This window comes from Zosterops lateralis (assembly GCF_965231275.1).
Source record: "Zosterops lateralis genome assembly, chromosome: 3".
NCBI classification, from domain to species: domain Eukaryota; kingdom Metazoa; phylum Chordata; class Aves; order Passeriformes; family Zosteropidae; genus Zosterops; species Zosterops lateralis.
The window spans coordinates 3704398-3992755 of NC_139764.1; the positions used below are offsets into that span (position 1 = coordinate 3704398).

General features: G+C 41.1%; 6 protein-coding genes and 3 long non-coding RNA genes across 19 annotated transcripts; 4 read left to right on the plus strand and 5 right to left on the minus strand.

Annotated features, from left to right (window-relative positions):
• Nucleotides 1-25058: 25058 nt before the first annotated feature.
• On the plus strand, nucleotides 25059-26521 carry LOC310907981 (uncharacterized protein). Its single transcript, XM_083858565.1, has 3 exons — nucleotides 25059-25126; nucleotides 25517-25724; nucleotides 26292-26521. The coding sequence occupies exons 1-3, from the start codon at nucleotides 25116-25118 to the stop codon at nucleotides 26490-26492; spliced, it is 420 nt and encodes a 139-aa protein (XP_083714691.1). The 5' UTR covers nucleotides 25059-25115; the 3' UTR covers nucleotides 26493-26521.
• A 702-nt stretch (nucleotides 26522-27223) lies between these two features.
• Nucleotides 27224-39725, plus strand: LOC310906810 (activator of 90 kDa heat shock protein ATPase homolog 2-like). Its single transcript, XM_083856339.1, has 9 exons — nucleotides 27224-27358; nucleotides 27454-27644; nucleotides 31256-31341; nucleotides 31952-32066; nucleotides 33232-33320; nucleotides 33519-33641; nucleotides 34391-34492; nucleotides 35238-35289; nucleotides 35513-39725. The coding sequence occupies exons 1-9, from the start codon at nucleotides 27279-27281 to the stop codon at nucleotides 35686-35688; spliced, it is 1014 nt and encodes a 337-aa protein (XP_083712465.1). The 5' UTR covers nucleotides 27224-27278; the 3' UTR covers nucleotides 35689-39725.
• Nucleotides 39251-149440, minus strand: USP34 (ubiquitin specific peptidase 34). 8 transcript variants are annotated; one of them, XM_083856329.1, is made up of 81 exons: nucleotides 149311-149440; nucleotides 131913-132000; nucleotides 128119-128539; nucleotides 122998-123048; nucleotides 122684-122833; nucleotides 118686-118753; nucleotides 111586-111778; nucleotides 108797-108858; nucleotides 102236-102317; nucleotides 102051-102143; nucleotides 99954-100079; nucleotides 99447-99576; nucleotides 98802-98837; nucleotides 98320-98450; nucleotides 97258-97874; nucleotides 96573-96787; nucleotides 94757-94872; nucleotides 94546-94673; nucleotides 93172-93261; nucleotides 92597-92692; nucleotides 91396-91478; nucleotides 90666-90820; nucleotides 89593-89706; nucleotides 88801-88900; nucleotides 88507-88666; nucleotides 87962-88088; nucleotides 87719-87866; nucleotides 86026-86126; nucleotides 85479-85688; nucleotides 84576-84701; nucleotides 83703-83825; nucleotides 83502-83585; nucleotides 83100-83186; nucleotides 82078-82278; nucleotides 80634-80695; nucleotides 79521-79561; nucleotides 77928-78052; nucleotides 76710-76862; nucleotides 75862-75990; nucleotides 75322-75377; nucleotides 75099-75219; nucleotides 73742-73925; nucleotides 70565-70728; nucleotides 69495-69560; nucleotides 68275-68421; nucleotides 68130-68186; nucleotides 67953-68030; nucleotides 67193-67287; nucleotides 66072-66244; nucleotides 65588-65741; nucleotides 64728-64806; nucleotides 63813-63866; nucleotides 63621-63716; nucleotides 62642-62706; nucleotides 62470-62545; nucleotides 62325-62372; nucleotides 61891-61956; nucleotides 60591-60671; nucleotides 59390-59475; nucleotides 58060-58228; nucleotides 57901-57975; nucleotides 57214-57365; nucleotides 56759-56807; nucleotides 56562-56666; nucleotides 56399-56443; nucleotides 55292-55396; nucleotides 53171-53318; nucleotides 51566-52200; nucleotides 50360-50517; nucleotides 49464-49542; nucleotides 47051-47177; nucleotides 46595-46702; nucleotides 45454-45558; nucleotides 45205-45329; nucleotides 44029-44181; nucleotides 43019-43142; nucleotides 42237-42316; nucleotides 41535-41675; nucleotides 41261-41407; nucleotides 40695-40854; nucleotides 39251-40456 (listed from the first exon to the last, which is right to left on the minus strand). In XM_083856329.1, the coding sequence occupies exons 1-81, from the start codon at nucleotides 149351-149353 to the stop codon at nucleotides 39852-39854; spliced, it is 10806 nt and encodes a 3601-aa protein (XP_083712455.1). In that variant the 5' UTR covers nucleotides 149354-149440; the 3' UTR covers nucleotides 39251-39851. The 8 variants fall into 8 exon arrangements, with proteins under 8 accessions (XP_083712455.1, XP_083712456.1, XP_083712457.1 ...); XM_083856330.1 differs by having other exon boundaries at nucleotides 75862-75966; nucleotides 80634-80716; XM_083856331.1 differs by having other exon boundaries at nucleotides 45205-45281; nucleotides 80634-80716.
• Nucleotides 149441-150060: 620 nt separating this feature from the next.
• Nucleotides 150061-153573, plus strand: LOC310907807. The gene is made up of 3 exons (XR_014589727.1): nucleotides 150061-150306; nucleotides 151854-151986; nucleotides 152158-153573. It is a non-coding gene; the product is annotated as an uncharacterized lncRNA (long non-coding RNA).
• Nucleotides 153574-156359: 2786 nt separating this feature from the next.
• Nucleotides 156360-191399, minus strand: XPO1 (exportin 1). 2 transcript variants are annotated; one of them, XM_083857430.1, is made up of 26 exons: nucleotides 191257-191399; nucleotides 190645-190700; nucleotides 186868-186999; nucleotides 183167-183268; nucleotides 179115-179187; nucleotides 171688-171749; nucleotides 171566-171610; nucleotides 171297-171478; nucleotides 170776-170824; nucleotides 170565-170684; nucleotides 170332-170460; nucleotides 169559-169717; nucleotides 167001-167198; nucleotides 166288-166426; nucleotides 164750-164931; nucleotides 163801-163957; nucleotides 163510-163673; nucleotides 162775-162909; nucleotides 161725-161908; nucleotides 160570-160676; nucleotides 160024-160218; nucleotides 159442-159610; nucleotides 158566-158700; nucleotides 158290-158449; nucleotides 158119-158215; nucleotides 156360-157419 (listed from the first exon to the last, which is right to left on the minus strand). In XM_083857430.1, exons 3-26 carry the CDS (start codon nucleotides 186991-186993, stop codon nucleotides 157273-157275), a joined length of 3216 nt encoding a protein of 1071 aa, XP_083713556.1. In that variant the 5' UTR covers nucleotides 186994-186999; nucleotides 190645-190700; nucleotides 191257-191399; the 3' UTR covers nucleotides 156360-157272. The 2 variants fall into 2 exon arrangements, with proteins under 2 accessions (XP_083713556.1, XP_083713555.1); XM_083857429.1 differs by having other exon boundaries at nucleotides 191214-191399.
• An 11857-nt stretch (nucleotides 191400-203256) lies between these two features.
• LOC310907973 lies at nucleotides 203257-208589 on the plus strand. Its single transcript, XR_014589752.1, has 2 exons — nucleotides 203257-203429; nucleotides 207634-208589. It is a non-coding gene; the product is annotated as an uncharacterized lncRNA (long non-coding RNA).
• Nucleotides 208590-238619: 30030 nt separating this feature from the next.
• LOC310906947 lies at nucleotides 238620-243095 on the minus strand. Its single transcript, XR_014589502.1, has 3 exons — nucleotides 242999-243095; nucleotides 240327-240469; nucleotides 238620-239345 (listed from the first exon to the last, which is right to left on the minus strand). It is a non-coding gene; the product is annotated as an uncharacterized lncRNA (long non-coding RNA).
• An 8523-nt stretch (nucleotides 243096-251618) lies between these two features.
• Nucleotides 251619-260082, minus strand: FAM161A (FAM161 centrosomal protein A; the record flags this gene model as incomplete). Of its 3 annotated transcripts, XM_083857431.1 has the most annotated exons (7): nucleotides 251619-252951; nucleotides 253561-253712; nucleotides 254139-254238; nucleotides 256297-256464; nucleotides 256918-258099; nucleotides 258546-258793; nucleotides 259957-260082. In XM_083857431.1, the coding sequence occupies 7 exons, from the start codon at nucleotides 260080-260082 to the stop codon at nucleotides 252339-252341; spliced, it is 2589 nt and encodes an 862-aa protein (XP_083713557.1). In that variant the 3' UTR covers nucleotides 251619-252338. The 3 variants fall into 3 exon arrangements, with proteins under 3 accessions (XP_083713557.1, XP_083713558.1, XP_083713559.1); XM_083857432.1 differs by lacking the exon at nucleotides 256297-256464; XM_083857433.1 differs by lacking the exon at nucleotides 259957-260082 and having other exon boundaries at nucleotides 256918-258037; nucleotides 258546-258692.
• A 1320-nt stretch (nucleotides 260083-261402) lies between these two features.
• Nucleotides 261403-267427, minus strand: CCT4 (chaperonin containing TCP1 subunit 4). The gene is made up of 14 exons (XM_083857531.1): nucleotides 267272-267427; nucleotides 266751-266803; nucleotides 266426-266515; nucleotides 265769-265877; nucleotides 265085-265227; nucleotides 264675-264796; nucleotides 264454-264586; nucleotides 264009-264148; nucleotides 263694-263790; nucleotides 263276-263386; nucleotides 262887-263017; nucleotides 262557-262791; nucleotides 261912-262025; nucleotides 261403-261620 (listed from the first exon to the last, which is right to left on the minus strand). The coding sequence occupies exons 1-14, from the start codon at nucleotides 267387-267389 to the stop codon at nucleotides 261603-261605; spliced, it is 1614 nt and encodes a 537-aa protein (XP_083713657.1). The 5' UTR covers nucleotides 267390-267427; the 3' UTR covers nucleotides 261403-261602.
• Nucleotides 267428-288358: the final 20931 nt, after the last annotated feature.

Genomic DNA, 288358 nt, shown 5'->3' on the forward strand with positions numbered 1-288358 from the left:
CTAACCAAAAATGACATTTTTGACTTGAATGCATGCATGAGTTCCTGCTTAAACTTGTGAAGCAGTTCTGTTGAGTAGGGAATCCTTTTGGAACAGCTCTCAGTTCAGAAACCACCCACCTTTCATTTCAGAGCTATTGATATTCCATAATCACAGCGTCCTGGATAATTTAATCACATCTCAGATCAGGGAATAAATTATAAAGGATTTTTATTCTGGTACTGTGCACCAGCCTGAATTCCACAAATATATGACAGAAAAAAATATTCTTGAATTTACTTGTTGTAAAATATTTAATAAAAATTGAATGTTGTTAGAGGACAGGAACTCAAATAATGGCAAAACATTTTTGAAGGGCTTCTGGAGTGTGGGTGACAATTTTTAGATCCAATATACTTTTTCTAACATAGTAAACCAGTTAACCAAATAAAACAGGAAATAGGGGCTGAGATCTATAGGGAGGCACTATCAATGCTCATACCTAGATATACAGATTTCATAGCTCCTGATGAAATCTCTTGAACAATCTGCCTCCAGTGCCTTTGGAGCTGTTATGAAACAAATTCTCTGAGATACAAACTTGGTGTAATTGACATGACTTCCACAGCAGCAGGATTTTGTTTGTGCTGCTGGAATATTGTGGGTGTGTCTATCTAAGAGCAAACATTGTTACTGAGGTTTTACCCAGGAATTACATAGGAAGTGGACAGTCAAGGGTATAACCAAATTTAACTGCAGCTATACTTATCTGATTTTCATATATATCTAAAATGGGAGAAAATTTGATAAAAGCACAGAACCTAGAGTAAAATAATTCTTTTTTTTCCTCCAGGTTGCTGCTGTTGATCCAGATGATGGTATAAATGGAGAGATAAGCTTCATCTTAGCTGGTGGCAATGAAGATGAACACTTTGAATTGGATGCATTCACAGGAGTAATCAATTTAAAAACAGTAATCCCATTAGAAATCAACCAGCTTAAGAAGTTTGTCTTGTGGATAACAGCTACTGATGGTGAGACAGGATTTTAGTCAACACAGCTATTCCTGGTGACGAGTTTTGTTTTGTTTGATTTTTTACTTGAAGGAATGCTGTCAAACAGCTTCACAAGCTTTGTTTGAATAATACCATATATTATATCTGCTCTTGTTTGTTGAAGATAATAAACTTATTTATCCAGAGTAATTGCTGCATCACTGGTAAAACTGTTCCTGCTCATGACATTATAGCAAATCTGTTTTCATTATGGCTGTGGGAAGAACACGTGAAATTATATATATATATAATTTCACATGTTCCTTTACCTTACTGACTGGTGTTGCACAGCATGGAAAACAGAAATTCAAGCAGAAGTCAGAAATGTATAACTCTCATCAGTCAATAAAGAGTAAAAGGAAAGTAAAATGTGCTGAGTAATTTGGTCAGTATTTGCACATCCGTGTGGATCAACTGGAGATGCCAAGTCCATTTTTAGGATGACCAGCATGAACAGCATTTCCTTAGCCATTATTATTGAGGGGTTCTTTGTTTTAAACTTAGTGAACATTCATGACTTGAATAAGGGCAGAAATAAAAGTAACCTAGGAGTGGCATCCCACTCCTGGTGTAATGAGATTACAAATTGGTTTTCAGCTTTGTGATTTTTCTGTGATTTGCTCAATATGAGCCCTGTGTTTTCAAATTTAGGGTCATGTGGATAAAATGGGTCTTGCAGGGAATATGAGTACAAAAGGGGTTGCTCAGTCCATCCTTTGTCTGTGGTCTTGGTAAGGACCTCTGAGGCAGCACCATAACAGCAGCACTAAGGATTAAATATTTAAAAAAAAAAGGCAGTACCAATAGAAAAGTTTATTTTCAGGGGTGGGGAGGGCAGTAGGTATTTTGTGCATCTGCTGAGAAATTGTTTCCTTTTGCTTGCAGGTGGGACCATTCCAAGAAGTTCATCAGTGCCAGTAGAAATCTTTGCAGTTGGAGATTCCAGCCCACAGTTTATTCAGAAAACATACAATGTGTCTGTGGAAGAAGAGCGGGTTGCTCCTGTTGAAGTAGTACAAGTAAGAACAACTTTATTCTATCTCTATATAGGACAGGGCAGTTCTGAGAGAATCCTAATTTTGTAATAGATGTGCTCTAAATATCCATATCTCCCTGAGTTATGGGGAATTAGATACTGTGTGTTGTACATATCAAGCTTCACATGCAGTGCATCCCTCAGATGAAGCTTATCACCTACAAAGGTAGGCTTTCTTCCAGTTAAACCTTTGCAAATATTTAAACAGCATCTGCTACCATTTAGCATTAAAAAAACAAACAAACAAACAAAAAAAACCCCAAAAAAAACCCAACCCCAAAGCAGCTCTCCAAATCAAACAAAATGAACCCTAGAGCTGCTTGAAAAAGTAAACTTTTGTGCGTAGCTCTCTGTTGACTTTGGACACCCTTCAAAGGATTTAGTGGCTCAAAGCTTGGGATAGGGAATATTCCCTCATCTTTTGGTGATAAATCTAAAACTCTGTGACATGATCAGAGAATTCCCATCAGAAAAAAATGTCATAAAGGCATTTTCAAAGAAGGCTCTAGAACTCTCTTCATTTTGATTAAAAAAAAAAAAAAAAAGCTCAGACAAGTAGAGCACCGGAATGCACCATGATAGCTCCTTCTTGGATGAAGGTCTGAACACACATGGGGGGTTTCATATCATAGCAGTGACAAGGTAATGTGTTTTAGTGTTTTGATTTATCGACATCTTGAGTTAATTTGCCCCCTTTTCTGATGTAAAGAAAGGCAGAACCAAAGGTGAAAGTGAAGTCTGTTATTTTTATTCTGTCTTATATATATTCACATTTTAATAAAAGGCAGTATTCTCTGCATTTTTATGTATATTGAGGCTTGATCTTTACTTTTTTTAAAGAATCTGTGATGTTAACAAGTATCTGAATCAAAATTCATTAAAAGAAGTAAAAACCAAGACACACTATCAACCATAAGTTGATATCAATCCACAATATCAACCATAAAATGAGACTGGACATAGTTAAAACTGCTATTCTTTTTCAGACAGTGGTTTATGTGTTTTAATTAATTTATTGATGATATGCTGTATCTTACACAGGTCGAGTATAAGGCTTTAAGTCCCCATATACCAGTTGAGTTTCGGGTGCTGACAGAATCTGCTCTGTTCACCATCGATGACAAGGGTGTCATCTCAACAAACGCCACACTGGACTACGAATCCCAGAAAAATTACACCCTCAATATTTCCTTGTCAGATGGAAGCACTGCTGACTATGCCACGGTGTTTATCAGAGTTACAGATGTCAATGATAACAGCCCCGTGTTTGGTACAACCAACACCACCATTGCCATCATGGAGAACCTGCCAGTGGGAACCAATGTCACCAGTGTGTCAGCCGCAGACATGGATGAGGGCTTTAATGGATTAGTGGTTTACACTCTGAAGGGTGAAGAAGGAAAAATGGATATTGACAGTTCAGGATTCATTTTGCTGCAAAAGGCGTTGGACAGAGAAGAGCAAGGCTTCTATAACTTAACTGTGATTGCCAGTGACCAAGGCCAACCCGTGCAATCTACGACGCTCAACCTGACCGTCATTGTCGAGGACGCAAATGACAACGCCCCGGTCTTCTCATCAAGCAGCTATGAAGTGAAGGTCTCTGAAGACCAAGAGCTGGGAAGTGCTCTGCTGACACTGTCTGCTACTGATCAGGATGCTGGGGCCAACGCCCTCGTGACGTACCAAATCACTGACCAGCGACCTCAAACCTCCTCCTCGGTGTTTCTCATCGACTCGAGCACGGGCCAGCTCACCTTGAGCCAGCAGCTGGATTATGAAACCGTAAGAAAATTTGAAGTGAAAGTGGAGGCATCAGATGGAGGTCAGCCTACTCAGAGCACTGAAACACTTGTACTTGTTTGTGTAGAGGACGTCAATGATAACCCACCAGAATTCAGTCAGGCAGTTTATGATGTATCTGTGTTTGAAAACCATCAGAAGGGGAGTCCTGTCTACACATTCAGTGTTGCTGACAAAGACCAGGTAGGTGCCACATTAATCTCACCCTGATAAATCAAAATGACATGCTTTTCTCTATTAAATGCAAAAAAAGCATTGTAGTAAATGGGCAAAAAGAGATTTCTTAAATGGTTGGTGCTAAGTATGTTATGGTTCATGAAAACTTTGTCTTGCTTTCTGTAGAGCCAGAAGTAAACCTTCCCAACCCAAGGAAGTTAAGACCTTGTGCAAAATATTTTAGTGGCTATATCAGACAAGATGGGGAGAGCTTCTCTCCCACTCCTAACCCAGGACAGGAAGTGGTGTTTTCTTCTGTTAATGTGCATATGAGATAAATGCATCACACCAGATAGAGACTAGATTTTTTTTTAAATTGTCTTATTGCTTCTTATGTCAAAATAATAGTTTCTGATCAAATGTTGCTAAACTAAACTTGGTAAATTTACCTTTAGTCTCAGCTTAGTCAGACCAAGAGGCAATTTGTAACCCTGATAGAGTTGTTTCTTCTACTACAGGAAATTACAAATTTTCCCTCTGCTTTATAACAAGTGGTTTCTTTCTCCCCTTGTTTTATAAAGATATTTTGCATGTAGCCATGGCACTGGGGAGATGCTTTGGAGGAAGAGATTTCTGATTTGCAACATTAGTGTTGCTTATGTGAATTTTAAAACAACATCAATGCTTGGCTCATACTCCACTGAACTCTGTTTTGCTGCCCTTTCCATCATGGGGATAAGTCTTGGAGAGCTTCAGGGAGACAGAATGTGTAGGACCCAAATAGGGAATTTCATAAGTGCTTCCACATAGCCCAGTTCCTGTTTGCCAAAGAAATCTATTATTCCAATAGCTCAGGGTGCAGAATTTCATTTATTAAACCTGGTAAATCACTTGTAGTTCTGTAATGAGAAGTCTCATAAAAAGGTCAGGTATTAGTTAATAGATTATTTTTTGTACTTAAACCTTAATAATTTTAAACTCACATGAACAATGTTTTCTTTTTAGGCTGGCTTTTCTCAGGGATACTTTACTCAGAACAGCACTTCATTTACTGTGGATATCCCTGGAACAATTTCATTAAGGAATGACACAGAACTGGACAGGGAGACTACATCTGGATTCACTTTACAAGTAAATTTGGAGAGACACTCTGCAGCTCAAATCTACTTCATTGCCTTGAATGCCATTTTATATCTTTTTAAGAGGCTAAAATGACAATGCAATCAACTAAAATTGCTTTTTTCCCCCTTACTTTGTTAGGTATGGGCAGTTGATAATGTAACAAATGGGCTTAGTTCAAGTGCCTTGTTCCGCATCACTGTTCTGGATGTCAATGATAACAACCCTGAGTTTCAGAATCAGCCATACAGTTTTGAGGCTCTGGAAGGGGAATACACATTGAATAATCCCACTAAAATTGGAGATGTGACTGCTACTGATTTGGATGAAGGAGAGAACGCACGAATTACTTACTACTTGTCATCTGAAGATGGGGATAATCCATATAACATCCAGGAGGTAAGGGTTTGAGTATGCTGAAAACAAGGTTTAGATCCTGCTGGTCATAAAGTGACTTGGCATAGTAAGATACATCAGGTAAAAAAGAGCAGGCAGTACCATTCTAGTATACATCACAACCAGTGTGTGCCCTGCAGGCTGGAAATCTATGTTGATGTTCAAAATCCTGAATCCAAAATTCAAAAAAGACATTCCTGGTCAGGTGTTGCTTGGAATGTGAACCAGCCCAGAGGAGAACAGATCATTTCAATCCCTCATCCTTTTTGAGATTCAGTCCACAAGAATTCTCCAGATGATCTGTGCATTGAACCACTCTCTTCTCTAGGATGGAACCATTTTGGTCACTGGCTCTGTGGACAGAGAGAGTAAAGAGAAGTATGAGCTGCTCCTAGTGGCATCTGACAATGGAGTGCCTCTAAGGCAGGTAAGGAGTAGCAAATTATGCTTTATCTGAACTGTCTTTTATTTGTACCCCCAAGTGCCTGCACACTTTCTGAACCATGTTTTTTCTCCTGCCCCACTCCAGAACTTCACACATGTCAGCATCCAGGTGTTGGATGTGAATGACAACCCTCCTCAGTTCACAAGGGCACAGTACTCAGGCAGTGTCCATGTGGCAGCAGCCAAGGAAGGAGAGTTTGTCCTGGCAGTGTCTGCCACTGACCTTGACCTTGGGAAAAACGCTGTCATTTCGTACAGGTATGTTTCGGTGAGGTTAATAAGTACCTCCTGTGAGAGACACAGAAAGGTATTTTTATTGATCTTAAGAAGGATAAGATCTCTTCATAAATATTTTACAAGTGCTATCATGGGTTTTGAGTTCTTTATTTAGGTAGGAGGACAGTCATTACTGGGTGTTTTAGAGCTTATCAAATCATGATTGTGTCATAAGAGAGGGCACAAATGATAAACTGGCAACAAAAACCCACAGCCAAGAATTGCTGCAGTTTCTGAAATTTTGAATAACACATTGGAGTTTCTAGGTACAAAGTAAATGAATCTCTGGCTTTTTTTACCTATTTTCTGTTTGGTGGGAGGAGGAGATAAGAAATTAACTTTCTTAATGCACTATGCATAGAAAAATCAGGGGAGAAAGATATTTCTATGAGCCTTAAATCATGGAAAATACCAGGATACCTTGACATGAGAAGCATAGATTGAGAAGGACAAATGAATGAGCAGTAAACTTGTGGATGTTTAAAAGTACTGCCTCGAAAGAGGTTATTTTTAACTATGAGATAGCATCCTACCTAAAACACATCACTTGTGAGCAATCCAGTTATCTGTGAGAGGTCATAGAACGCCAAGAATTAGCAGATCTTGAGATGAATGTCACTTGGGTTTCTCCTACTGCTGAATATGCAGCTGAGTGTGCAAGATCTCCCTTCTCCGAGTGGGCGCATCAAAGCCTTGGGTTGTAATGGGAACTGAAGGCACAAATGCTGCACATTTTCATGATAGAAGACTTGCTTGGAAATAAAAGGCCAATATATTTTAGCCTAAAGACAGCAATTAAAAGCTATCCTTTTTAAATATGCAAATATTGTCTGTGGAGTGCTCCTTACAGAGGTAGCAGTAAGTAAATGCCACTTTCAAGGTCATTAATATGAATGCTCTCCTGATTGCTCCTTGATCAGCCTCATGAACCATTCTGATGATTTCCATATAAATAATGCCACTGGAGAAATCACCCTCAGCAGAAACCTGGACCACATCACAGCTGACACAGTTGTTACACTGACAGTTGTTGCCACTGATCATGGAGTTCCTCAGCTTAGCTCAAATGGTAAACCATCTTTTTTACCCTTTTTTCTTTTCCCACATAAACATAACCCTTGCAAGCATTTAAATTTGAAATTAATCCCATTGCTGTCAATCAAACTGAATTTAGCAAAAAAAAAAGTACATTTGAACAATGATGAATATATGATTTTTACCTTTTGATCTCCTCCATGCTGATCATATTAACAGAAAACTGGGTTTTAATAACCCTGGTTAGAAATATTTTTTTTAATTCATTTATTGCAGTTGTACTTACTGTACAAAACCCAAAACTCCACAGTTGTAGTCAGTCTAAAAAGATGTATTCAAATAATATTGTCGATGTGTTTATTTTTCAGTTTTCCTTTATCTTCCTATAATTAGAAACATTTAAACAAACAAGCTGGCAAATCACCCTCAACTGGGTTTCTGTTCCACAAAAAATATTCAGAGATGTAGGATTTTTTGGTAACTTTTTCATATGTTTTTTTGGAGGTTAATTTTGATTTATCATGAACAGGAGAAAACAACTGATTTTCTTAAAATAGGACAAGTGGTCACAACAGAAATTGCCCTCGTGGGTTTATGTACATCCCTCCTCTCTTATTACAAAGAAATTAAGGGTGGGATTTTTAAGGTGTTTGAAACACCTGCACATCCCATTAGCTCCAGATTGGTGATCCTTGCTCTTCTGTCACACTGAAGCAACACTTCTGTAATCAGGGGAGTGAGGTTATTCTGGAAAATCAGTTAGGTGTCAAAAGCATCACGTTTTGTGTTACATATTAATCCTTATTATTATTGCTTTCTTTCTTCTCATCATTCCTCTTTCCTATGTGATATTTTCTATAATTTTCTACTAGCTCCTCAAGAGCTTAAGGAAACAGAGCACTGGTCATGAAGACTTTAGCAATGACTTCACTATTTTAATTTGTTTTCTCTCTCCAGCCTCTGTTATTCTCTACTTGCTGGTAAATGATGCCAGCTTTGGGCTGACTTTTGAGAGCTCCAGCTACGAGTTCAGCATTGAGGAGAACAAAGCCCCAGGGACTGCAGTGGGCTCTGTGAAGGCTCTGACTGGAAGCATAGCTGTGCAGGTTGGGTACTCCTTGAAATCCCACTGGGACAAGTTCTTCATCGGGGACCAAGGGGATATCACAGCCCTCATCCAGCTGGATCGGGAAGAAGGAGACCTGTACAGCATCCTTGTGGAAGCTGTGGATTCCCTGGTGCCACCCAACACAGCTGTTGCTTTGGTATGGAATATGCATTTCAAAATATTTTTATCGAGGAATATGAAATATCTTTTAAAAAAATATTAACAATCTATAAAAATCCAGATAAGTGTCTTCTGTCATGCAAATGTGGAGCTTTGAGAGCCTTCTATTTAATTTTCCTTTTTTTTTTTTAATATCCTGAGGAGATATTACCACCATCTGGAGATATTGTCAGCTTCACAGATTGTGTCACTCCCTGAGAGTTCCTTATGAACAACCCATAACCAGAGAAACTGATTAATACCAAAACTGATTCTGTGCACAGTTCTGTCAAATGCATGAGGTAGATGAGCCAAAAAAGCCCCAGGTTATTAGTTCTGCTCATCTCTTCCAGTTAGAGTGTGTTATCTCACATATATGTTATCTTGCAGCTGAGAATTCAAAAAGATAAAAAATGTAGAGGTTGTGAAAATCCTCAAATGCTGAAAAATGCTGAAGTAGTAATCTACCCCTTTGGGTTTGGTTCCTTGGGTTTTTTTTCCTATAGGCTTCCATGGACTAAAATAAATCAAAATTCTCCTTTGGATACAGCTTCTGCAGCTCAAATTTGTGTCTTCTTTTCTTTTGTTTCTTATTTTCATTATAGGTAACTGTGAGAGTTGAAGACATTAATGACAACCCTCCAGTTTTCTCTGCATGGATCCAAACTCATTTATCAGCTCCTGAGAATCTAGCTGATCTAGACTTGGGCACATTTCCTGCTACTGATCTGGATATAGGAGATAATGCACTTATCAGCTACTCTCTGCAAGATGATTTTGCTGTAACATTCCATATTAACAGTTCTACTGGCAAGCTGACGACAAAAAAATCCTTAGACAGGGAAGTGATGGACAGTTATGAATTGAAAATAATGGTAAGTTGACAAATCTGATGCAGGTTCACAGAATTTTCAGCATTAAAAAAAAGAGAAAATACTGAACCCTCACAAGAAAACCACTTAATCTTAGAGAATTCCATTTGAATTCATGCATGATTTTTAAGTGGTCCTTATGTTTTGTATGCAGAGCTCTGTTTTCTGCCCTGTAAATTGGTATTAGTGAATAAATGACCTCTGAACTCTAAATTTTAAAGGTCACAGTCAAAACAATAGCTGACTGTGACATCTGCAAAGCATTCCTGGGTGCATTTGAGACCATACTTGGCTGCCTTGCCAATCCATGTTATTTGCCCCTTTTCCTTTTTTTATTATTCTTTTATTTTCCAAAATATATGTCCTTAGGTATTTTTTTAAAATAGCCAAAATGAGATTTTTCAAGTAAAAAAAGAAAGAAAAAACATAAACATTCACTTAACATCCATGAGATTATCTCTTTATTCTAACTGATTTCATTGATTTTTACTGCCACTAATCAGATCAATTATTGTGCATACAAAGAAGTGTTCCAGCACTGGCCATCAAGTACAAATATATTTGAAGGACATTTTTACAGATCAAAGAACTTGTGGAAGATATAGAGGAGATTTATTAAAAATTGAGAAGTGTCTTCTGAAAAATTTCAAGTTAATAAAAGTGGAGACCTTTTAAGACTAATTGAAAACTGTATATATGTACCTGCAGATGAGAATTTTCTATGGCAGATGCTGGTGCAGTGTGTAAAACTGACTGTGAATTTGCCACATATTGGATGCTCTCCACAACTTGCTTTGCTGGCACTTTAAACCCACAAAATGCAAGGGATTTCCTCATTCTTTTGCCTTCCACAGCACAGAGATATGTGTACATCACAATCTTGTGTTGATTAGTGCCACATCTGATCACATATTTAATCTGCATCCAGGCTCAGGCTTTTGATTAATTGTTAATGAGAGTCAGAGCATGTGATTGGGTGAGGATACCAGCTGCAGGAAGATATGGCAACTAATCAAGTACAGGGCTAGAGAAATGTCACTGAGGGATAATTGGTCCAGCAGAAAGACTTCAGAGGCAAAAGCTCACAAGTTTTTGGAGCAAAATTGAACTGGCAGAGTAAGTTTGTGTCAAAGTACTGCTGTTTTTAATGACAAGTTGTTCCTTCACAGGCCACTGATTCTGGCAAGCCACCACAATCTGCAAGCCTAGTTCTGAGCATCGCTGTGGAAGATGTGAATGACAACCCACCATTGTTCCCCCAAAAATCCTACTCCGTGACTGTGAGGGAGAATGAGCCTCCACATGTGGTGTGTGGCACTAAGAATAACCAGCCTGTTCTGCACTTATTTTCTCTCTGTGCACTGGGGAAGGGGCAGCCACCTCTCATTGATGTTTCAAAATGAAACATCATTTTTTACTTTGTGGGGCCTGTGGAATCACACAGCATGTTTGATTTGTATGACAGGGGAATACTTGTCCCACGGATTCTTCCTATAACTCCCACAGAGAATGAGAGCTGCTCTCCCTTTCCCTCTTGTCCTTAGCAGTGATTCCACGCTGAACAGATTGAGTTTTCACTAGATCTATGGGCAACATATTTTAAAGATGTTCAGTGCTGTAGGTGCTGTGCATATGTCCAGCATCCCTCTGTTCCTAAGCTTTTCTGTCTTAAAATCATGGAATGGTTTGGATTGAAAGGGACATTAAAGATCATCTTGTTCCAACCCCTCAGCCACAGGCAGGGACACCTTTCTCTAAGACCAGGTTGCACAGAGCTCCACCCAGCCTGGCCTTGAACACTTACAGGGATGGGGCATCACAACTTCCCTGGGCAACCCCCCAGTGCATCCATTTCTTGCTCTGTATCTGCCTTGCAGATGTGACCTAATGGTTTACAGGAGTCAAGGGAAGAGGTATCATCTGACAATCTGTAACTGCTCTGCCACAAGTTGTGCCAGAATTCCAGCAATGCAATTAATCAATTAATGAGTAATTCAGACAGTAAATGCTCTGTGGGTCAATACCAGTCTTTGTGCATATTTTGCCACTCTCTTTGTTCTGCTCTAAACCTTTTTTTTGCTGACTCTTTTCCCTTTTATTTTAGATTTTGAGTGCAGTAGCCACAGATGCAGATATGGGGTACAATGCTATCATTCATTACACCATAACTGGAGACACGACTTCATTTTATGTTGGAGAACTTTCTGGAGATATTGCAACCCTTCAACCTCTGGACTATGAAAGTCATTCCCAGTATATGTTTATTCTGAAAGCTTTTAATCCTGGAGAGCCACATCTCCAGGACACAGCAAACATTACAGGTATTTCTACTTAACCACAGAAAATGAACCTTCATTAGCCTTAGGGAATATTTCAGCATGTGTAATTCTGAGGCATAAACCAACAGTAATGCAGTAATGCTAGAGAAAATGATCAGAAATGATGGTGTGATCTTTTCACTATAGCCAGATGAAATTTTTCTAAAAACAAAGTTTGCCATATCAAAAATGAGGATTTTTCACACAAACTGACATTACTTCTCTCAATATATTCACAATTTTTTTTCTATTTTCTGAGAGCCTATCAATGTTTGGATTGAGAAGTTTCCAAAAACATAATTCAGGTTTTTAATTCTTGTATACAGAAGGGCAGTTTATAGGGTGATAAACAGTGTTGACAGTGATTTTTAGTTTTGTTAAAATAACAGTGCTTGATTGCTGGTTTTTTTTCCTTGAAAAAATTAAATAAATTTGTTCTGTTGGGGGGAAAAAAGACATTTCTGTGAAGTTGTTCTCTTAGCTTTTGGCCAGCCCTATTGTTGATCAGTATGACTGGATATATTCTCATTCAGAGGAGTTGTGCTGGTTTATATTGGCTGAAAAAAAAAAAACCCAACTCATAACCATCTAGGTAAAACTCACCAAATGTGCTGATTCTTTCTCAGTTACTGTGGAAGATGTCAATGAAGAAGGACCTGTGTTTGACCAGTCCTCATATTACAAGATCCTCTCAGACAATTCCACAGCTGGCACACTGGTAGTAGACATCAATGCAAGAGATGAAGGCAAGGGTTATGATGAAGGCATTTCCTACAACATTTCAGGTATGTTAGAAAAAAAAAAAAATCTTAGGCCTGTTTATTACTGGGATACTTGATACTGCTAAAGCAAGCTGCATGACACCAGAATGAGAGAGAATGGTCATAAATTGAGCTGGCAGGTTCGGACTGGATAGAAGGAGTAAGAAATCCTCTGTGAAGAACAGTAATTAATGGAAGAGGTTGCCCAGAGAGGCTGTCCTTGGAGATTCTCACCTGATGTATCAAATCCTTGAACAGCCTGTGCTGAATTCACTTCTGGCCATGTTTTGAGCCAAGAGGTTGGACTAGAGGGGGTGTCTTGCTCCAAATCACATGTACAGATTAGGATTTCAACTTGTGTCTCTTCACTCCTGGGCTTACACTTCAGTCACTGGTCTCTGCTGCTTCCAGGGAACATCTCCAACTCTTCTTTTTTCTGTTTTCAGATGGAAACTCAGAAGGCCTCTTTAGTCTTTCCAGTACTACAGGAGAACTCAGGTTAACAACAGACTTATCAAAACAAACTGCTCCCCTGTATTACTCCCTGAATGTCACCGCTACAGATTCGGGTCTGCCACCTCTTTCAACCTCTGTAAAGGTACTAAAATTTCTACCTTGCACTCTGTTTCCTGCACAGTAATTCCTGAGATTGCTTTGTTCTAAACTGAGCATAGTTAGACCAGGAAAGGGGTATTAGGCAAAACTGTGCAAACCAGGAATCAGAATGTCAGAGATTTATTTCTGTTTCAGGCTACAAGATAAGAGTTACCAAGTTATGCTGCCCTAGCAAAAGCTGGCACACCACACAAAATGTCTGTGATCATCCCATTTCAGAAAAGACAGACAGAAGCTCCAGGCTGTGAGGGAGGAGGATTAGAGCAGTGGAGACTTCTGTGCAAGGTCGAAGAGTGGGACAGACAGAAAGGATGTAATGGAAGTATGTGATAAATAAACAGGAGATGGCAAATAAAGTGTTTCCTATAATGTAAGAAAAAATAATTTCTAGATTGAAGAGTGAGAAATCTAAATATGATTTAAAAATTATTTTTACACAGTGCTTATAACTTGCTGGTGATCTTGTGGCACTAAATATCACAGCAGAATTTTAAAAAAGAGCTAGAAATCTATATGGATAAAGATGTAGAAAGTTACCTTCAACAACCTTAAAATGTAGACTTATAAGCCATCATTCTTCAGAGGATTGGATAGCACCCGTGTGGCAACAGAAATAAATTATTTTTGTGAAGCAGTAGGCATTTTTTATTTACCACCTATCACCTTTTGTTCTTAATCTATAAATCAGTTACAATAGTGTTAAAATACTGTAAATGCAAGCTCCTGCTCTGGTTACACCCTCTGCAGTGGAAGACTGGAGATGAATGCAGCTCTTTGAGAGCTGCTTAGTTAGACAAGTCCTTTAAAATGTGCTGTATGTGAGGAACTGGAATTCTGTATTTATCAAAGTACACAGGTGAACCACAACTGGTGAGTCTTCTGGTGTCTTCAGGGCAGTGTCAAACTCAGCACACAGCAATCCCAGGCTGCTCACTGCCAAGGCCTGGACTTGTGCTGTCTCACACCTCAGTAGGAAAATCCCAGCTAAAGCTGCAAACGTCACCCCCATGTCCTTTTCCCTGCAGGTGTCAGTTATGGTTGCTCCCATGGATGTGTCCTACCCAGTGTTCCTGGAAGAAGCCTGTCACCCTGCCCCTCTGTCAGAGAAGACCCCCACAGAAACATTTGTTGTGGAGATCAGTGCCTGGTACAAGCTCCCTGTGAACTACAGCATTGCCTCTGGAGATGAGAAAGGTGAGCCCTGGATGTGGAATAATGGGAAGAGGGGGTGTGAAACAACGAGCACAGCACTGAGCTTTGGAATGGCTTCTTCTCTCCTTCCTTTTGCTCTTACCTCAGTTCCACAGCCATTAATACTGGATGGGAATAGACCCAGTGCACCAGTTTGATGTGCATCAGGTGTGGGCACATGATTGAATTTCTTCAGAGCAGCACAGGGCGCATGATACAGGGCTGGCTTCACCAGCTCTGTGCTGTGTCTGCTGCAGGAAGGTCAGGCTCTACCTGCTCAGGCATAAAGTTACTCTGCCTGGAGAAGAAAATAATAGCACAGGAACTTCTAGTAGAAAAACTAACTCAGCAACGTTTTCCTAACAAATGTGAGTGCCTAGAGTAAGTTTTTATGTGGTCAAGTGTGTCAGTGCTTTGTCACTTTTTTTTTTACTAAATATAGAGCTGATTTTAATAGGCTATTTTAATCTATCATCAAGCTGCAAATTTGTACTTCAGTTCTGTAAAGTGTTTTGTACAAAGTCGTGATCTTCAAGGTAGTTGCAAAATTCCTCATCTTCATTAAGAACAGGACTTCTTAGGAAATATAAAAATTTCTAACTGAAAAAGGGGCAAATAATCTCTGACTGTTTCAGAGGAACATGAAGACCTGACTGGAGAGTGGTGGATTGGATTTTCTCCCTTTTGGTTCCCGTCTGAGCTTCTGAATTATTTCTTTTTTGTTAATTGCAACCCTGGATATATCTGACATTCTTGTCAACCTTGTAAAAACATTGAATTTAATTTTGTTCTTTGAAAAATACTGTAACATAAAATATTCATATAAATAATGTGTAATTTTCACTGGAAGATTCATATGTCCAGTTTCAACTAATGAAATCCTAACCAGAATAATTTCCTGTTGTTTTTTTTTTTAAACCAGGATATTTCATTATTCATCCATCTAATGGTATTGTCAGAACAAGTAAGAATCTAGAACTGGAAGATTTTCCAGTAAATTTCAAGGTACGAGCAACAGATTCATCTAATGCTGCCATATTTAATGAAGTTGGAGTGACAGTGGAAGTTATGGATGAAAATGATTTCCCACCGGTTTTCCCATCCTCTCTACTAGAGGAGAGGTTGCCAGAGGTAAGAAAATGTCACCCAAACTGAATCACAAAATTAAGTCTTCAAAATAATAATAACAAAAATAGTGTTTTGTTGAATATACAAGTAAATCTTCTGGAACTGGGCAGACTTGCTGTTCCGTCCTACTGTATGATGATGTGAGGTTTATTTCAAGCTGGAAATCCCAATACACAACAAGAATGATCCAGAAGTGTGGACTTATTGAAGGAAAAGTGAATTCTTTCTAATAAAGGGCTCCATGAAGGAAGAACTACCACTCCATTTTGAATATTTTACATAGAGAATATTCAGGTGCATTCAAAATCTATTGGATGTACTGGGCACCTCATAGGCTCTCACTCAGCCTTTTGTAAGGGAGCTTCACACAGGGAAGTAACAGGGCAAAGTCTCTAATTTAGCAATATTTCTTCTCTTGTTCACGTACAATCTGTTGTGATTTTGTTGGCACAAGTGATCAGCAGCAGAGAACAAGCCAGATTTCAGTCAGATTTTCAGCCATTGTGGTTCTCTACAGAAGAAGCCACAGCATTTAAATATGCAAAAGCACCTTGCTCAACATTTCCCTCTCAATTTTCAAGCAAAGCTTTTCACACTTTAATCTGCTGGTTGCTATTTTTTTTTTAAATAAGCACATTGATCATGTAAATATTTTATAGAGCACATGCCTTGCCTTTGAGATCCCCAGCTGATGCACATGTATTGTCTTTAGCAGCCACAACTGATTTCAAATCTACTCAATTTCTACCACTGAGTTAAATATAGTTTTACTTATTACACCTAATTTTAACGTTCCCAGTCAGTTAATTGGAGAAGAAATAGAATCACATTTCCCAACCTTAAAAAATTGCTTTCCATGTGAAATATTTACACAGTGGGGATTGCTGGATGCCTTGTTGGATCAAATAACTTCATGAGGTCTCAAATAGCCCTGCAAGTGAAATGCTGATCTCTACTGTCAATCTTGGTGCAAATAACACAGTTAAAAAGGAAGAATTAGATAATTTATTTTGATAACTATTACCCAAATAGTGTTCAGAAAGAAACATGACTTTGGAGTTGAGAACACCTATTGAGTTTCATAAGAGAGGTTGTTAAACAGAAATAACTGCGAGTCAGATGCTTGAGGTTAACATTTGGGCTGTTTGAAATCATTTTTCTCCCTGAAAATTGCAGCCATGGGCAGAGACATGGGGGGAGTAAAGCAGTTATTTTCTGTAAATTAGAGAAAGGAAGAGACTCTCTTACTGTGCTGAACAAGTTGTATAATTTTGATTTTAAAGTCTATACTACCATAAGTGGATGCAGTATCCATTACTCTCACATAATTCAAGCAATTGCAGCAAAGCAGTCTCTGAGAGGCTCAATCTTTCCTCCTCCACAGAATTCCCCTGCCACTCAGATTGTGCAGCTGAAAGCTCAGGACAATGACACAGGTAGAAATGGCCTCCTGACGTACAGCATTCTCAATGGACAAGGACTGAAATTCAGGATAAACGAAACAACTGGAATCCTTTATTCCACAGCCCCCTTTGATTATGAAGAGGAACTCACAGAGTATCAGGTTTGCTTTAGATTTTTTTACATATTTTTTATTCAGAACTCTTTATCTTTCTCTTGGAAAACAGGTGACACTTGTGCTTTTGTTTAGCTTGATAATGCTTGAGTATTTTCTGCACTGGCTTAGAGTAGGAGCATCTCAAGGTGTGAGATGTTATTAAAACAAGCCAGTACCTTTTGACTATAATGAAATTCAAGCACAGCTCATTGTTCATCTGCCCTGCCAACACTTCAGCACATTAAAAACTAATTTCACAGTGACAGCTCATGTATTCAGCACTGGCTGTTGCTTGAACCAGTGCTGGACTGAGATCTTGCAGATATGATTCTCAGTTAATCTTCTTTTTGTTGTTGCCATTGCTGGATATTTTTTATGGTCTTAGTTTGCTTCAAGTAAAAATACTGGTGAATTTGTTGGTTCTACACAGAAGGACTTTTTCAATTCACCCAAACAATCCTTCAGTTTTGAAAAATCGTTTTGAGGTGAATTTAGAACTGGATTTTACAGTTCTAAGAACATTTCGAAGTTTAAAATACACCAAGATTTTTTTAATCCTTATGCAAGAACCTCTTTGTATGGCTTCCCATTACCAATAACTGTGTAACTTACAGGTTGTGGTGTATGCTGAAGATGATGGAATCCCTGAGAAGAAGAGGGGTTACTGCACAGTTGTGATAAAGATCACTGATGTTAATGACTGGCCACCTGTGTTTGATCCAGTGCCTAACTTCAGTGTCCATGAAAATGTGCCTGTGGGATTCACAGTTGGAAAAATCACAGCATCAGACAGAGACACAGGAGACAATGCCTTCATTCTGTATAACCTCACAGGTAACAAGGAATTCTGTCACTGCACTGGTACTTCGCTGTCTGTACAATTATGAGCATAATTAGTATTATCCCTGTTATTTCCTAACCTCTTTCCACCAAAGCCATTCACTTTCACCTGGTTTGGAATGTTACTAATTTATGCTCATAAAATTTTCAAATCTTGGCTCATGTTTCAGATGCCCATCCACTCAAAATACTTCTGCTCTTCTTCTACATTATCCATACACTACTTAAAAAATTGTTTGGATGCATTTGGGACACAAGTTAACATATAATTTAGGATTGTAGTTAACTATGTGCAGCTAAGATGTATAATTGATGATGCTTGTTTAAATCTGTCTCAGGAGATGGAGAAAATATATTTGAAATAGATGAAATACAGGGCATCATTAAGATAAGGAACTCTCCAGACTATGAAACCACAAATAAATACAACCTTACAGTGACTGCAGTCAACAATAAATCTGCCCCTTTCTACCAGGTAAGTGACCATTACTGTAATGAACAGCGACCCTTCAGAGTGGATTTTGAACTACTGGGAGGGAGATCTATCCCAGCCATTTATTGTCTAGAATAAATTAGTCACCTCATCATGTTTAGAGTCAGACTTCTACAGCTTTTAACCACATTGAGTAGTAGTATACTTTAATTATGTGAAATAATTCAAAATTATACATGGTAGGCTTTGACTCTGAATTGTTTGCTGACTGACCTGTGCTGGGGAACTGGAGTTTGTGTGCTGCTGTTAGAACTATAAGTGATATGATCATTTTTTGTGGGAGAAGTATTTTCAGCAGAATTGTTCTGGTTCTGCTGTATTTCTTTCATTTGAAAAAATATGAGACACTTCTTTAACAGGATCAGAACGTGTGTGGTTTCCTTAACTGCATGGTGGAGGTCTCCTAAACACATCCTGTTCTTACTCATTCAGACACCTCTCAAGAAGAATCCTACTGCAACATTGAATTCCTACCTCTCCTGTTGAAATCCTGTAGAGATCTCTGAAGCTGAGTTGACACAATTAAACCCAAAGAATATTTTACTGCAGCATTTTTGAAGCCTGATTTATAATTTCTGTTGCACGAGCAAGTCAGGAAAAAACAATGCTAAATAAGAGTTTCTAAACACTCTAAAATGCATGGCACCATTTTGTTTTCTAGGCAGCCACCCATGTGAGTGTTGCAGTGACTGATGTGAATGATAATGCCCCAGTGTTTGCCCAGAGCTCCTACTCTGCTTCCATAAACATGGTGAACCCCGTGGGTGCTCCTGTCCTCACCGTGAGCGCCACTGACCGCGACCAGGTGATTCCTCCTGTGACCCTGACCCTGCTCTGGGCTGCAGCATGAGCTCATCTTGCTCCATCCTCCTGCTCCTTCCTCTTGCCATGCTGCACCAAACATAGCAGGAAGTGAATCCTGCCTAACTACCAGCCCAGGGAATTGGAAATTAGGAGTTTTGCTGGCTCTGCCTTGACACCGATGTACTCCCTGGCTCTGGGCATGTTTCCTCAGCTGTATTTCCTTTAATTCCTCCCTTTACTACACAGAGCTGCATGCACCAGTCCTTCAGAAGTTTACAAGGACTGAAGCAATTTAGTGTCTCTGAAGTTATTTGAACTTTTGAGACAGAAGTATCTGTAAAAACTAAGCATCATAGAGCTGATTTGAGCAAGGAAGTATCTGCTTGCCAAACTCCTCTGAAGTGTGGCAGCCCAGCTGATTCTTTCTGCCCCCATTTTTAAATGTAATTTTGTTTGATATATCTGTACTCCACCCATCACATAGTATCCAGGCACTGGCAGGGATATCCAGTAATCAACCACATCACCATGACAATATCACTAGTAATTATATCATTTACAAGATGAAACATCTCCAAGTAACAACAAAATAGGTGTAGCAGGTGCCTTTCTATTTCTTCATGCATAATTTTGGTTGGAATAACTCTAGCTGTGGTACATTGCTGCAAATCATCTAACAGACCTTTCTTAATCAGCCTGTTCAGTGACTTTGTACAAAAAAGTGGAATTGCCTTTGAAAATTGCTGAACTGTGGGAGATCTGCATTGAGATCCCAATGAAACTCCTCCTTCAGGTGTGCAGAGTGGCATTTGTCCTCCCTGTGCCACCCTCACTACTCTGACTGTCCCTCTCTACACATCCAACTTATTTTCATTAGAGACTTTTTGCCACATTTTTACTGTGTAAATGACCAAGGTATTGTGTACTTTCTTCTGCTTTTTTTTTATTTTTTTTTTTTAATTTTTTTTTAATTTTTTTTTTTTTATTTTTTATTTTTTAATTTGTACACATCCTACTGTGGCCTTCATTCTTCAAAAAACCACTATTTTCAAAATTATTTCACTAGAGACATTTAGATATTTTTTGGATCTCTTGTTTCAGTGTTTATCCTACTCTTCCAAACATACCCCCAGTTCCATTAAATTCTGTTCCTTTCATGGCAGGGGCAAAATGGCCTCATTGAGTATTACATCCTCCCGGATCCCACCGTGAGCCCCTTCTTCCTGATAGAGGATTTGAGTGAGGGGAAGATAATCACAACTGGAAACCTATCTAGATCTGGAGAGATTCATTTAACAGTGATGGCAAAGGACAAAGGTTCTCCTCCTTTAAATGGCACTGCTGTGGTTACCCTGAGTGTGTTTGACAACCACCCGTTAGTTCCTCGCTTCAACACAAGTGAGATCAGGTGAGGCTTTCATGTTGAGTTAAATAACTGGGATGTGTTCACCAGGTAGTGCAAAGCATAGCAAAGTTGAAGGTCGTTTTTCCAGGCAGAAGAAAGGACATCAGTTTTCAGGTTGTTTTTTTTTAAAGCAAAATATAGGAAATTCTGCTATACTTGGGGTTCTGTGAATGTGAGTTGAGGCACTGCCTTTTATTTCTCTACTTTGCAGCTTTTATAAGTCAGACTCTTTGTCCCTTTTCTCTTGAACACTATAAAACTTTTTTCCTTAGGTTTTACTCAAGGATGACCCAAAATATGGCTGGAAAACCAGGGTTTGCACTGCACTCTGACAGTTGGGCAGATCTGGCCAAACAACTAGGGGGAGGGGACAAGATTTTCCACAGAGAACTCTCTTTCAAAGAATTAAAATTCAAAGCCTGCCTGGGAAACCACTGTTGGCAAATTTAACATTATGATTTATCACTTATTTCCTGCATTAGCCTTTCTGTTTCAGAAAACACTGGAGTGGATTATTTAATTTATGATTTTGCTGCGGCTGAAACATCAGGAAAACCAATTGATTACACTGTTGTATCTGGCAATGAAAGAGGTGAGTACTATCCCCCTTATGAGTTAAAATAGCCAGGAAAACATAATAACTTGTCTTTTGCATGGCAGGTGCTGCTGTGCATAAATGAGGAGATGGAGAGCATGGATAAAACTGTTTTAAAAGAAAGGAATACACAGAGAATTTTTTTTCAGGGCTTTTCAGCATTGACTTTGCTGAAAGGGTGGTAACTTGCTAAGAAATGGCTTCTTTTAATCTTAAACTAGGATAATTTAGAGACCAGGAGGAGCCAAAATAGAAAGTGTTGTTAACAAGCAGCTTCCTCCCTGCCAATCATTTTTAGTCCATCATTTCCTTGCATTTATGTTAAGGCGTCTGCCCTCTTTGCCCAGGCACCATTTGGCCCACAGCAAAGGAAGTACATAGAAACTGAGAGAAAACTTGGAAATGCATAAAAAAATGGAGGTGTGCAAGAAGGAGCTGCAATTCTCCTTATTTGTGAAATCATGTGAAATTCTTTTTCACATTTACTGTTCCTTTACACAGTTAAGAGCTGTTTGGTGTGGGGTAGGAACCCAGCTGTGATGATGCCTTTGCTGCTTGGCCAGTGGAAGTGTTGAATTTCACATTGTTCAGAGCAGAGAAGCCACGGGAACATCCCAAGGGCAACCAAGACACGAGAGGTAGGAGAGGGGTACAAGTGACATGGCAGCTGTCACAGCAAAAAGTGCGTGTTTGTCCTTTCAGGTCACTTTAGACTGGATCCTGAAAGTGGTGAGCTGAGAACAGCAGTTAATTTGGACTATGAGGAAGTTTCTCAGTATGTGATTTTAATTCAAGCAACAGAAAAAGTCTCCTCTGCTGCAGAAGTCCAGCGTTCAGGTAACTTCCTGCCTTGAAGGACATTTCAGGGGAGCAATGGACACATGTTTTGTATTTGCAATCCATACAGGAGTTGTGGTTCTCTAACTTGTGAAGTTTGATGTGAAAGGTGAAAAGCTGGTGGCCAAGGTGGTTCACTTGTGTTTTTCCCAGGCCTGTTTGCTGAGAACGTGGCCATGCTGACAATCTCAGTGCAGGACGTGAACGAAGAGCCCGTGTTCTCCAGCAGTTCCTACTCTGCCCGCATTCCCAACTCTGTGCCCTACAAATACCCCATCATCACAGTCCAGGTAGAGTATTTCTTGTGCTCTTCACAAGGACAGAAATCCTGTGATAGAGCTGGGTTTCTTCCACTGTACTAAAGGAGCCTTAAATCTGCTCTGAGAGCTGAGTTTACTGATTGAAGAGCAATGTGCAGCCCAGGCTGAGTGTCACAAATCACCTTTTTTTAAACCCAGGCCACAGATCCAGACTCAGGAGACAATGGACTTCTGCTGTACAGCTTAGTGGGAGGTCAAACCAATGAATTCGACATCAATGAACACACAGGGCAGATTTTTACAGTATCTGTAGCAGGAAAGACTGGAACATTTAATCTGGAAGTCCAAGCTGCAGATCAAGGCACAAGAAGACTCACAGCCCGGACAACACTCAATGTAAGGAAGATTTTTATGTAAAATCCTGATTTACTTCCATGTCAAAATTGTGAACAAGAAGGGCAAAGTTTGGTAATGGCAAAACCAAAAAGTTATTATACACTGTTAATAGGGCTGTCAGATACATGAATATTTACATACTAGAATTAAGAGGTTGCCATTTTTATTGATATATAAAAATATGTTGGCACAAAACCTGATTTTTGGAGGACTTTGATTTTATATCAGAGGGGTTTAGTGGGTTGAGGGGTTTTTTTGATCAATCTACGAGAGGTACAAATGCTTTAGAAAATCTTATCTGTGATTCTTTATTAGGTAACTGTTGATTCCAGTTCCAGTAGCAACATTGTGACACTGGTGCTTAATCAGAAGATCAATGTTGTGGAAAGAAACAGTGCTGAAGTACAAAGGTATTTTTGAAACTGTGAAGCTTATTCTGGTATAATATCTAATGATAAATTCCAAGTCCCTTTGGGACAGGGGTCTGACAGCCTACAGGGAGCTGATACAGCCAGTGCCCAGGAAAAGCCAGGCCGTCAATTTGACATAGCTCAGAACAGTTTGAGTGAATTCACAGAATGATGGATTAATTGGACCACTGGTCCAATCCAGCACAAAATCTCTGCAAAAAGAGGAAAAAACAATGAGGATTATGAGACTAAATTTCTTTCCTCTCCACCTCTACTGTATATAGTAATCTACAAATATTTTTTCCTCTGCTACTCGATCACTAAGCAATTTTGGACAAATAACTTAATTTCTTTGCTGATGATAATCCTGCATTTTTACATGCTTAGATTAAAATACCTGCCAAGGTATTTTTATCAGTATCAATTAATATCTGCCAAGTGTTGTATTAAAGACTACTTCATTTAATTTCCAGAATAAAAGAATCCACCATTGCCCAGTTAATTAAAAATGTTTTTCTTCATATGATGTCAGGGTCCTGGAAGATAAACTTGGATGGAATGTATACTTGGTTAATATTTATTCCAAGGAGCTTGAAAGAAAAGCAAGGAGCAGCACTGATGAAACCAAAGTATGGATCATTGCTTTTGATGAGGCCCACCAGGAAGTACCTGCAGAAGATGTAAAAAGGTCTGTATGGCACAGCCTGACTTCTGGGGGCTAGAGCTGATGCAGATAGGATTTTTTTAGAATTCAGAAAGCTGATTCACTATTTACTGAAAGCTAATTTTCAGAGTTTGCCAAAAAACATGAGTAAGGCTGTTTCATTGTGCAAAACAGATTTAAAAGTCAGCTTAAGAAAAAAAAAAAGCTGAAGGAGAAAGAATATATTTAAAATAAAAAATATATTGATCTCAGAGTGGTAGAATGTGGATTAAAACCTCACACTTTAGGCGTATTTTACATTGCTTTGGTAACCTGTCGGTGATGTGGATCTAGTTGGACTGTCCAAGCTCTGCAGCATTTTAGTTTTAGGTCATGGGCACCAGGGCTGGTTGCTGGAACACAGAGTTTTCCTGAATGAATGACACGAGAAGTCTGAATCCTCAGAAGAAGTCTTGGCAGACCAGGGAGGAATAGTCTGTATTTTCTTCACTATTCCTGCAGCCAAAGTGAAGGTAAATCAGGCACGTTTTCCCATTCTATCCCCAGAAAGCTGCGTGAGCAGAGGGGTGCCATAGAGCAGGAGCTGGAGAAGGTGTTCTCGGCATCCGTCAGTGCTGATGTCGACGAGGCTGCGGCCGCTCCGCTGTCCCTGGAGCTCGTGGCCACCATTGTACTTGGGGTGCTGCTGGCTGCCACCTGCATCGCCTTCCTGGCCTATGTTCTGCTGGATCTGAGAAGGAAAAGGTACAGGCACCTGGCCTTGGCCATGTGGTTTAGATTTACAACTGATGGGTTTAATGAAGGGTCAACTCGAACAATGTCTGTCTGGTAAATTGCTACCATTTGTGGGGAGCGTTGCTCAAGATTTGTTATGTTGGGTGCACCACACGCAACTGGGAGTTGTTTCTTCTTGTGTTTGTCACGCAGCAAAAGCAGAAACGAATGCTTCTAAAACAGAGAAATGTGGGCAGCAGAAATTTTAACTGGGAAGGGTGGCACATGAGTCTCTTCCAACCCCGTAAGTGATGATATCAAGGGAGGTTTTGCTGCTTAACTGCAGTGGCAGAAGGGCCACGTGGCAAAGGAAAAGAAATAATTTCCAGAAGGGAAGCAAACATTTACACTGCTACCATTATGGAAAAATAGGAAATACTCCAAACTAATCTCCAGAAATACAATGAAAATAAATGCTGTGTGTTAAACTTATTACACAAATAATTCATCTTCTGTTTCTAAAACAACTGTAAAGCCAATCTTCAAAAAGAATTTTTTTTAATGTGTTATTTTCAGAAAGTATGGGAAAGAGCATTTGATTAAGAAAGTTGAAATTATGGAGGGCATTGATAACCCGTGGGCAGTTGACAAAAATGGAAGTCTGAAAAGCTTAGAGCCACTAGAGCACATGAATAATGGGTAAGTAGACTGCTGCAATCACAAATCTACAAAAAATTGCATATAAAAACTGTGGTTCTAGTTTATTCTGGTACCATAGGATTTCCCTTGGATCTCCCACTATAAGGCTGTAAGTCCATTTCTAAGGACCTTTAAAATGGTAAGTTAAAAATCTCTACACTTGAAGGAGTTAATACCTTTTAATCTTGTATCAAAGGCAAATTCCTACTTACTCTTTAGCAAATTGTTAATCCTAATGCAGAAAAGACCCTTCAGGAGACAAGAAGCTACTCAATTCCCCTGGGTAAAATCCCACTGATTTTGAGATCAGGTACATGCTGCTCTTGGCTGTAGAGAGGCTGAGATTTTTGTCTCTGCTCAAAGTGCTATGAATTCTCTGAACTCTCTTAGGAGAACTGAGATGATGTCATTTGACAACCTGGAAGGCACTGGAGATGATGCTGAAAAAGATGAAATCCAGGCCCCTGAAAAAGACAATTACCTGGAGACAGTGCTGCTGGATTACAAGGGTGAAAGTGAGCAAAATGGAACACCTGAAAAAGCTGCTGAAAGTAGAAACGTGGAGGTCCAGCCCATTGTGGGATTCACAACAAAACAGGTAACCAGCTTTTTGATTGCACAGCATGGACTGAAAGATATTTTATTGTTATTCATCAGATAAATGAAGGAACTATCACAAAACAAAACTGATGGAACTAAAAACAAACAAACAAACCACCAAAAAACCACAAAAAAAACCAAACCAAACCAAACCAAAACAAAACAAAAAAAAAACAAACAAACAAACAAAAAAAAAACCCCAAACTTGAATCTTGTGAATAATCCCTGGAAGTGTTCAAGGCCAGGCTGGATGAGGCTTGGAGCAACCTGGCCTAGTGCAAGGTGTCCCTACCCACAGCAGGGGAGGTTGGGGCTGGACAATCTCTTACAGTTCCTTCCACCCCAAACCAATCTACAATTCTATTAAAAAAAAGAACTTAGAGGGGGTGTTTGTCCCTGCCGAGAAGAAGGAGCAGGACTTTCCTCCCAAACTGATGACTCTCTTCTGTCTTTATGGAACGTGAACAGTGAAGGGCTCAGAACTTTATGGTTTCTACTGTTTATAATTTCCCCACACCCAACCATTTGTAGCTTTCTGCCTCACCTGCCTTACGCTTTTTTGCAGGATTCCTTCCCGACAGACACAAACCAGGAGCCAGCTGTTTCCTTAACACCTCATCCCACACTGCCTGCCCCGGAGAAAGAACTGAAAGGAGTTAAATTTTTAGAGGTGGCAGTGATTTTGGACGCAGAGCCTGGAGATGATGACCCTGGAGATGATGACTCTGAAGGCAATGAGTCTGCTGCTGATGATGTATCCCTCTGATAAGAACACTCGATGAAGAAAATTTTTAGAAAAACCACAATAAGACTCATTGGAACAGCTGAGAATTAAATGTGCAATAAGAATATGGGAATGTTATCCAGATTATAATTCTGCTGCTGTTGCAAGGATGTCTAAGGAAGAGGAGCAGCACTATGCGGGCAGGGCTGCAGTGCTGTACTGCAGGGCTGCTCCCCCAGCAGCAGCAGCAGCAGCAGCGCTGTCTCACAGTGTATTTAATCTCTTTTGGCACGTGTCAAACGGGCAAGACAATAAACCCCATTCCAGAGGCGTTGCCTTGTCATTGCTTCAGACGGAGTAATTTTGGGATATATCAATTCTTCTGTTCTTCCGCGCACAAGCGTCCGCCGCAGCGTTTGAAAACAGAGAGTCTGTTTTCTAATTTTCCTGTTCTTTTTTTTTTTTTTTTTTTCCTCTCCTCTTTTCCAGTTAGGCGGTGCCTTCCCCCGGATCCGGGAGCAGCAGGAGCGGCTTTTCCCGAGCATAGGAGCGGCTTTTCCCGGACAGGCAGCGCAGGAGCGGCCGCCGAGCCCCAGGGCGCTGTGGAGTCTCCGGGCGCCGCCGCCGCTCCCTCCGCCCTCCGCGCCGGGAGGAGGAGAAGGGAAGGGAAGGGAAGGGAAGGGAAGGGAAGGGAAGGGAAGGGAAGGGCTGGGCCTCGCCTTCCTCCTCCTCCTCCTCCGGCGGGGCGGGGAAGTTTCTGGCACCTTCTGGCGGTGCCGGCGGAAGCGGGCGGGAGGGAGGCGCCTCCGCCGGGCCCGGGGTAGCGCCATGGCCAAGTGGGGCCAGGGGGACCCGCGCTGGATCGTGGAGGAGCGGGCGGACGCCACCAACGTGAACAACTGGCACTGGTGAGCGCCGGGAGGCGGCGGGGATGCGGGATGCGGGACGGGGTTGGCAGGGGGGGAATGTGCGGCCGGCGCTGACCCCGCCGCTCCCGGGGCAGGACGGAGCGGGACGCCACCAGCTGGTCCAAGAGGAAGCTGAAGGAGGTGCTGGAGGGGCTGGTGGTGGAGGGCGAGGCCGGGCGCTGCGAGATCGGCGACCTCAAACACGTGGAGGGTGAAGCGTCCTGCAACAGCCGCAAAGGGAAACTCATCTTCTTCTACGAGTGGAACCTGCGCCTGAGCTGGAAAGGTACGGGAGGAAAGGGGATGCCAGGGGAGGTGGCCTCGGGCACCGTGGGCTCTGTGCTGGTCCCCGCTGCCATCCCTCTGCAGAGGAACTTGGCCCCTCCGGGCTGGGAAAACGGGAATGTCTCGGTGAACTGCAGTGACTCAGAGCCGTGGGGAAGATTGCAGGAGCCACGTGGGCCTGGGCTGGATAAATGCGTGTTCTTAAATAACCTTGAAACCCGAGCTTGGCTCTTTCCCCCTCACCCAGGCTTTTCCCACCACATATTCCTTAGCGCTGCGTTCCCGGTGTATCAGTACCGGGTTATTCGCTGTGCTTTGCAGCAAGTGAATGCCTGCATTGTGGTGATATTGACAGCAGAGTGCCCAGGCTGCTTCACTTCCACTATTCCCAAATTACAGCTCCGGATTACAGCTGTGTGCTCCGTGTCCGTGGAGAGCAGGAAAACCTAGGAGACGTCACATTACAGCTGTTCCCAAAAACTAACTCTAGTTTACATTGAGCATTACGAATTACGTGGGGATAAAACTTTTTAGTGGGAAACAGAAATAATTCTTGATTCTTTGGGATAGTGGGGGCTGTGCCCGTGCATTTGTTTTGTTTTGCGATCTCCGTTTGTAATCCCAGCTGTTGGAGTTGCCCTCCGCTGTGCTGGTCCCATGACAAGTTCTTTGTTTGCAGTTTGGCTTTTGGCGATACTGAGGAATTCTTTACATTTATTGTATGCCTAAAACTTGACAGTAAATTGTGGCCCGTGTCTTGCACTGGAATAAGAAGTGGGAGCAGCTGATGGAATGAGCAGGCACAGGAAATTGTCCCTGGATATTGCAGTGCCAAGTGACAGGCTGTGCTTCCCCAAATACTCAGCCCTCGGGTGGGGAGATTTGCTTGACTGGAATATTGCTGAGACCAGAACAGATCTGGCATTGAAGTCTGTACCCACAATAAGAGGGGACTTTAAACCAAGTACTGTTGTTTATTTAGAGAGTTTTATACGTTCCAAGTGTGTTACAAACTAAGGCCATACTTGGAGTTGTGGTGTAAATGTTAGCAGAGAGAGAGGCAGATATTATACTCTTGTGCAGTTTAAATCAGTGTAGATAAAAGAATTGTAATCAGCTTTTTGACTTCTTTAAGTTCAGCTAAAATCACCTTAAAACTTCAAACAGAGCTTAGTTTGGCTTTGTGTGGTTTATTTCAGAGTATAAAGTTAGAAGCAGGCAGACAGCATTTTGTGTGTATCTCTACAGAAGTTCTCTAAACTGTTTATCTACACGGTGTTTATGCTGGTCAGTGTTTAGAGACAGCTCTGACTTGTGCTGGCTGCTTTGTTATGCTGAGAGAATCGTGGCTTTGAGAGCTTAATTTTAAATGAGTCTTAAATTTCCTACTACACGGCAAATTCTAAAAAAAAACAAACCCAGAGGCTGATGATTTTTTTGGTGACAGCCATCATGTTGTGTGTTTTGAGAGCTCTAAATTAGAAGTGAGAGTTCAGATTGAACTAAAAACCTGTAATTAATTCTACAAGTCTTCAAGGATAACTAGGACTTCAAGCTATGATTAAAATGTGGGTATGTAAGGACAAATGATAAAAATCCTGAAATTTGCAGCCGGTTTGGAAAGGCCAGTGTAGGAAAAACATTGTGCTTAGCAATTTAGATAAGAGAGAAATGAGAAAGTGAGGAACTGAATGTACTTAATGGCACTAAAATTGAGCAAAATGGCTGTTCTGTTCTATCATTTTTAGAGGGTGTAATGAGGATTTTAATGGATCATTCTACATTGTGGTGGAAGCTTTTGAAAACACATTTGTTCTTTTAAAGCAGGTATTTCAACAGCGTGTTGTAGCTGGGTCTTTCTGAGATGTGGGCTTCACACTGGACTACCAGGAAACCATAAAATAATTTATGCTCAAGTCTGTTATTGCATTGCAGTGCAATTCCAACACATAATTTGATTGATTGATAAAAGGTAGTAAAGCTTCGTTTACATTACAGTGGCAGTGAAAATGAGAGCTGCAGTGACATTGTGCCTGTGCCATGTTGATCCACCAGCTCTGTTTGTTCACTGCCTGGACTTTGCTGCCTGGCACAGATGCTGTCACTGTGAAACTTTGGGGTTCTGAAAATTCCTAATAGGATTAGCTGAATGAAGTTAAGTTTGTGTTTTGCTCCCCAAAACTCCTTCCTGCATGCCTGCACTTCCTTTCTGGGAAGAGCAGCCAAAAATAAGATGGATTTTATTGTCTGCAAAGACCATGTTGTGTGATTTTCCTGTACTGATCCTGGTGCTGGAAGGGAGCAGGGAAGAGCACACTGGGCTGGCTTTGTGGGCCCAGGAGTCTTTCAAGGATGGCATGAACCAGTTCCCATGGCTTCACTGAGTGGCTTGTTCTCCTGGGAGACTCCAGGGTCGAGATCTGCTGTTCCTGTGTGGATGTGGATGTGTGGTTGTGGATTAACAGCCTTTGCATGTTATGCAATCCCTCATTGCCTCAGACCCGAGTGGGGAGGGATCTTGGCACTTGGTGTTCCCACCAGCCCTTCACTCTATTCCTGCTAGGAAACACCTGGGCATTTGTTGGAGTCCCTCACTGGGATCTCGAGAAGTCGGGTTCTGTCGGTGCCCCGCGGTCACATGGGGACTCAGGGAAAGTAATTAAAATGGTGAGAGTGATGGCCAGGAACAGTGGGATCCAGGTGGCTCCTGTGAATCCCCAGAAATTCTGCATCCGCCTTCCTGATAATTCCCCTGGTGCAGTCGTGCTCAGCCCTGGGCTGTTGGAATTTGAGTTTTGCTGATGAAGCACCTTGCTGGATTTTTAATGTTCTGACATTGAGCTGACAGACCTGCCTGTTTCTGTTGTTGCTTTCTGAAGAGATTTTTATCTGATCTAATCAGTGAGTTAATTTAAATAACAAAACACTTTTGCGAGGCAAAGGGGAAGAGTCTTCAGTGAAATCTTTTTCGTGTAGATCTGAGGCAGGGCAGCACGGGGACAGCTCAGTGGGATGGGCTTCAGCCCCGGAGGATCTGAAGTGGAACATAATTCCTGTCCTTGCTGAGTGTTTCTGCAGTGTGCAGTGATTGTAAAGTGGTTAAAGGTAATACCAAGTGCTCTACATGTGCATGTGAGTTTCCTGTTTAAGAAATGCGAGTTGTGTACCTCTCCATTATACACATGTATTATTTCCTGGTGACATGCCCCCATGTTGGGAGTTTTCACACAGTTAAAGAGGGGCATGGTCGGCATTCCAGGGAGCTTCTGAATCCAGAGCCATCACATTCAGGAGAGATGATGGTTTTCCTCTACCCACCCTTAGATGCACATTCAGTGTTGGGGACAGGCTGTAAAGGGTGTCAGAGGAGGTGACAACTGCAGGGGAGAGCAGTGCAGGGAGCAGGTGGGTCCCTGTCCATCCCTTGGTGCACCTGGAGAGGGAACACAGCTCCCAGGAGAGGCTCAGATTGCTATTCAGTTCCTTTAAATCAACTTTGAGGCAACTCCCTTCAGGTAACACCTTTGTACAACTGAGTTCCAAGTGTAAAACTCTTCCTGTGGGGGAAACAGTTTTTAATGATGCATTTAAGAATTTGTTATGTTAATACAGGTACAGTGAAAGAGTCTGGTGAGAAACATAAGGGATCTGTTGAAATTCCTAACCTGTCAGAAGAAAATGAGGTAGATGATACAGAGGTAGGTGTGCAACACTGGTATGGCTGTACAGGTCCACAATTCTTAAATGAAGTTAATCAACATCTAGGCATCATATTTTGATTTATCCTGTTACTAAGTGGGGTAATTACATGTCGATAGTTTATTTCATGCTTTTGTTTATTATACTTGGAATAATGCCTTATTCTGTTCTCAGATTTATCAATGAGGAATGTACAGTTTGCTTTGCTAATAATTACTGTTTGTGATGTTATTTTAACTACATAATTGAGAAGAACTCTGCTTTTAGTCTTAAAAAAACCCCAAACCAACACAGCAAACTACACCCAGCCCTAAGACCTTAAGGAATCTCTGTGTTGGTTGGACAGTGGTTGATACTGGGCTGCCACAGACCCTTCAGCCTCCACTGAGAAGCAGCTCTTGATGAACTAGACTGAGTGGAGATACTGCATTTATTTATGTCTGAAGAGGACTTATTCTTAGCAAAGGTTGGCAACCCCAGGATCATGAATTAGAAATAGCAGCTGTCCTCTGAGCATAGTAAACAAAGCCCAAATGCTTTCCTTTGTTGCCAGAACCCAAAAGGCTCATGACTGGGGTCTCTTAGCTGCTGTCATTTTCCTGTTTCTAGATAAATGTTAGCAAGAAGAAAGGGGAAGGTGATGTCCTGAAGGACCTGATGAGAACTGAAGGAACCACCAAACTCAGAGAGGCCCTGAGGGACTACCTGAAAGCACTTAAAACAGGTAAATTAATCAGTACGTTGGGAGTGTTCCTGTGCAGGTGCTTCTTCCCTGAACAGCTTGGTCAGGTATTGACAAATCCCTGGGTTTGTGCTGGTTTTATTTTGAATTGTCACCAGCTGAGATGAATTAAGTTAGTCCTGACATTCAGGATCTTTTTTGCTCTCAAAAGTGGCCGTGTCCAGAAGGTTCTGCAGTGACTGAGGCTGTGCTGGGTCACACAGGCTCAGCTTGGCCCTACTAGGACTGGCCAATATTAGGATTTCTTTTTGTTGCCTGATTTTAAAAGCTGCCTGCCTTATTTTTGTATCCCTTTGTTTTAGTTATTAATTAAATTAGTTATTTTCTAGAATTTCTGAAATGCTGTCTTAATTTCTGTTCTTTAATCTATATTCTTTGCACATCTTTAAGCTTGCCATTAATCGTTTAAGATTCTAAGGTTTTATTTTCCTAAACTTACTAAATGTACAAATTTTCACTTGTTCTTTTAAACCAAAAGTCAACCAAATATAAATTTTCCTTTCTATTTTTTGAACTCTAGTATTTTTGTGAATTACAGCTGTTTCCAAGAACCAGGGAAGTATGCTAAAAAAAAAAATAGATGTGTTTACAGCTTGTAGTCAAATTATCAGGTGCATCTCTTGATTGTGAACTGCTCTGTTAAATTATTACCTCCTTTCTTTGTCAAATGCTGTGTAATTTTCCCAAGTTGGATGCAGCAATTTTTGGCTTGATAAATTACTGTGTATGATTTTTAGGGTATCCAGAGATTAATTAACACTTGAAACTCAGAGGGCAGCAGCCTTTGACAGGGACGGCTCCCATTCTGGATTGAGTTTCACTCCAGTCTTCTGCCAAACTTAGAGGAATTTCTTTGGGTATTATTTCTCTTTGATCTGAACATCTGCTGTGCTGTCAGAAAAGTCTGTGCAGATGTTACTGATTAGGGGTCAGGTAACTTGGAAAAGCCTTTTTAAGGGAAATTGCTGTTAAGCCTGTTCCTGATGGAAGCATAAGGAGAAAGCATAAGGGAAAACTGGATTGGGTTTTATGTCCCTGCAGAGTTTTACTCATTCTCCAGGGTTCTGGTGATCTTCATTGAGTATCTGAATGTCAGGGGGGTTGAACAGCTCGGTTTCACACTGAAAAGTGCTTTTCTGCATTACAGAGTTCACCTTGGGAATGATCCTGCCAACAAAAGCTCCTGTTGGTCAGGACCTGGCCACGGAGCGAAAACCAAGTGGGAGCACCATGCAGGTACATTGGCTTCAGTTTTGCCACTGAATTTAGTGACTCCTGGTTAATAATACTGCTGAGTAAATACAGAAATACAGTGTACAACTGCCATGCACTGTGTTTGAGATGTGCAGGTGACAACACTCTTGCCCTGACAGCACTTTTTAAGGGTCAAGATCTCACACTAATTCTTGTGAATTTTTTTTTTTTGCTTTGCAGGACTCTGTTGCACCACAGTCTCTGGATATGGTTGGAGTAAAAATTCCAACAGTGAGGATACATATGAGGGAAGTCTTCAACTCTCCAGCTGATGAACTTTACAGCATCTTCACAAAGAAGGAAGTAAGTGATGGCTTCAGGAGGCATTTTAACTGACTGTGGATGTTGATGCTGCTGTAGAGTTGTGTAAGCAATAAACATGTCACAGTGTCAAGTACAAATTCCATTTGATGAATTTAGGCTGCCTTAGAACCATTTTTGCCAGTTACTCCCTTTACAAAGTGAAGCTGCATTGTTACGTGGTTTGGGTACAGCTTCCTTGTGCTGTCCTGCTACATCAGAAGCTTTGCTCTTTGATGTAGGTGTTGCTGAGGAGCCTGAAGGGCTCACTAATGGCACTGCTGTTACCCACAGCTTAATGAGATGAATTACTGGAGGTGATGATACTGTTGCTTATACGGTATGAAACACACTATCACTGATTTTGGGATTGTGTCCTTCAAACGAGTCTGGGCTGGTATTGAAGAACTTTAAATTATAATCCCAGGGCTACCTCTGGGAAACAGAAACGGTTCTTAGTAGCTCTTCTGCACCTTCCTAAAGCTGCTGCTCCATTTCCCAGTCTGGGAACTGTGTCTGCAGCTGTGGATGTGCTGGGGGCAGAGCCTGTGCTAGTCTGTAGTTACCAGTGCATTAATATTCTGACTTTGGCATCTCACTGGTCCCTGCCACCATCCCAGCAATGCTGTATAAAATCAAAAGCCTGATGGGTGTTTAAAGACTCCCAGGTGTGTCAGAGTTCAGTTAATTCCTGCAGCAACCCTCCCTTGTCTCCCAGCATGGTGCATTTTGTGTTTTTCTTTTTTTGTTAGTTGGTACAGAAGTTCTCCAAGTGCCCAGCTGTGATTGAAGCAGAGAAAGGAGGCAAACTTCAGATGTTTGAGGGCTGTGTCAGTGGCGAATACACAGAACTGGTAAAAAGCTCCCCTACTCTGCTTTAAAAGGGATGGGGGAGGGTGGCTCCTTCCTGAGCTAAAAAACATGAATTTCAGCTTCTCTAGTGCCTATTTCAGTTGGTTTTCTGTTGCATGGTTTTTCTGTCCCATGAGAAGAGCAGAGGTTGACCACACAGGACCTGCACAGGGAGCAGAAAACCCAGCAAAACCCTTTGTAACTAAGAGAAGGGAGAAAGCAGGTTTAGAGTTTATCTCCCAAATCCCTATTCCTCTTTAATTGGGGAAATGATCTCTTTTCTATTCAGGGCAAGTGCTACCCTGTCCCAGCTGAATGCTGGTGCAAATAGAAGGGAAAAACCTGATAATTAGAGCTCAGCTGCATTTTTGAAATGTCCTAAAAACCATTTTCATCTGTAGGAGTGCCTTACTTGTGTACTGGGCCAGGCTGGGTTGTGTAACACAATCACTCGGTCACACTTGAAAATTTCAGTGGGGAAAACTGGGCTTGTCCTTGTTTCAAAGTCTGCAAGAAAATCAGTGTTTATGTGCAGTAACCAATGAGACCTGGCCTCTTCCCACAGCAAAAACAGAACAGTGGAATGCAGCATGCTGAAAGCTCCATGAAAACGGTTTATTTCAAAAACCAAACCCTAGTCTCGCTCATGTTTACATGCATGTGTCCAGTATTCCACAAGATAATGCTCCTTTCCCTGTATTTCAGGGAGAACTGTAATGGGATTTCTCTCCTGCTTATCTTCCACAGGTGCCAAGCCAAAGAATTGTCCTGAAGTGGCGATGTAGGAGCTGGCCTGACGGTGAGTTTTCCAAGGATCTCTGGTATTGGAGGGCTCCTTTGCAGGGAGAAGGACCAAAGCTGGCAGGGACCAGCCTTGGCTGGACATTGCCTTGTTCCATGTCCTTGGGAGAACAGTGAAAAAGGGCTGTGCTCAGACAGGCATAGCAGAGAGGGAATCAGCACCAAGAAATGTCATTCTTTAAAAGGCAGTTCAACTGAAGGGTCCTGTTTTCCTCCCTCAGAACATTATGCAACAGTGGCCTTGACCTTCCAGGACATGGCGGCTCAGTCAGAACTGGAGCTGGAATGCAAAGGGGTTCCCGTGGCCCATGAGGAGAGTACAAGACAATGCTGGAAGAAGCAATATTTTGAAGAAATACATATTTTACTGCAGCAGTCAAAAGACAACATGGAATGATAACAGCACTGTAGTTTTGTTAGGGCATTACTTTTTATACTTTGTTAACATTTGTTTTTTTTTAAAAAAAATAATTTATTTGTGGGAAAAATAAAGACCCACTTCTATGAGACTGTACATAGTTTAAGCACTATTTATGGGTTTTTAGGGAATGAGAGGCAAGTCAGACTGTATATAAACAGCTTTACTTGGGGACAGTGATCTTGGTTCTGCTTGCTTCCAGCTTCAGAGAGTGATAATGATTCAGCTGCAATGAGTCCTGCCCTCAGAGGTAGGTGAGCTACACCAAACAACAGGAAGCATTTCCAGTTCCTTAATATTCAGAGTATCAAGTGGCAAAATTAAGTCCCTGTGTGAGAAAGAGTTCCCAGCAGAGGTGAGCTGAAAGGGATTACAAAACTGCTGATCCATTTCAAGAAATGGAGAGGTATAATTTAAAGCCTCGTGCAATACTTGCTAGATGCTTTTAAGTGCAGACTGTTTACAGCTGCAGTTTTAGGAAAGATAATTAACAATGTCATGTAATTATTAGGTCTGCATGCACTGTATTCCCTTACTTGACCTCAGTGTGACATTTATTTAGGAAGAAACAAACAATATGTAGTGCTTTCTCTCTGCAGTTCTGTAAAACCTTCCACTGAAGTGATTTACAGCCCTCTGCAATGTTGTACCTCAAAGAGAACAACTGTTAAGAGAATTCTGGCAGGAACAAATTGTGATTCCTAATTAAACCATCTTGAGGTGAGCAAGGATAACTTAGTTCTTAAATGCTTTATAAATAAAGTGTACAGATGAAGTATGCAATCTGAAACAAATTGACCACAATAGGGCAGGCTGCCTTTGGAAAACATGCTTGGCTCAATAAAAACGTTACTTTACATCAAGCTGATTTTCTCCATAAACTGATAACTGCCACACTAAATAAGTTTCTTAGAAGTTAAGTCCTAGTTTATTTTTAAAGAATGCCAACACATGGCAACCTTACCACCCAAAAGGCTTCCATCATCCCGAGGATAGAGAGGTGCTGCTCCTTGTCACAGGCCAGGTTCTCCTGAAGTTTGCCATCAGTTACTAACAACCCCTCTGGACTGAGGTGAGCTCTGTGGTAGTAAAAAGAACAGAGTCCCCACAGTGCCAGGCACAGAGCAGTTCCGGGGTGTTGCTGCTGCTGTTTTAAGTGTCCATGTGCTAGGTGGGGAACAACCTCTTGAGTAATGTTGTATTTTAGCATCTGCTTCTGAATGCTCAAAATTTAGTTACCTTTTTTCACCCAAAATATTCAAGGAAGAAAAAGCCTGATGTTTTAAATACAAAAATTTTTCAGGGTAGTGTTTGACAGAGGGAAATGAAGGTTTAAGACAGTTCAGGCTTCAGCAGGTTTGTGGGTATATGGCTGAAGAGATTTTGCAATGATGTAATCCTTGAGAGTAGGTGGTTCTATGCAATTCCAAGTTTCTTTAAACTGAAAGTGCATCCCCAGTACTCTCTGGGAATTGTGCCTTACCCATTTTCCCCTCATGACTGAAATCCCCTGTTTTTCCTGTCTCCCTGCCCTCATTGGAATGGAGCAGTTGCCAGTCACTGGTAAAAAAGACAGGACTTACTTGTGCTTCCAACATTGCAGTCCCTGCTCCAGGTGTGGGGCTGCCAAAACCCCCAGAAAACGAGGAGGAGCAGCTCTGAAACTGGTGCTAACATTTCTCCTAGACTTCCCAATTAAAAGTAAAAAAATGATAATTAGCTGAGAAAGGCAAAGAGAAAAATAATACAATGGGAAAGGCATGATTTGTAAGCTTATGGCCAAAATTCCTTACAGATCTCAGCACTTTCAAGTGCCAGAGGAGAGGCTGGCTGTGCATGGAGAGAGTCCTTAAAAGCTTAATTTTGAAGGGGTTAAATGGGAGGTAGAAATTCCAGGAGGAAATAGGTAGTAATAAATGAGAAGTGGGATAAAATCTGGAAGAAAATCAAAGCTTTAAGAGACTGAGGAAGCCAGTGGAAGATTAAAGGGTTTAGGGTTAAAGGGTTTTCAAAGGCAGGGATAAGGGAACATTTTTGAAGGCAGAAAAAATACAAACCAGAAAACTGATTTAAAGTGAGAGAAGGGGAATGGAATGGAAGAAGTAATGACTTACAGAGCATGGAAAGTGAGGGAGACAGAACAAACACCTGGAAACAGGCTCTAGAAAAGCAAGACATGTTTATGCAGGTATTCCTTACTTCTGTTCAAAAAATTCTTTGTAAAAATTGCAGGAATACTCAAGGGGGAAACTAGGAGGTAAGGGAACAGCAATAAGAGTAATCATGTTTCTGGTAATCCTGACATGACTAATGGTGCAGTATTTGTGTACCCTTTTGAAATCATTATCAAATACTGCTTATAGTTTGGTTGGCTTGAAAATGAGCTAAAAAACCACCCCAAAGGCCAGAATGCCACAACTCTGGTGTGATCCCGTCCTGCAGGACCTGCTAAAGGCAGCAACAATCAGCTGCACAGTGTTAATTAGGTTGGTTAATTAAGGGAACTACTCACCCAAAGGGTTACAAAAGCTGCTGCAGCTCAGGTTTTGATCCACAGGCCAATGTTTTCCTTGAGAGACATTTTGATTGTAGAAGTTTTGACTAGAAGCTGTTGATGGTTTCTCTGGAGTTACAGTCTGGGGAAAGCTAATCAGAGAAAATAATAAAATTATTCCTAAAGAGAACAAAACCATAATTGTATTTCATGTCTGAATAATGAGGATACCAACGTAAGCACTTACCAGTGTCAGCAGTCTCTGTAAATGCAGGATAAAAATGCTAAATAAATGGGACTATAAATTTGTAAACTTTAAAGACAAATTAATTACAGAAAATTAAAACCGATGAGAGTAAATTCAAAGGGAGCAAGAGCATCACAGACTCAAGGAGAAGCAAGTAATGCAAAACTGCAGTGAATGGTAGATGGAACGAAAGAATTTTGAAGATAAACGACCAAGGTAAATGAAGACAATAGAAAAATGAGCTGAGCAACTGGAAAATGAAGCTGAAAATGGAGTTTAATCAGATATTAAAACTAGTAGCACCGACAGTCCAAAAGGTCACACAGGAAACTGTTATTACTCAGAAATAACAGAGGGAGGTAAAATGGGAGAGATGATAAAGTCATTCCAGGGATGCAGAAGCTGTCAAAAAGTGAGGGAGCACAGCCAGACAGAGAAGAGGGGAAAAGGAAAGGAAGTCTATAAATGGTGCAGGAGAAAAATTATGTAAGAGATGTTCAAATAAGGGAAATGAGATGCCATGTTCCACTGGCTTTTGACAGCACTTCATGTCCCAACACCAGGCACCAGTCCCTCTCCCCTGTGTGGCTGAGCACTCATGCACATAAACGAGCACCAACATTTACATCAAATCTGAGCCTCTGACCATCATTTCTCTCTGCTGCTGTTTCACTTACAACGTTCTTTGCTGAGAAATCCAAAGACTGAAGCAACATATTATAAACAAATGAAAAGTCATCACAATCAGTTTAATGAAGTGCACAGAATAGCAATTGATCATGTCAATAAAAATAAAACAATTAATTTTACATCAAGTGTGCTTTATTTCCTCCACAGGTATTCTGTTAAATAAAGCACCATATATATACTGCCAGGCCACAGCTAAAGAGGATTCTTTACAGAATCAAATTTCTTGTGGTTGTTTAGTATACAAGTAAACTTAATTTTGATAATAAGAACCACAGCGATCTGAGGCAATCTGCCTCGATTATAAGGTACAAAACTGGCACAGAGGACACCATATTATACACAGTAAAAATGCCATAAGTTTAAATTACATCATACAGGGCCAGGAAGCCCTGTCTCTTAGACAGCCATATTAAATGAAAGCCACTACAGTGAACTCTTAATTACATAAAACATAGCCATTATCTGATTGCCCTTTAAGAAAGTGTACGGTAGATGCAAAATAAAATTAAAAAAAAAAAAATCTTGAGTTCTGCCTGACCAAGAATTAAGCATATAAATCTATCTTGCCATTCAAGCAGAGAGCACTTGACAAACTGAAGCACAAAACAGAAATAAGCAAAACTTATACAAACAGCATTTTTTGGGGGAGAAGAAGGATTTAAAAATAAAATAAAATAAAAAGAGCGAAAAGCAGACATGCTCCATCTAACGTCAAGAAGCAGCTTGGTTTCCTTTCGCGGATATCCGTGTGACCACGTGAATCGTAGACTCAATGGTCCTGCACAGGATGTCTAAAATGTCATGCTGCTGCATGTGACTAAAAAGTCCTCTGGAATGGCCACAACTGATTGATAAATTAGTTTCGGGGTCCTGGGATGGTAAGGCTTGGCCATCGCAGCTCCGCAAGTCTGCAAGGTCGGATAAAACCGCTGAAATCGACGTGGAAGGAAACTCCAAGTCCTCCTCGGCTCCCATGGAATCCTTGGAAACCTGCAGGTCTTTGAACTCTTTGCATTCTTCGAACTTCCCGTTCCCTGGCTGCTCCTCCGCGTGCGGCGCGCGCGCGGCCAGCATCACGTCTTCGGAAAACGAAGAGGGCACTTCCATCCTGTACTCCTTGACAGAACTGTTCTCGGGGGAGGGCGGGTCCTGCTCTGTGCCCGGGTCAATGATGGAGGAGTCCCTGGTCTCGTTGTCCGAGGTGCTGGTGGGGGTCAGCGCCTCGCGGGGCTCGGCCTTGATATCGCTGACATCCACCGTGTGCTCCTCATCGCTGCTCACCCGCCGCCTCTTCACCGGAGTGGCTCCTTCGTCATCTGCGGGGACAGGGGAACGTGCTCAGGGAAGGGGCACTGCTCCCGTTCCCACCCTAAGCACAGCACTTCAATAAACATTCATCTCCTTGTGGACAATTTGTGCAATTCACCAATTTTAGCTCCATAATAAAATGGTGTTTTTGTGAACTATTGGGATTTGGAGCCAAGGCCCACCCTGCAGGGATAAAATAACATATTGCATGAATTGGATAAAAGGTTCATCAGAGTGACACCAAACCTTTAGTTTTTCTTTCTTTGGCTTCTTGCTCTTGTAATGAGTTCTTCTGTTGTTGACAAGCTCTACATTTGTTTAAAAGCTCTTGTAAAGTTGGAATCAGGGCTGAGTTGAGCTGTTTGGGAGCGTGCACCGAAAGCAGCAAGGCAAGCGCTCGGAGGTCCTGGAAACAGAGGAACAAACTTAAGGCTTCTTTCAAACTGGTGTCTGATGAATCCTGCACACAGAGACTGTGCAATAAGGAGATGCTGTTCATGTTCTGAGCAGCCCAGAAATCCCATCCTAGAGCTACTCACACCACGGCAATTCCTCACTCGCCATCTGCTGACCTTGACACAGATCTGTCTTGGGGGTGGGGATGCTGTGCTGAGACACAAAACCCAGGACTCCTACCATTAAAGCTCCTGCAGTTGTTAGCACTTTGCTCCCCACAGTCAGGTTAATATTCCCAATTTCCCATGTCCTCCCCAGGAGCCCAGCTGAGGCAGGGAGTGCCTAACACCTGGCACAGGGCACTGAGGAGTTCCTGTAGGAAATGAGCTGCCTCGTGTTTGTTAGAAAAGACTCACCCCGTTTAATGTAGAGCTTGCTTTGGAAATTTCAACTCTCTGGTTGCTGAAGTCAGATTCTAGGCTTTGATACTGATTTATTAGATTAGTAATTAGAGTGTTGATTAGGTTGGCACAGTTTGCTTCAGAAAATACCTGCCCTTGCACCTGTGGAAACAAAGTAGTTTTTTTTAAAGCCACAAAAAATTGAAACTGTGAAAACTGCATCCCAAAATGAAGCAGCCTCAGTGCCTGCATGCCTTGGAGTAATAATTATTGCTAAGAGACCACGTACCTTGAGAAGGAAATGGGTCAGAAAGGCGTAGACGATGTTGTTGTTAAGAAAGGTCCTTTCATCCATCAGAATACATTTGATATATTCTGCAAAAACTGGATCTTCACAGAGGAGCTTCACACAGTTCTTGGACATTGCAGACTGGCAAGGAGAGAGCAGATGGCAGAGTCAGCACTAGAACTGCAGGCCAGGCCCACTGAGAAATAGCTCAGTCTTTCAGATGCCAGTACATTGTACAAATCAATTACTGACAGTTCTTATTTCCCACTTTGCTGAGATGAAGTTCCTTCCCCAGAAAGGCCAGTTTATCCCCACCAGTGTGTGTGGGAAGAGATAGAGCCTCCTGATCCGTGAGCCAACCACAGGGCCCTCTGCAATCGTACCCAGACCTTGACACCTCATTTTCCCTTCACCATCCCAGTGTTTGTGCTACATAAAAAGCTGCAATTTCAGAGGCAGCATGAGGTGCTTTCTGCACACCCACCACTGTTAATGGGGGGAGTTGCTGTGTATCCTGCTGTTTTGCAGGATACAGGGAGCAATCAGAATTTAGCAGATTTTTTATTTGATTTAGCAGAGCTCCTCAGATGGCAGTAACACAGGCAGAGTATTTTATTAAACACCACCCACCATTGTGGGTTCTTTGTTCCATATTTAGTGTGTTTTTTCCTGTGTTTCCATTCTGTTGGTTCTGACTCTTACCTGAGTCTGGCAAAGCTCAGTCCAGAGTTTTGGGAAGAGCGCAAGGTGAAGTGGCAAACCTTCATAAGCAACCAGGACACCTGCAGTGGCATGAGGGAAGAGGTGAGTGTGGGAGAACTTCTTGGGAGACAATCTGTGTGTCTGGCACACAGTGAAACAGTGCCAAGGTGCCCCGTCATTTTACAGAGAATCACATTCCAAGCATTTTGTATGACCAGAAAGCTGTAATGTCCATGAGGTTTTTATAGTCCATTTAATAAATACATTGGAAAAGTGTGACTGACAACAAGCAGACGGGTGATTTGGGGGAAAAAAAAGACATTCTCTCATTGCTCCTTGGATGAGATTATTTGTGTGACACTGAGGTACTCGCCCTTGGAGTTCCATGGAGGGAATACAAAAATTGAAATATTGTCAATTAATTGCCCTTGCTGAGATGCTGAGGATTCAGAATCTGATCCAAAGCCATGTAAACTGCCAACCACCCAGAAACAGCCTTAGTGAGTACTAGCTTAAACTCTAAATGTACAATAAGACTGAATTCTCTGTGGTTCCCTCAGCTCTTTTCTGGACAGGTCCAAAACATTTCAGTCATGTGCATAAGGCTGCACCCTCTTATAAACACATTAACAGTTTTGTGGATAAAAATAACATCCAAACACAACGAGTTTCACAAGCTCTGCTTTTTCTTAAAAACTCTGAATATAAAATTTAGCAGAGAAGGACTCAGAGCTATTACAGAAAAAAACCCCAACTTTTGTCTGTTTCAAATTGACACTTACTCATTTTAACTAAAGTTTCAGTAAACTTTTCACAGTTGATTGCAACTCGACACAGGAGGTGGATGAACTGGTGGTAGGAGAAGAAATAGTCCAGCAGCATCCGGTCGTAAACATCGTCTTTGCCCTGAAGATTTAAGAGAGCCTCATTTAACCTCCAAAGCCACAGGACAGCTCCCACATTCCCCTGAGCACCTCCCTGCATGTCACCTGCCCTGCAATGTTTCATCCTGGGCTACAGGAAAACAGTGGGAATCTCCAGGTGCCTCCTCACCCAGCCCTTGGCAAGCACCAGGGTGTGACAGGAGGAGGGATGGTAAATGCAATTCCCTGCCAGGAAAATCTCTTACTGGAACGCTCTGAGCCAACACCCAGAGGGTGCAAAGCTGTGCAAATACCAGGGCTTGAAGAGGACAAGAAAATAATGCAGTAACTTTGTATCACATACAGACACCTAAATACATACACACTACTGCTTTTTAATTCATAACTTGTCAGTTGTGATGTGTAGAAGTCAGAATTTTCTCAAGAATGAGCTTCAGAGCAGAATTTTCAGGAATGTCTCAAACCCAGTAATACATGTATGTTGATATTTTAATATTTTGGATGCATATAAGATTCAAATGGCATCAGAGAGCCAAAGAGAAAACCTCTAAAACTCAAGCAAAAAAATGCAACCTTATACAAAGTAACTGAACGAAAAACAAGCATGCAAAACCATACGGCAATGTGACTGTGGATGTGGTTCTAGAGGTTTAAGAATATTCTATTTACTAATGTATTAGGAATTCGACATAAAGGGTGAAATACTGTGTCATGTAATATGACAACTTTTTAACTCCAGCTATTTACATTATGTAGTATCACTTCTGGAAGCACAATGGGGAAACCCACCAGAGACATTTTCTGGCTCTCTAACATCTTTTTAAACACTTGGCTTACACAGTCAATTTGACGGTGCACAAATAGACACAGCATCATTCTGAAAGCTTTAAAAAAGAAGGGTTACTTACCCTACAGTAACCGTGCTTCTTCGAAATGTGTTGCCCACACAGATTCCCATCTACGTGCACATAGGCCCCATGTGCAGGAGATTGGATTCTTTCTGAATAGCTGTGTCCACTGGGGCTGTGCCTGCACCCAGTGTGTCCTTGCGACCACTGTACCTGAGGGCACAAGGGGTATGGCGGCTTCAACCACCACTCAATTCCTTCACCCATAAGAATCCCCTAGGACAGGACTCAGAATTAGCACAGCAGGAGGAGCACAGAATCTGTGTGGACAAAGCATCTTGAAGAACCACAGTTACTGGACAGCAAGTAACCAGTTCTCCTGCTTCAAATGATTGTCCATACATATTCCTTTCCGGGTGGGATTCACCTGACCTGACTTTAGCTATCTAAAATCTAGTCACTGGTGTTCCCTGCACTCCGTGGAGAGGGAGTCATGCCTCATCCACACTCAGGTGCCTGGGACAGGAAGGAGGGCAGCTCTTTCTCTCTTTCCCAGGGTAACTATTTATGGCCAGGAGCCCCAGGAAGAGCCGGATGCTGACCTTTTAGATAGGCAAAGTGACGTGAGCTGAATCCCACCGTTGCTGCAGCTGTAACAACGGGATGTGGCAAGTCACTACGGAGTAGCCCCACCAAAGCTGGCATCCCATCAGGAAGCCCACAGAAGGGAAAATGGAAAGTGAAAAGACTTAAAGCCCTTTATGACATTTCAGGCACTGGATTTTCACCCAAACAAGTAGGAGATTACGCCTCAGTCCCAGCTGAATGGACTCTAATGGAACCTGCAGGGTCTCCTTGGCTGTCTGGCAATAAATCTTAAAATAGTGTGAAATCCATCTGGACAATCCATGGGTGGTGCCTCAATTTCCTTTATAAATGCCACAGACAGACTGGGAAATTACCAAAATGTGTACTATGGGTTTTTTTCCTACCACAAGGCCCAGACCCTTATGGTGTCTGCAATATGAAGCTGTGTATCCCCAAGGGCAGGGAAATGGTGCTTCTGAAGTGCACATCCAGAATGGAGTATATGAGGACAACACATCTTGAAGAAGAATTATGCTTTGTTTACAAAGAAAAGGTAAATGCATTGAACTACCAGATTCTTCCAATGCTTTTATAAAAATGGGAAAACAACAGAGAAATAATTCTTTATAGGAGCACTTGTTTACATACCTTGCTGGCTTCCACCATGGTGGGCAAGAGGCACATGTTGAGTTCGGGACGCGGAGGACGAATATTGCTTTTCCCCCCTATTAATTTCAAATTTTCACGACATGGAAAATAAGGTCCAAGAGACACTGTAGTGTAAGTTCGGATAAAATAGGGATATATTAAAAAGGTCAATATTTGACATCAGCAAGGAACATGATAGAGTAATAACAGTGTAAGAGAACTTCAAAATACAATCACTGAAATACCTACTTGGGATATTACTGTGGTGGTATGTACAATGATTGTGCTGTAGAAATGGAACCAGAGTATGTAGGAAATCATGAGGACTTAAAAGTACAAGCTCCTTGAGGACATCTACAAACAAAAAGTTGTTTTTGCTATTACAAATTGTTATTTCTTAACAGCAAACAGTTCAATTTAAGGTTCATGCATTTGCAAACTCTCTCTCATATCCCTTTTGCCACAGCTCCACCGTGAGCAACATCTGAGTGACACGCCTGACTCCATCCCGATTCCCTTCACCTCTGCCCCTGGGAGAGACCCTGCTCAGTGGTGCAGCAACCACCAGGGAGGGGCCAGCTTGGAGAATGAGAACCTCAGTGAAATTACCCTCTCTGCTTCTTCTTTACAGAGCAGGTTTGACACCTGGAAAATGGCAACCAGCAGCAGTCAGGAGGACAACGAGAAAAACTCCAAGTAGGGGGAAATGCATACAAATCACACCAAAAAAAGGTATTTTGGACACAGCGTTAGGCCTTTATCAACAATCCATTAAATAATATTAAAAATTTAAATTAAATTAGAACTAAATTTAAACTAAACTAGAAAAAAACTGTCTCTTTCTGAAACAGCTCCCCTAATGTGAGAGAGGCATTTGTATATAATACCTGTGTCTACACTTTAAAAAGCAAATCTATGCCTTTCTACCAGCTCTTTAAGCTTTAGAGTTCAACTATGACACTTCACAGTACTGAATCATAAAAATGAACAGGAAAAGCTGTTTCTCAGAGTAACCTGGTCTCCACACTCCCTTCTGAGGGAGTTTGAATTTTAATGTCAGATTTGGGGTTTGACTCTGAACTCAGTGACACCTGAAGTGAGGAGTTACTCCTCAGTCATGCCCCTTATCAGGTGGCAAATCTGTGTCACCAAGTGACCTGTGCCCTTCTGTGCCCCCAGCCTGAGTGCCTTAATTCAACGCAGGAATATTCAGTGCAGCCTGACAAACCCAGAACTCTCTGGAGTAAGAAGAGCAGTACTGACGCCCTGACAGTATCACACCAACAGTCCCAACCTCCAGAGTTTCCAGCAGAGCATGTGCACTTGCTCTGGCATTTCCATCTGACAGCAGGTGCCTGTGCAGGACAGGTCCTGCATGGCCAGGACTTACCAATGCAGGCGTTTCTAAGCTCGGGAGGACTGTAGGAATTGAGCAGAGTTAAGAGCTTATGGGCAAATTCAATCCGCTCCTGCCATTGAATGAGAGCTTGCTTCACATCTGCAAATGCAAATATCCCAGGAGGCTGCTTAGCTCAGGGCTCAAAAGCTTGTTAAATAAAGCACAAAATTTTACTGCTGAGGAATCTCTTTTTCCTCTACCATGGTCTTAATCCATCTAAGGAATCTGTTAAATCTCACTGCTCTACTGCTATTAAATTTATGAAATCCAGTTTTGTATTAAGTCAATAAGTAATTTAATAAGTAACAATTTAATATCCATTAACAGCCACATATTCTACTATACAGCAAGTTTTTTAAAAACAAGCAAGAAAAAACACTAGGGTTTTGATGAGGAAAATTAATTTAGAGACAAGAGGCATAATCCTTTCTAGAGTTCCAATCATACCTTTTCTTTGCAGATAGGGACGTGTGGATTTGAGCACAGAAAGGAAAATGGACAGAAGCTCTACTAGATCTCCAGTCACGTGGCAAGCTGTGGCCTCGTGGTACATCATGTGCAATGTATTAAAGGACTGGAAGAAAGAGGAAAAAATGCCAAAACATTATGTTGCCAAACTAAGGTACTTGGTTAGTATTCCTCTTTTTATCCTGCAGATACATTTATTTTTATTTTATGCTTAAACAAGGTATTTTATACCCAAAAAATATGAGGTGTTGGATATAATCACAAAGTTCGTAATTTGTTTTCAAGGTAAAACATTTGTGTTACCAGCTTGAAATAATTACCAAGTTTTCACACCTTTATCTACAACCCAATGAACAAAGTGTCCTTTGAGACACAATACTTCTATATCCCTGTAATCCCAAACTTTCTTTGCCAGCAGACAAAGTGATACAAGAACTGGGCAAAGACAGACAGATATATGAATTTGGGGAAAGAAAGGTAGGATTAAGATGGATGCCAGTCATTTTTTGAAATGCTGCTGAAGGATATATGGTTGTACATCAGATGAATTACTTCTCCTTTTATGCCTTGTGGGCATCTGTGATTTCTATAAATATTGGGAAGGGAAAGCAACTCATTTCTGAACTGCAAAAATTCTAGCACAGGATATAAGAGAAGATATTTAATCTGCTGGGGTATTAGAAAGATATAGAAACAGTAGCCTCAGTCCCTAGAATGCAAACCCTTGCCAGGCCCTTTTTATATTACAGTGAAGACAAAAGACACCCCTAAGTGGAAAACTTTCCTGGATGTGACAACTCCTTAATGCAGTTTTTTGTCACCAGGCAAAATCCAGCCACCAAGTGACAATATAGGGCCAGCTAACCTCAAGCTGTAAAGTAGCATCAATTTAATCTAATTCCCAGCAATGTTTTACACAGGATAAATTAGTTTTCTCTTACACACTTTCCATAAACTTTATTATCCACTGTTAGTATGGATGAGGGCTAACTAAGCTAAACCAAATTCTTTTTATACATCTCTACGTATGTACCTTAATCTACTTACATTTCACATATGGATAACTTTATAGCCCAGTTCTTGACTTTTTACAAGAAGTTTACTGGATGGAGTATTTTCTGGAGTAATTAATTACAATTAATTAATTTATATATTATTTTATATATTTATATTTATATAAATATATATTTATGTTTATATATATTTATATATATATTTATATTATATATTTATGTTTATATTTATAACAAGCTCCTGAAAACCCAATTTTCAAATAGCACTGCACTGTTTCTATAATTCCAGCTCTTTCTACCACACTTTTTTCCCAGAAAATGCAAACCAGTGACGTAAAACGAGTTAAGAGAACTTTTTATACAAACCATATAAAACTGGGACTGGAATCAACCTGAAAGCATCATCCAGGCCAGCCACGTGCCTAAAGGCAGACTAAATATCCTTGACAGATGTTTGCTCCAAGTCATGATGACTTCCAGTTGTGCTGGCTGCCCCTTCCTGCAGCAGTCTATTCCAAAATGCCATTTTCTGCACAGCCACAATTACCTCTGAGCCACTTGTCTTGGCCCATGGATTTTCCCAGTTTAATATGTCTCATGGATGTACTGCTCCACAGGTGCCAAGAATAAACTGAATCTTGGTTTTATGCTTTCTCCAATACATCCAGATTTTTATTCTTGTTCTCAAAGGGATCCTGCCCCATGAAGCACTGCCAGTGCTTTTAAGAAACACAGATTCTCATCCATCACCTCAGTAAATGGAAGTGCTGAACGGAATCCAGGATATTCCACTCATCAGGACATGTGGATCTGAAGAGTGAAACTGCTGGGAGCAGGGGCTTGACATTCCAACTGTATCCATATTTCAGAGGTGCATTATTTAATTTTCTTCCATTCAATTTTGAACTAATTCTGGTCTGGTCTCATGGACCAAATCCCCTTTTACAACTAGAGGTGCTCTAGAAATGCATTTTAGGTCTAGTTCCATCAGAAAGAAGTTGAGTTTGTGTTTCAGACCACTCCTTGCAAACAAAGGCACAATAGGTAGGAAAGAAAAGGAGAACTGCCTCAGGAGGATCAGAAACATTAACCACAACTGCAGCTGAGTACCCTTTCAGTTATTTCTGGATTTTAACCTGTTGCCTTAACACTTTTTAACTGCACTCAGCTATTCATTCCCTATTACCTGTAATAAAAGCAATGACAACAAAAAAGCATAAATTTATTCCTCTCTGCATAAACTGATGGTGGTTTTCCCTCTGTCCTGAGAAGCAGACAAACAATTTCCTGATATTTTTAGTACTAAAAAGAAATCTTATTAAAGCTGACAGGGGAAGTAGGGTGAGATGCTTGCTCTAATTAAATAACAAAGTAATTACCTCAGTCATCAGAATCAATCCTCTGTTGAATACAACGAGAAGTCTGTCTTCATCAGATTCTAATAATATTCTGAAGGCACTAGGAAAAAAATCCAAACATCGAGAACACTGAAAATTGCATCCCAAGCTTAAAATTGTTATGATGTTATTTTGGAAAATAATCACAAAAGAACAAAGAAACTCCAGAAGAACATAATTCTTCTCATTATTACCCTCCCGTTTTAATTCAAAAATGCCTCTGCCATCAACCTCCTTTATGTTATGGAGAATAATTTATAAATAACCTTAACAGAAATATTTCCCATACAACCCCTCAGAAACTTGGAAAATTATGTACCTTGAAAGACAGGAGTTTATGCTTCTTAAATGATACATTTAAATAGATTCAGTCAGGCATATGTTTGGCCTTTTAAATGTCTGAAAACATTTTTTATCAGAATATTTTATGCTTACAGCAGAGGAGAAAGGAATGGATTATGCTAATGAATGGCTTCTTTGGACATGAAGATTATTTGGGACAACATAGCTGTGCTCTGTGACAGGTAAGTGCCAGTGAGTGCATGTAGCCCCTCCTGGTAACCTGTCCTTTCCACAAGGGTTTCAGGGCACCAACAGTTCCATTTAAAACCCCAGCCCTGACCTACATGCACAGGCAATTTATAGCTCTGCTGAGAATGCCCAAACAGCAGTTTCAGCTGTACTTCTTAAGACCAGAAATGAAACACTCTTTGAAGACACAATACAATAAAATTGTCCCACAGGCACAATTTCTACATCATATTTCTGCTCCAGAGTAACAACTGCCAACAAGAGCAGCTGGAACTACAGCTCTGCTCATGGGGAGGAGGCTGAGGATAGAATTCCAGCTGAGCTGCTGGATGAGCACAGGGCTGTACCTTATGAGAGTTGTCCAACAAGAGCGTCCATCCAAGCAGCGCAGGTAACAGCTTATGGTGGTTTTCTTAAATTGCTTTATGTCCTCTACCTCTTCCTCTCTCATGTCTGGCCTCTGAGCTACAAACAGCTGCATGAGGTTAAACAGCTCTTCTACTGCCTAAAACACACAGAAATACTTGGTTAGAGTCAGCTCTCTCACTATGGTATGGTTCAGACTTACTTTCAAAGTTATAAAATGAGATGCTTTGATGCTTCCTAAGAACACAGCTCACTGTCACATTTATGTGTACATCTATATATGTACAAAGCAATCTGAAATCCCCATCCCTGGGAGCAAACATTCGGAAAGCTGCTTCTGCCAAAACCTGCTGCAGTCCCATCTGCCTGGCAAACACCAAACACAGTGGAGTAACTCAGGTCCCTTACAAGTCTGAGACTTTTGAGCAGAGATGCCAATGAGGAGAGCAACAGGACTGTCAAAGTGTAAAATTTCTCCAAGAGCTGATCTAGGCAGAAGTTCCAGCGTGGAAGATACCCTGCATCCTCCTCCCTCCTCTCCATAGTGATGGGAAGCTTTGTATTCTTTGTGCCCCTGCACACCCCAAAGGATCCCAAAGCAACAGTCACTGTGTAATCATTCAAACCCATGGTCTCTTCCAGCCTCTGTAAGCCTGTTGTTTGAGCATCACACAGAGCCCACTTTAACCAGCACCTGCTCTCTGCTGCAGGTGTCACTGTGTTGTACTGACACACAACTTCCAGGCCTGCCAAAGGTATGTGGGTGTTCCTTCCCAGGGAGAACACCAGGCTGTCCTCCCCTGGAATCCAACAAGCTAAATCTTGGCCCTATTCCAGAAAATGAAAACAAAGAAGAAAATGGGAATTCCTCCACCTTTGTTATAATGCAACCTCCTTTCTGGAGACCACCATCAAAGTTTAATCCTTGCTATGCTGGAATACTAAACAGTGGAAACACCACTGTGCCTGCTCCCAGAAAACAACAACAGCTCTCCAGCTGTCACACAGCAAGGAAAACCCAACCCAATCCTCCCTAAGGTCTAGCAAATGGATCTAAAGACACAAATTACTTCCAGCAGCAAACCCCACATAACACTCTCGCCATGGGTTTGTTAAGTTACAAGAGACCCTGGATGAGAGAGGACACAAGAACACCAGACTGGAGCACCGTGGTGCCGGTCACTTACCCCAGGGTACTGACTGGCGTGAGGGGTGAGGTTCTTGAAGGCCCACTGGATGTTCTGGTGAGAAGCCAGCTGCCTGGTGAAGGCAGGGGACTGCTCGCAGCACAGGCGCAGGATGCCGTAGTAGGCGGGCAGCATCCCGCGGTTGAAGAGCACCACATCCTGGTCATCGTGGTCTGCGAGGATGTAATTGAAGGCAATGTTCTTGGTCACCATGGGGTTCTGCACGATAAGGCGCACGTTCTCGGGACAGTCCACACACACGTTGTACCAGAAGGACAGTAGGGCCTGCTTGTTGTGGTTGGTGGCAATGGCTGGCTCCGAGAGCTTCGGCTGGAAGAGGTTCCACAAGTCCATGAAGTAAGTGGAGAACATGAGCTTCTCGGTTTTGGAGATCAAACAGTACGTCATGAAACTGAAGTAGGGCACCAGTTTGGTGGTGCCGTGAACGGCAGCGTCAACGTAGAGCTTGGCTCGTGAGAGCAGGCCAAGGAGCACGTTGTAGACCTGGTGAAGGACTACTGTGGTGTCGGGGCTGAGGGGCAGGTCCCGTGTGGGGATGTGCAGAGAGCGGGTCGATCGGAACATCTGACGGAAGGAATTGCTTGGAATAAGCGACACCAAGAGATAGGCTGCGGCTTCAAATAAAAACAGAGTTGTTACACCTTTGACAGTGACATACCTGCTTAACAGCCATGTAAACAGCAATTAAACTGCACTGCATGTTTCATTTACAGATTTCAAAGCATTTTACAGAATCTGGTATTACTATATTCACACTAGAAAAAAAATCCAAGTGAATGAGAGTAGTACAAAGCACATTAGAAGTGGTGCTGGGATGTGCTACCTACATCCCTGTCTGCTGCCTGCTTCTCCCTGTGCTAACACAATGCATCCCACCACAGAATATGATCCCAGATCCCATCACACAATGCATACCAGAGGTGTTCCATGACTGAGGCTGTCCATTGCTCAATTGAGAGGTCATTGCCTCCTCACAGATGTTTACAACTGGAGCCTGTTACAAAGCTGTACCTCCAGTTTTCACACCTCCTTAGCCACAGAAATGTGTTAAAGGTCTGTGACCTGTACTGTGGAGTCTCCTTTGTAAAAAAACATTGACATAGGGAAGGCTGAAAATGTTCTCTGGCAATGTGACAGTGTGATTCCTGGCAGAACAAACCAGAGAGCCAGGACACCCTGGAATCTGGGACAAAGCACAGGTGGCTTCTCCTTGATCCACAAGTTCAAAGGACTCAGCTGAAGATTACTGTGGAAGAACAACATGTACTACTCCCACCTATTGTACAGCCATGTGATGGACACAATGGAAAACCTCTGGAATTACCTCTTCTTCTTTAGGTTTTCCTGGACCTTGCAGATTGACCACTTAAAATAAAGAACCTACCAATGTATCATTCAAGTTACCAAATTTTAAACATAGTTTTCATCAAAACTGGTAACACCTCTGGATAAGGCACCACAGTTATCCCAAGACTTGAAAACCCAGCAACTCTAAACCAACTGGAAAAGGAAGAAAAGACAAACACAGGAGCATGCAACTCACTGCAACAGGTGACAAATTTCCTCCAATTAAAATTCACTTACAAGTTCTCACTCGAGGGTAGTTGTGTGCCAGGAGGAAACGCTCAACCCAGTTCTCCATGTTCTGCAGGACCCAGCTGTGAGCAAGTTTGTTCCTGGGTGTTTGCACAGCCAGCCAATCCAGGCACTGCGAGGGGTTGTACTCGATGACCTAAAGGAGAGGGGGAAAAAAATCAAAAGGAATACATTAATCTTCCTGCTATGCACTGATTGAATTAAAAACCCCTAAAATCACTTTCAACATTTCTTTCTAAAATCATTTAGGGCTATCAAAGCACCTGCAAGACTGAGTTGCTCTGCACATAAAGAAAAGCTTATTAAATTTCACTGGTTTGTGCTTCTGAACCTCGTTCACAGTTCTGAAGTTCAGTCTAAGTCTAAGTAATTTTCAGGAAATTACTCTGCCTATTCTTTCTGCATATTACGAGATATTTAGGAGTTGAAATATTAAGCTAATACTAAGATGGAACAACCTTGTCTTTATGAAGAAGTACTTTTAAAAAATATCTAACACAAAACCTTAACACTGAATCCGCATTTTTGTAAGTTACATCAAAAAACCATAAATAGTATGCAAAGACGTTCATATAGATTCATGCTGAGGGTAACTATTACATTTTTTACTGAATATACAATTTCAAGGAATAAATTTATCCAGCACTTTCCAAAGGCAATGAGTGCTGTTGTGCAGTCAGCAAACCTTCAGAGAATAAGGAGAAAACAAGGCTTCCTGTGCTTTTCTGGCTCTGTGTAGCTGGAAATCTGTTGACATGAGGTCAATAAATGCAGGTTGTTCTTTTTTTAATTTTTAAAAACTACTTCCTTTTTTACCTCAAGGCCCAGGTGCCCAGACAAAAAAAAGTTTTACCCCAAGGAATCAGAGTAGTAACTGGGTTGCTGAAGCTGTTCTCAGTTCCTCTACTCCACCTGAAGAATATGAGCAGCTGACACGACCATAACTCTGCTTATAAAATTTTAATCTCATTTTAAAAATAAACATCTTAGGAACAATCTCTTCCCTTTATTTAGAAATGACAAATTGCTCTGTCAGGTTTCCTGGGGAATGGCTGGAGGGAATGTCTAAGAAAGAGACAATAATTTCTCAGTGTCTGCAGAGCTCAATCAGTTTTTAATGACTTCTAGAAGCTGCAGAGGCTTTAAAAGTAGATTCTACACCCCAAGTCCATGCATCCACTGCTGGGTCTCAAAGCCCTGCCTGCACAATTTATATGGCTGGACCTGTGTCACCAGCTGGGTGTCACTGTGCCCCTTGAGATGTGCTGTTTGAACTCCCTTTACCTGAGATGCAGCAGTTACAGCTCATCCATCACATCACTGGCCATGCTTGTGATCCTACAGCTGCTCCTGACCAGGAGGAAACCCTCTGGGAACAGCAATCCATGTCCTAGCCCACAGTGCTGCAGCCCCATTTTTTAAAGGGAATTAAAGGGAATGAGCTGGATCTCAGCAGACTCCAGAGTGGCCATGCTCTCAGCCAGGAATGAAGACAGTAAATTGTACTGGGAACTCAGAGCAGGTAGGTAAAGAGAAAGCTTTAACTCCTCATCTATGGCTCAGATCAAGGAACTCATCCTGGTGCCAACCTGGTAAAAAGTCTCTCTCTCATTTTAGAAACAACCAAGGTTGGTCCTGCACACAGCAATTATCCAGCAGATTCAGTTTAGCACTATTTTATGTGTTAAAAGTGGTAATGGACATTTTACAGAGAACCAAAATGTCAAATGAATAGTCAAGGAATCTGTACATAAAGGCCAAAAAAACCCACAACCAAATGATGGGTGTTGAAACATTTTACAGGCCTTGCAAAAAGATAGCTTAGAAAACAATGTGGAATTTGTCTAGAAAAAGCATTCTAGACCGTTTTTATAAATTAATTTCTTATTAAACTAAAATTTGAAGTTAAACTGGAAGAGCCACTAACCCTACATTAAGTTACAATAGAACTTTTTAATGTCTATGGCTGTTTCTGCTTATTCAGAAGAGGAATGGTAAAAAAAAAATCACGGACTGATGCAGGAAGGATGACAACAAAATGCAAAAGAGACATAAAAGGACCAACAAGAGAAAGACAATTTATCTTCTGTTTTATTTTACATTTTGTACCTCCCATATCCTCTGCAGAATGTAAGAAGCGAAGGGTGGCATTCCTGGAGGTCCACCAGCAAACTCCATGAGCATGGTGAGCAATTTGAAAAAAGGATTGGCTGCCTGTAATGCAGAAAAGGGAAAAGTAGCCAATTTCATCTATTTCATTTCATCCACATTTTTAAGAGTATTTTTTTAAAAACCCCAATGTCTGTAAGATTTCTATGAACTTCAGACATGAACATTTATAATGCTTTAATTCCTTACTATTCAATCTGCACATAATCCATATATATATCTCTAAATTACGCCACTGGTTAGTCAGTGCAAAGCAACAGGATCATATGAGGCAGGATCAGTCTAGGAGAAGTTATAGGAAATAACTATTTTTTTTATATATATATATGTATGTATGTAGGTATTACAGGAAATATAGACATTATTCTGGAAAAAGGACAGAATCAAGCTGTCCATTGTTGAAGAATTCACCAATTTATCCTGGTTTATATTTACGGCAGACTTCATTGGCTCAGATAAGTTATTATTTTAAGTATTTACATAACATAGAATATGGATCCTGGGAAGTTTATCCAAAAGCCTCCCATTTTGAGGTTTTACACTGCCAAGACTCACCCAGCTTTTAACAACATTTCGACAAAGTGATTACAACTATAATTACATATTTTGCATCTGGAATCTATTTGGAACTCTCAGTATTTCTGTTATTAACAGGGCAGAAATTTACTCTGAATGAGAAATGTGTTTGCCAGCACAGAACTGCACAGTGCCACAAATCTTGAACAGCCAGATGATAAATAATTATCTCCACTTATTCTTGCACACAGTATTTTAAAGTTACCAACTTTTTAAAAGAAACTCATACTGGTGGAGAATCTAGAAATGTTACTTGATTTGAATAAAACTTTCATCCTAAGTGGCACAGCAAATTTCTGTTTTATAGAACTTCACAAGCTGTGCAGTTAAGACTTCGTTTAATAGTATACAAAAACTTCCATGGACCACCTTCCATGCAAGAGTTTTGGTGAGCAAAAGATTACTTCTGTGATTTAAACCATGGAAGTATGACTACAGATTATTTACTAGACAGGTGGTGTGTTTACATACCTCAGGAGTCAGCTTTGCTATAGATGTGAACAGCATGGACACAATCTTGAAAAGAAAACACAAAAAACTCACTTAAGACTTGTGTTTCTTCAGTTAAAATAATCACAATTACCCCATGACACTTCTAAGAGGAGATTTCAGCAGCTGCAGGCTCTGTACTCACGTGCTCTGCAAGGCGATTGTTGTAGCGGCACAAACTGAAAATGAGGTTGCACGTTTGCCTGATATTGATCCCATCACGGATATGTTGAAATAAAAAAGGGAAGCCCTGCAACAAATAAAGCAGATAAAGTACACTGCCAACAGCTACACACCACAGAGGGTTTGGGAGGCTAAAGCAGTCGTTTTTAACTTGATTACCTTTCCTCCTGTCAGTGCTGCCATGTCGTTTTGTGACAAGGTCAAATGCCTAAAATACAAAAGAAAATGATCATTTTACTTCAGCCATGAGTATGGTTAGGGACACACTCAGGATTGAGTGTTACTTCACATTCTTCAGTATCACAGTATACAAGAGACAATAAAGGTGTTGATGTAAAACTGAGCAACAACAAAAAAAAGTTGCATTTGAATGAGATAAAAAAAGAAAACCAAATGTAGGCAACTGAATGTGTTCAAGTATTAAACCCAAGTGTTTCATTTGGTCAACAATGACAATGCCTTTTAAGTTATTACAAATATAATGGATTCATATACAAGCTTATTTATGCTGTTAAAGAAGCCCACAACAAAACCCTCAGACAAACGCATAAAATCTCTGATTCCTTTCAGAACTTTAAATTCTAAATTGATTTTGTTTTATCAGAAGCTCTTGCCTTTCTGAGCGAGACTGCTCCACCAGAAGAGCAATCAGGGCAATCATCTTTTCAAGTGCAGCAGGCCTGTATTTCTCTTCTGCTAAAGAAAGAATATCTTCCTCTTCCTCCTCTTCCTCCCCTTCTTCCTCAGAAAGCACTTCGACCTGAGGCTAAGGAAAAAACAGAGAACTTCAGTGTGGACATTCTGAGCCTTCATTTTAAAGATCATATCCTGTCCTTTTTTCCAAACAACTTCATCAACTTGTATGAATCAAACCAGGTAAGCATCTAATCCACTGATTTTCACATTGGAACATTCAGTTTGCATAAGCTAAATTGTATTTACAAATGCAAGAGGTAGGCTGGCTGAAGATATAGTCTATTTAACAAAAAAGCAAGTAAATTTAAGAACCTAAGTTGTACAACAGGAGTATGTAATCAACTGTTGTTAATAGCATTACCATTAGTATCAAGTTAAGGGCAACTTTAATTGCTTTTACTCAGTACCTTTTTCTATAATGAACAATAATAGTCAGTTCAACGTATTTTTTTATTATTATATTCATTTAAACATTGAAAAAAATTGTGGAAGTGAAGCAATTTTAATTAAACAGCTGAAAGATGATTCAAGGCACACAGCAGTAATGATCACAGATACCAAACAGGAAAGATTAAGTCCTTGTTACATAAAATACTCCAACTTACATTCTCAGGCCCTTTGGTTCCCATGTAGAAATGGACCATGGTGGATATGGCTTGCAGAGAGAGCAAGAACTGGCTCTGAAAAACGCAGGGATAGAATTACCTCAAAATACACAAAATGCACAGATACCACCAACTCCCCAGATCCAAGGCTATACTCACTTCCTCCTCTCCCATTTTGGCAAATTCATACAGAAAGGCAAAGTACTCGGTGAGGTGTTTGCTGTGGGGTTTCACGCCGTGCTCCATGATGGACAGCAGGGTCTTCACGAAGCGCGTGACGCACGAGCGGCTCCCGATGTCCTCCACTGGCCCATCCATGTCATCCGAGCTGGCAGCAAACAACAACAGCCAGCATGGGTATTCCACACACAGAGTCATCCTCAGACAGTCCACACAAAGGGATTCACCAAAATTCCTGCTCTGTCCTGCTCTCAGAGCTCTCATCCCTATCCACAGCCTGCATAACAACACAGCCCAAGCTAAGGGAGCACCAGACACTTGAAATGCTGAAAGGTTCATCAAATTAAGTGTTCTGAGTCAAGACGCTGCTCAGGAAAAGAACTCTTAGAACAACAGTATTGGGGATCTCCTACTTAAAATCATCCTCTTGATTTGCTTGTCAAATTTAATGAGAATGCAATTATAGCTATGGAACCAAGGCAAGGCACCCTCCTGAACACACCCTTCCAAAGCAGTGAACATCCACCTTCAGCCTCAGACATCCACTCAAGGCTGCATCTTGTCACTGAACAAAACCAAGCCACAGACTCAAGTAAGGCTTCCAAAGCAAATTGAACTCTACTTTTTGCCATGAAAATTGTACCTTCATTTATTCTGAATATGTTCATATTGTATCTTCATATGTTCTGAATTTTGATGTGGCAGCATAGTTATTATTACTAACTCTGCCACTTTCACTCTGGGGAAAATCTATTATCACAATCACAAGTTTAACACAAGAGGTGAAAGAAAAACCACTTTTTTTCTTCTCATCATGGAACAAAGAGTTTAAGTATTTCATAACTGGAGATGAACTGACAGTTTTCTTAATAATAAGCAGAGCAAAGGAGAATCCAAGAGGGTTCTTCCTCGTTTTTGATAAAACCTGTGATTTAGTTACAGGACTAACCGCTGATCTCCAAACTCTTTTGTTGGATGTACAAATAAAAACTTCCACTTTTGTGCCTCCAGATCCGGTTCATGGTAGGATTCTTAAGTCTAAGGAGTGAGGTTTACATTCAGTGTCCAAGTGACAGGGAAAATAAAGACCATGCTGAAAACCTGCCCTAAGGGAGCAAATGTTTCAAACAATCTGACACTGCCCTTTGCAAAGCTACCAGTATTCTTAAATAAATCAGAGCAGTTTGGGCAGAATAACAAAGAACAATTAGCACTATTTCAGCTTTATGTGACTGTTTTGAGTGACTCATTAATAAAAGCTGCAGCAATGCATGGAACGAACAGGAAGTTTGCAGGGGGTTTATTTTACCAGTCTTCCATTCCTGGCTGCAGATAAAGGTGTGCATGTACTGGCCTCAGTCTCTGGATCACATGGATACACAAGCGCTGGAACATCTGCAAAGGGAGAAGAGAATGAACTCCACATCTTCAGTCCTCTACAAAAAGGTCAATATGTCATTCCTGAGCAAAGAATATTCTGTCTCCAAGTCCCACTGCCAGGTCTTCAAAGTTTGAAAGACAAAGCTGAGACCGTATTTTAACAGCAGGGTCAAACCTGGTTTTTATCAACAGATCTCACAGAGGAACCCAAAACCCAGCTTTTAATATCGGTGTGCACTGAAACATGACTCCATTTTTTTTCTTCTATCTCTATGGAATGTTTTCTGAAACATTTTGGTATTTTTGGCAAGATGTTTTTTAATTTTGCTGCTGGCTCATAGGAATTCATGTGAAAACTTAAAGCATTCACAAGGAGAAGACCTTGCCTAAGACCTTGCATAGAGTTTTCCCATGAAATATATTCTTTTACTGATGCATTGCATACAAAAACTATGTATAGGTCTATATGGAAAAATCACTTTAATAACCAGAAATACAACTGAAGAATTCAGGTGAGATAAAATAATTGTTAAAGTTTATATCTTAACAACTTGCAAAGAAAGAACACTTGTAAGTGACACTATTAATAATTTGATTTGTGAATGTCCAAATGCTATTAACATAGAGTGCTTTTTAAAAATTATTTCCCAAAAAGGGTATTAACAAAGCTTTGTGGCATAATACTGTAAAATTACCTCTACCCACACAAAAATTTACTACAGAAGTTTCAAACTGGAGCTTTGAGGAGTACTGAATGTAAACAGTTTGAGGATTTTTGTTTGTTTGTTTGTTTTCTGAAGATGGAGCTTGATGAATTATCGTTGAATTAATTCAGAAAAATCACAATTTTTTTATACAAAGTGTTCAGATTTGTAGAGATCATGAAGGAGTTCTAGAAACCTTAATTTACATCTATTGTGATTTAGTGATCTTGACTGTACGGCTAAGCTGGGGGTTGTTTCAAACAGTTACACTCCCATGGCCCAATATCTTCCCTAAATCATTTGCAAGAATGGAGAAGGATCAGACAATTACAGGTATTCATTAGAACTGCCAGAATCACAGCCATCATAATTGTCTGCTCACAGGTCAAGCAGTCACCTGGCTTGGAAAGGAACTTTTTTTCTTACCTGCCTCACAATCTGATTGGGACACTTTATTAGAATCTGCATTGGCCACCAATCATCATCAGCCATACGATCCAAAAACCACTGCAGAAGATACATACTGTGTTAGTTTTGTTCCACACTTGCTCTAGTCCAATCTTCTTTTTTGCATGATAATAAAGTCTGAAGAGAAATCGATGTTACTATTATTAAGGAATAGGCAAGTTTTAATCCAAGGGAAATCTAAAAGTCTTCTGTGCATGAAGGAATAAAGAAATAAAAGATCAATAGCAATAAACAGTAATATAAATTTATATCTGGTATCTTCTTATCCCTGTGCTCTGCATGCCATTAGAAAATTATCTGGAAGAACACACTTATCCTGCAAAGTGATGTCAACAGCATAAAAACTATGCTTACAATAAAGCATAACCTGAAGAATTTTGTAACAGAGTGACAGGATTAAACAGAAATTCCCAAGTTAGACCCTTTTTGCATTTTAACACATTTGGAAAAGCCTCACAGCCACCAGAGACCCAAAAATTTAAAACTAACAGAAGATGACTCATTCCGAGTCAGACTCAGCAAATAACGCATCTCTGTCTTCTGATTCCCAGAATTTTGTTTGAGTCACAAGGAAAGACAGTTTAAAATAAAGAATCAATGTTCTTACTTTTATTTTAATTGTACCTGAGTATTCTTACTATATTAAATGTCTTTACTCAAACATCTTAGGACTCTACCTCACTGAGACAACTGCACCACCCAAACACTGAATGTCACATAATTTATCAACCTATTTTTAATTTATAAATTTTATTTTAATTTATAAAACCTATTTTAATTTATAAAAGAATAATGGATTTAATTCCTTTCAGGACACAGTCTGTACTAGGGTCCTTCTACATTTAAATCACCACAAAAACACTCTCACACTTTTCTTCAGTATCTCAAAATGGCTTTCAACGAGACCACACCCAATTCTCTGTCTTTCCATGTCTCTTGTGTGAGTTAATTTAAGCACATCTTCATTACACAAATTACTACATAATAATTGATCAAATCAAGAGATTGTAACACTGGCTCTCTCTTATTCCAGTGACAAAACAATTTTGGCCTGTGGTCTCAACATAGGGTTCTGCAAATAAAAAAGTCATTCTCTGTGATCTGCAGCAATCAAAAAGGATGAATTTCATCTCATTGAGCACAAATATACCAAACAGTAGTTCATAGTCCAAAATATTCCAGGGATACGAACCTCCAGGAAAGTTAAACAATATATAGAAAGTTGGTTTGTACTTTGCTGAGTTCCTAAGTCACTTACTTCACAAGCTGCCTGACTGTTATTAAACTGTTTTGTTAACAGTTCAATCCACTGAAGCATTGTAGGCTGTGAAAAGAAATACAGAAAAAAACTGTAACTTCAAATAATGAATTCCAGTATAATCTTTAAACATTTCTAAATGGTTCAGTAAAGCACCAAATCTTAAGAATATAATTACAAACAGTAAACATTTTATGAATTAATAATATGTTGCACCTACAGATAAATACCAGTCCACACATTTTTACATAGACATTATATTCCATTATGCAGTGCTCACTATAAATGTAGTAAATGACACTCTAAACATTAACTTTGCATCATATATGTCAATTTTATAGCTCAAAATCCCACTTTTAAAATGGAAAATACAGATCTGCCTGTCACTAGGTTCATGCAGCTACTTAATGAGAATTTACAAGTAAATCGAATACCTTTTCCTTTGAATGAATAAATGTCTCTAGTACAAAGGAAGTGCTTAACTGGAAAAAAAAATTGAACCATTAATTTAGAATGCATGAATTAAAATGTCAGCAAGGAAATAGTTAACAGAGGATAAGATTCTTTGGAAATCCTTACCTTTGCTGTCATCAGAGAAACCGCTTTTGGATCTGGTAGTGTACTTGGGATGCTACTACACAACTGCCACATAAACCTAGAGTCAGTAATTTTATTTGTTAATTAAAATAAATAATGATAATCTGCAAGAAGAAAAGAAGCATTAATATTACATTTTTAAAGAAAAACTTACCCAAAATATGTATGTTCAAAAATGTTCTTGTCTTGAAGGAACTGCATGTTATCATGCCATATCCACTGAAGAAAAAAAGCTACCATCAGATACAAGAAAGCAGTTTATTTCACTACTTAACCATGATTTTAAAAATATTTAAATGATTCCAAGGCTAAAAATCCGCAAAATTTTTCTGTATGAAAAATTATTTCTGAAAGCACTTTCTTTAGTTTAAAGAATTGGCTCACAGCTGTTTTACTCATATTGTAGCCGATATTGGTTTTGCCTGCCATGGGACTGCAGAACAGAGCCTCAAAACTTCTCCTCTTTCTGTGGCCCCTTTTTTACAATTTAATTACTCAGAGTTTTAGACTAAAATTTTGAGAACAACAAGTTTAAAAAGAATCACAGCTGAAGTCTAAGCCAAAGCTTGAGGAGCTCTGAGGACTTCAGATAAATTCCCAAAGAGTAAGATTTGAATCTCCATCATTAAATCAGAATAGGATTTCATGCCATGTCCCCTGTTCCACTCTCTAAAGTGATGTTTTTGATCACATCAATTCATAGTGATTTTCACAGCAATATAATTTAAACTGATAAAATCCATTAATATTTTTAAGACCAAGAAGAATAAAATCATGATCTGATTTGCTGGCTAGGAATGAAGAGACATTTTAAATTAAGACACTAAAATGTGGCAGATGCTGAAGCAATACCTCTGGCCAGAGGGAGCAGGGACATTAGATTTTTCAAGTGGTAAAAAGGGATTTATCCTATATACAGGGCAGAATAAGAAAACATCAAAAATTCACGTAAAATATAAATCCTAATTCCCTTCCTATCCCATGACAATCTCCTAAGGAAGACAGTGAAATGAAAGGACTGTCACCCCAGTGATTTAAATTATTTTTGCTTTCCTATGTTTATTCAGATTTCTGATGTGTTTAGGGCCTCCTGGAGTGTTTTAAAATTGGTGTTAAAACAAATCAACTTGTACCTCCAGCAATTCTGATGAAACATCAAATTTGTAGTCTTTGCCATTTTCCTCCTCTGGCTCCATCCGTTTATAAAACAGCATGTAAGCACTGTGTGTCTTGGAGAAAAAAAACATCTGTATAATTTTTGCTTTGAGAGAGAAATCATGAAATCAGAAACACAAACACAGAACAAGGGTTTGGAAGAGAAATACCTTTTCAAAGGAGAAGTCCATAAACTTATCAGTAACAGAATCATAAGTTTTTGTCTGTCAGGAAGAAAGCAAAACCATTAATTACATGCTTTTCAATGCTTTAGTTTCTAACAGTTTGTGATAATTCACTTGCACATTTATTTAATGAAATTTATGACAATTTAGTTCTTGCTCAAAGCAGTCATGTTTCTTTTTTTTCTTGTACAATGGCCTCTTCTGAATTTTCAAAGCTACTATGCAATACTCTACCTCCATGTCAAGCAATTTCCTGGCTCATCCATCTCACTGAAACCTCTTCTTTAGAGGCACCTAAAGGTATTTTATCTATGTGCCAAACAAAGGAATTTTTTGGTTTTATTTCAGCACATTGTCTTTCCCAGACAAGAGAAGTTGTCTTATGCACAGGACTGCTTTAGTAAGATGCTGTGTTATCTAGAATGTGCTTTTTATCATGTACACAGCTATAAAGAATGATTAATTCAGGCACGACCTGAGAACATTTGAGTATTGTTTGTAGTAATAATGTGTAAAAATATTCCAACTAATGTCAAAGGCAGCAACACGAGGCACAGACAAAGATCAAAATGTCCTTTTTTCCAGAATACATCTACGCTTGAAGTAATTATTCCTTCATTAATGGTCTGAGCTAAGCAGCCACCCCAAGCAAGGATTCCTAAATTAGCTTCAGACTCGCTTTTTTGCACCTGAATAAATGGTATGATAAACCCAGATCTAGTAAACAAATACCTCTTGTCTGGAGAGACACTTCACTAATTAACTTTGCTTCACTAGTAATACCTGTACTATACTTCTGACAGCTTCCTTTTAAAACCTCATCCAAAGACCTGGGTTGTAACAGGTTGTAACAGATACTGCAAGAGTTTAAACAGGACAGAAATTCAGGCCCCAACTTACAGTCATTTCTCCACCAAAACATTCGGAAGCGAGCTGGGCAGAATCGAAGGGTTTAACTTCAGCATCATTGAAAAGGTACCTGCAAGGCAGAAAGGAGCTTTGAAACAACTGCTGCTCCTCTCTAGGGCCAAATAAAGCCTAATGAGCACTTCCCAGTGATTCTTCAGATGGAAATATTCCTATTATTAATTTCCAATGTCTTGTTTAGATCCCATCAAATGCAAATCCCAAAGTGACTTCCTTCTAATAACATCAAACAAGGAGGCACTGGTGTGGATCCTCACTGGAGCAGGGATTAGGTCATGAGCTGGTCCTGTTTCAGAAATGCTCTGGCTACTCTAGAGAAGAAGGGAATAGAGGAAACCTTGTCTCCTATTCCAGGGCTCCAGTGAGAAATGGAGATACCACATCCAAAAATAGCAGGCAGAGTGTTCCCTGCTTTCTTCTGTCTCCTAGTAGGACCCTCCTCCTTTCCATGCCCATGTCCCTTCCCTTTCCCAAATTTTACATCCAGAAATGTAGCTGGATCCTCATCCAAGGTACCAAAAGCAGATTTCAGGAAGGTCAATCTAGGAAATCTTTTGTACTGAAATAACTCAAACCTAGTCCCATCAGGAAGCAATCCTTGGCTGTGGTGAGGCCAGCACAGCATCCCCTGCCACCCCTGTGTCCGAGGGACCACACAACTCTCCTGGCTCCTGATCCCTAGGCCAGTAAATTCATATCCTTACAACTATCAAATTCCAACATCCTGTGCTTTCCAGAGGAACCTACAGGATGTATCCCCTATATAACTGCATCTGACAAAGCCAAAAAGCTTTAGTTATTAAAAATACAGAAATATAAACTGCATAGCTCACCACTTGTTGTTTTTGTAAGCATGAGGATTGACAATGTCCCTGATAAAACTGTAGTAATGGCCCCCATCTGCTGTTCCTGTGTGAACTGTCACACCAATCAGGTCATACTCATAACTCTCAGTTTCCTTCAGATATCCACCATCTTCCTTAAAACCTGAAAGAATTCAATACTCTATTTAATCAGTTATTTACTAAACACCCAAACTTCAACATTAGCAACAAACGGTATATAACTACTTGCAATACCTCTCATACTTTACAAACAAATGTAAGATTAATTCAAATTAAACAGTATTTGAAACCAAAAACTGCTAATTTTTCTCATGCGAAATATAGTGTGTGACTTTGGGAATTTAGGTTGATTAAAGCTATATTTGGTATTATTTGCCTCTGTTCTGTATACAGGAAGTGAATATACAGATAAATACACAGTGTATACACAGACAGAGTGCCAAAGCTTGCTGAATCCATTCTATGAGCAAACCTTCTTTCCTGTCGTTTTTTCCCATGAGAAAATCTTCAGTGTAGGGTGTCATATCCAAACGTAAAGGGAATGAAAAATGAGTATTGACTTTCTCCTTCATCATGGTCACCATATTAAATGTATATCTCATGGTGTTGAAGCTCAAGATACGAGGTAGTTTCTTAAAACATGCCCTGAAGGATCACAAACAAACATGATTTACAAAAGCTTAGTAGGGTGAATTGTATTTTCACAGAGATTTTAAGCATTTATTTCAAGTGTAACACTGGAGATCAGTTGCTAAGACATAAATATAAAATTCAGCTCTTATTAGTGCCCCAGAGCAGACTGACTGGCAGCAGAAGGTCAAATTTAGCCCATAAAACAATTCTATTTAGGCTGCCATTGTGCCTTGGAAGAAACAGCAAATCTACTCATATGGCAAAAACCAGTTTTCTAAAATAGTATCATAAAATAAGCCATGAATAAATTCAACAACACAAATCCCCTCACTGCAGGGAGTTACCATGTTCCAAAAAACAAATTTCAAAGCAGAACATCTCCTGCATTAAAATCTCAAAAAATTTGCAATAATGATTTTCAAGTAAGTTACTCTCTCACCCATGTCATTTAACATAACAAGGTTTTTCAACTCTAACAAAGAAACTTCTTAGCTGCAATACCAAGGAAACATAAAATTTTAATTTACTTTCTCTTTATAAGTAGACTTTGGAAAACATGGAAACATTTTTAAAGCTACAGATTTTAATTAAGAAATTCAGGATGACATGAAACCCAAGCAATTACCCTGCATAACGAGCAACCAACCAACCTTTGACAGCATGTAGTATTTTAAATCCAGGACTAATATTTCAAAAGGTACTAATTTCTGGGTTTTTTATTTAAAAAAGGTCATGAACATTTTCCTGTGTTTTTTTGCTAAGATACTTGAGATTCTTTTTTTTTATTTCCTCCTAATTTCTGATTTGCACAGGGATCATCACATCCTTACAGACCTACATGGTATAAACTGAATGAAAGAGCAGCCCTGTTCCATCTAAAGGATCACTGTTAACCCAAATGGAATTTCAGTGATTTACTAAAACAAAACATTAGGAATATTTATTTCTTCTTAGCCACACCTTTTCTCAGCCCGCACTTTCTTCCCACAGTGAGAACACGTGTACATGTTGTCACCTTCCAAAGTATCTTTAATAGTTACTTCATCAAGAGATTCCTACATGGAACAAACAAAAAAGGAGTTTACATTTATCTTGGATATTTATATCTTGTGCTTACATGGTCTGCTTTCCAAATCCCTCCCTTCCAATCTTACTTTGAGTTTAATTAACATTCCCATAAGTTATGAAAATAAAGTCCCAAAAATTTTCACAGAAGAGAACACACCTGAACTAAGAGAAGAGTTTGACAGGAAAACCAGTTCCTAACCCATACACAGAATTAAGGAACTAACTCACAAAAATGGCAGTCAATATTCCAAGCTGTCTCAAATAATTCAAATCCTTTAAATTCAAATTTCAAGTGTGGGGATTAATGGTTGTTTAAAAAGCTTGAAAACATAGAATTACACTGGTGTAAGCTTAAAATTAACTTCTTAAGCAGTAGTACTTTTGACATTTACAGTTCTCATATAAAATGACCACAGCACGTTTAAAAGAAGTAAACAGTGATTACTGACTGTAAAACAATAGTCAATGACTACTGTTGGCTCCAGCTGGTGGCACACAGCACTGAAACTGTATTACCTCATAATATCAACGTAAAAACACCCCAAAACTAGAGTACAGATAAAAAGCATCAACACCTTAAATTGTGTGGCAGTGTTTTATGCCCTTTGTAATGGAGATCTATGAGACACATCCCAGCCTGGCATTAACTTACATAAATGTTCTTCATATCTGCTACCTGGCACCTCACTGTGTAGAACTCCTCAGCTGTCTGACTCACATGCTCACAGTCCTAAAACAAATGCAAGAGAAAAGCAATGAAATAATTTATTTTGAGAAGCTGGGAAAAAAAAATTATCTTTAAGAGATCAGGCTAGAAAGAAACACTTACCAAAGAAACAACGTTGTTTGTGATAACACCTCCAAACAAACTTTTCACTGTGTTTTTCTGTGAATGAATGAATGAATACTGTCAAGGAAATTTGAGCAAATCCCTAAGTTTTCAAACTCCCTTTTGCTCTCTCTTAATAACTCACCAGTTCTGGAGACATTTCCTCTATTTTTGTTATTAGGTCAGTGAAGAACTCAGTCATGTCTTTCTGCTCTCCAGTGTTCAAGGGTTGCTTATCCATAGTGTAGGTTTTACAGAAAGGCCTTGGGTTGTAAGCCTTACATTCACTTTCCTTTGGATAGAAGATACCAAACAAAACCAAATAAACCCAAATCCCTTTATTTTCAAGTTACACAGTAGTACCAAACACACATATATGAATGTGTGTTTTTAAAAAGACATTTTTACATAGAATATGCTTATTAGGCAGGATAGTTTCTTAAATGTTTAAATTTTTCTGCTGAAATACAAAGCAGTTTTTAACTAACTGATAACCATTATCATGATACTAGTAAAATATCATTAATAATATCTTGGCTGAAGATGTGACAGATGCAGTTCCTGCATATCTGTTCAGACATAAAATAATATGTGAGAACATCAGCTTGTATTTATGTATTTCTGGACATTGCTGACTTAAATCTTGCCAAGTGCTCAATTCTCATTCAGACTCCTCTGTGTTTAATCTAGTTTCCAACAGGATGTGTTTAGCCAGAGAAAAAAGAATTTGCAGTATAAAGCAATTCTTTAGAATATATCCCCGTTCCACTGCCTTGCCCTCTGGGAATGCTGGACTTAATTTCTCTGCTCTCTTTTAAGGATGTATAACAAGAGAGTATTTACCTCCTGTAAATATTGTCTTTTTTAGAATAAAGTCTTTCTTCAAGATTTAAGTAATTCTAAGTCTTGGTATGACTTCATGTTCCTATATTATTTTCTGGTGATGCGAACACCCAATTCAGTAATTTCTGTGATTCATGGGAGGCACTACTAGTCAAGATCCTTTTCCCCATTTGTCTTCACACTGATTGTGAATTTCTTACACAAAACCAGTGTCAAGACACTCAACACTCCTCAGGTTTTTTTCATTATTTCAGAATTGTTTTAGTGTTTTAACAGTAGTGAACAGCTGGGAACTGCTCTAATTTTGTTTGGTCCTGGAATCCCAAAATTTTGCTGTATTCCAATGGACTAATCTTTAAATATTGGAGCAAGGAAAATGCAATGAATAAATATAATGTATTTTATTTTATCACCAGGGAAACTCCACCTCTCCAACACCTCTAATTTATTGACTCACCTCAACTATGCAGAAAGAATCTCTAAAATAGGACACTTCCTAAAATACCCTCTTTTCACACCTACCATTAGGTATGTAAACATCTTCTGGAGTTCCAGTAGAGTAGTCTTGTGTTTCATATCTTCTGAATACTAACAAAAATTAATAAAAGAGGACTTGATATTTTTGCTTATTACTTTCCAAAAACATACATTAAAAAGATGTAACATTCAAATAAAAACCCAATTACTTTATTATGGACCATTAGAAAAATGATTGTGTACACAAACACAGAGTCTATTATCTTACATTTAGAATTGTTATACTTACTTTACACTTTTTTTGGCATGTGAACATTAAACCTGAGAAAAAAATAACTCTACTTTCTAAAAATTCATTGCAGGTAGGAGCTTTTTGGGAAAGATTACAAAGTATCAGTGGTTCTGGAATAATGTTTTTGAATTCAGAGGTTGTGAGGGCTCTGAGCAGCTGTCTCCAAAATGCATTTCCTGTGCAGACCAGCAGCTTCTCTTATTCAGCTTTTTATCTGCATTTATAAATGGCAAATCCAGAAGTAACATGACAAGTACCAGCAACGAACAGTAACAGAAAACAATGAGGTCACTGCCAATTTAGGGTATTTCACACATTCTATCTGACCTGCTGATGATGTCAGCGACCAAAATGATACTTCCTCTCTTACAACAAAGAGATAGAAGTGATAATATTGCATTTCTGGAAGCTAACCAATGTATGATAATTTATAGGACCTGCAGAACTTCTGGTAGCACAAGATATATGCTTTGAGACTTAAATAAACATTAATAAAAAACATTTGTTAACAAAATAACAAATTAGCAGTTAAGAAACAGCAGACAATTCACATAAACCCAAACCTGAATCAACCTAGTTGAAAGCAACAGAAATATGACTTTCAGAACATTTTATTTCAATGCCACCTTAAAAACCTACCACATGAAATATTTAAGAAAAAAAACTCTTCAGACACCAGCAAAAGAATCCAACTATACAAAATGCAGACTAAATGCTGAAGAAATATTCTTTATCTAAACATAACTTCTGGAAGTAAATCTGTATTTTTTCAATATTTGCACTGATTTTTGAATGTAAATTTCCATCCAAGCCCCACACTCACCTTTGCAGTGAAAATTGCTTGTCTGGCCTCTGGGATCATGTAGAGCTGTTGAATAGTGGAGGCCAAGTAACACGTGGCTCCAAGGTTGGTTAAACCCACAAACCTGCACTCAGCACGAACGTCGTCGTGTGGCCAATAATCCCACTTGTAAGGTGCATGAGAAGCTGGGAAAAGCAACAATCAGGAAACAGGCAGGAAAAGAGTAAATTCAAAGGGCAATTTGCAAAAATAGAAATACAACGAAAAGCTTGATGTTCACACTAATAAAATGTCACCTGGTTATGCACTGGACATTTACAGGCACGAGGCAGACTGTGCCTTATCTTTAGGAATAGGAATCTTTGGACAGAGCAGCAGCCTTCCTGCCACACCACTTTGGGCTGCTCTCCAAAGCACAAGTGAATCGAGATTGAAAAGGCCATTTGCTTTTCCTCTAAGCTTTCTATTCCTCTGCATTTCATACCATGCAGTGATGGATTTCTTACACAGGGAGGCACCAGACAAGTTTGGCAGGGCTGAGTGACTCTTTCATGAGCCTTGTTCTGATACGGCTGCCAAGAAATCAGAAGAATGGGAAAGGTCTTTTCATCTGCCAGCCAGGAAGATGGTAATCAGCTCAGATAATCTTCCTTGGTATCCAAGAAGTTGGACACAAACCCTGTAATGCATCCAGCTTTGCTATTCATCCTCAGAGATGTCATTCTCTGAACACACAGTGTGTTCCACAAATAATTGAGTACTTCTGTTGAAGTATATGTTCATGTAAAGAGAAAAAAGATTCCCCCAAATAGGCTGGATTTATTTTACAATCCACAAAAGCTTTGTGGGGTTCAAGATTTAAATTTTAAATCCTTAATTAATTTGTCACACATGAAAGACTCATTAAGGATTCTTCTCAATCCACACTATCAGACAGAAATTCAGGAAACTATCTGGCATCCTCATATCTTCAGAGACCAGACCCACAAGATGTTCTGTTGCACAATAAATAATAGTTGTAATCTTCATTTTGGCATTGGCACCAAAACAACTATTAGCCCTGAAGCTCCAAAGAGGGAATAAGAGAGATTTAATTTTCCTGTTTCAACAAATCTCAGTGGTGTGACCTTGGGTTACCTGGGCTGGTCAGCCAGTTGAAACAAAGCTCCCCTGCCCGTTTCACCTCCTAAAGAAGGTCATTAGCACAACAGAGTAATCCAAAATTCCCTCCCTTAACTGCAATCCCTGAATTACAGCATCCTAATACACCCCTTCTGATGTAAGGACTCAGCATCTATCACTGCTCAGAGCTCATCAAGCTGGAATTGCAAAGCAACCAGTTGTCTTCTCTGTACTTCACAGAGCAGCTGGGACAATCTTCCACCTGATGAAGAGCATTCAGGAATTTGACAAGGACTTTCTCAGGGTGACCCTGTGTTCCCCACCCTGGGATTTTTTAAGTGACTGATTTCATTTGTGTAATAGAATTTTTCCTTCTTCCATATGGATCTTAACTAGAAAGGCAAATTTGTGGCTCGTTGATGTCTATCTTCTTTATTCCTCACTGTTGTTATAGAAACCAGCTTTTTCTCAGGAAGAGATGGGGAAACTTGAAACCAAACTTGCAATGTTCACATTCTATTTTAAGCAAACTAAAGCTGAATTTTTTCCTCTCAGAATGACTGTGCATTTCTCTGTATTTCACCTTTTGATGATGCTCCTGCTCCATCCATAACACCAGACATGATCTTAAACTTGCTAGAAAGTGAAGTACCTACTCTTGGAACTGAAGGGTTTAATCAGTCCTTAAAGAAGCAAAACTTCAAAACACTGCAAGAAATTTTATGACCAACTAAGATACCTAAATCCACTCTTCAGTAAGCTCAATCTGAATGAATTGGGACCCCTCCCTGTTAAGAAAACACATTAAAACCAAAGATGGGATGGAAATTTCTAATATTTCCCTTCATATTTCTCCTAAGAAGGATGGAGGAATAGGCCTAGGATTATGATTTTTGAAGACTAGTAAGATTACGGGGATAACAAAGTGGAAAAGTCCAGTTTTGATAATCTCTGGATCACATCAATGGAATAAGGAGCCCTTAAACAAATGAGGTATCACAATTCTTGTGTAGGGTGCACGTCATAGAGACAGTAGCACTGTGCCAGTTGTAATAAAATTACATTCATGCAAGTGAGAAATAGCGGATATGGAGCAGGAGCACAGAGCAGATGGCTCTGGAGAACGTGGGATAGAGCAAACAATCCAGAGAAGAGTGTTTGGAAGAAAGTAACAACCGTGGGAAATGTTACAGAAAACTTCAATACCAGGGAATTACTGAGATTTGGAGTGAGGAAAACAATGATTGTGAAAAACAAATGATTGCAACTGGAGATACAGACACAACCTCAGCAACAGATAATATGCTCATGGCAAGCATAAATATTTTCATAAAATATATTCTTCATAATATTTCTTCTGAGCACAGGAGGCCTTGGAAGGCTCCAGGTATAGGAGAATAGAACACAAAGCATTATTATGATCAGATTTCTCTTTTGTTTGCTGAATTGTAAGGCACTAAAATCAATTCCACAGATTATAATAAATTACAGAACCTCAGGTTAGAGAAATTTAAACTAGGCACGTGAAAGGAAATCTAGCAAACCAAAAATGCATAATAAGGATTTGCAAATCAAAGATAAAATACTAATATTGTGGTGATTTCCATATTATACACAGGAACTGTGGTTCCAAAAGGCACGAAGTATGGAAGCCAAGAGGCACAGCAAAATTGCTTTATGCAGATATCTGGGCACAGACTGAAGTCAACTACAATGATACCAGAGGTTCTGAAACATGACATGGCTGTTCATAACTCCAGTACCTCCATGTGCTTTCTATACTTTAGTTTATGTATAGATATTCCATGGTTTATGTTAGAAAGGAAAAAGGGAAATTAAAACAAGAGGATGAAACGTAAAATTCAACATGTATACATGTCATTTTACAGGACCACACACTCTAAATAACCCACATTTAGGAATAGGTGATACAGAAGGTATCATGGGATTTAATTTGATAGGTGAACAAAAGACCAACACCTGTGTGACAGCACCCCAGAGCTACAGAGTGGAATTCCCAGAGCAGTGTTAGAGGCCATGAAACACTCCAAAGCTGGCTGCGCCTAAGGTTCTTACACTGCATGTGCTGTGCCATGACCCAGTTGTGGAGCAGCCTGTAGTTTTCCACAGAGCCTTTCACCATTTCCACCAGTAAGTCGTAAGCAGCAGCCCTGGAGGAGTGGGACTTGCACTTTGGCTGTTGTCTGTCCTTCAGACTGGGCAGCAAGAACAGGAGATTGAAAATGTCCCTCAGAAACTCCTGGAAAACAGTTAAATTGGCACATTTAGCAGCTTGAATGTATTCTTGGAAAATAAATCACATATTAACAATTTTCTAGAAACTTCTGTAGACTTTCTGGATCTCTATCATGCAGAACTTTCTGACTTGAATACAAGTTCTGAATCCAAATTTCAACAATTTATGCTGCCTTAAGTGCACTGTAACCATATTATAGTCTAAAGAGGAACATGCCAATTGGAAAAAAAATAGCAAAATATGACTGGTTTTTAACTGATAATTTGACAAACCAGACATGGGTTTTAAGTAACTTTTAAGACTAGTTTATCAAGCTCTTCTTAAGCTTTCCATACATTCACGCTACATAAATCTGACCTTTGCATACCTGTATTTTAATTTCCACATCCTTCTGCACACTGCACTCTGTGAACTGAATTCTTACTCTAATTTAATCTGCAAACTCTCTGTAAGTAAAATATACTTATCCATAGAACAACAGAAGCAGTATTTTAAAATGCTGTCAGCAATGTCACATTTGGACAATCAAATTTACCTTCAGGGCTGTTTTATGGTAACAGAATAAACAGACAAGATATAAACAACATCATTAGACACCAGGGCCTATTTTTCAGCTGAAAAAGGCCTAGTAATAAGTTCTGTAGAATCTACAGGAAAAAAAAAATCAGTCTAAATCGTTTTTTACACACAATTTGCTTTTTTTTTTTTAAGACAATGGAGCTCTCAAAGATAAAATAAGAGTTTTTTAGCAACTTCCCCTGTCTCACCAACTTCCCATCTTACAAGCACAGGTGGAATGTAATGATCTTGTAACAGATCTCTGCCACTGCACAGGTGTAGAGCTTAAATGTTAATTTTAGATCAGACTGCCCAGGATCTGGTCAAAATCAGCTGTTTTTAAGGACTTAAACCAGTTAATGCTAATCAACAGTAGAAACATTTAAAGGTAATAAATGAAAATAATTAAAACTTCAGGGATGGAAGAATTCTATCCTGAAATTCCATAGAAAGGGAAAGAACTGTACGTGCTACTTGTTAATAAAGGAATATGTGTGGGTTTCTCCATCATCCTAAGGCTAGAATATGACATACTTTCATATACTGAGCCCTGCAATCAAAATGTGATAAAAAAGGTCCTATTTTGATCTCTCAGTGGTCTTGCAGTATCGTTCTTACCTGGCCCTCCCGAGAAAATTTGAAGGGTGGTTTGTGCTTAATAACACTCGTTGCAAGGCGAAGCAGCCCTGTGAGCCCATCATCCTCAATGTTCCCATCCTGATGGTCAAGGATTTCTCTGCTGGATATGCACATACAGGGAGAGAAGGAACGTCACAGCTCTGCCCCACTAACAACAAACACAACACAAATTCCAAGTGAAATTCCCGTGGGCAAAGCTCACCTCTGAATGCAGTCAGCGAGGTGTCTGGCCAGGGCATCCAAATCCAGCAGGGTTGTCTGATTCAAAATAAAGAAAATGGAATACAAATAGGAAACAATTATGGATTTCTTTTTGGAGGAAATTTTATTACTGCACACATAGGAACAGACATAATTAAAACTCATTCTCAAGCATGCTGTAAGGTAAGTTATCCAACTTATGCTAAGTGGCTGTCAACTGAATTTAACTCTTTCAGCTTTAATCAAATACTTGATTAGCTGCTCCTTGGAACACACTAGAATTATCAACAATGAATCTCACAGATAATTGCGGCATTCCCACACCTGTGACCTTCATCTAAGTTCACCTTCTTTGTGTGTTATAACAACCCCCTTTCTTGACCCTGCACACTCACCACCTGAAGCTTCCAAGAGCTCCTAAATACACATCCGAGTAAACTGGGAGATGGAAAACATCCAAGAGCTGCTCACAGCAGAGAAAAATGTCTGAAGACACGAAGTAAAAGCAATAAACATTGGTATGAATGCAAGGCAAACCTACCTGACTTGCATCTTTGACATGAATGTTATCAATCAGTTTGCACAACAGCCAAAAATACTCCTTACAACCAGGTCGCAGCACAGTTTCCTCTTCATAATCCTCTATCTGTGGAAAGAAATTGCTTTTGTTCTGAAGCAGAAGACAAAATAACTGTATTAAAAAAACACAGTGAAGCCAGTAACTGTGTTACAAGAGTATTACTTTCTTCAAGCCTCTAAGGTAAGTATAAAAACAATGTATTGTACAATGGTAGCAGTGTGTGCTCTATTTTTCTTCTGCAATATTTATTAATTTTCTTGAAAAACTGTCTGGACAATCTGCCTGACCTGTAAAAGATTTGTAGAATACTGTGGAGTTTATCCCACCCACTGCAAATCACAAAAATATTCAGGATTAGACTGGACAAAACATGAGAAAATTGGGCTGATTTCAATTAGTTAATACATCCCTAATTTTCAACTCTCCTTTAATTAGTTAATACATCTCTAATTTTCAACTCTCCTGAAAAAGAGATAAATATTGCAAAACTTTCTGTAGCTTGTTTTAATTTAACTCTTTTTTTAAAATATCTGTGTACATGGACGTGGAAATTTAAGAACAAGAACACTTCCTAAAAGCTGTTCCGCATTTCTCCAGGCACAGCCAAGCTGTAAATTACTGCAGAGTCACAATTAAACCACTTTTGGAAAGTTTCTGGAACATCTAAACCAGAAGCCTTCATCTCTCTGTGTATCTGAAACAGCATGTCAGACACAAGGATAATGGGCTACCATTTTTAGTTTTTATATTAAAAAAAAGTATATTTAAATTTATCTTTGAGAAAGTCTTGTCAGTTCTTAAATTCTTACCCTAACTGGTTTCAGAGCTTGAGCATCAGGGAGAAATTTTAACAAGGTTGATGCAGCCAGCAGCAGAAAGGAGCGATTGATTGAGTCTCCCCCATCCAGGCCAGAGAGAGATAATTTGTACAAACCATTGCAAGACTCATGGCGAACTGCAGTCTAGGAAAAATAATACAGTTACATGATTACACATGTTATTTGGAAGTTTTTTCTTTTGTATGCTTTTCTTTCATAGGTAGATGAATTCCTGTCATAATATCTATGAGGTTATCAGGGCTGCATGTGTCTTTCTAGAACAGGTATTACAAAGAATATGCATTTAAACTGCTTACAGAACAATGCAAGATATACTATTCTAAGTAAAAAGATGATTTGCCTGTGCCCTGTGTCTCAGGTTATGTATTTTCTATGGGAATGATTACAGTGACTAGAATAGAAAATATCATATCTGGCAAATCAAGGAAAGCCTATGTGAATCCTGAATTTACCCTTACTCCTTCATAACTACTAATTAATTTAATTTCACTAGAAGAACTATTTTCTTTTTTCTTTTAATAAGAAAAATATCCACAGTCTAATCAAGCTTTGGAAGTCTGCACTCTGTCATTTCCAAGGATTTTAAATGGAGCCAACCTGTAAGCTTTTTCTGTGCTGGAGTAATAAAGCAACAGATAAGAATTAGCATATCATGGCCACCTTGCACCTTTAAGCAATCACCAGTAAATACAAAAAATTTCTACTCTGAATATAACTAATGCAATTTTTAAGCTTTTATTACATGAGAAGAAATTACTTAGAACTAGACAAAGCTTTGGTCGTGATGAAGATTTTTGTATCAATTCTCATTCACCTCATTTTGTGATTCTAATTATAGAAAAATAAATAGTAAAAAAAAAATGTAATAATGTAAAAAAATCATAACGAGGGAAAAAAATCATAACACTTAAGCTAATTCAAGTCAGGTGGCATCACCCAGAAATTTCAACAAATTACAATGAAAAAAATGACCTTCAAACAGAAGTCAAGGAGAAAGGTGAGAGTTTATAACCTGGTTTGCCACTGACCACAGACATGCCACCTTCTAATGATCACTTCTTACACAGCACTGCAAGTAACTGAAGCAGATCTTGCTACTTCTAGCAAGAAAACACATGTCTTGAGCTTAATGGCAACCCAAAGTTAATGACACTAATTAGGAATGCAACAACCTCCCCATTACCATACCTCTGGGATAAGAAGGGTGAGTTTCTTGAGCCAGTCTTGCAAATGGTCACTGTCAGCGAGACTGGATTTCACCAAGGAACAGCAGTGAGCCCAGCTCACCAAGAGCCACATGGAATAGTGAGTGACTGAAAGAGGAGGAGAAAAACCCCACTGTAAGCAAGAGTAAAGGCTTTTTGGGTAGAAGGGTTGCACAGTCCAAAATGACATTTATTTCAGCCACACGAACAGCAAAGACAAAATCATTCTTGGCACTTTAGGATACACAAAAACCTCTGAGTTTTATCAATATGCTGATTAAACACTGACCACTGTACTAATGGTGATCATCCAGCTAGATTAAATATTACCAGTGAGGGGCACAGTCCTTTCCTAAATCCTTTTTAACCTGTGAGCTGGTGCTTTGCATCACATCTTCACACTTATTTCCTGGTTTGTACTAATTTCTGTGGCCACTTCTGTGTTGCCTCACACAAAAGTTCCATTGCAACCATCTTGCAGCCCCTGAGTAACTTTGGAAATCCTTAGGTAGTGTCTTTGTAAGGAAATCCAGAATAAAGAAAGCTGCTCTTGCAATAAGATCTAATTTCAATTTTTCAGGTGCAACAAGAGTTTATTCCTGGGAGCCCCCTTGTCTTCTTAACTTCCACCTGAATTTCTTATTTTCCTTTTTGCAAAGTGTTGCATTTTGATAGGATCCTATCTGGATACCTCTGCCATTGGTATTAATGCAATAATACATAAAGTGCTGTAGGGGATTTGTCTGAATTTGCTGTTCTCCTCATTGATGCAACTTGAGCTCAAAATTCTCAGAAGGAATTTCTGTCACAAACACAATAGGAAATATTTCGGCAAGAGGGAAGCAGCTGCTGCCCATGGAAAAGCTCACTGAGCAGAAGATGCTTCCAACCCTTACCCCAGCTTCACTCCCAAAATAAAACTGAATTTTCCCCCTTCCTAGACTTGGATAAAATTTGGGGATCAGGGGTGGGAGCAGGAATGGGGGAAAATCCGGATGGGATTTAGCCTGGGAAATGGATCGGGAAGATCTGGCTGAGATTTCAGCCAGAAACAGGAGCAGGAAAAACCCAGAGAGGAATTCTTTGGGAAACTTGATCGGGAGAAAACCTGGACCAAATTTCACCTGGAATTAGGATTAAAGAAAAACCAGACCAGATTTCACATGGAATCAGGACTGAAGAAAAAACAGACTGGATTTCTCCTGGAATTAGAACTGAAGGAAAACGGGACTGAGTTCCTCCTGGGAAGTGGCTCAGAGAAAAACCTGGACGGGATTTCACAGAAAATCTGGATTGGGGCGACATGGACTGGATTTCCCCTGGAGACTGGATCGGGGAATAACCGAGACCTGATTTCACCCTGAATCCAGACTGGGGGGAAAACCCGGACTGGATTTAGGCCCGAAATTAGCTAAGGGGAAAACTCGGGCTGGATTTCACTCAGAAACCATGGATATTTCCGTGGGATAAAACGATTTTCCAGCACTCTAATGGTGGACTAAATCAAAACCATAAATTATCATCCGTTTTCTGTCCCTATTATTAGTTCCTGACACAGCTGGTTTGCAGCACTCACCTTCATGCCTTGACCTGTGATCAGATTGAGCCTTCAACACCCTGATGGGAAGAAGAGAAAACCATATGAATTTTGTTACAGAACATAACAGATTATCACTCAGAAATACAAGTACACACAAGGCACAACAAAGTTACTCTTAAGTAACCACTTGGAAAATCATTCATCTTAAAAGGACTGCGGTATTCAAAATTAGCAACAATAATAAATTTATGCAAACCTTCAAGTCACTCCCATAAAAGCCTTACTGACTACAAGATTAAAAGTCAGGAAGTAGCCACAGTACCTTTATTTTATCCAAAATAGAGATGTCAGAGCTAAGAACTGACCCATACAGAAGAAATCTAGTTTTCTTCAGAAAGAAGCCACACTGCATAAACATTTGCAAACTTCAAATGTTTATATTTATTTGCTTCCATTTTTATTAACTACAATAAAGGGTTATGAAACCAAAAATACAGCATATATACTTAAAAATTATTCCTGCAACTCAGCTAGAGGTCAAAGTTAAGCACGCTTGCAGATTGGACCATCCTTAACAATCTTTTAAAAATATGGTAAAACAACTATCCATCACTTGGAATCAATTCTACAACACTAATGTAGCCAAAACCTGACCTCCCCAGCATGAGTCTGACTGCTACAATGCAGCCTTACACAGAATTGCTTTTCTCAGGACAAAAAGTCAACAGGACCAAAATCTCCAATAGGTCAGATTTTGCCTTCAGTATCAGCAGGATGGAAAAAATAAGTCAAAACCGGCAGACGACTAAGCAACATGAAAGTGAATTTATTTTAATTTCTCCTTTACACTGCCTTGAAATTGAGAATGCTCTGGAGAAAATGAAGAAGGGATTTTGGCATGAGAATCTACATCATATATAATTTATACATCCATGCCTTACACCCTGACCACAGAGCTGTCACCCCTCTCCTCTCTGCCACTGCAGGAGGTGACTAAGAAAAGCAAGTCTACAGCCTCTGGAGTTGAGTTTGTGATGTGGCTGTCAATGGGGACCACAGCTGGAAGAGCCCCGGAGTCCTGAACTAAAGCAGCGATGGAAATGAGCAACACTTGATCAGCTTTATCACAAAAATAAAAAGATATTGTACCTAGGTGCCAAGTTGTCATATGTAAAAGCAACTGACATAAGTCGCTGAATCAAACTGGTTCCCTGGACAAGTACAAGAAACACCTTTAAAAATTGAAGTCGAAAGAAAAAAAAAAAAAAAAAAGAAAAAAAAAAAGAAAAAAGAAAAAAAAAAAGTTAATATAACAACAAGCTTTTTGATCTGCTTTTCAATTATACACACTGTGTGAATCTAAATAAACCCACCTGTGCAGAGGAGGAAGCGCCAGAGGGAAAGCACAACATCTTCACAGTTAACAATTTACTGCTTTTATTAAAGTACAGCTAAAATCCCATGTTTCACTGACTAGGTCTAGATGCTATAATTTCATTCTCTAAGGAAGACAATTCAACTGAATAGGAAAATCAGCCATTTATTCAATCCTTTTAGTAAAAACATGGTATTTTTTTAAACATAAAGTACTCATAGCCTTTTAAAAACCTTATGTTTGAGGAGATAGGGCTGAGAATGAGGCTGGACCCTTAAATTTTGCCTATCTCTGTGATCAACACATTTTATTGATTAAACACTCCCTTAAAATAGTCAACTTCAGCAAACCTGACAGACTACACAGAATTTTAAAATTCAAGTCGGAAGAAAATCTTAAAATATTTAAATATCAAATCCACAGCAACCAAAACTATTAATCAATTGACAACTAAAAATTTTAAACCAGTTAGAGGAAATGACAGCAGCAGTTACATGTTAAAAAATGTAATACATTTGGTAAATTCCCTGTAGCCCTGGTGATTTCGGGATTTGTTTTGTCAAAAATGGCTGATATTTATAGAATAGTTAAGGTCTTTCCAGGTATAAAAAAAGGGGAAGTTTAGTTCCAGCTCAGAGTTCAGACCTGCACTTTTTGGCAATCACAGCTGGTCCTGTGCCCAAGAAAGTTGATTTACAGTGAATGTTTCCCCGATGCCAAAATATTCCATGTACTTGGCCTGCTTTAGGAAATCAGCAGGTAGGAATCTGGTAGGAAGGTTTACACCTGCAGGTAAGTTCCCACTCACTCAAATATCCCTAATAAAGTTATTTTAGTGTTTATTAAAGGAATCCAAAATGCATTTAGCAAGGACAAGGGCAGCTCATGTTATAACTATAGGTTAATAATAATATGCTACTGTAAAAAAGGACTGATAATTTAGGAAACAAAATATAAGAAATGGAGACAAAGCACTGGAATTCTGAATTCCCAATTAATGTGTTCACCAATCACCAAAACACCTTTCAGTTGCCAGTTTGAAGCTATTCAAATACTTTACTAGAGAACAAGTAAGAAATCAATTATATTACTGATATGAATTAGTACTACTGACTTTTTGCACTACGTGATTTTATTACTACAATAAAGACTTCACATTTACTCTTTTTGAAACGCAATAATTTTCAGAGGCTCACAGAATCTCTGTGTGTCTCCCACCTCTGTCAGCCGAGGGATATGAAGGCCCTTGACGTGGTCACTTGTTGTCTTCCTGGACTTGCCCGGCCACGTCCTTTTGCGGTGGCTCTCGGCTACCCCAGACCAGGCAAAGACGTCGTGATAAGCTAAATCCAGGTCTGAGGGGTCCACTGCAAACTGGCAGATCAGCTTCAGCAGGCAAGCAAGACAGTCCAGCTGCCACTGGGAAGGGGAAGGAAAAGTCATCTTCAATTCTGAGGAACTTATTTTATACATCATTCAATGCCTGCCATGGAATTTTTGACTGAAAACCTCAGCAAGGTATAAAGGATAAAAAACTAGAAGTAACTTGAATTTAGCTCAAACTAATGATAGATTAATAATGAAAAAGATGATTATTAGTCATTCTTATATAACATGTTCATTATTGAAAAGTGTCTTTATTAACACCACAGCCACTATGCTAATTGTCTCACTGACAGCAAGGGGAAATGGTATTTCTTGGCCTCTTACACAAAGGAAAGATAACTAACAGATTACTGCTTTTAACAGACCATAATGAATAATTTTCCAAATAACAACCTTCCCAAAAAAAAAGGTAGAAAAAAGAGCAAAAATAAATACTCCATTCTTGTTTGGCTCCTTTTGACTTCTTTAAAGAAGTATGATCTGTTATAGCAGTTGCAATCATTCCTGAGGAAAGAACCCAGTTTTTTTTTCCCTCTGAGGTTCCATGAGCTACAATTTTAAGTTTTACAATTTTAAGAATGGACAAATCCCCTCAAAATCCATAGAAAAACAGGAAGGGTGGTTTAAAACATAAAAAAGCAGAAGTATATATATACTTTCTTTTTGAAAATAAACTCTTCCAGGAATATAAAATATTTTAAAAAAAGATGCTACTACATAGACTCTGGTGGTTTCAATCAGAGAATGAATCTATTTCACAACAGAACGATAACTGCAACAAGGCTCAAAGTATTAAAAGTCTTTACAAGTAACAGCAATGTTCTTCTGGAGAGAAAGGTTGAATGAACACTTACCACAGTCCATGATTCCTGTTCCTTAGGCTCTAGGATTCCAGAATTGAAAATTTCCAGTAACTGTTGGAGTCCTCCAGCAGCAACAAACTGTAAGTATATTATGGAACCAATGTGAGAAAAAGCAGATAGAGAAATACCATTAAGATCAGTTACGTACCAACCTAAGCTTTATGAATTAATAAATAGACAATAAACTGTTCAGCTGGATATTTAATGAAAACAAATGAAATAATTGTACATGGCTATGACAAATTTCCAAGCCTGACAACACAGAAAAATTCCCAAATGTTATCCCTAAATTTGAGATAAAGATTTTTGGACAGATGTTTTACAGGGGTTTTTATTTTATATCTCTCTTGAAAACTGTCTTAGGTATCACAGAACAGTGTGGGAAAAACAAACCTTGCAGCTCCATGTGTTTTTACTGTTTTCTATTTGATCTTCACTTGAATCGTCTGAGTCAGGGTAAAGATCACTGAAACTTCCCTAAAGATAAACAAGATTAACTGTAAAAACAGCTCAAAGAATTGTAACATTATAAAATCAATCATCAACATGTGCTTTGGTTCAGAGAGACACGGATATCCAGTGCAAGAAAATTACCGTAGATTCACGCCTTATCCTCCTGTTGGGCTTTCCCAAAGCTTCAATAATTTCCAGGGCATACAAAAGTTTATGGGCACTTTTTATTCGCAGAAGGTCCTTCCAGCTAAAGCCATCGTTACCCTTAAAAGATGAAAAAAAAAAAAGATAAAAAAAAGTGAATACAATTATATATAAGGCTCATCTACCTAAAAATTCACAGAGAGGATTTTTCAAGTCGCACAGACAAATTATTTGGGGTTTAATTTCATCTGTTATCTAAAATTAGACAATTTCAAGCATATTTCTATACACGGTTAACAATCTGAATAACAAAAAGGCAGCATCATTATATGCTAAAAGACAAACAATTTTAAATTACATGAAAGCAAATGTCACACTGTAACTGCCACCAAAAATTTGATGCCTGTGTGCATAAAGAGCTGTAATATCTAAAATCTGTCAGGATGTAATTTCAACCACTTTTCATTGAAGAGATTGAATAATATTTTCATCTGTAGGACAAGGAATCAACTCTGCTTCCAAGCAACCCATGCTGTGAACTGAGGTAAGAGAGTACAAAAGTATCACAACAGCCACGGTGTTAAAGCCAGGCTGCAGCTGAAGAAACTGCTCTTTCAATCCAAGTAAGACTCATTAGTACTGACTGTTCTTTTAATTTATAAAATAAATTTTGAAATTAAATTATAAAAAAAAAACTTTGGAAGCTAAGCTGACACCTCTGTTTAGTTCTAGATTTATTAGGTTTACTCTTGTCTCAGCACATTTAACATATTTACTATATAACATTCCTATTTGGGGAAAATTCAGCTAAAACAATGGATGCTAAAAAGCTCAAGTATAATAAAGATAAACATGTAAAACCTTGTTCACCTGCTCATCAGAAATATTCTGGAATGCCTGCAGCATATTAGGGCACGTTGGTAGGAGCATTAACAGTTCCCAGACACGTCTGGATAGGTTTTCTGCATGGAGATGCAGCTCTTCACACCTTGCACTCTGACAAACCAAACCACAACCATTCTTACTGTGAACTTGAGAAAATGACATTTCAAAGCCCAAAACCAGATTTATTTGTAATTAAGAAGCTGTTTCCTATCTAATAAGTTAATCCATACTTAGGACATGATAGTTGAAGTCTCCACTTGCAAGAAACTAAGTTACATGATGTTTAAATCATATTACATATTTTGGAATATTTAAATGCAGATAAAACTTATAAATAAATTACAGGTTCAAATCTACTATATATGATTTCATTTCCCTCAAACTAATGATAGCATACAAGACAAAGTTTGGGTTTCTGCAATAAAACTTTCCAAACCTTTCTTCATGCCAATTCCCATTATGAGTCATCGTGTCTACTTAAACAATCAATATTGTTTTTTAAGAATTACAGGTTCAAATCTACTATATATGATTTCATTTCCCTCAAACTAATGATGGCATACAAGACAAAGTTTGGGTTTCTGCAATAAAACTTTCCAAACCTTTCTTCATGCCAATTCCCATTATGAGTCATCGCTTCTACTTAAACAATCAATATTGTTTCTTAAGTATTGTTTTCATAGTTTCTACAACATTTAGAACATTAAAATGTATCAGAACAATGCTGCTAAGAAAAAAAGGAAAAATATTAAGATTTTACCACATGTGAATACACAGGCAATGAACATCTTGAGCAACTGAACAGAATATACAAAAAATAGGCTTCACAGGAAAACCAATTAAATAAGACTTAAATGTAATTGTTCTAATAAAATTACTCTAAATTACCTCACTATCTTCCATAGCTACTTCTCCAGAAGGAGGCTTAAAAGAGGCCAGCATCTCTAACAAATCAAACAGGGTGGTAAGATGAGGTTCTTGCAGGAGCAGAAGCATTGGAATGTTGTCCTTCTGAGGAGGAGGTAGGCAGGAAGCCGGGAGCTGGACACCTTCACCTTTCCGTTCCCTCCTGGGGGCACCCAGGGATACAAACACCATCTGGAGCACACAGACACAAGGAGCACAGAGACAACTTTACGACAAGCCATGGAATGCTCTCACAAGGATCAGAATTAAACAACCTAAAGACATTTTTTTTTTGTTTTGTAGTCAAATCTTTACATTGCAGCAATTTCCAGCAACTGCCACAAATGAAGTTTGGATTTGCTGTGACTTAAGGCATTCGTGGTGTAGCTGCACTCCTGATTCTGCCCCTGAGGCTGGGGAGCCTGCACTCCTGAGCTGGTATCAGGCCCCACATACAGCAATCAGCTGCAGAACACAACAGCCAAGCCCTGGCCACTGTTTCCAGTGACTGCTCTCATGCTGCCAGTACCTGCATATCCTTAAAGCCCAACTCATGGAGCGTTTTCTCATCGTAGTCAGTTGTCAGTTCATGCCCAGATGAAATCATTCTCACAGGTCCCATGAGGCCACCTAGGATAAAAGCCTGGTTCAGCAAAATTCTGGAATCATAGTTTCAGTTTCACAGTTTTCATAGAGGCAAAAACTTGATGTCATTTCCTTAGGAAAAGTGGTTATTACAATCAACTAAATTTACTTGCATGTATTCACAAATAACCTTTACAATACCCAGCTTTGTAGTGAAAAGTGTTTATAATACAAATTTAAACACACCTTCCATATTTTGTAGTAAATGACACTATGCCACAGAATGATAATGGAAAATTATTGTGATCAATCAACAAAAATCCTTTTGTACCACGCACTTGTGGTCAAGTCAAAGAAGCAATGATTAATCTTACTTAAATGTAGTTGGAACCAAAGAAGTCACACCCACTTCAAGGGAAAAACAGAATACCCTGCAAAGAACTCAACACTGAACAAGAAACACGAACAATTAAAAGATTAAGAATTAAATTCCATTTGTTGCAGACAATCAAGCCTCTCTTTTTACAAGCACACTTTGCCCAACAAGACCACACGATTCTAAATGCCAATTACAACAAAAGTATTTTCTGCTGTGTGGAAAACGAGACAGTTTCTTTACTAAAAATGCTTCTGATGAGTGGCTGGTAAAGGATTTTACAAAGAAGGCAATTAATGTGTCCAAAATTCAGTCTGGTTTACTCACATTGTTTTTCAGAAGTTGTTATACTGTGAAAAGCAAGTTTGAATCATGTTTAAACATATACTAATAGTAGTGTTGGAAAGAGCTGCTCATGTACAGAATTTATTCAGATAATTATTCATTACATGCTAACTCATGCTTATAACAAGAAAGAAAAGCTGAGGAAACAAAGGTAATTCATGAAACATTTTGAACAGCAATAACTGATAAGAATGCTGTCATATATAACATCATGAGGATTTAGAAAACATCCTCCTGAAGGATAAAGCAAGAATTTTCATTCACCCACAAAAACACTAAGAGGGAACAACAACAGGATGCATATTCTCTATACAAAGCAAGGTGACATTCCAAAGTAGGAGCCTCAAAGCAGGATGAAGAATCATTTCTGTTACCATAAATGATGACCATATGGATGACCATAAATTAAAAAGCAATTGCAGGAATAAGGAAGATCTTCCACCTGACTGGAATACATGTGTACAGAGCATAAATTATGAATTTGAATTGTGGCTTCAAACTGAATCAATGGCAGAGCCAGAAGTGTATTAATCAGGTGAACTACAGAGTAAGATATACAGAAATGTGGAATTTTATCAAGTCATGTACAGCAGAATCTCCAGTTCACAGAAAATAACTTAATACAAACAACAAGAAAAAAAAATAATGTGGGGGGAAATCTACTGGAATGTGGAACTTGGACAGATTTAAGGATTTACAGGATTTACATTTTCTTTGCTATTTCAATGTAATGGTAGTGCTTAAGAAACAAGACTTAATTAGAAGTGAGGGTGATACTAATTAGAACTAAAGCTAAAGAAAATAAATCAAAATGCTTGCTCAGCTGGGATATCTGGGGTGGGGTGGGGTGGGGTGGGGGGGAAACCCACAATCATTTAAGCTGTAAAGGGAAAATCTCCAGGTAGGAACAGCTCACCAGGGAAATCCCCTTTGCGACTGCTTTGGCCAAACTCCTGAAGCTGTGCTTGCTGATTTATCTGCTCCTTCTGCAAGTTTTCATACCAGTGGGTGACTTCTGCTCGGAGATCAGCCACCTGATCACTAGGGTACATTTCTATGGTCATCTGAAAGAAAAGAGGTGTTTTATTTTTCCAAAGAGAGCTATGGGATTACTAGCATTTAACAGGGTAGGGTGTGCCTGGAAAGGAACTTCACACACCTTATCAGGGAGTCCAGCTGGCTGACAGACAATCCTTAGAGGTAGAGACTGTTTGTCACTCAGGGCTTTCAAGTGACTACTGATGCCAGTGCCCTCAATCTGCCACTGTCTCAGGTGATATGCAAACCTTAGGAAGCAGGGAAAAACATGCAAAGAATGTTTTTGTCAAAGCCTATTTAACACAAATGTTTGCTGAACAAAGAGAGAAAGACAAAACCTGCTAATAGCTGTTTTGAGGTTTTTTTCAATAAGAGGAAGTTATTGACATCCTCACTATTTTTCAAATAAAATTAAAATAACTTTTAAGAAGTTTCTTTGGTGAGGGATGGGAAAACACAAACACATCCACACATACTTATACAAGAACAAGGGCCAACTCTGATAACTGTTTAAACTTTATTACATTTCACAATTATTCCTCACTGTCCCTTCTTTACACAGAGAAACTATTCCTTAAATTAATAATCACTCTTAACAAACTCATTATTATTGTAAGAGGAATAGAAGTAAATTCTGCATCCAAATATATCAACAGAGTTTTTTACCTTCTCCTAAAAGCCTCCAGGTGTGTTTTCAGCATTAAGAGCCCTCTTTCAATAATGGTCAGACTTGAATGAGAGTCTTGCTCCAGGTTACTCGAAGCTATCATCAGACTCTCCATACACTTGCTAATAAATTCCTGTTCTTTTTCCAGACCAGTTTTACCTGTAATACCAGTTCAAGTCAATTTATAGGCACAGCTTTGGAACAACACATTTTAACACTAAGAATAATAAAAGGATAGTGCTGGGTATTTTTAAAAGCACTTTAAACAGAAAAAAAATAAATAAAGTTGATACCGTTGATGTAGTAAGAGTTGATGTACTGGATGGCTGCTCGACTGACATCACCAGACTGTGCCCTTAAAGCTATGCCCCAGAACTGGTCCATGCCACACAGCTGTGACAAAAGGAAAACAAGAACAGAAACAAAACATTGCCTCATTATTTTACTGGGACTGAGGGTTTTCTGATATGAGACATTCTTTTTACCCCTTGACTCAATCACTAACAATACCATTTTTTCCACTGCTTGCACTGTCATCACTGCAGACACCAATTACTACAAAACTCTCAATTTTTCAGAAACATTTTCTAAGTCTACAACATGAGGAGAACTGGTTGAAATTCAAAATAATGAATTTTCGTTTTTGACAAACAGGAATACTTTCAAATGAAGCCATAAAAACCACAACTTTAATCAGTATTCATTGCAAAGAAAAAAAATGCCTCAAATCAATTCGGAGAACATATTCTAAATATAATTTTATTTATGAGGTAAGTGCTCTGAATAAAAAACTTCTAAAGCACATAATACATAAATGGAGACACATTTTACAACTGATTTCTAGTCAGAGTTAAGTATGACTAACAGAATGTCATCTGACTGTTCTTCATTAGAGAAGTAAATGTTACAAACCAATTTTTTAAACTCAACAGTGGATACGGTTCATTTATGATAAAATATGAGAAACTGCACAAAGAGATGCAGGCAGCAGGTATCACTTTTTTATGGTCTCCCCTCTTTGCCTTGAGAGACAAAATCCATACGTGCCAGAGAGAAGAAAAGCAAGAGACAGAATCCAGGCTCACCTCGGAGTTGGAGCCACCATCATAAGCACTCGTAGCCAGCCGGGCCAAATTACACAAATGCTGGAAGAGGTTCAGGCCAGTCATACTGATAGTTTCAGGTTTTAGCTGTGGCATCTAAACAAATGCAAAAAAATGTCACTGGTGGAACAGAGAGCAATTACAGGGGCTTTATTTCACTAGCAGTGTTATTACTAATAGCTGTTACTATTAATCACATTCAAATGCAGGAGACCAAAGAGATTTGGTTTTGAAAAAGATCATACTCTGAGTTCTAGATACAATTAAAAAATCAGCTATAATTGGCTTAAATAGTTCACCACTGATTTGAACTGTAACAATGCAGAGGGGGAAAAAAGGTATTTCATTTTAACATCAGCTGCTTAACTTATCAACAGCAGGAGAATTTGTTAGCATAGGTGACACCCATCCAAAAAAACTTATACATGTCCAAAACTAGACAAAAGCCTGTATAACCTTGGGAAAGAACGAGACCATATTAATTATTGCACATTCTATCCATTTTGTAATGTCATCTGTCAAAATAGATGGATGGAATCCCTTGGAGAAAGCTCTGCATGTTTGTCTCTTCAGTGGCTGTACTGCTGAGATTTGTAGGCCCCACCCAAAAAGAAAACTCCATTTTTCAGTCAGGTTGAGCTGTACAACATAATGCAAATGATAGTTTTGTGCAAGTTTTTGGTGGTTTTTTTTTTTTTTTTTTGTTTGTTTTTGTTTTGTTTTTGTTGTTTTTTTTTGTTTGTTTGTTTGTTTTTGTTTTTTTTTTTTTTTTTTTTCCCCCCAAACTGAAATAAAGTGCTACACAGCTGCAAATAGAACACATGGGCTATTTGTAAAGAAGCACTCAGGTAAATTGTAGTGTGAAAAGAATTCCCACTAATCCATTTCCCTCCTCTCTCCAAGCAGAGAAAAACCTTTGCATGACAAGCAGGGCCCTCCTGGAACTACTGAAGAGATAATTTCCATAGAAATAATTTTAAATACATTCAACAGCGTTGATATGGAATGAAACACTCTTATTGGAACTATAAGGTGGCAATGAACTCTGTACATACCTTTTCCAAAAAAAGATGCTTGTAAGTCTCCATACCCATGGCATGCTGGTCTTTACTCCGTACTTGATTCAAGAACCAGTGTAGTGCATCATCATAACATTCAGAATCTTCTACCAAGCAGTGCCACAAGATGTCCACTTGCTCTAAACTCAACCCTACAATTAGGGAAGTATTTTTAACTACTCCTTTAGAACACCAAATACTCCAACAGAATCCAAAAATACACAGAAAAATCAGAGCATTTCTGTCAGGTCACAGCATATAAATGTGTTGTATGACAATTTGATTCTCTGTAGTGAGACCACCCAAATATCAATTGTACAAAGTGTAATTTCTTTCTTCATATGGAAGATTAATTTCTGACAGTCCTAAAATATAAAGGATTATTTATTTTTGGAATATAGTACTCCAGTAAAAGATCTCTGGGAACATTATGGACACAAACCAAAGCCCGTAAGTACATAATGTATTATCTTCCTTTAGTAATTACCACAATCCTATTATTTAGAAAAACTGCAGCACAGAGAACATGAAAATTTGTTCTCACAGAATTGCAACAGAATTTGAACTCCAATGCTGGTTCTTTACTTTTGCTAGAAAATATTCCTTCTTTTGAAACTGCCTCAGAGATTATTTTAAATTGTATGTTTAAAATAACATATTAAGCTGACATGGATTACTAAGAAGTATTTTTGCCTTACTCTGGGGTAAGATAACCTCAAATACTCACTAAAATGATCCGGAGATCCCAGAGTTGAAAACACACACGTCAGGAATTGAAGACGAACCTGAACCTCTGCACTGTGGCTGTATCTAAATGAAAATTTGGACAAAAAATAGAAGTTTGTTTTGTTGTTTATTGCCATAATTTCTTTCCTACTCATCCATGTGCCTCTTAAAAGCATAAATAATTGTTTCTCTGTAAGTTTCTTTCTGAATTTCTAGTTCAGTGTATGGCCCAAAGCCCAGCTGAAGATGTTGCAGAATCACTCCAAACAGCAGAACGACACAATAGTTGTCACTAGATTAAGTCCTTTTCTTTTTAGGAACTGAGAAGGAGGATGGGAGTGAGTTTTTTGTCTTACAGTCCAACTTCACTATATCATTTAGTCACCTTGGAGGATCTACCTTATTTTTTCCCCTTAGTCGTAAAATACCAATATTTCAACTCTGAATTTCCAATCCCAAATGATACTTATTCTTTATAAAAATATTTTCACAACTTATATAAAAATATTGACTTTATTTCTATATATACATTTATATATACTTTTTTTTAATAAGCTTGATGGTAAAAGGAGCAGAACAATTTCTCATTTTACCTGAATTCAAAGGATCCCACCTTCCTAAGTAATTCCTCACTAAAGCAACATCTAACATAAAGGGTGAGGTTAGATTTGAAGAAGTTAAATTGGACATATAAATAGCAACATTTTTCAGACGTGGGTGCCCATATGGACTTTGACATCTGTCAAAACATGAACAGCCTTTTCCTCTGGCATTGGGGAGCTGGAAATTGTACTGTTTGTTGATATACACCTGATTTTAATCACACAGATTCGAAAGTGCAGATGGGTGTATTTAAATGAAAGAATTATGCAAAGGCTAATGACAAATTTAAAAACTAAAACATTTGAATAGTTCTAGAATACGAAATCACTTTAAATTAACTTGAATATCAAAACCTTCATGTTTCATTTGCACACAAACATTCGACATGACATCTAACAAAAAATGACATGAGAGTTCGGGGGTTTTTTTTTAAGAAAAATGAGCTATTTAAAATGTTTTTACAGACTTTTGTCTCCCTAAGCAGGGAAAAGTCCCTAAAGAAAGTATTTACTTACAAAAACACAGCAGCAGCAACAGAAGCAAGCAGAAATGGTTAAACCCATAAAATGTCAAACACTCCAAGTCAGCTGTGTACTTACAGTGCGTGTTTGTGTCGTCCCTCCCTGACTGCCTGGATGTAGTGTACCAAATTATCAAAGAAAAGCTTCATCATATTTAGTTCTTTTTCTGCCCACCTGTGGCAATTTAAAGGACAGAAAGTATTATGGTTTGCTTAAAAATATCAGAAAAGCCACAGAAAGCAGACAGCTGTTACAGGAAAATAGCATACACACAACCCCAAAGTAAACATTCAGTTTTTAATCCATCATGAATTCAGGAGTTGTACTGTACTCTCTTTTTCCTTGCAATCCTTAAGGTTTCCCAATGTTATTTTCAGGCACAGGACTGACAGAACACTCCTTTTTGAGCCCATGAAAACTAATAACTCAGAGAAAGTCTAACTCGGAACTGGGCATATATTTATATGTCATGTCAAAAAGGCCAAGAAAAATTGCTGATAATCACTGTCATCTTTCCCAGAAGTTCTGTCAGTTGGATCACAGAGTTACATGGTTTGTTCTGCTAAGAAATGCTTCAACTTTCAAAGGTTTTTATATGCCAAAGAGCCCCCTAAACACCATTTGCTGCATCACTGGGACAGGGGCCTACTTACATTGTTATCCAATGTGTATCGTAGCTGCTCCCAAATTGTTGAAAAGTTCCAAACAGCTTGGGAAGAAGACGAAGTGAAACTACTACAGATCTGAGGGAGAAAGAAACAATGACAACATGAGACTGTTACAAAACTGAAATAATTGATTTCAAAAATCCTTTGAGAAGGTAAGGTTCTGTGAGCAAACCAAAGGAAGGCACTAATGGAAAGCACTATAAATCATAAATCATAGACTAATCTGGGTTGGAAAGGATTTTAAAGTCACCTCATTTCATTCCCTGCCATGGTTAGGGACACCTTCCAAGTGTCCCAGGTGGCTCCAAGCCCCATCCAACCTGGCCTTGGACACTTCCAGGGATGGGGCATCCACAGCTTTTCTGGGCAACCTGTGCCAGGGCCTCACTGCCCTCACAATCAACTATTTTTTTCCTCATCTAATCTAAACCTACTTTCATTCAATTTGAAGCCATTCCCCTTTGTCCTGTCACTCCAGACCCTTGGAAACAGTCCCTCTCCTTGTTCCGTTGCAGGCTCCCTTCAGACACTGGAAGGCCACAATTAGGTGACTCCAAAGCCTTCTCTTTTCCAGGCTGGACAATCCCAATTCTCCCACTCTTTCCTCACAGGAGAGGGGCTCCATCCCTCTCATCAACTTCTCTGGATGTGCTCCAACAGCCCTGTGTCCTTCCTGTGCTTGTGAAATCTCCCATCAAATCAACCAAGAAGTTTTCTGAACCTGAACTATGCTTACTTCAATTTCTTTACATGTAACTCCTTGGACACACAGCTGAGAAATCTTTCAGCATGCCTGTAGCTCATCTCACAAATGCAGCTCTCAGCCAAAAGCTAACACCAGAACTTTGTCATTTGTGTCATGAAAACAAATTCCACTTTCACCAGTACAACCTCACAGCTTTGGCTGGTATTAAAACAAGTTATCTGAGGTCAAGGTGTTCCTGACTCAGAGAAATTAGACCCCAAAACAGACTTGGTGGAAAAGAACTTGCCTGTTCCTCAGCCACCTGTGTGCAAAATCTGACTATTCAGTATAAAATGCTTAGGCCAAGGCACCTGACCCTGCTCTTGAATGATTGAGGTGCAGATCTGATTTTATCAAAAGCAGGAAGGCAATAACCTCTGGCACAAAAGAGAACAAACAGATATAACAAAATGAGAAAGTCAAGACACCAAGAAAAAAAGAAATGGAGCATCAGAAACATCCACAGCACTTTGGAAACTATTTTTATTCTTACGCTTTTGCCTAGTTTAAGCTGTATTCCTGTAAAATGAAATAACTGTTAGAGCCAACTTGGATTTCTGGTATGCTGCAAAAATAAGATACTTATAAAAGAGATAATTTATGACTGAAGTTACCTGTTCTTTGCTAAATTTTCTAAGCAGCCTTCAATAAATCTCATTCGAATCTGTCTGTCAGTGAACCAGCACACTAAAGAACAGAGCAGCTTCTCTGCCTCATTTATTAGCCCTTCAGAGAGATGAATCTACAGCAAGTAGAAAGAAAGGTCAATGAATATTATATATTTATTTGGGTTTTTTTAATAGTGTTTTCTGGTACTCGACTCACTGCATCTTCATCCTGGACCAGATCCCAGAGCAGGGTATTTCCTTTCTTACAAACATTATCCAAATTAATGTCTGTCACTGCATTGCTGTTGTATTGATGTTTGTGAACTGCTGGTCCTGCACAAAACATAAAGGCCATTAGTGAATAAACAGAAGGAACCATCTGAATTGAACATTATTCCCTAAGTACACAAACAACAACACATTTTATTTGTTAACTTGGCAATCTCAAAGTGCAACAACACTGTAATTGCAGCCTTTTTTCACATATGGGCTCTTAAAAGACCATACCAGAAGCCAACAGGGCAGTTGGGCCATATTTGCACTGCTTTTGGCCAATGGTAGAGTGCAATTAAAAACAGCACTGGAGAACTGCAGATGCAATTGCTTTGTAATTTAATTCATACTTTAATTAAAAGATTTCTTCAGCCTTTCTGTGGTGCCACGGTCCAAAGGGAGTAATCTCCATAACCACCAGGGCTGGAATGCAGGGAAGGAGCACATTACAATAAACTCCCCTCCTACTGAGACTCCCTCCATCCAACTCAAAACCAGCAAAAACAAACACCATTTTTCCATGTGCTAAAGCATCAAAGTGCAGGGTTTTAGAAACTCATCATGTTTTCATAAACACTGACAGACATATTCTTTCCTCTCTGTGCCCACAGCTGGCACCATTCATTGATCTACAGTTTAATACTATTTTCATAGAACAGCAAAGTCAAGTAGAAAATTCAGACTGCACACAGAGCACTGTAATTATTTGCACATGCAAAACTAGAGGTGTCAAAAATAAACTGCACTGAAGGCCTCATACTCAACCAGTCATTTGAATCTTCAGCTACACAAGTAATATCTATGGAAAATACTGAAAAAATACGCTGATTTAAAGATTTATGAAGTTTATTCAACTCTGCAGTGTAGAAAAAAAAAATCCAGAATTTCAATGTCAGGCTAAAATTATTGCCATAAAAACTTCTTCTTCAATTACTTCAGGGAAATATATAAACAGCACTGGGTTTGCTGTCTGCTGGACAAGAGCAATCTTGGTTATTGCAGGCCAATGAAGGAAAACATGAACCCTTCACCAACTCTGTTCTCCATTATGTTTAAAAAGAGGATAAAAGAGAAAATAAAGCTGCCAAAATAGCATATGGAAAGATGATAATAATTTTTGAAAAGTGTTTTAGGAGTATCTTAAATTGCACCCTGAAGTAAACCAGAAGATTTGGCAGTGTAAGATGAAATAGCATAAAATGCCCTTTACAGAAAACTCCCCAAAAGTATCAAGTCATATTTTAAGTCATTTTTCCAGAATTATCTTCTCTAGAGCCCATTATGGTTAATTCATTTATAAGTTAATTTATGATGTCAAATGTACAAAATCGCAGTAATGTGGACCCACTAACACCAAAACTGCAGAAAGTTTCGGAGAGGTAAATAAAGAGAATCTTGCATTTCAGTCCCACCTTTCTTTACACTTGAATAACCTATTAGAAAAAACACTTACTAGGTTCTTTGGTGCCTTTATTTATTTTAACTTGCATTCAAAGCTCTAGACGAAATGGGAAGGTGGGGGATTTTAAAAGATAAACACAGCAAAAACACAGCTAAACACAAATGAATGTTTCTGTGTTGACAAATGAACACGGACACAAAAATTAATCTCTTGGAGAAACATTTAAGTTCTCAGCAGTCATCATGGTTTCTTTGGACAAATACAATTAAATGGCTAAAATAATTTCATTACTTTAATTATGGGAGATTAATTCAAAATGACAAACTAAATGTTTCAGTTTTTCTTTTATCATTCTTACCTTGACTCAGATGTTCATGATAGATAGAGGCCAGGTTCGGGAGGTGCTGCTGAAGATGAGATGTTAGCTCAGCATGGGAATTAATCTGTACAAGCTCTTCTTCACAGCCAGACTCTTCCCCATCAAAATCTGCCATATTTTTCTCTGATTTTGCACTGACTTGAGAACTACTGCAGCTGACATCATCTGCACTAAGCATATCATCAACCATATGCCTGTAAAAGAAGAATATCAGAATGGACAATATCAAGGAGGAAGTTGTTTATAGCAGACTACAAGTGAGCAGACATCTCCCTAAAGCTAAAGTCAGGATGAATCATCTGTTTGAACAGCAGCCCTTGTATGAATTGGAAAAACAATTACAGATAAGTAAACTGAAGGTCTCACTAGCATGATGATTGATTTGGCTTCTTAATGTTAACTAAATGCAGCACTTTCAAAAATATTTTTAACGTTTTCTTCGATGCTGTTTTATTTATTCAATACCAAAATTTAAGAGAAACCTATAATCAGATGTTAACGAATCAGGTATCTGTGTAATTGTAATAATGATCATCCCTGTAAGATAAAATTATCCTGAGCTACAGCAAAAAGTCCACACACCAATTTCTGCCCAAATGGAGGATTTTGCTACCACTTTCATTTCTGTTATGGAAGGAGTCAGAAGAAATGCCAAGCTGCTTACCCATCGTGGTGATGGTGGTGGTGGTGATGGTGGTGGTGGTGCTGGGGCCCAATGAACTGTCGACAGTTAAATAATTCATTCCCAATAGTTTCCCCAAGGAAGTCCCCAGTGTGAGTTATACAAGAATCTTGAGAGCCCTGTGAAATGTGAGCAGTGCTCATCTCCCCTGCCATGTTGTGCTCGGTGTCCTCGGCATGGGCGCAGGCGTCGAGCATGCGGATGCGATTATCCACGGCCGGCACGGCATCTGCGGTAAACACGTGCTCCTTGCGCACCCCGTTACTGGTGCCGCTCCGCTCCGACGCCCCCTGCGCATCCCCCAGGCAAATGCCCGTCTGTGATTCCAGCTTCCTGCCCCGTAGATCTGTGCTCCTGCTGCTTTTCTGGGGATTGTGACTCCTGTCTTCTTCCTCTTCGTCCTCCTCCTCTTTGAGGGCCTCGATGTCGGCAATGTCCTCTGACTGCACCTCGCTGCCGGGGCTGCCGGCCGACTGGCTGGCGTGGCTGGAGTTGGCCTCGTTGCTGGATCCATCACTGGGGCCACTGCTGCTCCCAGGCCCGCTGCTGCCATCCTCACCACTGTTGGCTGTCTCATCAGAGCTCCCTTGCATGGATTCCTGAAATTATTTAGGTTTCTTAGATTGGTGGGAAAATAAAGCACCGCTGGAAATACATAATTAATATCATCGTCAACATTCAAACATCCTTCTTCCTTTACGAGGAAATGTGTCACATCTACAAATTTCCATACATTTTTTCTCAATTTGGTTGCTGATGACAAAATGCTCCAAGCAAGATTCAGATTTAATAATTGATTTTTTGCATTACCTTGTTGCTAACAGGGTGTACGTGCAGACTTTGCATGCGCACAGAGCCCCAGCGTTACACACAAACAACATCTTGCTGTCCATTACTAAGAGATTAACCTAACTGAAACTATTTAAATGCAGAAATACTTTTGTCTGAGGTGGTTTTGAAGCAAGTACAGATAAAGCATCATTTTAATAGCTAATAACAGGCAACTCAGTAACCAAATTCCCAGAGTGAGACTTGCACTCTTACCTCAGTGTCCGAAAGTCGCTGCTGGACGTGTTTTGTTCTGTTAATCAGCTGTTCCTCCATTTCAATGTCACTGCCTCCACTCTGATGGGTGTCACTGTTGTCACTACTTTGGGGGCTTGCTGCTGGTGACCCTAATTCAAAACCACATTTCCCAGTTACTCTGTGACAGGTAATTACTGGAATGTAACAGCATTACATAAATCTGCCTCAAATATTGAGCACTCTTCCAGCAAGCAGGGATGTAACTTAAACGATGTGCACCTAAAACACTAAAAATTTCCTCCAGAACTCTGAGCATTTTACGTTTGGATTTTGATGTCTCTTCTTGCCATACTCATACAAACTCCCTAGATTCTACAAAAAACATCATTTCATTTGATTTCTCATAAAAGCAGAATTTCAAATTTAATTCTGTTCCAAATTCAAAAGCACTGTAGAATCAAATAGGCCAGACAGTGGTGTACAACTAAAACTATACTTACAAGGGGAAGGGGCTGCTCTTCTGAGCTCCTCTTCTTCTGAAGGGAAAAAGTAGGATGGAAAAAATAAGTGACTAAAAATCGTTTTGTCAGCATAAAGTTGTCCATGAATCATAAAAACCAGCGGTATGAAGAGAAAGGGAAACTACAGTAAAATGGCTTGGCAGCACCTTTAGTAATGACTGTGGGGAAATACACAGTCCAGTAAAAAACAAAATCACCAAATCAGAAATAGAAAAAAAAAAGAAACAAAACAACAACAACAAAAAAAAACACCACCCACCAACAAAAAAAAAAACCCTAGGTAAAAAGTAAGTAAGCTTTTGTAAGATTTTGTGCAGCTATTAAAGTTACAGATGTGCAGTGGAACAAGAATAGCTATGGATCACTTTCTGAATTAAAAAGAAAAATACAGACTACTGTAGCTATACAAACAGAACAGACCTGAGACACAAAGCTTTCTAAAAGCACTCACAGACACTTCATGCTTTCATCTACAGCCTCAAGCTCTGCTGGAAAAATATACCAGCATGATTCCTTTAAAAAATACTTAAAGGAGAAAGTCCTATACCTGCTTTTTGTCCAAACTCACATGGAGACTAAGAAAATTGCAAATTTAACTCCCAGATCTACTGGAAAACCACACACCTTTTTTGTTTCCCATGGGCAGGTTGGTACTCAGTAAAGATGCAAAGGAGCTTTGCTTTGACAGCTGAGCCTTAGCTGCCAGTGCATTGTTCCACAGGGCTTTGATCAGCATGGATGCCAAATATAAGGTCTGGAAAGAAAATCAGGGAAAAGTCCCATTAAGCAGTAGGTTTTGGATATAAAGACCCACTGTTCATTTTTCTCTACACCAATACTACCAAAATGAACTCATCAAAACAAATGAATCAACTAAATAATGTTGTATGAAACACATTCTGACTTCAGACAGGAAGTTAGTATCTTCCATCAGTGGTTATGCAGGCTTCAAAATCTGTAAAAATTATCCTTCAAAAGCCAGGAAAGGTGTAATTGAATAAACACAACAACTTTACCCCTTTGTGCATTAGTGAATATTCCTTTAGGAAGACAAATCCATCATAATAATTGTTTAACACCCTCATTTAATTGCTTTTCCCATGCCAGTGATGTTGCTGGCCTTGTCTTTACCTGTTCAGTGTGAGCACTGGGATGAAGAGTTGAGACAAGGTTAAGAAGGTGTGTAAGTGGGACAGGGTCCAAGTTTTTGATCAAAGAAGGAAACAAATCGTGTATGTAACGACTGCAATGCTTCAGCTACAAGGTACAAACAGAAAAGGTAACAGGAACAGCAAAATAAACAAACAAATCAAATATTGCAGCAAATAAATGTATTTGTACACATTCCCAGGAAGCAGTAGTTGAACAATTTCAAACTCCAGCAGATTTGCAATTTTGACTAAAGTAATTCTGATACTGTAAAGCCTGCAAATGTACAAATCAAATGTAACAGTTCTTTCCTTAGTCCTAGTTCCGAGATATTAGGTGAAAAGAAGAACTGGAAGTTTGTTTTTTTGAACTTAAATACAACTTCTGAAGTATTAGTTTATATGCTACATCTTGAGGGAAGCAGTATTTGCAATGATTACCTTTTTAGCAGTGGTAAACACAAATAAAGCCTACTCAAGAATACACTGTGTGAGGATTATAAGGAATTCTTTTGTCTCTCCAGTGAAGGATGTCAAAAAATATGACCATGCGTTCAGTTAACTACTTTATTTCCACATGAAAGTGACAGTGCTCCTGGATGATTCCTCTTTGGTTAAATGCTGCTCTTCACAGTCACTTAAAAGAGTTTCATTACGTTTGTAAGGTTGTTGTTATTCAAAAAATCAAATAATGGTTACAGGAAACTTCTAGAAATACAATTCTGACATTGGTTACCACGCTTGCACCTCAAAAAGAGTTTTTTCATTACTTATATTATTTTGCCTTCCTGGCACTAAAATATCTGTGTCAGCAATTTACTGTGTGCAGGCCAACTTTCACAGGATACACACTGCAATAAAATCATGCGGGTTCTATACAAAGATGCATTTAAGCATCTTGAGATAACTTCAATTTTGGGAAGATGAATTTTTGTCTAAAAGCTGATTTACAAAGTAAAAAATACACTTTATGTCCTTCTATTCTTTCAGTCTAAAGGTGTCAGCCTTTTAAACAACATTAGAGGTTTAAGCCCTTTACAGGAAGTAATCAGGACATACTTAATTCTGATATCAAACATATCGTGAAAATATCACTATGTCAAAGTGAACACTTAAACTTTAAAAGCATTACCAAAATTAGGTAACTACATTATTCCTAAAGCAGTATAAAATATATTTTAAAAATCCGGAGGTCTAACAGTGTGTGAGGTACTGTGTGGAAACATCGAGGAAGCGAAAATACTGTTTTAAAATTTAGTGTGAAATAAATAATTATTAATTACTTTGACACAGAAAAATGTTGGTGCAAATGCTGTTCCAATGAGCATTTAATTAACATTCCAGATGCATGTTTTAATGACAGTGGACCACACACTGGTTTCAGAATGTGTGTCCAGTACTATTTGATTGAAATAAATGACAAAGAAATATTGAACGCATAAAAAAAACCTCTTTAAATTCTAACCTGTTATAACAGAGTGTTCCCTGGGCCTGCTCATGCCTATTGTATTCAAATCCCCTAAATAAAACATGTCGCAATATAAAATACCAAGCACAGTGACCCATTAAGAGTAGCACACAAATAAATCTTTCTGAAGGCAAAAAGCCTATCAGAGTTTCCAGCTTTAGCAAGCAAAAAATAAAATTTCAGTGCCTTCTATAGATTTTAACACCAGCAGAGGAGCACAGCTGTAAACTTCACTGCCACAATTTTCCCGTGATTGTTCCCACCAGGAGTACCAGAAATGGAAGGTACAATACACAGGAGCAAGGCAATTTAGCACAGTAGTTAAAATTTTGCAACTGCTCTACAACCTTTATCCCCATTCTCAGTGAAAACACTCTGTCCTTGCTATACAACTTCATTTTTTTCCTTGTATAAAAGTAGCCAGGGTGATTTTTTGCATCTAATAAATAACCCAGTAACTGTGGCAGTTACCTAACCCGACATTTTGGTCAGCAAAATGCTCAGACAGCCAAGAAAAATCAAAAAACTCAACTTTAGGAGTGTGAAAAAAAATGAACTTATTTTCTATTTTGTCTTTCCTCACTCCTGCAATTATAAAAATTCAATATATACCTGTGCAGCAGCCCAAATACAGTCTATATGTTGAGTACTAAGTCTCCCTTCAGCTGCAAGAAAATTCAGAATCACTTGGCACTGTTTGATGATCTGCAAAGGGAAAATATAGCGAGGAAAGATTTACTAGAACAGCAAGTTAATGCTCCATGTTTATACCAAATTAGTAATAACTGAATACAAACCTCAATATGTAAATTTGGTCCAAAAATGTGCTCAACTACATTGTTGCTGATAAGCCAGTCTGCAAGTTCTTTTGCAATTGACCTGGAGATGAAAAAAGAGTGGAAACATGAAATTATCTGCCTGTAATATGTACTCTGTGCTCTTCTCTAGCACAGCACATCCTGCAAGTTGATATCTATAGCTGTAGTGAGGGCACAAAAACCTTCTGAACACAAACCACAGTCAATGTTCATTTTTCCAAGCAGAAAGCAAATGATTTCCATATTTTTTTCTTTAGTTGGAAGATTAATGCCAAATATCAACATTTCCTCTCTGGATCCTCAACAAACATAACCAATAATTCTACTAATTTTATTAGTTAATGTTCAACAGACCACATGCAAACAATTCCAAAGACCTCGTAGGTAAGATTTTGACACTGCTATTTAATCAAAATTTATGATGACATTCCACAAGTATTGAAATGTAGCTGAAGGTGGGAGTGACAGAAAATATTTTCTTAAGGAAGCCATGGATATATTTTTAGATTCTCTTACACTAATAGTACCTCTCCCAAACTCTGTCCACCACAGTCCTACTTGTCCACACATGCAGCACACAGATACTTCCAAATTCTCCTTCAGCTCATCCATACCAACAGGGAACTTTGTCCACTACCATTCCTTGAATAAATATTCAAGCTGACCAGGACAAGGAAAAGGACTTTTCCAAAACAAAAGCTGAACTTCCAGAAAGCACTGCCCTGTCTGGAAAGCAGTGCATAAGCTCCTTTTTATTCCTTCTCTTCAAGTAAATGTTTGTTTACCCTGATTTTGGCACCAGAAGCAATTACAGGACATCAGAGTCTTTAAAGCCCAGCTTTTGATTTAAATGGCCCTGGAATAACAGTGCTCTATTCCACAGGGAGCAGAGGATGGAAGAGGGGGTGCCTTAGAGGACTTGAGGAGGAGTTATTGTTACCACTTCTCCCCATGTCACATTTATGGTCACTACTAAAATCCAGGATTGCCAATCTTTATCATCCTCAAGAAGGAAACAGGATTCTTTAGGTAAAAAGAGATTGCCTTTGTAAGTTTTCCAAACAGGATTCACTATTCAGGGGCACAGTGCCAGTGCTTCAATTGTTTTAAATTGCCTGAACCTCATGATTGAACTCAAGGAGCAAAGTTCCTGTTAGTCCACATCATTTCTAGACTGTTCTCTTCTAATTCCAGGCCACAGGGGATCAAATATTCTCATTGTTCAAAGATAACATCCTATAACATTTAAGTAACGAGTGGCCTGCAAGGTACAAAAGTTTGCCAACAGTTGTCATTTGTGGCTTATCAATAAATGAGTTTGACACTGTTAAGTCAGTTTGACAGAGGATCTGCTCAAACAGGGAATGAAAAGATAAGCTGCATCTGTTCCATGAATCCAAGACATCCTTAACTTCCCACAGCCTCATTTCAAAACCAAACCCCATTATCCCCAACACCCCAAAGATGCCAAACCAAACCAAACTTTGGCACATGCACATTTCTGACTCAGTCAGGGCTTGCATTTCTGTCTAACAAAGTCTGAAGAAAGGAAGTCTTTCTTCTTGCATCTGAATTTTTCAACCTGTAGCTTTGAGAAGGACTCTCAGATAAATGAACACTGCTAGGCTCACTGGCCATGGGGCCTCTTTATCCAAACCCTCCTGCTCATGGCACAATATCCATTAGCCTTTGTATCCAATCATATGTTGCATTTTAACTACTCCAAAGGAAAGAACAAAAGCTCTCCTCTAGAATGAGTTCCTTCACATTTTATTAAATTACTATGGTAGCTCTGTCTCTAATTCACACCATGTTTATTCTGAAAAACCACAGATAATTCTTTTGAAGGAATGACTTTTTTAATGGATGTATTCTCAGCAGTAACAAACTCTTTATCCTTCTGGTGAGCTCAGCTCTGGTAAAACAACATCTCAGATTTCTCAAGGTAAATGTGCATTTGATATGGATTTGTTAGAATGACCAAAAACAAGAGGATCCTTGTGCAAGGCAGAATGAAGCCCTTGTGCTTCCCAGAGAGAACTGTTCCTCCCAGAAAAACTGGCTGAAGGCACAGCAATCAGTAGCTTTTAAAATGACCAAGTTATTACTCCCACAAAGTGTTTTTTTTTTCTCTGATTTACTAAGGAATATATTTACTATAACAGACTCAAAGATTCACCAAAAAAGCTAATTTCAGTGTAAATGAAGGGTGTCTGTCCTCTTTCCTGAACACTTCCATTTCAGCAAAGGCTTCCCTGAGAAAAATTACTCTTTTGTATTAAAGGAAATGCTGTGAGTGAAAATCATGCATTATGATCAAAGCATAGATATACTTTTCCCTCTCACATGAAAGTAGCAGCACAAGGAATGGTTTTATAAATTAGATACCCAAATCAGACAGACTTTAGGAATAAGAAAATCCACCTTGGGAGTAACACATATTAGCTGTTTTTCATGGATCTAATAATTGGATAGCAATAGGAAAAGTAACTTAAAGAACTTGATACCCTCTATGGCTCTTTGTTGTGGCTAAGGGAGGAGAAGAGAATAAAAAGCAAAGGTAGCAGCTACTCTGTTTTAATTGTCTCTAAATCTCTCTCATACTGGAAATGTACATAACACTTAATCCATTTCTCCCTAGAATTTTTGATGTGAGTTCACTGATAATTCATGTCTGTCAAAAATAACTGGTTTACTTCCAAGAAATTAAATTCAAGCACTTTTAACATGTGTTTCCTCAGGCATTCCATGAGACTAAAAGGAACAGAGGGGGAACTTTGCAGTTGGTGATATAACCTGATGTTTGGAACTGCACTGAATTTTGCTCATTCTTATCCTCCAGTTTCTGCATTTCGCTGGTAGGTCAAAGAACATCTCTCTATGAAAGGACTGGGTTAAAGTCCTGGGAACATTTTAATCTAAGGCTGTGGTGCAATACTTGGTACCCACATGGTGACCCAAATCCAGGAACAAATCCCACAGCAAAGTAACTCCCATCAAAGAAAACTTTATTTATTCAACCAGTCAATTCCCCATGAAGCTACAAAAACACATCAGCTCAGAGCTGGATGAAAGACAACAGCAAGTCCTCAAAGTCACTAAAAAGCAGAATATAAAAGCTCCAAGGAAAAAATGCAGCTCTGTAACATGCAGCTTGCAAGTGTAGTGTTGCAACACTAACACCTCTTGACAACATCGCTGAAATAGGATCTACAACACAACAACAGATGTGAAACCCTGATCTCAACTATTTAGGATCAGAAATGCAAAGAGGATACAGAAGGCACCTTCCCAACAAACATTCAAGCACATGATTTTGCTTCTGAGCACTGATTTTCCTCTTTGATGCTCTGCAGGCTCTGAAACCACCACTCTGACATCATCTGGAATATTTGTTTAACTGCTGTGTAGACTGCAAGAAAGAAACATTAGTGAGCTGTGTGAAAAAATTCACTTTTTTTTTTTTTTCCCCAAAGAAAATCTGAAAAGATCCATGGAAGAGAGAGGAGAAGAGGTGTTTAAATAATGCTGCCAGAAACTCAAGTCAGTAAGCTTAAATAAAAACTGGGAAAGCAAGAGTTAATGTCAGGTAAGAAACTGCAGTGAAGGGAAAAAGCAACACAGAACTTGCAGTTCAGTGTCTCAATAAATAAGGACACAGAGGGAAAGAAAGGAGAAGAAATAATCCAGTTCTTTCTATCCACGGGTGAAAGGAATTTTGGACACCCGAAACTGCTCTGCAGGAAGCTTTTTAAGTAAGGGTAATCAAGGTTTTTAAACGAGTCAGGAAGTTGCCTCAGTGTCAATCTGGAACCTGAAACCCAAATACCTGGCTGCCTGCCAAGTGAAGAGCAAAACAAAATCTCTCTTTACACCTGTTATTTCCAGAAGCTGAGAAGCTGACAGTGTCCTCACCAAAGAAAAGACCAACACTTTTTCCTCCTGTGCTCCAAGTAACACCAAAAAAGGGGTATCTTTCACTTCCTGAAAAGCATCATCATTCTTCACTAAGTGACATCAGTGAAACGGTTGCAGGAATCACTTATTCAAAGACTCTGAGACTCCTCTGTTCAGGCTTGTTATTTTTAGCTTCAGTAGATTTCACACTCCTCAGTACCTCAGATTGCAAAGAATTTGATTCTATCTTTAGAGCCAGGAACAGCTAAATTAAAAGTCCATCTCTGAGGGGTATGATGAAGTTAAGTGGCTGAGACAGTGCCCACATCTGGACCGTGCACATCCTCGGTCACCACAGAGCCTCAACCCTTGAGAAGACAGGGAAATGAAATCTCAAAAGCCACACAATCACCTACAGCTACAAAACAGATCCCTCTGTCTCAGCACTCTGCTGCTTCCAAGTGCAATTGGTGAAATCCAGTGTTCTCATAGACAGAAGATGCTTTAGCTTGTCTTACCATGGAAAAACTGCAATGCTGAGGATAAAGGTGGGAAGCTACTGTTGGCAAAATATTTGCTAAAAAATTCTGATATTAATTCTGAACGAGGAAGAGCCAGGACTAACTGAAAGCTGATTTATTTTTTCTTTTTTTAAAGGTACCTCCCGCAAACCCACCTTATCAAGATACAGAAGGAGAAATCCCAAAGGTTGACAGTTCCAAATGCATCTGGAAAAGTCAAAACATGTAACGGGGATGACCAGACATAATGCAGAACCATCTTCTTTTGGCAAATCTGCAGAGGCTACAAAGGTACAAAATACAACTTAAGACTTCCTTTCTCCACTAAGGAAAGAACACAGGAATGAAAAGTTTTCCTTTTGCTGCTCATTCAGTAGCTGCCAACTCCCTAAGTGTCTTTTCATCCAAAAATTTCTCATGAGCAAAGCCTGTAATGAGAGGGAAGCTTTGTACTGAACTAACTGGAGAAGTGAGACATTTTCCCCATCCTTCTGCTCCAGCCCTTTCTGATTATTTCGCTGGAAGACATCAGTGATTCCACAAGATACCTCAAGATGAGCAGCAAAGCTTGATACTGATTTGCAACCAAACTTTCAGGTAAAAACAGCAGAACAACTGGAATTTTGATTTTTTTTTTTTTTTAAATCACATACTACAAAAGTGGAAAAGAAGGTTTTCTGTTCATGCTGCATTCCTTTCAAATGACAGCCTGTTTACAGATGCCCCTGCCAAGAAAGTAATATCCCAAAGGAGAATTTGACAATTTCCTTCAGCTTTAAAATAATTCTGATGCTCTTGCAAAGTACATCTGCTTTCTGCAGGGAAATTTAACCACTCTTCTCTTTTTCCACATTCCTAACTTCTCTTTTTTACATTTGACATAGAAAATCAAAGAGCTTTGTATTAGGTTTAACTGGCGCAATCACTTGTTAATGTTACTACGACCTAAAAACCACCTCTGTTTCAGATTTTTCAGTGTGAGGGAAGGAGAAGAACTGGATAAATCTGAGGTTTGTAACAACACACCATGAACTGGGAGCACATAAGAAACATCCCAGCTGACCTCCCATTCCCAACATGTTCCCCTCCTGCAGTATTTACTATTTATTTCTTATTCGCAAAGTATTTCCGCATCTCCATGGAAGCAAAAGTGCCCTAAATTCTGGTTCTTTATGTTTAAAACAGCAACACATTCCCAGAAATTTCTCTTCAAACATCTAAGGTACTTTTTACATGCAATCTCCAGAATTCTGGTCATGACTGAAGGTAGATTTCAAAAAGTGTTAAAATGAAATTTGTAATAAAAGTATCCAGACAAAACAAGACACTGCAGTTGTGAGAGACCTCCCATTCCTAAAGAACTGGGCCCCCAACATAAACAGAGTACATCACTCCCTAAGAAAAACTTCAAAAGTATGAGTGACATTCTAGAATTTACACATTCTGCCCAATAACAAGAACACTTATTTTAACTATCAAAATATGTATTTCTAATTTAAATTCTTGACAGTTCTACTGTTAAATTTAGAGTTACTACAAAAGTGAGGAAATACATTTCCTGGCTGGAATACAATCCCACAGGTGAACTTCCCTCAAGATTTATGTGAGCCCCCTTAAAATTGTTCAACACACCTGAGTTATACAAATAAGGTCTCTGAAAAAAAAAACAAAAACAAACAGCAACAGCATTGCCTCACAAACTGGGTGGAAAACTTAACAAGGTTGGGAGCCAGTGATGGCAATACAAGACTTGGTTAAACAAATAATCCAGAGAAATGAGAAGATGGCAAAAATGATATGAATTGGATATGAACTAGCTGGTTCTTATTTACATATCACCATGGAAATAATGGGCCATTAGAGGTATTTATTATTTCAGTATCTACTTTTTTTCTAAAGCTTACCTTGATTCTAGATTTTAATACAGAAAAATAAAATCCAGGAACACTTAGAAATATTTTACAGTTACCATTTAAAACCATTTATTAAGCTCCTGATTAGAATACTTCTAATAAATATCTCAGATTATCACTGCTCCCCCACTGTGGATAATCCATAGCAACAACAGAGAATTGCAGTCATATAAAACACTTCAAGTATTCAGAATAAGGTTCCTACTTACGTTTCTGTGTCTGAAACTAATGACTCATTATTACACACATCATTGAAGGTATGAAGTTGATTCTATAGTTAGAAAAAGGAAGCAAAAAATTACAATTTTATTCAAATACTTGGTGAGGCAGTTTTCTTATATTTCAAAATAGTATTAATGACATTAATACTATTAATGACATTAAGTGAATTTTTAGGACTTTATATGTTTTTAAGTAAGTTGTTTAGGAAAATACGAAAACCATGTGTTTTTACAGGAAATGAAGATTTCAAACATGTCCATGCTCATAAGTTAAAGACATTACAGAGAAAAAAAAAAACCTGTTCAAAGTTTTACATCTCTTTTCCACTTCTTTGCTCAGCATTGATGGCTCTGTATCCAATTCTTTACATGCACATAACATTTTAAAAATAATTTTAAATTACGTAATATAACTTTTTTGGCATCTTATTTAAAAAATAATTAAAGGCACAGTAATGTCAATTTTTGAAGTTAAAATTAAACTTGTTGCAGAGTTTTGTCAAAATATTTACTCTCTTGAAACAAATCTAGTACATACACTATACAATTCAGGTGAATTTACTAATCTTCTCAAACCTTTACACAGTTATTTGTGTCCAATCTCAACAATTTTCAGGGGAAAAAACAGTTTTCAAAAAACAAAATGGAAAACATGAAATTGGTGAGACACGAGAGCTTGACTACACAATCATTAATAGATTGGTTACTAATACAACATATCAAATGAAATGTATTTAGGAGTGGAAATTAGAGCTGGGTCAGACAACACAATGGAAGCTCAATGATTTTTCTTAAGATTCACCTCCAAATGAAAGTATTTTGAAAGGGCTCAAAGAGTGACTGAGTCTTGAGCTGCTCCTATCACCTATTTTAAATCTAGGGCCTCCATTGATCAACACTTCCCATACCAAATCCTTCTCCAAAGGCTGCTTTTTCATACTGGGATTTGCAAACCATTTTTACAATAACTTCAACTAAACCCTTAGAATTCTGCTACAGCAGCACAAGACAAAGCACACACAGAACAGCGTTGCAACAGCTTGCTCTGCCTCACCTCTTAACAGGTTTTTCACTTCAAGTTTTGTTTCCTTGAACACCAGAGGAATAAAATCTTTTTATTTTTTACCATCTATGAAACACGGTAAGAAACCGAAGGCACTTGTGCCAAGACACTCAACTGATGCAACACAAAAGTGTCATTTATGTAGGACACAAAGGTAGAAAGGCTTCAGCAAAGAAAGCTGAGCACTAAAAAGCATCTCCCTGGGCTCATCTCCAGACCCAGGCACCAAAGGACAGGAAAATAAAATTCTATTTGTGAGGGGACAGGAGATGGAGAAGGTATTTTGGAGCTGTACCATCTTAACAGGTGACTGAGAGATGAAATGGAAGAGAAACAAGGTAACAACAAAAATAAAATATGATTTCAATGTCTGTTCCAGAGCAGTTTTAAAGGCTATTTACATAAAACAAAAGACAGACTCAGTAACTCCTTAGCATACAATTAGCTTACAATATTCCACTTTTAAGCTGAAAACTATTGGCTTTAGTCTAAAAATACTGTAAAATTTTTCTTGTAATACAAGTCTGTTCTTTAAAAACTCTCATTTTTACAGCAATATTTATTAATCACAACAGGTGAAAACATATAACTACTTAACACAACTTCACACTCCCTTAAATGAGCTAGATGCCTGAAAAAATAAAGCAGCTGATTAATTCTTATTTTCAGACTTTGTTTTGGCAAGGATACACAAAAAGCCACACACTGGTAGTTGAACAAGGAGAACTGTATAAACCAAAGGAAAGGATTTATAGGAACCAAAATCTAATGTAATTGTAACTATGCAAAAGTGGAAATAGATTTTAAGATCAATTATACTGCGTGGATGTAGTTCCCAGTCTGTTTTTACAATGTAGTAAGTTACCTGTATGTAAATAAATATTTACTTTGGTTAAAAGCCAGCAATAATCTGATTAAAAGTACTTACACATCTTTTAAAATTGCCATTTATTAAACTGCAAATAATTCTATCTAGAACTCCAGTGAGAAGCAAAATCAAGTTAAGTAAACTTGTACTCAGTGACACCACATCCTCAGAAGAGAGAAGGCCAAACATGTTTAGAATGGATAAAAAACTTCATTTTTGCTCTCCTGTAGGAAGGTTTGTCTATCATTGTAGGCAACAATGACAAATGAAGAGTGCCCAATGTATCCTTGGTGCAACATAGAGTATTTCCATGGGAAAGGGCAAGATGGGGATTTTTTTAGTTTTAATTGTTTTCTATTTGATGCTGTACGTATTCAGCTCTTCAATTCAGCCTTCTGCTAATTAATGCAGAAATGCTGGCTCTTCTCAACTGACTGTACAAACAAACAGAAAACAAGGCTTGTGCAATACAAAGCAGCAGCTAAATGCAGCAGGGTCAAGATACTGCAAAGGTAAAAACACAAACAGATTGAAAGCCTTTCTCAACAACAAATACTGCTGTGGCAAGGGGCTCCATTTCAACACAGCTGTCACAAAACACAGTTCTAAGGGGGAATTGTTCAGGTAACATGAGCCAGTTCCATATAGTGCAGCACACAGCCACCACTTGGACTCAGCTCCCAGTAAACCCTACCCTCCCCATCACGCCTGTTATTTCCTAAGGCTGCATGTAAGAGGATCCTGCTGCTCTCACACATTAAAAAAGCCCCCCAAATAAGCCTGTGAATCATAAAGCACAAGAAACTTTTTTTGCAAATATAATTTATATTGTCAAAAAGTTCTTACTGTTATTTGGCTCAGCCCAGCCAATCTCATTGTCAGAGTTGGTGACATGAAGTATTTGAATGCAAGATCAAGACTTTCTTTATCAAAACACAAGGCTGTATCCAAGGGTTCTTTCACTGTGCTCCACATTAAATCTGCCATGTTCCGGGCCGTGCTCTGCCGCAGCTCCTGGTCTGAAAGTTTACATAAATACCTGGGAGAAATTACAAATGCAAGAAAAAACAAAAAGGGTATGATTCAAACTAAAATATTCCTGGAGCCATCTTGATTATAGCTAAGATGTATTTCCAGTAACTCTAAGATGACCACTATTAAAAGTTGGCAAAAATTAATAAAAAACACCAAGGAAAACCAGAATTATGTATAATATTTATAAAAGTAAATAAATCGCTAAAGAATCTTGAACAGCTTAAGTCCTTTCTCTTGCAGTTGTCTAATCCAGCACAATGACTGCAATACAAATATTCTCTGCAAATGGAAGGCATAATAAAGAATTACTTACAAAAACTAATGTACAGAACCTGGTGGAACCTCAGTCTTACCTAAGCAAGACCAATACACAGAAAATATGTAGTGAAATGCCTGGGAAGTTCACATACGAAACACCAACACAACTGAGAATTTCTTCTAACAGAATGTGTAACAGAAAAATGTTTAGAAACAAGCTTTCCTGAGCTTATTTTGATGCCATTAAGGATGGCACAGTGAAAGGTACATGCATACAAAGTTAGCATAATTAATTTTTTCTGCTGTACTTCAGCATTTTGAAGTTTCAGCTACATCCAAACTAGATTTAACTACACAGAAAAGTGTTAAAAATCCATTTGTTTGACAGCCTAAGCCTGGATCTGTCCTTGGAGACCGGCCAAATAGATGCATGAATGTTTTAAAAAACACACCAGCTATTAAACTACACTTTACCAGATTTATGCACCATTCCTTTACATTTACATCATATAAACATCAGGACATTTTTTTTCAAAATCAAAACTACAGGCCCTGATTTTTATTTAGATGATGGTTCTTTTTCACAGCTCTTGTGTAGAGGCCTTAAAATAAACACACTTAAATGATACTTCACACTGTCAAACAGAGAAAAGAGACTTCAGTGCAAATAGTCCCAGAGACTGGAGATGTATGACAGGAATCACAGCACAGTAACAGCAGGACAAAAGAAGGACCATTCCAGGCCAAGGCAATCAGATCCTTCCCTGTTCTTTGTTGTGAAATTTGTCTTCTCCTGTGGAGCTCTGGAAATCAAATCCTGGCAAGAAAACCTTCCTTCTGTGCTATGAGCTCTAACCAGAAGTAAAGTAGGGATGGAAAGGGAACATTGATTTAACAAGTTCAGCAGCAAAGCAGACCCAGTGACCTGCCTTTAACCTGCAGATGGGTGAGAGCAGTTAAATGTCCCGGCCTGTGTTACCAAACGATCATTTGTGATTAGCAAATGAGGCGATTTGTCATCAGCAAATAGTGATGACAGTGCTTGTGTTCCAGCCAGCAGCCATGTATGTCCTCCCTAGTGACAAAGGGACATCCAGCACCTCTGTCCAGCTGTGCCAACAGCAAGTTAAATATTGAGGGTTTATTTTATGGGAGAGGCAGTGAATAAAAGAACGGAGGCCATAATTATCTCCCACACCCAATTTTGGAATTGCTGTCCCTGGAAGTGTTCAAAAAAAGGGCAGAAGTGGCACTTGGGGACATGGTTTAGTGGTGAACATGGCAGTGCTGGGTTAAAGGCTGGACTCCACCTTAGGGGTGTTTTCCAACCTTATGATTCTCAGCAATATCAGACCAATTTTCATCTCCCCATTTTTAATATGTAAACTCTCATCAGGCCTGGTTCCCAGAGCTTTTCTGCGTCCATAATTCCCATCAAGTCAGACTCAACAGTTTGATGAAGCATTTCTAGAAATTTCAGACACGTCCAAACACATCACATGAACTCTCTCATTTTACAAAGGACAGATGAGTGTGTGCGTGCACTGAGCAGGGGGATGGACACACCTATATATACAAGGGAAGGAAGCTTTAGTGGCTTCACTCCATTTCTGTAACAGGAATTGGACCTGAAATCTTCCTCAGACTACAAAGTCTGGTGAAGTAACTACATTAATATAGTTTATAAAATAGAACATTTCTTATTTTAATGCAACATTATCAGTCCAAACATACATACTTTTATACAATTCACATTACATCCACATTTTGAACCCGAATCAGAATTGTGTCATATTTTCTATATTATAATACTGAGTGTGTCTTCAAAAAAAATTGTGCTTTATAATAAGTGAAACTATGCTGTAGGTGCACTTTCATTGAACAGTATATTCTGTTTTGCCAAGGCCCTAAAGAAAGCTACAGAGCACTTGTTACCACACAGTTTTTAACACAACAAGGTTGTCTAACCTAAAAAGAAGCAGAAGATGGCAAACTTCTCTTCAGAAGTGTAACTGCAGCCAACACTAGAAAATTTATTGGCACTACTACACTGGTCATAAATCAAACATGATCATATCGTTACTATGAAGATTAAAACCACAGAAACTTGCAGAGTAGGTCACACCTCCTTTTTTATTGTGGAAAGATAGAATGGTCTAAACCTGTCTGCATCAGTAACATTTTATATTTCTAGAGGCATAAAATTACTATTAATAAAAAAAGAGATCATTACCTAGCACTGGCAATTAACTCATATCTTCTCCTACACTGACTACCTGTAAATTTGCGGCACTGCTTCACCTAAGAACAGTGGAGCAAGGCAAAGTTCTATTTAACCCAAAATAGCCACTCTAAGAGCAGATTAAAGATTTATCCCATGTATAAAAAACTGGATTAAATTATCTACCACTGTGAATTCATTTCTCTCTTTCTATTTATACTTTTGGCTTTCTCATTAATCTGTGCCAGTCAGTTTGACAATTATGCTTGAGTGAAAAACAAATTCCTTTCACTTCTTCCATCTGCAACCTGACAACTGGGGGGCACGTTCTCTATTCCTTGTTTTTAAAAACGTGTGAATTACCATTTCCTACTTGTTATCTTCATATCATTCATACATGATATGAATTACGCTGTCAAAAAAAAAACCTCCTAGACTCCCCTCCTCTCAATGTAAATTTTTATTGCCACCTTCTTTGTCACCCTTCCTACCACCGAGGTAGTTCTGTTATTATCTGCAGGATGGAAGGATCAGAACTGTATAGACAGTATAGAAATGTCAATGTGTGAGTGACTCATATAATGGCTTAATAATAGCTTCCATTCTGTCCTTCATTATTTTTTTAATTCCTACATTTTTATCTTTTTGAGTCTGATGAGCATTAAGTCTTCCAGGAAGAGATGAATGATATGCCAGGACCTGTGTAATCTCTTTAATCTGGAGTTTCTGCCTAAATGAGACTTTCAGACTAAAACAACTTTTTTATACATCTGCAGAAAGGATACTCCATATATTACAGGACCCGTCCTGCCAGCCTGGCATACTTATCAATTAATATACAGTATCTACATTTAATTTTTTTAAATATCGGTTTTAACCCACTTAAATTATTTCACTTTGCTGTATTTGGGGACAGAGAGAGTTCAGTTTTAAACACACAGTTCCCTGCTAATGTAATGCTTACAATCACATCTTATGCTTCAGGACTTCAGCTACTCAGCTGTGAAGTCATCTATTTTTCCCTTCATCTGACTCCTTTGGACCACAGCTGCTAAAGGGCATCCAGCAGAATGAGTCAGTTCTCCTGAAGTGTCTGCTTATTGTCTTCTGACTTATCTACTTTTTGTACTTTAAAATTTCAGATTTTTTTGAGGAGGCAAATATATTTTGTGATTAAAACCTTCAAGGCTCATTACAAGAGGTTGTCATGACATGTAGGAGCAAGGAGTGGTTTTGGGTACTCCCATAAACCTCTTCTTAAGATGAATATTTTTTAACAGAAGAGTAATTTGAATTCTTTCAGCTGCATTTTCTATGGGAAACATCATGGATCAGAATTGTTTGGAGCTTCCATTTCCTCTGCATTTAGCAGTGCTGTGTGTGCCCCATGCCACAGCCACCCAGGAGCCACTGCCACTTGGAATTTCCTCTCACTGAGCTCCAGCACAGATTGTTCTGTTGGTGCCTAACTGGGATAGAGACAGGAATCCTTCACAAAAAATGTCTCCAGATCCATCTTCAAGCAGGAAACAGGGAGATAGGGATGGGAGCAGAAAAGGGGTGGAACAAAATATGCTCCTGGTCAGCGCTACTGCTGCACTTTCTACAGGACAGAACTCCCCATGGCACTTTTAATCAGCAGTCTCACCACTAAAACAACACTGTCCTCAAGACACCACTACTGAGAGCTCCTGCACCCCAGAGATATTCAGGATCTGGAAACCCTACAGAGCATCTCTCATCTCTGATCTGGAGGCAGAAGACAGATGGAACCAATGTCTTTGTTTATAAAGAGACATCATCAACTCATCCTCTTTTATAACTGTAGTAAGTATGGACTTATTTTCTTGAGTCACTTTTGGAAGTCTTCTTTAATGATAATTTTACAATTTTAAATGCAGAACTCTAACATATTAGCATCAGTAAGAGCTTCCTCTGGAAGAGGTCAAAATCACTTTGTTTCCTTACTTCTTTCGATGTAAATTTTATTTAATGTAATTTTTAATATAATCCTTTATTTCTTTCCTAAACTTCTTAAAAACACAGGCCCTTCAGAGGCAAGATGTGGATGCCTGTGCTCCACTGGCCAGGCAGAAAATAACATTTATTCCTCTTTTTCTAGTAGCAGCAATAATGACAGGATTGTGTCCATGATCTCTGGGAATTCGAGCAGTGGTCTCCTCTCTACAAATACACACTTCGCTGTTTCCCTCATCCCCTCCTTGTAAAAATAATCATAACATAAAGGGTAACCTCAGCTGATAAAAAGTGCTGCTGAGATGCCAGTTAGGTGATTTCTCTTGCTGGTCATCCCTGCAAAATGCACTTCCTGCAAGGAATCCACAGGAGCAGCAATTGCAGCCCCAGGAGCTCCTTCTAGACTACAGTCCTCTCCAAACCCTTGTAGCTTGCAGGGCAGCAGAAGCTCTGCAGGATTTCTTTAAAAGGTGCTGTGCCCAGGATTATGTCCCCTTATGTCTTTTTCTTGAAGTAAAGGCAAATGGAGACCCAGAGACCCAAGCTGCTAGGCCAAGATCTGTAAGTTTGACAACCACGTGGGGTGAGCTGTATCTATTCAGAAAGTCATCTTTCCCTGGAGGCATCTGTGTTCACTTCTGTCCCACATAAAGGTACAGCACTTGAGGTTATTTTTGCCGTAAGGCCTCCAAGCTCCAGTCCCACTCCGTAACTGAATCTTCACTAAAAAAACTCTGGATTTCCTAACATTAAGAAATCTCAAATTCCATCAGGATTCAGCTGTGAAAAATAAAAACTGGGGGAACATCACCTTCCTGCTCTAAGCTGGCTTTTCCATAGATGTATCCTGTGCCAATATTACCTTTCTGCTTGATGTGAGCCTACTGTAAATTCTACAAACAGACATCAAGGGCATTATTTATGGCAAGAAGTTGCTGACAAATCACATTTCAAATCAAATATTCTAATGGATAAAGAGGAAGACAGGAGAACACAAAAAAAAAAATCTTCTGTACATTCCAGTGATCCCAGCTGCACCTATAGTTATAAAATAGAAAAGTTTTAAGCATTACATGATGACAAGCAAGGATTAGCAGCAAAAACTACAGATGTGTTATTCTGTCTTCCCCAAGTAGTTCCTTATTATCAGCCTAAATTTAATTGCTGATCCCTCGACGCTCTTTTTCATTTCCATAGGCTGCAAGAAGACAGGGAAGGCTCATGACTGAATTCCCAGGTACACCAACAACCATTAATGGAATTTGTACAGAGACAAGCACATGAAAATTCTCTGCCTGCCCTCTCTTGACTGCCTCATGATTAATAATTACCTTTGGAAGATTTAAAAGATAGTACATCAGCATTAAAGGAGTGCACATGGCTGTACTGTAACTCAAGAGTGATGTGTTTTAATAAAAGATCAAAATGCTCTTCTCTCCACTGGTATCATTTTAGTAGAAACCACAGTACAGCAAAATACATTGACAGCCAAGTCAGTACTTACATTTTTACAGTCAACAGAAAACCAGAGCATTTTAAAATACAAAACAATTCCCACTCTCATTGTTCAGGGAACCTGCTTGTTGCCAATGAAATTATTTTTGTTGAGCATTATTTTATACTGGTATAGTTAAGACAGAATAATGTGTAAAGGCCCATTTTTTGCTATGAGAAGTATAAGCACATTTCTAATATGACAGTCAGAGGAAACCCAGAGCCTTGGAGGAGCTGTGGGTCTATCCAAAAGCAGTGGCCCGCACCAGGAAAATTTAATGCTGGGCCACTGGAAGGGAATTAGCTGTGACCACACCCCTCCACCTCCAGGCAGATACACACACAGAGATAATTTCACCAGCAGCTCACTGAACTGTTTCTATTGTCCTGAGAAAGCCAATAAAAACAAATTGCTTGTATAATTAAATACCCTTACAAGTACTTCAATTTGAAAGTGTTATTTTCACTGTATGACAGACAGCTTGATATAAAGAAAATCTTTGGGACTGGATATATTTAGCTACATAAAAGTGCGAGTAGACTTTTGATCACACTTCAATTCCTGCCAGCTGGAAATACAGAACATCAGAATGTGAAGCTGTGTTCAAACTCAGGCTCTGAGATCTCAGTGACTGCAGATTGCTCTTCTACTCACAGCACCTCACTGCAAACTTGATGCACAGTTTTATGAAGATACAACAGTGAGGGAGACTGGAGTACAACTGGACCTGACCCAACATGTCAGAATGGGATGTCACACTCACCATGTTCTTAACAAGATGTGATTGATACTGAAATCAGATGCAAGGAGCTGCGCCAACTAACTCTAAACATTACCTTCACCCTCCTTATTGAAATGATAGGCAGAGCTACAACCTGTACAATTGAAAGTATCAGCTGCAAGTAGAAATAGGTGCTGTCAAAAAGTCCCACAAGAAAAATTCTTAAAATAATAATTTACCTGATAACATAAGTCCTAAAGGGTATAATGTGCTGCATGACAGCAGGGATGTGTAGCCATATTCTGATCTATAATGCAAAAACATAAACAGATAAAGATTTCATTAATGACATTTAAAGAGAATGGTAAAAAAATGAAATAATGTTGGTACATTTGCACATGCAACTCCACTTTAAAAAAAAGGTTTTATTGGTGGTTTTTGTTCAACTTCTTAATTTTCTGATTTTCCAAACTGTTATCTGAGGAATGTTTTTTGACTTATAAAGAGGATTTGCATCTTTCCTGATAGTCAGCTGGAAAATATATACTTTGTACAAATAGTATCATACTGCCCAGGTGTCTCACTTTTGTATTTTCTGTAACTTCTTCAGTAGGAAAAACTGCTTCTCAGCCTTGTGTTTTTGTTTTTTTTTTTCTTTAAAAGTTTACATGAAAATCATTCCACTCTTTCAGCTCCTTGCAAACCACTCCTAAATCAAGTAACATTGTTTAAAACTTGTGATGTTTTGCTTCTTAGGGCTCACATATCCTATAAAATAAGATGTTTTACAAGCAGCGATTAAGCAGAGCTTTTTACTACCATATTTGCATTTCTCATATTTACCATTCTGCCTTTACTACCTTTGCAAAGCTGAATGCAGGAAGAAAATACATGCAGAGAAAAAAAAATTCAACCCTGAAACAGCTACTTAGCACTGCTGTGAGGAAAAGCACCAACCAAAGGACTTCCACAGGCAAAGTCAGAAGTGGCATCTGCATTTCAAAAAGGAACTGGGAGCCTGTTAAACCTGTTACTTCCTGCCAGGTAAGGGAAGGAGCACAGATGAAACAGCAGCAGCTGCTGCTCCTGCCCACGTAAATTCAATCATGTGCATGCACAGCCCTTGTGAGAAGCAACCTCATCACTCACTCATGGCCCTCTGCATCCCCAGCTCTGCTCTTTAAAGAACTTCAGCTTTGCAGCTGATGCAAGAAATTCTGCCTAAGGACTCAATTCCATATGCAGAAAATGTATATACTCCTTCTTGACGGGAGAGAAAAATATTAGGCTGCAGTCAAACTTCTCACCAGTTTCTTTTCAACATTTCCAGAATCTGCTAGGGAACTTTTTGAGTCAGTTGTGACAAAAGCATTTGCAGGCTTACTTTTTACACGGCAACAAGCACTGCACAGTAACAATATAACCTACTTTACAAGGCAAACCAGCCAAATCTTCCCTTTGCAAAAAAAGACCACACTTGGAATAAGCTTCTGATCCAACTGGCAGCCTCAAGAAGGAAAAAATGCTAACATCCCAAAGATACAAAGTGTCACCAGAAGATGCTTGTTCTAGAAACAGAAATTAAATAACATTTTGAGAAGGAATTGCAGGGATGACAAAGGTATTATTGTGATTACACAATTTGATTTTTAACACCATGTACTCTGCTTCAAATACAGTATGAAACACTAAAGAAAATACATTTCTTTGTGACATAAAAGTATGAAATGTTTTTATCACTTTGTTTTTCTATCTTTCACTGTTCACAGTAATCTTCACTCTGTATTAACTCAAACTCCTCAGCTGAAATCATGCATCTGTAAACTTGCATTACACATAACCTTCAGCCTCAGAATTCAATTAAAGCATAATTTCACACGTTACAAATGAAACTCTGATTTTGAATGTGGACTCACATTTGCATACTAAATTGTTTAAATGATAAAATAACAGATAAAATTACATCAACTAGCATCTGTAAAATGACAGAAAATAAAATTATATCACTTTTTGCTTCTACCTGCTTTTAAGACAAAGTATTCACTGCATCTGTTCTGTTCTCAAGTGTCAGAGAGGTGTTTTTCTATTATTTGCCCTTTACCAGTGGTAAATAATTTCTAGAAGGTTGTGGCTAAAGAACTCCTTTATCTTACAGACCTGAAAAACAATTCCAGCATGGATATTTCAGGGAATCTCTACAAGAATGGCTACTTAACTGCCGTTCTCTAAGAGGCACTACAGATGTGAAAAATGTATTTAAGGGTTACTACATACTGTGGGCCGGCTTTGCACACTGGGAACAAGTTACCAGTTGACACTGCAGAGCTATTATCAGAATAAGCATCTCTACATCCCATAAAATCAAATGTGTTGGGATAAAACCAAGTCAGATTAATGGAGTTCTTGCTGAGACCACCAATATCTTGCTCAGTTTTGTGAATGATTCTTTTTGTTTTTAGTGGAGTTTGGTGTACTGGTTCACAATCAGAAACATTTCTTAATATTTACCTAAGGTTTATGAATTATCCAGTTAAATGATATAAAAAAACAAACAAGAAAGAGAAACATTACATCAAAATCCTAAGCGCATGCAGCATTATAGAGGTGGAGAAATATTTTTATTATTATTGGCAAGGTAAAATGTATTTTGTCTCAAAAATTATCTGCCTCATTTGGCTGTAATAAATCCATTGCATTTGAAAGACAGCAGCAGTGCTTCCAAGTACACTGAGTGATATCAAAGTGCAACAAGTGGATGAATAAGGCACATTACACATAGAACATTTTCTTATACTCTCTGTAGTGAACTGACACAAAAATAAAATCTAAATATAATTTTTTAAACAGGTTTTCTCATCTCACACAGATTTGTCAGCAAAGCCAGACAGAATTCAAAAGAAAGATGCTCATTGAATGGGAAAAGCTGCAATATTGGAAGAGGCTGAAGAAACAGTACTTTAGGTTATGGTTTGGGCTGAATTTCATTTTATCTGCCAAGTTTAGCCATAGAACTCATCTAAAACTGCTGCAAGAGCCACCTTAATGGGTTACCCTACAAGAACCAAAGAAAAATGCAAAGTTGCCAAGGTAAATATCTAAAAGGAGAAACTTTGGTGAGAAGTATTTTGGAATAGGGCAGACCACTAAGAAGAAATAAAATAAACAATTTATGTGGGAAAAATAAAGACTTCCAAAAAGGACAAAGAAGAAAGGCAGTTGCACTGATATAGGATACCCAGGAAATGGGATTTGCAGTCAGAATGCTGGATTCTCACAACCAAACACGGAGAGGTGCTGCATCAGCCCTCCTGGGCAGGTTGGAAAGAATGGAGCAGGTCATGGCCTTGCCCATTTGTTCTCTGACCTGCACGTCAGGAATTATCCCACTAAAGGATCAGGAGAGTGGGATTCAGACCCCCAACACCACCTGGACTTCAATCACTGGTGCCCTGAGAATATCCTCCTGCCTGGGCAATAACAGCAACAAGGAAGGAAGGAAGTGTGTGGGAGGAAAGATCTGATTTTAAGTTTTTCAAATTGTAATCAGTGTCAAAATCATGTCAAACTCACTTTGTGTAAGGTATAACAAACTTCTGGTTTTATTTTTGCCCATCCACAAGACAGGTCACAACTTCTATCCTGACATTACACTAAGTCTTCATATGTCCTTCTTTAAGGACTGGGCTTTATCTTTATCACCAATCTCCTTCAAATTTACACTAAAATCAATTCATAATTCTGCCAGTCAAAAATCCCTGTGATTCCAAAATGCAGAAATGATGGAGGATATGCATTCTAAAGCTAAGTGGGGAAAAAAATTATTACCTCTATGCTGCAAATGTGTATAATGGTATAAAATCACAGAAAATTGAAGAGAAAAGAAATCCACAGACTTTTCCTTTGTGCCTCATAGGGAAAAGCTAAGAAGTTAAAATACCCTGAAGAACCTAAAACCTCTTCCATGGCACCATTTCAGGGACAGAAATGGCCTCTGACAACATTCTTTGAAGTATTTTGGGGGGCTGTTACAATCTTCCTATCGAGGTACAATTTGGAAATCTGCTTATGTGCTGTCAGGAGAAGCAGAGGGTTTGGATAAGGAAACGAATAAATCTCATTCCCAACATGGAAAATTTACAGCTTTTTTATCCCTCCCCACCCCCACAAAGTTCTTGCAGACTTCGGGCTCTTTTTTATTTTTTGTGTTGAGGCAGAAGGGTGGAAAGGGAAAACTCACATTAGACACCACTGTGATAAAGGCATGTGCTACAAGGAACGGCAGCGTCTCGGGAGTTCCGTACTCGAAACAATCCTTCATGAGGGAAAGGCCATTTTTTCCACAGAAAAGACAAACATAACGAAGCAAATGCAATGGTACCTCTACATCCTAGAAAGGTCCAAAACACAGGAGAAGAATTAAGACTAGATCATTCAGGCATACAGGAAATTCAAAAGCTACATAAGCATAATACAAATCCCCATATAGAGGAATGAACGTTGTTATTTTAAGTTTCTAGGAAATGTGCACTTATTTAAAAGTGGAAAACTTACATTCATATCACAGAACGCCCCTAATATATTGCTTTCTTGAGCAGAAATATCCTGTTTAAAGAAAAAAGTTAAAATTAACTCAAGCAACAGAAACACATTTATAGAACAAAAACAACTGCCATTTACCAGGTATCACAGTCAACAATAAAAAAACCCCAAATTCCTAATTCAGAGGAAGACAGAAGCTCAAGCTTTGCTCCATTTTTCCACTGTAAAACAGACTTTTCCATACTTTTTACCTCTGTTAATATATATAAATACACAAATATACTTAAGAGAACATTTCAGCAGTGTCTCTCAAAGGCTGGATTAACAGGTTATTCTCCAATCCTACCCAAGTTCAGATCACCAATTTTTTCAACAAGAATATGGCAAAGGGCATAGTCTGAGAAATACAGTACAGAACCAATTCAGGGACTTTGGAATGCTACTTCTAATAAAGATGAGACATATATGCAAACACCTGAATTTACATGAACTGCATGACACCCTATGATCCTACATTGGATGATTTAAAGGGTTAAATGTCAAAATATTCATTGCTATGGAAATATTAAAAATCTTTAATTTCAACTACTTTATTTTTTATATATAATGAAACACATTGTACAAAATAAATGCCAAACTTTTACAGGAGTGAGTTAAGTGAAGAAGAGGAAGGAATGGTATCACTCTGTTAGCCACTTGCTGCAACAAGAAATCTATTTTCTAGAAGCACTAAACTTAAAATGGTTTAGGAAAATAGCTTTTCTTTTTAATGTCCACAGCATCCACCTGTTGGGCAGTACAGAGTGGAAGTTTCTTTATCAGGGCTGTAACATATTGTGGGTTTCATGCACATTGCTGGGGTCAAAAGGACACTGAAGGTATAAAAAGTGGCTGTAAAACCCAACATTGCCATGGATACTTGTAGGTAAAGCCACACATTCCTCTTCTTATCCCTCCATGCCAAACACCCAGTATGGACAGTCACAAATCAAATGCAAGTTTAACACAAAGTTAAGTTTTTAAATGAAATTTCCTGAATATATTTTAAATAGCTGTGTAGGAGTAAGCTTCTTACAACTGTACCAGAGGATGCTGGAGGCAAGCAATTTTGGATGGATTAAGTGTGATACAAACATTTTGAATTATTCAATATGCTCATATTATAGCTAAGCATTTATTTTCTTTTTTTCTTCTGCTGAACTCTAAGTCATGCCTGAACTCGTGATACTCTACCAGTTATTTTTAAAACAGCTTTGAAGGCAGTAGGTGGTATGTTTTTAAGCAGCAAGGAAAGGTGTTCAGTGCTCTGCTCATGGAAGCTGCAGAAATGGTGTGAGAAATTTCATTAGTTTTCTTGGAAAAAACAAAGATTTGTTGTCAAGTGAACTGCAGTTCTTAGAATGCAGAAAGCCCAAACTCACAGAGGGCTGCTGCAGGAGTCCTGCAAAGCTTGCAAAAGGCTGCAGCTGAGAGACTGAGTCTGGAACTGTGACCTCTGTTCTTGCAGATGGAAGGACAGTCTGAGAGTTCCTCAAGCTTAAATTTATGAGGAAATAAGAGAATTCTTCATGGGAATCTAATATGGCATTAAAACCCACTATGACTTCAGGAGAAGCTAGAGCAGCTTTCCAAGACCTTTACCTGGAGAAAAGCTGGAGAGGGATTTTTGAGAAAGGCAGGCAAAGACACAAAGGTTGTCCCAAAGCCACACAGCAAAAAGAAGAGGAGGAATGGCTTTAAACTGCCAGAGGGCAGGGCTATATTTGGGATTAGGAAGAAATTCTTCCCTGTGAGGGTGGGTGAGGCCCTGGCACAGGTTGCCCAGAGAAGCTGTGGCTGCCCCCTCCCTTAGAGTGCCCAGGTTGGATGGGGTTGGAGCAACCTGGGAGAGTGGAAGGTATCCCCATGGCAGGGGATTGGCATGAGATGAGCTTTAAGGTTCCTTCCAAACATTCCATAATAAAATGTACTTGCTGAGGTCTGACCTGGACACAGCCTTGGCAGAAAGCACGTGTATCTTCCAAAAAAATGTTTACTGGAAAAGGAGAAGCAGAGAGCACGAGACCCCAGTCAGGGACTGCAGCTGCAGACATCTCAACAACTGATTGTGTTTCCTCTTTCATTTCATCCTCTGCCAAGACCTGTTAAATGGTCAGGTAACTCCCTTCAGATTCACTGTTCAATCTGAGACAGTGCAAAGTTCAGGAGTGCACTTCATGTTGTTGCTTCTTTCTCTACATGATTTTAAGAGCTTCCTTCTATAAATTCTTTTTTCCCCTCCTCTAAGTGCCCATTCCAGGTATTTCCCTTGCTGCACTAAGTATGAAAAGGATAGGGCCTACAGTCATAAACCTCCCTGTATGCAAGGGATAAAAATATTGCATAAAGAAAAAAGGGATTCATTTCAAAGTATGAACATTTCTAAAAAAAACCAACCATATTTTTAAAAATACTTGAAATTAAATTTGTTTAGGATTAAAGAGACACAAATATCCCTCTGGGCACCAAAAATGTTGATAAATTTCAAGAGAGGTGTGTACATGGCCCTTCTGGACACCAACCAGGCTGTTGCGGTCTTAACTCTCACTTTAGAGATGTTGTAAGGGACACAAACAATTCTTAGCCCGTATCATTTAAGGAGACATCTGTATGATCCTGCAGGTAAAGACACCTTTCTGACTACCAACAAATCTCATTTTGCTGCTCATTTTCATCCAACTTCAAGAACTCCTGACCAAGGGAAAAACCTCCTGCTTCCACATGAACGTTTTCCTTCTCCTCCAAATAGTCTGATGTCAAATGGCTTTGGCAAGCAGCTGAGAAGAGGATTAGACTTCAAGACTTGTCTGCTGCCATTAAGAACAAAGCCCTTGGAGGCATCTGCAGAGCAAAGCACAAGGGAAATATTGACTGCTAATTGTTACCGTGGGAAAGGCTCATACTGGAAATTCTTAAATGGCAGCCTAAGAGGTCATTGCTAGGCACAGCAAAACCTCAATGGATGTGATAACTCCAGGAAAACGTGAAAGTTCACCTCAAGATTCTAAAACAAAGAATTTCTGAAGTCAGTCAGACTGGAGACTGGAGTCTGTTCTGGATCAGCAAATTTCCCTTTTTCCAGGCAAAGGAAATGTTTAGTGGGAGAAGGAGAGCTACACCAGCTTCTCCCAACAATTTTTTGGCAGATTTAGGCTGCTCAGCGATCTGTTTGACTTACAAGTATAGCTAATGCACTTAAAGCAGATATTTTTTATTTTAGGATCTCTTGAAGACTGAAACCAAGTCTGATTTAAAGCAAGAAGTACTCTTATTACTGGGACTAATAACTTGTCTCAGTTCAGCTAAGATGTGCTCTAGACTGAAATCCAAAATTAAATGCTAAACCTCAGTGAGTCACTCATGGGAGCAGAAAGTTTTGACATTAAATCAGAGGAATAACAGAATGCTAGTGCTTCCCAGATACAGAAAACATCAGGTTTGTAAGAAAAATTATTGATGTTGGGACCTTTTAAAAGCAAAATAGAAAATCTCTGCCCCCCAAAAAAGGTACACAAGTATGGCAGGCTGGCACACTTCCACAATCCAGATCTGGAAACACACAAAGTCTCGCAGAAAGGAAAAAAAAAAATCCCTTACCTGCCTGTACCTCAGGAAAGTGGCTTTCTTTTTCAGCTTCCCCTTATGTTTTTAGGATAGCTAATCAATGTATTTTATAATTCAAGTGATGTATAAGAGATGATACATATATTATGTATACATTAGTATGTCTGGAGTGATGGGCATCGGCACAGTGCAGCAACCTACAAGAGATCTGGGTCTAATTCACTCCAGGGCTGCACAGCAAGGGAAAAAGAAATCCCATCAGGCACCTGGAGATTTTCTTTTGATCGTTTGGAAGTGAAATTCAAAGAGAGAAAAAAATACATGAAATAGTAATTTAAAAGAAGCAAGTGTGATAGTCCACAGAAAAGCTGTTCCAGAACTGTTCATTCCACATTCCTCTGAAGCCAGTCTTAGTATATGTCCCACAGGAGTGCAGAAGATAAATCAATTCACTTTATGTCTATACAGATATACTTGACACTACCTCTGTTAACTTATGCCCATATGGTTTGGAGAAGAACAAGAACAAAAATCCAGCCCACCTAAAAAACCTGCTGTGTAGGGGGTTTTAACTCCATTTCTTGTCAGGTAGGGCAGCATTCCATTCAACAAGAACTGATCAGCTGTTGTGAGGGCCCTAACTTACATAATATATCTGATTCAGCATCTTCTCATTTTGGACTTAAGTTTTACCAAGCAAATTTCAACTCAAGCTCCAGTGATCTCCCACAGCCCTCTAAATATAAAATAAAAGGAGTGCGTTATCTGCACTTTAATTTTCCACTCTGACTTTCTCAGAAGTTTGGTGGATAGAAGCTTTTCCCATATAATCAAGTGTACATCTAATTTGCATACAAATATTGTAAAATACTTCTTTACTTGTTATTAGACTACCACAAGTTGGATCAAAAGCCAACCATTCCAGAAAAGGTTTTATTTCCACTAGGAAACGCTACCACCATTATATTTATTTCAGAAACTGAGAATTAAACACGGCAGGATTTTGGATTTTTTTTTTTTAAGAGGAAAATAGGGAAAACATGAATGGGAGCCATAATAAATATCAGTGAGAAAAATCAATCCCCTGAACAAAGGAACCTGTGTAGAGTTCAGTTATTCTAATTAATTAATCAGTGTTCTAACAAGTCTGGTCTTGCACAAAGTTTAGTTCATGAAGCTTTGCTTCTAGAACCACATACTGCAATGAAAAGAAATTGGTAAACTATTAATGGATTACCTTCTGGAAGAAAGGCTTCACTCTAGTCCCCTTTTTGCCTACCTGTTATTTTAACAGCACAATAATTCAGTGTACAGTTCCAGCCAACACTTATCAAATTATTTCCTATTAAGCATATTTTAAAGAAAGTGGAAGAGTATGTGCCATTTAGAAAGCTTCTCTGAAAAGCTCTACTTGAAGTCAACAGGAGACCTAAACATGCCCATCCTGAGTGAAAGCAACAATCTGCTCTTTAATGAGAACAATTAACCTTCCACCAAGTAATTCAAGACAAACACAAAGAGAAGATGTACCTCTATTGTGGGGTGAGTATTATGCTTATAAGCTGTGTACAGGGGAAACTGAATCTGAAAGATTTTTGCCACACACAGCAGCAGCTTCTCCTTCTCCTCAGTATTCCACAAGCTAAAAGCATCCGTGCTCTTTGCAGGCTCCTCTTCGCTCAAGACACAAGTTCTTGCGGAATCAAACTTTTTCTCTAGAGGTTTCTGTCGTTCTCCATTCTCTTCCTCGTGAGACTCTCTCTCTACATTCAGGGGCTCATCAGCATGATTACTCTGCTCTGGCCATGTTGAATCTATATTAATAGTGCAATGTTTACAGAGCTGGTCCCGCAGAGCTTGGACTTGGGCAATCACTAAGTTAATAAGAGCACAGACTACTTGGTTAAAGATCTCCAGATGTTTATACTCCTTGAAACAGCACAAACATTGTCTGTAAGAAAACAGAAAAAAAATTAATTCCTTCAGTTAAAATCAGGCAGGTACTTAACCAAGAGAACTATTCACATTAAAACATTTTAAACAGCAATAACTTCTGTTATTTGACAGAATCATAAAATAAAGGAAACTCAAATGAAACAGGCTCTACCCAGCAGCAAGTGGGAGTCACAGAACCCTCCTTAAGCCTTGAGAACATCCCATTATTCCCAAATGCTAACCAAAACTATGAAGTCCCTGTTATCATTTAGCAGCTGCTACAGCAAGTAAAATACAGAAAAAAAGTCTTGTGGGCAAGGTCACCATGCCACTGAAGAAGTCACGTTTTTCAGTATGTTTCTGACTCCACTTCCTCATCTGGTTTTCTCTATTGCTCTTTCTGCAATAAATCATCCTGACATTCTTGTCAGCTGTGTAAGAACTTGTTATTGCTATTTTCAAATCAACAGGGCTGCAAAGTAATTTTATTTTTAATGGACTATTTAAGTTCACTTCCTTTATCAGCATTTAGATGGTGATCCCACGCACATTGATATCCTTTATCCATCTAGGAAAAAGCAGCTCAAGTATCTCCAGTACTTTCTTCACTTGGCAGGCTCAGAGATTATTCTCCTGCTTATCTACCAACACACTGTAAACTGCAAAGAACAAGAGGGGAAAACTCTACACCATTCCTTTGACAATATCATTAAAAATTCAATTAAATCATCAAGTTAAAAAGCTCTAACACAACTCTAATTGTGGGCAAGGATAACTATGGATGCCAAAGAGATTCTGGGTGCATAAACCCCTGAGGCAGGTACCCTAAACCCATGGTCTGGGAACAGCTGCTTCTTCCATCAGAACAAGCACCTCCCTCATTGTGACAAAAAAGGTGGAGGATATTCCTGTAGAAGGATTTAAATCCTGGAGAACACAGGAAAGAAAGCCATCATTGCAGTGTTCTTACTTACTGGAGAACAGAATTAAGGCTACATGTCTGTGACACAATCTGGAGATGGACTCTGCTCTTTCTGACTCAAACTCTACCACACAACAGAACTGCTGCATAAACTGGGACCTGTCTTGCAGCAGAGATGTTCTCCATCTCCTATTAGATGGAGAACAATGGACTGGAGTCCACAACCAGAGCTCTCAGATATTAAAATAATACAAAAACCACATGTACCACTTTGAAAAGAAATCAGTAGACAAAAGACAGGACAAGAAATCATCACTAAGCAATTCGGGTTTTTTCTGCAAACACAGCATTTAGAGATTGAGACTAATAAATTCTAATTTTCAGGGGAAAAAAATCAAGAGATCCCAGAGCTATGACAGGTAGAAGGTGCTGCCTCTCTTGATGGAACACAAACGTGCCCTTGAGCTACAGCTCTTAGAGAACATACTTTTTGAATACAGATGTTTATTTTTTTCAGCGGGTTAGACAAAAAAGTAACATTCAGGATTCCCTAATTTCAGCACAGATACAATGACTGAAGCATCTAAACCCCTCTGTTCCATTTGTGCAGGAAGAAAAATCCCTTTAATATTGTGTAAATGGAGTGTGCCTTTATCCATGTGAAAAACATTCTTGTCATTTACTTGTAAATGTATTTTCATGTTAACAAATGACAGCAAGGGACTGCAGGCAAAACCCAGTGTATCCTCAAGCATTTATCCTGGGGGGAAATTATGTTCAAAAGGTCCATCACTTATGCTTAAAAATTACTGCCCCACTTGAGAGCAGCAAATCATCCTCAATAACAATGAAAACAGTCTGATGACGACTCCTCACTGGAGAATTCTTTTCATAGACAGAGGTATGTGCAAAACCTCCAAGTCTTCCTCTGTTGGAATGTAGAGTTCACAGGAAGAAAAGCTCCACCAAAAACTGAGGAGATCAACTAAAAATGAGCATGCTACTTCATTGAACGTGACAATTTCCAGAAGAAAACTAAAATGGAAACACTACATGCAGTTGGAGGAAAAAGGTGCTCTTTGGGACGAGTCCCCAGGTGATCTTCTGAAGGAAAGGAGAGACTTAAACCACAGGCAACAAAGTAAAAAGTGGTTCTTAAGGAAGGCCTCAAACCCACAACAAGGAGAACTCTCAAAAGCCCATCTGGCAGAGCAGAGACAGGACATGAAATTAAAATGTCAAGTAAAATTCCTTCCTGTGGCCTCTTCATTAGATTCTCCTTCAACCAGCTGAAAGACTGTTCTCCAGACTCTTCCAATATGAAACCATTACACATATGGAAGGTAACAAGGAAGCCAGAAGAAAATAAGGAGTTAAATATTATCCAATCTTTTTTTTTTTTTCCTTCATGTTGCATTTGTCAAGCTGTAGAACAGAACAAAACTCTGAACAGATGATGACCTGGAAAATTGGGTTGCAATTGTTCTCTGACAAATTTGGCATCCAGGACCTGTCAAGAAATGTCAGGAGTCTGGTTTCTGTGCCTGCTGTGTATTTTGATTTAAAAATTCCTTCTCTGTGTCTAAAAGCACATGGCAGAAGAAAACTAACTTGGCTTATAATTTTTGGGCAATATGAGGAAGAGCAGGTTTCCTATTTTCACAGGTATCCAAAATGAGACATTCCATTTTTTTTTTCCTTTTAGAGTCTTCTAAATACTCGACTAATGTTTTCCAATTTATTCTCTATGCTTTTCCCAATATTACTTATGATTCAGTGGATTCAGTTTGGTCTTAAAACTACTGCTGAACACTAAATTCCAAACATCTTCACTGTAGATTCTTTCTAAAAAGTAATATCCATACATTTTCTTGTGCTGGAAAAAAATAAGTAGCTGTGAAGTAATATATCATTATATCATAATGTAATGATAACATTACTTTACAGAAACAAGCTCAAAACAACAGCAATTTAAATACTAGAGTAAAAGGAATAATGTAGTCGATTCAAGACAAAAATGTAAAAGCATTTTATCAGTTTAGTAGCTATGGGCTGCAATCCTTCATCACCTTGACTCAGGGTATTAGAACACGCAGAAAAATTTACCATGATGGTTCCACCATTAGTCACCTTTTCTTAAACTCTCCTTACCCTATCCTGCAGAAGAGGGTCACAAAATTTCATATTAAAGCAGCAAGACACCTTGTTTGTCACCACAATAGAGCTGTTTGCTTTTCTACACAATTACTACAGCACCCAGAATGCCAAATGCATTCAAAATATGCTTTGCCCAAAACACACTGGGTATAAAGTTTATTTTCTAAGTAGTAGAATAGTCTTTATTCTCCAGGTATCACTTAGCTACACATTAATAATTTGCTAACTCTAATCACTCTACTGTATTTTAAAAAGGGAAAATACTGTTGAGATCCAGCATCCTCAGCATTCAAACTCAATCCAAAATTACCTTTGTGTCCATGAATTGATGTAAGCAAATATCTTGAGGGCATGTTCCTTTCTGAGCTGCAAAGTATCACCACCTTCAATATCTGATACTAAAGAAAACAAAAACATAAACACATTAGGAGGAAAAAAACCCAACATGTAATTGTTCTGTTTTTATTACAAATTACCTTTGATAGCATGAAAACTAAGTACTTTACTGAAGCAAAAAAATGTAGATTTGCTTAACAAAGGTTTAGATAGATGCAAGTGACTTGAAAACTCACAAGTGCACAATGTTCTTGAATAGTGCTGCAAAAGCTTGTGATTGAGAACACAGCCTTCTCGTAATCCTATTTTTATGAACTATTCCTCATAAGCTTTACTGGGAACTCCTGAGTGATGTGCACTTTCCAGTATGATCTTTCAACAACTTTATTATTAACCAGACACCTTTTTTTTTTTGTGTGTGTGTGTTTTTTTTTTTGTGTGTGTGTGTGGGTTTTTTTTGGTTTTTTTGTTTGTTTGTTTGTGTTTTTTGTTCGTTTTTTTTTGTTTTTGTTTTTGTTTTGTTATTTGTTTTTCTGGGGTTTTTTCCCCCCCCCCCAGGTTTTTAAATGTCTGCATTCTGAGATGACCCTGAGACCTCAACTTCCTTTTCTTCATCAGATAAAGACTGGGAAAACAAGCAAACAAACAAAACCCATACCACAACAAAACTATCAAACTAAAAACAATGTGCTGTGTACATATAAGGTTATTTCAGACTGAGCTGATGACTGTTGCTTTCCAATACAGACACATCTATCATGACATTTAACCATAATGAATCACTAATTGGCAAAATGATTAAGGCTTACCACATTTATTACAGAGGAAACCAGAACAGTTCTGTATTGAGTTCAAACACCAAACACTTCACTGAGGGATTATCAAATGCCCCACTTCCTTCCAAAAATGCTTCTACATTCAAATAAGGCCAGTATCAGTAGGTCCACACTCCACTCACACAGCCCTTGATTATGTCCCAGGATTCTGCCTCCTGGCCACACAGCTCTCCCAGCTATCAGTGCACAATTCTTGCTTCCTCCTTGTCCTAGATTTCTAAACATTTGTACAACTATCTAATTGCTACACAAATCAGGGCCAGCATTCTTTTTAAGTGGATCTTTGCTTTTATAACATATCCAAGTTTTCATCTCCACACTTCACATGAAATTCCTAGCATTACCCACTCACAAATCCACTCCACAAGCAAACTTTGTGGGAAAGGTTCTTAAACAGCAGCGAGCTTTTCAGCACCCCTGCTGCACCCTCAGCACCTCCTCTCCAATCTCAGCCTTGCAAGGCCCTGTGAGATCCATCCATGCAGGTTTCCAAAACCCAAAGCTAATGAAAGTCTGTGGGCATGGATCAGAAAGCAAAGTTCAGAAGAAAACCACTTCACAGAATAATCACACCGAACAAATACTTATGACTTCTTTGAAATAAGGACATCACATATGCACATACATCCACATTTTCATACACACGCATACACACAAATATAAAAACATCCCAAATGCAGCCTCTGAACAGGATAACATCCAACTTTAAAACCCACTTTTCTGTCTCGCTCCTATAAGGCTTTAAAGATCCTACAGAACACAGGACAAAGCTCAAAATGGAGAAGCAGACTAAAAGATGAGTATCACTCAGTATCTCCTTTTATTTTAAACACCAAAAATTACCACAACAGTTGATTTTCTGAAAGCCAAAGCACAGCACTGAAGAAACCAAGAACTCCATCACACAATTTAGGTCAAGCTTGCCACAAAAGACAGATCCTTCACTATAGACAGTATCTAAGAATAAATATACATATCAAAAAAACCTCTGCCCAGCATCAAAGGTTCATAAAACCTCTGTTTTCCCAATTTTGTGAGCCTTGTTTCACCAAGATGAATTCCTTCAAACTTGGCCAAAAAATTGTTGACAATTTAGTAGCAACAAAGCTGATTTTACCCTATAGAATCTTACACATACACTTATAACACTTCCCTCATCCCCACATCACCCAGCTCTAAGAAGCCAGACAGTAACTCCAACTGCCAGAGCAATGAAACTTTTCATTGCAGAAGTTTCAATCACTCCTAAATTTCCCTCTTTGAGATTATAAAGAACTGAAAGTTAAGCAAACTGGGTCCTTAAAAGCTACAATTGCCATGTAAAGAAGACAGAACAGAGAAGTTATGGAAATACTGAAACTAATGCCCCAGGTGAAAAAATAGGGGAGGTATTTGCACAGGCTGGAGAACCTGCTATTTCCCTGTTTATGTATTCTACATCTCACACACTGACCAACTTCTACTGGTCTTATTTATTAATCACTGCTAATTAATACAGCAGCTACAGACATGATTTCCCTTTGGGTTTCTGTACCTAGAAATAATAATGTTGAGTTTATTCCTGAAAAGACAGGAGGCTCCAAACAGGAGGAACCACACTGAGGCTGCAGTTTTCCATGGAGCTTGGCTAAGTCTGTGCCACGACCAAAAGGGCAGTGACAAATGTGGCTTCTCCTCCTGGACCTCAGCTCGAGTCCTCTCTTCGTTCAGTTGATATATGTTCAGTTCCTCAAATACCTCGTTCAGTTGATTTGTGCCCTCGCAACCAAAATTTCAACCTGAGGCCTTTGAGTTCCTCTGAGTATCAGATCTGTGGATGCTCTTGATTTACAGCACCTCTGTTTAAGGGCACATGCAGCTCAAAGCACAGATACAATTGGTTGTGAAGCAATCAGAAGGTTTTTTTAATTGAAAAAAGTACAGATGGAAAAGCAATAGGAATATTACACTCATTACTATTGCTGGGCATTTTCTGATTTCTGCCAGTTCTGTAAGAACTTCCTTGCTGCACGATTTCACTTCCAAATGACGATGCCTGCCTCTCCTTTTAAACTAGTTCCCTTCTACCTTGAAGAGGTCAGTTGTTAAACCAGACTCATTCACTTAAGAATAAAGCCTGTCCTTTATTCTCTCCCATACTCCAGCATCCTGCTATGCCTCAGAACCTCCTCAATCTGCTGCCTCCCCACTTTCTCACACTTTCACTATTTCAGATCCAACAGTAAAAATCATGTCAAACTTTTCAAAAAAATTCTACTGCACCAGGCCTCCTTCCTACAAATTGATTTGGTTAGACAAGATTTCTCCCTAGTTTCACACCTAAGACGGTGATTCCCAGGGGATGCATTTAAGTTATCCTTGTGTCCTCTAAGAGCCTCTGAACCTCATCAGAGCGGCAGGCTGAGTGCTCTCAGGAATAAGAACTGATAATATGTGCTCCAGAGCTTTCCAGCCAGGCATTCCAGGATCTTTAAGTTTCTGTCTCAGCAGTGGCATTCCAATCCTAGGCTCAGTTCCTTCATGTCTGCAGTGGCTGCTTCTTTCTTCAGGCACAGCCATGGCAGCAACATTAGAGATGCTCTCCTTCCCCATCTCTGAGCTCAGCTTTCTTCTCCTTCCTTAAATTTGCTCTACCAACTCTTTCTTCTCAGTTAATGCCTCTTAGACCTTCCCACCCTCCAGTCCTTCCTTTTCTCTCTTTGGTTCCATGCACACGAACACCTTCACCCTGCACTAGACCCAATCCCACCATCAATATATCCCAAGCCCACAGTACAATGGCATCCCAAACAGCATCAGCATTCCCACAGGAACCCCGGGAGCCAGAGTGGGAACGGCACAAATCCGACTGGCCCATCCAGCTGAAAACTACCCACATTCCTGTTGGCTTTGTAAGCCAGGGAATACTCAGGCTGGCACTTAGTGAGCAGGGCAAGCTGGGAAGGAAGTGTGAGGAATGTGGAGCTGGGAGAAGTAAACAACTTTAGAGTAACCAGAGTTGTAAAACTGCCCCACCCCATGTGGGGCAACTTCACCCCAACACTGCTCATCTATGGGCAAAGATGTGGTTACTATTAAAGTCTCAAAAACTCAGAATATTGAAGGCTTTAAACACACAGAAGTAACCAGCAGAAAGAAGGAAAACTAGGATGAAGGTAAATTCCAGCTAAATATATCCTACCAATATAATGCAGGAAATGGGGTCTTTCCAGATACTTGCAAGGGCTCATCTCACTGAGTAGTCACAAGATGGTTTAGAAATCTTTTTGTCACAGTTAAACCACAGGACAAAAAGCTGAGCTCATAACTACCCTCATTTAACACCTCCTAGTGTTTAAGTTTTCAGATATTCCTAAAAAAAAAAAAAAAAAAACTAAAAAGATCAGACTGATGTAAAGTGTAATTGTTTATTCAAGTAGCTGATGAGAAGCCAAAACATACCATGGTCAAAATAAAAATTTAAAACATTTCATATTTAAAAAGAAAAAAAAGATTAATTCCTTGCTGTTTCCCCAGTCTCCTATTTTACTTGGCTAGCTCTAAATGAAAACTTGGGTGATTTACTTAATCTTTCACAGAAGGGTGATTTGCTGAAAGTGTGTTACAGCACTACAAACACAAGCTCCCCAACTCAGAAAAAACTCCTACAAATAAATTGATTAAACTAAGAAAACGAAAAAAGAAGAGAAAAATCAAATCAGCTGCAAAGAACGGGGCAATACAATTTCAAAACACAACTGTGGCCAAAGGAAGCCAAGCTCCTAAGTGCATTTTTAGCAAGAACTTGGGAGCTAGAGGAACACACTGTAATTAGACCTCAAGGACAACCATCATGTGGGGAATATCTTATATCCAAAGGTCACTTATCATACCAAGTACAAAATCAAATGGCAAGCAAAAACAATCATTTTTAAAAGCATACTTTCTCTACTTTCAGCAACATAACAGAGCCAAAAGTAAACAATGCAATCCTCTTTAAGAGCTGTAACTGTAATTTCTCCATTCCAAACTGTGACGAGGTCCAGTTGCATATGGATTGTGCTCCCTCCCCCTCCTCCCCCAAGGCTCATCTGATATCAGCTTCTCATGGGAAAGACCAGATCACTTGCAGAATGAACATTATTCTCAGAAATTTGTCATTGATACAGAATAATCAGAGGAAATGAGCCATACACTAAACCAAACAGCATTAGGAGCAATAACACTAATACTGAAAGAAATCCATATGCACATATATATATATATATAAATGTGTAACTTTTTGTGTGAGTACCACTGCTCACACAGAGAACCAGCACATTATTTTCAATGCACTGAGATGTTTCCAGTGATTAGCAGGGGGTTTTCTTTTGCTTAGGATCAATAGCATGTAAGATGATATCCACAGAATTCAGCATCTCCCATTCCCTTTCTACTTTTACCTATTAGAATTACTTTTTTTATTATAAAGATTTCATTAATTCATCAGAGTTCCTCCTGACCTTTATGGAGCCATCCTTGATGAGTCTTTAATAGGACAGTGTCAGCTTGAAGTTCAACTGTCCCAACTTCCCTACAACTTTTCAGGGAGGAAAAAGTTTTCTTTCTATCCCTTAGCCTCCACAACACAAAAGCATCCCAGAATACTGACTAAATACACATAATCAAAGAGGAAATACAACTGCACAATGTACTAGAAAATACAAAAAGTTAATTCTTTGGGATCAGAAACACTTGTTCAAATGCCAGGAACAACCAGACCTGTAAAACCCCAAACTCTACTGCAATAAAATTCTATAATGGCCTGGTTAAGGTGCTTGAGGGCCTGTAATGGTACCTTGGTGATCACACTCATCACACCTCTAGAACATTACAGATAACTATAACATCTCCATCCCATAATACACCTCAATTCATTTTAAGTCTACATCAAACTCTAAATTTCTTGTATTTAAAAATATTACAGAGCTTGGTAAATAGACTGCTTTCCTGCAACTTTTTGACTATGAAGTACATAAATATTAAAACACTAATATTTTGAAGACAACATAATGGCTTAAAGACAGGAATTACCAACTTTAGGAGTCTCATTTCCTTACAAAAAAATCAAACTGTGATGGTGTCAGACACAAACTTTTGAACAAAGGCAATTTCAACAAAACTGGCAAAGGTTTGCAAGTCTAAGCAATACTGTGTTCTTAGGAATAGAAATACAGGAGCTCCCCAAAAGAGCATGGAAAAAGCAGTTTCAACTGGTGTCCCAGCATCATCTGCTGGTTGTTTAGCACCTGAGTAACTCCTCACAGCCACCCTGAGATCAGAAGGGCCTGAGGAGTTTTAATTCAGTATTCCAGTGCACAGCACAGTTACACAGAGCAGAATCAACCTTGGTATGTTAATCAACCAGTCAGCATCTCTAAGATACAACTTCACCAGAACAGGTCAAATTGGCTGAGCTCAGGTAACTGCTGCCTTTATCTTCTGCTTCTCTGCAAACACCAACGAGTTCTCTCTTTCAGCCTCTACATTTCCCTTCTCATCCCACCTCCCCATCTTCTCCAGCAAATGCCTGTTCTCCTTTAATCATAATAAGTTCATGCAGTCTGGAGCAAAACAGCAGCAGCTGGCTCTGGGCAGCTGTGTGCAATTTAAGAATTGGCACCTTGCAGGAGTGATGCCACCCTGAAGTTTTCGTCATGCTAGGCCACATTTGCTCTGGGTTAAAATGCCCCCTTTTAGAATGGCTGCAGATGTCCATCTAAACCCCCCCAAAAAAGTCCTTCTTGAGAGCATCTTAAGACTTCCACCTTCTCAAAGAGAACTTGCCACAGCCACTGCTTCCAGGAACAGTTCCACGTTGATTTAAATGCCGCCAAATGCCAACTATGAGATGATACCCGGATTTACCCAGCACAGTGGAGCTGGTTCTATCCAGAACTACCCTAGTGAACCACAATCTAAATAAACTCTCAGAGACAGCATCTCAAATGCAGAACAGCTGTGCTGCAGCATAAGCCAGGCCAGGTCTAGCAGCATTACTGCACCTTGCACTCAAAGCCAAGCCTAAGTTTCTACACTGTGTAAACTCACTTCTCCCATTCAGTGAGCCACAGCTCTAAGTTCACCAATACCAAATCCACAGATGCCTAACAGTGCAAATCTGGCCAGAATAAGATGGGAATGTGAAGTGCATAATTCAGGCTGGGTTATGCCAATGACTGAGGGACAAGCAGTATCCCAGGCAGCACTGAGTGGCATGGATACAGAGAAGACTCCCATTCCAGGTTGAAGGAGCAGAATGAGCTTCCATCAATGAAACACTGTGTAATGCACATATGGCCTTTTTGATCCAACACCAGCAGGAAATGGGTAAGACCAGCTTGTGGGATATCTGGCTGGGAATGGAATAAACTGGGCCAAACTGCTCTGGCTCTGGTTCTGCTGGCCCAAGAAGATTGACCAGGAGTCTCCACATTGTCCTTTTCACACCCTCAGCCTCTGGAGAGGGCTCCCTGGGCCCAGCATGGCACAGCAGGAATGCACAAAGCTGTTCCTGGTCAGGGGGATGCCCAGGCTGCTGCACTTCCATGGAAGTGTCCTGGCAGGACAGCAGGGCTGAGCCTGGGCCCAGCAATGCTCATCAGCACTGGTTCCATATCAGACAGAAGGAGTCTGTGAAAGGATTTCTGGGATCTCTGCACTGCACCTCCTAATGCTTCTGTTATCTTGGGATTCTCAGCAGCCAAGATACTGCAGTCCTCACTCTCCAGGGAAAGGCAAGTTACATATTACTAAGGAAAAGAAAAAAAAACACAAAGCAATTTCAAAGCATCTGTACCACTCACTAGAGTTTAAAAAAAAAAAAAATAGCAGTCTTATTTCAGAGTCCTGTTTTAACTCAGTATTGTGAATTGTCTTTGACTCCAAGACAAGATGTTACAACTCTGGGAAGACTGTTTTTTTTCTTTGCATTGAAGTTGTCACAGTTCATCTTTTAATTAAAAAAAAAAAAAAAAAAAAAAAAAACCAAAACAAAACAAAAAACCCCAGCTCAATTTAGGCAGTATTTCCACAATCAAGTCTGCCTGACATCACCAAAACACATACTAGATGTGCAAAGTCAGGCTGCCCATCATAATATTTTGACAACAGCCACTGCAAGTTTCTTAAGGAATCAATGCAGGATTGGACAAGCGCTGCATAATTTGAGCATTTCATAGCACATCACTAATTATCCCAAGGTAAATTTCAAGGGCTGACAGTGTCAGTGCCAGAACTACTGCTCAGATAAAGGATTGCTTGCCTTCAGTTTACAAGAGACTACTTGCATTCTTTCCTTTCAATAACATAATGTATCAGTACTTGAATGACTCTGGGTTTGAATAATTTTTCTCTAATACTCCAGCTCTGAACTTCTTCTAAAATATTACTTTAAGGTAAAGACACAGAAATCAGTCTATCAAACTACTTTATAAGTAGAACAAAGATTTAATTGCATGAACAAGGTTCCAAAAGCTAAAGAGGTTTTCTATTAGTTTTAATTAAAAGTAGCAAGGAATGCAAAAATTAAAATACCTACTCCAGGAAGCATTCTATTTTCAAGAGAGAACTTTGCAAATTAGTTCAGCTGTACCACTTGGCACGCTGTGAATCAGTTTCAGATAACAACAGCAGCTTTCCCCCACAAGCAGAAAGAAAAGGCCCAGGACTTGTGGGCCCTGACCCACAAGAAGCAACAGATTACCAGTAGATTTAAAACAAAAGCATGTAATGACCGTGCTCCAGGTTTCAGGGACAAAATCTGCGAGAGGCAAATAGGATTAATTCATTTCTTACGGAGTATATTTAAGCCTGCTTAAACAAGGAGATGAGAGGCAAATGGGCAACGGGTCATTATCCTCAATGGAGCTTCGGGCAGTTCATTGAAAGCCCAGGAAGAGTTGCTCAGCATTTCAACTCCAAAGCTTTATTTGTTTCCATCAGCACAGGTGCAAGCAACACTCATTCAGAAAGGACAATAAAGTTCTGAGAAAGGGCAGCCAAGCAATGAAGCCACTGTCTCTCTCAACTTTCAATTCTACACTCAAATTTTGCATTCCTTTGTGCCAGATAATCTGTATTTAGTAGTTCTCTCAAACACATGGTGCACAAGGTAATTTATTGGCTAAAGCACTTATGTAATTTTTAAAAGCTGATAGGTTGAAAGAAATAGGAGATGACTGAAGGCAATGCATAGGGTCCATACAAGCATATCCAAGAGAGCAGTTAAGTTCCCTGACAAGCACCCCTCATGACCAGAAAATGTATTTACAGATGCCATTTTGATATAAAGAAATGTTTTTACAGGTCTCATATCAGCAAGAGCACATGGGGTGCTGTGTGGCTATGGCTACACAGAGTTCAAAGCCCAAGTCACTTTGGAAAGACTCAAACTGGCACTGCTGTTCACACCCACCAAGTTCCAAGACACTGATGGAAAGTGATTTCAATTTCTGATCAGCTCGATCAGATTGCATCTACTCTAAGTATTACATCAGCACATCAAGCACTGACACTTAGGACTTGAACTCTGGCACAAGTTTCACCTCAAATATTAAGGAGAAAAGGTAGCTCAGAGGCAAAAATAGTTCAACCCTAAGAAAACCAGCAAGAGTTTGTTGTTAGCTGTGAAAGAAGTCAAGAGACCAGCCAATACAGACAAGAATTTACTGCACTGACTGTCCTTCAACTAAGCAGGAGAATTTACTTTTATCAAGCTTTTGAGTGCTCACATTCCCCAGTGTTATCCCATAACAGTTCCAGGAAGGAAAAATGAAGTTTTTGGTCTCTTGTATCAGCTGTTGCCTGTGAGCCCAGAGTGCAATCCCACCTCACACCTCCTGTCCAGGACACAGGTGTCTGACAAGGGTGGGAATCCTGTGCTCCACAAGCCTCCCACAGACAGCCCATTTCCCAAATTCCTCAGTAGATATGGATTCTCTGGGCCCTCTACAGCTTTTCTGGAGCTGCCCTCCCTAGCAAAGACCTCACTGTCCATTTCCAGCACTGCTCACAGCTTCTCCAGACACAGCACAGATGTGAAAGCACTGTCAGTTTTGCTGGTGCCCACAGAGCTTAGAATGAAACCTGATGACGAGATTTGCAAAGAAGAGAGACTACAGGCAGAAAATGACTCTGAAAAGTGCCAGTTTTTCAGTTCACACCCACTTAAAAGTAATTTCACCGCTGGTGAAAACCATGGAGTAGGTATTGAAACCTAAATTATGAAGAATTTAATAATTACATGCTACAGAATAATAAATAGGCAACTGGGCACTTCCTGAAGATGAAGTTAAACTCTTGCTAGAAATTATTAAATCCCCTCAAAAGGAGCCAAGAAGCACAACAGAAAGATAAAGACCATGAGTGTTGAACAACACAACATAAAGCATGTTTCTATACACAATTACAAAGATGAAAAACTCTCAAGTGGAAGTCAGTGCCATGAACTGGAGGCTTCTTCAACGTGTGGAAAGTGTGGGAAATGGCAAAAAAAGTTTTGCCACTCACCTCCTTGACGGGAAGCAATGATCTGCAGGGATGCTGATCTAGAAATGAGCCTCAATTGTCACGGGTTTCTCATGTCTTATTCACAGCCCTTCTACAAATTAGCTGAAGAAAGGTCAACTCCCAAAGGTATATTTTCCACAAGGATTTTTTCTGACAAGTTTCAGCTTCTTCCACCAGTTGTACCAGTAATAAATTTCATGAGCAGCTCTACAGAAATGCACAGAACTGCAATGCATTTGCTCCAGAGCTCCCTTGAGAAGCTCACTGTCCACCAGACATGAGGGATCTGAACAACTCCAGAAATAAAACTTTGAAAATCTACAACAAGCTGGATATTTTTACTAAGTGTTAAGAGCACCACAGAAATCCTCCCAGTTACATGTCCATGTTTAGCATTCAGATTGCAAATCAATTCCCATACAAGGAAATAAACAAAGTGGAAAGAATGGCTTCTCACCTCTTTGCATGTTCAAGAAATTGACAATTTGCTGCACAAAATGAAAGAAGAAATCACCTCAGTATAAGCTTAAACGACAGAAATTAAATGGCCACAATGCTGTTACTACAGCTTGCTGTTACTACAGCAAGCAGCACTGAGTAATCAGCACAACCACTTGCTCCTGAGGATGGTAAAAATCTTTTTCACATTGTCTCAGCATCCAGACAACTACAAAGGTGTAGCCTGGGCTGCAGAAATCGCTATTAGCTATCTGAAAAAAAACTCAGAGAAGAAAACAGATGAAATAAAAGGAACCAAGAAGTAAACATTGATCTTCCCTCCCAATCACTAAAATACCAAGTCACAGCCTGCTCATCACTTGGACACAGAACACGATTCCAGGATTTGCTTTTCTTACTCAATGTTAGTTGAACACAGAAAGATAGAAGCAAACTGCAGTGACATGGAGAAATCAAGCAGCAAGGAATTAAAACCTCTAACACAGAAGTCTGTATTAGCAGTAACCCGGAAGAAAAAGAAGCAAAAAGGAATTCTATGAATTAAAGGAATTCTATGAATTAAAGGGTGAGGCTCATAAAGCCCTGAAGTGTCTCCATGGCAGACAAAACCATCAATCTCCCCAGGCCAAGGCATCACCTCTAAGGCAGGCCAAGGGAAGTGGAGCCAGGTCTGCTGCCCAAGATCCTGCCCTGGACCCCAGAGCGACAGAGCCCGAGCACCCCCCGTGCCCCACCACACTCTGCTCCAAGAGCTGCTCTGGTAGAAGAGCCAACACCAACAGTATGTCCCAGATAGCCTAAAGCACACTGTCTTGGATTTAACTCAGGAATTGCTTGGGACTTTGGGTGGGAAAGCAATATAGCACCAAACTCATCAAACAGGAAGATTTCCTACATGGGACACATGATGACCTCAAGCTCTACACTGATCAAGTATCTTTCGAACATGAAACAAGGGATGCTTTTCTTTTCCTTTCTTGCTTTCTTCATTTCCCTTGAAGTTATCCACGGACTAATCCACTCTACAATGCTAGAGCCTTGTGGCTTTAAGGATGTGATCCTGAGAAGTTATCCAGCAGAAGATTCCCCCAAATACAAAGAGAAGCATCTTGGTAAACACCCGTCAGTAGCCTGTAACTCACAACAAAACTCAGCAGAATGGGGTTTACGTAACTCATCTTCAGCATCACTGATCAAGTGGCTTGAGCAATGAGAAGCAACCAGTTTGTAGCAGCCTGAACAGGAAAAGTCTCAGGACAAAATAATTTCTGATCACATCAAATAACATGAACCAAAATAATTGTACAGAACAAAAGCTGAAACATCCTTCCAAAACTAGAAGCCTTTAGAGTTTTTCCTTCAATTGCTTTACAATTACAAACAAACCAACTTTGTCTTAGTGTCACCTTCCCTTTCACTTTAGAAAGTTCACAATTCATGAGAATACAAATTCCTCCTTCCCTCGGTTTACTCCAGTTGATTTGGAGTAGTACTTCACTGTCCATAACTGTAATTTGGCAGCGCTGCTATAAAGAAAACGTTATTTTCATTTTCCTTTAAGCCTAGTTGCTCATTGCCTTAAAAAGGGTCAAAGACAAAAATAAACATGAAAAAATTACTGAATTTCAGTGTTACAAACAAGTGACTTTCTTTTCTTCAATAGGAGACAGCAAAGATCCAAAAGGTGGGGCAGTTACCCCAATAAATCCTCCTTAGCATCTCTGCAGAGGTTCTGAACATGGAAATATTATTTAAGGGGGAAAAAAGATGACTCTTTTAAAAAAGGAAAAAAAAAAAAAAAGAAAAAAGCCATGCAACAGAGAAAACTTCTACAGTTTTGCACAAGAGGAATCATCAGACAGCCAAAAGAAACTTTAGATCTGCACAAAACACCAGAGGAAATCAAGTAATCAATCCTGAAGTTTACAGGTAACCACTGAACAAGTGAGAGCAGCTCTTGGAGACCAAGTGATTTTAATGATGCAATATTTGTCATAATTTTATAACCCATCCTCAATAACTGAGTTATCACAGCATAAAATATTGATCCTCTCCCGATCCCAAAGAGCAAACTGAACGCTGCGATGTTTTGGAACACAATTTCTCACCTACCTCAAGGTAAACACACCCTCACTCAACCTCCAAGGCTACTCTGTGCACTCCCTACATGCCAGAAAAACAAGCCAAGAATCTCCAGCATCCAAATTCAGGGCTATCCTGAAACTGCACAAATAATAAAGCACTTCAGCACCTCAAGTGTTTTATGGACCTGATCATTCTGAGAGCAGTTCTGCAGGGTAGCTGACAATGATAACACAGAGAAAATCAACAGTGTGAGTTCACATCCATCTCTTGTGCTTCAGTAAACTGGAGGGGCTTGTTTTGGGTTAGTCATTCGGGTTTTTATTTTTTCTGGTTTACTAAAGGGAAAACATAAGGAGAAAAATAGCCTGCAAGCAGGTGTAGTAGAATAACATCTAGAAGATCACTCTAATCATCAGTGTGAACTGATTCTATAATATTTCAGATTGACTAGAAAAAAAAATGGGCTAAAGAGGTAATAATTGAAAAAAGTGAAGCAGAATGCTGGGAAGAAAACAAACTTTGTCCCCAGAAACCAAGAACTGGGAATAACCGAGGCCTACCAAGGTAACCTAAAACCACAGCTGCCACTACATAACAAAACCTATTTTTCCATTTTGTAATCTTCATTTCTTACTTTTATAAAACCCAAACCAAACAAGAAGAACAAACCGAGCCTAAACCAGAATCATCTACGGGGTTTTAAGTCAACACACATCAAAATCAGCTGCAGCTCCAAAGGGAGGCCTCGCAGCAACCGAGCTGAGCTGAGCTGAGCTGGGCTCCCTGGGACACGCCAGGGCCACGACTGTGAGGATGCTGACTCAGGACTGCTCAGAGAACCAGACTGGCACTTTCAGCTCAGGACAGGCACTCCCAGGACAGGCCTGCACCCCACAAACACTCAGCACAGAGCACCACGTCCTCACAGCTTGGGAGTGAAGCCTCCACAGGGATGGTGTGGATCTACAGGCAGCTCAGACTATGCCCGTGGCCCCAGGTGGGACACAGCCACCTGCAGAGCTCCTGTAAGAGACGTGGGACAGCCAAACCCACCTGAGATGTTGCATTTCTGTGTTTTCTGCCTTACTTTAGGGTTGAGATGATCTGGGTGTCCATGCAGTGCCCAGCTAAACAGAGCTGTCCTGATCAGGGCCTCTGGACAGCACAGAAATGTAAATATTACTCAAGAAAAAATGAAACTCAATATAAACCCTCCTAGACTGACAAGACCTGGCATCCAAAGAAACCAAGGAATGTAAAGTATATCAGGGTTCATTTTGGGATACAGAATGCTGTAGATTAACATAAAAGCACAGAATGTCCTCAGTGCACTTTTCCTGTAAAATTTGTGCACATTTAAATGAGCTCCTGTAATTAATGCCACGAGAATCTGTTCTTAAGCTCATTGTAAATAAGTGGCCTTATCTTAAAAAACAGCCTATAGTGTCTTCCCTTTTCTTTTTTTTTTCTATTAAAGGCTACTAAAAATGTTTATATTGTGGAAGATTAATTAAAGAAAAATCAGACTCTTTTGCAGACTTTACTCCTATTAAACCCTGTCTGGGATAATGCAAATGATGCTAAGAAACCTACAGTGAGAAATTAAGACTGTTTGCTCTGATAGAACAGATTGTCTTATAGTGCAAAAAACTCCTCTAAAGTCTGGGCATTTCATAGGGGAATTTACATTTTACTTAGTTCCTGGATCAAATCATAACTTGAAATTACTACTTGTCAGGAAACAATTTCAAGACCAAGGAATTTACTGGGTTGAACATGCAGATCAAATACTGAAAATCAAGATGCAAGAGAAGAAAAAGAAACACATACCAAAAAACACAACGCTGCTGGTTCCTCCCACACAATATTGCCTGCTTCTCATGCCTAAGCATAGCCATGTATGTTAAATACATACATGCATATTTACACACCTTGGGCAGAAAAAATAAGCTTATCAATCCACAGGTGTCCAGCTCAGCACCTCAGGCAGCCCCAGAGTGCCACAGAGCCAGGACCATTGACTGCCTGTGACAAAACCAGGAGCAGGACCTGGAATCTTCCCAGGAGATACCCATGGGCCTACACAAAGGTCACTGCTGGACAAAATGCCCAGCCCTGCACAGTTATGGGCTGTGGGTTAATACTGTAGCCATTTGCAGTGGGACTAATGTGCTTCTAATAAAAATCTGCCTGTTTGATGGCAGAGCTGCTCAGTTTCACCCTTCTGTCACCCCACAGTAACTTCTTAGGAAGAAAACAGGAGCTTCCCAAGTGTTCCTTCCCAAACACCACACTGAGAGCTGCTGTCACTCCCCCTCCCAAGTCAACTGTAAAGCAATTGACACCAAATTATATTTTGTCAACATTAGAGCAAATGTAGAAAAATGGCTCAGCAAGGAAATTCCAAAAGAAAGGAGATGCAGTTTGCTGGACCCCTCTGCAAACCCTGCCTGGGGAGCTCCAGTGCAGAGCTGATCCCAAAAGCTCCGTGGGCAGCAAAGGAAGCTACTGGCAGCCTGTGGCTCACACATTTTGGCCATGACCCCACTCTTCACTACCACTCTTCATTTCTGCTCTGCAGTGTTTTAAAAACCAAAGCTTGACGTGCTTTTTGTATTGTGTACGTTTCGTTATTACTTCAGGAACACCAATAACTCGACTGGAAGTTGTAAAAGAAACCATCCCTTTCCCACAGCTCAGCCTGATGCAGTGAGAAGAGAGCACCTCACACATCTTTCTACCCAAACACAGACACCAAACAGCTCTGGTGATTTACAGTGGTCTGCTTTCTCTGAAGGGAAGGCCAAACCTAATGTTACTTAAGCATCATTTTTCGAAATTAACTACATAGCAGCAGTACTTGAGTATTTTCCTAATGAATTTTAACTTTCAAAGACATTTTTCCTTCTACTTAATAGCAGAGATATATCTTGTATAATGCAGAACCCTTAAGTTATCCATACCCCAGATATATATATATATATATATATACACACATTAAAAAGAATTGTTAAAGTGACTGAAGTCATCGCTTTATCTATTGGGAAATATCCATCTCCATCAATCCCAATTACCTTAAAACACCTGTAAAAATCAATTCATACTGGAATCTCAGGGATTCCTTGAAATATCAAATTTAGTGTTACAACTTTTTTCTATGTGATCATACCAATCCAAATCAAGTTTAAGCAATGATTACTTATCAATCCATCCAAAGCAAGTGAAGTTTTCTCTTCCAACAAGCAGCTGTCATCACATATAACTCATAATTTAGTCTTACTTTGAACCTACTGTTTAAATAACCATTTGGTGTGTAATTGTGACATAATCTGATTCATTCCAGCCTTCTGAACTCTCCAAGAAGTTACTTTTACACCCACATTTTTACTTCTCAAATGAAATGCTGGCCATCACTGAATACCCTATTTCCCCAGCAGAAAGAGGCCAACATTCAACTCCTGCAGGATCCCAGGGCAGAACAAACAGCACATCTGTGGAACTGGGCCTCAGAAGAGTGAAGACAACTCTACCCAAATCCTGTCCTGGGCAGCATTCTGCTGGAGCAGGATTTGCACAGTGTAACCAGGAAAAACGTCACGTTTAAGATCCGAGATAGTTAAAATTTCCCTCTAATCACAAACTTCAGCTGGTAAATTGCTTCAATCTCTCAGCATCCGTAGAAATGGTGGGTTTTTTGGTCTTTGTTCGTGAGAGCTCCTGAGAAGCTGGGAAGGTACCTTGGCTGCCACGGAGCGCAGGTTCCAAGGGATACACGAGGCCTACCGGGAATTTCGTGCCCCGAACAGCGCCGATTCCAGCGGCAGCGGGGGGAACACCTGCTGTATCGCCCCTCCGACCCCGCCGGGAACACTCGCCGACAGGAAACTTCAGGAGGGAGCCAGAGACCACCCCCGAAGCCAAACACCCGGCAGCACCTTCCCAACCGAGCCGAGCCGAGCCGGGCTTCTGCAGGCGCCGCTTCCCTCGCAGCTCCGGGAGAATCGGTGCCCGAAAAGCACCTGCACCGCGCACAGGGAGGGGGAGACACGATCGCTCCGAGCCGCCTTTGCTGCTGCTGCTGCTGCTGCTGCTGCTGCTGCTGGTTAAAAAGCCAGGCCAGGCCCGGCTGCCCCGCAGCAGCTCCCGGGCAGCTCCTGAGCCCGGCCAGGCCCCGGCGCGGGTGGCGGGGATGGGGATCCCGAGAGAAAGGGGGGATGGAGCGGGGACACGGCGGCGGCGGGCCCGCCCCAGGCCGCGGGGAGGGAAGAGGGAAGGAAGCGCCGAGCAGGGCATGGAGGGAGCTCCTCCATGGCAGAGCAGAAAGGGAACCCCGCGACCGGGAGACCCGAGGCGGGCGGGGAGAGGCGAGGAAGGAGGCGAAGCGGGGCCGTAACCCGGGGCAGAGGAGGGTCCGCGAGGTCCCGGCCCGGGGGGAGAGAAGCGGGGGAGGGCGGCCGCACTTACTCTCATTTAACACCTCCAGCAGCTCGGCGCAGCTCTCACACATTGTTCATTAACAGCAGCAGCCGCCGCCGCCGCCTCCTCCCGACCATTGATTGATCCGCTCGGTGCTGCTGATTGATGATTGATGGGGGCCGGGGCGGGGGTCACCGGGGGGGAGGGGAGGGAGGGGGCGGGAAGGAATGGGAAGAGAAGGGGGGGGGGGTGGGGGGGAGAGGCAGGGGCCGGTCTGGGATCCGGGGCGGCTGATCAATGCAAATGAGCCTGTGGCGGCGGCGACGGCGGCGAGGAGGAGGAGGAGGAGAAGAAGCCGAGTCACTCACTGGCTCCCAGGGACTCCACGCGCCGCCATTTTGCTGAGGGGGAAGGAGGAGGAGGGGACGGGAGCGAAGGGGAGGACGGGGTGCTAGGGCGCCGCTCGGCAGTTTCCGACCAGGCGGGAGGAGGCGAAGGCCCTCCTCCTCCCTTCTCCTTGTCGCCCCGCCTTCCCAGCGCCGCTCGGAGCAGCGGGATGGCGAGCGGGGAGGGGGAGGGGGAGGAGGAGGAGGAGGAGGGCGGCGAGGGGCGGGAGGGTAAAATGGCGGCGGCGGCGGTTGGGCGCGCGCCCGGGCAAGGGCGGGAAGCGCCTCTCCCTTGCCCTCTCCCCTTCCCCCTGCCCTCCCCTTCCCGCCTCCCGCCGCCGGGAATCGCCGCCGCTGCCACCGCGCCGGGGGAGGGCTTCTCCTGGCCACCCCTTCCCCGGGCGCCTGGAGCCGCGCTGGCCCCGGCCGGCCGTCCTGCCTGCCTGCCTCGGGGACCTCCCGCCTGAAGGGAGCGCTTAGCACGCCTAGCCTGGCTCCCTAGCGAGGGAGCTCCCGGCTTCCAGGCGGGTTTCCAGGTCTTTCGGGTGGTTTGTTGGCGTTTTCCGCCGTCGGGGAAGAGCCGTCGCCATCTCCTTCCCGCCCGGTGCGGCTGAGGGGAGCCGCGGGCACCTGTGGGCCCGGACCCTGAAAATTGGGGGTATGGAGGGCTACGGCAGCGTTTTCTGCTAATAACTAATTTAATTTTACCTCCTAGTTTTCCGCCCTTTTTTTTTTTTTTTTTTGGGCGGGGGGGGGAGTTTGGTCCCCCCCCTTTCTTGCACCGTGATTTACTCTGCAACGAGTAATGGCATTCGTGACTGGCTGGGAAAAGCCATTTGTAAATAAACGACACCGTCAAAATAAACGAAAAACTTAAATTGAGGAATGCATAATTGCATAATTTATGCTGTTACAACGACCGGCTACTTCACTCTTGAATGCATTTTGAACGAGGTTTCAAACCCTTGGATGACAGATTTTCAGGCAAACATCTGTTTCCCATTTAAAAAAAAAAAAAAAAAAAAAAAAAAAAGCCAAACCTCCAAAGCTTTTTTTTTTTTTTTTTTTTTTTTTTTGCCATCTCTCTATCCTGCTCCCTCTCCCAGGTACATGGAAGTGGAATATGGATCACATCATAGATCTTGGCTGGTTTTTCTCTCCAAAGGAGGCGCTTCCCGAGGATTAAGCGCTATTTTTTATTTCTGTAGTACCACCCAGTGGTGAATCCGTGTGTTATTCCGAACGCTTCGAGTTTACTGACCTGTACATGGGATTAAAACCCCAAATCTATTAATAGCCGCAATGCAGATGCAATATAGTTTAGTAGAAAGCCAAAGAAAATCACCAAATGAGGGAGGGGGGAAAGAAAGAGTTCTTTTGAATTCCTCAGTGGCTGTCTCATATTTCTTCCACCTGAAATAAATCTGATGGCATTGTGGAGATGCAGTTCTGTTTCGTTTTTTGTTTTTTTTTTAATTCCATGTGCATATTTATCCAGGCTGGTAACACCGTGGTGATTGTGTGTGTAACCTCCCACTCCAGGGCACAAATTCTCACCTCCAAACAATCCTCGAGGCATTGCTTTCTTAAACAAAAAAAATCCATTGCTGTTTAAAAGACAACTTAGTGTAAACAGCAGGTAGGAAACAACTACAGTGCTAGTGAGAAATATACTAGAATGATGTTTAACCCAGAGTTCTTGTTACTGCTTGGTTTTTAAATACTTTCCAAGTTAGGCTTATCAATGAGGATAGCTATTCCTAAATACTCCCTGCTGAAATTTTCTTTTACTAATTTAAGACAGAAAATTGAGTCTACAGGAGACACGGATTCCTTGTCTGTCACTTTAATTCACATAGATGTTAATAGAAATGTATTTCAAATGGGAATAACAAAGGGTAGCAATGCAAGGGAGACCATGAAGACTGAGTAAAAACCTAAAAACTTCCCTGAAACTTTTTACTGATCTTTCTCCTTAGATTTAATTCATGAATGCTTTCATTCCTGACAGTGTCTTTTCTAAATTATGTATTTTTCTATAGATGGAAATCTGACAACCACGAGTTAGTTAGCTGCTAAACTAACTGGTTATGTCACTAAACCTCCATAGTAATAACTATTAAATAGCTAACTGGTTTAGTTATTAAAATGACAAAGATGTACTGGATCCTATAAAGCCCTTTTTTGTTGCTTCATCTCTTCCAGCTAGCCTGAGAATTCATAATGGAAGAATAAAAGGAGTCCAGAACAATGCAATCATGCTGTTCCTGCCTGAATTAATGTAGTGGCCACCTTTCTCTTCTCCAGCACCGATTTCAAAGCTTGAGTCCATCAAAAGGTAGATCAAAGGATTTGATGTTGTGTACCTACGTTAGTTTTCACTTGATGTTGTGCTGCCTTCCCTTCTGTGTGTCAGAGATTATTTCAGTTACTGTAGAACACCTCAGTCTACAACCTGCAGCATCTGATTTGAATTTGCACTTTTCTCTCTTCTTTCTTCCTTGTACAGGCCTTGCAGTAATTTCTGTAACAGACTGGAAACAAACTGCCAGAACATCTTCCAGGATGGTTCTCCTGAGCAATGAGCTCTCTGGTCTGAGTGCAGCAGCACATAAACACCAGAGTCAGCACAAGGGACCTTCTGGAGCATGGTGGGACATGCCAAGCCCAAGGAGCACAGCACAGGAGCATGGGTGACCTTGAGCAGAAAACAATATTGAACACCTGATCCCTTTTACGGCACACACATTTTTATTAATTTTTTTTTAACTAGAGACTAAATTTAATTGTTTTAAATTAAATGTTAGCTTCCAAGCTGAAGGTAAGGCCTGTCAGGGGCCTGGTTACAGGGATTATCAGCCTCCTGCTCTTGTATGCTTTGTTTGTCCTCTTAACCTCTATTCTCTCTGTGTGCCATCCCAGCAAGGTTGTTTTATCCCCAAGAGGCCTCTTCCCTGGCTGCAGTGCTCCTCATCTGGGAATATTTGCTCTGGCAAAGTGCCAGCACAGTTCTTCTAGAGGAGTAATTTAGATACATGCAAGACTTGGGTATAACTAAAATTCTTATTGCAAGTTTGGGACTGGATTAAGAGCAAGAACATGAATTTCTAAAATTCACATCCCAAAACTGAGTAAGTAGTTTAACTGGAATCCATTTAAATATCTGCGACCTTGTGTCTGGGATGCTGCTGGAAACCACTGGAGGCCATAAGAATCAGTTTAAATTTACCCACAAGTTCCAGGACTTGACTTTCATTGCTTTTTTATCATTCTAAACTTTTTAACGGGGTTCATGTCTAACTAGACTTTGGTACCCCAAAATAGTACAGAATACTCAAAATTTGGCCACCACTATCATGTAAGTACAGACGAGGCATTTCTGAGCATGAGACTGAAGTGGTCCAGGTAGCTTCTGTTGTACTTTTGGACTTTTTCATGGTGAAGCACACACTTGCAATGTTCCTTTGGAGAACTTTTCCTGTCTGGTTGGCAATCTCCCTGTTAAAATAACCAGCTCTGGGGTAGGAAGTGGGCTGGAGCCTGCTCACCAGCACAGGAGGGGTAATTTTAACTCCCCTCCCCACTCCAGTTGTTAAGTTGGCCCATCCTTCCTGACAATCTTTGTTGAAATCACAAAATCCATGAAAGGCTGCAGCCTTCAAGACTCAGGAAAAGCTGAGACTGTTGAAAAGGATTTAGGATTTAAAGGGTGTCCACAACCAAAAAACAGGCCCCCCCACCCCGTAGATACTGATGTGATTGTGGGAAGAGATTATCCAAGAGATCACCCAGGAAAAAGTGCTGGGTGACTTTTACTTACAAGGAGTAAATAAAAGTGAAAATGTGAGTGTCTCATTTTCTTCCATTCTCTAAACTTCCAAAATAGTCTTCCTCAATCCAATCTTTCCCTGTACAGACCTAAAACAAAAAGTGCTCACAGGTTTGTAGGTGTGAAATCTGGGACTTTTAGGTAGTTAAGGTACATTGTACATGGGTAATGACCTGAAAAATTATTCCCTCAACAGAAATGGCTGAGCCTTTTCCCAAGGGAAGCCTGCTGACAGGGACAGCCTTGGACAATGCAGTAAGTATGTCCTGAAGCTGAAAGCCTAAAAAATTCAGTCTCAAGGACTGAAGTCCAGAGGAGCATTCCTCCTGGGACAGGTGGACAGGATTATTCTTTCATTGATGGTTTTTAAAGAATTATCTCCAACATTTCAGTTTTGTTCCAGAGCACCTGGAGACAAATCTGGTAAGGGGGAGAAGGAAGTTTAGCCACACCTTCCAGCACCCCAGGAGTTTGGGTTCAGTAATTATCATTTACCCAGTGCTAAATGGACTCTGGAACAGTCTGGCCCCTCACCATAGCACCAAGGCAAATTCCTCACCTCAGGCAGACTCCACACTTTAATGCATCATTTTCAGCATCTTTCCCTCTTTTTTTTTTCCCCTTTAAGCTGAAGTTTTATTGCCTTTCCAGTGCAAAAACTATCAGCAGTAACACTTAAAGCTTCCTAGAGAGATGAGCATTTCTAAAGCTTTTTTTTTTTTTGCATAAATATTAGCTTTATTGGAAAATAGTTCACTTAAACCAATCAGATTAACACACACCAAATTATTCTAGTTTTAAAAAACCAAAACCAACTAACCTAAAATACTTTGGAAGATAATCTGCTTCAGTTACAATAGCAAACATCATGGCAGGCTGAAACAAGTACTTGGGGTGTCATCAGCTGACAATCAATTCATGTAAACACAGAAAACACCCCAAAAATATTTGTATTTATCAATGTACCTGGAGCACACAGAACTGTTTTGTTTCTCGGGGTCTTTTTTGTAAAAACCTGTATAGAAATATGCACAAAACATTGGTTTACATATAATTAATTACAAGTTATGGAGATGTTTATATGATGGTTCATGCTTTTATCCATATTTTTTGATTTATAGAGTGTGCATTAGAACTAGAACTTTCTTAGATATACATTGTCTTTTTTTTTTCCTTCACATTCAGGATAACTGCACTAGAAATATGCACACACACAAGTAAAATCTTTAATGGTATCCAGAACTCCACAGAAGCTGCATTTTGATAGCAGCTGCAGAGATCAGGGAAAGGCACCAATTATCTTAAGAGAACAAGACAAGACCACAGTTAAATTTTTAGATCTAAAAGGGAAACAAAACCTAAAATTAGAATGTTGTTACTAGAGAATTCATAGGGTATCAAAATAATGAAACAACTCTTCTCTGAATCAACATAAAAATACAATTTTGGGTTTGTTCTTTGCAAGTTTAGGTCGCACTTAAATCTTCAGTGAACAACTGGACCATGAGCCTCAGCCTTAAACTTCAACCTTGAAGGAAGGAAGGTGCATAAACACACGTGTGTGTATTTTTGTTCAGAACTGTTCTGAATGCAGAGTTAATGCCACCGCACAGCAGAACCAATTCAGTGCTCAGCTCTGACTGACAGGATGGGATCTGCCATCATGCTACTGGTGGGCTTTATTTCCATTTTAATAACCTTTTCTTACTTCTCTGCACAGCTTTTGGTAATCTGGAGCTCTAATGCTGCAGCTCAGCCTGCTCACAAGCCATTTCATGTCCTTTCCAGACGTGTCCTTTAACAGGACTTCAACTGCTGCACTTTAAACTGCCCAATAAAGACAATATTGCCTGGAGGGTGGAGCAGAAAGCTCCACATCAACAGGAAGACATGAAAAAGCTGGAAGTGGGAACTTTTAAGGAGAGTAAGAAAGGGGTTTTGTAACCGTGGCAGTAACTGAGAGCTATCTGTGGGAGGCTGTACGCAGTCCCAGCCTTGGAGGTCTGAGGAGGTCCCCAAGCAGTGCCAGCTCACAGTGCCACTGCCCAAGGCCCTTCCCCAGGGGAGCAGCTGAGCTTTGCCAGGGCTGAGCACACAAAACCAATGAGGAGATGCTCACAGACACAGAGGAGGCAAGACTCCAGCCTGGAAACATTCTGGGCACAGCTACATCCTACAGAACACCACTACCTCATGCACTTCTACTCCAAAGGAATACACAGCACAAAGTTACTAACTACAGCACCCAAAGGGACACACAACACTCCCACACCTGCCTGGCTCTGTGACAGCTCCCTGACAATGGCTACACTTCATCCCAGTAACAACCTGGAGACTGGACACCAAATCCATGGAGAAACTCGGGGAGTGCTCGACACCGAGTGTTAGAGAACAGAGACAAGACATGACAGAGATGGGGAAGCCAAGACTGTACACAAGCTTAGTGTTCACACTGCTTCATAAATCTGTGAAAATCACTTAACTACAAAACTTTAGGTAGAAAAATAACCGTAGATCTTGTCTACACGTGTTATTAACATGGACTATTATTAACTGTTTAGTCAAGATACAGTGCAATACCTCTTTGAAATAAAATTGCAAAGAGCCCAGAGAAATAAAGAGCAAGAGTACCTCATTCCTGGCATTTTATAGTAACGTGGTATGGAATAGTTATCCATGGAGGTAAGTCAGAACAGCTACTGTACTTCCAAATGGAACCCAACTTGGTTCATGGTAACTTCAAGCACAACCAAAGTCCTTGAGATGAGGCAAGCCAGAAGCAAGTTATCTAGACCTCAAGGAACTTTTCCTAAGCCTTCAAATACAAATCTTAAATATGATCACAGCATTTTCATCCAATAAAAGAATAAGCCAAAGAAAAATAAATGTAAACCAAGTTTATTTTGCTCTTAAGTAGTGTTCTTTAAGCACTACAGCATGGTAAACAATGTAAATTAGTATAAGTCATCTCAAAAGCCAGTTTTGTTTTTTTTTATTATTATTTTATGAGTTGTTAAAAAGATGCAGCCTATTCTAACAGGATAAATATTTTAACCATTTCACTTCGAGTTAATGAAGGCTCACAAATGAGCAACACTCCTCATTGAGGAAAACAAAAAGCTGTTGTCGACAAAGCGACAGCACACACACAAAAACAAAAGAACTGTGTAAAAATAACTAACTGTACTGTGTTCCCATACTCTTCAGAAGTTGCTTTACAATGGGATGATATGCACATGATCTTGCTGCAAACTTGCCATACAACTTGCATATACACGTAGCCTATAGCCTTACCACTCAGTCCAGAAAGCTGCTAACTGCTCAGAACAAATGCAGCGCTAGAATCCTCTGCTTAACAATTAATTCAATCTGCTTTACTCTTTACCTTTTCTCCTAGACTGCAGGACAGACTAGAAAGAAAATGAATCCGAATTAAAAATCGATACTCTTACAGGAAATTGTATTATTTTGCAATATAGTCTTTTACAAGTTACGGTTTTGCCTATTTTCCCCTTAGCCACAAAATGGGCATGAAGTAATTACTTTGAAAATGTCTTAATTTTCAACTTCATGCAAATCTAAATAAAGATGACCAAACAAAAGTTTAAACAATGGAAGGATATTTCACAGAAAATTTCTTATACAAAAAACACATAAGAAAAAGGGCCACTAGGTGACATTTTAATTTACAAATTGGCATCATTTTGGTCAACAAATATCCAAGTGCTGTTTTCTTCTATCACAACAAAGTAGCTGTACAGAAAGAAAACTGCAAAACTTGTTTTATTTTTGTTTTTAATCACACATCTCCTCGGGAATTTCATGTGGATTAAGGATGCCGGGTACAGACATCTGAAGTTTATGCTTCTCCTCTTGAGCCTGTCGAAGGGCTGTTTCTCTCTCCTCCAAGAATAAATCTGATGTGTCTTCACCTGCAAATTCCTGGGATAATTCACACAAAAACATCAGTTTATTGCCAAGTGCTTAAGGCAGAGTAATAGTCTCCAACATTATACAGGAAACATCTTCCCTTCCTGTTCCCTGACAGGCTACTTGCATGGTTTTCTGTTCCTAAGGTCACAATTAATATAAAGCAATATTTAAACATGTTCACCTTTGTGTGTTACACAATGGGATGCCAAACCCAGCATCTGGAGTGTATCACCATTAAAGCAGAATCATTACAATTCTGAAATACCTGACAATTGCAGTTTTAAAACATATTAGCCAACTATTTCATACAATCTTATAATTCCAGCATCCTTAGAAAAAAATAAACGCATAGCATTAGTGTAGTTAATTTGAAAACTGGTCCCAATTCCAAGCAGAATGAAAAAACTTATTTCCCATTAGTTTTGCAGTAGTCCTAAGACATAAGGATTGTATGCACAACGTAAAACACAAGCAAAGACGTTCAAAAACAATTTATGAAATCAAATCCCTGTGAAAAAGGTTCCATGAACACCATGGACACCACTCAGTCACATAAGCCATTGGACAGAGTTCTCACTGCACTCTAAAAAGATGCAAAATAACTTCTATTTCTCAAACAAACACTGCCTCCACACTGTCCAAAAGCTTTCCAACAACATCCTGCAGAGAACTGTTTCAAATTTCTTGAGAAAGGCATGCCCAACATACCTTGATTTGGACCAGGAAATCCCTTAGGTGTTCCTTGAAGGCAGGAATATCCTGGTTTAAACTGAAGAGTCCTGTTACAAACAGCTTGACCTGGGCACTAACAGCAAACACATCAGTTAGAACTCCAAGAAGAATCCACTGAAAAGCATTAATGAATCATGGCAGACTTACTCTTGCAGGTGAGGAAATGCAGATTTGAGGAGATTAGCCACATACTCCTGAATAAACATTTGGTTGTTCACTGGATTTCCAGGGTTTAAAGGAGTACTTATTTTTCCCTCTTCTACCAAGTTGAACATGTACGCAAGGATTGACGCATGCATTGTCAAACCTGCACAGATCAAAGCAGACACAGGCAGTTGTTATTCAGAACAGGATGTGTTACATTATTTTGATGTTCAGAGGGATGGTTTGCACCACCTGCCTCACACGGAGGCACATTCTCACCTGCAGTGTGCGAGGTGTCTGTGACCACAGAGAAGATGTGCTGGAGGATATCACAGAAATACGTCTGATAGAAGCTCTGGGCAGCTGTCTCCTCCTGTGCGACGTTCTGGAGCAGGGTATAAAGGATCTGAAGTCCTGCAAAACAGGCATTAAAAAATCATGACTAAGAGAAGAGTATTCCAGCAGCTGGGAGATTTTGGCCTTTCCCAAAACAACAGGAATATCCCAAGAAATCGTGATGGGCAGCAGGATGCACAGCATGGCACACGTGATGGCTTTGTGAGGCATTGCCCCAGGCTGGCACTAGGGGGAACTGCCTCCCAGACACAGCACGCCCCTTCTGCTTTATTATACCGTCATTAGCATCTCATTAGCATAAAGAGCCAATCACACCATTTGATGAGCAAAACCCTCTACCCCAGACAGGTGTTGGCTATTTAAGAAAGGAAAGGTGTTTTAATGTCTAGATTTAAACGGAAACTTCAATTACTTTACTTGGTGCAACACAACTGAAAAACATCCTTTCTCCCCATTCCTAATGGCTAATAGAATCAGTGGTTCCACAATTTCTTGTGGCACCATTTTAAGCTGCTGTATCTGTTTGGCCATTTCAGAAGAGTGCCAATGCTCACATGGCAAAGCAAGCAAGTAGAAACTCACAGTGCTCTCTTCCAGCTATAGGAATGATACAACCAAACATCACAAGCCCATCCATAGATCCCTGGCTGATACCTTGAAGCTGAGACAGAGGAGTTCTATCCTTGTGCAAATGCAGAATCATGTGAACAATATGCTAAGTTTGATTAAAGAAAAGGAAGAAAAAGAACGGCACTCCACCAGAAAAATCTCTGATCTGTATTAAACACTTCCATTTACCTGTATCTGCAACATTTCTCATTGTGTGTTTGAAAGCCCAAATAATAGAATCCAGGACAAGTTTGAACTGTGCAGGTGGAATGGCCAGGAAGGCTGGGAAGCAGTGAGAATTTACAGCTTGGAGCAGCAAGAAGAAGTTTGTTCTATGTTCAGGATATTCTTCGAAGTCCTAGAAGGGAAAGGGGAAAAAAAGCCAAGTCTCCTTAAGTTCCATCAAATCAGTACATACTGCACACTTACAGAGGAAATACTTGACTGAGCAGTAGTGTTCTTACAATTTAATTATTTACCAATTTTAGCAGTTGGTCCTACACTGATATTTGACTTGTGCTTGCAGAAGTGCAAGACTCCAAGGCCCCACAAAAATTACTAATGGCTTAAATCAAGAGCTAACCAGAGAAATGTTAAGCAATTTAAGACATCTAACTAGATAGCTCAACTATAAACCAAGTACACTCATTTGAGCAGAAATTTCATCAAGTGCCACAAAGGGTGGAAAAAACCCCATGAATCACAAGATTCCACATGTTCCAATAATGTTCAGAGGGAGATGCCTTATCTCAGGTTTTAAATTCTCAATACCTTGTTGATCATGTTTAACGTGCACTCAAAAACAGCATCGAAGATCTGAGGTATTTCAGCAGTGATGTGTCCCCCCAGCTTATTGACGATGATAGCCATGGTACTGAGCACCTCGGGCTCCCGAGCAGCTGGGACGTTCCGCTGGTAGTCGATGAGAACTGCATCCAACAACGGAGGAACAAAGTTTTCAGCTACCTGGTTGGAAGAGTAAGCCAGGTTATAGCAGTGCAGCTACTGAGCAAAGTCTCCAGCACAGTCTGTAGCCAAGTTCCTCCTTCAGTTACAGGCGACACTTTTCCTAAGGAAGTTGAAGTTCCTGTCCTTTCTCTCAGTCTTACATCTCTCTGACTCCCTTGGAGGTTTCTCTCAGCTAAAATCAACTTAAGTATCTCAAACATTGCTCAGGCTTACCTCTTATAATTCCCCTTCCTCCATTATGTTTTACACACCTCCTGAAGCAAGTTCCTGGGACCAACAACTGAACACAAAGCAGAGCTCTTCCCAAATCTGTCTTAGGAGTTATTTGTTTAAAATGCATCCACTTACCATCTGCGGATCATTGGACCTGCTCACCCAGCCAGAAATTAATTTTAAAGTTTCCCTTTTTACAGTCCTCATACTTCTAATCAAGGGCTGCTTTGTTACCATTTCACCTGGAAAATTTTAAAGCTTCAGTTAATTGCCTGAGTTGTCAAAAAAGCCCCAAAAAACACCAAGAAAAACAAACAAATAACCAACCTCCCTTGATATTAACAAAACAGAAAATACTTGATTTTTAGATCTGAATTACAAAGACTATTAAATACTTCCTTTGTCTTTAATCTTTGCCAGTTGTAAAAACATTCTCTGAGGCAACTGCAATCACAACAGATGCTGCTCAAGGAGTTCAGGCCCACAGCCCCAGCAACTGCCTCCTCAACTTCCCTGTGCCTGGCAATGATGAATTCTGGCCATTACATCAGCTGAATGAAAAGTTATTGATTTCTCTGCCACTTTTATTCTGAACTCTGAGAAGCTACTTCAAGGTAAACCAGCTGCACAGTTACCAAGCTGCATTTAACATTCCAATTTCCAGGTACATCTTGTGAACCGGCCAGAAAACTGGGCCCAGCACAGAATTTAGCAACTGATTCATTTCATCTTGTAATGAACTACTGCAGAAGCACATTCTACTAAGATGCAACGGGCCCTGAGTTAGCTGGTAAAAATAAAAGAGGTAATTGAGAATTCCTTCTGTGATTGCAAGTGTGGTTTACCACGACTTTCAGGCATCTTCTCTCGTTACATTTCTGCAAGACAGCCTAATAGCAGCACAGTCTCATCCCAAAACCCTGCTGACATCTTCTGAAGGAATGAATGAGATCCTATTTACAGGCAGTCCTTTAATACTCAAAACCAGAGTAAGCTAAAAGAACACAGGCTACACTGCATCTCAGCAAGATGCTTATTAATTCTAAGTAAGCATCCCTGGTGTTCTGCATTCTCCTAAGATTGCTTGTTTATTGATGTTTCTTCCTCCCTCTAAAGCTGGGAGTTCTTTATTTGAATACAACATCTGTTAACAAACAAAGATTTAAGTGAGCACTTTCAGTCCTTCTCCACTCTCTGAAAAAGTAAAATTAACCTAACTGGGATGTTCTCTGAAACCTAATGGCAGATGCTGATAAAACCCATTTTCAGGAAGAATATGGAATGTCTTACCATTAGCCTGAATAGCTGCAGAAATATTTTCACTTAGGCACTTGTACACATTCAGCATATCTAAATAAATTCTTCCAAGCTGAATCACAAAGGGGTGGCCAACTGCTTTACATGCTCGTACATTGGTTTTCAGAATGCTACCAAGCTGCTTAACTGTTTCAGGATCTTTTAGAATATCAACATTCTGTGAAAAAAATTAGAGTTCAGATTCATTAGTGAATACAACCACCCTTTGGCTTTCAACATAAAAGCCTAAGTTTAAACAATTTATTTTATACACTTCCTTAAAGAACAGCTCACTCAAATTTATGGACTTTTTATAGAGATCCTGCAGTTTATTTCATGGCATTCGCCACTACCTCCAGAGTCAGGATAAAACTTTGTTTTATTCTGCTTTTTCACAGAATTGCTTTTGCTGCAGTGCTACAAGCAATACTCTAGTTAGAGAAAGAAGAAAAGCTAAGGAGATTAAGAAGTGGAAAACAGATAGAAGGGGTCCAAAGGAAATGCAGTATTTTCTTGGGAGAAGTCAGGGTAGGAAAACTCACTCAAGCTTGCTTAAGTTTCAGGGCCTTAATTAGATTAACTGCAAATGGATTGTCTCTTGTGAAGTGCAAGACTGTTGTTCTTTAATATGTAGAGATAAAAGTATTTTCAAAAGACTGAAAGAAACAGAAGATAAAGTAAGAAAAGATGTACTTTAGGAGAATAGTGAGAGAAGAACGAACAGTGAACAGTATTTTTAGCATTTTAATTTTCTGTTACCCAAAAGCCAAAACTGAAAGGGAAGCATGAGAAAAAACTACTGCAATGGATTCTGCACAGTAACAGATTATACTGCAAATCAGATTTAAACAAGTATTTCTTTTGCTATGTAAGTCTCCTTCTCTCAGAACAACACCTTCATTGCCATGTCAAGCTCTGTTTTAGCCATCATATAATGAAGCACAGCCCAGTTCTGTGCACTTAGTGTGAAAAATACAACCAGGGGAGGGCAAACATTTAGCAGGGTTTTCGACCTGAACACTGGACACATTTAAAAGAGCTCACCTTTGTTGCCTGCTGAATGATGCTGTCCCACACCTGGTTGGGCAGCAACATGTACTTTTCTATCAGATGCTCCTGCACAGACTGGTCTGTCTGTGCCCCTATCATGTATCCAACTGCTTCGTAAAATGTGTGCACCTAATGGGAACAGCAACACCAGAAACACTGAGATTAAAAAGGACTAAGGAAAATCTGCATTTTACCAGACATGTTTGAACTGTGTGCACTGGCTCCCATCAATCCTGGAAGTATCTTTTTCCAGGTGCCAGATCTACTCTGCCTGAAGTTTCAGTACATTGGTGCAGGTGCACACTACTCTCATTTCAAGAGCCATGCCCCTCCCATACAGATTTCTCCTTCCTTTTTTCGGAAAGGACTGGATTTTGGATTTTCCCTTTTGGGACTGTTCCTCACTCCCTCCTTCCAAAACACAAGTGCTGTAGGTATATACTGTTACAGTAGGATATTGCTCTTTCCCAAAGCAGAATTCCCAAGTTACATGCAGCGTCTTCTTGAAGACATTCCAGAAATCAAAATTCCAACTAAATGCACTTTAATTCTCCATTCAAACACTCCAACTGACATCTCAGCAATGCAACTTGATTGTGGCATTTATACCCTGTGACTGTCCCTAGCAAAAACCTAAAGAATATAACTGAACCCTTGAAAACACTCCTAACATTTCAACAGGGGCACTAATCTTTAGGAATTATCCACAACCCCAAAAACCAAACCTACCTGTTGTGGCTGAAGGTCACAGATGATTGTGTTAATATTGTTCAGGATTTCATCAATAAATGGCATGACCTCTCCCACCTGAACCTGGACAAAGTGCCGGCGGCATTTTTGTGCTATTTTTATGAAGGTATCACAAGCCATGTCCTGGACACCATCGTGGGTTTCTAAATGAAATCAAGGCAGTTACTGGTTTGGTTTGTTTTTTTTTTTTTTTTTTTTTTTTTTTTCCCTCTATGTACAGGCACTTTTTTTAATAATTAAACAAGAAAATTTAAAAAAGTAGATAATTACCATGCATAAATTCAAACAGCTTGTTGACTACTGTCTTCAAAAATTTCCAGTGAGCTCTCAAAAACCGTGGGTATTGACCTACTATGTACATTATATTTGATGCAATAATGGCTTTATTGTCCTTTCCTCGCTTTTGTTCACAGAGCCCCAGGAGATCCTACAACACAACAGATTCTTAGTTTCCTTTTCAAGTTTGTCTAGTTCCGTTAAAAGCATTACAAGCATAACATCCTATAAGCAGCTGTATTAAAGATGGTTGCCACAATCAAGCTCAAAATCCAAATAAAGAAATAAAAACCCAAACAAGTGCATTAAGACTGGGGTGATGCAATCATTTCGTTTCATCCAAACCCTGATCACTGTGTTTTAAACTAAGGACTCTCCATTTTAAATTATAACTAAGGATTCCTGCAGGGGGAGTTCAACAAGCCTTATAGTACTCAATACTGGTTGAGTAGCTAAGACTCCACATCAAAAAGAAGAAATTAAACTACATCCTCTGTATGAATTAAAACTAAATATTCTGAAAGAATCTTTGTATGACTTTTTAAAGTCTGTTTATTCCTGTAAAAATATCATCCACATATTAGCCAAACTTTGAGTTTCATCAATGAATATACAGATATAGCAGAAGAGCAAGGTGTTAGGCTAGTTACAGTCCTGGGTTACTTTGCTATTTCATAAGCAATCCCTTTCCATCTTTTCTGCATCCCCAAAGAATACATTTCATCATAAATTAAATTTTATCTGATGAAAAGGCTACTTGGATCAATGTATTGTTCATCACTAACTTATTCACCCCCCCTAAATTTAGGATGTAGGATTTCCCATTCATTAATTCTTATCCACCAGGGCAGCTTTCTAAGATCACAGAGCAGTATTTCTGCCAACTTGGTTTCCTCAGCATGAACTGAAGTGTGACCAAGCTGTTAGTTCTGCCCCACCATACCTTAATTACTGTAACCAGGAACCTCTTTTCATCTTCCTCGTGCATGGCGCCGCTGATGGAGCCAATGGCCCAGCACAGCGTGTTCAGATTCTTCCACGACCACTCGGTCCCGTTCACTTGATTGTGAAGCTTTTCAGTCATAATTCGTTCCGTGTCTGCATAATCCAGATGTGTGAGATAAACTGAAAGACATCAACGTGGAATGTTTAAAACCAGCAGCCTGGAGCTCAACTCCACAAGCAGCTACATAAAAACCCACTGAAGCTCTTGGGTAAAAGTGTAATGTTTCCTTCCTGAAGTCATGATTTCATGAGGTAGTAATTGAGGCAGAAATAATTGAAGCAGAATTTTGTTCCAATTATTTTAAAGGTGGACAATAAATTTTATTGAGAATTTAAGTTCTAAGGGATCTCAGCAAAACATCACATGCAGGTGATGTGAAAAGTCTAGATCAATGCATGTCCCACATGATACCAAGGCAGATTTTTATCAAAAGGCATCTGTACTGATGTTCTGTAGGGAATATTGGACTGGCTGCCTATGAGGGACTTTTATACAGTGTGTAAGCCCAAACATTTTCCTCAGCTCTGTATTTTAGTGTCACCATGTTTGCTGGTTGCAATAAGCCACGATTAAAGTGGAGCTGGTGCTCCTGAACAGGTCTGGGTGGAAGATTCAGGTATCACAACTCAGTCACTTACATCAGCCCCTAACAGGATTAGTGTCTCCAATATAAAACTCTAAATCCCAGCAAGTGAAGAGCAATTTACAGCTAGGTTAGAAATAGATTTTTACTGTACCACAGAATAAGAATACAGCTTCCACCACATTCTTCCTTTTTTTTTTTTTTCTCCAAGTGAATCTTACAGGTAATATAACATAAGCAATAAAAACCTGACCTGCGTTTTCATAGAAATAATCTTTGTCTGGCAATACAACTTAGGCTCACGACATACAGTAATTGTTTCACGAAACAAAAATGGTTTCCACTTTCTACATGCAAATGCATTAGAACAATTAATTTAACACTGGCTATACCTACACCCCAAGCACAGAGGTGAGAATAAAAACTACCCACTACACCCACATATACTTTGCATTTCACAAGCTTTCCAGCACACACATTCCCAGTGCTACCTGTTGCTAAACACTCAGTGTTCCTATCTGCATTTGAGAAAATAAATTTAATATTGAGGGTCTAATGTCCTGAATATCTGATAACTCTACTCCCTTTGCTCCCTCAAGTTACAATTAGGACTCTTGATATTTTTTCCTGCCTCAAAAAACTCATTATCACTGCAGTATCTAAGGACAAAAATTAAGTAGTGTATTACTACTCCATCAGGTTAAAAAACACTCCATGCCTCCAACAGACAACTTCAGAGCAGCCACTGCCTCCTCCCTTTCCAGTCTGTGTAGTACCCCTTGCTAATAACCATTTCACCTACACAATAATTCAGACCCCAAGATAACAAGTTATAACACTCTGATGCAGCTGCACAGACCCACAGCACACAAACTGCAGCCAGTTCACTTACCCAACGTTTCTCTCATATTTTTATACAAGTTTATGGAATCCGTATCCTTCATGAATTCCCGAACTACCTCCCCTTGATCATTTTCCACAACCAGGACTTCTTCAGGCTTGGCCATACGGCTGACCATGAGCAATCGAACCTGGGGGAAGTCAAAACTCCATCAAACTGCACCAGCAACACTCTCCCAGCTGCACAAATATCTCCAGAGTGCTCTGCTCAGGCAGCCTCACCCACAGAAAGGTTATATCCAGCTGTACAGAAATGTCAGCTAACCAGCCATTAACAACAGAGGCTGCTGACTTCTCTCTCTCCAATGAACAAACTGAGTACTTAAAACAAACTCCAACCTATGTGGTGTTTATACTTTCCAGAGGTCCAAAATGCTTCTGGCATATCAGGGGTCTTTTAAGGACCACTCTTCCCAAACACACAGGTTATCATCCAATTGTAACACTCCAGCCTTTCTGTTCACAGAAACTGCTTCATACATATTCATTTTTAAATTAAATATCTTGAAGCTGAAACAGTACATTAATACCATTACATATGGTATAATCCTAAAGTATTTTCACATTGATTATAGAACTGGAGTTGAATTAATTATTAATTACTCTCAGGTAAGTTTTCTTACATCACTCCTTACAGGAAGCAAAATCCCTAATTCACAAACAGGATCTGAATGTTTACAGTGCCTTCCCTTGAAGGTGGATTACCTTGGACAAAACAGGCAGATAAAGCTGTCTCCTTGGAGGAACATCGAAGTGTTGACTCCCCGAAAGCAGCGGAGAGGCCGACGTTGAGAACGGACTTTCCCTGTAGAGCTCAGCAGCTAAATGGTTCCAATACTCCAGGCAAATCTTGAAAATTTCAGTTTCTTCAACTTCTGATACCAACAACATGTAATGAAGAGCCTGGAAAAGAGTGATTTGAACACTCAATTAGTGAGTGTATCTGCATATCAAACCATATTGCTTCAAGGTCAGTTATCCAAATCCTGATAAAATGCCAAATTAATCTGAGAGTTTGGAACAAGAGGCATTAACATTGCAATGACATTACTTACAGGTCAGAGTTGTGACTGGCAGAGCAATTCAAAACCAAGGACTCCTGTCACTTATTGTTATTTTCAAAGTGTGTTTGTATTCCTAAATCTGAAATAGCCTAAAGACATCTCAGAAATGCCATCACCAAACCAGCCTGTTTGTTAATTATCAAACCCACAGCCTCTGGAGCTTCTGCAAGGCATTTTCAGAGCCTCAAAGAAGCCTCACCAGCTGCTGGCAGTGATGGCTATTCTCAAGACTATTGCTACTACTTTGTTCTGGATCCCTTGACCCTGGAATACCGCTCTTTGGCTTTCAGAGAAGTCATCTACCAGAACATTTTCAACTTCTTTCCTAACAGACCAGCCAGAGCAGGCTGAGCAGGCAAAGCCACTGATGCAATTCTGACAAGCTCAGATACCAACCAGAGAAATGAAAACTACACAAGCAAACCTTTTTTGCCTAAGCTTATTATGCAGTCCCTGATGAAAGATATCAAAGCAATTGCCCATTAGTGAACAAACAGAATGAAATTATAAAATCTGAAGATATTTTCATAGCTTAGGCACTCCAACAACTTTGAGCATTTTGAAAGGTAAAGACCTGATTCAGCATATCCACCTACAGTGTCAAAAGAGGGCCTCAGGACAGCCATACATTATTATTTACACATCAATTTCTCTTGGTAATTTCATTTAAAAAAAACTGATGTAGATTCCTCTGCTAGTCTACAGAGATCCAGTGAATCCATGGAACAACTTAAGGAGACCTGCTACATCCAAAGTGCAGGAATTAACAGGTCAGAATGGCACACACCTTTTTAAAGTAAACCTGTACTCAGGTTCTATTACACCAGTGTTTTCAGAAGTTGAATTTGCAACCATTTTAGGCAGGCATAAGAACTTGGTTAAACATTTCACCAATCTATACAAGACCAAAAGTCTTCAGAATTCAGTTTGGTAAATGTCTGTTTTACACAGTTCTTCCTAGTACGGCCTCAGTGTAATAGAAACTCCAGCCTTGAGCTGTATGCCCCTGATTCCCAGTCATTTTAAAAGCTTATTACTTGCAAATTCAGGAATTATCTGGAACTGTTACCAGCTGCTCTACTGAAAATGAAGAAGTGATATTTCTCCAAGTCCATATTCTAAATGACCTACAGTTTGATATTTGCAGCCAATTTTATTAATATACTCATTTGTTTTGTAGAGGGCTACCTCCAGAAGATCTTGAGAATACTGACTGGCACATACTGGAATTCAGATGGGCACACTGGATTACAGCTAATCAACCTGCAAAATGTACTTCCCTCTCCCAATATACCTGGTCTCAGGTTTAAAAATTGAGGTGGTGTTTTTCTGCCCCTGTCCCAGGGTAGTCCCTCAGCCTACAACCTCCAGACCTGCACAGGGTTTGATTCTGCACAAAGATGGTTCAAGGGGATATGGAGCAACTTCCACTCCCTTGAGTAGAGCAGTAGCAAGAGAGTCACCATAGAACAGTTCAATCCCAGAAAGACTGTTATTCACAACTGAAAAAACACAACAGAAAACCCTAATAATTACAGCATGAGGAACTGCCCTCACTGCTTCAACCTCTCCAACCCTTCATTCTCATCTCAATCTCCAGTATTTGCCACAATCCCAGTGGTTTTACTGTCACAGCCACTTGGTAGGGCTCTGCCACTGGCACACACAGTCTTTATTACACAGAAAGTCTCATCCTTGAGGATTATTTAAAGCTTCTCAGTTGGGAAATGGCAAACTAGGCAAGAAGCTACATCAGGAAGGAGGAGCTGGCCTACAGCATATGCTGGGCCCTAGAGAGCAGCTCTGGATCCTCCGTGAAAACACAAGCTGATGAACTCATCGCAACACACCTTCTTCTTGTGAGAGTTAAACAGAAACATGTAAACCCATGGAAAAAGAATATATTTATTTACTTTGAAGGACTATTTGACATGTCCACGGAGGAAAAAAGTAAAACAGTTTTCAACAAGACAGAGTTGAGTTTTCAGACATTGCACTGGTAAAGGGTCACTGAAAACAGAATACCATTAAAGCATACTAGGAAACAAACTTTTTGAGGGCATTTTGTATTTGTGACTTTGGGTTTTTTCTCTTACCCACTTTAAGTACAATGATCTAGAAATTCCACTAATATCACATGCTTTGAGCCTGAGAACACACCTGGCTACATTTTTAAACCAGATCAACCATGCTACTTACCTCCATTAGTGTTTCCCTCAGATTTAACCTTTTTTCTATAAGTAGACCATGCTCCTTGAGGAACGTGCAGAGGAACAAACTGAGATTCTGAATGAAGTTCTGTTCATCATCTTTCCCATTTGAGTACGCAAGTCGGATGTTGGTATTTAAAGGAAGCATCTAACAAAAAGAAATCATCAAGAATTTCCCTTTTTATACAGAACAACTACTTTGTGTTAACAAGTATGTTGCTGTTTGTTTTTTATGAAGAACCTTCAAGATGGACCAACACTGCCAAGAGAGGGAAAGTCTGTTTAAAAAAAAACCTTCACCCATCCACTTCTGATATAAATACTACTGATATAAATAGTCCGAGGAAAGGACTCACGTACCTGAATCTGAACTGCTCAGAGGGGAATTCATATAATTTGATATAAATTTGATGTACGGCTTTTAATGAGACAATTTTTCTAGTGGTTCCAAAGATTAAAAAGAAACTTGCAGAAGTTAGGTCAGTTTGGGTCTTCAGACACATAGTTCACGTTTTCCCATGAGACAGCCCAATTGATCAAAATATCTCATAAATTAATCAAATGAACAGAGCAGGAATACAGCTGCAATCACGTTCAGAAAAACTCACTTGGCATCTTCTGATCAAGCCACAAATACCACCAAAGAACAAATACTTTTCCTATAAAGAGCTCTATAATAAACATAAACTTGTCAATACAACTATCTACAGAAATGGATTTTGTGATATGAAATTCAAAGGGAGGTTTCTGAAAAACATTTACCTGTTTTAACTGCATCATGGTCAATGTAAAAAGTGTTACAAACTGTTCTTCATACTGGCTTACACTGACACCTGCAATCTCTGTGAGGCACTTCAAAGAGACATTTCGAAACATGGGAACATTTAAGAACTGTTGAGGGAAGAAAAGAAATAAAGAGCATTACATAAGTGTTGTACAGCTTTTCTGCAACTTGTATTTAAATTTAACAGCTATCTCTTTTTTTGCAAGAGTACCTTGTATATTAGTGTGCTGATTAACTTGGTCTCAAATATATATCCCAGAGGAATCCAGTTCAGGAATCGCAGCAAAGTTTCCAAAGTTGCATGGACTAAGGGAGCATTTTGGGAGTTTTCCTGTAAATGACCATTTAGAGTTTATGACATTGTGACACTCTTTGGCACAAAAGGGGGAATATTGAAAACATTCATTAAAGAACTGACTTACCATCACAAACTGACACAGCTGAAATATCTGAGAGAATTCATTGCACATGCTGTAAAAAGAAAATTAATTAAAAACTAAGCATTTCCATATTTCATAAATCAAGATGTCTTTGCACACAGGACAGGTCCTTAAGACCTACGCCCATGGAGGCATTCAAAAGCCCCTGCCTATCCCCATTTTGATGGCAATAATGCATATTTGAAGTAGATTGAAGCCTGTGCTTGCAAATTCTACGGAAAGAAGGAAATACAATCAATCAGTGCTGAATGCTGTGTTAAAAGCATAGGAACCAACAGCCAACAGATGCTACTTGCAGCAAGGTACAAGTCCCTGTGTGTAGAAAATGAAGCTAGGGATCCCCTAGGAGTACTGCTTCTAAGAAAAATCAGTAACCCTCTTGGGCTCAGAAATGGAATTGCACAGCTGCAGGTGTTCACACAAAAAAATCCAAGTGAGACCAACTGTTTAGCAGCAAGCACAGAGTCTACTCTGTTCATTAAGACTTAAACAGATACACTTGCCTGTCTTTCAAATGCTTAGCTTTGACTTGAGTAATCTGGCCACTGGAAAAATCAAACACCTCTTCACTCAGCAGTTTCAGGATGACCATGTTGTTCTGGCAGAGGCTCTCACTGGTCCTGCTGGCTCCCACAATATCGCTGATGAACGTTGGCCAGTGCTTCGGCCACTCCTGTTTCAGGATCTGCAAAGGGAAGCAGCCACACATGAGACACACGGCAAAGGCACAGACTTTACTGTAAGGTTTAAAATGGTACAAACTCTGGCTTACCTGAACAAGAATCATATTCAGTTTTCCAATATACACTTTCTCTTTCTGGAAAAAGAAGAGAAGAGTCAGGCTTTGCATAACACTCCCCCTCCCTCATCCTCCCCTGAGAGTTCTTCACTTACTTCTACACATGTCGGGTCAGATGAGGTCTTGATAATTAGGCCAACAACGTATTTTTTAATACCTGCAGAAGAGGTAGGGATTTATTTTCAGCTATGCCAGATATCACAGATGTAGCAACAAGTATTCCTGAATTCAGATTCTTCGTGGTTCTAAACCAGAAACACCTCTAATGGGCCAGATAAGCATGCATCAGTGAGCATCCTTCTTGTGTGCTACACAGGAAAAATACACCTTTATCAATCCTGACAGGGGATATTTTATATGAATGAAATGGCTTTACACCTAAACTATTTCAATAAAGCAAAAGACTAAGGACTGGAGTGTCCTTGCAGTAATTTGTATCAGATCAAAGTGAACTCAATAAACAGAGCTTCCTAGCAGTGACTCCAGTTTTAATGCCAGCTTTGCTCAAGTGCACAGAAAGCTTTATCACATCACCTGCACTGCATGCAGAAGTTCAGAGATACTCCAGTCTACTTAGGTGATCAATTTTAAACACAGGAATTCCTATGCACAGCATTTCAAAGTCAAACACTGTGCCAGAGCTTAACAAAGCTTCCCCTGTGAAATCCTAGAACAGAACTCCAAACTTCATTCACTAATACAGCACAATTTGAATGTGTACCACTGGGTTTTTATAGCAGATATGGATGCTGTGAGTTCATAGATTCAGTAAATACGCTTTATTGCTTTTTCTTTTCCTTACACTGGCAATTGGCCAAACAGGAGCATACAGTGTGTTAAAATTGCTCATTTTATTGTATTTCTTCTACAAATGTTTTTAAATTATTTTAGAGTTTTCAGCTCGACCATAATACCAGAAAAACCCCAACCACTGTAGGAAGCTACACTGCCCAAAGTTTCATATTTCCACCTAACCCTCAGCTTACTCCTAATTATTAAATACATGGAAACAATGACTTTTCAAGTGTCATTATCTATTCTGTACAGAAACACCTGACTCCCAGGAAAAGGCACGCACAGAAGGCCTGGAGTCAGGAGCCAGGTGAACATTCCAGGAGTGCAGCTCTGATACCACGCTTCAAACCAGACAAGGGTTTTCTTGTCCTAAGGAAGCTGGAGAATTGGTGGATGCTTTGCTACTCAAATTCCTGAACCCAAAAATCTTGTTTCAATAATTTCTTCAACAGGACAAGTCAGCTGACTCATATGCAGACAACATGCATATGTTGAAGATTTCAGAAGTTGTCACTTCAAGGAGAAGAATGCCTTCTGTTGAAGACATAATCTGCAGCCTCTGTTCTAAGTTTTAAAACTTGTCTAAGACTTGACAAAATTTAGTACATTTTTTTTTTAATTTCAGGCTTAAGCAAGAGGATTAAAAGGGACAGTTTATTAATTGCATCCTTGTGAAATCTGGAAAAACTAGATCCAGACTTTGAGCCATTAGACACATTCTAGACAGGAGGTGTTCTACAGGTAGTTCCAATTGCAAGTGGAACTATTCATCAGCAGCAGCTGGGATCAATCCCCATTGCTCCAGAGAACAGTCACTATTAAAGGATCACTGTCAGGCACTGGGTAAGAGTTATTACCAAGCACTGGTCTGACATCATAGGCCTAGTCTGAGGATTTAAACCTAGAACACACTTTTTGCTAAAGCATGACAATAATTCACAAATGAGCTACGAAAGCCCCCAAACAGTATGGAAATAGATTTGCAGTGCCAGAGACTGAACTATTATAAGCATCTGCCAAACCACTAAGGGAAGCCTACTGTTGCAACTCCTTATATTTCAAAAAGGAATTAAAAATAAGATTGCTCTTAAAAGTTCCAACTGCAAATCCATAGTATTTTCCATGTTGCTGCATCAATGGCATTGTGCTGTTCCGTAACAATTTGAATACTGTGCTGCCATCGATCTGGCCTTGAGACCAGCAGAGGAGAACAGCTGCTCTGCTTCACAGTTTCTCCATTAAAAAATAAAAATAAGAGTAAAAATGGTGATCACAGCTCAAAAAACAACCTAAAATTTTGCTCCTTTTCACACATCACACTGCAGGCTCCTGAGGTCATCCATCTAGTGAACAAAGTCATACTCTTAATCCCCTAAAAGCAGCAGCTATCCAATTCTCTAATGCTCTATTTGGCTTAGATGTCATTTTCTACTTTTTCTTTTTTTACTTCAAGTGTTATGGTTTCTACTCCATATTTAATAGCTCATTTATTTATCATTTCATAGAAAAGTTAACTTTCAGCAGACCAAATATATGTCAAATTTATATTCTGACAAAAATCAACCCAGAAGCCCATTACCATTTTTCTGCAGAACATGTCCAAGAAACTGTTCAGGGGTAGTAATCCATGGGATAAGCTAAAAGCACTGTGTTTGGGGAACTCAAAAGGAAGTGTTATGTTAAAAAGGAAAGCACATGCACAAGCCCCACAGCCACTGCCTAGAAGGTCTCCTCCCATCACAGAAGCAGTTGAACAAGTCTTGAAGAGGCCAACAGCACCACTGCCAAGTTCAGGCCCTTCACTGAGCCAAGCAGGAAGAGACAGACAATTCAGGAAAACAGACCTTTCAATAAAACAAAACAAAAGCCACACCAACCACAACACCCAGGACACACAAAATGTTCTGCAAAGATTATCTGACCTTGCAACTGCACTGATCTCAGGGCAACCAAAGGGAGCAGACCGTGCTCCAGGCCTGGATCAGCCCCATTGCTGGAATTTTCTGGAAAGCTAAGCCCAAGAAGTACTTTTGTACAAAGTACCATAAAAGGGATGACAGAGCAAGGGCATGAACTCAAGGCTTTTGGGACATTCCTGGATGTCCATTACATACTGTCATCCTTCTGTGAAAGTTGCTCCGCGACAGAGAGGCAAACATCCAGTAAAATTGAAACACTTCCTGGAGGGAAGGTTGTTTTCCCAAGTGACCCAAACTATGCCATGCTTAGAGTGGAACTGGGACAGTGAGGAATGTCACATTATCCAACACGAGTAATTTCTGCAGCCTGAACTTGAGGAAATATCCTGCAGTTTAACCTTTGGATGTGCTCTAGGAAGCCACTACCTCTCCTGTACACTCAGTACCCTGAGCACAGAGCTCCTGTCACAGCCCAGTGCAGCAGGTAAATAACCATGGACACAATCAGCAAACACACACCTGCAACAAACCCACTTCTGGTCCTCGAGGCACACAAGCACAGCCTTCTGTGCAATCACACAGTACACGCATTTAACGAGTGTCAAAAATTATTCTACCTGGTGCTGCAGATGCAAGCTCACTCCAATTTACTAAAATTAATAAAGTCCCTGCTTGTATTAAAGAATAATAGGCACAAACGAATCAGGTGGACAATGCAACTCAGCAAATCAACATGATTTTGTAATCGAAATTAGAATTTCAAATGCTAAACCTGAGCTGTCCCTTCTGGGGTTATTTGTATGCATACACACTTAGACTGAACTGTTCACTCCCAAAATGTAGCTAAAATACCATCTTGTTTTTAGTGATAAGAAACAATGCTTTCCCAGTGCAGCCCCACAATCATCTTTACCACTCAGTGGTGAACTGTATCAATCCAAGACCCATGCTGTTCAACAGAAAAGTCATGAAAACTCTGAAAACAGGCACAGACTTTCTCTTCACACATAAGCAGAAGTGCCATGGAGCTCATCCCCTCTTCCTTACAGAGAGCCAAATAAACATCCTTCTCATGAAGCAGGCCAGGAATTTCCATTAAAATAGCTCATCTCTGCACAGAAACACCTCCTCTACAGCAGCTCCTACTGCATCAAAAGCTTTACACTCAACTCCAGGACCTTCCCGGAGAACACTGAACTGCATCTCTGAACACTTCACTTTTTCATTTCAGAATGAGAAAAGTTGTACAAGCAATTTGTGTTTCATAATGAAGAAGTGCTTTCTCCATTCCAGCTCCAAACACTCCAGACAAGCTCGCTCTGTTCAGGGGAAGAGTATTTCATTTCACAATGCAGGATTAATGAAACATATCACTGCACTGAAGACCAAAAAAAAGCCTTTCTTTCCAGGCAGGTTTTCACACTGCCAGGGAAAATCCTTTTGAGACCACAGCATTTTAATCAAATGCCATCCTTTCTGAGTGTTATTAAACCATCAATTCTAAAGGGTATCGGAGTTTAAAGCAATTTAGTATCACACCTCAATAAAGCAAGAACTCCGACTTGAAAAGGATGGCCCAATCCCCTGGCAATCAGCCAGGTTCAGCACCGCCTGGGATGTTCTGGAATACATCACCCTGCCCAGCCTGGCTTCAATGAAAACCACATGACATCATTTGTGTATGTGGAAGAGCCATTATAAATCACCCCGAGCAAGGCTAACCATTGCTGGGGGCTATGACCAAACACTGTCTCAAGGCTGAACGTGAACTGAAATTTATCCCTTCTGAGCCTCAAACTCCACTTTTGTTTACAGAACCAACTGGTTCCCACTGCTAACTGCAAAAGTAAACTAAAAATCAAGAAAAACAAAAAGCCATCATGTCAGTATTTTAGAATGGTAAATTGATTGTTCTGCCCAATTCTTGTTTCAGAATTACAGGAAGGTAAAAATGAACTTTTGAAAAGTGCTCACCAACATCACCACCTGAGGAAGGGAAAGATATTTTACAAAAGTTATGACAATACTGCAGGGCCACATAAGCTCAAACCCAAAAGCTATTTTAAAACAAAAGAAAAACTTCAGAACAGAGCTTCCAGTCTAAAGCAGACATCTGAAGAAAACATTTTCCTCCTTGCATTTGAAATTCAAGGCTGGAGGCTGAAACCCTCCAGCACACCGACAGAAGCTGTAACAAACCTCTGGCTAACCTCACAACCCAACAAGTCATTCTGATGTACAACTTGTTAAAAAAACCACCAACAAAACAAAACAAAAAAGATTAAAAAGTTACAGTTCATGCTCCATAATTAACAACATTGCTTTATTTCTCGCAATGAGTTTCAGGGAAGTAGTTTCAAAACCTGTTTTTATTCACTGACCATTTAACTCAGATCAGTTCTTGACTTTAACTCTTAAGCACTGCTGTTGCTGCAAAGGAGGAACAGTGTTTTTCTCATAAATACATTTAGTTTCCTCCTAACCAACAGTAAGATTTGTCAGCTGTATGTACTACACAAACTAACCAGACATGCAGAAGACACCTTTTATAAACTGTGATGTAAGGAAAAACTGATTTGTAACCTGCGTGATTTGCTTTGCCACTAAGCATTCCATTGTACACTGAGTTTCAGTTTCCTGCACACACATTCCACCAGTTACACTTCAAACAGGAAAATCCTGCCAACCAAAGAATGGGCTGGAGTCAAGGAAACATCAATTTAACCAGCCTTACTATCTCCCAGGTAATCAAGCCACCTGAATGAGCTCTGGAGCAGTTCTTTTGTACCAGCTGGTATCATCAGCCAAATAAAAAAATTAGAAAAACAACTACCACAGACCAGATCAAACTGGATTAGAGATGAAACAGATTCTCCCTCCTACACCACTGAGGCCAAGCTGGATAAAATACCATGGTACAGAAAATACATTTGGTTCCTCTTCTACCACACAAGTAAAAGCCAGCTAACCCAGTTTCCCCTGACCAGGATAAAAGTCAATTTCACAATTTTATTTTGCCTCTGTCAAAGGGAAAGTGTTTTAAAAGATGGACAAACAGCACTTTTGTTAGTATAAAGGATTTTTTTACTTCCTCTGGAGTTCTCATAGGTATATAAATCAAAAAAAGAATAGGATACTTCAAGATGATTACACAACCACAGATACTACCTTTATTTTGGCTAGCAACATATGGAGTTATTGCATCTTCTTAGATGGCATGAACCACTCCAACAGCACTGTCCTGTCAGAGATAAAATGACCCAAAGCACAGCCAGTAGCAACCTCATCCCACCACCACTGTTCCTCAGCTATCCTATCCATTAAGAGCATGAATTTTAAGACTTTGAATTCCTGAATTATATCCTGTATTTTGGCACTTGTTCAGTTACAAACAATCAAGTTAGGTCCACCCCTGTGACATCTGTTCTACATCTCCCTTCACCAGTGGGCAATACTCCCAACTCCTTTTCCTCCTGCTCTGCTCCCACAGCCAAACACTTTGGGACAACAACCACAAAAAGCTGAAACTAAGTGCTCATAGTCAAGGATGTAACAAAATACAAGTGAGTGAGCTGAGATGCTCCAATAATTAAAAGCACAAAGAACAGTTAGTTCACTTTAGCTAACTAAGGTGGCTCTTTTAGTTTCGCAAAAGGGCATGGTTGTGTCTGAGCCTTAGCTGAAACTGTTCCCTAGAAACCTCCAACAGCAAAATTAATGGGAACTTCACTTTCAGTTTTACTTTCAAAGACAGCTACCCTTTGCCAACCGGCAGTTGGAAGGGATAGGGGAAAGGTGAGAAGAGGAATAAGCACAAAACCGTTGAAGTCCCTCTATGCATTTGTTTTCATCAACACTTACAATTCCATTTTAATTAACAGTTTCAGAACCTAAGCATTGACAGTAAAAATTTAAAGCATGTCTCAGCATGGTTAATAAAAACTCACAGCAGAACACACAAATTTGAAATTTTTAATTAGTTCCAAGACCAGCTTTTAATAAAAAGACAAGTATAAAACAGTGACACCATTTAATGCCAAAAATTTAAAGTGGCTGCATTTAATGTTTTGAAGTCCAAGTTGTGATGGCTTGACAGTCAATCTATATGAAAAGCACTAACCCTGTCACCACAGGGGTACCTCCATTTACTGCAGCCAATGTCTAGAAGTCACCAATATTGCTACAGGGGAGGGGAAAACCCATAAACTAAATACAGAATTTATTTAAAGATTTCCAGCTTTCTTGAATTGATGGGAGACTGGGGCTTACTCTACACTGCAGCAATTACAGCAATCTGTAACACACTTTACACACTTCATTAAATAAACCCAACTGCACAGCACCTCCCTGCCTAACAGAATGAGTGACCATCAAGAGGTAAGAAAGTGCAATTTTACTTGTGTTTCTATTTTAACATCATTGTGACTGCATACAATTTCAAAATAATTACACAAACCTACACCAGGTAACGAGTGGGCCACAGAGCCTACTTGGGGCTGCACTCACAGCTCCCAGAGGGTGAAGAAAACAAGACCTCCCATGTCAAGGACACAGAATGAAAACCTCTCCCTCAATGCCAGGGGCCTCACCTTAGATGTTTCAAAACTATCAGTCACACCTTTTCCACAGATTCACAGAATTTCAGCTGCTCACCAACCCACTGAGACCACTATCACAGAAGTGGAAGATGTGGTTTCATCATTCAAGATATCATAACACACGACAGGAAGTTACTTAGAGACTGACAGTCTAAATAAATCAAAGTCAATACACAAAGTTACGAGGACGAGACAAAAATCCCTCCCTACCTTCACACTGGTTCCTTGGAAGGATCTTCCATCTTGTTTTTATCACATTTTCCAAGATCTGCAGTCCATAATACTGAAATTGGAGAAGAACAAGATGTGAGTACATTACTTTAGGACCCACTAACTTGCAGGACTCTCATTCAATCAGACATTCACACTTAACATCTATGACTTCAAGATTATTAAACTAACAATTTTATTAAATATACATCTATTAAACCCATTTACTGAGGTTTCATGCATTGTATTTCCTTGTTTTATTCTTGACTATACTAAGTCCTGCTGTTTGATCATGCTCACACCAAGAGGGAAGAAAAAACAATAATGAAAAGCCCTCTGGCAGACAATTTTGGCTATCTAGAAAAGCAGCAGCCAGATACGAATTTGTATCACAAATGACTGCTCCGAAGTTTGAGTATTAACACAACCAGGCTCCTAAATATATTTAGTAGCTTGGATGGTGTCTCAAGCTTCCTACTGTTCCTCTAAAAGCTGGGAAAAAAAATTTGTCTTAGCATGACATGTCCTGACACTGGCACTTTCTAGAGAAAGTATTTCCCAAACTTCACTGGTGTGTTACTTTAGGAACAGCAAGACAACCCACAGGTTTATTTAATTTCAATCCCCACCCCAATATGGCAGCTATTTCTACTATTTAAAGATGAACTTTTGTGCTCAGTCAAAGAACAATAAAAAATGTTAATAAGCTCTTGGAAATCATTTTACCTTTCAGGAATTCCTTCCTATGTTCTTACCCGAAACCATTAACGTTGCAAATGGTCATTCCCTCTGCCCATTTGTCCCTACTGCCAACTCACAGTAACAGGGAAAGAAGTTTGTCATGGTACGACCAAAGAACTTTAATATGTGAAACCCCATTAGCATGAATAGACAGGAGAGAAAAGGGGATGAGTAGTTTTACTTTATCTACAGTGGATTAGGGAAAAACAAAAAACCAAAAAAAAACAAAAAAAAAAAAAAAAAAAAAACACACACACAAAAAAAAAAAAAAAAAAAAAAAAAAAAAAAAAAAAAAAAAAAAAAAAAAACCAACAACAACAATGCCTGAAAGGTAAACTCAAGTTTTTACAGTTCCAAGTTTGGCTGAGAATAAGAGTTCCTCTTTAAAATGGTTAGTTGTTACACAAAGTAGGATCATTAACATTTCGACCAAAGGGATCACACAGACTTCAAGGTAATTAAAAAAAAACACAATGTAGACTGTCCCAAGCTACATTGCATTAAAAGAGCATTTTTGCTGTTCTCATCTTAACATAACCTACATCCCCTTACTTCTCTATCTGATCCCAGTTCCCAGGAGATTTCAGGTGCACATCCTACATTTGCAAAATACTCTGTACTCTTCCAAAACCTTGGGCACCAAGAAAAATTATGAATTACAAAAAGTTGGCAGGGTATTTTTATTTCCTCCATGGTCAGCAACAAGAGCTTATCAACTAGATTTTAACCTGTAAATCGATTTAATTATGTGACATAAAAGCTAAATTAAATCAAGAGGATTTTCATGAAGGAAAATGTACAAAAACATTCTTAAGCAAAATGCTTCACAGGAATTGATTTCACCCACTGCTACAAATTTACAGACACCATCTGCAACTCATCCAGGCTCATGATACAAAACATACTTACAAAAGCTCCTAACAATGCTGACAGTATGAATATTTATATCAGACAGTGCTAACTTTCCTGAAGCACATCTAAACTCCAGTGAAATTTCTATGTTTTACAGGCATAGACACATTAATTTTTCAGCTATCAACTAACTAGAAATGTTCATTTTCTCCACAAGCAAACTTACTTAGCTTTTACACCAGAATGGCAAGTCAAGTTTCATTTCAAATAAACACTAGATGACCAAATGAAACTCAAATAAAAAAACCTAACAACAAACTAAGGACAGAGCTCCTCTTCAGTGGGTTTTCCTCTCACTGAGAATTTCCTAGAGTCAAAGAAAAGGACAGACACCTCTAGCAATCTGCCACACCCATCCCTCATTACCTTCTCAAACATATTATTTGGGTCCATGGACCTTAAGCTGCTGATGATGCAAAGGTTTCTACTCATTCTTTGGTGACTTCAGCTCTGCCCTCTGCAATGTCCTGTCCACTTCTTCCTCAGCCCCAGAAATACTCCTTTTCCCCAACACTCACATGTGGCACTGAACAGCAGCAGCAAAAGCACTGTGTACAACCCTCACCTGCACATCCTTCTTACCACTCCACACGGGAAGGACTCCATCAGCCCCAACATCCTGCAAGGGGCCTTCGGGGGTTTTTACTTTGTTTCATTTGATTTGATGATTCCAGTTACGCTCCTTTCTTTGATAATGAAAAACACCAGTTCCAAAAAAAGTCACTGACACTAACTACAAAATTCTGCCTTTTTAATCAATTACTGCAACGGCACATGTGAACACGTTTTAACCCTGAGTAAGACAGAAGCATTTCAAAAACTAATTTACTCTTGGTTTGCTCATTGCTAATTGTCTACCCCTAATGCACTGCCCAGTTATGAAGATGAGGGACAGGAAACAGCAAAATACTCAAAAAAAAAAAAAAAAAAAAAAAAAAAAAGGCATGAAATGATCCCTCTGGTAGAAATTTCTATGGCACCCTTATTACTTATTTTATGCACCGAATCCCTTTCCCTCCCACCACCCAAGAAACAAAAAACAATTGATGAACAGAATTCAGTTAAAGGGAATCAAAAGGGTAGACCTTGTGGAGGCCTGCCGTCAAAGCCTAGCTGTGTCAGTTGCACAGGAAGACACCCCTTTTCTTCCTATTACAAGCAATCAACATAATGGAACATTATGATTAATATCAGGTAGTGTTAACAGCTTTAATTAAAGAAAAAATATGATTGCATAAAAGCCAAATGTCATAGTGCATAAATTTAGCACCAAATAATTTGCAATTTATGTAAATTGAAGAATTCTTTACCTGTTGCTTTCTTTCTGTTCCTCTAATCATCTCATTTTTCACAAGACAAATTTGAGTTTTTAAAAATACTGTTGATAAATCAACTTAAACATTAGTAATGTCTGTCAGTATAAAAAGCAAAGTTTACCAGGCAAGCAAACAGGCAAACACTGTTACTTAAAGGTGCTTAAAGGTGTTACTTTGAGGAAGTTCCTTAAACTGCTTTCCCCTCAACTTCAGAAAGCAATGAAAATAAATATGAACTGCTTCATGAATACCACATGATTTCAGAAACCATCCAAACACAATTTTTTTTTCTGTTTGAACACAGTATGTATCCAGCAGAAAAACATGCATGTCAGTTATTTGAGATAATAATCATCTAACTCAAGACAGTGAAAACATATTTCGATCATCTTTTTTGGCCTAAACTTCACAAGTCTTAGGTAAAGCATTTCAAATTGCAGAAAAAGCCCTGAGTGCTGCCCATTTTAGCCTCTACCATGACGGATGGATGGATTTCCAACAGCAGTACAAAGGAAATGTGTTTTGCATAGTAGCAAAGAACTGAGGTATTACAAACTTTGGGGCGTTTAACCTTTTTTGATTGCTCAAAACCTTGGCCTAAGAAGGTTTGTTTTGTCTTTAACACACCTAGGGACAAATTTTCTCCTCAGTTATATGCATGTGGCTTTCATTATGATCACACACAGCCAGGCACTTACCCAAGGACAAAATGTAGCTCTAAGAGACTTTTCATTCATCAGATTTATACAGACACAATACTAATCTGGGGAACTGGCATAATGCTTGTATATGCCTTGAAAAAAAAAATCTGTGTATCCAAATTAGCTCATCCTCAAAAAAAAAAAAAAAACCAAAAAAAACCAACAAAAAAGAAGGAGGGAGGGAGAAACTCTTGGCAATGTAAAAGGAGTTCTGAATTTTTTTTTCATTTACAGTTCTTGCTTAAAGCCAACTTTGCCAACAAGACAATCAAAAAATATGGTTTGAATCAAGAAAGTCTACGGCTAAAAATCAGATACCTTCCTCAAAGTTTATGAATGGAAGAAAGAGGAAAACCAGATAAATAGAAGTTAATTTGCTTACTTTGGTATTCATGTTCTGAGAGAACTCCAAAATAGTATCAACTCTTGTCCACGCATCAGGATGTTCTTTTAAGTGAGTCAACACTTCCTGTGCCATTCTTTGCTGAAAGAAAATTTGATTTGAAAAAAGTGTCAGCATTAGATTATTTAAAAAGTTATATACCGTCACTGAAGACATAAATATGCAACACTCCAATTAACTTACTTATCCAAGAGTTAAGCAGAACTCAATCCGCAGCAACAAGTCCCTTAACCTCCTTCTGTGACAGCTGAAGTTTAGTAACAACCAAACTCCAAAAGCCCATTAATCCAGGACAGCAATTACTCACTTCCACTCTTCCATTCTGATGATTCATCCAGACCAGGAGCAAACAGGCAAGAACAGTACACATGATGGGGAAAACCTAGTAGGGAATGAAGTTCTCTCTACTTCCACAAAGTCATCTAGAGAAAACTTCATTCTAGGGCACCCAAACTTTCTAGTTCCAGTGGAAGCACTTACACAAAGTGCCAGCTTTAAGGAAGACTGTTTTGTGCTGCAGAACTGTTGATTTTATTTTGAAGAACCACAGAGCAGAACATTAGAGGTCTCCAATCCCTACTTCTGAGGGATCCTTGGTGTACCTAACAACCTACAAAACCGTAATAAAAACCTACTGGCGGGAGGAAGGGAGGCTGGTCATGCTAATGGTTTGCTCTTCCTTGGAGACTAACATTATCAATTACTGTCCCAGATGCTATGGTTTCTTGAAAATCTCATCCGAAGCAATTACACTTTGAAACGGCTGAATTCATTTTAGCCATCCTTTTCAAAAAGCTGGATGTCCTCAAGGATTTTTAGTGAGCCAAAGTGACGTCAGCCATTTCCCAAAGTGCCACATACTGACAGATCTTGCTGCAAATTGTACCCTACAAGCATCAGGCACTGCCTTACCAACACAATTAACAGAACTTAGTGCACTCTTTCACTGCACTGTAAAGCCAACTGAAGGGAGTTACAAAGTATTTAAAGCTTTGCTTTAGGATTAACTTCAACAGTTAGAACTTACTACACCCATGCAGCTTTCTAGTCTCATCCAAGTACATACTTGAGCTAATCAGCAACTGGTGTAAGAAAACATGTATTCTCAGCACCTTAGAAACCCAATCAAGACCCCAGATTTCTATATATAAAATACAAGAAACTGACAAATTTGGCACGTGAGTTACAAAATAAAACTGGAGGTTCCAACAGAAAACGGCAAGGATGTCTGAACTATCTGTACAACACTACTTGCACCCCCTACTTAATGTAATTGAGCATAGTGGAGCAACTGGACTAGTAAGTCCCTGCAGATTTGATACAGACAAGTACCACACAGGTTTTCTGTTTAACACCACAACCAGTACTGCCCTATTGTTCCAGTGTGACATCAGAGGTAAAAAAAGCAGAAAAAACAGCACTTTTAAAACACTTTAGTTTTAAAAGAGAAGGAATAGCTGTATTACTACCAGGGTCAATCTGAAAGTGTTTTTATATTGGCCTCCTGCTTGCTTCTAATACTGGTGACGTATCCCAGGATCAAATTTCAACACCAACAAAAGACAGACAGTCCACATCCTTCTCCCAAAGCTGAAAGGTTTGCTCTCACACCCACTAACCCCTTTTCTGGACACCAAACCCTGTACTTTCACAAACAGTATAAATTTAGTAATATGGCTTCAGTAATAAGACAAAGCCTCATGGTGTCACTGGTACCAAAAGGAAATATGCAAATAATCTTTCTGGACGTGTGAAGTTCTAACAGATCAATGGAATTAAGAGGCTGGGATGAGCCCAGGTAAACATTTATGACTTGCATGAAATCTCCTTAGTCATATGTTGCACCTGGGGTGGGGACATTCTTTCTTGTCAGAAAAGTATACCGAAAAAAGCGAAAAGAAAAAAAAAATTAATTTCCAGGACAGAAAATAGCTTCTTTCTTGCCTAATATAGCTCAGCAGATAACAGTTTTGCAAGCAGAGATAAGAACTAAGCACAAGGAGGAGGCAGGTGAATTTGAAAGCAAGTTCAGCCATTCAGGTTGCATTCTAAACCTGTTTTACCCTGACATTACCCTGACCTATTCCAGGAAAACCACTGGTAATCTCCCAATTTTAATATTTAGTTTCCTCAACTCCTATTATTCCTGTCCCTCTTTAGAGTAAAGGCCCTGAGCTCTCAGACTCCACCGAGAACCATTTCTTCATGTTTTTTTTAACCCCTTGGAAGAGGGAAAAGCTCAGACTCCCTGAAATGTCTCCAGTTTGGAAAGGTACCAAAATAGCTGACCAAAGTTACATTGAGGTGACATGTATAAGTACATGTATTTAAGCAAGTTTATATCATAATTCACTTTTGCCAGTTAAACACCACCTCTTGAATTTTTGTATCTTATTGCATTGATTTTCTAAATATTAGAGACTTTTCCCAGCTGTTTTAAGTGAAGCAACTTCTCACAATGCCAGAACAATAGCAACGTAATCGCTGTATTTAGTGTTAATCCTTTATTTTCCTTAGAAACCTTCCCAACCTTTTCAAACCAAACATCATCAGAAGCATCACCTGGTTTGCAGGGCAGTAAAAGATCACAAAACAAGTGGCACAGATGTCTATACTTTTAAGGTAAAAGCTACAAGGAGCTTTCTGTCATTCAAAGCACTTAAACTATAGCAAGCAACTATTTGAATTTAGGACACTCAAAATGCAAGTATTTCAAAACACAACAAGGTATTTCAAAACCTACTGGAATCCACACTAGTAAGCTTTATAAAACCTTTTTTTCCCCCTAAAGAGATACACAAAACAAGTATATGCAAGTATATCATTGTTTATTCTAACAGCTGGAAAGAATAGAAAAGCATCAGGTACTTTGTCCCACTTAATTCACTTATTGTTGTGCAAGACAATCTTAGTAAGAGATGCCTGACACTGAAACTCCCGATTTGTTGAGCCTGAACAATTAAAATCTGCCAGAAGAGGAACCATGCCAACACCCTTTGTAGCAATACTTGCTCTCAACATTTAAGTCTCGTTTCCAAAGAAATTCAAGAAATAGATAAAAGCAATGCAAGATTCACTTTCAAGGCAATATATGCAAAGACACAAATGCACAGTCCTTCCATTTCAACTCAGTACTTCACAATATGCACTAAGTCCAAATGGAAGATTGCAAGAAGAACCTGTGCAAACTGCAATGGGAAATAAAACAGACCAGACACAAGAAACGAACAAACTCTTCTTACTAAATATGCATGACATGCTTCTTTACAAATACGAACACAGTAAGAGCACCACTAAGTGTTTTCTTTTAAATACAACTCTTCACTGAAGTGAACATTACATTTATGGCTTCACAGTTCTGTCCATAATGAAAAGTAACAGGTAGCTCAGATCTTCCTGAAGAAAAGGTGAGCTGCACCAAGCGTCCTTACCAAATCTTATTTGCTAGTAATTCTCAACATCAGAAGGCAAGCTATAAATGAACACACACCAAATAAACATTTCTCCAAGTGTCATTTCAATGTGAATTCACATTCCATGTGACTGCCAGTGATATTCCAGTCCCTAGCTTAATAAATTCACTAACATTACTAATTGTTACTGAAGTGAATTGATTTTGCTCAGCTGATTTGTCGTAAGGTTAAACATGGTCAATAAATGCATGTTCCAAGTCACCTTACCTGTGCACCTTCCCCATGGTACAAGCAGTTCACCACATTGTCCAAGAGATTGATATCCAGTTTCTGGTTAAAATCCAGCAGCTGACGAGCTGCATGGTCTGCTAACATTGTCATAATTGCTGGCATAGATTACTGTAAAATAAATTTTAAAAATATTGATCAATTAGTAAGAAATTATTATCAGATGCAGCTGCAAAGCAAGTGCTTCAACTTAGCTCATTTGTCTCATTGAAACAACATGCTTATGTTAGCAGTAACAGATAACATTGCTTTGACTGTAGGGCACATACCAGGACAAACTTTTCTTTCCCCCCATGAAAAATTCACCCATCACTACCCCAGCTCAACTCTCAGGCAGGGTCTCCAACAGGTAAAACACATAATAAGGGTCTGACTAGAGAATGGGCTGTGTTACCAGCACCCTGGGGCTTATTTCACAGCAGGTACCAAGCCCTACATGTTTGCTGGTGGAAAAGCCTTGTATCACTACAACCCAAAGCCACACTGGCAATCTCAGCCGAGTATCAAGTTCCCAAGGCCAACATGCACGTTCAGAAGATTCAGTTCCAAAAGCTTTTAAACACTTGGGTATGGAGGTGAAACATGATCTACACACGGAGTAAGAAATTAGCTACAGGGCATTTTTCAAATAGTTAGGGGAAAAAAAGAAAACCACCTTACGAGTTAACCACATCCAAGTAAAAAAAATTGCCACTGAAACTAAGTTGACTGAAGGCACTTTGAGAGCACGAAGCAAAGAGACTGTTCAATCAGCAGGTTACTCTGTGGACCATGTGAGATCACTTCAAACTGAAATGGGATTCTGCTGGAGGTTTCAGGTCCCTTAAACCCAGGGGCAAATGCATTAACTCTTTGTCCTGGATAGAGCAGCCCTGATATTATGCAAAGGGAGTCAGGTGGGGTGTGCACATAAGATTCTTTACCAGCCAGAGACTGGTGCAAGATAGACACATTCATGAAAAGCAGGAAAACAAGCCAGAAGCCACTGAATTTTTGATGGTAAGTTATACTCTACTCCTTTCACATCACCCTCCCCCCCTCACGTTGGAAACGCCTAATCAAGTTTATTGCTCTGTTGTCACAGAAAATGGCAACTCTAACACATATTTCCCACCCTGCCATCTACAGCACCTGGGTGCCACTCACTGTCCCTTTCAAACCCTGAAAACCTACAAATCTCACATAAAACTGCTCACTTAAACAGCCAGAAGCCTGGGCAAGTGCAAGATCAATCAAAAAGTTACACCAGAGCCATCTGCATACTCAGAAAGATACAATCTGAAACTTTTCCAGGAACACACCCCATAAAGTCAGATTTGCTCTTACTAAGTAACACCATGTGTAAGGAAGAATTTGTTTTATGCTTTATGTATTTAAGTCATGCTCAAAAGTAAGGGGCAAGACAAACCTGTACCTCAACCCCAGTAATTACTAATTAAGTGAAAGTTTTACAGTAGCATCCAGACAAGGGAAATCTTCTGTTTAGAAATGTGCACGTGCAAGTAGCATCAAGTAATTTCTTTTACTTCTATATATAAAAATAGCTTCAAATCCAAATATTCTAATTGGGTTTTAAGTAGAAAACTCAGTATTACTACACTAACACCACCATTTTAAGGGCTTCATCTTAACATCCAGTCAAGTCTTTTTAAAACATGTACTTGCAAAACCAGGAGAAAATAAACGCTAAGTAGAGAACAAAATAAAATAAACACTCCACGTCTATTCTTTCCTCCTTCAACTCCTAACGTTTTCGAAATTGCGATGTTAAGTTCGGAAGTGAGAAAGAAGCAGGAAAGGCTGACTTCATTCTTCATTTCATTCTTTTGGCTCAGGAAGACGCTGAAAATGTCACCTGGCAAAGGAGGGGCAGCGAGCAGCACCACGAGAAGGAAACTGCACCCGTGAAGCGGCTCAGAGCAGCTAATGCTGGCCCAGGCACGCCCCTTTTTGTCCACATCTGGCCTCCGCGGCCGAGCCCTGAGCCGGGAAAGCGGTTTCCAAACTACAATAAACGCCATGAGCCAATCGCTCCTCGGGTGGGGCCATTCATTTCAGACCTAAGCCTCTTTCGGTGGTTTTCAGGCCCCCCCGAGAGCGTCAAGGAGGAGCTGCGTGACCGAGAGAAGTTATTCAACGCATGGAAGCCGAAAGGAAATGTTTTGAATAGGTCCCTTCGCCACTCCCAGCATTATCTTCAAAATGACCTACCTACTTTTCCAGCCGAAACACAGAAATGGCGGCTCTGTGGCCACCACCACCGGCGGCCAACTCGCTCTCCCACTCCTAACACTGTACCCACATGAAGCTCATAATCTCTGATTTACTGCACTCCTACACTTTTCCCTCCCCCCATCGTGCCTCAACTCCGGAACAGGTTTAAGCTTCAGCTCCAAGAACCACCACTGATCAGTCCTTCAAAAAAATGGGCAAAAAGTTTTAAAAAAATAAAATAACCACCACCAAACCACCAAAAAATCTGAACTACAACACAGCAAGAATGTGACATCTACCGAAGGTCAAAAGAACTGCATTTACAGCAGTGTTTACACAGTTATCCCAACTCTCGGTGACCCTGGACCTTTAACACAACAGTTAGCTTGTTATGGTAGACCCGATTCATTTCGGCATGTAGCACACAGCAATAACAGCAGGCACTTAACAGTAAGAAATGTTGAGCATTTACCTTGAGTCCTACAGCACCTTTAATCCAGATATTTAAAGCTCATTGGGGGCAGCGACTTAAAAAAACAAAACAAAAAAACCCCAAACAACAACAACAACAACAAAAAAAAAACAAACCCACTCTGGGAGAGTCACAGTGCTCCATTTCAAAGCACGCAATGCAAATGAACTGCCTCCCTCTTCCAAGGAATTAGCTGCATCACTTGTAAATCCCACCCAGGAAGGGTGAGTGGCTCTGAAACGCAGCGCACGACAAACGCGTTCGCATCACGCTCCACACACCAGCAATGGCAACGAAACCGCCCCTTTCCTTTCTTCCACACACACACGTGAAGGAGACGGACGAGACGGATTAAGTAACATCTGCCCGACACCTCTCGGAGAGCGTTCATTTTCGGCTGGAAATAACTCACACCCACCCAGCGCGGCGGCCCTTCCCCGGCTCCTGCCGCAGCGCCCCGGCGGGCGGGCGGGCTCTGGGGCAGCGCCCGGGCTCCGGGGCAGCCCTTGCGGCTCCCGGCAGGGCCAGCAGGGCCCCGGCTGCCGGCGGGGAGCGGGCCCGGGCGGTGGGTCGGGCGGGCCGGGCCCCTGCGGAGCGCGGTGGCCCCGCAGCCCCTCCCTCCTCCTCCTTCTCCTCCCCTGGGCTCCAGCCCTGCGCTCTATACAGGGCTCCCCACGTGATCCAGGCGGACGTTTCAATACTGCTGCACAGACACACACACACACACAAAAAAATATTTCTGGAAACTTCCACTCCTAATAATATACAGATTATGTTGCCGGGCTTGCCCGTGTCCGATCCCAGCCCGCCCGGCCCCCTCCCAACGAGGAGCATCCCCCGCAGCATCCGCGGCCGCGCTGAGCCAGGCCGGGGATGCTCGTACCCCCAAACCCCCTCGGAGCGCACCCCCGCCCCTCAGGGCGTCTCCACGGGGTGCATCGCATCCCGCCCAGCCCAGGTCGGGCTCCGTGCCCTCCCGCACGGGCATATCCCCCCGTTCTGCCCCCCAAAATACCCCGCTCTGCCCCCTCCGCCTTGCCCATCGCGACCCCCCCGCAGCCCTCACTTACCTAGGGGTTTCTCACAGCCTCTTCCTTCAAAAAGTAGGGGTGGGCGAGCCAAGTTTCTAACCACCACACGCCAAAAGAAAAAATAAAGTAAATAACCCCCTCGCAAAGAGAGAAAAAAAAAATTAAGAAAAAAACAACAAACAAACGTGGAAGGAGGGAGGGAAGAAGAAAAAAAAAAAAAAAAAAAAAAAAAAAAAACCAGCACGGAGAAGGGGAAAAAAACCACCACGGCAGGAGGTGGGGGGGAAGGCGAGCGCTCCCTCCTCGGTGGTGGGTCGGGGTTAGTAGTGCCACTCCTCCCCTCGCAGCGTGCCCGGCCTGGCTGCACCAGGCGCCCGCAGAGGCCCTCGGGGCTCAGCGCTCGGCTCCGCGCCTTCCCCTCAGTCCCGGGAAAGCGGCCGGCGCAGCACTCCGGCCTCGCTGGTGCGGGGGGGATCTACCCGGCTGCGCCTCCCGCGCCTCCCAGGCCCGGCCCCGCCGGCTCTCGCTGCCCCTGCGGCTGCCGCCCTCCCCGCCCGGCGCTCAGTTCGCCCCCATTCCCGCCGCCCTCCCCGCGGCTCGCACTAAACTTCGCCCCCTCAGCTGCGGGTCCCCTAGGAGCAGGTCACACACGCGGCGGCGGCGATGGGGACTGAGCGCAGCGCGTCTCCCCCTCCCTAATGCCACAGGCTCGGAACCGGCTCAAACCGGTTCAGACTGGGAGATTCCATCTCGGTTTAGTTTTCAGCCCATGGCGCCGCGGAGCGTTTGGAAACCTCGGGAACCCCGCCCAGCCGCCGCTCCCATTGGCCCCGGGATGTGCCGCCGCGAAGGTGACCGCCAAGCTGATTGGTCTGTCGGGCCGTCAATCCGCTGCGCGACTCGGATGGGCGGGGGGAGCGAGAGGCGGCGGGGGGGGGGGGACGAGGGGACCCGCCCCCTCCCTAGCAGCGCTTTTCGCGCTAAGGAGGGGGGCGCCGCTCTCCGATAGGCCGAGCCGCGCTGTCACTCAAGGAGGCCCCGCCTCGCCGCTCGCAAAGCGCGGGCGCAGGGCTGGCCGCGCTCTCATTGGGCTGGCGGCGGTACTGGCGTGACGCGCGCGCCGGAGCGCGGCATTCAGGGCTGTGGCGGGAGGGGGCGGGAAAAGCGCGGCCGTTGGGTGCCCCCGGGCGCGTTCCTGAGGGGCAATGGTGGGAGCGGGGCGGGCGCTCCCTGAGGGGACGGGGCTGATCCGTGTGGGGAGAAGGGGCTCGGGGCGGCTGATCCGTGTGGGGAGGAGGGGCTCGGGGTGGCTGATCCGTGTGGGGAGAAGGGGTTTTGAGGGCCTCTGCTCAGTGAAATGAAGGTGCTCGAGGGACTTTCTTCAGTGAGCTAAAGAGGGTTGAGTGAAAGGGTTTGCGGGGCTCTGCTCAGTGAGGAGGTGCTGGCCCGGGAGGGGAGGAGGTTGATGGAATTGGCCCATGAGGGGAAGGGTTCGAGCACCATTCCCTGTTTGTGCTGAGGCGCTGTCTCCGAGGGAGGGTAGCGAGGAGGGTAGCACCTTCTGTGTGGGGGCTGTGTGCTAATGGCAGGCATTACCCCACAGGTCCCTCAGGGAGGGAGTGGAGTGTCCCAGCTGTAGAGTGGGCCCTGAGAGCAGCAGGAGGAGCAGCCCTCGGTGGGTGCTTTCTGTCCCTTACCTCAGCAGTTCTGTGCTCTCTGCCAAAGCCTGTGCAGATTACAAGTGAGATGTGTGTCCCCTCCTCTGCGGTGTCCATGAGATGTCTATCTGCCTGCAGCTTCCCTCCAAAGTCTGCTTCAGGCAAGGCTGGCTTTAGATTTATCCAACTCCTGGGCTGTGTGAGGGGTATTAGGTAACCAGACAGGAACAGGGGAGATCTTGGGGCTTTTCTGTGGAGGCACAAACTCAGCAGGTTATGGTTGCTCTGCTCATCACTGCAGGAGCAGAGAACGTGCTCGCCAACTTTCATGTGGAAAAGCTCCTACCAGTGAATATCCTCTGTACCTACATATGCATTTCTTCAGTCTTACCTCCTTATTTGAAAAAGCCATAGCTGTAGAAACTTAGGACTTACTTCTGTGAGGACGTTACTATTAGGAAATATTTAAACACCCTTCTAGGAACAAACTTTCTTTTTCATCACTTCACTTGAAGCAGTTACTTTGTTTTTGAGATGGCATTACACTGGTCAGTGAAACTTGTAATAGAAGTGATACTTTTGATTTGTGGAATGCCTTCTGGGTGCTTTCCAAAGGAAGCTTTCTCTATAGTTTTGTTGAGATGGAGCTCACCTGTGTTATGGGTGGGAGTATGGGAGGGATGCTTAATTACTTTGGTGCAGTTTTAAAAGGAAAAAAAATAGTGTTTTGTGGTGTGTAGACTGCTTGGGGGTAGTGGCTAAATTACCACTGGTGTGGAGTTTGAATCTAGCAGGCAGGTGCTGTGCTGTTGCTAATAAGTCATAAGAACAACACTTAACTATGTTTTTGAAGTCTTAGTTGGCTTTCTGACTTTACAGATAGTGTGTGCTCAGCCATGTAGCTGCTGGATGAGGCTCAAAACCTGTATTTTCTCCATATGATTTTTTTTTTTAATGTATACCTTCTGTGGAACACAACGGTTTAAAGCCAGGCATCTGTAGTCATCCCCAAAAGATTGCCAGTGCAATGAAAACCATAACATACTTGAATAAGTAAATACAATTTCACATCCTTACACTGTTCTGATTGCCTGACCAATTCCGTGGGGCATTCCAGCTCCTCAATCTTCATTTTATGTGTGTTATGTGATTTCTTTACTTTGTTTCTGGGACAGCTGGGGAAATCTTGTATCCAAATACACATTTGTGTTTTGGGCAGGACCTCGGAGGATGCAAGATGATGTGGTGCCAGATCAGATCCTGTGTGATGTAATACTGGCTTGATGTCATGTATTACTGCACTTAATTCCTCAGTTAAATTTCTTGGAAAAAAATTTCTGCAGCATTTAAGGCTTGAAGAGCTGGAATGTGAATGGTCTCTTTTCTTTTTTTATCATGCCTAAAAGGAACTGCATCCTGTTAGTATCTGTGTCAGGGTGGTATCAGTGCTTTGTTTAATGCAGCTTGTTTGTCCTGCTCTGGTGCGTTGGCTTTTGCAGGGTGACTGCAATTGAAGAGAGCACTGGAGCTGCTGGGATTGAATTGGGAATTGATTCCAGTGGAATGGACGGGCACAGCAAACTGTTGGTGGGTTAAAAGCAGGGCTGTAACTCTAGCACTCAGAATAAACAGTTCCTATGTGTGTTTTGATGTTCTAGCTCTGGTGTTCAAAACAAACTGATGGAAGAGACCAAAAAGTCAGATTCTTTTAACTCCTTCTGCTTGTGCAGAAGGTTCGCTTCTATTTTCTTTGTGTGTAAATGTATGTAAGAGACAAATGTTTAAATCCTCAAATCAGTTTGTTAAACGAATGTTAACTATTTTGGGAGTCGATGCAGCTTCAGAATTTCATCATGTGTTGGTAATGCCCCGGATTGCAACGTGGTTTTCATACATTGCAGCAGTAACAAACACAGCAGGGGTTGGCTCTGCCAGTTTGTTTGCTAAATCCTGTGCTTGAGTAGGGGAGGGTTCCTGCCCTGCCTCATCACTGTTATCTCAAATAACACTATAATTTGTTTTTTTAGAAATAGCCTTTCTATCTTCCTGCGAGCTGTGGTCTGGGAAAGCTGAACTCTTCCTATCTCCCTTCTATGAGGAGCCAGGTGAAGGCTGGTTCAGCAACTCAGGGCAGGCAGTAAAAAGCAGCTGTTTTAGCAGAGTGCCTGTATCTGATCACAGCTTTCCTCCCACACATGCTATCAGGAGTTGTTGTAAGCTTGTGTTTGCTGTTTTGTTGCTACTGTTCCCTGTCTGATGGCTCCTTTTTTAGATGTCCAGTCTGGTATTTCAGCCTTGCTGGAATCAATAGAAAAATTTGCTTGGGTTTCAGGTCAGCAGTGTGGCCTGGTAGTGATAAAAGCTAACTGCACACTAGGCTGGATCAAAAAGAGCATAACCAGGACATCAAATGAAGTGATTCTTTCACTCTGCTGGTCACTCAGCAGCTGCATCTGGCACACCATGCCTGGATTTTGGTCCATCACTACAAGTAAGATGTGGAGAACCCTGTGCAAATCCAACAGAGCCTGTCCTCAAGGTGGAGAAGGGACTGAGGGAGCTTGGCTTCTTCAGCCTGGAAAATAAAAAATGGGTGAGGAGACCCAGTAGCACAAACCAAAGCAGAAGTGGGTATGGGCAGAGTTAAGTAATTGAGCTTTTTGTGGTCTATTTGTTCTTCACAAGGACCCCACAATTTGTGGGGGTTAATATATTTTGAATGCTTGTCTAAACCCTGCACACACTGTTCAGGGGTGATGGGATGGGCCACTGAGAGTGTCACAAAATAAAGGTTTTATGACTAGGCCAGCAGTGCTTATTAACTACACTGAAGTTAGAGAGCTCTTCCTTTCACCTTTAATGCAGTCTTTTTTACTCTTTAAAGCTTTTCTGTTTGTTTTTGTACACTCTTCCTGTAAATTTGCTTTAGCAAATAATCTCCTTTAGTGGTCAGTTTGGTTTTTCAGAACCAGAATGAATTTCTTGGGTGGTGTGCCAGCATTAGGGGTTGTGCATCTGGGAAAGCTGAGGCTCTGATACAGGGAGGAGGCATACACATAAGAGAAAAATATCAAGTTGGTGTCATAGTTTCTTGGCTGGTGAAGTAGGACTTGTAAATGGAAAGACCAGGGAAGAGAATAAAATAAAGCTGGGGAAATAAGGCGAAGAGAAGGCAGGTGTTGAGTGAGGCTGTAGTGAAAGGAATGAGGCATTCACAGGAAATTGCCAGCTGTAAATTTTCAAGGATGTCTGGGCAACGCACAACTGAAACAATCTGTTAATGTCGAGTGTCATCGTAAACAGCTCCAGCCTCTGCCTCATCCTTCAGGAAAGGCCCTTTCCCCATCCCTGCCTTTATGGAGGGCGTGTCCTGACTGCAGAGCCCTCACTTCCCCACGATGTGTCCATGGCCAGAGCGTTCTTCTCAGAGCAGGAAAGATGCCTTGTAGTTTCCACTTTCTCCTGCAGCTGTCCCACTTTGTTCCGGGATTATTTACATGATAGAACCAGGAAATATGTTTGGCTAATGAAAGGAATGCAGAGAATTTGTTCTGTCCTTTCATTCTTGCTTAATGTCATTCTAGAAATGGCAGAACTAATCCTGCCTGAGCATCCCTCTTCTCACTGAGCATCTGCTGCCATTGTTAATTGTTCTTTTTTTCTCTGGGAGAGCTTCTAATGTACTTTTTTTTTACTCTTAATTGCTTTTGTTTGACTCCACCTTTACTGTGTCTTTGGCCAAACAAATTTTGCATTTCATTTAATTTATTCTTTGGAAGAAAGCAACTGTCTGTTTTGATGAATGTCCCAGATCAATGATTTCAGAGAGGCTGGATGTAAGAAGAATATTAACAGCATTTGCAGATGATCATAAGTCAGGTGCTACAAACACAAGTAGGAAGAAATAATACAACATAATCTAAAAATCTTGGAAACAGGAAATTGAATGTAACTGAGTGGAGAGGAGAAATAAAAACCAATGTGTCCTTGGGGGGAAAAAATAAGGGAAAACTTGGAAAATAAAGCTGAGGGAGAAACTGGAGAGCAAATTAAATATTCCTTTGGTTGATGACAGGGCAAAGGAAAGGATGAGATGATTAGGGAGTATCTGGGCATTGCTTGGAACAGCAGCAGGGGAGTGGCCTAAAGTGATTTCAGGAGCGCTCATAGAATATTTGAACTGAACCTGGGTATCTCATTATCAATGTGTTTTAAACAAATGGGCACAATTTCAGAGGCAATTGGTGATTAACACTTGAGAGAGTAAAGGTATGAAAAGTGTAAAACACGACTGAGGAAAAGCCAAACAGGGACATATTCATCAATGAAGTTCCTGAAGTGCTGAACTGTTAATCGGCTGATGACTATTTTGAGATAATTAAAATAGCCCTCAGAAAGGTTTAGGCATAAAACTTCAAACTGTAAAATAACTTGTCACTATATGTACAAATCCATGAAAAAGAGATTCTAAGAAAAAACTGTGGAAAACCACTCTGTATTACAGGGAAGGAATTCTCCATCTCCATCAGTCTTTTAAAGATGCCATCTTTTTTGTGTCCCACTGATAACTGAATTCTTCTGTCAGCCAAGCCTTGTTTGCCAATGTGAATTGTGTTGGTGCTGAAATAAGGTCAGAAGGCAAAGGTAAGGAATTTCCCCCTTCCTGTAGTAAAGTTCAAATAAGTGGGTTAATAAATTTTTTACTGAAAAAAGTCTTAAACTATGTAAACAAGTGAGCACAGTGAGCTATAAATACTGCTTTTGCAGTGTATAGCTATAAAGTAATCTCATCACTTAAGAGAAATCAGGTGTTCTTCAAGAACTGTTTAACTGTCACAAACTTAGCACAAATTCTGTTAGACTCAACTCTAGGAACAATTCTGGAATCTGCAGCTGGGAACCATTTTCTGTGATGCTGGGACTCTGTTGGGAAGATGGTGTGAGGTCTGCTGACACAGGCACTGCCATAAAACCATGTCAATAAAATCTTGTGAGGAGGCAAACCCCAAGTGTCACCCTTTAATTAAACCAGATTTGGTCTTCTCTGAAAACATTCATCAGTTCTGAAAGTGTAGGGGGGTTTTTTTGCCTTTTTATGTTTTGGGGTTTGTTGGTTTGTTTTTAATACCTGCTTTTGATACAGTTTCTTAGTTTTATTTTTTGGTCTAACTCATTCCAACTTTTTAAGGACCTTGAGGATTTGGGGTTTTTTTTAAGGAAAGGTGGTAGGGTTTGTGTTTTAAAATAGCAGTCAAGCTGTAAAATTCAGGAATCTGATATAAAATATTCTATGGTGTCAGTGCTGCAAATGCCGTTGGCAGAGACTATTGATTCTCCCCAATAAACTTTACACGGTGCTAAATCTAACAATTGTCTCTGGGCAATTGCCTGTTACTTAGGTCCACTTTGTATTTAAAATGGAGCTGTTAACTTCATTGTGGTCACGTCTTTATTTGGGGCATTACTTGATCTTTCAGCTTTTGAGGCAATAATCTTCTCTCTCTAACCAGTAAAATAACTCCAGATGGCAACTGAGGAATAGCTCCTAAATTGATTAGGAGCTAAAGATGACTGTTTGTCTTTAGTAAATTGCTGATATTTACAAGATTGCTGAAGCCCTGTCCTCTCTATGACTTAGTAGGCATGTGATAACTTTCAGTCATTAATCTGATTTAAACTGAAAAAAATCCACTTTATATCCAGAGGTAACAGTAAGGCCCCTTCTGCAATAAGAGCCAGGCTCTTGCATCCATCTGTACCTGGGATTGTGGATCCCAGGATACGAGTGCCATGGTATTAATGTGAGTGTGGTGGGTGGCACTTCCATGAGAATCAGTGGCTTTAGTGGCTGCCAAGTTCATAAACATATCAGGGTAAAATACAGGTTATAGCTCCAAGTGAGACTCTTTTATAACTGATTTATTTCACTCCAGTCTCAGCTTTATAACTGAGCCCAAATTCCAAAACTGTCCCTCGGCACTTCCAGGTGTTTTTAATGCATTGCCTTTACCTTCCATGCTGTCATATGTGCAACTTGCCTACCCCTTCCCAGTTCTGTATTGAACAGCCTTGACAGTAAAATGTATTCCTCAAGTGATGAACATGGGGCTGTAACTCCAAAACAAGCTCCTTTAACTTGCTCATTTTGGAAATCAGCTACATTTTTTTTTTTTATGTTGAGAAAAGAAAGAGGAAGAAGGATGGAAGGAGTAGAAACCAAATCACTATTTAGATTTTTCTTGGAGAGGTGATACTAAGAAACAATTTGGAGAAAAATGTAGCTTTCAGTTTTGGGCAAATTACACTGTGCTGAAGGAAAAGCTCTCACCTTCTTCTCAAGCTTTTTGAAGATCAGCTTGCAGCTTTTTGTGTGTACATAGTATGTACACAATCAACTTCCAATTCAGTAGGATTCTTGGTTATTATTTTTTCATGTTTTCACAGTGAACTCCTCGATTTTAGATAAGGTTTTTTTTTCTATTGAAGCTTTACTTGTTTTTTTCACTCATTTCTCTATTTCAGTCCATAAATTATTGTTCAGCCTTTGGCAAGCTGTATTTTTAAACTGCTGCTCTCTTCTGTCATACCTGTGACTAAACTTAGTCTTTGATCATGTTCCTTTGTGGCTGGTCTTTTCTGCTGTGAAGGGGAAATTAGAACTAAAAAAAAAAAAAAAAAAAAAAAAGTATTTCTATCCTTAGAATCCTTTTTCCCCTGTGAACATCCTTTGGAGAATTTGATTTTAAGGGAGCATCCCTGTAAAAGCTCTGTGTTCAGGTAGCAGTAAGCAGTTTTGTAGGCGGGGTAAAATGAGAAACTTGGCAGCACAGACTGGAAACAGGGATTGCATTGGAAACAACAGGGCTGCCACAGAAGCTGCCATGCATTAATTGTGTCACAGGGGTCCCCACACTTCCCAGGGGCATGTCAGCAACACCTTCTATGGCAAAAGCCAACTTCACTTCCCCCTGCAAGGAAGGATTGGGTACAAATACCTTCAAGTTACTTCCCAAAAGGTGAAAGATGCTGGTGTAGGTGACAAATTTGTCTATGTGGATGGACGGGCCTTTTGTCGTTCCCTCTTTCCTTCTAGTTCTGCAGCAAAGATGCTGCGTGTTATTTTCTTCCTGGGTAATTAGACTTTAACGATTTGGGAAATGCAGGTCTTGAGAGCTGCCTGCACAGAGAAAATGGGTAATTAGAAGCATGTGTTGTGCTCTGAGTGTTCCAGGGAGTGAAAGGCTGGATTCGCACAGTGTGACATTGCTGTGCAGATACAAACCTGGAGTGCCTTTAACCATTCTAACCCCACTACAAAATTAGTTGAAAACAGGGGCTATTTATTTATTTATTTATAGGGTCTCCAGTTTGATGATTTTTGCCCTGGCAGAATCTTAGATGAAGTTCTGTATTTATATATAATTTTTTGACTGGCCTATTGCCCAAGTTATTTCTTGAAAACTGACTTTATAAGAGGTAAAACTAAAATATTGGCATTTGACCCCAGCTGTAGGAAAGAAATGTTATGCTTTAGTTAGGTGTCACCTAACAACAAATTAGCCTTAAATCTAAATCCATCTAATATGCCCTGGATTGTAGATGGAAAAGGACTTTGGGTTGGTTTCAAGATGCCTGTTAGATACAACCTACAAAGCTGAAAAAGGTTTCTAGGACAATGTACGTGAAATGAAATTGCACTTTTCATCTGCCAAGTCCTTCATTCTTGCTCTGTTTAAAATTGGTATTGTGGGGAGGTAACAAATTACTTTGTGATGTGTTTCAGCCAAACAAGCTCGTGGTTATGGCCAAGTAATGGAGAACTTTTTTTACTGATTTTTTTTTTTTTTTTTTTTTTTTTTTTTTTTTTTTTTTTTTTTTTTTGTGAAGGGGTTCTCTGAGTTTGATGAAATTACGCTATAAAATCTTTGGTTAAAAATAGAGATGCCACATCCTCTTACAGCAGAGATGTGCTTTGTGCTTAATGCTTTCCCTCATGAAAATAATCACCATGGAATGCTAGTATTTTTAATAGTAGATTCTTATACAGAGGGGAGAAAGGCATTCTGATTGTGATACTCTAAAGATCACTCAAGTATGATCAATAATCCATTAGCAGGAATCTCTGTTCCATTTAACACCACTAAGAAGTTTTTCCATCCCTTCCAAGTGTAAAGCAGGACAGAGGAGTAATCTGGAAGGTTGAACTGTGGAGGAAGTCAAAATAGGACCAAAAATCGTTTAATATGAAGGTACTTAGCAGAAACCACATCTAAATCAGCCTTATTTTTAATACAAAATGTCTTGTAAGGCTGCCTGTATCTGCTGAAGCACAGTGAGGGCATTTCTTCAGTAAATAGTGGAATGTCGTGGCCATGAATGCAACAGAACTGCTTTACAGAGATTTATTACACCTCACTCCTCAGATTATACTCCTGGATTGGACCCAGCCTGGAGGAGCAAGAAATTATGAAGGATGATACAAGTACTTCAGAGCTTTTAGCTGTGAGTGACTGGCAGGATGTCCAGCCTGGATGATTTAATGGATTACCTTGGTGACTTGGTGACCATGAGTTTTATCTAGTGTTGGTTTGGGATTATCACTTTACTATCATTTGGGACAGCAATTTAAGGTCAAATCCTATTTTTCCATGCATCAAGAATTCCACCACGTCCTTATGCACAGGAAGAAGTGTAGGAAAAGGAAATCTTCCTATGGATATAACTGTTTGGCACCATCTAAAATACATTTAATGGCTTTTGCTTTTTTTCTAGACTGAGAAATCAAGTTTGAAAGCAAATCAACAATAGAGGCATTCATGGTTTGTTTTTTAAAAGCCACCCATTGTCCTATCTTATTCAAAGCAGAATTTTTCTAATAACCAAATTCTCTGAGTCTGTTTCCCAAAGTTATATAATAAAAACAATTGTCAGATCCATTATGATAGTCTAGACTAGACATAAAAGGGGAACTCTGGGGCAAGCATGGAGATTTTCTCATTGAAACAGATAACAGGGAGACTAAAATCTATTCTTCCTCTCTTTTAAATAAGTAGTCCAATATCTAACCTTTCAGAATAGTTCAGTTGTTTTGGCAGGGGGGAAATGGCTGCAGTAGATTGTTCCAGAAGAAAATGTGCAATTGTCAGCCCTCCTCTGCTGGGTGGGTGATAAGGGTCTGTAAAAGCCCTGTGTTGTTTCCCAAGTAGTCCAGAAGCAAGGCTTTTCCTCTCCTATATGGATCCTTGTATATGTGAGATAGATTAATGGCTTGTCAGAGGAGCACAGACCAAGCCATGGAGTTTAGCTGGAATTAAATGGTTCTGTTTTCTGGAATCCTCAATGGAACAGATTTTCCAAGTGGGAAACAAAGGCATCTCCTCAGCTGTGCTGCCCGTAGTGGGGATCAGGGAACAATACTGCAAGAGGAGCCTGGATTTGTTTGCATCTTCCCCTCCTGATCCTACACCTCCCTCTGCCTCCTGACCCCAGGTGGAATGAGGGGCACATAAGGCCAAGGCTGCCAAACCAGGAGAAGTTTTTATTAAGAGCTCACTCTGCAGAACAGCAGTAATTTGTGAGCTGTAGCCCATTGCAGGTGTAAACTGGGTCTCAAGGGGGATGGGAATTTGTTTGTGTGTGTTGGAATGTGGGTCACAAACCTGATGGAAGGGGACAACACAACCCATCGAGTTTGGGAATGGGAGCTGTGAAATGTTACAGCAGGGGGATCATCCCTTGTGGTTTCTGGTAATTAGATAAAATTTGCTGATTAACGAGGCCATAATTTCACATAGGCTTTAAGCCAGCAATGAAATCTCACCTGACAAATGTGATTAGTTTTAACCTGGATATGGAGCACTGTGGCTGTCTCCAGTAGGGATGAGTATGGAGCTAGGATTAAGAGGGGAAGGGGGTGCAGGACATGTATATTTCTAGAATTTGGGAGTACAAAAAAAAAAAAAAAGAGGGGAAAATAAGACAATAAAATGTATCCTCTTGATTTTGAAGCTTTTTATCTCTTCAGTCTTTCTCTTTCTCAGATCTTCTGCTGTCTCTTCCTTTTCAGGTTAGGTGAGGACATTCCCAAGCCAAAGGCTGCCTGATCTCAGGTAATGATGTGGTGTTTGCTCTCCCTCCGTCACACTGAGCCAATTGTATGAAATACAAGGCAGTATGAACTTCTCTCAAAAGTATACAACTAAAAAGCCAAGTTACATTCAAATACACATAAAGTGTATTTCAGATACACAGTGAGGTTTTAAATTAAGAATCTAAAACTATGAAGTCAAAACCTTTGACTTCAAGGGATGTAATTTCTTTTTTTCTACAATGCATGGTCTAGCATGTTCTACTTTGGGCAGCACTGTTGAAAACTTCATTAATATATATAAGTAATTAGCAGCCTGGCCTGATGGCATAAAGATTAAACTAAAGGTACTTATTGCTGGTCTATGGGATAGGAACATAACCCATACAAATAGCATCCATGGACTGTTGTTTCTAGCATAATTACTACAACTGTAACACAGAAAGCCAATAGGAAATAGCTTTTGGATAGAGAATATAAAATGTAACTCAAGGGATGTGAGGGAGATGTGATGGGTTGAAAATGGTGATTTGAACACAGTAGAAACCATGAAGGGGACAGTTCTGTGCACGATTTAGTAGTCTTCCCCAATTTTTTATTTCTGGTGACCTTGATCTTTTTCTGTCAGTTCCACCATTCTTGGATGGAGTGGAAGTTGGCACTTTTGAATATTTCTTCCTCTAATGGGTGGAAGGAAAAGTGAGAGCAAGGGGAAAAAGCTTAATTGTTGCATTGCTGCCTAAGGTGAGGGTTGCAGAAAATTACTTTTGCAGTAGCTGGGCAGGGTTGGTGGCACTGACAAGTTCTGGGTGCAGCCCAGTGATCAGCAGAAATGTGATGACTGTGTCAGAAATGACACAAACGTGTGGTGATGAGGCAGGCTGGAGGTCAGGAATCCAGGGAGTCCACTTGAGTCAGGCACAGCAGGGGCAGGGCTGAGCACAGAGCTCAGGGAAGAACCAAGGAATTCAGGCTGAGCTGAAATGTGTCAGTGGCCAGAGCACGGGATGGGGGCCTCAGAAGACCCTCTTCAGGGCAATGATACACTCAGGATCCAAACAGACTCTGAACTTCTCCAGGTAGCTTTTATTAGCAGCATTGCTTTTTCTATAGGGGGGAAAAAAAACCTACTTTGCACTTGGATTAAACTTTAGCCACTTTAATTTTCACCCCAGCAGAGCTCCCTGTTACAGACAGATGAAGCAGTGCCAAGTGCTCTCACTAAGAACACCTGAACAGCATATTCTTTGTAGAAAGTTTACCCTTCCTATTAATTGAGGTTAATTGTACCTTTGCAATTGCTACCCACAAGAGGAAAAGATGAGCGTTTCTGCCTCTGAGCTGTAATTTGTACTTATAAATTTTTGATTGTGATTGAAGGTACCACAAGTTTTAGGCCCTGCTAGATGAAGGCACAGTGCACACTCAGAGACAAAGACTGATGACATTCCCCCAGAAAATTTACCAAGTCAGAAAATAATGTAGGAAAAAAGTCTCACAAGATCCCCACAGAGAGAAAGCTGAGAAGTCTCTGGGCTCTGGCTTGCTCATGCTTGCAGAAGAAATATTTTTGACCTGAAACTGTGGAGTCAAACATGTTTGCTACAAGACCACTGCAATAACAGGTGAGATGGTGGCTTTGGAAGGCATCCAAAATCAGTGTGTTTCAGGGCAAAGCTGGCAAGGCTCCAAACAAATAGGTTTTATTCTGCTTTTGGGGTGGTTGCTTTTCCTCTGCAGATTGTAGCCAGCATTTATCAATTGAGTTATTTTGCATTTATTTTCATTGTTCTGAGACAATAAATTCTCAGTGGCAAGACCTGCTAAAATACTGTAAGTATGGCATTTATTTCCCTTCCTTGACTGGAGAAAAGCTCTTTAGTTTGTAATCACTCTTTGAATAGTAGTCTGTGACCCAGGGAAGTTAATTTCAGCAGCAATAAAGGCTGTGTCTTTTGTGCTTTCAGAAAATAAAATTTTAAGGACTTCAGAAAATTTTTGGAACTTGACCAATCTGCAAATTAAATATGCCTATTTCTGTCTCCCAGTGTTGGGGGAAAGAACCTCTAAAGTCTTCTCAGAGACCTAGCATGGCTTTTATTTTTTAACTAGCTTCCCTTTGCGATGTAGTTCATATTTCTTTTGTTAATAAAGACAATTGTACGGAAGTTTTGGGAGGATGGTAGTTACATGGCTTGTACTGGAAGAAAACTTCCCTCTAAATGTACGACATTTGTGTCTTGGAGGGGGCTGTTCAGCCAGGTTTGCAATTAAACAGCCAACAACAAGAATATTTTACTGCTGAGCTGAGATAAATCATCAGCTCCATCATCTTGTGTCTAAAACACTTGTGAATCTAGTAATTATTTTTGTCAGCCAGTCCTTTGTGCTTTCCATCTCAGCAACACTCATTATCAAATAGAAATTTCACTTTTTAATCATCCTCCTGTCTCCTGCTGAGGCTGTTGTTTTGGCCTGTTTCAGATCCAGCATGTTCTTTCTTCTTTTGACAATAGGATTTGAGTTTTGTTCAAACCTTTTCCCAATTGCCTCCTTGTGGGGTTAGGGGAAAAAACCCAATTCTGGTTTATGGAGATTCACCTATTGCAAATCTGCCCTTATATTATTACTGATCCAAAATTCCAACTTGATTTTGGAAGTAAGCGGTTAGGAGTGTTATGGATGTTGATGCTTTACAATTCACTTCTCTGTCAGCAGTGTTAGGATCCTGGTCCATGAAATTCCAAGTCTGTCCTGTAAATTTGGGTTTATAATCCCTAATGCAGGCCTAGCAAAGGTGTTCCTTATACTCTAAGTGCTTTCAGATTATCCATGCTCCAATCCATTTCTGTGTTTATAGGGACATCTTCATGAGATATGAAATACTCTTGTGCAACCATCAGAGAAATGTTCATTGCTGCCACTTCCCCTGACTCCTGAAGATGCCCAATTGGTCTGGCTCAGTTTGTGCTCTGCTTTCTGTCTCCCTCAGGAACCCCCCACTGACAGGATGCCTGGTTAGAAGCAAAACCTGAGCCCTGTGTAACCCTCGTGCTGCCTTGGAGAGGAGCAGTGACAGTTTGCTGAGTCTGGAAACACATTTCTCTTATCTCCAGGGCAAGCACAGTGACTGTTGCCCGGTTCCACCACGAGGGATTATCAGTGCTGTTCCATCTTGGTTACAGACATGACTAATCCCTCTTACTACTTTTTTTTTCCCCAGAACTGCCAATTAAGCTTTTTCTATGATCATTCTCTAATATGTTTAAATCAAATGGAGATGGGTTACTATAACCAGCCCAAGTAGCAAGTATACTCAGTGCAGCTCATTTCGGCAGAAATGTGTTATAGAGAAATTGTGAATCAGGTGGAGAGGCAGCATAGAGCTTCAGGAAGGAGGGAATTCACTTTATCTCTGATTCCCTCCTCAGCCCTTTGTGGGGTGACCAAGAACTGTGAAGGCTACTGTTGTTGCCTTCCTCAGCAAAGCAGCCCTTCAGAGCAGAAGCAATTCCATTCCATGGGTCTTCCATGGTGAGTTTGAAGGTGATGTGCAGTGAGAAGGGGCTTTAAAGCCCTTCTTGTACCAATCCCTTGCCCTGGGCAGGGACACTTTCCCCTAGATACCCTTGGGGATATCTGAACTGCTCAGGAATTAAGGCAAACAGCCCAGCTGTCCATAGCAGCCATAAAACTGGGGAATTTACCCTGCAAAATGATGTTGTCACAACATTGCTTTGGGAACATGACACTAAATTTCACTAAGCCATGTGGCTGTGCTAATATGGTTTCTTCACTGTGATGGGCATCTCTGTTATTTCTGGGTTTATCTGTAAAATTGTTGCCATCCAAACATTGTCTTGTCAAATGTCCCAGACTAAATTGTCCCAAATTTAATGAGTTGGGCCTTACACCTTAATCTGGGATAAGCAGGGTTTGATGTGGAACAGTTCTTTCACTCCTGGCTGCATATTCCCTGCTCTCCCCTTGCATCACATCTGAGCGTGTGGGACAACCTGGGCTGGATCGGCAGAGAACAAACCTGCCAAAACCAAATTTGCCTTTCAGATCAGCCTATTGAGCTTATCTGCACAATCACTGGGTCTCATGAGGGGTGGGAGAGGGAGAGGCAAGCACTGCCTGGTGTTTTGCCTGCCTGGAGTTGTCCTGGATTGGAGGGAAAAATTAAGATGTCCTTACTCTGAACCTTTTGGTCCAAGAGCTCCTGGCTTAATGCAGAACACCATTGTTGCTTGTATATTCCAGCCAATTAGACCTGGCTGCTTCTTTTTTTTTGTAAATATTTGATATGTGACTTTCTATTAAAATAATTAAACCATGAATCTTCACATTATTTACAAATTTTTTTCATGTCATTAGGCTGTAATTTGACCAGGAGATATGAGCATAATTTACCATATGATTGCATAGTTTTTATTGTGTGCTTCTGCAGTGAATAGCAGCTATTAAGCTAAGTGGTTTGCCCTGTAAAATGACATGATGTCATAATATTTCTCTGAAAATACAGAATTAAGTATCATTAAATCCTATAATTAGGTAGCTATAGATAATTGCAACTTTACAAGTGGAGTCAGGCAGCCTAATTCTTCTTGCTGTAGTATTCCAGGAATTTTGTCAAAACTGTACAAGAGCAAGTAGTGTGCTTTACAGAACATGTGCTGCTTCCCCAGCCTTGTATTTCAGTGTAATTCCCTTTTTCTTCTCTTTCCAGGAACTGGAGTTTTCCAGCATGTTTGTTACAGCAAAGCAATTGTTCCAGGAGTGTGTATTTTTTTTTTTAATTATTAATCCGATTTTATTGTTTATTTTTCTTCTTCTTTAGGAATCATGTGGAATTCATAGATGATAGTGTATGATTGATCATGCTAGGGTTTTTTGCTTTAGACAAATATTTAGTCATCTTCTTTTTCCTTGTTAAATTTTCTTGAAGTTTTTGACAGGTTTGATTATTTGTTTTTTCTTTAAAATCTTTATCTAGTTCTAAAATAAATAGTTGTGCTTTTTTTGTGAATTTAACGTGATTTGTATTACTTCTATACTTCTAATTTATTTGCTTATTTTCCAAGGCACAGGATATTTTAGCAACTGCTGTAGTTAATCGATGTCTGGTGTTTCTCCTCATTATCCGTGTTCACTTTTACCTGTGAAGGTGTACAATGTATCTACATGTATATAATATAATTACATAAATATAATTTTTTCTCAGTGCTATATATATATATATTTAGGACAAACTATTAATTTAAAGGTTATAACTCCTAGGTTGGAGGGATGTATCACGGCACTGTTTTGAAGCTGACGGGTGATTCTCTGCCTCTGAGACATTCCGATGACTCTGGTGACCGACGCAGTGAAATAAATGGTTTGTGCCATCTACTGGTGCCGGCGGGAGCTGCTCGGAACCGGAGTTTGTGACTACGGACTCAAATGTGCTGTGGGAAAAGAAGGAAACTCGCTGTAAATAACAAGAATGCTGTTGATTAATTTACATCTTTAAGTGCTAACTACTGTTAAACACGTTCTAATTAACTCACGCGTTAACCCTTTTCCCACCCCTGCCTTCCCGGCCGTGCCCTACAGCTTTATCCCTATTTTTATAGACTCTGAAAACATTTTGTTTTACAGGCAGGTCAGTCATGTTTTAACAGAGTGGAACAGTCCAAGTTGATGGTATAGAGTGTGCTGTGAATGTGAATATGAACATGGTTTGTCTGAACCTGTTACTCTTTCTATAATAACTCCTAATTCCAACATATATCATGATAACTTACAATTAAGTATAACTCCCCCAAATACATTCTCCCTTATGGATTGTCTCTGATGCTTGTTCCCGTCTTAAGCCTGGGGTTATAAAGCTGCTGGGATGGGACACTCCAGCCTAACTGCATGCAGGGTTAAATAAGGCCTTTTAGCTGAGACCTCTTTGTATCCTACAGCCTCATAATAGGCTATTGTAATTTCTGGGTTTTTTATAAGGCTCAGATGTCATACTCAATTCTTGGTTGTTTCAGGATCATCAATGTTATCACTGGTGTGTTTAATACATTTGGTGTACATTGTGATTGTAAATATTATTTGTTCTTTCTTTGCTGGTTTTTACTTATTTATCTCTCAAGGGCATAAAGAGAGGATCCACAAATTCTCCAGTGTCCCTCTAGTTATGGTTGTTCTATGCCAAGGGAGAAAATCCAATAAATTATTAGAAAAAAAAAAAAAAAGACCCAAACCCCTTACAGTTTAGAATATTGTGTGCTTTAGTATCATGTTCAAGGGTCCAGATACCTCACTTGCTTACACACTCAAGAACTCATTCCCAGGTGAAGTGTTGCCTGAAGGAGAGACACCTGGCCTAGAAATGAGGATTCTCTGGGTCTGCTTCAAGTAAAACACAGTTTACCAGAAGGGAGGCATTTTCCTCATTTGCAAAAGGCTTTTAGAATTTTGTTGTTGTTGTTTAAAATACTGTATAAGCAGCTAGTAATGTATTTTTGTGCTGGTTTCGATTCATGTAGTTAGTGATCTAATTGTATATACTTTGAAAAGTTGGATGGGTGGGATATTAAAATTCTTTAATTTGGAATTATCTAAATGGATATGTATGTATTAAAATACGTTACCTGCTACAAGTAGAGGTGCAAAAATCAATGCAGTAAATTATTTTGATTTTATATTGTACTTCAAAGCACAAATATCCATTTTAGCAAAAACAGTATTGCTTTCAGAAAAGCAGAATTTTATCCAAGTATGAACAGGTGGATTAAATACAATGATTTAGAAAGATATTAGAATAGACAGCTTTTTAATATTTCAATTTTTTTTTTCCTTCTCTGCAGGTAAATGCCCCAAACAATTTTTTTTTTGACTGATTGTTACTTCTGGGAAAACAAAATGCAATAAGTACACAGTTAACATTAATTTTCATGGGGGGGGGGAATAGTTAATTATTGCAACAATACAGCTGCTATGATCAGAGCAGTGACTCATGCAAGTGAAGCATATAATTGTCCATGTAATTTGAAGTCAGCTGGGTTCCAACATTCTTGTTCCTGTGTATAGCTGTTAATTTTTCCTTAGTTAATTTCCCTTCAAAGTCTGCTGGAATTTGTGCTGAGGTTTTAGGAGTTTTTGTATTATTGTTGGAAAGATATCAAGTTGTGTCTGACAGCCTGAGAGGAGCAAAACTCCTGCAGCTCCATGTCCCCAGCTCCTATCAGGAGCAAGGCTGAAAATACTTCCGACAAGACTCTGGCACATCTCACATTTTTATTGTTTAAACCAGAAGAAGCTCAGATTTTTATATTCCTTCTTATTTCCTTTTTAATGAGTGTTGTTACTACTCTTACACTTATTGTCATCTGTCAAAGGCTGTGAATTTGGGTTAGATTCACTCCAGTGGGAAGTATTGTAGACTGGAATTTAAATCTAACCTACTTTGTGTAGCTGGAAGAAAAGAACACCTTTTTACTGTGGGCAAGCTGGAAACTGCTGCTTAGGTTTGAAGCAACCTTTTACCTTTTTTAATATACTAAACACGTTTTGTCTGCAACCTCTTGGAATCAGGAGAAAATGGCTGTGAATGATATAATATTTGCAGGTTTATATAAACATTTTTTAGTAGAACCTACTGTATCCCAGTGAATTACAAGCAATGTTTTTTATCAAATTTATACAAATGGGGAGTGATTTTCAATAATGATTTTGTTCCTCCTAAATTCCAAACATATTTTCTGTTCTTCTGCATTTCCATCTTGCTGTCATGGGTAGAACTGGCAGAAGTCCCACAGCTTCTGTCTGCTGTGTGGAGCTATATCTGTAAGGTTTTTATACAAATCCCATACTTTATGGGCTTTTGTCCATGCAGAGCACAGTTGTCTTCCCAGCACAGGTGAGTTGATGTCGTCCCTGCATTTCTTGGTTTCAAGTGTTTGAGTCTTTGCAGCAGCTTCTCATGCTGCTTCATGTAAACAATATTGTATTCTTAGAATTTATCTGTATGTTTCGCATTCTTGTTCTCTGAGAGAGAACTTGACTGATGGTCATATTGACCAATGGAGTCAAGAAGTTGTAACCTCTTTGGGCCAATCTTGGCCCTCTGTACAAAATGTATATAAGCTATTGGAGTCAGATAATAAAGGAGCCTTCCATGCTTCGCCGAGCTGCTGCCTGCTGTCCTGTGTGAAGGTCCGCACCCACGTTGCAACGTGTTACCCCTCTAAGGGCAGGGGTAACAAGTTGATTCATTTCAAGACAACGTGGCAGTAAGTATTTCTTTGTGACAGGAACTGGCAGGTTCTGTTTGATTGCAGCAGCAGGGCTCCCAAGTTCCACCATTGCCATAAAATCACCTGCAGAAGGATTCATGGCTCTTGGCAAGCTTTCATCCTGCTGAGACAAGAAAAGAAGTAACAACCACCAGTTGCTGAGCTAAATTAGTCAGCACATAGGTTTTTTTTTTTCTTCAGAGGGCATCATGATGGAGGAGAGATGAGATACTGCAGTAGGATATGAAGAGCCAATTGGAATGACTGTTAGTACCTTCTATCATTTAGTCATGAGGTTAAAGATAAGTTGTTCTGGATGCAAGGGTTCTACCACAGACAAAACTCTGGACTTTGGCAGGTGTTGCTCATCCTGAAGGAACTCTGTTGGAGAGAAGGGATGGTAGAACCTTGGATTGCAGGAAGTCTCGTGCTGTTCTCCCTGAGTGAACTGATTCATGGCTGTAACTAAAATCAGGTGGAATTAATCTCAGGGTTATGTTTTGTGTCTGAGAACACAGTGAAGGCAACACATTGGTCATGGTAAAGCACTAAGATTTATACTGTTACTTTTCTACTGTCAATAGAACTAAGCAAAAGCTGAGTGTCTAGGGCCTAACAAGCTTGGGACAGCCTCTCACAGCCTTGCATCAAACCCTTGTTTCAGTCTTGATGTCTTCCCTGATATTCTGCACATTAGGAGCGAACTCCTCCATCCCTCCACCATGAAACTTGCACTTTATTTTTTGCTGCCTTCTGTACTGACTGTACAGCCCTGCTTTTAGCACCAGTACAGGAGTGATCCAAGCTCCTCCTTTGACCTCATATGGCTTTTGTTCCTGCTTACCCAGCCAGGTCTTTCACATGCGTCCTATAGCGCTGCCACCCCTTTCCATGTTCCCGGACAGCAGGGAACAGACAGCTGGCCTGAAAAGCCCAGCAAACTTGGAGTCAGGCTTCTCTCTGCTCCTAGAGTTTATAACCTTAAAGGAGCTCAGCCCTTTAAGGGTCTAGCCCTTTGTGCTTCTAAGAAAGATTTGTTATGTTGGAAGGTGAGAGGAGAAAAGGTGAAGGATCACAAAGGAGTGAGCATTTTTTCAAGGCAGACATCTGATTCTCTTGTTCTGGACTTGAGAGCAAAACCCTCTGCGTGGTACAAACAGTGCCAGGCAAAGGCTGCCTGCTGTCCCTGGGGGTCTGGCAGGACAAGGAGAAGGAGCAGGATTTCTCACAGGTCAAAAGAGAAAGTTTGGCGGTAGGAAGAACAGGAAAGGGAGAAGTATGTGTACCCTTCCTCCTCAAGTTGTCTTTTAAAAAACATGAGAGGTTATTAAGAAAAGCTGTGTGGAGCTAAAGCATTGCTACTCCTTTCAGCAGAGGCTTTGTATTTAGGCCCCAGTTTGCAAAATCAGTTTCAGGTCCACGTGTATCAGGCCAGAGATTTGATGAAAAGATGCCTGTTCTCAGTGCTCTCTGTGCTTATGACAAAATAACAGCCTAAGAGCCTGATACTCCAGGCTTTATGGTAAATGCAACACAAACTTCACTACAAACTGGATTAGGGTCTCATTTATTTGCAGCAGGAGCTGTGTAGCAAACCACCTCACTCCCCAATTTCCTCTCCCGTTGGAATTTTCACTTCCCCTGTCTCACCGGCTTCGCTCCCGGTTTCCCCCAGGCTGCTGGAATGTGCACGAGCACGGCCCAAAGCGAGGGGCTGCGCTGGGAAAGGTCAGGACAGCCTGGGGCGCAGCGAGGAGCCGGCTGGGCAGTGGAAAGTTACAGCCCTGAGCTCCTGCAGGAGCTGCCCCGCTCCTCGGGAAATGTGATACCTGCTCGGCCGAGCGTGGAAAAGGCTGAGTGCTCCTCTTCGAAGTGCTCCTCTTGTTTGAGGGGAGGAGAGAGTTTAGGGCGATCTATCATGTGTCTTTATTAGAGGAAATTTGCTTTAATCCCCCTCATCTAAATTTGCTACTTGTAATGCCAGGGACTGCAAATATTTGTGTTTTAACAGTATTTCTTCACTGAAAACTGTCATCTCAAGCATGATAATTCTGCATAAAAATGATAGCAAGCATGAGTCAGTATGAGAAGAGAGGTTGGACAAGAATAGAATGGGATTTGATAAGAATTGACCTGTTTTTAGTGCTTCCCTGTGTATTGCATCAGAGCCCACAAACACAGCTGGGCAATAATATTTGCAGGTTTGTGTTTCACAGATAGTGGCAACCAGTGGTAAATCCCAGTGTAAAACTGTCTTTCATCCACAAGAAAGAGCTGTTTGTCCAAATTTCATCTGCTGGATGTAATATGGAATTTGTCTTTCTACTTTTGGTAGGAACTCATTCAATGCTGTTTCATTTAATTTTACATCACATTCTAGTAACTGCTATAAAAAAGATCTGGGTGAAGGTTCATGACAGGAGTCCAGCTATTTGGCACAGGTTTTCTGTAAACAAATCAGTGAATTGTTTAACCAGTGTGAAGTAAGAATTCCCCAGTGATTTCTGAATGAATGTGCTGCAGTTACAAAGAAATTTCATTAACTAGTGTGAACCTCCAAAAGGAAAGGAAGTATGGAAAGAAAACCTCGTGAAATGCATGTTGCAATTGTAGCTGAAGCTGTGGGTCATGCAGAATGTTCTGGGTCTGGTTATTTGGAAAAGATGGGTTTTTCCTTATTGTAAACTTACAGACTGTTCTGCTTATATTACAATAATGCCTCAAGTCTGATAAGACAGGGAAGTGATCAGAAACTTGTTGGTCTTGGGAACCCTGTGAGACCTAAGCCAGCAGTAATCCGGACTATCATGGGCCTGAAAGTGGTTTGGCCATTCTGTTTAGAGACACATAAAAATACTGACATATTTTATAGTGTCTGAAATACCAGCAACTAGAAACTTTTATCAGAAAAGATAAGAGTGGGAGCAATTCAAAGTTTATTAGACAAGGCACGTTGTCAGTTCAGGGTGACTTTAAAATACAGGGCAGCCTGTATGGTTGTAAGTCCTAGGAAGTGCATCACTCACTGGTGACTAAACTTTGGCCCCGCACTGAGGCAATTCAGAATATGAGTTTAGAGTATCACTAGAGATGTGATTTACAATGCTGGTCGGAACAAGCTGATAGCAGCCACGAAAATGAAACTGTATAGATAAGCTTCGGCAATACACCCCACAAGTGTCTTGCAAACTGCTGAGCATTTAGCACCTGCTTGCTACTGTTTTACACACCCCTTCACTGTGAGAGGTGATGTGTTAACACAGAGTCTAGCAAATTACTCAGAAATTACAACCTTATGCAATAATTGCAGCATTTTAAACTTGCTTTGATGCTTTTAGTGCTTCTAATGTGCTCTTCACGCAGGAAGTCAGGCAGGCTGGTTTAAATGGCTGCCCAGCTTTGTGGTAATGGGAGCAAGAGAACCTCCGGACAGGAATCCAGCTCCAAAGCTCTGTGCTATCCACGAAATTCTCAGCCTTAGGTCTTCCTCACCAACTGCTCCATAAAATGCCACGGTGATAAGGTCCATGGATGACCACTGAGTGGCCGTATGGAGAAAGGGCTGAGGACTTGATTTATTAAAAAACTATGGATATTGATCCAATACCAATATCCAACTATGACGGACAAAGACTCTCTTAACAGTTTAAAGTTAGAAAGTGTATGTTTATTACGACGCCGGGCAGCGTGCGGGATAGCGCCCAGAAACACATGCGCAATTTACAGATCATCACAGGGTCTTTTATGTACAGGAGTATTGAATACACAAAGTACAAATGCATATTCATAGCTCTGATACCTCCCATTCCCCGCTTCGTATGGTAATTAGCCCAAAGAGCCATCAAGCATGCGTAGTTTGTTCTTTGAAATGGGTCGGTGGTCTATTTTATTGGGTGGGGTCCCAAAATGATGAAGAAAGATTGTCTTCCTCAGCTCTGACTTTTTAACCTTTAGTGTTCGTGACAGCTAAATCCTGTTTTTCCCAGGACTGTTTGATTTATGATTGTATTGTGTTCATGCGGTCTATTGATTATTCAGGATGCAAAAGCCTAGTTTGACAGCTTCTCTGATTTATCAGTTCCTTCCAAGAATTATCAGTTCCTTCAGTCCGGCTTCTGTTAGCAAAAGGGAAGTCCTAGCTACATTATCTCAGCACTATCTATTTTGACTACAGTCTTTAATTCTTCTAAATAAATGCCTCAGACTACTTTCCAGCCTTGCTCCTGATCACTTGACTGGACATTTACAGCTTTTCAGGAGCTCTATTCCCATATTAGTGAAAGAGAGAAAAGCAATATTCTGAGCTGAATCCGTGTCCCCATTTAATTAAATATCTAATAATGCTCTTTTCCATGAAGACTGAGATAAAGATGACATTTGTCGCTTCATTGTGACAACTCAGTATGTTCAGGAAAGCGTCTCTTCTGAGAAACTTGCAGGACAAGAAAAGTTCAAGCACAAATTCTGCACTTAAGAAGCTTCCTTCTATGTGGAAATCCTGTTCTCTAACAGCCCATCCAGCTACCTCATGTGGATAGAGAACTTTTGTTCAGCAACCAGATGGCTAAAATGCAAATATGTTCTCGACATTCCTTTCTTGTGGGCTATACAGCCAAATTACTCTTCCATTTGAAAACCTAGTTCTCAGTTCTGGCTGCACCTGGCAGCACCACCACAACTTTTATGTGATATCAACTGAATAAAGGAAGATGTATCAGACTTGCTGTGTACAACACTTAGATGTGACACTGAGACGTGAATAAAGGTAAGCAAGAGGATGATCTTTTGTTCCTTTATAGAATACCTTGGACAGGCTCTGAGAAGTCAAAGTCTTTCTTTTCCTTAAAGCATAAACAGTTCTAGATGTCTTTAAGACAAGAAATTAGCATCAGGTAAGTGAGTGTGGCTTTTCCTGTTCTAACAGACTCCCCCCCGAGCTGCCATGGATGTTTTGTGACCTCTGGCATGACTCTTTCAATGGGCTGCAGAGCCAAGATTAGCTCAGGCTGCTCTCAAAGTGCCTTGGATACTATCAGTGTCCATGGAGCTGTGCAGCGTGAGCCTGGCAGGGTGACAATGACTTGCAGGGTCTGTTTGGTGTTCCCTGACTGCAGGAGGTCAGCTCCAGCACTAACAGAACCCACCGCAGTTCACAGCGTTATGTTTTGGCTATGGCTTGTACTTAAAATCCACCCCCGGCCACTAAGTGGCCACAGATTAAAAGAACGACATACTGGTACTGATTAGGAGTGCTCTGTGACCTACTTGGGAGAGCAGAAGGGATCTCTACCATCAGGCTCAGCTGGAGGCTGTAAAAAAATGGATTCAATTTATCCCTGTAGTCAGCCGGTGGTCTAGGAAAAGAAATCTTGCTTAAGGCACCAGATTGTTTCAAAGTAAAAAACAAAAAAACAAAACAAAACAAACAAACAAACAAACAAAAAAAAAAAAAAAAAAAAAAAAAAGCCCCCAAAACAAGCTATATGGATTTTGGATGGAAGATTTTGTCTTTTAAACTGGACCCCCACACCAAGAAAACATCTTTTTGGGTTTTTTTTACTGTTTTAGGAGCTGGTAACTTTTTTTCTTTAATTGACTCTAAAATGAGTATCTTAACTTTGGTGGATTTAAAACAATCAGCTGGAGTATGCATACTTGGAGCCAATTCTATGGTTCTAGGAAATTTAAGGTTGGTTCATAGAGTTTGAGCTTCCCGTAGGAATGGAAAATATTTGTCCCCTGGTAGCATAGCAGTGTATGGCTGTACTGAAATTGGATTTATTTGCCCCTGAGCTTGCTGGGTCACACTGTGTCCCATGGTCTTCTAAATACCCTCAAACTTAACACTGGGGTGGCTGCAGGGCAGTGAAGGAAAGAGAGGAAGGTCAGGCATGTTCTGCATTGATAAACCTGACACAAAGCCTATATGGAAGAGATAGCGATTAAAAGGATCTGGTTAAGTCTGCATGGCCCTGTGGTGGGTCTGTGAAGGAGCAAAGCCTGGGGTCTGTCTCCTTTTTAACCGGTGGTGCCAGCTGAAACTTTCCTGTTAATTTTAGCATTAGATCCCCACATGTCTGTGGAGTTTGATGTTTAACTGTATCCTGTATCCCCCTTCTAGCAAACTCTGAAATGACTGAATAAAAGTAGAGTCACACAGGACTAGTGGAAACTGTGATTTTTGTTGTTGCCATTGTTTTGTTTGGCTTTTTTTAAAACTAAAGAGCACCATAAAAACTTTTGCAAATTCTGATGAAATCCGAAGTGCTGCATGTGAGGCTTCACTGCCACCTCTCTTTTCAGCACAGGGCTGGTGATCTGCATCTCTGGGCATTGAGTGAATTGACATCCTGGGAGAAAATGCTGTCCTGGTCAGGGAGGCTGCTCCCTGCATTTAAACTGAGAGCTGCCTGATCCACCCAGGTAAGTTTTTTATTGAGATTACTCTTGTTCTGGCAGAGTGAGCTTCCCTTTCTCCTGAGCTGGCTGCAACACAGCTACCAATGACTACTGTCATCTATTAACTTCCTTTTTGGGTGAATAGCTAAACAAAGCCTTAATCTGAGTTCATGTCTGTGTCCTGGCCTGAAATGTTGTTGAGCCTGAAATTAGTGATGTGTGCATCTTGAAGACAGTGGATTGAAGGCTCAAATTATGAATTGCAGCATTTTTAGGCCCTTATTGAAAATATATCCCAGCCATTTCAAGGGAAAACAGCTCCCACCCCAAGGAGTGCAACTGTAGCAGACCCATTTGTGTGCATGCAGTTGGATCCAAGCAAAATGAAATCCAAAGTGGCAGTGGCCCAGGATGAAACTTGAAGCTAATTGTACATAAATAGCAGAGGGGCTGTCATATGACAGGCTATAATCAATAAAACATTCCTGTTGGGACCAATCTGCATGTCAGGTGTCCTTACTGGGATAGAGTGTTGGCACTGCTGACTGCTGTGTACCCTAATTTAGGAGTTGGTCAGGATTTATTCCTCACATAAAATTAATTTCTCCTTCTTTTCACTAAAAGATCTGGACCAAGAATATGAATTAAACATTCTGTGGTGTAGTTGCTAGATATTGTATCCGTAGTTCTGATAAAATGATGCACGTGTAGAAGTGCATTCTTTGAGTAAAATTGACTCTTTTCCCCTAATAAAAAAAATTAGGATCTTTTGTTTCACCTAATTAGAAAACAGAGCTCAGCCTTGGCAGATACTATTCTTGTGTTTTGTTTTTTTTTTCTTTGCACAATGTCACGTCTGAAATTGTTCTAAAACACAAGTGTGTTTAGTAGATAAGATTTTCTAATTTTTTTTTTACAAGGAACAGTTTGGTGCTCTTTGTGATCACATCACAAATAGCACATTGAGAATTTGCTGATTTTTTTTTTGTAGACCCCAATTTCTAATTGCTTGCAGTGCTAATACTACAATTATTTCTGAAACCTGACATGTAGGGAATTTTCTTTCTTACTAAAATTATGTAGAGCTGTATTAAAATGCGAATGGGGAAATAGAAGTGGTGGCTGTAAAGGAAATTGTATAACCAGGGTTAAAGTTCTGTTAAAGGCTAAAGAGTGCCAGATGTGTGATTTCATTCAAATGAAGAAGAGGAACTAACCTACACAGAGGTGTCAAGAAGATGGGCACCTGAACTGGAGCTACAAAATATTCTGATAGAGAACACTTTGTGCTTGTGAGTCTTTGCGTGAGAATTCCACTGACTAAAGTCAGTGTGATCAAATTTATTTTTAAATAAATGCCATCTTCCTTTTCATAATATCTCATACAGAATTTTGTTACAGGAGCTTAGGGCAGAGTGAGGCAGAGTAGAAGCCACTGTGATGTTCCCTCAGAATATCCAGTGTTTCCCTCTCTTCCCTGTGCTTGTTTTCCCCATATTTCACGAGTTCTGGGTGAGACTCTTTTGGAACAGAGCACAGATGAAGGTCCCTGGGACCTTGAGGACTTCTCAAAAGGGTACAAATAAGGCTTGAAGGGTGCTCTGATTTGGGCCAGACAAGTATTTATCTGGGGTTGGAGGAATCCTTGGGGATTATCCAGCTAAATATTTAGTTACTGAAGAAAACCTTCTGTTCTCATTTATACTACCATTTATCATTTTTGCTGCTCAGTCCCTTATTTAAGACTAAATTTATGAGACCTTTTATTAGATCCAGGTTCCATTTGGAATCCTGAAGTATCAAAAGCAAAGAAATATGTTTTTAATTTTTAAAAAAAAATTATTCCAGGCAATGCTGCAATCTCCTCCCTGGCCCTCTGAGGAACATCTCAAAGCACAGTGCCCCACATCAGGCATCATTCACAACTTCCTTCTCATCCAGCCAAAGAATCCCTGAGCTGTATTTCCTCATTTCCCTTCTCTTAATAGTCCATTTTCCTTCCCCACCTTCTCACATTGCTGTCCTGGCATTCTCTTGCATGTGATATTTATATAGTTCTTAGCTGTAAATGGATTTCTTCTGGACCTAGACTGGTGTGGGAATTGCATTACACTCCAAGGTGACTTTCCCTGTAGTTATAGCTGTGTTCCCTGTACTAGCAGGCACCAAAGTCCTGCCTCTACCCTGCTCTTGTCATATGATGCATTTTTCCTCTAAAACAAGGAATTTCCTTGAAACAATTGTTATTTTTAGCCTAAACTCACCTGACAGTTTCTGATGTCACATTTTGATTCAGCTCTTTCCTCCAAACAGGTGAAGAAACCATCACTATTTTACCCTAAAAATCCCCGCAGCTGTTGGTGTTTGCTATTTAGAAGTCTTGAGCTTCTGGGATTGTCACAGATCTCCTGGGTTGAAATCCTAATATGATTCTGAAAGAGGAATACAAATTAAATTAGTGTAATTTGCCTTTAAAAGTTTTCCCTTTCGTGTGATAATCTGATTAGAACTGAGGCACTGTTTTATATTTATTACCCACAGAAGAGAGGTTTATGCGAGGTTCTTGCCTCATATTTGATTCAGATGTTTGTGAACTGTTAGAAAGTGTAAAACCATCTCAATAGGGTTATTTGCATGGAGCTTTCTGGGCCTCTGTTTCAGCATTATTAATACTTCTCTGGAAACAAACATTTTCTGAAGGTTCTGAGGCTTTATTTCATTTGGATACACATATAACATTTCATATCACTTCCAAAGTGCAGCAAGAAGGTTTCTCTCATGATTCTTTTTTCTGTATGAATTACCATGAGTAATGATGGAAGTATGACTCTGCAGCTCAGTGTCAGTCCCCTGCATAAACTCACCTGTGCTATTGGAGAGGGCAGGGTGATGACTGAAACATTACCTTTATTTTTTCTTTCTGGGAAAGATTAGTGCATTTTACAAATTTCAAGTAATATTTTCAAGCTGGTTTAAAGAAAGCATTTGGGTTTGTACCTTAGATAAATGACAGGCATTTGACCTCAGGTGCAACCCAAACATAAACAATATTTGGAGTGAGGGGGGATCAAAACTACATTAGCTTCACCTTGAAATGATTTATGTGACTACTCACTTCTTCACAGTGTTACATTTTTTAACCTGTTTTGTCTCCTTAAAATTCTTTGTCTGGACAATGGAACACAGTGAAGAACGTTTTAGTGGAGTTACTGGAGATGATGGGCCTGATTCACCTTGACTGAAACTTGTGAGGAATGGTCATCTTTGTAAAAGTTAGTCACAACAGAACCATCCAAATCTTATTTGGGCATCTAGGAGAGATGAGAATCCCTCTGCTCAGGAGAATGGGATACAACAGTGGTACCTCCATGCAGCAGGAAAGAATTCCACAAGATCCAGACAGAGTTATTATGTGTGTTTCTGGTCGAGGCCAGGGGAATGGGTGTGCCTTATCCCATGGCCTTTATTGCAGGCACTGTGAGCTTTTCAAGGCAAGAACAGGGTGTTTGGAAAGTGCTTGGCATGTTATGAATTCTACTGGGAATAATAATAATAATTAGGAAAAAAAGGATTTCTTGGTTTTTAGCATGAGGCAAACTTCTTGTCAAATGTGCTGTGGGCAGTGCTGACCAATTGAGTTGAAATCTGCTTGCATTTGGTGTGGAATCTGAAAGTGTTAAACCTTAAAAAAGCTTTTGTGCTGCTGAATTCACCCTTGAGGGAAAGTCACTGGAAGGTTGGGACCTGTTGCTCAACACAGAAAGAAGCAGAGCACAATAAAATTTTGAGATTCTTCCCCTTAGGCCTCAAGGCTACAAATCCTGTGAGAAGGTTGGGTTTTGCTGAGTGATGGGGGTGATAATGTTGCACTCCCTGCTTAGAAGACAGCTCCAAGGGATGACATTGGGATAGGGCTGGGAAGTGGAGAGGAATCCAGAGTTCCTGAGGATCTTCTGGCTCCTCCTCTGCTTCACAAGACATTTAGAGAAGCTCCTTTTCTGCAGCAGTAAGGATGACACGTGTGTGGAGCTGTGCTTCCAGGAATGCTCTTGGGATGCTGGGCCTTGTTTTTCCCTCTTGCCTCATGCTCCCTGTGCCCATGTCCATACTCTCAGGTAAACAGAGTTGTGATTTCTTTCTCCCTGCTGCTCCCTGTAGAACTGGAACATGTGTTCCACTGGGCACTTTCAAAGTAGGTTAAGGGGTTGTCTGGTGCTTAAACATCAAAATAATGTTGTGACCTAGTAGGTAAAAGTGGGTTTTGAGGCAGCGGTGTGATTCCAGGTAGTTCTTGTGAACTGGATCTGCAATCAGCCCCTTGAATCTTCCTCCTCTGGTAAATCATCTGTTCTCAGGTTATGTCACCCAGCTGTAAATGTTGCTGCTTGTTCACATTACCCTGTGAACCTTCCTTTTGGTCTTCTGCTTGACTGGGACTGCAGCATAGTTCTGACACAACTGGTTACATCTCAGCCAGGGTAAGAAAAAAGTGTTTTCACATGTGACCAACCACCACATTGGTTCATACAGATCTTAACAGCACTTAACTCAAGTGCTGTTATTTTTGACAAAATAAATGGGGTTTGTTGTTAGTTGTTCATTTATATACAAGTTTGTGGTGAGACAATGGGGGAAATTTTTGTGCACATTGACTCTAAATCCTTTGTTTTAGTTCTTGTCAGGCAACAGAGAAAAGGATGCAAGAGAATAAAGTTCAGTGGAGGGGAAAAAATACTAATGCCTTGAGGTGTTCATAATAGATAGCTATGACTGTGTTACCTGCTTAATACTTTACTTCCTCTGTGATTCTGAGCCTGCAAAGCTGATGAGTTTATTTTCCCATTGAGAACTGGAGCACGTGTAGTTTATAAATTCTCTGAACACATTCTATAGCGCATGTAGTAGATTCCCTTCAGCTTGCTTTACTGGTACTGGCTTTTGCATGGCTGAAGTTTTCTTGTTGTAACAGATAATCCCTTCTGAGATGAGTAATGGCAAAGAATGTTAGAGTGGTTTTCTCCCTGAGCAGTCAAGGACAAATCAGAACAAAAGAAATGTGAGCAGTCACACCCAGTATTGCATATTTGTGATCATTATGTACAGGGCACTGCTCTTGAGAATACATTTGGAGTCTGTGTTATTTTCAACTTCAGTACTTTTAATGTGGCCAGAAGTGGATTTAAGACTTTTAGTAGTTCTCATTTGTAATACCTCTTAAACATCAGTTTAGGGGAGATATTCACACAAGTTCCACTGGTATTCTGTGTGTGCACGTCTTTGGAGGATCACTTGAAAGTTGGTTTCTTAGGCTGTAAGGTACCGAGGTGCTGAGCTTCCTTTTTTCTCAAAAAAAACCCCAAAAAAACCAAACCAAACCAAACCAACAAACAAACAACAACAAAAACCCACAACAAAGCAAGTTTCATTATCCCTTTGCAATAAATAACTTTTCATATCAATTTTTTTAAAAATCCTTTTTTCCTCCTGTTTGATTTTGTCAAAGGCCCAATTAAAAGTGGTATTCAGTGGTCACATTTTGAGATCCATTCAGGCACAAAAAGACACCTTGAAGAGTTTTCAGAAGTGTTTAATATTTGGAATGTTTTCCCATGTCCAAGTCTCTTCTCTGCTGCACGGAAAACAACTCCTGTTGAGAGAAAAAAACAGCTGAATTCCAGTGACTCTCTCCCTGGAGAGTGTGAGGCTGTTAGAACTTGTTCTCAGTTTCAGCTCAGTAATTCAGTGTTTACTTCCCTGCTCTCTGGGATCCTGAGGAGGAAGTACATAATATGGGTGTAATTTGAGTACCACTCTCTAGTCCTACTCTTCCTATCAAGACTGACAAGAAAACTGCTTTAGATCACAGAGGAGCTTTCAAATTCATTTCAGCTCCTGTGCAGGGATACTCCTTGTGTTTTTTTAACAGCACTCTGGGTTTCTGAGCATCAAAATAAATTATTTGCAGAAAACCCCTGAAACTTGTCTGTGATGAATGTGAACCTGAAGACTTCCCCTGAGCTAGGTCTGGCATGAACTTTATTCACTTAGGGATCATGTTTATATAATTGAAATTTTTAACAGACCTTTGAGAATGTAACATTTTGTTTCACCTTACATGAGCAAAACAGATTATTGATGATGAAAAAAGTTGAAGGTTTTTGATTTACAATTTGTTTGCCTCTTCATTATTTCAGTATCCTACATTTACAAGTGCTTAGCAAGAAGCTCAACACTTTAAATGAAAGATTGTTCTTAGAAGTGTTATATGTGTGTATTATAAAATTGGCTTTTCGCAAGATGTGTGCTATATGATTAATAACATAGTAAAGATATAAAGGTATAAGTTTATTTCTGCTATTGGTAAGACTAGATATAAAGGGAGTAGTTGATGTAGCAGCTGCTTAAACTGTCTGTTTGGTTGGGATAACATCCAGTGAACATGTAAAGAAGACTCTGCTACTGATAACACCAACTATCAGCATCTATCACCCGCAGCAAGCACGGACCAAGGCCCAAGCTGGATGCGATAAGAAGGACACAGCCACGAAACACGCATGCTCTAAAAAGGCGGATCCAAGGAGGGATCATGCAGGGCAGTTCCTGGAATATGGAAACTAGTTTATGGAATTTCATATATCGATATAACGAGAAGGGTATTTAACAAGTGTCTCTGAGAAAGCAAGGTGTGGACTTGGCTGAATGCCAAGTCACCCGGCCGGCCGTTCTTGGTTTTTTTCTTATCTCCTAATTGTCTTAATTATTTTATTAAACATATTCCTTAAAATTTACTAAAAAGTGAACCTCGTTTTTCACAGAAGTAAATAAAATACTGTCAGAACCACCTTCTCATCCTGTCCATGGGTGTGTGTCTGACAGTTTGCACATTTACCAGATTAATTTCCATCCAGATAATTACTTGCAGAGTTTTGATGACTTTTAGCATGACCAGAGAAGGTAAGTGTTGGTAAATATTCCCAGATTTGTGAGAGTTTTAATTATTATTAGGCTAAAGATACTAGGAGTTGATATTGAAGCTGCAGTTCCAGGAATTTGGTGATTTGATATTTTTTTCCCAAACCATGTATCTGGCATTTGTTATTTGTCCTTTTACACTGACAATGTTTATAAACAATAATGCATCTGTACAAAAATGTGCACTAAAAATAACTCATTAAGGGCGTTCACCCTCCAACTCTTTTAAATCAATGCTAGAATAAATCTGGCAGTAGATCACAAGGTTTGTTCAGAAGACAAGGCTGAGAATTACCTACAAAATGGTCTGTTTGGCACTATCCTTAAATTGTAGGTGTGATTTCTATGGTCAATACACACCAATTCTCTTCTCTGATTATGTCAGCACAGCTGGAAGGTGCAGGCAGGAATGGTTGGGTAAAGGTAATGAAGACTTCATGGCATTTTGTTGAGGGGCCTTTTGGATAATTGGTTTGCCTTTCCCAGAGTAAGGCAGGGAAACATAAGAAGTTTTGAGAAATTCCAGATTTCAGGTTTGGATAAATAATTGCTCAACAATTAACCCATAAATATTTTGCTACATGTCAAACTTCTTAATTACCAGTTTGCCACACTACAAAACAGACTGGCAGCCTGTCTATCTGAAAAGAGGAAGAAAAGACTGGAAGAGGTCTGAGCTTTAAGTTTTCATTGTATTAGGATGGTCAAGTGTTATAAATGCAACGGCAAAAATCGTATTAATAAAGAAAAAAAATTATTAATAAAACAATCCCAATCACTGACAAAGAGAGAAACCACAAATAGGACGTGCAGCGCAGCGCTGGGTGGACAAGGGGTCTGTACTCTAAGGTACAGATTTCCCAAATCCACACGGAGAGGATCGCAGCCCGGGGTTTTATAGGGTTTTTCGTGTCCCGAGGCAAAACAGGTGCATGGAATAGTCCGGCAAATAGTCCAAATAATTTTCGGATGGGTTTCCCGGATTTGTTGAACTTTGCAAATAGTATTCCGGGAAGGTTCCTTTCACATGCGGATGGGGCTCGCTGGTCCATGGTTATTTCAATGTGTATTCCTCGGCAGAGAATTCCCCTTCATTTGGGGAGGAATTTCTCTGTCTGGGTATGATGCCGATTTTTATCTGGGTTGGCTAGTGTCTTTGTTCATCCTGATGGCTCCTGTCCCGTTCTTTGTCCCGGGGCTGGGGAATGGCAGCAGCCTGGCTTGGAAGGAATTTTCTACAGACTATACCTTTTCACATTTTTTATATTAACACCAATCTAACATATATTTCTATATTCTTTTATCACGAATTTTTACCCCAATGCCACATTTATCACATCAAGCAAAGCCTTTGAGCAGAGCTGTCACCTTCAATGGGTTTAGGAGTTCACAGAGGTTTGAAACTTTAAGGTTGGAACAGCTGCTGTAAATTTGGGTGATGTCACACTGAGTGTTTGGGATGTGAAAGCTGCCTTTGAGCGTTCAGAAGCCTCTTAAATGTTTGTACTGTTCAAGCTTTTCAGAAAAGCTGTGAGAGCCTCATTAAGGAGCTCCTCCTCTGTTACAGAGGAAGTTTTGCATCAGGAGTGGTGACCAGGACAAAGAGCAGCAGCTCTGAGGCAGCTGTGAGCAATTCCTTTTAACCTCATGGCAGTGTCACTTACTCAATGGGCACTAATAAAGTTAAATTCTGACAATTGGAACACCACTTGTTTCTAAAACTGAGAATTAAATCTTACTCTAATCTGATCTCCCTGGCTCTTTTATACCACACCACCCTCTGGCCGTTGCTGGGGAAGACTCCTCCTGGAAGAGCAAGCATCTGTTTAAGTTATAGAACTTTTATGTGAGAAGAAAACACCTCAAATATATTAATCTCTATATTTTGGTCTTTAAATAGAAAAATCTACCAAGGTGTTTGAACTTTAGCTGGTCAGCAAAAGAATTTATTTTGCTGTTTGCTGTTGAAGATCTATGCCTTTGCAAGGTTGCCTCAGTGGCTTAGCACATCTTGCAAACACTTCACTTTCACCTTTGCTTGCAGCAGCAATGTCAGTCACTGCAGCCTTTGCAAACTGCATGGTAAGTTCCCTCCAGTGCAGCCATTTGGAAAAGATCCATTTCCCCTGCAAACAGAACAGATCCCATTTGTATCCTGGAAGGAAAGACTGCCCCAGAACAACCTGTCTCTCTTTCAGTTGACAGCTTTGAGTTCAGTCAGAGGCAGGCAGAGATTCAATTCTTTTCTAACATATCATTTACATGTTTGTTTTTTTTTTCCCACAGGGGTGATTTTCAGGGGTGGTACTGGTGGGTTGGGCTTCCTCTGAGTTCTTTAGGGAGATTTATTGGTGATGTACAAGCCTATCAACTTTTGTTTTACTGTGGCATTGCCTGTATCTATAGCCACTGGAATCCAAGAGCTTTGTTTACAGTCTTGGATTCCAAATAATTCTATGCTTTCCAGCATCCTCAGAAGTCAAGGATGTCTAGGATCATTTGGAGAAGAGGTAAAAAAAAAAAAAAAAAAAAAAAATCACAAATCAGCCATAAACTGAAAATGGCACATAGTGGTCATTTAGAAGTGGCTCTTGAATATTTACTTCGTGGTAATAAACACTGAGTTGTCTTAGTAAAACATTTTTTCCTCTTATGCTGATTTACTTACTCAGTTTAAAAGCAGTAAAAATATAAACCCACGAAAAGTTACTATAACAACACAATAACTACAGTGACATCTTGTTAAAATAATCATTTTAGCCGTGGGCCTGGTGGTGAACACAAACACAAGGACTCCTTATCTTATTGGAAGAATATTTTTGCAGGGAATCCTGCATTATTTGGAGCGTGTTAATTCTGTTCCAGATGTTTTATATGCTACCTGATAATCATAAGCTGTGACATGAAAGAAATACAGAAATAACTGCAGCTCTGACTCTTCTTTGTTGATCTCATGAAGGTGTGTGCTCAAGTCAGCCTGGGAAAGCAAGAGAGAAGAAACAAATGCCTCAATTAATCATTGTAGAAAAAAATTCCAGATCTGTAAGTGTTTTGCCCAAGAGAGGAACTGAGGATTAAACTTCAGGAGCAGCCAATGCTTTAAACATTTCAATGAAAAGGTCACATCCAAGTGGCTTGTAGCCAATATCACTTACCCTGGCTTTTGTATTCCCTGTCAGTCACAAAGGGGGAACACACACATGCTGGAAAAAGGTAATTGTTGCAAATTAAAGACTCATGTAAAATTAGAGAACCATCCAAATTCTTTATAATTGCTCGGCATGAGTTCTAATAATGCAGAGTTCTCTTTTATTATTATTTTAAAATGCAGCCATCTCCCACAGACTAAACAAAAGTCCCCCAAGACAATAGGAGCAGCCTGTGAGTAGAGTGTGTGGAAATGCTGTGCATAGCTGGAGCTGGCAGGTGAAACACAGGCACACAAGTTCTCTTTCAAATAGGAAGATTTAGATTTCTTTTACTTGCCTCCCCACCCCTTAACTCCATTCCATATTTTAGCTGCAGATAAGGTTTTTTTGTTCTGCCATATTTTAGATCTACCAGCCTTTATTTTACAGAGAAACATCTTTTTCTCTTGTTGGGACGATAAAAAAAGGCCCAATTCCCTGGTGCTGCATGGCGGCTCATCATGGCAACTTAAAAAATAATGATCTTTAAACTTAATTCTTGTGAAATGCACATGCAACAACTATTTTTGACACATTATATGTGATAACAGTGTTAATTAACATTAACAGTGTTAATGCTTGAATATGTTACACACTGAGGAGGAATACAGGATGTTTTCTTGCAGTCATTAGACACTGTCCAGCTTTTTTTCTTATTCCATTTGAGCTTTGCACAGGTGTTGACCCCTCTGTGCTCCCTGCTTCAGGTTCTGCTGTTCTTGGTTGAAGTCTAGTGCTCTTAGTGCACACAAAAAATGCAACCCACCTGCCCAGTCCTCAAGGAAATGTCAGCAGCCACTGATGGGAAGAGGCCTCCTAATTCAGAGGTGATTCTTTTTGCTTTGATGCTTTTTAGCACCTTTGTTGGCATATTCTGATCAGCATGATCCCAAAATAAAGCTAATTCAGGCTGACAGATGCTGTCACATGTTCAGTGTGGATGGAGTTCACTGAGATTTTGCAGTTCTAAGTTACCTAGTGCTGAAAAACAACTGCTAAACGTTATCACCAGCTGCTTTAAGTGATAAAAAGCCAAAATGTTGTGCTCAAGCATGTAAATGCAAGATATTCTCTCAACAAAGCGTTGGGAAAAAATACCAATAAGAAAAATACCTTAAAGAGGATTTTTAAAGAAATCAATAATGTCAACTGGACTCAATTTTTCTGCTTGAATTTGTGCCAAAAATCATTCAAATTTTTGTCATTTCCCCTTTTTTCAGAGCACTTTTTGATTCAGACAACTGTGGAATTTCCTGTTTTGTTTTTGTTTTGCTACTGCAACTAAAGCAGCCAATAGCCAAGGTTATAGTACAAAACCAAACTTTCAGTAAAATTTGAACAAATACATCTCCTCCCCATGTTTGCAGTTTCTGTTCTCAGACCAATTTTCTTTTGTGGTGATTTAATCTTTCCAGAGTCTGCACGTTCACTCATCTTCATGTTCCTTCTTGTCCACAGTGATCCCTGTTTCCCTTTGCAGTGCCTGTTCCAGTGGGAGATGTGTATTTTTAATTATCTGCTGTCCTTATTTGAGGAGATCTGTCCCTGCACTGTATAAATGTACTTTGCTTGTTCCTTGGTGAGTAGCCATGCATGGCAATTTTATTAGAGTTGTAATTTGCTTTCTCCAAACATTTGCAGCTATCACTGCTACATCTGTAACAGAAATTCCTGGGAAAGAACGTTTGAAACTAATCCAGAGTTGTTTTAATTTTTGAATTGTGCCTGTGCACAGGTGGGTTTCTGATTTTAAAGAAGAATTTTTCCTGTAGATACTTAGATCCATTTTTCCTGACACTTTTCTGTAGTTATTACCCTCATCAGTGGGGTATAAGAACACAGTATGATTATGATAATAACAATAATAACAACTTATTTATTCATCCTTAATATATAGTTTTTTCTGTTTGTTTTCAAGAGGTTATTCAAAAAATAAAAAGAGCATTTGGAGAAAATGCATTTGTTAGTAATATAGTTTAAATATGGATGTTTGTCTACCAGTGTTAAAGCAACAGTTGGGAGGAGGAAGCCCTTGAAATGTTTTTGGTTCGTTACTGACTTTAGGCTCCTCCATAATTCAGAACTTCACAGAACTGATCCAAAGCCTTCAAATCATTGGGATCCCTTCGAATGGCCTTGGTGTATTTTGGAGAAATTGCCACCCACAATGTTCTCCTTTCCTGAGCAAGGGCAGACCTGACAGCATGTTTGTGATCACTCTGGAGATACCCATGGCACAAACTTCCTTTATCTGGGGCTGCTTGGCCAGCAGTACCATTTATCCCAGTTTTAGGGGAGCTATTAAGCTTTCTGTGGGAATCAGACCTCCCCCTCTTACTTAACACCAACATTTTGTAAAAAGAATTGTGAAAAGCTGAATAAAAAAACACACAAAAAAAGTTCTCCAAGTTCTGGTTGTGAGTGCTTGGAAATAACAGCAAGGTGCTGCACTGAGTTCTTGGGCTTTATCAATTGCTTGTAAATAACCTCAAGCACTTGGTACTGAGGAATCAAAGTATTCTTCTTTTAGTGCTATTTTTAAACACAAAAAAGGCCTCTCTGGTAGGTAACAAAAGGATTTTAAGCTTCTACTGGATGTGTTAGAAAAAGAAAATATCCCTTTAGGTACAGGTTGCTACCTGTATATTAATGCTTAGCAGGTTATTTCAATAGCATGCAAGTTGAATTCATATTCTATATTTGTTGGTGGTGAATTTGTAGAGATAATTGTGAGTGACTTATAAGTTCTTGGGGTCATTCCTGTCTGTAGCTGAGTAGAATTGTAGATTATACAAGTTGCCTTTCAAGTTGCCAACAAAATGATGACTCAAGTTCACAGCACGAGTAGCCCATGAAGCAGAGCAGGAGCTGTAGGAGAATGGTCTTGACATCTGCAGCTTAAAGCAAGTCTGTTTTTTTAATAAAAAGGTGCAAAACCTCTTTGAACTCCTGTGCCTGTAAATAAATCCCCCCAGCTCAGCAGGGATGTCTGGGAGAGTGAGGACTGGGCAGGGTGGCGTGCCTGGGGACAAGATGTGATTCCCCATATCTCAGTTGGGGTCAGCAAAGTCAAATAAGGGAATGGGGGACGGAGAGATGCCTGATACTCCAGGCATGCTGCCTGCCAACATTAAGCAGAGCTGCCCTGAAAAAGGTTTTAGTAATTTGCCCTGCTGGATTTGAGATCCAGTGTTTTGCAGCACTGGAAATTGGAGTGGTTCATGCCTTAATCAGAATATTTTGGGTGGAAAGTGTTTCCTCCTGTACCCACTAAAGACATGCAATGGGAGTTTTGCTGTAATGACTCTTGTGAGGCTAAGATTTGATTGCACATCTTCTAATCCTATATTTCTGGGCTTATTCATCGCTCCATTTCTTCCTGTTTGACCGTCTGGAGCCTGAAGAAGGCAGATTTGGATTTTTGCCATATTTGTCAGCATTAGTAAAAACAGCATCTCTAAAACTTCTTGAGTTCTGGGTAGTTCAACAGAAAAATTTAATCACAAGGAATCTGAAAAACACTCATGTGCCTAAATAATTCTGGCATTTAAAATATCTGTATTTTGAGAGCATTTTGGTGTAGAGCGTAGCTTGAAAGATGCCTCTAAGAACTTCTTAATGCTGGGTACAGTTTGAGGAAAAAAGGCTGGGAAGACAGAGTGGAATCCTGAAAACTATGAAAAAAAATTGCATAATTAATTTGCAATTTATTACAATAGTTTACAGCAGATATAATTGCTGTAGTTAGTAATTGTTTGTAAATAGGCATTGTCTTAGTTCCAAGACTTGCCTTTAAATTTTTGGCTTGCAGCATTATTGTATCTGATAGTGAAATAGATGGAGCTGAGCTTGACTTGGGTTCAGTGCTTTATTGGGCTAGAAGAGATAAGTGCCTATTCCTAAAATGTTGGAGCAGAAGGTGAATGAGGTCTTTGAAAATAAAACTGTAGGGAGAAATTAGAAAGAAAAGCTGTGTGAATGACTTATAATCACTGCCAATGCCTAGGAAAACTAATTTTTTTTCTTTCTAGTAGTCTTTAATAGCATTTTTACTGTATTCTGAGGTACTGTTTTGTAACTTGAAAATGCCAACTTTGTTGTTCTATGGTAAGAATTTTTCATGCTTCAGTGACAAATAATTTCTCCTTTCTCAGATTTCTTGTTTTCAACCAGGAGCCTCGTGCAGCTCGTTGCTGTCTGTGAACCACTTCCAAAGCACCTTCAAACACACTGAAATCTTGTCAGCACCAGAGCTCTTTGTTAGGGCACCCCAGGACAGGACAAAAGATGCACATGCAGGAGTGCATAAGGTCATTTGATCAGTGTGTTGCCTTCTGAAAGGCTGGGTGACCCTCTGAGGGGTGAGTGCTTCACAGTGAGATTAAATTTCACTTTATAGCTCCTTATGGATATACATGAATGTTGAATGCCCCTCCTGTCCAAACCTGGTGTCTGCTTCTGCAGGGAACAGACCTGTACCCCACTGCTCCTGCCACTGAACAGAAAAATCTAGGGGATGTGTGGAAGTACCTGCAAAGGAGGCAAATCTTTAGGCTGGCTTGGGCTGGGTTTGAAATAAGTTCAACAGAATCAACCAACTGCCACCTTATGTTGAATTCAATAACACTGAAAAATTGCAGTGCCTAGGAAATGAAAAGCTGATCTCCAATTAACTCCTATGTGTTCAGTATCAGGCAAGAGAGGAAAAAAAATCCAAATTAAACAGTAGCATGTTTGTCATCCAGAAAATTTTTTACTAGAAACACCATGAGCTGGCTTTTTGAATCATCACACCAAGTACAGAGCTATGTCTGCATGTAGGGCTCTGTCTGGGCCAAACTCCAAATTTCAGTAAACTCCATGGTAAATTGAGGGGTGCTTGTTCTGAACTTTTTTCCACATATTGAACTTGTGCTGCCTTTAACTGGGAGTTTTGTGGCAGTAATAAATGGATGAAAGTGAGAAGTTTGAGGACAACATGCAACTAAAGAGGCACCAGACACCTTCTGGCCCTCTTCAGGAAGCTCAGTCTTGTCTGGTACAATTTGGCTTTTGGAACATTTTTCTGACACTTGTAGGCTGAAAAAGATTTTGGTTACCATATCTGGAAAACAGAGGGATGAAAATTACCCTGGAAAGTCCTTCTGAGACCTTTGCAAGTAAAGTTTTCCTTTGTCATATCCTCAGAAAATGCTGTGTAAGAGAATGTTTGCACCTGCTGTGTCTCCTATAACTATCCTGAACTCAGCACTGGATTTTGTGTTCCTATTTTTAAAAGCTATCTTGCTAAATAGGTACAGAGAATGTTCCCTCTGGAAGAGGAAGGGAATAGCAGTGCAGCACTAGAGGAGCACCATGAACTTGGCAGGCCTTGTATCAGCTGAGAAAGTGAAAGGAGGCAGATAAGAGAGCTGAATAAATTAGCATGGGTTTTGTGTGCACGATACTGACTTGCAACTCTGGCAATGTCAGGGAGGAAAAACTCTTTTTTAAGTCTTTCATGTAGCGTGAATCACCTGAGGGAGGGATGGAATAGTCTCTGAAGGAATTTATCTTACCTACTGCTTCAGATGGAACAGATAAACCTGAAGAAAATACTTTGCTTGGGTTGCAAGCATTGGAATAAGTGTCTGCAGAAAGAAATGGCAAAGCAGGGATATTGCAACCAGACTTGTGCCTGCTGCCTGCCAGGTTTGGAGTCCCTTTATAGAAGCCAGCAGCCTTGCCTGGAAAAAGAGCCAAGGAGTTGCTACAGCTTTCGAAAAAGCAGGGAAAACAAAGAGCAGGGAAAGTCACACACAGAGCTCCTGTTTGGATGCTGTATATGATTAGGCTGAGTGTGTCTGGGGAATAGAAAAGTTACAGTTTAGTGGCTCCTCCCCCCTCCCTAGTATTTTTTTAATACGTGTTCAGCAGCGATTCACTGCAGGGCTGGTCTGTGCTTAAACTTGCCTGCTTTAATTAAACTGATCATTTAAATTGATGTTAATACCTGAGTGTGTGCAAGCATTCAGTACTTTTTATGAGCTTTGTGTGAACTACGAAGCGGATTTAACCAGTTTGATGAATATTCCCAAGTGTATTTGGAGAGTCTTAATTACCAGCAACCAGTTTTTCCCATTCTTTCACTTTGTGTGTGTGTAAGTGTTCTGTTTTGGGCAGTGTGTTGTGCTGACAGTTCATTTGGGATTATTCATGACTGCAGAGAGTCATTCTGGAAACTCTGTGAGTAGTAGGAAGTTTTTTTGTGTCTTGATCTTTGAGTCTTTTCTTGATTTATGTTGACGTCTGAGAACTGGGCAAAAATATTGGACTGAAATTCCAGGGAAAAGGAATTGCTTGCTTATATTTATTTGACATTTCATAGTCTGTGTGCATATAAAGGATCTAGAATCTGTCATTGATTTCTCCTCCAGCATCAGACTGGCAAAACTGCAGCTTGCTGCTTGGCAAAGTGCTGATCATGATGTCAGAGCATGCATGCACTCACCCCATATATATATATATATATATATATATATATATATATATATATATATATAAAAATGAAAGTGGTAGCCACATTAAATGAAGTGGCTTTTAAGGGAGAAAAGCAATAATGAATCCAAATAAATGATACAGAACTCCTCTAAAAGGATCATAAAAATGTAAGATGGTAGAAGCATAGGCTGTTTCAGTGGTGTGATTTAAGAGTGCAAATCCATATGAGATGAAATATTTAGAGAGAGCTGGAAACTTGTAGTTGCAATGAATATTATCAGGTGATAGCAAATGTGGAGAATGTGAAAAAGTTCTCACCACTCGTGTTTGTAATAACTTGGGGGAGTTTTATGCCTGTTTGTACTGACACATATTCATGAATCCAGTGTTAACTAACAAAATTACATAAAAGTACTTTATAGGCCATCTGCAGGGTGGCAGATGCACAGGAATAGAGTAGGAGAAAAGGAGCAGTGGTAGGAAGTTCTGGGTGGTATCAGTGGAATTATTCCAATGTGCAGATGAGAAAATTCTTCATCTCCTCTATTAATGTGACCAGAGCTGGTTGTTTGCTTTGTTTTTTTATACATTTAATGAGCATTTCAGGCGGGAAATTGAGAGGAAAGCAGCTGTGAAAACGGTTTTGTTTTTTAATATGAACTAATCTAAGTTATAGTCTGGGTTAGTCTGCCACCACCATCAAAAATTATCATTTATGAGTAACGAAAATCCCCAGCAGAGCTGTGTTCCACAGGAGGTGTCTCATCCAGTGAAAAAGGCTTTGCAAAGGATCTCCACGCTTTAATTCCACACGAGGTAACTCGGAACATGCGGCACTGGAAGCAGACCTCAGCCTCGATCGTGGGATACACAAAGCAGCTGTTTTGCCTATAAATAAACCAAGAGCCTCTTCTCAGTGAGGCTTTTTTCACAGATAAGCCGTGGAAATGAGCTGCCACTTGTAACTGTTGGTGTTCAGAGTTAAAGTATGCAGTAGTAGCAGGATTCACATTCTGGCGTGTGAAAGTCACACTGGCATCAGGTTTCAGCCTTATCGCGTTACTATCACGCTGTGGTGAAACCACTTGTGCTGCAAGAGTTAAACCCGTCAGCTTTTCTCTTCCTAATCCCCCCGAGTGCCACAGGTTTGTATTTTAGGTAGAAAGCAAAACTCCACTGCACTTGGTCAAAAACATTTCCATGTGATTATTTTCTTTCCATTTCTTTGTAAATGTCTACATATTTTTAATAATTTAGCAGAGAATTTTCTTGGGGGTTGGAGGGGAGCTGTGGAATACTACTTGGTGGGTTTTTTTTTTTTTTTTTTTTTTTTTTTTTTTTTTTTTTTTGTTTTTTTGTTTTGTTTTGTCCTTCGATTTGTGGTTTGGTTTTGGCTTGTTTTGTGTGGCTTTTTCCTTCTCGTATTTCATGTGAATCCAGGGAGGAGCAGCATTAGGAATCGCACGGATCTTGCGGGCTGGCTCAGTGCCCGAGCACAGCCTCTCAGTGACCAGGGGGTTTTGGTGGCTCTGCTCAGCCCTCGGCACCCGCCGTCACCGGTAACTCAGGTTCCTGCACTTATTTAACGCCGGGAAACCAATAACAGGAGTGTTACCCTCACTCTGGTGACCTGCTCCCAGGCAGGTGGCTGCCCAAACCCGCTGTATTCCTGCAGGTGGGAAACCAGCAGTTTTCCTCATCAGGGAATAAAGCAGGAGCTCCGGATGGAAGCAGCGAGCCGAGGCAAGGAGAGGCAGGCTGAGCACCGGTAGCGTTAGATCCCGCTGGGGCAGAGCTGCAGCCCGGGGCTCCCGGTTCCTGCAGGGAGGAGGAGCAGCCCCAGGTCCGGGATTGCAGCGACTGCTGTCGGCCGGGCCGGGCACACCTAGCCCCGGCTGCTGCTCCCGCTGCATTTCCAGGGGCTGCCTCGGGGCCGCGGCTGCAGCTTCTGCCAGCGCATCTCCTCATGGCTTGGCTTGGAGCGACGGGAGAAGCTCGCACTCTGAACCTTTCTGTCCTTTCTCCTGAGTGGCAGCTGGACAGCAAAGACACCACAGAGCCTTTTGAAGGAGCTTCTTACCCTGTTTGGGACACAAGGCACAGCTCATCCTCAGAGGAGCTCTGTGCCCCTTTGCACTCTCCCTCTCTTCACTCCCTCTTCTCAACAGCATAGCCAATTCCGAAAACAAAAGGGAAAAAAATGCTTTAGTTCTATTTAATAGGTCTTAGTGTTCTTGTATTTCCTTTGTGGCTTCTGAGATTTTCACTCCTGTGGAGGAAAATTTGAGGGGTTGGAAGTAGATGATCTTTAAGGTCCCTTCCAAGCCAAAAGCATTTTATTATTATATTTCTGTGATTTCTCTGTCCAAATCGGTAATCCAATTCTTCCTTCTCTGCCTTAAGGAAACCAACCAAACAAAAAATCCACAGTTGATGTTTTTCTCAGTTAAAACCCCCCAGACAACAACCAAACAAAAATAAAAAGAACCCCACAAACTACACTAAAATAAATACTTTAACCATAGTGGGTTCACACAGGCAGTTCTAGCCAGGTAATAGTTCTAAATTTTATGATATTAGCTCAAAGAAGGTTCTTTAAGCTTTTCTTAAGCCACTCAAATCTCAGAATGCAGCTCACATGCTGGCAGCCCTGTCTTCAGAGGAGTGATTTGTTAGTAGAATATTCAGTATGTCATTTCTCTGACAAAGGAACCCCCCCCCCCCCTTTCTCTGATACAACCTCTTGTGTCGGAGGTGTTAATGCTAATGACAGTACTTTTCTCATTACAGTTCTGCATTGGTTAAAAAGAATCTTTCAAATAAGTCTGATCTCCTTCCAATAAGGAGAGGATGAAATGGGCCCAATTTCTGCCAGCTCTCCTGTGGGACAGGGTAGAGCAGCTGTGTCCAGTCAGACTTCTCTCCAGGACAGCTTTGCTGGGGCTGGCAGCTGTGGCCTTTCTTGTAGGGCAGGGAGAGGATATTGAATGTTCACCCTGCTGGTCCCTGCACAGGGAAACAGGCAGTGCCCAGGCTGGGGGCTCAGGGGAGAAAGGATGCTCTGTTGATAAGGTAATAGGCGTCTGCAGCCTCGAGGGAAACTTGCCAAAACCTTTCTCTAGTAACTGCGGGGATTATCTAAAAATCAGTAATAAAGGCGGTCACCAGAGGAAGGGAGAATACATCTTCAAGGGAAGCCAAATTCTGTGAATGCTCCACGAGAGCAATCATGGCAGGATTTAGGGTAATTGTGAGGCAAATCAGATTGAGGAAAATTGTTTCAAAAGAGACCCCTTAGCTGGCAATAAGGACCATATGTTCTTTCTTACCTCTGCAGAAATAACCATCTTTTTTAGCATATCGACCCATGTAAGTAGCTGCCACAGTCTTGACTCTTAGCATCTACAAACATATTAGTAATGAAAATAATTAATTGCCCTAAATGTCACATCAGTTTTTGCAGCTTTAGCCTTGTTTCACCTCTACTAGACTGCAAAGTGTATCATTTTAATCTGCAACACGCAGGAACACTGAGATAAATTTCCTGAAGCCAATGGAACTCTCTCCTTTTATGCCAGGAGTGATTTTGGCTCATCTGTTGCTCTGTGTTCTTCCTCCCAGATGGGCTGGAGGGATGAGGTCTTCTCCTCTCACAGCACTTTAAAACACCAATTTGCTTTGTCTGTGTTCTAACACTGAATCCTTCCAGAAAAGCAGTATTTGCTCTCAACACTGAGATCTGACTTTGTCTGCAGTGCTATGGTAATCAAGAATATCTGCTACGGAAGGGAATTCTTTAATGATGTCATTTAACACTGCCTTAATAACTGAATCTGTGTAGGACTTCAGAAACACTGACTTTTGTCTCATTTTAGGAGTAGGATTTGTACTCAAGTTACTTCACTGTAGTGTCCAGGAGCATCAGCCTTCAGGCTCCCATGTGTTTAGATTCACCATGAGAACTACATTTACCTCCTCATAACTGGTGACCTGTAAAGCATTTTTGTGGCCTTTTAAAATGTCTGCTTCCACAGAATAAGTGGGAGTTTATAGAAAGTTAGGCTTGGTGTTCTGGGAGACATCTACGTACTGTTAGAAAAAACCTGTCAATTCATCTCAGAAGGGGCAAGGAATTGGGGTTTGTTTTATTTTGTCATGACTTTGTTCTGGCAACTGTATCAAATCCCAAAAAGTTAGCAGCCAGCAGTGTGAAGACCAGCTGCTACCACCTACCTCTGAGTCTTCCCAGACCTGTGCCATAAGCACTCCTTTCTTCCTTTGCCTTTTTCCCCTCTCTCCAGTCTTAATTTCAAAGGTTATTAAATGAAATCAATTTCAGGCTTCCCTTAGCCTAATGCTTTCCATTTTTTTTTCTTCCCTGGCTTGCTGTGTCTCATCCTACAGGGATATTCCGGTATCCATTTTAACCAGCTCCTCGTTTGAAGTGCTTTCCTGAAGTCCAGACTGATGAGAAAAGTGATTCTTCTAAATACAGGTAATAAAATAAATCTAATCAAAGGCACATGCCTGGTTAGCTGAGGACTGGCCTTTTACAAATTAAGATTGGATTAAGATTCAATACTCATTTGTCTGGGACCCTTACCTACATTTTTGTTCAGTTTTTGTTGAAGATATGAACTTGAGAGAGTTAGGAATCTTTATTCAAGGTAATTCCAAGTTTTCTCCTTCTGACTGTAGGAATTCTTTATGTTATATTATAAATATTAGGTGCATTAATTTAGTTCTTAATTGTGGAGCTGTACCTCATGTATCCTTAATTTTATTTATTCAGATTCCTTAATTTCACGTGGGCTAAAATTGCACCTGGATCTTGGCAGCCAGACAGCTGGACAGAAAATTACTGATACAATTTTAACACCTCAGTGTTTGACAGAGGATATTGCTGACCCAAAGGCTGTATTTTTTAATTATATTAAAAGAAAACTTCAAAATGCTTGTTTGTTTACTGAAAGCTATATTGCAATAAGGAGACCTGCGGGTAAGGTGTGAATGTGGGCTTTGCCATTTCCCTAATAGCAGGAGTTTTAATAAAACATTAAAGCATTGATTGAGAGGTACTATTTCTATTGAAAGGTACTGTTCTTAATTCCTTTTCTTTTTCCCTGGGGGGAATTAGTCACACTGTAGTGTTTTTCTGAAGTAGAAGGTAGAAACACTGATAAAATCAGTTTAGATTCAAGGGCAGGTCATTATTTAAATATATTATACTGTGCCTATAAGGCTTATTTTTAATAAGAATGTAACTTTTTCTGCCTTAACCACTTAGATGATGAACTCTTGGGAACTATTTTTGCACTGTAATTCCCAGCAGAGCCTCAGGCTCAGTGGGCATGAAGTGCTTCTTCTCAATGGATGTGATTAATCCTGGTGATTTCATCCCATGCAAACCTCTCCCATGCAGCAATGAGAATTTGGATTGTGGTTCCAGAAACATTTCATTTGGCATCTTCTCTAGACAGAAGTGAGCAGGAGCCAGTCCTGCTCAGAGTGCTGTCAGGAGCAGTCCCATGGAAATACAAGAACCTTTGGGATCTCTTAATGAAGGAAGCAGGACTTGGTTCTTGGATGATGAGCCACTGATGATCCTGACAAAACACTCTTCTTTACTGAAGTGCTCCGTTCCTTGGACTATATAAAGCTTTTCTAGGAAGTGCTGTAGAAACAATAAGATGATTTATAGCTCTCCATTTCAGCATTCTCAGCTCTAGGTGGTTTTCCTAGTGTACTAATCCTCACATTTCTATTGTGATCATTACTGCTGGCATTGGGATGTTTTTCATGAGACAAACCCTTGGAAGGCATGTGAGAGGAGAACAGGTGTCTTCCTCTGTGTTCCCTGAAATGATGTTGAACATCTTTGTCAGTATCAAAACTTGCATCTCTCAATTTTTTCAGTTCCCCTGGAACCTTGTTTTTATCACTTCTTCTGAGTACAAAGGTGTGTCAGTGAAGTGAGATGGATCAAAAATCACAACTATGGAGACTTTCCTATTTCAAGGTAGCACTTGTCAGGCATAAATGTTTTGGGTTTTTCCCCATGTTCCTGGCAATGTTTTTATGGCAAATTGTGAAAGCTCATAAGTTTGTGACGGATAGGTGGCTTTTCCAGGTGAGTTCACCCAATTCCTAACTGAAATTTATCATGAAGAAAGTCTTAGTGACTTTACAAATAGAAAGTCACCTCTGTGGAGAGTATAAATTATGATTCCATGAGACATATTGGATTTTATTGTTATTGTTCTGATGAAAACCTGTATTGATCTTCTGCTATTTCTGTTTTAACTGAAAAAAAACTGTGCACTTTATGTTCAGAAGGATCCAAGAGGGAAAAAAGGGATTACTTGGGAATTCAAATGAAAGAAAGGTAATAAAGCCAAAGTTTTTGCCATTGCATTAACTGTAATTGAGTTGTGGTAGGTAAAGCTGCCTTTTGCTCTTTCTAGAAATAGCAAGCAGGGACACGTGTTGACATGCAGCTTGTGCTGCACCTGAAGAGTGAAATTCTGTTCATTTCAAATTGCCGTTCCTGACTTTTAGTGGTTCAAAATGAGATTTATAAAAGCTCTGTAGCACCAAAGTTAATTTGAGGCTGCTTGTTAGTCATGAGGAACAAGACTGCATAAAAAAAATTTACCTGAATTCTATTGGCACTTATTAATTTTATTTTGTTTTGCTTCTGGCGCCCATGTTCATGTGTTGCAAAAATCCTTGTGCTTCCTTCATCTTCTCCTCAAAAATTAAGAGTTATATTTCCTTTTCTGCTTTTATACCTAGTATCTGTTGATGTATAAAAGAGAAAAAAAATCATTGTTTCCTCTGTTACTCTGTGAATGCTTTCTAGTAAAACAGGTTTACTGCATAAGTGAAGAGTAAAATTGTGTGTTTAGAAGTTTTACTTTTGATAGTACTAGAGAGTGTAAGCTGAAAAAAAACACCCAAATTATTTACCCACTTCAAAAATCCCACTTTTTAATTATTTTTGAGATGAGGTGAAGGGTTAAGAGAGTATAGTATTGATGGTATGGATTATATCTGCTAGGTATCTTTTGCTTTTTAATAGATACTCTCAAAGAATTAAACATGGCAGTTTGCCAACATTTTCATTTCTTGATGCCATCAGTGGTAACAAAGGCTCATAGTTCATTATTTATTTGGTCTGCTGACAAAACTGATTACTTAGAATAATACCACTGAGTTTGTCTCCTGCTCTGAATCCCATCTTAATAAAATATCTGTTCAAGGAACAGGTGAAGTGAAAGTTAGATGTTCCTTCTTGGAATGTTTGTGAGCTTTTACATCCTTAAGAAAATACTTTCTCCATCACACCACGTAAATCTTTCTGCACAGTTGGTGCCAGCTTTGAACTTCTCAAAAAGAGAATAATAAGTAAACAACATAAAGCATTTTTCCCCTCTCTCTTCCTCTTTAACACTGTGCTGTGCCTGTGCCAGGGCTTTACCTGTGCCTCTCATCAATGTGGCAACCTGGAGAGGGGAACCCTCAGTGCCACAGGGTCGGTCTATCCATGTTTCAAGGGATTTACTTTGGTACAACCCTTCAGTGCTTGGGACCAGCTTCCCCCTAGTGGTTGGGATGTGTCTCTTGGTGGGCTTGATCCATAACAAATCCAATTTGAATTTCCCAGGCTACTCCGCATGTACGAGGCCTGTCTGCCCAGCAACCTCGGTGAATATTGGAAATGTGGATGGACATTATTTCTACTTTAGGGATGGAGCAGCAGAAAGTCCAAGTCACTGTCCTGCATCTCACAGTGGGCCAGAAATAAAAGCCTGAATCTTGTTTTCCTGCTGAATGGATTCTGAGTAGTCACTGTATTCACCACATTAAACTTTGTATTCCAGCCCCCTGCTCATTATAGAGAAATTTCCTAACCCTTTCCCATGTCTCCTCTTTCCCCCATAGCTGTTAGACCCATTCTTGAGAAGGAAACAGTAAAAGAAAGTGTCCTGGGTTGCAGTGTAGGATGTACACAAAGTATTTATTCTATCACCATCTTCATGAACTGTTGAAACCAGGTGGGCTAGTGTTTTCCCAAGGGTGTCTTCTGCTAATGGCCTTTGGGGTGTCTTCTGCTAATGGCCCATCAACACCTGGCCCAAGAGTCACAGGTAACTCCCTCCAGGGGTTATCTCTGTTTAATGGGCCATCAAGGACCCACTTCACAACTCCTCATCCTATTGTGAGATGCTCTACCCAGGGGGAGGAGCCAAGCATTCTCACCTGGATATAAGCTGGTATGTGGGACAATGCAAGTGGCACTTACCCACTGGATTCCCAGAGGACCAGAGCTACCAGACCTTTCTACAGGATCACTGCTTCAGGAAGAGCACCTCACCTGGACTGCTTCCACCATCCTGCTCAGGTTGTATTCTGACTCTGTCAGTGATCCTTTGTGTTATTGCATTTATTTTATTTTATTTTTACCCTTTTACCTTTTTTCTTATTAAATTATATTTCTGACTTGGAGCCTCTCACTTGTTTTGCTTTCAAACCACAACAGAAAGGAACATTTAAAATCCTAAAACACTCTAGATGTCAGGCAGTGAGACAATATTAATTGAAAAAAATGAAAATTAGAAGGCTCCTAAGTACATATATGTTGAAAATTTAGAGTGTTAAACCCCTTAATTATTGTATAATAAGTGTATTAATATTTTAAACGTTTATAATTGTAAATTCCTGTAATGTAACAATGAGAAGCCACCTTGGTAAGCAAAAAGGGGGGGAGCTCTTTGAAAACTGCATCCCCCTCAAGCAGCTGGAGAGGAGAGGGGAAGCCCTCATGCCTGCCAGACTGCAGCAGCCCCCCCCCACAGACGCCGGACCTTTGCCCCCGCCGCCAGGCCCACGGGAGAGCCTGCGTGGCCTCGGCGCTGCCGCCCCTCCCCCCGAGATGCTGGCCTGAGCCCGCTGCTCCCACCGCAGAATGGCTGCTGGCGTGGGTCTGGCCCGATCTCCCATCCGCTGTGGGGACCCCAGCCGCCAGAGGAAAATCGAAAGCGAAAGTGCCTGCCACTGTCACCACGGCGGCGCAGAAAACCCCTGCGCTCCCATACCCGCGACCCCCGCCGCGAAACGGCTGCCTCGGGGGAGCCCAGCATGGCCGTCCCTGTTCCCCTGCGCGGCGCGGCCCCCGCCCCACATCATCAGAGCTGCAAAACTCCCAGGCTGCCGAGCCGGCCCGACCCACCGCCGCTGCCAAAGCCACGCCATGTGCCCCCGCAGTCGCTGCCCCCACTCCCGGCCGTTGCGGCTGCCGCTTCCTCCCCCGGGCAGCTCGCTCACCTTGGGCCAACCTGGCCCGCTCCCGGAGCCCGCTCTCGCACTGCGGCGCGGCCATCCTGTCCCCGCTCCCCCGCCACAAAACGGCTCGCAGCTCCTGCCGCAGGACCTCCCGCCGCCATGAGGCCGTGCGGCGTCGATTGCGAAATGACCCCCCCGGGGCGACCCTGTACCAACATGCAAATTAAAAACCCCAATGTAACCTGGGACTCTTTTTAAAACCAAAAAAACCCCTACAAAAACAAATCAATGCAAAATTTAAACCTGCAAAACCAGTACTAAACTGTGTATACCGTAGAGTATTAATGAACAATTTTTTGTAACTCGCTGTAACCTAAAATATACCCAAGAAAAAGCAGGACCCCAAACCAACCAAAAGAAAACAAGAACTCCTTGGACCCCCAATGAGGAAGAGTTCCCAGCTCTGCAGGAACTTCAGACTGCAAAGCTGAACAAGATCCTCCTCCTCAGGGTGAACCTGGAAGGGCTGCCCGTCCCTCGAGCCACCCTTGTAAGAGCTGATTAATAAAGGCATTTTAAAGAGAAAAATATTATCTCCGCCCATTTTTAACATTAATTATACATGTAGCTGTGTGCTTAGAAACTCAATAAAACTCTGCCATTTCTCAATAATCCAGGAGAACAACTTGTTCTGTAAAAGGCATTTTCTAACTATAGACAGGTATCAATTCCTTTATTGATTGGATTGATTCCTTCCCCTGCTAATGCATCTGCTGTCTTGATGAGGTGACTCTGACCTGTAACTTCACTTCTGTGGTGGAGGGGGTAAAGAAAAGTGTTTTTTTTCACAGTGCTGTCAAGGCACAGGCTCTACTCACCAGTGCTTTGAAACACCAGTTGTGAAAACAACTTATCATCCCCAAAGTTGCCTCATTTCTGGTCACTTAAGCAGCACACCAATCTATTCTAATTCCTTCCATCACCCAAATATGTTAAGAGAATGAAAGCAGTCAGTCTTGGGTACTCCCTGATGTTATTTTTGTCTCTGACCATAAATTTCACTTGTTCAAAAGCTGATGAGCTTTGTCATTGTGGGGATCCCCACACTGGAATGAACTCCAGGGTCCCTTTGCCTGGGAAGCATTTGCCAGAACTGCTGATGTGATTAAGCTGGGAGGAACTCCAGTGCAGGTGAAATCCAACCTTTGGAATTCCTTAAGGGAGTGGTTGGAGTGAGTGTGAAGTCAGTCTTGGGTTTTTTAAACATGGTTTAAAAATTTTTCATTTAAAAAGATTCCAGAGGCTTGGAGATGCTTGTAAATCATCCCAGCAGAAAGACCTAGCATCATAGTCTTCAGAGTATTCTCTTGGCCACAATATTCCCCTACAGCTCTGGGGAAGAGGGAAGTTGGAAAGGAATCCTAATGGAGAGACAAGAAGTGAAGAGCTACAGGCTCCAGTGGCCTCAGCTGAGAGGTTCAGAGCCCTGAGCACAGGTGTTTGCTGCAGATCTGGGGAAAGGTGGATCCGTTCTGTATCTCACACAGCTGCAGGAGGGGGAGGCACTCAGCCTTTGGACAGGGTGAGTGCTGTGGCTGCCAGCAGCTTGCTGCTTCAGAATGGAATCAGCACTGCTTGTGGGCAGAGCCAGGCATGGGGAAACAGAGATGGGATGTCATTAACATCCATGGACTGGCCAAGGAAGAGTTCTGCGTGTTGACAAGATAATGTACAGCTTTAATATAGCAAATTTCTACAGCTGGTGGGACTCTGGTATCTTCCTGGTGGAACATACCCAGCTATAACTTTTGTTTTCACTGTTTAAAATGAGCCCTGAGGAAGAGGTGGGTGAGATCCTGTTTCCATCAAAGAACCCACTTCTCTGACAAGGACCCAACCTCCCACCTCACTTTTTCAAATGATTTCAGACTCCTGATGCTGAGCAGAAAACATTTCAGCTGTTTTTCAAAATATTTATCAGGTGGTGTCCTTCCCCCTTCCCAGGGCAGAATATTAAGTTGGAGGACTCAAGAGCCTGTCTGGAAGGGATTCTGGATGGAGAGGAGGTGCAAACCCAGAAGACCAACATTAAATGCAGCCAGATGTTCTTCTGAAATGGAAGAGCTAAAAATCCAAGCTTAAAAGGACAAAGAAAGGGGGAGAAAAGGGAGAAATCTTGATTCTGGAAAATGAGAAGCTGCCTGTCAGAGGAAATGTGGATGTGTGTGGCCAGAATGGGGCAGGTTTCTCTCCTGTTCCTGTGCTTCCTCTGAGGTGGTTTGACTTTTGAAATATATATAAGAAAGGTGACTTGTTTGTTTCCTGTACTGGGAAAGATGGAATAAGAAGAAGAGGCAGATTTTGTACCCTTAATGTTGCAGGAGTAGAGGCATTCCCTTACAGTCTGTTCCCATTGAAAACAGCCTAAAATGGATTTTTAGCTTTTTCTAGGGAAAAATAATAGGAATATCAAAGGATCATATTAGTTAGGAAAGAAGCAAGCAGCCTCAATATGAACTTTGTGTTTGCTGTGGTGTGAAGAGAAACACTATATTGGTGGTGGGAGTGAAGAGGGATTCTGGGGATGTAGGTAAGATATTCTGATGCTTCCATGTTCTCCAGGGATATCAGTTTGCAGATCACAATTCTGAGGCTAAGGGGAATGGATAGATTAAAACAAAACAAAACAAAACAAAACAAAACAAAACAAACAAACAAACAAACAAAAAAACAAACAAAAAACCCAAACAAACAAACAAACAAACAAAACCCAAACCTCCAAACTCTAACATGTCACATCCTGAGAACTGAGCTGTAATTACTGTAGAGTCAGTGGTAGGGATTTCCTTGAGAATAAGTGCTTGGAAATGTTCTCTTAAGTGCTTTTCTGCCACACATCCCTCTTTTCCCAAGCTGGGATCCAGGCCTGATCAGCAGTTGGTCATTGAACATCTGCCCCAGTGCAAAATGGACAAGTTTATCCAGAGAGCTGAGATGCTCCAACAAGTCACCCTCACTTTCCTGACCTGCAGAGCTTTCCAGTGCTCTGGAGCACTGCAACATGGCTGGAATTGTGCTCTAGGAAAATGTTAACCCTGGAACAGCTCTGTTAACCTCTAGCAAGTCTCTTGAATCCTGCAGTGCTGGCCCAAGCATTCAGTACAAACAAAGCACAAGCTGTTGTAGCACATTTGTGCCAGGGTTTCCTGATTCCAAGTGCAGTCAGATATGGCCTAAATTGAACCATTGTTATAACAAAGACAAGAAAGGCTGGGGTGAAAATCGTGTTATTTCCTTTGGAAAGAAAAGAGTTCTATTTTTAACTATTTCCCCCTTAATCTTACTATTTTGTTTTGCCAGTGTTTATAATAGGGAGTACAATACTTCTTGTTATGGTTGTTCTTTATGTGACTGGGATATAAGTAGATGTTCTGCAGCAAATTGTGTGGTATACAGAGTCCAAATAGATTATGCTGCAGGAAGTTCTAAAAAAAAACCCCTAAACCCTTACACAATCCCCCACTCATTCCCTCCAAAAAGCCACAACCCAAACAAATAAAAACCCTAAATGACTGTCATAGTTCCAAAATAACTGTAAAAAATACATGCTAGGCTTAAAACAGAAGTCTGGGGGAGATGATTGTCAGATCCCTTAGTGTATTTGAGAAGTGATTTATGTACATTAAACAGAAAATAAGAAACACACACTTGGGCTGTGCTTGTGTGTTCTCACTGAGACAAATGAACAGCTCCTCTCATTCTTTGCTTCTCCGTCTTTATTAGCAGTCATCTGATCTTCCCTCCCCTTCTGCTTCCACTAATCCTCACCAAAATGGTTGCAAAGAACTTCTGTTGTGGACTCGAGTGTTTTCCTGAGATTATTTCTGCTATTTCAGCAAGCTCTGTAGAGTTACTGGATGCTCAGAAGGACTTTTTGATCTGGACTTTACAAACCTTTGGAGCCTGTCTGACAGTAAGTAGCCAGGAGAGAGGAGAGGGATTACTGCCTGTCACCTGAAACAAACTTTTAATTAATATCAAACTGTTTTTTGAAACCAGACATTGGATAAAAAAATTCACAGGTACTTCATGGAGTATGTCCTTCTTAATAAGCCCTTTGTTCTCATTTATGGCAAGGGGATTTTATCCACAATTTGTGCCTAGATTGTGCCATCTAGGCACAAATGACAAATAATTTATCAGGCTATGACCTTTTCCATTATTTTGCAGGATGCTGCCTGAAGGAGACAGCAGAGCTGGAGGCTTGTGTTGAGTGGGTGATGTATGAAAGGGGCTCGTGGCAGTGAGTTAAGATACAGCACAACTCACAAATAAAAGGGAAGCAGATTTTCAGTGTCTCTGTGCCATTGTTTAGGTAATGTGTTTCACTGAGGTTTTGATAAAACTTGTATTTAAAGAAAAATCCCAAAATCTAATCCCATCATGGAAACTACCTGGTTATTGCAAGGTGATTTGCCTAAGTAGGCAAACTGTGATGTGCAGCTTCTTTGGATATTTCTGTGCTCTGATCTGAGAAACCTTCAGGCATCTCATCTACAGACTTGGCTCTTTCATCCTAATATTTGACCCTTCCAGAATTTCTTTTGCCTGAGGAATTCAAAAAGCTTTTTACAGATTTTGTAGAGTTTTCTTTGTCAAGACACAAGGCTTGTGAGAACAGGGTGGAAAGCAGGGAGAGTGCTGCAAGGTCCTTGTGTACCTGGATGTTCCTCACTTGGATTTCTTGCCCCCTTTGGCTGCCAGCAGTAGCAGAGAACGGAAATTCTTTTTGGATTTGGCAACTCTGACTTGAAAAGAAGAGATCTATTCCACAGAACCATCTTCCAGGGTGAATTTTATTTTCATTTAGTGTTAAATCAAATGCAATCACAGGTAACCGGTGCAGTTCAGCTGTGTGCCCTCAAGTGGGATTTTGGAATTTTCCACATTTTGGAATTTCTGGCTCTGCATTAGGTTGGAGGGCAGAGAGCTGAGTTGGGTGTGGTGCTGCCTGTGAGGTGTCTGAGAGAGAATTGACTGTTGCATAAAACTGAACAGCTTTTTCCTAGTTACCCTTTAAACAAAGTTGAATATTACCCAGGAGTTGTGTGGCTGGTTGGAAACGGAGGGCTTTTTCTGGGCAACACTGACCTTCCTTTCAGTGGGAAAGGGAGGAGAGGGAGCTGTGGGAGCAGGAGGGGCTGTGTGCCAGTTATCAGGGTCAGGAACAAGCTGGAGCAACCAAACAGGTACCCAGCCAGCTTCAGGAGCAGAGTTAAACTCAGCCTAAGCTCACCAGGCCTGAATTAAATCAGCATTAACAGAGTACCAGGAGAAGAAAGGTTTCACCCAGGAATAAACTGTGAGTCTGGTTAACAAGCAAGGGATATAGGGAACACTCACAGCCCTGGGAAGTCTCAGAGATTTGATGAAGCCATTGAGAGGGGTTAGTTAGGAGGCGGCATTTTGCAGTGGCACCATGAGCAGCCCCTGTGTGTCAGTCAGATGAGTCGCAGCACTTTGGGCTGGAACTCCGCTGTGCAATGTTTGCAGTCCTGTTTTTGGTTTGAAAACTCAGAGTTCCAAACCCCAAACTGGTCCTTTTCAAGTTTAGGTGTTTGTGTGGCCCTCCAGTGTCAGATCTGACAGCTCACTGTTTGAGTATGGTGCCCTTGGCAGCTCCAGTACCTTGGAGATAAAGGTGTGACAGGATGGAGATCCCCAGAGCAGAGCTTAACCAGGGTGACATACACAAAAAGCTCATCTTTGATTGTTTGCTTTTACTACTTTTACAAGCATAATTTGTGTGTCTTTTACCCATCTTAGAAAATGTGGGATGGCATGGAACACACATGAAAAAAGTACAGCAAGTTCACCTGAGAACCAGGTACACCTGCAGATGTGGAAAGCTGAAATGTCTGAAATCATCTGAATAATGTGGTTGCTAACAATTCATTATCCTGGCAACCTTAATTTCCTGGCTGTATTGGTAGTGTGGCTGCTACAGTTAATCAGCAACCTGTCTAATCTTCCTAAACTTCTTACTGTAACCTGCCTAACTCTTGTGTAATCTGCTTGTGGCAATAAGCCCTGACTATTAGTAGCAAGTTTTGAGCTGTGCAGGGGCAAATATTCTTGTTTTCAGTCCTGTTGACAACTGACTTTCACGGTGTTTGTGTTCATGAAATTGAACATGGTCCCACTGTGTTACTGATCAGAAAATGAGAGTATTTCCTGCCTGTTAACATCTGCCTCCTCTGTGCTGCAGCATATGGGGGATTGTCCCACTGGCTAATCCTGGGATGCAGCTCCATGGATCATAACTGGCCACAGCAGATGGGGGGAGGTCCTGCTGTCCCTGTCACTCCTGACCTTCACCCCGACAACTCCCTCCACGTCTGGGTGCTTGGCCCTGTCCCTGGCACCCCTGATTTCTCTGCTCCCTCTGACTGCTGTGATTTTAGTAGACAGGAGGGACAGGAGTTTTTCTGATGCTATTTGTAAGTCTTAGTTCATTCCTCAGATGCCTGGAATTCCTATTGAAGAAAGAAGCAAATTTGAGTTTTGCTGGAGTACACAAAGACCGTTTTTCCCCCTAAAGCCAAGTAATTACCAAAAGAGATGTAAAACTATAATTCCACTGAAGGATGAGGAGGCAAGACATCAGATTATTTTTAGTTTTATCTCATCTAATTTATCAGATTTCATTATTTTATTTTTATGTTTGTAAGCCAGCAGCTGCCATATCTTGTAATAATGGAGTGGACAGTATTCCTGGACAAATGTATTCAAACATGTATTCATGTTTGACTTCAATTAGTGGGCAATGGGACAGACACACTGTCAGAAACAATTTTTAATAATATATCTTGATCTTTAGAGTGCCTCTTATCTGCCAAGCTCAGGCAAATGTTTTGCTTTGCTGCCATTAGAGAAGCCTTGAGGATTCTACATGAGACCGTAATTAATTCCAAAATAAAGATGGCTTTAAACATTTTCTTCAAGAATTTGAATTCTTTTGTTATTCTCTTCATCTGGAGCAGCTGTAAAAGGTAATGATGTAATAATTTTTTTCCTCAAAGGAAAGGAGAACAAACATAACCTGCTTGGTGTTGTGATAACTATGTACAGGAGGGGATGGTTTCTAGAGGAAGCAATATTGTAAATACAAAAAATCCTTCAAAAAGCACAATATCCCAAACTTCTGGCTTCTTGTTTCAGAATATAATTATTATATAGAAACACTATTCTTGCACTTCCAAATTATTTCATACTACAGTTCAGATGCAAAGTTCCCCTCTTCTTCCCATGTGGTATTTTTAATCCTTTTTTCAGATACACCTTTCTCATTTTCTTTGCAAATTTTTGAACGTGTTCCTACTTTTGTGCTGCAGCCATTAATTAAAATATTAAAGAGAGAATATTCAAAAATCTATGAGAAACTTTCCTATTCCTCTCCCTCTTGCTGGTAGCTCCTCTGAAAGAAGCATAATTCATCAGCATTTCTCCTCTAATGAGCTTTGTGCCTCAAAATGCTTCTATTACATCATCCTTGGATTTTGATTTTCAAGTTATTGGGTTTTTTCTTTAAAAATAGTTTTGGGTTTTTACCCAGTGCTCTCATCTTATTAGTTATTCTGGATTCTCTCAATTTAAATCATCTTCTTTGGGAAAAAAAAGGTCAGATCATGACTTGGTTTTTAGGCCAGACTATTTTTCATCTCCTGACAGGTGTATGTGGCTCTTCTTCGTTTAAAATATTTTTTTACTGCTGAACTTTGCTTCATGAGGTTTAATTCACCCTGACCTATTAGTCTCCATTTCTATTCAGTCAGCTCCGATTTTTCTTTGCTTTTTTTAATTCCTTATTGGAATGTTTATCCCTTTATGTTTGTAATGCAAGTTCTGAACAGCTTTTTTGACTTAAATTTCATTATCCTCCCCATCTGAAAAGCTCTGCTGCTCCCAGTGATTTCCGTAAGTGGTTCCTTTATTACCTCAAGGTTTGATCTCCCATTCATGAGGATCTTTTTTTTTCCTACAAAAAGGTTGGTTTCTTTAAGATCCTTTGCTAGCAATTTATGTCCTAAAAATGCTTCCTGGAAATCTTGGGGAACCATAATCAATTGGATCTCCTTAGTCCACCCAGTTCAGTTTTTCTTTTCCAGAAATGCTAAAAAAGCTGAGGCATAACCTCCAAAAGCTGTCCTAACTCTTCCTGGTTACATCATATTTATCATGGTCATTAATTCTCTTAATATTAAGGTTTGTATGTAAAATATTTAAAAATTCAGTGACAAACTCAATCTAAATTATACACAGGTTCCCAACTCTTTCTAAAACCTTAAAAGAGCATTGGTTTTGCTACTTTCTCTACATTCAGAGGAATTTTAATGGTTTTTTAATCCCTATCTTAGTATTTCAACAATTCTACATTTGTTCTTTTCAGAACACTTAGTTGAGTGCTGTTAAATCTTAGAAACAGATTTGACTTTTTATTCCTTTGGAATAATTTCAAATAATCTGAGAAAAAACCCCATAATTTAGAGGTCCTCTGCCTTCTTTCAGAAAATTATTTGATTTCCTAAATCCATATGTGATTTGTACAACTCTTCAGGATGCTGAAAACCACAAGCAAACTTCCTTGTGAAGCAAGGATTAATATTTTCACAGATATTTTATTCAAGTTTGAAAAAGAGTTTCAAGTTCACAGCAGTCATGTTCACACTTCAAAAATAAATAAAAGTAAGAATGCTTAAAAAACTCCAAACACAGAAGGAATAAGGGGGGAGGAAATAATAACAGAGTTTTTAGCAAGTCAGTAATAGTAGGAGAAGGTACTACTGATGTAAGAAAAAAACCAAATCCCAAACATTTTTTGGAGAGCTTTTTGTGGAGTACCTGAAGTCCTGAGTAGCCAGTGTGTAAGAAAAGGTGTTAAAGCACTTCCTTGCATAGTTCCATACCACTAGAGTTACCTGAGGTAAAAAGATTCCCCTCTTCCAGGGAAAAAAATGGCAATTCCTGCTCTAAAATGTCTTCTGGCTTTGTCAGCCCATGGGAAGAGCTCGATGTGAGCCCTTGGTGCTACACAGCACACTGTGTAATTTATTATTAAACCACAAGCTTGCAGCTCATTTTAACAACAGAGGTGCATTGATATCACAGATGAGCAATACAAAAGTCAGTTATTTTTTTGGTGAAAACTAGGAACTTGAGCTTTCTTACTGGAAAACAAAGAGAATTCCTGCACTAGCAGGTCCCTTGAACTAAGAGGTAAAAATTCACAGCGTTTTGGATGTGTAGCAAAGCACCAAGTTTTTCTCTGGTGTCTGTTCCACAGCCAGCAGTGGCAGAGGTTCCTGAGACCCAGGCCTTGCTGTCAGTCCCCTTCCTCATGACTGGGCTTCTCCTCAGAACCATCACTCTCATACTCCTCATCCTCACACTGGAAGGCAGCCTCGGCTTCGGGGTCTGACTGAGCTTCCTCCTTGTGCTCCTGGGACCTGCCAGACAGAGAGCTGGGTCTGGACTCATCTTCCTCTTCCTCCTCAGAATGGACATGGGATGGGCCTGCCTTTGCTTCCCCTTCCTCTTCCTCCTCCTGGGAATGGTTAAGAGATGGACCTGCTTTTGCTTCTTCCTCCTTGTCCTCCTCCTCCTTGGAATGGCCAAGTGACAGGTCTGCCTTGGCTTCCTCTTCCTCCTCCTCCTCTTCCCCCTGAGAATGACCAAGTGATGGGCCTGACTTTGCTTCCTCCTCCTCGTCCTCCTCATCATCAGTGTGCCAGCTGAATTCAGCCTCAAGGACATCAGGGCTGGCTCTGGCCTCATCCCCATCCTCCAGATCACTGCACTGCCCATCTGGGGTGGAGGTTTTGACACCTTTTGCCTTCTCCTTCTCCTCCTCCTCCTCCCAGGACTGCTCAGACTGGGGATTGTCACCAGCTGCTTCCTCAAAGGATTCCCTTTTTTTCACTTTAACCCTGGTGATTCTGAAAAGACAAATTGCATGTGGGGTTTTATTTTCTGGGAAGAGGCTTTCCAGGAGGTGTTAAACCACCTTTACGTAATCCAGGACAAAGCCTGGTAGTCTTGGCTAGGGTGGAACTGGGGAAGGAAAAGGGAAGGGGGGACACAAGAGTCTCTTTTTATGCTAGAAAGTAACTCAAGAGTATTGCTTTATAGATTCCTTTTTTAAAAAAAAATCTGCTTCCTTTTAAATCACAACATCCAATAGATACTAAAAACTATTTTTAGTAAGGTTCATTTAAAAAATTTAAGATTTAAAGGTGGTGACTTACAACAGCCTGACAGAATTTTTGATGAAAGGAACAAACAAGAAATGTTTTTCTTCATTTTCCTTTGAAGTGCATTACATAACATAGCCAGTTTGGTTAAGCAGCTCTCCTCTGTTTTACAAATTATTATTTAATTCAGAAAAAAACATCAAAAGTACATAGTAATGCTAACATACCACACAGTCAGATAGTTCCCTGAGAAATACTGAAAATCATTAAAAAACCCTTAAATCCAAACACGAAGAATGTTCTAATTATTAGCTGTGTAGTGGGTAAAAAGAAAAAGCCTTCAGTCATCTGTACCTTTCTCTGACAGCTATGGAGGTAAGATCTTCAGCAGTGGAGAACTGCAGTGACTTGGCTGCTCCTCTTTTCTTTGAAACAAACTCTGGGCAGATCCCCAGTGCTCTCAGTCTGTTCGAATAATACTTTTCTGCAGCTATTCTGGCATTCTTCTATAAAGAAACCCACAATGGTTAAATATTATCTAATGCATTAAATGCCTGGCTTTTGATACATTTATTTATATTAATCCTCTGATTCGTTAATTGCAGCTGTCAAGTGGAAATGATTATTCACTGCAGGTAAGAATGGCAAAACAATCCTTGAAATTTTTATACCAGATTTTACTTTTCCTCTACCAGCAGCGTTTGGTTGTGGTCAGAGTTACTCATGTTGTAACTGAACCAGACACAGTTAACAGCTCTCTGTTTCCACATCTCAAAAATTGCTGATATTTATATGGAGATGGAGCAACAGAGATCAAAATGGAGAAATACTGCCCTGAACAGTGTTTTTGAAGTATCTTCTAAAAATGTCACACTACGAAAGTCTGATTTAGTATCAGTCAAGATTAATTAGTACTTCAGAAACAAAGCAACCTGAGCGACTCTTTCAAAAAGCAATGGCATTTGTTTTACTCTTTCTTCCATTTCTTGCAATTCTTGCAAATATTCCTGCCTCCTCTGCTTCTCGTTGTTCCTAAGGGGGAGCAGAGTACAAGAGAAATCATTATTAATTTATAGTACAAAGAGTAATTTTCTACAGCAGTTCAATTGCTCATAACAAATTAAATGTTGTCATACTTCAAGATACATAAAAGGTACTGAACAATTCATCTCTGAAGGAGTAACTTTGGCTAAGCAGAGGCAGGTCCTGGCTACTGGACTTAAATAGAGGCTGAATTTGGATTCTTGGGGTTTTTTGGTAAAAAATTCGGATATTTAGGGTATTTTACATGCTGATTTCATAGAGATCTTCCAGTTGTTCTAGGCAAAATTAAACAGAATACACCATAGGAAATTAAGAGCATTAAATAAAATTCAGTACTTTTAAAGTGTGATGAGGAGAATCTTGCTACGTTAGCAGTTGATCACTTGAGAAATGGGGCCACGTTCTGCATCATGGAACAGTTTTTTCCTCAGTTGGTTAGTCAAGGGCCCAGTCAATAGAGCAGGATAATGAAAGTGTTGATTCAAAACTGAAATTATCTCTGTGACCATAGGGAGCATTGGATAATCCAGATGGAAGAGGCTGTAACCCTTCCCCAGTGTGGGACAGGCAGCTCTGTGATGTGCCTCTGAACTGGGCAGATCTGGCACTGCAGGTCAGACACTCCAGGGCAAGGATGAGATCAAGGGGGACAGTTTACACCTCTGCTTCCTCCAGCCTCTCTCCCTGACCACCTCTGAACTCCTCACCATGTTGGGAAGTGAACTTCCATGTTGCTCCTTCCTTTGAAAGAGCACTGCCAACGACAGACCTTAGTGTCCAGCTGTGCTGGAATGAGCATCATCAGGTTAAACATTCACAGCAGCCTCCTGCACCAGCACCAGAGAAGTGATCTGTCTGCAACAGCAGCATTTTACACCCAGACAAGAGCTCCTGAAAGCTGATTAAGCTCAACAGTGTATTGTGAAATTTGCTGCTGAATGAACTCAAATCACATCTACGAACACCTACTGTCTCTCTTAATTCTCCACCTATTCTGACTCCAGCTGTTTTCTGCTTCTGTCCCAGAGTCAGCAGCTCACATACTCGAGGACACACAGATTATAAAGCTCCTGTTATTAACAGTAGGCCAGGTTACTGGAAATTAGGATTTGTGCTTGTTACCCAAGAATCCTGCCCAGGCATGAAGCAACAGGTGCAGAGCAGTCAGTGCCTCTCACCATCCCCACATAGCAACACCTTAAATTGACAATACTGCAGCAGTACCACCGTGCCAGGCTGGATCACAAAGCTCACTAAAAGCTTGTTAGACAGGATTAATTTTTCTTAGGATTAGACAAGCAGAAAGGGTTAAATTAGCCCCAAACACGAGGCCAAGCAGCAGTCACAGGGTTAGAGCTGTGTCAGAGCTGGAGCCATCTGCAGTGGCAGCTTACAGCACTCTGAGAAGTGTCCTTCCCTGTGTGCTCAGTCATACACAAACAGTCTTTGCACTGCATCTCTACTCCAGGGAACCTTGGATCCCATTCCTCCTGAACACCAGCAGCTCCCTCAGTCACTGCTGTTACACTGTGAAATTAAAATATTTCTGCTTTAATTTCCCTCTTCAGTGGGGACCTGCTGGGACAAAGAAGTGAATTGTGAAATGTTCACTGCTGCACCAAAGTTGTACCGACACTAGTGCAGTGCCCAGCTCTGCAAGGATATTCTGTATCCACACTGTTCCTTTCCCTTTTGATTTTTATAACCTTTTCCTCTTTTGTTGATACATCAGTGGAGAAAACACAGCACTCTCCTGTTACTGAATCTATAATCATCTAATGTGGAATATATACATTGCTGTATGCTATATATTTCTATACTCTGAGTTCTATATAGGTTAGCAACAATTTCCCAGTTGAAATGCTAAATTTGGCCACTTCACAACCAGCTGCTTGCACCATGTTTAATTTACCACCTGCAAGTATCTAAACTTAGACCATGCTATTTTTTTTACACATTGTATGTTTAACATACAGTGGAATCCCAAACCTCTCCTTCTCATTGTTGAATGAGGTGTTCAGGATTCAGGAGAATGCAACAAAATACCTGAATGTTTTTAATGTGGATTTCGACATCTGAGCTAGGCTCTGATGTGGGTCATTGGCCTCAGCCCGAGACATCACAATTTTCTGGAATTTTTTTGTTCTTTGTTTCTGCTTGGTTCTGTTCCTTTTTTGTTGTTCTTCCAGCTTTCTTTTTTCCTCAAGAGAATTCCTGGTGGGGAAAATAAACTAAGGCTGAATTAATCTTAAATCTAGAGCAAGAATTCAAAGGAAGCTTTGGCAAAGATGATTCCAAAGAGAAAACCAGGGTGAAAACAGGGTTGCTATGAGAGGACACAAGGTATGTGCCATTTCAAGGGATTCAGGATAACCTGGGAAACAGCAGTCATTTGTCGTCTTCTTAGGAACATGCTGCCAAAAATGCCCTAGTGTTCCTTTAACAATAATAAATACTAGTTAAGGCCTATATTTAAATATTTTAAGATTTATATTACAAGCCCTTACATTAACAAATTTAATCCTGTATTCACTGCAGGGGAGAATTAACTACATACACAGAGATACCAAAAAACCCACCAAATTAAATACCAAATATATATTAATACCAAAAAAAACCAAATCTACTTTTCAAGTATATATAAAGCAGAACATCTCTAGCAGTCACCTTAGGGCTTCTTGCCGTCTTCTGGTGGATTCTGTGCTTTTGGGAGATTTGGATTTTGCTCCTCCCAAGAGATGTGAGTTTGCCCCTGCCTGCCCCTGAGGTTTCCGTCTCAGAGAGGCAAATGGCCACCGTGTTTCCTTCAATTTTTCTTCATCCTCTTGAATGTCCTTCAAGATCTTGCCCTTTTTTGAGGGAATGTATGAAGTGTAAAGGTCGAAAGGCTCACAGACTGTGAGGTGTTTCACTTTTTTTTGTTGCAGGAGGCATTTCTGGAATTTCTCATGTAGGAGTTCAAAATCGGGAACACTCGCTTTGATCTTGGGCTTGTGTTCTGTTCGCGTTGGTTCAGTGCTCTTGTGTTTCTTCTTTTTGTTGGCCTCTTTTGAGGCCAGTCTGCTGTTGGGTACAGATGAATTTCGTAGCAGCTCCTCAGCTCTCATCCTGATCCTGATTTCCCTGTAGAGCTCCTCCTTCTTTAGCTTGTCATTGAAATCTGGACTGTAAACACATTTTGGAACCGGTTTCGCCCTGAATGCTTTAGTTTTATTTTCAGGTGGGGGAACGTCTTTCAACAGCATTTTCCTGGTTTCACTCCTTTGCCTCTCTCGCTCGATGAATTTAAAGGGCTTTTGGGAAGCCAGGAGCTTGAGTTTGCTCCTCTCCCTCACAGACCTCCTGCGCTCCTCATTGCGCTGCACGATGTCATGGTAGAGCGGCAGGAAGACGGCGGCAGGCACGGGATTGGCTCGGAATTTTTTCTGACACTCTGCCTCCTCCTCCAGCTGCTTCTTCAGTAAGTGATTCTCCAGCTCAATCTGTGACTTGGATTTGACATTCTGCTCTTTCCTCTGAGCTTCTCTGATGGTCATCTGGAAAGGCTTGGGCACGGTGATTCTGGGGGACCACACTTTCTGTTTCTTGTGCACCTTCCTGCAGGCTGGTGAGCTGGGCAGGCTGTGCTTGGCACGGGAGATGTAGTCGTCCAGAGAGAACCCATCCCACATTTTTTCAATCTGCTGCTTAGCAAATGAGGATGATCCAGTTTCGCTGCTGTTTCCCTCCAACACTAATTCTTCATCAGACGCGTCAGATACACTTGAGCCCAAGGGATCACTTAAGTCTGAGTCAGAAAAGGATTTGTGCAGGTTAATAGGCTGATATGAACTCTTGTCCCAAGTTGGCCTTGAGAATAAGGGGGAAAAAAAAACTTGGTTTGAGCCAGTCCAACATTCATGCAAAGCTGGCGACTTCTACTCTAAGGAATCATCACTAGAAACAAAAATGAGTGGCTGAGGGGGAGGGAAGGGAAAAGAGCAGCACACAGGGCACTCAAAGCAGATCCTGGTTTTAGTGCTGATCACCAAGTCACCGCTTCCTGACTTGGGAAAGGCCTGTGCTTTCCTAAATGTGCTGCCCAATTCCTGCTGCACACCCATCCCCAAACCTCACAGACCATTAGCAAGGTAATGAGCCTTTCTATTACCAAAACTGACTTTTCTCTGATTATCTCTCTGGTTATGAGAGATGAGGAGTGTAACACTTTCCAGCCCAGAAACACAACCTGCTGTTTTCCAGCTGCCTGCAAAGCATTTGGGAATCTTCAGCTAAAAAAGTGCCCCCAAACTTACCTACAGCACTTTGGAGAGGTGTCATTCCTCTTATCCAAGGGTTGGACTCCTTTTAAATATAGCTTGTTCCAATACATACTCTCCAGTTTTGCCATGGTCTCCATGTGGGCATTCCTCAACTCTTCCAGCTTCAAGTAATACTCTTGATTTGAATTGTACATTTTGGAAAAGTTTATCCACTTGTCACAGTCTCTTGTGGGAGGGGTGGTCTGCTCTCTGTTGGTATTTGAATCCAAGTCAAAGTCATCCTAGAAGAGATGTTTGTAAATTTTTTCTGCTAGAAGGAAGGGGAACAAGGTTCTTAATATTGCTTTATCCTAATTAAGTCTAATGAATGGTAAAGTAACACAAATAGAGATACCTGTAACAAATGTTAATGTAGAAGTACACAGAATAATCATATTGCATATTAATTTATATCCTAAGGGTTCTATTTAAAATCTGTAAAAGTTGCAAAGTCTGTCTTGTAATCAGTATGTTTATAACAGGAAATAAGATCAAAAGGACTTACCAAAAGAAAAAAAAATTAACTCTTTTGTAAAATGCAATTTTTCCTTGATTATTATGCAGCTCTAAAAATGCCTTTATTTACAAGCAAACAGAACCTCCTAGTTCCATAACCACTCTAAAAACAAGTCATTTGGGATGTGGTGCATAAATGTTTATTCCAATTCCATAACTTACTGTGAAATGACAGGGATTCTGCACAGCTTATATTTCCAATACTGTTTGGCAGTTTGCAGCTAATGTTCTTTAAGTATTTTTAAAGCTTACACAAGACAGAGAAGTTATTAAAGCCAAGTTAGTCAGCATCACAAAAGCTTCATTTTGCTCTAAGCAGCATGTTTTTAAAAGTCGCAGGCAAGTTTCTTCATAAAAAAAAAAAACAGAGTACTACTTTTCCACACGGGGGTACTTTAACAAGCTTTGACATTCCAACAAAAAAAAATCTTGTTCCATGTTTTATGTTATGTCAAGTTTTCACTGCAAAAAAATCTCCAAGCTTTTTCCCCCAGCAGTGACCTCATGGCAATGGGAATTACAGGATAGAAGCAGCGAATTTACAACGTCCACACAGAACCCGCAGAGCGCCAAGTCCCTCCATCTCCCTGAATGTGCTGCTGCCACCAGCGTGTATGAACACAGTTTCTTTTCTGGATGGATCCCAGGCTCTCCCCCGGGCCGGGCACGGCCATTTCTTAATTGGGCTGTGCAGACAAGCTCATTAAAGGCTCGGCGCTGCCCGGGGCCATCTGTCAGGTGTCCCCCGTGTGTGTGCGTGTCCCCTGTGCCCCAGGGAGGCCCGCGCGGTGCCGGGGGAGCGCGGAGAGCCCTGTGCCCTGCGGAGCAGCTCCGGGGGAAGCCCCGGCCTCGCGGCCCCCAGAGCCCCCCCCGGCCGTGCCCGCGGTACCTGCGCCGCGGCGGCGGCGGGCGGCGGGCCCCGCTCGTAGAGCGCGGCGGGCGCCCGTGTGCGCGGGTCGAGCGGCGTGCGGAGGCAGGAGGCGGCCAGGCAGAAGGCCCGGTGCGGATCCTCCATCCCCGGCGCGGGCAGGGAACGCAGGAAGCGGACAGGGAGCGGACGGAGGGCGCAGGAAGCGGACAGGGAGAGGACGGGGAGGCGGCTCCGCTCCGCCCCCGCAGAGGCGGCCCCGGGGCGCGTTAACCGGCCGGCCCGTGCGAGGCTGAGCTCCGCCACACTCCCGCCGCTGCCGGGCAGGATTTGTAGGTAACTTTTAGCGGGATTTTAGTCGGAACCTCTAATTCTCACTGGCGAGCCCACGTTTTTTGCACCCTCCAGTTATTAAAGAGGCTTTTTCCATCTTGAAGTTTGTACTTTAGGTAAGCAATTGCAGGATAAGCAAGAACATTCTGTCCTAGAATATTCCATCCTAAACCAGCATAAGCAGGAACGTTCTGCCTCTGCAAAGAGGCATTAATGCTGGATGGACCTATTTACTGTAGTGAAGTTACAATTTCTTCTTGTGATGAAATCACACACAATTGTTGTTGTAATTTTTGTCAAGAATTGTAACTCTGTGATAATGGGGGATGAAAGCTTTAATCGTAGTGCCTAAACTAAGAGATCATTGTTGGATGTGACTCTGTGAGGTAAGGCAGCATTTGCAATTTTAAACAGGCAATGAATAATTCAGGCAGAGCATTAATGCCTAAATCGATTGTCTAATTTATTAATTAGTAGTTGAGTTATTCTGTTTGCTCTGCTTGCCAAGTCACAACTGCAGGTCAACACCATGGTGGAAATTAACTCAAAAGCTCCAACTCCAATCAAGCATGAATGGAAATGTGAGAAGAAATGGAAGAAACACTCCCCTTTTAACATTAAGAGGAATGGGGTTGTTTCAATAAAGCAATAATGGAGATGAAAGGGTTAATTCGAAACGTCAGGCTAAGAATGAGAAGTTGGAAAGCTAATTTGCATTATTATAGAACGGTGTACTTTTGACTTCTCAGCCACCCTTGGGAAAACCAATTATTCTGGGAGCAAGGGGAGGATACTAAGTGAAGAACAGCCTTTGTAGGACTCTGGCTCAGGCGATGGCATCAGGAATCACTGCAGACCTCAGGAGAGCAAGGAGTGTGATGTGCTCCCAGTGTAAGGATCCTCCTCTCCTCCAGCCTGGCATCCTTGAGGGCAGTACCACCACTCTCTTAGGGAAAGCTTTGGGACAAGCAGCTCCAAGCCAGCTAAGTGTTACTAGAGTGCACTTCAAGGGTCTTTTTAGAATATATCACAAGAGATGATTGGTTGCCCTAAACTTTTCAGAGAGAAAGAGGAGCAAAGAAAAGCAAATGTAAGAAAACATAACAAACTCCAACAAAATTATACAGCAAAGACTCAGGTAGACTACTGTGTGTTTATTGATAAAACAGCATTTTCTTTTTGAAAACAAGCTGTTTTTTTAAGTTAAACCTGATCAAAGTACATCAGTCTTGGTGGAGTTTAAGACAATTCATACAGGCGCTTTTGGTGAGGAATCCATATTCCAGCTACAGGGCAGGAGGCTCGAGGCCATGGTCCTCACCTCTTTGCTCAGCTTATCCTCGAGTGTTCACCTGCAGGAAGGACACAGTCAGCCAGAAGAAATCACTGGATATATCACAATTCCTTCCTTCTTTGTTTAAAGATCCTGGGCTGTTAGTGACTCTAACTCCTTGCTTTATGGTGCAGTACTTACAATTCATTTAATTTTACCTGCAGTTATTAAAAGGCTGAATGGTCTTAAGTAGCACACAAACGAAGAATACTCTACACAGTAACTGCATTTTAAGCACAGCTAATGAATGCCAATATCCTGGTGCTTGTGAAGGAAGGACAACTCAAACCACGATGCCAGCACCACTCACCACATCATCGATCTTGAGGATGCTGCGCACAGTTTCTGTTGCAAGGGTCAGTGCACTCAAAGACACCAGCAGAGGCTGCACAACCAGCTCCTCCAGGATGTTGGAAATGCCACCCTAGGGGAACAAGGAGCCTTCACTCTGTGCAAGACACACTACAGCCACATTTAGCACATTTTCTTTTAGCAGAATCCTGAGGGCAGTCAACTCCTGGACTATCACAGGGCTTTCACCTGCAACAGGGGCATTACAGCATGCATCTTCTCTCCCCAGGCATTTGACATATCCAGTCAAAATCAGCCAACAGAAAAGGTCAACACTGCAACTGAAAAGAAGCTGTAGTGCTACTTCCAACTTATGACCACCTTCCACTGCAGATCCTACAGATGAATCCTTCTAAATAGATCTTTTATTGTAGCTGAAATGCTTTTTTGTGGAGACATGAGATGTTTCCTGTCCTGTGCACACAGCATTTAATATCTGCTACTATCAATGCTCAGGGAGAGCTCTTGAGAGAACAAGTTCTAATTTCCCTCTGCTAATTTTAGGGAGGCTACCCCTGTGAGACACCACCTTGCCCTCTCCCTAGTCCAGCCCTATGGTTAAGCATTTCCCCATTAACACCCAGGCATTCTAACCCCTCGTTACCTTTCTGACGTTAATGCCAGCAGTTTTCTCTCCTTGGGCATGTCTGTTTCTGAGCTCTGTCACCGTGGAGATGGGGTTGAGGCCTGCGTTCTCAGCCAGGGTGGAGGGGATGACCTCGAGGGCATCCCCATAGGCACGGACACAGTAGGACTCCATGCCCTTCAGTGTGCGCGCATACTCGTTCAGCCGCAGCGCCAGCTCGATCTCTGGGGCTCCGCCGCCAGCAATCAACGCCCTGAGGGCACAGAAATGACCAGCAAACCTCACTCCACAGAACTGCACACACACTCAGGCTTTATGTGTCACTAATCACCCCAACTGAGACATTACCTTTTCTTCACTAAGCACCTTATGACACACAGGGCATCGTGAATGGAGCGCTCGGCTTCCTCCAGGACCAGTTTGTTGGAGCCGCGGACCACGATGCTCACGGTTTTGCCAGGGTTTGTGCAGCCTGTAATCTAAAACACAAAACCAAATACTGATGCTGGGGAACAAATGAAAGTTTGGGACAAAAGGACACTGCCATTGGCACTTGCAAATTCTGTAACAGAACTGATGTCTGGCCAAGCAAAACCACTGGACTGCCAAAGTCAGTGGCTCCTCAGAGCTTAGAGACTTAAATGTAATAAATTCTATAGTAAAAAGCATCAAACCTGCCAGTTATTTAAATAACAGACAGATGTTAAGTAGATATTAACATTTTGTCCCTCACTCACCTTTATTAGTTTCCCAGCACCGTTCAAGTTGACCTCCTCTGCCAGCTCAGCAGAGCCCAGCATGTCAGGGGTGAACTGGTCAATGTGAGCTACGGGCTTAGTGCCAATTGTCTGAAAAAATAATGGGAAAAAAATTAATCCAGAGGCTGACTGAGAGTCAGCAAGTACATTGCAAATTGTTCTTCTGTATATGGTGGTAAAATGCAGAAGAGACTGTGGCTTTTACATCTGTCCTGAATTCTTCTATAGAAGTGTGACTGCTCAGCAGAGCAGGAATGTTTTTTAGAGAAATGTCTGCTTTTGCATTATAGTCAAAACATGAAACTTGTGAAAATGACACAATAAACTGGCCCTAGCTGGGCAGTTAGTTTTGGGCTAAATTTTAAACACTTCTGCTCATTTATATGACCCACCTTACCTTACATATAAACTCAATGTCCTCTCTTTCAATGTCTTTAACCACCATGATCTTAACTTTGTTCAGAAAATGGAGGGCCAGGTCACTGAGAGCATCCCTGAAAACAAGAGGGAAGGAGTCATGTTCTAGTGCTCAAGTTCTTCAGGGAACAAAGTAAGGATGTCATCAAACTCAAAATACAGACAGTGCTGGTGCTTTCTAAAGGTACAGTCACTGTTACTCTGCCAAGTGTGACCGTGTTTGGCTTCAGTTTTTCAAACAATTCCAGCGGTGCCCCCAAGCGCACGCAGGACCGGTGCCCGGGAATGAACGTACCGCAGGATGGACTTCTGAATGAGCAGCACATTGCACCCAGCCTTCTTGATCTGCTTCACCAGGTTCAGGATGTAGGCTCTCTCCTCACGCAGCACTCTGTCCATTTGGGCATAATCAGAAACAACGATCTGATTGTCCATCTATTTCAAATAAAAAGAACAAGTATTGTGAACTGACTTTAAAAGCAAGTGTCAAAATGTGCCACATTCTTTAATATAAGATGCTGTAATTCTAAACAAAGAAGCATAACAGCAACATACTGTTAGAAACAGTTCAGTGTTTCCCATAATTTAAACAAATTTTTTAATACCAACAGTAATTTCTTTTAGGACCCAGCAGTCCTTTGCTCTAGCTGTGGCACAGAGTTGACACCACAGCATCTTAAAAAAACATTTGTTATTCCATTTGATCATCCCAAGTCCTCGAGCATGAGGCTTTGACTTACATCTGTCTTTGGAGCAGACAAGCAGAACTGGATGAGACCAATTTTGGCTTTTTCCACTCTGGTTACGCCGGTATTTGCCACCTTCTGAGTCAGGACGAGTCCCTCAATCAGTTCACAATCATCAATTGTGCCTCTGGAAACAAACACAACCCATGGCTGGAGCACTTTGGGAAAATGAGTTCACAGACACAAAATCTGTCTAATTACAAATTGTTTCTTACCCCAACTTCTTAACAATTTTAATATCTCTGAGGTCCACACTGTTGGCTGTAGTTGGGTCAATGACCTTCATCACTGCGTCTACACTCATTGGAGAAAGTAAACTGGAATACTGACACACAACCTAAAGGATTCAATGGTAAAGAAAACATGGTGAGAGACTTCACACTGATGAACAGCAGCTTCACAACAATATTGTCACTGTGTTTCAATATTTGATGTCAGAATTTTGAAGCAAAGATGTCTCCACAAGGCATCTTCTTCACAGCTGCTCCACGGCAGAGACAGAGCAGCGATGCTGGGGAAAAAACCCACAGTCAGGGATGTACAGAAAATGGAACTGCTCTTTCTTAGGCTTGAAAAGCTGAAAGGCCTGGCTGGGCTGGAGCTGCCAGTCCCAGTGCAGCTGTACCTTGGAGTTGAGGGAAGTTGTTGCACTGTTCAGCAGGGTCTCCCTGTCGCTGAGCTCCACAGGTTGGGCCATGTTGGTCAGCACCTCGATACCTTTATCCAGAGCCTTCTGGAATGACTCCGAAATGATGGTGGGGTGAATTCCTGGGCAGAGCAAGAAAAATGCCTGTTGGACACTTCACACTTTCAAACATACCTTTTTTTTTTTGTTTTTCTTCATCATCTCTTTCCATTTTAAAACTCAAGATACTCAGGTCAGAATAAATTGAAGGCATTTCAGCAGAATGTTTTTCACCAGTGTTTGACCTCCCTTATTATTTTCTGCTGTTAAAACTGAGAGAAAAAGTTTTAACATTCCAAGTGATTTGTCCTATCAGACAAGTCCTGCAAGTTTCCCTGCGATCCCTGACATCCCAGAAATACTTTCTCCCAGTTCTCTTGGCATTCTTAAAGCTGCTGCTGTTCAGCTGATGCCTGTGAGGAGGCTGACAATGGTTAAATTTCAGGCTTTCAAAAACTGTTTTCCCATAGTCCTGTATGAAACTCCCCAATTTCCCTGGAGTGTGGGATACAGCCTTTATCCTTCCAATTGATTAACAGCTACTTCAAGCTTCATCCCACATATGCAAGAGGACAAAAAGACTTCAGTACCTACAATCTCTGCATGGTAAATGAATATATTTACCTTTCTGAAGGAGTCTGGAACAGGCATCCAAAAGAGCTCCAGCAATGACAACAACAGAGGTTGTGCCATCACCAGCTTCAATATCTTGTGCTTTTGACAGCTCTACTAACTAAAGGAGAAATGATGACAAAACAATGAATGTACAGTGTGCTGTTTACCCACACCCAGACACTTCTTTGGCCAAAACACAGCTATGGTACAGTAAGTCACTTCCAGAAGCAAAGCTTTTTTCCAATTCAAAACTGAACACACCCATCTAACAGTTTTACCTTTTCCTTCCCTGCAGGAGGGTCACAGGGAGCTCATTTCCATCTCCAATCACAACCAAATCCATGAACACTGAACATCCCACAGGACCAGCTACTGTATCCTCAGACCATCTGACCATACCTTTGCTCATTCCCTTCTGTCCTCATGGTTTGGGGCAGGAGTTTTTCCTTCTCAAATGACAGATGAAGGTTTGGGCTACATTTCCTTAAGACTTAAAACACATCCAGAGGGATTGTGCATAAGGAACACTGGGTAATAAACAACAGTCTGTAACTCTTAAGCACATGCCACAACCAAAATAAATGTTCCTGGAAAACAATGCGCAAAATGTCCCTATCCTGGGTAATGCTCCTAAAATCCACACAGAATGGAGAAGAAACCACTCACCATTTTGGCTGCAGGGTGCAGAACCTGCATTTGTTTCAGGATAGTGGCACCATCGTTAGTGATTGTCACATCTCCCTTGGCATCCTGGATCTGGGAATAAAAGGCAGGAACACAGCTCTGCTCAGCAGCTGCAAACCTTTCATTTGAGGCTCAAGATATTTTAATATTAAAATATTGTGAGCCTCCATTTAATTCCCACTTTCCCTTAAACACCTGAAACAAGGGAAAGAATTAAGGCAAAAGGTGGCGTCCCCGATAAGACACCTTGAATTTACAGTATCTGCAGTAAGCTTAATATTTTGAGAATTTAAAACACAAAGTTTACCATTTTATCCATTCCCTTTGGTCCAAGGCTCGTTCTAATTGCATCGGCAACAGCTGGCAAGAAAAGAAAACGCTTGTAAGCTCATCAAAAGGCCTATAAACACTCAATCATTTTCTTAAAAGAAAATCTCTCCCACTTTTTCAGCAGTTCCCAAACAGACTAAAGGATCCAAAAAACCGGAATGATGTAAAGCGCTGCAGTACCAGGCCTGATTTCCACACTTATTTTTTTATAAAACAATTATTATCTGGCCACTGGGTTGCAGCCATTTTAAATCTGGGGAATCACAAAGGAACAGAACACAGCACGCAGAGCGACCGAGGCTCTTCCCAGTGCCCAGGATCGCATCCCCTACACGCGCCGGCCCACCCCGGGCAGTTCCCGGCCCTTAAAGCCACGGAATTCCTGCTCGTATCCCTGGGGCACGGCCCGGGCGGGGCCCAGCACCGGGGGATCCATCGCCCCCGCCCCAACCGCGGCCCACGCGGGGCCCAGCCCCACTCCCCCCGCGGCCGCCGCACCTTTGCCGGCGGCGATGTTGCTGAAGCGGATCTGGGCGGGCTTGTCGCGGTCCTGGTAGGCGCCCTTGGCCCTGTTGCTGGCCCCGGCGGGGGCTCTGGCGGGCGCGTTCTCGGGCATGGCCGGGCCGAGCGGGACGCACCGGGATGGGCCCGGGATGCTTCCAGAACGGGACCTTCCGCCCCCGCCTCACGGCGGGCTGCCCAAAGAGCGCCTGCGACATGCTCAACCGGCGAGCGAAACGCCCCCTTCCGCCTGCCTGCCGGCGAACGCAAAAGACGCCTATAAAGGAGCGGCGCGCCTGCTCGGGGGCTTAGGGGAGGTTTTCCCGCCCGGCGGGGCCGGGTTTGTCTCGCGCTGCGCTGGTGGCCGCTGGGGGGAGCCAGGGCAGGGCCGGGGGAGTTCCTGTCCACAGACCTGAGGGAGCCGGGAATGGGGGCAGGATGGGGCTGACAGCCCTGAGAGACCCGGGAACGCCATGTCTGCAGCAGCCAGAAGGAAGTCCCTGCTGCCTCCATGATCCTTTTCCATGGCAGAGTTGTCAGGAGCTGCAAGTTCTCTTTTGTCGAGAGAAGCAACTCTGCACACAGAGTTGGGGACTCTGAGGGAGGAGGTTATGTACCTTTGCTTGCAGCAGCACCTTACTGTATTTTCTGTGATCTCCAAGTGAAAATACACCTCTCAGGAGTTGGTAGTAGCTCCAGCTGCTTTGGAACACATTCTGCCACGCATCCTGGTTTCCCATGTCTGCAGCAGCCAGAAGCGAGTCCCTGCTGCGTCGATGCTCTCTTTCCATGGCAGATATAAGAGCAGCTGCAAGATCTCTTTTGCCGAGAAAAGCAACTCTGCACACAGAGCTTGGGGCCTCTCAGGGGGAGTTCTGTAGCTTTTCTGTGTTTTCTGTGTTCTCCAAGTGAAAATAAGCCTGTCAGGAGCCAGTGGTAGCTCCAGCTGCTTTGGAACACATTCTGCCACACTTGCTGTTTCTCCATGTCTCTAGCAGCCAGAAAGCACATTAAGCTCCCTTTTGCCGAGAAAAGCAACTCTGCACACAGAGCTTAGGGCCTCTCAGGGGGGGTTCTGTAACTTTGCTTGCAGCAGCACCTTGGTGTGTTTCCTCTGTTCTCCAAGTGAAAATAAGCCTGTCAGGAGCCAGTGGTAGCTCCGGCTCCTTTAGAACACATTCTGCCACACTGGCTTATTTTTCATGTCTCTAGACACAACAAGTCAAATTCTGCTATCTCCCTGCTTCTTTTCCATGACAGATATAAGAGCAGCTGCAAGCTCTCTTTTGACGAGAAAAGCAACTCTGCACACAGAGCTTGGGGCCTCTCAGGGGGGGTTCTGTAACTTTGCTTGCAGCAGCACCTTGGTGTGTTTTCTGTGTTCTCCAAGTGAAAATAAGCCTGTCAGGAGCCCGTGGTAGCTCCAGCTGCTTTGGAACACATTCTGCCACCCTTGCTCTTTCTGCATGTCTCTAGCAGCCAGAAAGGGCTGTAAAGCGCTCTTTTGCCCGAGAAAAGCAACACTCAGGGGGACTTCTGTAACTTTGCTTGCAGCAGCACCTTGGTGTGTTTTCTGTGTTCTCCAAGTGAAAATAAGCCTGTCCGGAGCCCGTGGTAGCTCCAGCTGCTTTGGAACACATTCTGCCACACTTGCTCTTTCTGCATGTCTCTAGCAGCCAGAAAGCGCTGTAAAGCGCTCTTTTGCCCGAGAAAAGCAACACTCAGGGGGACTTCTGTAACTTTGCTTGCAGCAGCACCTTGGTGTGTTTTCTGTGTTCTCCAAGTGAAAATAAGCCTGTCAGGAGCCCGTGGTAGCTCCAGCTGCTTTGGAACACATTCTGCCACACTTGCTCTTTCTGCATGTCTCTAGCAGCCAGAAAGCGCTGTAAAGCTCTCTTTTGCCCGAGAAAAGCAACACTCAGGGGGACTTCTGTAACTTTGCTTGCAGCAGCACCTTGGTGTGTTTTCTGTGTTCTCCAAGTGAAAATAAGCCTGTCCAGAGCCCGTGGTAGCTCCAGCTGCTTTGGAACACATTCTGCCACACTTGCTCTTTCTGCATGTCTCTAGCAGCCAGAAAGCGCTGTAAAGCGCTCTTTTGCCCGAGAAAAGCAACACTCAGGGGGACTTCTGTAACTTTGCTTGCAGCAGCACCTTGGTGTGTTTTCTGTGTTCTCCAAGTGAAAATAAGCCTGTCCGGAGCCCGTGGTAGCTCCAGCTGCTTTGGAACACATTCTGCCACACTTGCTCTTTCTGCATGTCTCTAGCAGCCAGAAAGCGCTGTAAAGCGCTCTTTTGCCCGAGAAAAGCAACACTCAGGGGGGGGTTCTGTAACTTTGCTTGCAGCAGCACCTTGGTGTGTTTTCTGTGTTCTCCAAGTGAAAATAAGCCTGTCAGGAGCCCGTGGTAGCTCCAGCTGCTTTGGAACACATTCTGCCACACTTGCTCTTTCTGCATGTCTCTAGCAGCCAGAAAGCGCTGTAAAGCGCTCTTTTCTCGAGAAAAGCAACACTCTGGGAAACCTCTGTAACTTTGCTTGCAGCAGCACCTTGGTGTGTTTTCTGTGTTCTCCAAGTGAAAATAAGCCTGTCCGGAGCCCGTGGTAGCTCCAGCTGCTTTGGAACACATTCTGCCACACTTGCTCTTTCTGCATGTCTCTAGCAGCCAGAAAGCGCTGTAAAGCGCTCTTTTCCCCAGAAAAGCAACACTCAGGGGGACTTCTGTAACTTTGCTTGCAGCAGCACCTTGGTGTGTTTTCTGTGTTCTCCAAGTGAAAATAAGCCTGTCCGGAGCCCGTGGTAGCTCCAGCTGCTTTGGAACACATTCTGCCACACTTGCTCTTTCTGCATGTCTCTAGCAGCCAGAAAGCGCTGTAAAGCGCTCTTTTCTCGAGAAAAGCAACACTCAGGGGGACTTCTGTAACTTTGCTTGCAGCAGCACCTTGGTGTGTTTTCTGTGTTCTCCAAGTGAAAATAAGCCTGTCCGGAGCCCGTGGTAGCTCCAGCTGCTTTGGAACACATTCTGCCACACTTGCTCTTTCTGCATGTCTCTAGCAGCCAGAAAGCGCTGTAAAGCGCTCTTTTGCCCGAGAAAAGCAACACTCGGGGGGACTTCTGTAACTTTGCTTGCAGCAGCACCTTGGTGTGTTTTCTGTGTTCTCCAAGTGAAAATAAGCCTGTCCGGAGCCCGTGGTAGCTCCAGCTGCTTTGGAACACATTCTGCCACACTTGCTCTTTCTGCATGTCTCTAGCAGCCAGAAAGCGCTGTAAAGCGCTCTTTTGCCCGAGAAAAGCAACACTCAGGGGGACTTCTGTAACTTTGCTTGCAGCAGCACCTTGGTGTGTTTTCTGTGTTCTCCAAGTGAAAATAAGCCTGTCCGGAGCCCGTGGTAGCTCCAGCTGCTTTGGAACACATTCTGCCACACTTGCTCTTTCTGCATGTCTCTAGCAGCCAGAAAGCGCTGTAAAGCGCTCTTTTGCCCGAGAAAAGCAACACTCAGGGGGACTTGTGTAACTTTGCTTGCAGCAGCACCTTGGTGTGTTTTCTGTGTTCTCCAAGTGAAAATAAGCCTGTCCGGAGCCCGTGGTAGCTCCAGCTGCTTTGGAACACATTCTGCCACACTTGCTCTTTCTGCATGTCTCTAGCAGCCAGAAAGGGCTGTAAAGCTCTCTTTTGCCCAAGAAAAGCAACACTCAGGGGGACTTCTGTAACTTTGCTTGCAGCAGCACCTTGGTGTGTTTTCTGTGTTCTCCAAGTGAAAATAAGCCTGTCAGGAGCCCGTGGTAGCTCCAGCTGCTTTGGAACACATTCTGCCACACTTGCTCTTTCTGCATGTCTCTAGCAGCCAGAAAGCGCTGTAAAGCGCTCTTTTGCCCGAGAAAAGCAACACTCAGGGGGACTTCTGTAACTTTGCTTGCAGCAGCACCTTGGTGTGTTTTCTGTGTTCTCTAAGTGAAAATAAGCCTGTCCGGAGCCCGTGGTAGCTCCAGCTGCTTTGGAACACATTCTGCCACCCTTGCTCTTTCTGCATGTCTCTAGCAGCCAGAAAGCGCTGTAAAGCGCTCTTTTCTCGAGAAAAGCAACACTCAGGGGGACTTCTGTAACTTTGCTTGCAGCAGCACCTTGGTGTGTTTTCTGTGTTCTCCAAGTGAAAATAAGCCTGTCCGGAGCCCGTGGTAGCTCCAGCTGCTTTGGAACACATTCTGCCACACTTGCTCTTTCTGCATGTCTCTAGCAGCCAGAAAGCGCTGTAAAGCGCTCTTTTGCCCGAGAAAAGCAACACTCGGGGGGACTTCTGTAACTTTGGTTGCAGCAGCACCTTGGTGTGTTTTCTGTGTTCTCCAAGTGAAAATAAGCCTGTCCGGAGCCCGTGGTAGCTCCAGCTGCTTTGGAACACATTCTGCCACACTTGCTCTTTCTGCATGTCTCTAGCAGCCAGAAAGCGCTGTAAAGCGCTCTTTTGCCCGAGAAAAGCAACACTCAGGGGGACTTCTGTAACTTTGCTTGCAGCAGCACCTTGGTGTGTTTTCTGTGTTCTCCAAGTGAAAATAAGCCTGTCCGGAGCCCGTGGTAGCTCCAGCTGCTTTGGAACACATTCTGCCACACTTGCTCTTTCTGCATGTCTCTAGCAGCCAGAAAGCGCTGTAAAGCGCTCTTTTCTCGAGAAAAGCAACACTCAGGGGGACTTCTGTAACTTTGCTTGCAGCAGCACCTTGGTGTGTTTTCTGTGTTCTCCAAGTGAAAATAAGCCTGTCCGGAGCCCGTGGTAGCTCCAGCTGCTTTGGAACACATTCTGCCACACTTGCTCTTTCTGCATGTCTCTAGCAGCCAGAAAGGGCTGTAAAGCTCTCTTTTGCCCGAGAAAAGCAACACTCAGGGGGACTTCTGTAACTTTGCTTGCAGCAGCACCTTGGTGTGTTTTCTGTGTTCTCCAAGTGAAAATAAGCCTGTCCGGAGCCCGTGGTAGCTCCAGCTGCTTTGGAACACATTCTGCCACACTTGCTCTTTCTGCATGTCTCTAGCAGCCAGAAAGCGCTGTAAAGCGCTCTTTTGCCGAGAAAAGCAACACTCAGGGGGACTTCTGTAACTTTGCTTGCAGCAGCACCTTGGTGTGTTTTCTGTGTTCTCCAAGTGAAAATAAGCCTGTCCGGAGCCCGTGGTAGCTCCAGCTGCTTTGGAACACATTCTGCCACACTTGCTCTTTCTGCATGTCTCTAGCAGCCAGAAAGCGCTGTAAAGCGCTCTTTTGCCCGAGAAAAGCAACACTCGGGGGGGGTTCTGTAACTTTGCTTGCAGCAGCACCTTGGTGTGTTTTCTGTGTTCTCCAATTGAAAATAAGCCTGTCCGGAGCCCGTGGTAGCTCCAGCTGCTTTGGAACACATTCTGCCACACTTGCTCTTTCTGCATGTCTCTAGCAGCCAGAAAGCGCTGTAAAGCGCTCTTTTGCCCGAGAAAAGCAACACTCAGGGGGACTTCTGTAACTTTGCTTGCAGCAGCACCTTGGTGTGTTTTCTGTGTTCTCCAAGTGAAAATAAGCCTGTCCGGAGCCCGTGGTAGCTCCAGCTGCTTTGGAACACATTCTGCCACCCTTGCTCTTTCTGCATGTCTCTAGCAGCCAGAAAGCGCTGTAAAGCGCTCTTTTCTCGAGAAAAGCAACACTCAGGGGGACTTCTGTAACTTTGCTTGCAGCAGCACCTTGGTGTGTTTTCTGTGTTCTCCAAGTGAAAATAAGCCTGTCCGGAGCCCGTGGTAGCTCCAGCTGCTTTGGAACACATTCTGCCACCCTTGCTCTTTCTGCATGTCTCTAGCAGCCAGAAAGCGCTGTACAGCGCTCTTTTCTCGAGAAAAGCAACACTCAGGGGGACTTCTGTAACTTTGCTTGCAGCAGCACCTTGGTGTGTTTTCTGTGTTCTCCAAGTGAAAATAAGCCTGTCCGGAGCCCGTGGTAGCTCCAGCTGCTTTGGAACACATTCTGCCACACTTGCTCTTTCTGCATGTCTCTAGCAGCCAGAAAGCGCTGTAAAGCGCTCTTTTGCCCGAGAAAAGCAACACTCGGGGGGACTTCTGTAACTTTGGTTGCAGCAGCACCTTGGTGTGTTTTCTGTGTTCTCCAAGTGAAAATAAGCCTGTCCGGAGCCCGTGGTAGCTCCAGCTGCTTTGGAACACATTCTGCCACACTTGCTCTTTCTGCATGTCTCTAGCAGCCAGAAAGCGCTGTAAAGCGCTCTTTTGCCCGAGAAAAGCAACACTCAGGGGGACTTCTGTAACTTTGCTTGCAGCAGCACCTTGGTGTGTTTTCTGTGTTCTCCAAGTGAAAATAAGCCTGTCAGGAGCCCGTGGTAGCTCCAGCTGCTTTGGAACACATTCTGCCACACTTGCTCTTTCTGCATGTCTCTAGCAGCCAGAAAGCGCTGTAAAGCGCTCTTTTCTCGAGAAAAGCAACACTCAGGGGGACTTCTGTAACTTTGCTTGCAGCAGCACCTTGGTGTGTTTTCTGTGTTCTCCAAGTGAAAATAAGCCTGTCCGGAGCCCGTGGTAGCTCCAGCTGCTTTGGAACACATTCTGCCACACTTGCTCTTTCTGCATGTCTCTAGCAGCCAGAAAGGGCTGTAAAGCTCTCTTTTGCCCGAGAAAAGCAACACTCAGGGGGACTTCTGTAACTTTGCTTGCAGCAGCACCTTGGTGTGTTTTCTGTGTTCTCCAAGTGAAAATAAGCCTGTCCGGAGCCCGTGGTAGCTCCAGCTGCTTTGGAACACATTCTGCCACACTTGCTCTTTCTGCATGTCTCTAGCAGCCAGAAAGCGCTGTAAAGCGCTCTTTTGCCCGAGAAAAGCAACACTCAGGGGGACTTCTGTAACTTTGCTTGCAGCAGCACCTTGGTGTGTTTTCTGTGTTCTCCAAGTGAAAATAAGCCTGTCAGGAGCCCGTGGTAGCTCCAGCTGCTTTGGAACACATTCTGCCACACTTGCTCTTTCTGCATGTCTCTAGCAGCCAGAAAGCGCTGTAAAGCGCTCTTTTGCCCGAGAAAAGCAACACTCGGGGGGGGTTCTGTAACTTTGCTTGCAGCAGCACCTTGGTGTGTTTTCTGTGTTCTCCAATTGAAAATAAGCCTGTCCGGAGCCCGTGGTAGCTCCAGCTGCTTTGGAACACATTCTGCCACACTTGCTCTTTCTGCATGTCTCTAGCAGCCAGAAAGCGCTGTAAAGCGCTCTTTTGCCCGAGAAAAGCAACACTCAGGGGGACTTCTGTAACTTTGCTTGCAGCAGCACCTTGGTGTGTTTTCTGTGTTCTCCAAGTGAAAATAAGCCTGTCCGGAGCCCGTGGTAGCTCCAGCTGCTTTGGAACACATTCTGCCACACTTGCTCTTTCTGCATGTCTCTAGCAGCCAGAAAGCGCTGTAAAGCGCTCTTTTGCACGAGAAAAGCAACACTCGGGGGGACTTCTGTAACTTTGCTTGCAGCAGCACCTTGGTGTGTTTTCTGTGTTCTCCAAGTGAAAATAAGCCTGTCCGGAGCCCGTGGTAGCTCCAGCTGCTTTGGAACACATTCTGCCACACTTGCTCTTTCTGCATGTCTCTAGCAGCCAGAAAGCGCTGTAAAGCGCTCTTTTCTCGAGAAAAGCAACACTCTGGGAAACCTCTGTAACTTTGCTTGCAGCAGCACCTTGGTGTGTTTTCTGTGTTCTCCAAGTGAAAATAAGCCTGTCCGGAGCCCGTGGTAGCTCCAGCTGCTTTGGAACACATTCTGCCACACTTGCTCTTTCTGCATGTCTCTAGCAGCCAGAAAGCGCTGTAAAGCGCTCTTTTCTCGAGAAAAGCAACACTCAGGGGGACTTCTGTAACTTTGCTTGCAGCAGCACCTTGGTGTGTTTTCTGTGTTCTCCAAGTGAAAATAAGCCTGTCCGGAGCCCGTGGTAGCTCCAGCTGCTTTGGAACACATTCTGCCACACTTGCTCTTTCTGCATGTCTCTAGCAGCCAGAAAGGGCTGTAAAGCTCTCTTTTGCCCGAGAAAAGCAACACTCAGGGGGACTTCTGTAACTTTGCTTGCAGCAGCACCTTGGTGTGTTTTCTGTGTTCTCCAAGTGAAAATAAGCCTGTCCGGAGCCCGTGGTAGCTGCAGCTGCTTTGGAACACATTCTGCCACACTTGCTCTTTCTGCATGTCTCTAGCAGCCAGAAAGCGCTGTAAAGCGCTCTTTTCTTGAGGAAAGCAACACTCAGGGGGACTTCTGTAACTTTGCTTGCAGCAGCACCTTGGTGTGTTTTCTGTGTTCTCTAAGTGAAAATAAGCCTGTCCGGAGCCCGTGGTAGCTCCAGCTGCTTTGGAACACATTCTGCCACACTTGCTCTTTCTGCATGTCTCTAGCAGCCAGAAAGCGCTGTAAAGCGCTCTTTTCTCGAGAAAAGCAACACTCAGGGGGACTTCTGTAACTTTGCTTGCAGCAGCACCTTGGTGTGTTTTCTGTGTTCTCCAAGTGAAAATAAGCCTGTCCGGAGCCCGTGGTAGCTCCAGCTGCTTTGGAACACATTCTGCCACACTTGCTCTTTCTGCATGTCTCTAGCAGCCAGAAAGCGCTGTAAAGCGCTCTTTTCTCGAGAAAAGCAACACTCTGGGAAACCTCTGTAACTTTGCTTGCAGCAGCACCTTGGTGTGTTTTCTGTGTTCTCCAAGTGAAAATAAGCCTGTCCGGAGCCCGTGGTAGCTCCAGCTGCTTTGGAACACATTCTGCCACACTTGCTCTTTCTGCATGTCTCTAGCAGCCAGAAAGCGCTGTAAAGCGCTCTTTTCTCGAGAAAAGCAACACTCTTGGAAACCTCTGTAACTTTGCTTGCAGCAGCACCTTGGTGTGTTTTCTGTGTTCTCCAAGTGAAAATAAGCCTGTCCGGAGCCCGTGGTAGCTCCAGCTGCTTTGGAACACATTCTGCCACACTTGCTCTTTCTGCATGTCTCTAGCAGCCAGAAAGCGCTGTAAAGCGCTCTTTTCTCGAGAAAAGCAGCACTCAGGGGGACCTCTGTAACTTTGCTTGCAGCAGCACCTTGGTGTGTTTTCTGTGTTCTCCAAGTGAAAATAAGCCTGTCCGGAGCCCGTGGTAGCTCCAGCTGCTTTGGAACACATTCTGCCACACTTGCTCTTTCTGCATGTCTCTAGCAGCCAGAAAGCGCTGTAAAGCGCTCTTTTGCCCGAGAAAAGCAACACTCTGGGAAACCTCTGTAACTTTGCTTGCAGCAGCACCTTGGTGTGTTTTCTGTGTTCTCCAAGTGAAAATAAGCCTGTCCGGAGCCCGTGGTAGCTCCAGCTGCTTTGGAACACATTCTGCCACACTTGCTCTTTCTGCATGTCTCTAGCAGCCAGAAAGCGCTGTAAAGCGCTCTTTTCTCGAGAAAAGCAACACTCTGGGAAACCTCTGTAACTTTGCTTGCAGCAGCACCTTGGTGTGTTTTCTGTGTTCTCCAAGTGAAAATAAGCCTGTCCGGAGCCCGTGGTAGCTCCAGCTGCTTTGGAACACATTCTGCCACACTTGCTCTTTCTGCATGTCTCTAGCAGCCAGAAAGCGCTGTAAAGCGCTCTTTTCTCGAGAAAAGCAACACTCTGGGAAACCTCTGTAACTTTGCTTGCAGCAGCACCTTGGTGTGTTTTCTGTGTTCTCCAAGTGAAAATAAGCCTGTCCGGAGCCCGTGGTAGCTCCAGCTGCTTTGGAACACATTCTGCCACACTTGCTCTTTCTGCATGTCTCTAGCAGCCAGAAAGCGCTGTAAAGCGCTCTTTTCTCGAGAAAAGCAACACTCAGGGGGACTTCTGTAACTTTGCTTGCAGCAGCACCTTGGTGTGTTTTCTGTGTTCTCCAAGTGAAAATAAGCCTGTCCGGAGCCCGTGGTAGCTCCAGCTGCTTTGGAACACATTCTGCCACACTTGCTCTTTCTGCATGTCTCTAGCAGCCAGAAAGCGCTGTAAAGCGCTCTTTTCTCGAGAAAAGCAACACTCTGGGAAACCTCTGTAACTTTGCTTGCAGCAGCACCTTGGTGTGTTTTCTGTGTTCTCCAAGTGAAAATAAGCCTGTCCGGAGCCCGTGGTAGCTCCAGCTGCTTTGGAACACATTCTGCCACACTTGCTCTTTCTGCATGTCTCTAGCAGCCAGAAAGCGCTGTAAAGCGCTCTTTTCTTGAGAAAAGCAACACTCTGGGAAACCTCTGTAACTTTGCTTGCAGCAGCACCTTGGTGTGTTTTCTGTGTTCTCCAAGTGAAAATAAGCCTGTCCGGAGCCCGTGGTAGCTCCAGCTGCTTTGGAACACATTCTGCCACACTTGCTCTTTCTGCATGTCTCTAGCAGCCAGAAAGCGCTGTAAAGCGCTCTTTTCTCGAGAAAAGCAACACTCAGGGGGACTTCTGTAACTTTGCTTGCAGCAGCACCTTGGTGTGTTTTCTGTGTTCTCCAAGTGAAAATAAGCCTGTCCAGAGCCCGTGGTAGCTCCAGCTGCTTTGGAACACATTCTGCCACACTTGCTCTTTCTGCATGTCTCTAGCAGCCAGAAAGCGCTGTAAAGCGCTCTTTTCTCGAGAAAAGCAACACTCAGGGGGACTTGTGTAACTTTGCTTGCAGCAGCACCTTGGTGTGTTTTCTGTGTTCTCCAAGTGAAAATAAGCCTGTCCGGAGCCCGTGGTAGCTCCAGCTGCTTTGGAACACATTCTGCCACACTTGCTCTTTCTGCATGTCTCTAGCAGCCAGAAAGCGCTGTAAAGCGCTCTTTTCTCGAGAAAAGCAACACTCTGGGAAACCTCTGTAACTTTGCTTGCAGCAGCACCTTGGTGTGTTTTCTGTGTTCTCCAAGTGAAAATAAGCCTGTCCGGAGCCCGTGGTAGCTCCAGCTGCTTTGGAACACATTCTGCCACACTTGCTCTTTCTGCATGTCTCTAGCAGCCAGAAAGCGCTGTAAAGTGCTCTTTTCTCGAGAAAAGCAACACTCTGGGAAACCTCTGTAACTTTGCTTGCAGCAGCACCTTGGTGTGTTTTCTGTGTTCTCCAAGTGAAAATAAGCCTGTCCGGAGCCCGTGGTAGCTCCAGCTGCTTTGGAACACATTCTGCCACACTTGCTCTTTCTGCATGTCTCTAGCAGCCAGAAAGCGCTGTAAAGCGCTCTTTTCTCGAGAAAAGCAACACTCAGGGGGACTTGTGTAACTTTGCTTGCAGCAGCACCTTGGTGTGTTTTCTGTGTTCTCCAAGTGAAAATAAGCCTGTCCGGAGCCCGTGGTAGCTGCAGCTGCTTTGGAACGCATTCTGCCACACTTGCTCTTTCTGCATGTCTCTAGCAGCCAGAAAGCGCTGTAAAGCGCTCTTTTCTCGAGAAAAGCAACACTCAGGGGGACTTCGGTAACTTTGGTTGCAGCAGCACCTTGGTGTGTTTTCTGTGTTCTCCAAGTGAAAATAAGCCTGTCCGGAGCCCGTGGTAGCTCCAGCTGCTTTGGAACACATTCTGCCACACTTGCTCTTTCTGCATGTCTCTAGCAGCCAGAAAGCGCTGTAAAGCGCTCTTTTGCCCGAGAAAAGCAACACTCTGGGGAACCTCTGTAACTTTGCTTGCAGCAGCACCTTGGTGTGTTTTCTGTGTTCTCCAAGTGAAAATAAGCCTGTCTGGAGCCCGTGGTAGCTCCAGCTGCTTTGGAACACATTCTGCCACACTTGCTCTTTCTGCATGTCTCTAGCAGCCAGAAAGCGCTGTAAAGCGCTCTTTTCTCGAGAAAAGCAACACTCTGGGGGACTTCTGTAACTTTGCTTGCAGCAGCACCTTGGTGTGTTTTCTGTGTTCTCCAAGTGAAAATAAGCCTGTCCGGAGCCCGTGGTAGCTCCAGCTGCTTTGGAACACATTCTGCCACACTTGCTCTTTCTGCATGTCTCTAGCAGCCAGAAAGCGCTGTAAAGCGCTCTTTTCTCGAGAAAAGCAACACTCAGGGGGACTTCTGTAACTTTGCTTGCAGCAGCACCTTGGTGTGTTTTCTGTGTTCTCCAAGTGAAAATAAGCCTGTCCGGAGCCCATGGTAGCTCCAGCTGCTTTGGAACACATTCTGCCACACTTGCTCTTTCTGCATGTCTCTAGCAGCCAGAAAGCGCTGTAAAGCGCTCTTTTCTCGAGAAAAGCAACACTCAGGGGGACTTCTGTAACTTTGCTTGCAGCAGCACCTTGGTGTGTTTTCTGTGTTCTCCAAGTGAAAATAAGCCTGTCCGGAGCCCGTGGTAGCTCCAGCTGCTTTGGAACACATTCTGCCACACTTGCTCTTTCTGCATGTCTCTAGCAGCCAGAAAGCGCTGTAAAGCGCTCTTTTCTCGAGAAAAGCAACACTCAGGGGGACCTCTGTAACTTTGCTTGCAGCAGCACCTTGGTGTGTTTTCTGTGTTCTCCAAGTGAAAATAAGCCTGTCCGGAGCCCGTGGTAGCTCCAGCTGCTTTGGAACACATTCTGCCACACTTGCTCTTTCTGCATGTCTCTAGCAGCCAGAAAGCGCTGTAAAGCGCTCTTTTCTCGAGAAAAGCAACACTCTGGGAAACCTCTGTAACTTTGCTTGCAGCAGCACCTTGGTGTGTTTTCTGTGTTCTCCAAGTGAAAATAAGCCTGTCCGGAGCCCGTGGTAGCTCCAGCTGCTTTGGAACACATTCTGCCACACTTGCTCTTTCTGCATGTCTCTAGCAGCCAGAAAGCGCTGTAAAGCGCTCTTTTCTCGAGAAAAGCAACACTCAGGGGGACTTCTGTAACTTTGCTTGCAGCAGCACCTTGGTGTGTTTTCTGTGTTCTCCAAGTGAAAATAAGCCTGTCCGGAGCCCGTGGTAGCTCCAGCTGCTTTGGAACACATTCTGCCACACTTGCTCTTTCTGCATGTCTCTAGCAGCCAGAAAGCGCTGTAAAGCGCTCTTTTCTCGAGAAAAGCAACACTCAGGGGGACTTCTGTAACTTTGCTTGCAGCAGCACCTTGGTGTGTTTTCTGTGTTCTCCAAGTGAAAATAAGCCTGTCCGGAGCCCGTGGTAGCTCCAGCTGCTTTGGAACACATTCTGCCACACTTGCTCTTTCTGCATGTCTCTAGCAGCCAGAAAGCGCTGTAAAGCGCTCTTTTCTCGAGAAAAGCAACACTCAGGAAGGGTTCTGTAACTTTGCTTGCAGCAGCACCTTGGTGTGTTTTCTGTGTTCTCCAAGTGAAAATAAGCCTGTCCGGAGCCCGTGGTAGCTCCAGCTGCTTTGGAACACATTCTGCCACACTTGCTCTTTCTGCCTGTCTCTAGCAGCCAGAAAGCGCTGTAAAGTGCTCTTTTCTCGAGAAAAGCAACACTCAGGGGGACTTCTGTAACTTTGCTTGCAGCAGCACCTTGGTGTGTTTTCTGTGTTCTCCAAGTGAAAATAAGCCTGTCCGGAGCCTGTGGTAGCTCCAGCTGCTTTGGAACACATTCTGCCACACTTGCTCTTTCTGCATGTCTCTAGCAGCCAGAAAGCGCTGCAAAGCACTCTTTTCTCGAGAAAAGCAACACTCTGGGAAACCTCTGTAACTTTGCTTGCAGCAGCACCTTGGTGTGTTTTCTGTGTTCTCCAAGTGAAAATAAGCCTGTCCGGAGCCCGTGGTAGCTCCAGCTGCTTTGGAACACATTCTGCCACACTTGCTCTTTCTGCATGTCTCTAGCAGCCAGAAAGCGCTGTAAAGCGCTCTTTTGCCCGAGAAAAGCAACACTCTGGGGAACCTCTGTAACTTTGCTTGCAGCAGCACCTTGGTGTGTTTTCTGTGTTCTCCAAGTGAAAATAAGCCTGTCTGGAGCCCGTGGTAGCTCCAGCTGCTTTGGAACACATTCTGCCACACTTGCTCTTTCTGCATGTCTCTAGCAGCCAGAAAGCGCTGTAAAGCGCTCTTTTCTCGAGAAAAGCAACACTCTGGGGGACTTCTGTAACTTTGCTTGCAGCAGCACCTTGGTGTGTTTTCTGTGTTCTCCAAGTGAAAATAAGCCTGTCCGGAGCCCGTGGTAGCTCCAGCTGCTTTGGAACACATTCTGCCACACTTGCTCTTTCTGCATGTCTCTAGCAGCCAGAAAGCGCTGTAAAGCGCTCTTTTCTCGAGAAAAGCAACACTCTGGGAAACCTCTGTAACTTTGCTTGCAGCAGCACCTTGGTGTGTTTTCTGTGTTCTCCAAGTGAAAATAAGCCTGTCCGGAGCCCGTGGTAGCTCCAGCTGCTTTGGAACACATTCTGCCACACTTGCTCTTTCTGCATGTCTCTAGCAGCCAGAAAGCGCTGTAAAGCGCTCTTTTCTCGAGAAAAGCAACACTCTGGGAAACCTCTGTAACTTTGCTTGCAGCAGCACCTTGGTGTGTTTTCTGTGTTCTCCAAGTGAAAATAAGCCTGTCCGGAGCCCGTGGTAGCTCCAGCTGCTTTGGAACACATTCTGCCACACTTGCTCTTTCTGCATGTCTCTAGCAGCCAGAAAGCGCTGTAAAGCGCTCTTTTCTCGAGAAAAGCAACACTCTGGGAAACCTCTGTAACTTTGCTTGCAGCAGCACCTTGGTGTGTTTTCTGTGTTCTCCAAGTGAAAATAAGCCTGTCCGGAGCCCGTGGTAGCTCCAGCTGCTTTGGAACACATTCTGCCACACTTGCTCTTTCTGCATGTCTCTAGCAGCCAGAAAGCGCTGTAAAGCGCTCTTTTCTCGAGAAAAGCAACACTCTGGGGGACTTCTGTAACTTTGCTTGCAGCAGCACCTTGGTGTGTTTTCTGTGTTCTCCAAGTGAAAATAAGCCTGTCCGGAGCCCGTGGTAGCTCCAGCTGCTTTGGAACACATTCTGCCACACTTGCTCGTTCTGCATGTCTCTAGCAGCCAGAAAGCGCTGTAAAGCGCTCTTTTCTCGAGAAAAGCAACACTCTGGGAAACCTCTGTAACTTTGCTTGCAGCAGCACCTTGGTGTGTTTTCTGTGTTCTCCAAGTGAAAATAAGCCTGTCCAGAGCCCGTGGTAGCTCCAGCTGCTTTGGAACACATTCTGCCACACTTGCTCTTTCTGCATGTCTCTAGCAGCCAGAAAGCACTGTAAAGTGCTCTTTTCTCGAGAAAAGCAACACTCAGGGGGACTTCTGTAACTTTGCTTGCAGCAGCACCTTGGTGTGTTTTCTGTGTTCTCCAAGTGAAAATAAGCCTGTCCGGAGCCCGTGGTAGCTCCAGCTGCTTTGGAACACATTCTGCCACACTTGCTCTTTCTGCATGTCTCTAGCAGCCAGAAAGCGCTGTAAAGTGCTCTTTTCTCGAGAAAAGCAACACTCTGGGAAACCTCTGTAACTTTGCTTGCAGCAGCACCTTGGTGTGTTTTCTGTGTTCTCCAAGTGAAAATAAGCCTGTCCGGAGCCCGTGGTAGCTCCAGCTGCTTTGGAACACATTCTGCCACACTTGCTCTTTCTGCATGTCTCTAGCAGCCAGAAAGCGCTGCAAAGCACTCTTTTCTCGAGAAAAGCAACACTCTGGGAAACCTCTGTAACTTTGCTTGCAGCAGCACCTTGGTGTGTTTTCTGTGTTCTCCAAGTGAAAATAAGCCTGTCCGGAGCCCGTGGTAGCTCCAGCTGCTTTGGAACACATTCTGCCACACTTGCTCTTTCTGCATGTCTCTAGCAGCCAGAAAGCGCTGTAAAGCGCTCTTTTGCCCGAGAAAAGCAAGACTCTGGGGAACCTCTGTAACTTTGCTTGCAGCAGCACCTTGGTGTGTTTTCTGTGTTCTCCAAGTGAAAATAAGCCTGTCTGGAGCCCGTGGTAGCTCCAGCTGCTTTGGAACACATTCTGCCACACTTGCTCTTTCTGCATGTCTCTAGCAGCCAGAAAGCGCTGTAAAGCGCTCTTTTCTCGAGAAAAGCAACACTCTGGGGGACTTCTGTAACTTTGCTTGCAGCAGCACCTTGGTGTGTTTTCTGTGTTCTCCAAGTGAAAATAAGCCTGTCCGGAGCCCGTGGTAGCTCCAGCTGCTTTGGAACACATTCTGCCACACTTGCTCTTTCTGCATGTCTCTAGCAGCCAGAAAGCGCTGTAAAGCGCTCTTTTCTCGAGAAAAGCAACACTCTGGGAAACCTCTGTAACTTTGCTTGCAGCAGCACCTTGGTGTGTTTTCTGTGTTCTCCAAGTGAAAATAAGCCTGTCCGGAGCCCGTGGTAGCTCCAGCTGCTTTGGAACACATTCTGCCACACTTGCTCTTTCTGCATGTCTCTAGCAGCCAGAAAGCGCTGTAAAGCGCTCTTTTCTCGAGAAAAGCAACACTCTGGGAAACCTCTGTAACTTTGCTTGCAGCAGCACCTTGGTGTGTTTTCTGTGTTCTCCAAGTGAAAATAAGCCTGTCCGGAGCCCGTGGTAGCTCCAGCTGCTTTGGAACACATTCTGCCACACTTGCTCTTTCTGCATGTCTCTAGCAGCCAGAAAGCGCTGTAAAGCGCTCTTTTCTCGAGAAAAGCAACACTCTGGGAAACCTCTGTAACTTTGCTTGCAGCAGCACCTTGGTGTGTTTTCTGTGTTCTCCAAGTGAAAATAAGCCTGTCCGGAGCCCGTGGTAGCTCCAGCTGCTTTGGAACACATTCTGCCACACTTGCTCTTTCTGCATGTCTCTAGCAGCCAGAAAGCGCTGTAAAGCGCTCTTTTCTCGAGAAAAGCAACACTCTGGGGGACTTCTGTAACTTTGCTTGCAGCAGCACCTTGGTGTGTTTTCTGTGTTCTCCAAGTGAAAATAAGCCTGTCCGGAGCCCGTGGTAGCTCCAGCTGCTTTGGAACACATTCTGCCACACTTGCTCGTTCTGCATGTCTCTAGCAGCCAGAAAGCGCTGTAAAGCGCTCTTTTCTCGAGAAAAGCAACACTCTGGGAAACCTCTGTAACTTTGCTTGCAGCAGCACCTTGGTGTGTTTTCTGTGTTCTCCAAGTGAAAATAAGCCTGTCCGGAGCCCGTGGTAGCTCCAGCTGCTTTGGAACACATTCTGCCACACTTGCTCTTTCTGCATGTCTCTAGCAGCCAGAAAGCACTGTAAAGTGCTCTTTTCTCGAGAAAAGCAACACTCAGGGGGACTTCTGTAACTTTGCTTGCAGCAGCACCTTGGTGTGTTTTCTGTGTTCTCCAAGTGAAAATAAGCCTGTCCGGAGCCCGTGGTAGCTCCAGCTGCTTTGGAACACATTCTGCCACACTTGCTCTTTCTGCATGTCTCTAGCAGCCAGAAAGCGCTGTAAAGCGCTCTTTTCTCGAGAAAAGCAACACTCTGGGAAACCTCTGTAACTTTGCTTGCAGCAGCACCTTGGTGTGTTTTCTGTGTTCTCCAAGTGAAAATAAGCCTGTCCGGAGCCCGTGGTAGCTCCAGCTGCTTTGGAACACATTCTGCCACACTTGCTCTTTCTGCATGTCTCTAGCAGCCAGAAAGCGCTGTAAAGCGCTCTTTTCTCGAGAAAAGCAACACTCTGGGAAACCTCTGTAACTTTGCTTGCAGCAGCACCTTGGTGTGTTTTCTGTGTTCTCCAAGTGAAAATAAGCCTGTCCGGAGCCCGTGGTAGCTCCAGCTGCTTTGGAACACATTCTGCCACACTTGCTCTTTCTGCATGTCTCTAGCAGCCAGAAAGCACTGTAAAGTGCTCTTTTCTCGAGAAAAGCAACACTCAGGGGGACTTCTGTAACTTTGCTTGCAGCAGCACCTTGGTGTGTTTTCTGTGTTCTCCAAGTGAAAATAAGCCTGTCCGGAGCCCGTGGTAGCTCCAGCTGCTTTGGAACACATTCTGCCACACTTGCTCTTTCTGCATGTCTCTAGCAGCCAGAAAGCGCTGTAAAGCGCTCTTTTCTCGAGAAAAGCAACACTCTGGGAAACCTCTGTAACTTTGCTTGCAGCAGCACCTTGGTGTGTTTTCTGTGTTCTCCAAGTGAAAATAAGCCTGTCCGGAGCCCGTGGTAGCTCCAGCTGCTTTGGAACACATTCTGCCACACTTGCTCTTTCTGCATGTCTCTAGCAGCCAGAAAGCGCTGTAAAGCGCTCTTTTCTCGAGAAAAGCAACACTCAGGGGGACTTCTGTAACTTTGCTTGCAGCAGCACCTTGGTGTGTTTTCTGTGTTCTCCAAGTGAAAATAAGCCTGTCCGGAGCCCGTGGTAGCTCCAGCTGCTTTGGAACACATTCTGCCACACTTGCTCTTTCTGCATGTCTCTAGCAGCCAGAAAGCGCTGTAAAGCGCTCCTTTCTTGAGAAAAGCAACACTCTGGGAAACCTCTGTAACTTTGCTTGCAGCAGCACCTTGGTGTGTTTTCTGTGTTCTCCAAGTGAAAATAAGCCTGTCCGGAGCCCGTGGTAGCTCCAGCTGCTTTGGAACACATTCTGCCACACTTGCTCTTTCTGCGTGTCTCTAGCAGCCAGAAAGCGCTGTAAAGCGCTCTTTTCTCGAGAAAAGCAACACTCTGGGAAACCTCTGTAACTTTGCTTGCAGCAGCACCTTGGTGTGTTTTCTGTGTTCTCCAAGTGAAAATAAGCCTGTCCGGAGCCCGTGGTAGCTCCAGCTGCTTTGGAACACATTCTGCCACACTTGCTCTTTCTGCATGTCTCTAGCAGCCAGAAAGCGCTGCAAAGCCTTCTTTTCTCGAGAAAAGCAACACTCAGGGGGACTTCTGTAACTTTGCTTGCAGCAGCACCTTGGTGTGTTTTCTGTGTTCTCCAAGTGAAAATAAGCCTGTCCGGAGCCCATGGTAGCTCCAGCTGCTTTGGAACACATTCTGCCACACTTGCTCTTTCTGCATGTCTCTAGCAGCCAGAAAGCGCTGTAAAGCGCTCTTTTCTCGAGAAAAGCAACACTCAGGAAGGGTTCTGTAACTTTGCTTGCAGCAGCACCTTGGTGTGTTTTCTGTGTTCTCCAAGTGAAAATAAGCCTGTCCGGAGCCCGTGGTAGCTCCAGCTGCTTTGGAACACATTCTGCCACACTTGCTCTTTCTGCATGTCTCTAGCAGCCAGAAAGCGCTGCAAAGCACTCTTTTCTCGAGAAAAGCAACACTCTGGGAAACCTCTGTAACTTTGCTTGCAGCAGCACCTTGGTGTGTTTTCTGTGTTCTCCAAGTGAAAATAAGCCTGTCCGGAGCCCGTGGTAGCTCCAGCTGCTTTGGAACACATTCTGCCACACTTGCTCTTTCTGCATGTCTCTAGCAGCCAGAAAGCGCTGTAAAGCGCTCTTTTGCCCGAGAAAAGCAACACTCTGGGGAACCTCTGTAACTTTGCTTGCAGCAGCACCTTGGTGTGTTTTCTGTGTTCTCCAAGTGAAAATAAGCCTGTCTGGAGCCCGTGGTAGCTCCAGCTGCTTTGGAACACATTCTGCCACACTTGCTCTTTCTGCATGTCTCTAGCAGCCAGAAAGCGCTGTAAAGCGCTCTTTTCTCGAGAAAAGCAACACTCTGGGGAACTTCTGTAACTTTGCTTGCAGCAGCACCTTGGTGTGTTTTCTGTGTTCTCCAAGTGAAAATAAGCCTGTCCGGAGCCCGTGGTAGCTCCAGCTGCTTTGGAACACATTCTGCCACACTTGCTCTTTCTGCATGTCTCTAGCAGCCAGAAAGCGCTGTAAAGCGCTCTTTTCTCGAGAAAAGCAACACTCTGGGAAACCTCTGTAACTTTGCTTGCAGCAGCACCTTGGTGTGTTTTCTGTGTTCTCCAAGTGAAAATAAGCCTGTCCGGAGCCCGTGGTAGCTCCAGCTGCTTTGGAACACATTCTGCCACACTTGCTCTTTCTGCATGTCTCTAGCAGCCAGAAAGCGCTGTAAAGCGCTCTTTTCTCGAGAAAAGCAACACTCTGGGAAACCTCTGTAACTTTGCTTGCAGCAGCACCTTGGTGTGTTTTCTGTGTTCTCCAAGTGAAAATAAGCCTGTCCGGAGCCCGTGGTAGCTCCAGCTGCTTTGGAACACATTCTGCCACACTTGCTCTTTCTGCATGTCTCTAGCAGCCAGAAAGCGCTGTAAAGCGCTCTTTTCTCGAGAAAAGCAACACTCTGGGAAACCTCTGTAACTTTGCTTGCAGCAGCACCTTGGTGTGTTTTCTGTGTTCTCCAAGTGAAAATAAGCCTGTCCGGAGCCCGTGGTAGCTCCAGCTGCTTTGGAACACATTCTGCCACACTTGCTCTTTCTGCATGTCTCTAGCAGCCAGAAAGCGCTGTAAAGCGCTCTTTTCTCGAGAAAAGCAACACTCTGGGGGACTTCTGTAACTTTGCTTGCAGCAGCACCTTGGTGTGTTTTCTGTGTTCTCCAAGTGAAAATAAGCCTGTCCGGAGCCCGTGGTAGCTCCAGCTGCTTTGGAACACATTCTGCCACACTTGCTCGTTCTGCATGTCTCTAGCAGCCAGAAAGCGCTGTAAAGCGCTCTTTTCTCGAGAAAAGCAACACTCCGGGAAACCTCTGTAACTTTGCTTGCAGCAGCACCTTGGTGTGTTTTCTGTGTTCTCCAAGTGAAAATAAGCCTGTCCGGAGCCCGTGGTAGCTCCAGCTGCTTTGGAACACATTCTGCCACACTTGCTCTTTCTGCATGTCTCTAGCAGCCAGAAAGCACTGTAAAGTGCTCTTTTCTCGAGAAAAGCAACACTCAGGGGGACTTCTGTAACTTTGCTTGCAGCAGCACCTTGGTGTGTTTTCTGTGTTCTCCAAGTGAAAATAAGCCTGTCCGGAGCCCGTGGTAGCTCCAGCTGCTTTGGAACACTTGGAACACATTCTGCCACACTTGCTCTTTCTGCATGTCTCTAGCAGCCAGAAAGCGCTGTAAAGCGCTCTTTTCTCGAGAAAAGCAACACTCTGGGAAACCTCTGTAACTTTGCTTGCAGCAGCACCTTGGTGTGTTTTCTGTGTTCTCCAAGTGAAAATAAGCCTGTCCGGAGCCCGTGGTAGCTCCAGCTGCTTTGGAACACATTCTGCCACACTTGCTCTTTCTGCATGTCTCTAGCAGCCAGAAAGCACTGTAAAGTGCTCTTTTCTCGAGAAAAGCAACACTCAGGGGACTTCTGTAACTTTGCTTGCAGCAGCACCTTGGTGTGTTTTCTGTGTTCTCCAAGTGAAAATAAGCCTGTCCGGAGCCCGTGGTAGCTCCAGCTGCTTTGGAACACATTCTG

Bases quoted from the DNA above. Each gene is read 5' to 3' on its own strand.
- LOC310907981 (XM_083858565.1), top strand. The intron at 25,725-26,291 runs GTAACCAGCTTT...GCTTTTTTGCAG, and splicing joins TGGGATTCACAACAAAACAG to GATTCCTTCCCGACAGACAC.
- LOC310906810 (XM_083856339.1), top strand. From the start codon at position 27,279: ATGGCCAAGTGGGGCCAGGGGGACCCGCGCTGGATCGTGGAGGAGCGG. The intron at 27,359-27,453 runs GTGAGCGCCGGG...CTCCCGGGGCAG, and splicing joins AACGTGAACAACTGGCACTG to GACGGAGCGGGACGCCACCA. The intron at 33,642-34,390 runs GTAAGTGATGGC...TTTTTTTGTTAG, and splicing joins GCATCTTCACAAAGAAGGAA to TTGGTACAGAAGTTCTCCAA.
- USP34 (XM_083856328.1), bottom strand. From the start codon at position 149,353: ATGTGTGAGAGCTGCGCCGAGCTGCTGGAGGTGTTAAATGAGA. The intron at 62,546-62,641 runs GTAAGTTTTTCT...TACTGACTCTAG, and splicing joins TTTGAACATACATATTTTGG to GTTTATGTGGCAGTTGTGTA. The intron at 42,317-43,018 runs GTAAGTGTCAAT...ATGCCACTGCAG, and splicing joins TGAAACTTTAGTTAAAATGA to GTGTCCTGGTTGCTTATGAA.
- XPO1 (XM_083857430.1), bottom strand. From the start codon at position 186,993: ATGCCAGCAATTATGACAATGTTAGCAGACCATGCAGCTCGTCAGCTG. The intron at 171,611-171,687 runs GTAAGTGAAGAA...TTCTTTTTCCAG, and splicing joins CTGACCCGACATGTGTAGAA to AAAGAGAAAGTGTATATTGG. The intron at 171,479-171,565 runs GTAAGCCAGAGT...TTCCCTTTGCAG, and splicing joins TGAATATGATTCTTGTTCAG to ATCCTGAAACAGGAGTGGCC.
- CCT4 (XM_083857531.1), bottom strand. From the start codon at position 267,389: ATGCCCGAGAACGCGCCCGCCAGAGCCCCCGCCGGGGCCAGCAACAGG. The intron at 266,516-266,750 runs GTAAACTTTGTG...TTTTATTCCCAG, and splicing joins CAAAGGGAATGGATAAAATG to ATCCAGGATGCCAAGGGAGA. The intron at 264,587-264,674 runs GTAAGAAACAAT...GTTTGTTTCCAG, and splicing joins AAAATTGTTAAGAAGTTGGG to AGGCACAATTGATGATTGTG.